Source organism: Xenopus laevis, chromosome 1L (genome assembly GCF_017654675.1).
Source record: "Xenopus laevis strain J_2021 chromosome 1L, Xenopus_laevis_v10.1, whole genome shotgun sequence".
Lineage (NCBI taxonomy): Eukaryota > Metazoa > Chordata > Amphibia > Anura > Pipidae > Xenopus > Xenopus laevis.
This window is the reverse complement of record NC_054371.1, coordinates 159,797,621-160,085,978: the sequence shown is the minus strand read 5'-3', so window position 1 is coordinate 160,085,978 and position 288,358 is coordinate 159,797,621. Positions and strand designations below refer to the sequence as shown.

General features: G+C 38.9%; 3 protein-coding genes across 6 annotated transcripts; all 3 read right to left on the bottom strand.

Annotated features, from left to right (window-relative positions):
* Positions 1 to 106,530: 106,530 nt before the first annotated feature.
* Positions 106,531 to 118,875, bottom strand: crybb2.L (crystallin beta B2 L homeolog). Its single transcript, NM_001093950.1, is given in 6 exon segments — positions 106,531 to 106,840; positions 107,811 to 107,953; positions 108,676 to 108,808; positions 114,103 to 114,221; positions 116,745 to 116,810; positions 118,860 to 118,875. Coding segments are annotated over 5 exon segments (615 nt in total). The 5' UTR covers positions 116,796 to 116,810; positions 118,860 to 118,875; the 3' UTR covers positions 106,531 to 106,671.
* An 8,272-nt stretch (positions 118,876 to 127,147) lies between these two features.
* Positions 127,148 to 142,563, bottom strand: crybb3.L (crystallin beta B3 L homeolog). The gene is given in 6 exon segments (NM_001094257.1): positions 127,148 to 127,514; positions 128,327 to 128,469; positions 131,331 to 131,463; positions 133,407 to 133,525; positions 139,095 to 139,175; positions 142,546 to 142,563. Coding segments are annotated over 5 exon segments (690 nt in total). The 5' UTR covers positions 139,170 to 139,175; positions 142,546 to 142,563; the 3' UTR covers positions 127,148 to 127,294.
* Positions 142,564 to 149,241: 6,678 nt separating this feature from the next.
* On the bottom strand, positions 149,242 to 278,597 carry LOC108715698. 4 transcript variants are annotated; one of them, XM_041566093.1, is made up of 13 exons: positions 278,160 to 278,589; positions 251,312 to 252,883; positions 244,392 to 244,476; positions 239,214 to 239,293; positions 234,740 to 239,075; positions 233,981 to 234,100; positions 175,283 to 175,404; positions 158,891 to 159,116; positions 156,316 to 156,487; positions 155,718 to 155,824; positions 154,067 to 154,203; positions 153,278 to 153,359; positions 149,242 to 151,955 (listed from the first exon to the last, which is right to left on the bottom strand). In XM_041566093.1, exons 2-12 carry the CDS (start codon positions 252,814 to 252,816, stop codon positions 153,281 to 153,283), a joined length of 6,969 nt encoding a protein of 2,322 aa, XP_041422027.1. In that variant the 5' UTR covers positions 252,817 to 252,883; positions 278,160 to 278,589; the 3' UTR covers positions 149,242 to 151,955; positions 153,278 to 153,280. The 4 variants fall into 4 exon arrangements, with proteins under 4 accessions (XP_041422027.1, XP_018116594.2, XP_018116584.2 ...); XM_018261105.2 differs by having other exon boundaries at positions 234,740 to 239,293; positions 278,148 to 278,589; XM_018261095.2 differs by having other exon boundaries at positions 234,740 to 239,293.
* Positions 278,598 to 288,358: the final 9,761 nt, after the last annotated feature.

The window sequence follows — 288,358 nt, the reverse complement described above, 5'->3', positions numbered from 1 at the left end:
CTCGATATTCGACCCATAGTAAATGTGCCCCCTAATGTCTTGGTCTGAGTTGTTGCAGTAAATGTGCCCCCTAATGTCTTGGTCTGAGTTGTTGCAGTATAAAAATTTAATGTGACTTTGTGTAGTGCATTTAAATTCAAGTTGCTGTGGAAAGACAGGCACACGGAAAAACAAGTACTGGATTTGTTTACAGGGGCTTTCTAATGGCAAAAGCACACCAAGGGGCTTACCTTGCCCTTTAATAAATCCTGTCTATTTGAGGTTTCAGAAAATACTTATTCAAGTATTTGTGTTGACATTTTTTCTTGAATCGAAAAACAACAAAAACTCAGTTTTTCATAAATAAGCCTCCTAAGTTTTTTAAATCAGATTTCTCAAATTATATACAGTAGCATATACTCAATTTTTTTTATATATAATAGTCTTTATTGGCTTCTTTTTAACAATGGGCAGAGGAAAAAAAACCTTAACGCATTTTGGGCTTAAACAGCCTTAATCATATTAAATCAGATTTAATTTTACCCAATCTAGCTGAGTCTATCCCAATCCACCATTTACTTTAACATCAGGAATTGTTAACGAGCTTCTGTCCTGTATGAATGTAATGCAAAATGAGATAGATGGTAAATAAAATAACAGCATTGATATCTGAAGGCAACATTAAAGAGTGAAAGATCCATAATAATAATAATAACAAGCAAAGCTATTACAGGTCGATATGAGTATATCTGTGCCTGCAGACAAAATAAATTATGGGAACATTATACACTATTAAAGTGCAGTCAATGAAAATGAATGGAAATCATCTATTCCCTGGACACATTTTTGTGTTTTTGGGGGAAAACCACTTGTCAAAACTGGTAGCAGTGCATTTACATTCATGTTTATGGCAGGATGAAATTAATGACATTAGGGTGGTGGCAGACGGGGAGATTAGTTGCCCAGTGACAAATCTCCTCTACTGCGGGCGACTAATCTCCCCGCACTGCCTTCCCACCAGCAAGAATAGGAATTGCCGGCGGGATCTTTTCGGATTTCCGAAGCTGCCTCGTGAGGTAAGGTAGGTATTTCCCAGCTGGTTGCAATCGGTTAGCTGATAAATGCTACGTGTGCCATTTGTCTAAGGGAGATCTTGATAGAACATGGTAAATAAATTCACATCAAAGGCAGATTACAAATTGAGATTGAGTGTAATCAGATAAAGAAACACATTTGCAGGAAAAAAAGAAAAGGCAAAATAATTGGAAAGCAAACTACCAATCAAAGGATCACATAACACGTTAGGAACTTTTCCATTGAAGATTAATCAATGAGAGAAACATACATCAGTATTGATCTGCTAGTGGTTAGCCATACAGGTTTTACAGAACTCTCATAAGATCAGCAATTAGTGAGTAATTATCCTACACATGTAATTAGGGTTTATTTTTATCGGACAAACAGAGGTTTCAAAAATTGTTACCTAATACATAATTGCAAAAAGGTGAAAAAACAAAATGCTTTGTTCATGTACATGATTGGTTAAAGTGTGGAAGCATCTGCCTTTTTAAATCTTCAAATGGTTTATATTTAAGCTTTTATTATTTTGGCTGTGTATATTTATGCTTCCTTTAAAAAAATTAAAAAATAGTTGCCACCTTCTTCTTTTAACCTTTACAATTTCTCACACTCCACCACTAATGTCTGGTCAGGGTTCTATGTAAATTCAAATACAGGCAGATTCAAGATTTTTACTTCATTTTAACGATTAAGTCTGTCAGTGTCTTTGCTTTGGGAAGACATGATGCACCTTAAAAAATGAAACCCTGCTTTTAAAAAAGAAAATCAATAACTAACAGATCAGTCATCTTTGCTTCAAGAAAAGTCAATAGGAGCCCACTCATTTCTCATCTATCACTGTCTATGCTCGAACACTTCTTTTTTTCCTATTGATCCCATTCTAGGCTATATAGTGTACTCTGCCTCACAAGCCAAGCAACAGTTAGATGGCGGCAAAAGGCACATTTATGACAAATGCATTGGACACTGAAAAGAGGAAAGGGAAACCAGGAAACTTAAAATTAGATTTTTTTTGAACTATGCCTAAAACACTGTTTTGCCAAAAAATAAAATGACAAACCTAAGCTGCTCCTTCGGCATCCATGTCAGGCCCAACATAATGTAACATATGGTATCCCAAAACCCAGAACAAACCCCAAGGTCCCGGTCTCGGCACACGATTCTGCCTTTAACAACTGCCTTTCGCTTTGGAGAACCCTCCACTTCTCGGATGCCACCAGATCTTAAAGTGAGAGGACTAAGGGGCAGACTGTAATGTATACAGGAAGGATGAGGAACAGAGAGCGTAGTCGGGGAACAGGCCGGGTCAGTACCAATCAGGAGTACAGGATAAGGAACCAGGAGCGTAGTCAGGATAAACGCAGAATAACGTCAGGATCCAAGAGAATGGTTAGGAACTGGCAAAGGTTTGTACAGGCAATGAAACAGCAAAGGTCAAGGGCAGCCAAGGGTCAGGAACAGTAAACCAGCCAAAGATCATACCCAGGAAAATAGACCTAAGTTGGGCAATGGGTCAGGCAAAGTAGGGGGTTTTATAGGCAGACTAATGGCTTACACTGATCACCTGTGGCCAGATTAGCAACAAGTGAAACAAGCCATGCCTACTTGCAAAGATAGCAATAGGAGTGAACCAGGGCCTTAGCTATCTGCTCAAATAGGGTAGCAATAATGCAGACACACAGAAACACCAAGGGGCAGATATATCAAAGGTCAAGAATTTTGGAATGAAATTTTTTTTTAATTTCAAGCTATTTTTTGTGTACTTCGACTAGACAATAGTCCAAATTCTATTTGAATTTGAAAAAAAAACTTGAATATTGAAATTTATGATGTACTGTCTCTTTAAAAATTAGACTTCAACCATTCACCATCTAAAACATGCCGAATTGCTGTTTTAGCCTATGGGGAACCTCTTATGACCTATTTGGAGTCAATCGGTGGACTTTTTTTGGGAAAAACGTTACATTAAATTCATACGATTCAAAATTCGACCCTTGATAAATATGCCCCCAAGTCACTGGTTCAACTCCAGGCAGGATATTACAGCTTAAAACCCTGGCACATACAATACAGTGAGCTCGTCTGTCGCAGGCTTGAATTGTTCAAGTTCCCAAGTTAGAATCAAGTTCATTTTGACCTTTTGCCGGATACAGGCATTATTATAGCATCTATTTGCTCTGAAATGCATTTAATCACTGCACACCATGTATTTCTATTTTAATCTAACTGCAGGTGGTTAAATCATAGAGGTATATTTATAAAAAATAAAATAAAAAAAAGAGCCTAAAAAATACAAATAAAACATCTTGTAATGAATTGGCTTTTTAAGGGGCACTTGAGAATTATTTTTTTCTTTCATTCATAATTATGTTGCTTAGAGAATTAGAACAGAGATGTTACACACATAATTAGGCTGAGCAATAGGTCAGAGCATAGAAGACATTATTATTCTTATTAGTATATTTTAGGGGCAGATTTATCAAAGGTCGAGGTTTTCTAATAAAAAAAATCTAATTTCGAGCTTTTTTTGTGTACTTCGACTAGGGAATAGTCCAAATTCGATTTGAATTTGAAAAAAATTTGAAAATTCGAATATAGAAATTGATCATGTACTGTCTCTTTAAAAATCTGACCTAGACCATTCGCCATCTAAAACCTGCCGAATTGCTGTTTTAACCTATGGGGGACCTCCCAGAACCTATTTGGAGTCAATTGGTGGACTTTGAATTGAATTCGATCGGATGCACTATTCCTTCGATTCATACGATTCGAATTCTGCTGAATACGGACCTATTCGACCAAAAAAAAACCTTGAGTTAATTTCGATTGGTCTTTTTGAATTCGATTTTCGAAGTTTTTTTCAATTCGAAATTCGACCCTTGATAAATATGCCCCATGTATAGTCCAGAAAGTTGAAGCTCACCAGTAGAAATGTGGGGTCCAAGTGCACATGCCCCAGACTTATAGCTCAGGGAAGTAATTCATACTCAGAATCATATATGGCCGGCTTTTTTGAAGGCAATTGTGTTTTACCATTGGTCTCTAAATGTATTCACATAGCTTTTCTTCTTTAAATGAAAGGAAATCTGGCACAGTTAGATTTGATGGATGTCTTTTTATCTTAAAGGAAAACTATACCCCCAAAATGAATACTTAAGCAACAGATAGTTTATATCAAATTGAATGACATATTAAAGAATCTTACCAAACTGGAATATATATTTACATAAATATTGCCCTTTTACATCTCTTGCCTTGAACCACCATTTCGTGACTCTATCTGTGCTGCCTCAGAGATCACCTGACCAGAAATACTACAACACTAACTGTAACAGGAAGAAGTGAGGAAGCAAAAGGCAGAACTCTGTCTGTTAATTGGCTCATGTGACCTTACATGTGGTTTGTATGTGTGCACAGTGAATCTTACGATCTCAGGGGGCGGCCCATATTTTTTAAAATGGCAATTTTCTGTTTATGATTACCCAATGGCACATACTACTAAAAAAGTATATTATTATGATAATGGTTCATTTACATGAAGCAGGGTTTTACACATGAGCTGTTTTACTCAGTATCTTTTAATAGAGACCTACATTGTTTGGGGGGTATAGTTTTCCTTTAAGCAGCTCTGTAACCAAGTAACAGAATGCAAAGCTTTGGGCACTGCTTTTGATCAAATGCATCACATATTGGATTAATTTACTGACAGGTTGCACAATTTGCAGATAAACTCGGGTCTAAGTAGGTATAATTCAGATCATTAAACTGCAACCTTAAAATTAGTTTTCTGTCATGACTTCTAGGGATGTAGCGAACGTCGGAAAAAAAGTTCGCGAACATATTCGCGAACTTGCGCAAAAACGCGAGCGGTTCGCGAACGGTTCGCGAACCCCATAGACTTCAATGGGAAGGCGAACTTTAACATCTAGAAAAGACATTTCTGGCCAGAAAAATGATTTTAAAGTTGTTTAAAGGGTGCAACGACCTGGACAGTGGCATGCCAGAGGGGGATCAAGGGCAAAAATGTATCTGAAAAATCTGCCTGTGTGTGCTTGGAAGAGATAGTGTAGGGGGAGAGCTGTTAGTGATTTCAGGGACAGATGATAGTAAGTTTGCTGGCTAGTAATCTGCTTGATACTGCTCTGTATTGGAGGGACAGAAGTCTGCAGGGATTTGAGGGACATTTTAGCTTAGGTAGCTTTGCTGGCTAGTAATCTACTGTTCTCTTTAAACAACTGCCATACGTTGACCTTGTAGGCATTGTTTGCCCAGTTTTTTTGGACGCAGCCACTGAAGCACAGTTGCCAGAAAAAATATGCCATATAAATGCTGAAAATAGTAATTTTTCGCCATTTGGCTGCTGAACTACTAGGAGCAGCAGATTAGCACACCAGTCCCACTCCCCAACACTGCTAGACTAATAGCACTGGGCTCTTATAGTAGTAGTAGTAGTAGTAGTAGTAGTAAAACAACAAAAAAATAAATAAAAGCAGTCCTTACAAGGACTACTGTTATTGCAGCAGTCAGCAGATGAGATCAGAAGCAGGACAGCTGCCCACTGCAGCTACATACAGAGCACTGCAGTAGAAGGTAGATTACTAGCCAGCAAAGCTACCTAAGCTAAAATGTCCCTCAAACCCCTGCAGACTTCTGTCCCTCCAATAACAGAGCAGTATCAAAACGATTACTAGCCAGCAAACTTTCAACTGTCCCTGAAATCACTAACAGGCAGCAGCTCTCTCCCTACACTATCTCTTCAGCACACACAGGCAGAGTGAAAAAACGCTGCAGGGCTTCGGTTTTTATAGGGAAGGGGAGTGGTCCAGGGGAGAGCTTCCTGATTGGCTGCCATGTACCTGCTGGTCTGGGGTGAGAGGGCAAAAAAAAGCGCCAACAATGGCGAACCCAAAATGGCGAACGTCGCGCGACGTTCGCGAACTTCCGGCGAGCGCGAACACCCGATGTTCGCGCGAACAAGTTCGCCGGCGAACAGTTCGCGACATCTCTAATGACTTCACCCTTCTGCACAAATCATACTATATGTTACATGGGCCTTATGACAAAACAGGCTATAAACACTTACCCTGTCTATGTTCATGGAATTATTTCTTGTACTAGCCCCTGTGCTGATGATGAGAAATACAAGGATTGTTCTGATGGATATTCACACTGATGACCTGCACCCAGTGCTGCTGAGTAGAGCCATCGAATATAAAGGCCAGCAGCAAACCAGAAGCCAATCAAACAGAAGAACAAAAGAGCAAGACTGGGGATATCTGTTAGTAAATATAAGCAACACTGCAATAGATGGATAAAAGCTAATTGCTATTGTTTACTTCACCTCTTCTAGTGCCAATGAGGTTTCCACAGACTCTAACAATAAAACAATCATTTTGCTAACAATCTTTTGCAATTTCGCAGATATTCGATATGCTTTTACAAGCTACTAAAGCGTTTGCTCTCTGCACTTCCTACTTTCTGGGTGCAGACTTTTTCAAGTTTTTAATAAGCAACAATATTAAGCTGAGAATGCGCTTATTATAGGAATACACTTGATGGCAAGTCTAAATTGTGTTGCATATGGTGTTCCCAGTACTAATGTTCTCATTAATGACTGATTAGTGATTTCAAAGGGACATAAAGCATCTGGAGCTGTGATGCCAGTCTGTAAGGGTAAAGTAACATCTTTCCATTTCCTATAACCTGTATTGCTATTACAGTATCATAAAGGTGCCGTATATTTTATCTATATGTTATTGTAGAAGAGATTCAGTTGTCATTCTGAGGCCCTATAAATAACACTTTGTGGTATCTATCATTAATCTGGGATGAGTTATGGGACAGAACAAATGGCTGTGGATCTCATAAGCCTCTATAAGTTTTGATAACTTCCTAAACATACACATACATTTCATAGATTATATTTATAAAGAATTTTGACAAGTAATGCTTTTCTTATGGATACTGTTCATTTTGTGCATAGACAGTGGCAGATTAATGACACGTGAGGTACCTAGGCTTAGGCCCGGACTGGCAATCTGTGGGTTCTGGCAAATGCCAGAGGGGTTGCTTAAAGGTGCCATAGAAAGTCAGTATTTAGTGGGCTGGTGGTGGCTATTTGGGCCTCTGTGTGGGCTGAGTGGGCCTCTGTGTACCTGAAATGCCAGGGCCTATTTTAATTCTCTGTCCAGGCCTACAGTCACATAGTCCCTCCTTCCAGGCTAGTGCTGGTTCCGTATCACACATCCATCCAAGCTCTCTATGCAGTGCGCGTCAGTGACATCACTGAATCTACACGCGTCCGGACACTCACGCTTGACAAACAGCACAAATAAAAAGAAATATTAAAAGAAAGCAGAAATAATCATTGAGAAAAACCTAGATGGGCCCCAGATCACACTGGGCCCCTTAACTATAGCCAAGAGTATCCTGTACATTAATCTGTCCCTATGCATAGAACATTTCATTTGCTTATTCGGATTTTGCACTAAGAAAATAAATATTTGTAGCACATAAACAGTGTCATGCTCTCTTGCTTTCTGCCTGGATTCCAACTTGATCCCATTTACACCTATACAAGATTTGTCAAACTACATACCTAGTAAAAAAAAATGATTTAAGTGAATAGTGTTCCTCTGATGTCCCTCTGTTCATACTTTTGGCAATGTAATAAACAAATTAGGGCACCTGGTAGCATTTTCACCTACTACTTTTCCTTGCCCTTTATTCATCTTGATAGTCCCTGTTATCCAAGCCATTCCTGTTTACTGTAAGATCAGAATTAATTCATCTGCCTGTCCCCCAGAAATTGCGCCCAAGGGAAGCCCCTGTAGGAAGGGCCAGGCTTTAAGGAAGTTTAATTAATAAGCCCCGCATTGTCATCATAATTATTTTGTAAAAATGCAATGCAGGCTAAATTCTCCATCTGGTGTTGTGTCACAATTAAGTGAGACAAGTTAGTGTACACTGTCAATGATTAGCTGGGCTGTGGGAGTGACGGCGTATCATAGGAAACAGGACAGATGGCAGTGAGGTGCTGTGTGATTACAAACTGAAAAGATAACACCAGTATTCCTTAGTCTGCTCAGTCATTTTCCACAGCATTGTCACTGGACATTTTCAATGATTGGACATTTAGAATAAAATAAGTCACTATACATTACAGTAAGACATCTTGTGCCAAGGGCCCTAATTTCATGTGCCAGTCTGGTTTGGGATCATTTCAGCAGGGAAAAGTTATCGAATACAGAAATGAAATACAGGTATAGGATCCCTTATCCGGAAACCCGATATCCAGAAAGCTCCGAATTATGGAATGACTCCCATAGACTCCATTTTATCCAAATAATCCACATTTTTAAAAATGATATCCTTTTTCTCTGTAATAATAAAACAGTAGCTTGTACTTGAGCCAAACTAAGATATGATGAATCCTTATTGGAACCAAAACCAGCCTATTGGGTTTATGATTTCTAGTAGATTTAAGGCATGAAGACCCAAATTACGGAAAAATCCGTTATCCGAAAAAAACCCCAGGTCCCGAGCATTCTGGATAACAGGTCCCATACCTGTATTAGACAGGCCATGTTTGTTTGCTAGGGTTGCCACCTTTTCTGTGAAAAAATACCGGCCTTCCTAAATATTTATCTTTTTTTCCCTATTAATAACATTGGGATCAACCATCATTTTTACCAGTAGAATACCGGTCAGGTGGCAACCCTATTGGTTGCACATCTCATATGAATCACCATCAGTGGAAAATGCCCATCGAAGTTTTGTGGGCAACTATTCACAATGTGCTTATTAAAACTGTATGCATATGCTCTCCTGCATCATGGCAAGTTCATTGAAATGCTATACTCAGCAGTATCGCCCACCCTACAATACATATTCAGCATCATTATAGTGTATCACACTATAAATGTCAGCTACCTCATTTATGATCAGCTAGACCAGCTACGTATCTACATATAAAATATACTTTGCATTGCAGTTAATCTTTGCAGCGACACAGGCACTGTACATCAATTATGAGCAAGAATTATGAGTAAGAATTCCGACCTTACAGCACAAACATCAGTCAATGGGGCAGATTTTCTAAAGGGCGACGCAAACAACAATTCGACAGGCGACTTTTCGCTCAGACGAATGGTCGATGCTCCGCAAATTGCGGATTTTACTGAACATTACCTCTTTCACCACAGTTGACTTTGCTACCTCAGTCCAGGCAAAGTGCTAAAAAGAAGCTAGATCTTCCTCAATCTTATGTCACTTACATTATATCCTGTCTACCGAAAATTCATTAAAGTTGAAAAAACGCTGGCGACTTTTTTTAAGCGGGATTGCCTGCAAAAGTCCTAACAAACTTTTTTGGCTTAACATTTTTCCCCAGACATTTGAGGGCCATGGAACATTCATTTTACAGTGGGCTCATGTGTAGGGCATTATATGATCTTTTTTGTCTTTATTAAGGTTCCTTGGACATTTGTACCGTAATAAAAAGTGGCCAAGCATTTGCACCAACATCTGTAATGAAGACGTCCATACAACTTCAGAGGCTTGAGGATTTATTCAGGTTTTACAAAGACAGTTGAGGTTATAAGAATTAATTGTGGTAGAGGGTTCAAACACTGATATACTTATACTTTTAGACTTAGCATGTGTGCAGTGTAGAATACGGAGCTGCATACCATTTAATATTGTAACTACAGAAATTCCCTTCTTGTTCAAAAGCAAATCTCCAGCCAAATGGATCTTGTACCCTGCGGCATCTCACCCATTGCTATAAAAAGTAAATCTGTTACAAAAAAGAAATGTACAGAAAGAATACAGTAGAACCCCCATTTTACATTTTTCAGGGACCGCAAAAAAATGGTGTAAAATCTAGGGAAACAAAACAACAATGTAAAATGAAGGAAAACTTAAAATCAGATGTAAAATTGAGGTTTCACTGTATTTATACATGTTATGTATTTCTGAATAAAATGCTTAGTTGCGCCAAAATTTTATAATTTTTGTAAATAAAAAATTATGAAAAACAATTAAAGGCTAAACTGTAGTGAAATTGAAATGTATCTCAATGAAAACTCTACCGTTTTTTGTTGTCGTATAAAGAAAATTTCAGCAAAACCACAAAATAACATTGGATTTTTTTCTTTGCCATTATACTGTAACCATTGTAATGGAGTCACCATAAAAGCATTAGAGGCAATAATGGAATTTCCGGGCTTAATGTGTACTTTGCAAAAGTGTTAGTAAATTTACAGAGTGATTGATTCGCTCCTTCTGCAAACCCAGGCATTTTCATTCATATATTACATTTTTAGCCAGCACAAAATGCTGTGCAAATGTTCTTACGCTTCATGTATTTTTCAGTTCTCATTTGCGAGGATGCGTGGTAGAGGGGCAACGGAGGCGGAAAATTTGTTTGATTGTTTAGTATACTGTACAAGGAGCTACATTTTTTTCACTGTGACATAAAACCAAGCTCTGTTTAGCAAGACCATCTTTGTCTTACCTTCTGTATGGGATTTGCATCTTTGATGTATGCACCCTTCTATTGTACAGTGCTTGCTAATAAAAAAAAATCTAGCTAACGGTATGTAAAATTGTCCATGATAGGCTTGTATTACATTATAGAGTTCCTGTTAACCTTGGTGCAATTAATGGCACAGGACAAAGTGGTAATTCATTGAATTTTACAAATGTCTTCTGTATGTTCTTTTCTTTTTCCCATAATTCCCATGCCAGAATATTTACAATAGATTTATTTTCTGTAGGATAAAGCTATGTAGTTGTCCCTTCATTTTGTAACGGCTTTATTTGATCTTTCCTGCAGTTTGATCCTCTTTCTACATAGTAACATAGTAAGTTAGGTTGAAAAAAATGTCTGTTGATGTGATATTGCTGTCGGCCCTTGTGGCAGATTGCAGTGGCAGATCACGCATTCGCTACCAGACATCTGTGTACTATACAGAATCTAAAACTAGTGGAGCATACAGGGCAGCTTAAATGGAGAATTTATTGCTACAAAGTCATATGGGGTTGCTGCTGCAACCATAGGGGCAGATTCGCTAACCAGAGAAAAGTCGACCGATTCGCACCATTGCTACACTTCGCCAGGCGAAAATTCGCTCAGACAACGTTAATTCACTAAAATGTGGAGTTTCGACGTGGGCACCCAACTCTGACGACTTTTCACTAGCGTTAATTCGCCAATGTGAGCAATTCAAAGAGAAGATGCGCTAGCGTTCATTTCTGCCTAGCGCAAATTCGCTAGAGGTTTTGCTCGCTAGACCTCGCTAGAAGTTAATTTGCATACGGCAGGAAATTTGAAGTTGAATGGGCATCTTTATGTTATATGTTGCAGCAAATACATTACATTTCCACTGTTAATTACACATGTCCAGGGAATCTTAATAAAGACAATAGAGTTGTTATAATGCTCTACACATGAGCCCACTGCATAGTTTACATTCCATATGTTAGAAAATGTATGGGGGAAACCGGTTACCCAAAAAAAATTATTAAGGACTTTTGCAGGCTATTACTTTGAAAAAAGGAAAAGACACCATTGTTTTTTGAACTTTGCTTTTTCCACTAAAGAATATGATGTAAGTAACAGAAGATTGAGGAAGATCTATGAACTCCAATGCACTTCGCCTGGTCTGAGCTGGCGAAGGCAAGTCTGGCGAACGAGGTAAAGTTCAGTAAAATCCGCATTTTAGTGAATTTGTGGAGTAATGCCCATTCACCAGAGCAAATTGTCATCTGGCGATAGAGTGCGAATGATCGCTAGCCCTTATCTCTTTCGCTAGCAAATTGGCGCCTACGCCCGTTAGTAAATCAGTGATGTCCCTGCTGGCAGTAACGCTAGCAACTTGTTAAGTGACATGTTCGCTCATCACTAATATGAAGTCACTAGCATTGACAAAGTAACCACCTTCCAACATGGCCTTTAATAAGCCTACCTGACTGGACTTTTACTTTTGTCTGTTTTGTGTCCATGCAAAACATGAATAGAGAGCACTTTATTGATTGTTAGATGGTTGCACTGAAAATGAACATATTGAATTTATTGTAATGGATTGTACATCCCATGGGAACATTCTGTTAATTAGAGGTATCCACAGTACATTCATTTTGCTGGACTGTACCAGTGAACATAAACATTGTCCTGTGATGTACCCCATGCTCACTGAAGTCATACTGCATCATGCTACGCTTTTCAGTGACACTCATCATTGATTCTTCTTATCTTATTCTTTCTATGGACACAATGTACACTACAGCATGGCACGCTTTCCTGAAGAGAACATTTCCTGTATTATCCTGTACTACACCTGCCATGAACAGTGTCCTCACTATCTCATTCTTTTTTTAAATAAGCCATTGGTTCAGCTTAAAACAGGTTAAAAAAAAATAGTAATATCAGTGACTATGAGGTAGATTTATCAAGGGTCGAATTGAAAAATTTAATTTTTAAATTAGAAATTCAAGTTTATTTTAGTGTAATTCGACTAGGGAATAGTCCAAATTCAATTCAAGTTTAAAGAAATTTTTAAATTTATCATGTATTGTCCCTTTAAAAATTCAAATTCAACTATTTTCCATCTAAAACCTGCCGAAATTGTGTTTTAGCCTTGGGGGGACCTCCTACAATCAATTTGGGGTAGTTTGGTGGTCTTTTGAAAATCAAATTATTTTTTTTTGTAAAAAAACTCAAATCGAGTTTTTCCTAGTGGCTGGCATGACCTGATAATGAAAAGCTTCATATATATATAATATAAAATATAGTAATAGCAGGGCACTCACATAGTTTAAAATTCATTTCTTTTTATTGCATATTATTTCAACCTCAAAAAACCATTGGGGGGTCTTCGGCAGGAGCCTACATTTTACTTTTCCCTGACCACAAAACTTACAGTAAGTGAAACAGCAGCGCTAACCACTGTAGGTGATGAAGGCGGCCTATCTATGAATATTTGCACTGGGCCCACAATCTCCTTATAATAAATTAATAGCAGGGCTCTCACATAGTTAAAAGTTCATTTCTTTTTACTGCATATTAACCCAATGCCTTTCAACCCCCAAAAAAGATTAGGGTGTCTTTGTCAGGAGAACAGAAAAATTCAAGCCCCTAATGTGTTTTTGGGGTCTAAACTTGTTGAATGATGAAGACCCTCTAATGTTTTTGGAGGTTTAAAGGCATTGGGTTAATGTGCAATAAAAATAAATTAATTAATAAATAGTTAGTTAGTGCCCTGCTTTTTCTTTATTTTAAAGGAGAACTAAAGCCTAACTAAAGAATTAGGCAACGGGGAATATCTGTGTCTCTCAAGATGTCCCAGTATGTAATTCAGTATGTAATATATTTTTAACCATATTCATTTTAAGAGTTTAGTTCTGATTTAAGGGGATTGTGGGCCCAGGGCAAAAGCCCAGAGGTGGATAATGAGTGTTATTTTTTGTGCATGCCACAACAAAGGTGCATCACTTGCTGCTTCTTGTGCCTCACAAGGACCAATCGTCTCTCATCATGTTCTCATGCAAGGCAAGAGCAGCAAACATGACAATTATTGCTGCAGGGCATAGGATTGCAGAATTAATGCGACCCCAATGTTAATGTGGCAACATGCAGTGCGGCAGATGAAAGAGCTGACAACACCAAAAGGGTTACATTTACGCTGGTCCTTTCAGTAGATCCTTCATTATTAATAATGTATTATCATTAACTCTGCAGCTCCCATAACAACACCACACTCATAATCCCAAACTGCAATTCCTATCATCGTAATTTTGTTTACTTGCATTTCACCTCATGCAATGAGAATATTTCTATGCCTAGCCTGAACTCTTACGCCCACGAATAGCAAATAATGGTGCTTATACTTGGAGAATTTCTGCCCCAAGTGTGGCGAGAGGGGTCTAACTGTATGGGAGTGGAATGTTTTTAAAAGGCTGTTTAGTTTGGTGTTGTGCTTGAGATACATAAATTATGCAGTGAGTTCTGTTCACTGATGTCATATATACAAGCTGCAGTTAGTTACATCTTTGAAAGGAAAATTAGATTACCATATGACGCATCTGTGTGCCACTTAGGGATTACATTTTTAACCCTTCTGCTTAACATTGTGCTTTGTCACTTATGTACAGTTAAAACTGCTTGATAAACAAAGACTATTAAGAAATAGTGCATGTAGCTATGTGATAAAGCATTACACACCCTCAGATTACATGGATGTAACTGAATGTGTTTTGCATGTGCCAGGATGCAGCAGACAACGATACTGGGTCGGATTCCATATGCCAACACTTGCCAGAACTTGAAATAGAAAAAAAATATCTATATCTAAATATACCTTAAAGGAATTGTTCAGTATAAAAATAAAAAGTGGATAAATAGAGGCTGTGCAAAAGAAAAAAAATTTCTAATATACTTAGTTATCCAAAAATGTAATGTATAAAGACTGCAGTAACCAAATGTCTAACATAATAGCCAGAACACTACTTCCTGCTTTTCAGCTCTCTTGGGGGCTTCACTCACATCGCAACACTTCACCAGGCGTAGATTCGCCAGGAGAACGCTAATTCACTAAAATCCGAAGTTGCATCCAGGGCGCAGAACGCTAAAGTTGAATGGACGTATATGTTGCAGCCAATAGATTACACTACACAAGCCCAGGGAAACCTTAATAATATAAAATAGAGTTGTTATATTGCCCTACACATGAGCCCACTGTATAGTTTATGTGCCATATGTTAGGAAATGTAGGGGGGAAGCCGGGTACCCCAGAAAAAATTTACGACCTTTTGCAGCCTATCACCCTAAAAAATGAAAAGTTGCCAGCTTTTTTTGGGACTTTGGGAAAATGTTCAACTATTTTTTGAGTAACTCCTATCTACTCTATTGCACTTTTCGCTTGGTTTGAGCTGACGAAGGCAAGTCTGGTGCAAGAGGTAACGTTCAGTAAAATCCGCATCTTAGTGAAATTGCGTATTTACGGCCCTTCGCAAGAGCGTAATTTGCCAGGCCTAAGGGAGTGAATTACCGCTAGAGTCTATCTCCTTTGCTAGCGAAGTTACGCCTGCGCCCATTAGTAAATTGGCGACGTAATGAAATGACGTCACGTTGGCAAATTTTCGCTAACGTTAGTCACTTCGCCCTTTAGTGAATCTGCCGCATGGTTTCCACTGATTGGTTGCCAGGCAGTAACCAATTAGTGACTTGAGGGGGTGCCACATGGGACATAACTTGCAAATGTTGCAATTATCTTCATGAATCATCTTCAACTGCCACTCTACAGTGTGGGCCCACTTGCCTGGGCCAAAAAGATGGCAACTTGGCGCTCCTACAGAAGTATCCAAGCTGGTGCAGTTTTCAGTGAACAGGAGATCTGTCCTGGGGTCTCAGGTAAGCAATTATAGGTGATGCCCTAAATGTGGCACCCCTAGTAGTTATAGCTCTCATTTTCTTTAAGACCATGAACCTTCTTCCTACCTGCCTTAAGAAGGAAGAATCTATTCTAGAACAGGCCTAATGCCAATTCAGTTTCAAAGTAATTAACCCCTTTCTGTGGTGTTTTTAAGAATTTGGTTTTACCATGTCATTTGTTTCCTAGCTTGGCAGGATGGAGAATTTATGCCCTGAGCTATCTGATACCTTTTAGATTCCAGGCTCTGCATGTAGCAACTACAGTAATTGAGTCTTGAAAAATATCATGTTTTGCCTGGTGTGCCATCCTCAGCAGAACCCTCTGGGTCTTTATTGTTTTCAGGACTGCCTACAATTCTGATGTTGTTTTGTCTACTTATGGTTTTAAATCTATATCAATTTTCATCCAAGATGATTATCTGTCTATGTTGCTGTTCAGTCAAATTTATACAAGATACTCCTCTGTGCTGGCTAAATTGATTTGCCTCTTGAAGCAATTTAGTTTGTGCAGACAGTTTTTTTTTATACTTCGCATCAATGGGGGATGTAGTAGTAAGTGTCAAACAGTCATCCAGTAGTGGCTCTGACGTGTTAGCTGTTAAGGTGACCATACACAGGGAGATCTGCTCGTTTGGCAATGTCTACCCGCTATGCCCACATTGAGGTGGGTGATATCGGGCTGATCCGATAGTGGACTCTAGGGCGCAACTATCGGATCAGAATGGAGGCAATACGAGCGGGCCGCGATCCAACAGGATTTTTTACCCTGCCCGACCGACATCTGGCTGACTTTCGGCCAGATATCGATCAGGGAAGCCTGTCAGACAGCCCCTCACACAGAGCAATAAGCTGCCTTTAGCAGCCTTTAGTGATTAGATTCTTTTTCCATGTTTTCATGGGGGTTTCTTGCTGATATTTTTTATCAATTCAATGTATACCCTTGTTTAAATAAGAAGTGTCTAGAGAGGTATCTCTACATAATTGCAGAGTGATGCCGAATACTTAATGGGTAGACATACCTGTAGATTGATATATCCATATAAGCAGTTGGGTATGCTCACAACAGAGAGCGAAGGTAATAGTAATGGGACCTGTTTTCAAGAATGCTTAGGACCTGGGGTTTTCCAGATAATGGATCTTTCCATAATTTGGATCTTTATACCTTAAGTCTAGAAGAAAAGTATGTAAACATTAAATAAACCCAATAGGCTGGTTTTGCTTACAGTAAGCATGCATTATATCTTAGTTTGGATCAAGTACAAGGTATTGTTTTACGTACTGGCACTGTAGTATATATTACAGAGAAAAAAGGAAATAATTTTTTATTTTTTAAAAAGGAAAACATTTTTAAAAATTTGGATAATTCGAAATCCATATTTCAGAGCTTTCTGGATAACGGATAATGGATCCAATGTCCGTAGTAAAATTCATGGAACTATTATCACATCTAATTTACATGTCTGGTTTCCACATTATAGAATCATTTAAAAGCAATGTTTGCAGATAAATAAGTAGCAATGATAAGAAAAGCCATGCAGCGTCCCCCTGCATTCCACAAAGTCTAAGCTACAATATAAAGGACATATATTGCTTGCAAAAGTAACATTTGAGATAAGGATATGGAAATAACTGTATTCAGAGGAAAATATGGTTAGCATTTTTATTGAATGCATTTCCTCCTGCCCTATGGTCTGTATATACCATTGGGGTGAGGAATCAGTTGTGTAATGTGATGCCCCTCTAAAAGGCTTTTATTATTTTAGTTATTATCATCTCATCTGAATGTCCCAGGTAAGCAAAATGTCTTAAATGCTGGTCAATTACCACCATGGAAGAATATTTTCATTATTGCTCCCTGATGTCAGGTAGATGCATGTGGTTCACGTTTTCAGTTGTCAAGACAGCAAACTAATTAAACTGATCCTTTTGTTCTGTAAATGTAATTTCTAAACATATTAGGGGACTTGTAATGAATTTAGTTCTTCATTTTAATGTTACACTGTAGAATCTCATGCAATTTGCATACTGATGTTGGCTGGGCTTTCGTGCTTAGCATTAAATATTAAACATCCCAATGACTGACTATTAAGAGCTGAAGAGTGGATGGAATATATGACTTCATTTTCAGTTATCTCTTCTACCACTCTATGTTCTTTCCATTTACAGGATATCAGAAACATAAATAAAGATCTCACCAGGATTTTGCAAGTACAGTACTTTATTATTATATATCTCTATTGGCAAAGTATAACTATTATGTTTCACTGCATATTTTAAAAGTATTACAGCATTTCAAATGTTCGTGAAGGCTGCCATTTTATATTTTCTCTATCTGTAGATCTAGTAGTTACTGGTATGGACATATTCCCTTTAAAAAAATGTATTTGTGCCTGTAACTATCTGTACTATTGAACAAATTCAAAAATTCCTAGGTTTCACCAAGTGGTCCTTTCCTTTTCTTAAAAAGCCTCAGGGCTGAACTCCACAATGTGATCATGACTGATTCATCGCCAGGCAATGACACGCATGCGTCATGTCAGAAGTGCAGAATATAATGGACTGCTCAAGAAATCGCAGGTACAAACTGCATGTATCCGACTGTCGGGTGTGAACGTTGCATGCTGTGTCTTCATCCGACAGTCAGATACATGTAGTTTGTACGTGCCATTTCTCGTGCAGTCCATTATATTCTGCACTTCCGCATGCACGTCATATACGTGTCATCGCCTGGCAACGAATCAGTCATGATCACATTGTGGAGTTCAGCCCTTAAAGTCAGAACATTTAGATTACTTGGTCCATGATCCTGGTGTTGTATCCATCTGCAGACATAATATTTTGTTACTATGTACTAATAAAAAGTGTGTGTTTACTTCATGTTTTATATAAATAAGTTGGGAGCAACCATTCAAGAAGAATAGGGTACGTAAGGGAATGTGATAATCGATCTGTAGTATACAATAAGCAGGAGTTACATTTCATTTATGTCTCTGTAAGGGCAGAGACACACACTCAGATTCGGGGAGATTAGTCGCCCGGCGACAAATCTCCTCTTCTTTGGGGCGACTAATTTCCCCAAACTGCCTCCCCTGCCTTCCCGCCCACTTGGACCACTTTGTTTTCTGAAGTTGCCCGAAGTTGCTTCACGAGACAACTTCAGGCTTCTTCGGAAAACGAAGTGGTCCAAGTGCCATCCCGCTGGAGATTTACATTCTAGCCGGCGGGAAGGCAATTCAGGAGATTAGTTGTCTCGAAGAATCTCCCCGTGAATTTTGTCATGATATGGCACCTTCAAAAGGAAAAAAGGAGAAATAGTTGAGCTTAATTCAGTACATGTGTTCCACTACACTGCAAGCTTGTAACACACATGTGAAATCAAAATCAAACCAAAAAATCGTGGTAAATAACTGGACATCAATAGTAGTAAGTGACCTTTCATTCGCCACAAAGCAAGCCAGTTCAGGAAGTGGTAACACTAGAAAAAGTAACAATATATAATTTAAAACGTAACTTTTACTGTTATACTATTAAAACACGCGCTCTCTGAAGTACACTACCACTAGCCAACCAATCCGTCGGCAGTGCTGGACAATCTCCATAAAATTGACATATAATTAAAAATAGATTGAGCGCAAGGTGGAACGGTGGGGTCTCTAATGGTTGTTATAAAAAATGTATTCTTACCCTCCCATATACAGGGAGACCACAACTGCCCGCTCCCTCCCTTCCAAGCAGACTCCCACGTGCCAAAACCTGCCTATCTACGTTGGGACTGCGTGGGAGCTAAGCACTCCACCGTCCACCTATGCCCGCCCTACGCGTTTCGCCGATGCACTCGGCTTCGTCAGGGGCATAAGTCAAAAGGAAGTAATATTAAAGGTTTATGTCAATAAATACAGCTTGCCTATAATAATGCAGTTGATTTATGCACTTCTGGGGGTACTGTAGTCATTGTTGTCCATACATGACAGCACATACTCATGTATGAATTGATTGCAATGATATCCTAATAGCTTATTGTCTAATGGAAAGTAACAACAAATAAAGCCTTAGTCTGCTGTATTTCCTTTCCCTGTATGGAACATATACAGCAGACATAACTGCTGAATGGAATTTATTGCCGATTGCCTTTTCAAATTGATTTATATATGTGAATCATACTGTTTTATTATTAAACAGCATAAATGAGCTCACTCATATATACAAATTATATATACTCTGCTAAATCTCAATGGCAGTTATGAATAATGGAAATAAGGTTCATTATATAATATTAATTGTAGCTCTAAGGTAAATGTAAACTATTCTGGTTTCCCTTAAGCCAAATCTTTGGTACCCACCAGTTAGATGGTTCACATTCTTACCATGCTCCTCAAATGAGCAACTTGTATACTTTTATTAAATGCTAGTGCAAACACTGATGAGCCATGTACTAGGTATGCATCACAGCCACATATTTTGGATTCAGAATCAATACCGAATGCTGGCTGATTTACATATTCACATTTAAGGTAAATTCCTAAATTGCATAATATGAAATGAACTGTGACCACCTGTTATCTGGTGCTTGTTGAAAATTTGGTTCAGTTAAAGAATTAAGATTCTCCCAAATCTGAATCCATAAAAAAGTTCTTGGATGCTAATTTTGGTACATGCCAAAATCCACAAAGTATCCCAGTTGGCAGGATTAGCTTCTGATCTGAGCAATATTGGTCTTTGGCTCAAGCAATGTTTAATGTTATATAACACTTTAGTAGTTAGTTTGATAATGATCAACTCTCTTTTTAAACCTTATTACATTTAACCATTAAGTATGAAGTGGAGTTAGATCATTAGCTTTTAAAAAATGCAGGCTGGATAATTATCACTAATGGCATGGGGCTAATTGACTTTTCTGAAGCATTGCATTTTATGCATAAATCAAAAGGAGAAAATATTTCTTGAACCAGCACTTTATATTGTATTCAATTTTATTCTAGCTCATAGAATACAGCAGCCACGTTGGTTGCTCAAATGGTACTAGGAGCACAGGCAGATGATGAAATAATAAAAAATACCACAGAAAGTGAATAACAGAAGATATCTTTTTTCTTTCCATATCTGTTGCAACACAATTTGTAACATTTAAAAGCAGTTTTTACTTTTCTCTCTTGAATACACTATAATATATTTAACATTTCCATTCATTTAAAAATATTAGGGATGCACCGAATCCAGGATTCGGCCTTTTTGAGCAGGATTCGGATTCGGCCGAATCCTTCTATCCAGACGAACCGAATCCAAATCCTAATTTGAATATGCAAATTATGGCGGGGAGGGAAATCGCTTGACTTTTTGTCACAAAACAAGGAAGTAAAAAATGTTTTCCCCTTCCCACCCCTAATTTGCATATGCAAATAAAGATTCGGATTTGGTTCGGTATTCAGCCTAATCTTTCGCAAAGGATTCGGGGGTTCGGCCGAATCCAAAATAGTGGATTCGGTGCATCCCTAAAAAATATTAACACAAGTATAGACTCTTATTTTTCAGCTATTGTTATAAAGAGTAACAGCTTAACAACCCATCTTTTAAGGGGAAAAAAACAATATACTGTTATTAGGTCATCAATGTTGATTTTTTTTAATCAGTCTACACCATTATTTAGTTTTTTACTAGTATCTAGTGATGAGCGAAAATTTCTACCAGGCATTCCAGGCAGAGATTCATAGGGCAATTCTTCACCAAAGCATAATCATAAGCAAATCTGTCCCATTTTGCTGAAAAAATTTAAAAAATTCACAAAATGCCAAAAACATTTGTTGAACACATTGAAATCAATGAGCATTTTATTTTTTTTTTGCTGCATTTTTTTTCCTGCAAAATGGATTGGTCAATGACAGTTTTTTCTCACTCCAAATGCATGAACATGAATGGTTGTTTTATCTCATGTTTTTTTTTTTCACATCATATGCATTGAAGTCAGTGGTTGGTTTTTCTCACTCCAAATGCATTAATGTCAATTGTGGTTTTTTTCACTTTCCAAACACATTGAAGTGAATGGGATTTTTTTCACAGAATTTTTTTGTGAATCCGAACCTGGCAAAAAAAAGTTGCTCATCACTATGATCAGTTGCTAGTCTACAATGATTTTCTTTCCTATGAAAGAGTCTGAACTGACTCCATTATCACTCCTCACTGGCTTGTAAGTTGTGTAGTTACATAAACTCTCTATTTCTTCTCCTATGTCAGAAACAACAGTAGAATCATTGCATTTTGCTAGTCCTTACTCACAGGGTTCCTTACCCAGAAAATTCCCCACAAAACTTGCAAAGACAGAAGTCCTATAAAAGTGGACACAGTTTTTGCTTTTCTTTTTAGGAAAATGTGGTTTTCTGTTTGGAACTTTTCTATGACAATGTATGAAAATTGCAGGAGTTCAGCTGGGATTTGTTGTCATGAGAAATGGTCAAGTATGCAGTGTTGCATAGATTTTTTAAAAAAAGGGATGTAGCTTTACGATGAGGTTGGGCAATAGGCATATTGGAAATATATTCAGCAGCTCTTCTGGTTTGCTTTGATTACATTTATCACATGAATAGTGAAACACAACTAGTTCTACTCTGCAAAGCCAGAGAGAGATTTGTAGCTATGTGTCCCCCTTGTGTCAATCAGGACAACCATCCCTGAAAAACTGAACAGTGGTGATTTACCCCAAGTAGACAGCATTGTCATGACCAATGTGTGCATCAATGTGTTCAACTTAAATTTTCCATAATAATATAAGCATAATAATAAGCATAATTTTTACTGCAGCTCTAACTATGCTGCATATTTATTGAGAATTTTCAGGGCATGGCATGACCAAAGAGATTTGAAGCTATAATGTCTGAAATAACTATACAATTGTGCAAAATGCTGCAGGGTATTTACTGACAGCCATGATGAGACTATGATAATAGAGATAATTATTAACTTATTGTATAAGACTTATTAAAACTTGATGTCAACAATTAAAATTGTTTTTGTCTAGTGACTTCTTCACTTCTTATCGTGTTATCTTCCACTAGTTCTTGCAGTGAGATACTTTGGGGCAATTTTACTAAAGGTGAAGTGACTTTAGTAACTAACACCAGGCGAATTTGCGCTCTGGTGAATGGACGTAACTACACAAATTCGGATTTTACTGAACGTTACCTCTTGCGCCAGACTTGCCTTCGCCACCTCAGACCACGTGAAAGGCACTAGAGTAGATAGGACTTCCTCAAAAAATAGTTGAAGTTGAAGTCCCCAAAAACGATAGCGCCTTTTCCTTTTTTTCAGGGTGATAGGCTGCAAAAGAGCTTAAATTTTTTTTGGGGTACCCAGCTTCCCCCCTACATTTCCTAACATATGGCACATAAAATATACACTGGGCTCATGTGTAGGGCAATATAACAACTTTATTTTCTTTTATTAAGGTTTCCCGGGCTTGCGTAGTGTAATGTATTTGCTGCAACATATACGTCCATTGTCCTGTCGTATGCAAATTAGGCGATGCTAGCGCAACTTCACTTTGCCTGGCGCAGTAATGCTAGCGCAACTTCGCCAGCGTTCGGCGCCCTGGACGCAACTTCAGATTTTAGTGTATTAGCGTTGTCCTGAAGAATCTACGCCTGGCGAAGTGTTGCGCTGTGAACAAAGCCATCGCTGGCGAATTTTTGGAAGTTAGTGAATTTGCCCCTTTATGTCTTTATCTATACTGAGCAAAGCCCCTCAGCTGTCCTTAAATTTCACACCATTTTACATCTAATTTTGACCACTTGTTCTCATTTTTCTCTTTAGTTCTCTTTAGTGTTCCCAGTCACAACCATGCAGTCCAGATGCCAGCCTAAAGGAATCTTGAGTTAATTTTGGGTCAGATGATTTTGAATTTCTCATACACCATCTGTGAAATAAAGGCAACCCACGTGACAGCATAAGCTTTTGACTGTGTTATAAATACAGTACAAAAACAAGTCAGAACTTAACTTGAAAGATTTAATATGACAAAATGCTGCTGCTGTAGCTTTAACGGAATACTAAATCTATATAATTTCTTTTTTTTATCTTATTTTCCAGTAATCCTATTTAACTTGCGCGACTTAGATGGATCACATAATTATTTCCTATATTAAAATACTATTTAAATTCTTAGCACAAGCTTGAGGCAGCAGTGCAGTAAGTAAGCATTCCATTCCAAACTTGGCTCAGTTGATTATGGTATGGTTATTGTGAAATTAATGATCAAATTCCAACTATCTATTGCTTTTTATACACACACAACTATAACTTTGAGATGAAACCTGGTCTGTGAATAGGTGTTTTACTGGGATTTACAAAGTAGCAAACATTGGTTTCAAAAAGTGTCTACAAATGTCGAAAAATGTTGAAAACCTTCTACATTGATGAAACCAAATGGGCAATATTTATTTGATCAATTTCTTTATAATAAGAAATCTAAAAATCGTGTATGGAACAATGACAAAAGATCAATGTTTAATATAGTTTGTTACATAATTCATGCCTTAATATTGGTAGAATGGTTCTCCCACTGGGTCTGTTTATTACAACACAGAGGTACTATATAGGAAGGGCATGAGTAGACTTTTCTTCCTTAGAAGATTAAGATCATTCAATGTTTGCAAGGAAATGATGCTAATGTTCTATCATTCTGTGGTAGCTAGTGTTATGTTTTTTGGTGTGGTGTGCTTGGGAAGTCAAGTGAAGGTAGCTGATGTAAATAGACTTAATAAATTGAATAGGAGGGCAGGTTCTGTTTTAGGTATGAGATTAGAGACCTTAGAGATGGTTTTGGAGAAGAAGATGTTGTCTAAATTGATGAGTATTTTCAGAAATGATTCTCATCCTTTACATGAAAGTTTGGAGTCATATCGTAGCTCCTTTAGTAATCGATTGATTTTACCCAGATGTACTACTGATCGTTGTAGGAGATCTTTTTTACCTGCAGCTATTGCTGTTTTGATTTTGTCTCTTTCAATCAGGTAATTGTGTTTGTTTTAGTTATTTATGATGTGCAATGTATTATAATGTAATTATGTATATGTGTTTTTATGTGATGTGTATGTTAAACAAAGTAAACTCTAGCATAATAATTTCCCTCTGGATTAATAAAGTTTTTATCTACTGTATCTATCTATCTATCTATCTATCTATCTGTCTGTCTGTCTGTCTGTCTGTCTGTCTGTCTGTCTGTCTATCTATCAATCTGTCTATTAACCAACACAGTCTAAATAAACCAACACAGCTCGGGGCACTTAACTGGCATGCCTAAGGTGAGCATTTGAAGTACTGCTATTAAATGTTTAATGAGTAAAAAATGGAACCTCTGTTTTTATTGACTATAACATTTTTTGATTCCATTTGCCTTATTTGTGTATAGCAGAAAATGGAAACAAGATGTAGTGTGCAACTTATGAAAATGGTAAGAAATGTGATTTATATCAGCTAGACAAGCGCATGGCAGAATAAGCAAGTACAGAAATAGCAGTTTGTGCACAGTGCTATGATTGCTTTATCTACTAAATCAAAGCTGGCTATTCTTATATATTTTCATTTACATTACTTACTTACAATGTGACCTTATAATTGCTAATTAATAGTTTCTTTTTACACTTCAACTAATTGCTGATATAACTATGCTAACACAGGTCTCGCAAACAACGGTGCAAAGTTCCTCACATGGAACAAGGAATGTGCCTTAGTGTTTATGCAGAGCTGCCTGGTGGGTGGCTTCTACATCCTCCTTAGTTTGCACATCATTCAGATGTGCAAACTAAAAGAGTACAGGGAGCCCTGTAATAATTGCCTGCTTATGGCAGGTAATGTAAGAAGTACAGGACACTTGAGCCTGACAGGGCTGTGATCTACATTTTGTGCTGGATTCTTGAGGTGGCCATAACGAGCGGATCTCTCCCCGATACGCCCACATTGAGATGGGCGCTAGGGCCCAGCGATCAGATCATAATGCCGGCAATGCGGCAATCGACGAACAGATAGTTGATAATTTAATTTTGTTTCATGATATTGCACCATTTGTGATTTATCAACTTTCTTGAAAATAAATGGAATAATGTGATTTTCTGGTGTTTGTGCTATGCAGATATGGTCTTTCTTTTATGCAGTTATGATTTTACACAATTGCGATTTATTCATTTGGGATTTTAAATAAATATACACAAATTTAGCTACGACTAGTCTTTATTTTCTCGCTATTATTTTTGATCAATATGTTCCATAGTACTTAAATTAACCCTTATGTTTGCTATTGGATAAATATGTATAGTAACAGTTCTATTTACTTGGCTGTATATATTGTTGCTGTTGTACACACACCCATAGCAGGGTAATTATAGGAGGAAAGACTTGCATTTTACAGGCCTCCAAGTGTTCAGTCACCATACATTATCTTAACCCAGTGGAAGCAATGTTGACATAATCTCTTGGTCCCAGATTTATTGTTAGACATTCTCAGGAAAGCAATTATTACATGCCCTATTATCAGAGTGTAAAAAAAGGGATTTCAGGCGAACAGATTAGCATGTACATAGAAACGCTGCTTCCTTGCCATTGTTCTATTTCTTGTACATTTCCTTGGTATAACGTTACCCAATCTACCTGCTGGTTTTTTAAGTGTCATTAAAAATTAACTGGAAATAACAACAGCAAAGCTTTTGTTAATGTTCACTGTTGTAATCCACTAGCTTTATTTAATGACAGGATCAAGCTCACAACAAGCACAGTGGTTTTCAGTTTTTGTCCTCACATACCATGATACCGGTGATTGTAGAAAACCACAATGTATAGCGTGTATGGCTCTTTGTGGACTGAACAATAGCTAACCCCACGGTGTAACGCTTAATTATCGCATTCCATGTGAGGCTAGGTACCTGCCATTCTGATGCTGCTCCACAGGGATCCTAATACACAAGAGGATATTTCATAATGAAAAGGGAAACTTAATAATTGCATGTCTCATAACCCTGAATTTAAACTAAACATGAAAGGGTCAAAATTTCTATATAAATATATATACACAATGTCATTTTATATAACCATGGCAGTTTTATATAACCATGGCAGTGCTAATTTGTCATTATCATGTGTGTATTGTTTGAGAAAAGGACAAGGCAAAAGTCTAATTCACTAGGGGAGGTGCCAAAACCTTAGCCACCCAATAGTGAATGAAATTAGACTGGTACTTTCTTTTATTTATTCTTTTTAAGAAACTGCACCTCCCAGCAGTGCCACGCGACCATATTATCTGAGTCTGAGTAAGATATTCTGATTTCATTATTGTGCAAGTGAAAGACTATTTTTTTGTAAGGAGCACTGGTCCAGTAAACACAATATATCAATCTTTTTCACTTGGGGGTGCCTAACATTTTGGCAGTCAAGGCAGTGAATCAGGCTTTCTTTGTTGTTTAATTTTGCATCTGAGTTCACATCATAAAGACTTGTTTACTACTGGGCCCAAACACAAGGGAAGAGCACTAAGGGGTGCACAACTGCACATCTCAGGGCCCATGCACAAAAAATGCCCCTGGAGCAATAGTCTGTGCAATACCCTGCAGAGCACAGCATTGTTGGGTGCCAGACAGCTATTTAATATCTGTGTCTGGTCTGTGTGAAAGACTCACAAGTTAGGGGGTGTTTCAGAAGACACCACTTGCCATCCAACCACCCTCCCCTCTAAATGCAGACTTGCTGATAGCAGGCAGCCCTGCATTAAAAGCAAAGCTTTGGCCTCTACCTTGCATGTTATCCCAAGCATTTTATATGAAGCCCATTACATCAATATTGGAGCTAATAATGCCTCTCTGGGGTCTGGTGGGCAAGTATTGTCTACATGATGCACTGACAAAGAATTGTAAAATTAATAGGTGTCCATAACTGTATCCTACATTCCTGGCATTAATATTAATTTTGGATTATGGCTATTCTATTTGTTTCCTGTATAATGGGCCTTTGTGTCCAGCAAAATGATTAATTCATTTGTTTGATCAAATGCTCTTGCATATTCTATGTTAAGTAATATTTCATAGCTGCTTACTTGGCGTCTCCGAGAATATAGAAACACAGACAGCCAATATATATATATATATATATAGCTTGCGTTTCAAAGTCTCTTTATGAGCCTCATGGGTATCTCGAGGAAGTGAATAACCACAACAAAATGCTATTTAAAATAGTTTCAATTTAAATTTAGATGTAACGAATAAGATGCTGTCTATTATAGTGAGTATGAATGTGCTACAGGAAACACAGATTTCTGAAAATGAGGCCAAATCTGTTCAGTCTCAAATTCAGTAATAACAAAATCACAACCAAAACATCATCTTAATATTTAATCTATCCCTTACAAATACTGCAAGAAAATAAACAAATACTAAGGGGCTTATTTATCAATTTATCTCAATATTTTCTGCTATAAACTCTAATCCAATCTTTTATTATATTTTCTAGAATTTTAGGGCAGGTATAGATGCATTCAATTATGAAATGTATCTTCAGAAAGTATTTTTCAAAATCTTTTTTATTTTTGAACGTGTACCTGATGAACAAGGGTCTTTTTTATTCTAAATTTACTGTGTGTGCGTGTGTGTGAAATAGCTTTTGGTAGTAGTTACCTACAAACACAATAAACAAAATAAATAAAACTTGTGTTAAAAAAATCCAATTACACTTTGGTTTCAAATGTAATAACACCTAGGTTATTAGCTGAGTTAGTTTAACTAAAGATAACTGAGCTCTGTATAAACAACCCAACTTCCTTAACGGATTGTGGTGTAAGTGAAAAATAAATTTCAAATCAGCGCCAACAAGATGCTTGTACTTGGCACTTGGATGAGCCTGTGAGAGTACAGCACTGTAGGAAAATACAAGGTGCATTTTATTCTGCACTCCTCTGGGGTGGGATGCAAGAAAACTGACGTCAGGGGAATGAAGGGCTAAACGCATGTCAGGACAAGCTCTAAGAAGAAAACTTGCTGACAGACTGGTCATTGCTGCTGAAATTCTTTTCTGCTGGATATCAGGGACTGATAATTGATGTAGTTTAGTTATTATAAATTCACACGTTTCAGATCACTGATCTAACAAACTCATACATGAAGAACCCTAAACCCTTGGCAAATGGTAGAAGTAGAGGGAGATGGATAAAACCACACGTTACAGCAAATATGTTTAAAGGGGTAGTTGAGTATTATAAAATATATTTTTAATTTGTTTTCCTCTTCTGCCTCCAGTGTCAGACTGGCCCACCGGGATACCAGGAAAACTCCCGGTGGGCCCAGGTGTCAGTGGGCCCTCATGCTTCTAACCATTTAGCATATTTCATGGTCCTTCCCTATTTATTTATGGAAAAAAATGCTTAATAATGGAAGAATATAGTAAGTAGATATAAACGACTAGGAGAATAAAGAGGTTGAGTGAGGAGAGGAGGAATAAGAGTTTGGAAAGTTGGCCCATGGTCTAAGGTTTTCTGGTGGCCCCTGGCCTCCCAGTCCAACACTGCCTGCCGGTCTCCACATTTAAAATGGGGGGGTCATTGCAATGTCTTTTCTTTTTTTTAACAATTGTTTTTATTGTGATTTTCTTGTGCACATACAGCAGTATTCAAGTGTCAATCATTTAACGTCCACTATACAGACTTTCAAGCCTGACATGTGTACACATTAAGTAAGGAACCAGACATAACTTGCCATTGCTTATTCGGAGCTTAACAAACTAGCTTCTAACATACATACAGTGTTTATTCACCTGGACATGCACTTATCACTCCCCACTTATTTAACCCAGAACTTACCCTAACTAAACTACTAACCCTAAACTGAACCGAGAGATATTCTACTAGCATTACCTAGGGAATTAGAGCAAAAAACGGAGCATTCGGGGAGATATGTTAAAATCTTCAAATTTTAATCATCCAAGTTAAAAGAAATAACAGCGTGTCAAGTTACATCAGATCATCCGCTTTACGCGTTTCATGGCATCTTGCCACTTCATCAGAAGCGTATAACTGATCCCACTCCATAGCCACGATTAAATAGCACCTAGTCCCACCCATAAAATACATTAACCCTTTCATGATACCATGAATTAGATCACATGTTAATCAAATATTCGTTTTGCTAAATATGACTATATATAAGTAAGTCCTGTAGCCCGAGAATGAATAGTAACACAATATATACCATATAATTTTAGCTGTCACATTAATTATTGTTGCATAAACATAGGGCTACAATGTAAGGTATATTTCAGCAAGAATGAAGGCTGTCTGGGAATAAAGAAATACCTAGAATACACTAAGGCATAATATATGCATAAATTTACTAAAATATCATAATACATCCTTATTTCTATATCGGTATGGTGGCTATTGACATTCAAGCTAAACCATTTCAATTATAATTAGAAAAAACACGACAATTAGAAAATTACCTAGGGAAGTCTCGAACAAAGGACATCATCCCTGTTCTTGGCACTAGCGATCAGGGCCGGAACTAGGGGTAGGCAGAGTAGGCACGTGCCTAGGGCGCAAAGCATGAGGGGCGCCAGGCACGTACCTTTCACTGCTACCTACCCCTAGTCCGGCTGAGTAAGTGCCGCTCCAGTCCATGCGCATGCGCGTACATGAGGGGAGAGCTTACCTGTAGAGGAGAGGTCAACGCAGCCGTTTAGTGCGCATGTGTGCGCCTCCTATGTGTACGGTCAGTGCCCATGCGTGTGCGGACGTCCTATGTGTACGGTCAGTGCACATGTGCAGTGGAGGGGTGTCACGGTTGGCTGGGTTGCCTGGGACGCCCGGCCAGCATGTCCGGCCCTGCTAGGGAATGCACCGAATTAAATTTACTTCTAATTTTACGTGCACGGGTTATACTTTCCACATGGTTAAGCAGGAAAGGTATAGGGTCCAAAAGTATAGGGGTAGAGGAAACATCTGTGCATTCCTCTATAATCTCTTTCCAGAATGTGTGACGCTTACGACAGGACCAAACCATGTGCATAAAATTTGCTGGCATGTGGTGACATTAAGGGCACACATCCGGAATAGTGTTAGTTATTTGGAATAATAATGTTATAATGTTGAGTGAGATAAATCCTATGTAAATACCTAAATTGTACCATTTTGTCCCTGACACTTATGAGTGAATTATACAGCGACTCCAATACTTCTTCCCATGCATCAGGAGTCAAGGTTGGGATATCAACATTCCATTTTGCATACAGTTTAGGGAGTATTGGTGGTGTGGGTAGACTGATTAGTCTAAAATTGGGACATAGGCTTTCGCAATCCCGGGGTATGAATATATCCCTCTAACCTGGTAGGACTTGTCTCAATATTAGCAAATGGTAGTTGAGCCTGAATGGCATGACTTAATTGAAGATACCTGAAAAACATTTGGTTCGGAAGATTACATTTAATTTTAAGGTCATCAAAAGTTTGTAGTTTGCCTTGTTCAATTATGTCTCCGATATATTTTATTTGATGTTTTGCCCATAGCTGAGGGTCGGGAATAGCTAAAAGGTGTGGCAAATTCGGGTTGAACCATAAGGGAGAAAATTGTAAACAATAAGTTTTATCTCTATGAAAATATCTTTGAGCTAATTCCAGTCAGCCAAAGTGGCTTTCATTAATTGTGTAACTCCTTTGTTTATCCCCAATCCTCTAAATAGCAAATTTTTTAAAGCTTCAGAGGACCCAAGTACATGAGTTTCCAATATGGTAGCTGCATTGGACCCAGTCGGGGATACCCACCACCATGCCGTCACCAGCTTAGAAAATAGATAATAGGAACGCATATTAGGGGCCGCTAGGCCATCAGCCTCTGTAGGTAATTGAATGGTGGTCAGAGAGACTCTGACCACCACAGCGTTTGCCCAATATAATGTTGTAAGAAGGGAATCCAGCTTTTTAAACCATGAATTCGGGATAGAAATCAGAGACTGGGAAAAAAATAGGTACATTTTGGAAGGAGCACCATTTTAAATAAATTTATTTTACCCAACACGGTTAATGGTATCTGGGACCACGCTTTAGTTTTCACTTCCAACTGTGTTAGAATTGGGTTCAGATTTAACTCTATGAATTTGTGTAAATCTTTGTTAATCCATATATCTAGATATTTTAATGTCTATCCACTCCATATATGTTTGCATGCAGGATCTATCTGGGTGAAACTGATCTATTGGAAAAGTTGTAGACTTAGACCAGTTGATCTTAAGTCCAGAAAATGCTGTATGGGCTTTAATCAAATCAAGGGCTTTTGTAAGCAGTAGGTAGGGGTTTTAAGGAAACAATAAGGTATCGTCATCATACATCGCAATTTTTTCGACATGCGGGCCCACTCTTAAACCTTCCACATCCTCTTTTACCAGCTCAGCAAGCGGCTCCATTGCTAGAGCAAACAGCATGGGCGAGAGTGCGTAGCCCTGCCGAGTTCCCCTGGCCACATCAAACAACTCCGAAATATTTTGGTTAGTTCTCACCTTGGCCCTAGGCTTATAATAGAGAGCCTGTACCCACTTTAAAGGGACCCGTCACCCAAAAAAAGGATTCACAATCCTATTTTATCACATCAGTCAAGCAAAATGAACTTTAATTACACTATATAAATTATTTGAATCTTGTTTCCTCCAGTCTGGGAATTCATAATTATAGCAAGCAGGCAGGAGTCATTATGTGGACACTGTTATTAAGGCAAGTCTTGCATCATCTCAGAATCTTGTTTGTGCACCAGAATGGGGGACCTGATGTCCATCCCCATGCCCTGGCTACACAATTAAATGATGAAGAGAACAGGGGGTGTTTGGGGAGAGCAGTGACACCTAGGAAGTGCTGAATGGAAAGTGAAAGTAATTGTCTGCCCCACCTCTATGCCCAGGGCATAGAGGAGGGGCAGAAAATATTTGATTGACAGCTGAGATGTTTAAATGAGCTTACAACAGCTATGAATGCTTTAATAAAAAATAGAAATTGGATTTCATGTTTAATTTGAAAAGGACTTTTATTATACAGCTTTTTGTGTCTGGGTAACAGGTCCACTTTAAGAAATTATTTCCCATGCCCATGGACTGTAATACTACCCATAAATAATTCTATTCCACAGAATCAAACGCTTTTTCGTTATCTAGCGCAACTATTACCATATGCCCTGGGTTATCATGGTTCACTGCAATATTGGTATATAAGTGTCGTAAATTAATATCAGTGTAACGGCCGGTTATAAATCCTGTTTGATTGGGTGAAATTACAGAGTGTATAACTTGGTTTAAGGTGTTTGGAAAGTATTTTTGCCAAAATTTTAGCATCCACGTTTATCAAAGAAGAAGTAGAGTGATCAAGGTTTCGCTCATGGAACTCGGCATGCACCCCCCTTCAAAATATCATTAAACAACTTTTTTAACTTAGGCATTACCAGTGCACCATGTACCCCATACCACTCGGATGATAAACCATCTAACCCTGGTGATTTACCTGGCGAAAAAGCAGATATACAGTAGCTTCTAGAATTTCCTGATCAGTTGTGTGTTGACTCCCTTTCATGGGTTTCCATGGGATAGCTTGCATATATTTGAAAATGTCCGGCTGGCTATGGGTAAGTTTGGACGAATAAAGTTGTGCATAGCACGACACAAATACCTCATTAATTGTATCTGGGGCAGTGACTAGTTTATCTTGATTATCGCTAATGGCAGGAATAGTAATACTGGCTCTATCAAGCTTAGTTAAAAGTGCCAAAAGTTTCCCATTTTTTTCCCCGGAGGAAAACACATTTGCACAATGATATAACAGTTGTTTATTTACTATTTTAGTTTGGGTCAGCACATGTTTTTGCAACAATAGTTGAAAATCTTGTTTAGTTTCCGGAGTGGGATTTTGAATAAAGAAGGTTTCTGCCTGTTATAGCTGGTTTTGGATGTCTTTTTTTTTTCAATTCAGGCGTGGTTTATTGAACTCAATAATACAAGTCACACAGTAACATAGCATATCATCATATTATCACTTTTGGTTATACAATAAAGCCAAAGGCACAATCTGATATATGAAACAATACCTCCCTTCAGATGTATCACAAGTGAATCAAAATAGATTACATAGTGTTCACCATTTCCAAGAAAGATCAAAAACTCCCTAGTCCTGCACCCATTTTATTACATTTCTTAGTGCTGCCCCTTTTTTTATATACGAAGGTCTCTAGGTTACAGATTACATTAACCTCCTGTCTCCAATGTGCAGGGGATGGAGGCAGGGCATCATTCCACTACCTCGTGATGAGCTTCCTAGCTAAAAATAGACATTCTTTAACGAAAAGTCCCTGCAGGAATGTAAAGGTATCATTGAGGCCTATACCAAAGAAGCAAGTTCTCGCTGTTCTTGAGAGTTTGTTCTCCATGACAACATCTAGAATGTCAAGAATCTCTGACCAGTACGAAGCTAGGGCTGTGCACTCCCATATCATGTGGGTGAGAGAAGCATTATGAGCATGGCATCTGGGACATTCCGAAGAGGATTCGGGAAAGATTCGGTGTAGTTTAGCCGGATAATAGTACGCCCTATGAATCAGATATAGTTGTATCATTCTATCTCTATAATTAATGGAGACTGTGGAAGGAGAGGCCAACAGCTCTTCCCACTCCTCATCTTCTAGCACCCCAATCTCTCTCTCCCACTTCTCTTTAAGGGACACTAGGGGTTTGTTGAAAAGTGTGGTATGTAAACCTGCATAGAGTTTCAATATGATACCTTTTGTGGAATCCTGTGAAAGATAGTCAACCACACTGTATTGGGCTAACTGAATTGGCTGTTCTGATGTTTCAAGCTCCGTTCTATTTGAGTGTACCGAAACCATTGGTGGTAAGTGAAAATTCTCTTGCAATGTACCAAAGGGGACCATTTTACCCTCTTGTCAAACCTCCCCTATAGAGTGGATCCCACATCTTGCCCATATAGGATTCTTACCCATCCTAGCAATACCTGGAAACCAATAGTTCCCATAGTGGTGTCTGAGGTAGTATTTTGTTAATCATTGCAATTTGTGAAGCTTTCCTCCAAATTGTGCGCATGAAGGTCAAAACCTGATTAGGGTATTTGCCTGCAGCTTTTTAATGAGAAGCCACTGGAATGGGGAAATTGAACCTCCCAGTAGTATCCCATGCAATTGGTAAAGAGTCTGGTGAAACGACCCCTCAAACCACACCACAAGGTGGCTTAGCTGATCTGCTAAATAGTACAGGAAGATATAAGGGAAGGATACACCACCTTGGAATGTATCTCTAGTTAACGTACTTAAACTCAATCTAGGGTGGGGCGGGTGGGTGGGTGCCCACCCAAATCAGTGGCCTAAAGCTAGAGTCAATTTTTGTAAGAAATGTTTTTTTAATCCAAATCGGGGCGTGAAGAAGGACATATGTCAATTTAGGGAGAAGAATCATCTTTATGAGCTGTATCCTACCCATTGGGCTTAACAGGTGGAATATTGGAACTGTAATAGTCAGAGATGGGCAACTTAATCACCACTCCCATATAAGTAAACTGGTCGACTATTGGAAAAGGAGAGTGCACCGCTCCCCGTTGCACGTTTGTGCCATCCACTAACATTATGCTAGATTTCGCTACACTGGTGACCAACCCGGAGAGGTGGGCAAATTTTGATGTTACCTCTATTAGACTCTGTAGGGATGGCCCCAAATCCCCAAGGTATATCAAGGTATCGTCAGCGTAAAGCTGAATCTGCTCTTCCCTATTTCCTAGGCGCCAACCTTGAAAATTATTGTGCAGTCTGATTGCTTGAGCAAAGGGCTCCATGGCTATGGCGAAGAGTAGAGTGGACATCAGACAGCCCTGTCTCGTACCCCTTTACAGGGGGAACTGCTTTGAGTGTATGCCATTTATAATTAGGGCCACCCTAGGAGAGTAGTACATGAGTAGTATCCAATTGCTATATGAGGGGCAGAAATTAAAATGCTCTAAGATGGACCACAGGTAAGGCCATAAGACTGTGTCAAATGCCTTTGTAATGTCTAACACAGCCACCGCCCTCTGGCCAGAGTTGTCATGTACAGTAGCCAAGTTTAAGTAAAGCCGTCTAATATTTAGAGCAGTTGACTTCCCCATGCATAAATCCAGTTTGATCTTCTGCAATAACTGTATGAATGACCTTATTTATTCTATTTGCTAATACTTTCGCCAATATTTTGATATCAGTTGGGAGCAGAGATATTGGTCTGTAAGCATCCATATGTGTAGGGTCTTTGCCGGGCTTATGTAATAAAACTACAGAGGCCTCATACAGTGAAGGAGGAAGGTGTCCCTCTTGGAAAGCATACTGCAGCATTTGTATAATCTCTTTAAACCTTTTATAAAATTCTATTGGGAGGCCATCCGGACCCGATGCTTTCCGGCTAGGAAAAAAGTCAATGGCATCATACAACTCTCTCAAGGTTATCGCCTCGTCTAACTGAGTCCTGTCAGCATTGGACAAGTGAGGCAACCTTAGGCTAGTTAAAAAGTTTTCCCTTTCTTCTGCCGATGTAGCATTGTTAGACTTGTAAATTTCAGTGTAATATGAGGTCAGTAGTTCCTGTATTTCTCTAGGTTGATTACACGTTAACCCTTGCTGATTCTTAACTTCTGTTATTACTGGCGTGGGATTATCAACTCTAGACACATACGCTAAAAGTTTACCTACCCGTTCCCTTTGTTCAAAAAGGAAGCCTTAGTGAACAGTAATTTGCATTAGCCTTAGCGGAGTGATAGGTGGAGTAGTCTGATTGGGCAGATTGGAGGTTTTTGTAATGCTGTGGGATAGGGTTGTTAACTACTTCAGCTTTACATTCAGCAACTTTATTAGCTAGAGCAGTGCTGTCCAACTTCTACCGTACCGAGGGCCAGAATTTTTCTAATCTACATGGTGGAGGGCCAATAACAGAAGCCAGTGTTTGCCACTCCCTGTTTTTAGACCACACCCACTTTAAACCACACCCATGTTACCGCAAGACCATGTCCACATTAATAGCACACCAAAAAATTAAATGGTTGGTGCTCACTGCAGAGATTAGGACTAGGGAACTAGGGGTAGACAGAGTAGGCAGCTGTCTGGGGCGCCATCATTGAGGGGCGCACTTTTAAGGGGATTTTTTTTTTTATTTTTTTTTTTTCAAGCGTTAATTTAATAATTTGTTTCAGTAATAATGGTCACCCAGTTGGGTGGAATCCATCTCCTTCACCTTCGCCCTCTTGCCGGCAAGTAATGGCTCCTTCTGTGCGGTGCACCGCGATGTGCGTACATGCTTCAATGACGTCACTGAAGTGTTGGGTGACAGAGAGAGGCAGAGAGCTGGTGGCCTGCTTGGTGTGGCTCACTCTCGCTGCTCTCAGTCTTGCACATATGATGGCTGCTCGAGGGCTGTATGATGGATGGCTGCTGGGCTTGCTGGTACAGGTATAGGGAGCAGTAATATAAATGAAAAAGTGTTGTAAATTTTCTTGCTCTCTTTATTTAAAAACCATCATGGTAAAAAGGGAAATGGTAATGCAGTAAAGGGTCACTGAGTGAAGCTCTTGTCTAGGGTGCCAAACTATCTTGTGCCTGCCCTGGCAAGGATGTCACTCATATGTGAAAAACATTAAGTCTTATAAGACATACCCATAAATCCATATGCCTCCTCCTCCCCTGTTTATAATACAGTACCCCAGCATATGATTAAACACCTTAGGGGCCACTAACAATAATTTTCAAATGCTAACAAACCCCCAGAACAAATACCAAAGTATGACACACACAGGGAGCATAGGGAAGGCAGAACAGAGCAGGAGACAGGAATCAGGACCAGTCTAATATGTACTACATACAGTGACACAGTGCTGGTGCCCCATTAGCATTTTGAATAAAGTGTGAACAGGTGAACAATGCGGGCAGTTTCAGTCTGGGTCTCAGGTGTGAACAGTACAGGGCTTTAGGGGTGTGAACAATAGAGGAGTCACAAGTGTGAACAATACAGGGGGATCACAGGTGTGAACAATGCAAGGGCCAGTCAACCTCTGTAGTGATACCTTTTAAAGTTTACATATGGTAAACAGACACAGCAGGCAGACTTTGATGTGGAGGGCCATATAAGGGGGGGTTACAGTTGGACAGCCCTGAGCTAGAGTATTCTCCTCCAATTTTGAGGTACGTTTAACATCTGTAATTTCACTATGAAAGACCCCTCTCATTTTTGCAATCACCCACTCACAATTCTTTGACTCTTACCACATATTGGCACCCAAGTTAGTCATTAGGATTAAATTGAGAGTCCATGCGAACTTGGAACAAAGAGCATTTTAAAGAAACCTGGTATATCGAATTTCAGGCAGACATGCCACATATATCGTCAAAGACTTTGAGAAACCGAGTCTTTAGGCACTCTCAGCCGCCGCCCAGTTGCGGAAAAACAAAAAGAAAACAACATTAAAAAAAAGGGGTCCTGAGACAGTCCAGAAAACGCCATCCAAAACTTAAAGATGGATAGAAAGTCCAGAAAACGCCCTCCAAATCTTGAAGAAGGAGAATGTCCTTAACAGTGACCCCAAAGGCAGTAGAAATGGAAGTGCGAAGTGCCTGGTCTCTGGGATAAAACATTAAAGTATTCTAGTGTCTAGAGTCCAGCCAGTTATTCAACTCCAACGGGAGGTGAAAAAAAGTGATTTGCGATCTGCTATGACTCTCAGTCTGGCAGGATACAGCATGGCGTAATCCAAATTATCTTCTCTGAGCCGTCGTTTGGCCTCATAAATCTTAGCTCGCTGTTTCTGCACCTCAGTTGAGAAATCAGCATAGATAGATATGTTGTGGGCTTGAAATTGTAGTTGGCCTTTAGTGCGGGTTATTCGCAGAATGCTGTCTCTATCTCGTGCATTCAGAAGTTTGGCATTTAGGGGTCTGGCAGGGCCCCCAGGAGGCACAGGGCGAGAGGGGATTCTATGAGCCCTTTCTATAACAAAGGGGGAAGAAAGGTTGGACTCACCCAGTGCCGTCTTTAACCAGAGCTCCAGGAATTGCTCCGGTGAGTCTCCTTCCACATATTCAGGGAATCCCACAAATCTGAGGTTGTTCCTTCTCAACCGGTTCTCCAAGTCATCCGCCTTGCGCTGGCACTCAGTTAAAACTTTTTGTACTGAGCCGGCGACCGGTCTTAGTGCATCTTCGATTGTACTCACTCTGTGTTCCAATTCCCCAGTGTGTTCTCTAAGGTTCTGTATGTCCTTCCTGATGATGGACAGATCCACTTTTATTTCTTCTGTTCTGGCATTTATAATGTTAGTACATGCTTCCTTAGAGTTCCGTATTTCTTGTAGAATATCTTGTAGGGTCAGCTCCGGTGGAGTTGGTGAGGCAGGTGAGGAAGGAGACTCCCGCGGAGTATGCAATGATGATTCTCCACCATTTTGTTGCTCTTTGCTCTTCCTCGCATATTTTTCCAATTTGGATGCCACTTCTGAGGCACGTTTCTGTGCTCTGTTCTGCCCCATAATTGTTCTCTGTGGCAGGGGGTCGCACTTGCAGCACTGTGGTTCTGTGGTTAAGTCAGTATGACAGTGATTAATACAGGATTCTGAGTCTGGAGAACGGATCGATCTAAAAGTGCGTCAGCTCACATCGGCAGTTAGCCACGCCCCCCCTGGTTTTGGATGTCTGATACTGTATTAAGAGGGTCTTTATTGTGTTGCTTAATACACAAGATATATTGCCCTCTAGAATATGCCTTAAGTGTGTACCATTCAATTTGAGGGGATGCTCTACCATCATTTATGCTTATATTAACCTAAAGATCATTCATTCACCGCCTCTGTTATTTTGGGTTGTTCAGTCCAAAACTGACTGAGTTTCCATAATCTATTAATTGGAGAGGCAAGACTAATAATTTTCATTAAAATTGGAGCGTGATCCGATATTCCCCCCGGTAAAATTTCAATTTTCTCTAATTGACTAGTGAGTTCAGAGTTACCAAAGGCCATGTCAATTCTAGACATTGTACCGTATCCTCTTGGTTTGGAATATGATCGGTAAAACTGAAAAACTTTCCCCTTTTTCCCCCCACCTGACCACCCCAATTGCAGACAAGTATGGACCCATAAAAATTAAACACATTTTCAAATGAGACGTAGGAACATTCTCCTGAATGTTCTGTCCGAGCCCGGATTAGCTGTACACCACTTTGGAATAAAGGAACAAAACTTTCGCTGGTCGCTCCTTAGTAAAGCCGTAACTTTCAGCAAATTTGTTCAGTCACCTTCACCTGTGTATCATGCTCACTCTCCAGTCAGGCCACACCAGAAGACCCATAGACAATTTCAGCAAACAGAGGTATGGTTGGAGCACATAAGACGCAGTCTCTGCCGCAAATAATTATTTATTGCATCACAACATGTTTCGGTTCACAGTGATCCGAAACATGTTGTGATGCAAAAATAATTATTTGCGAGGATCCTTGTGATCCGAAACATGTTGTGATGCAATAAATAATTATTTGCGGCAGAGACTGCGTCTTGTGTGCTCCATCCATACCTCTGTTTCCTTAGTAAAGCCAACTGGGTGAGCTAAAATTCACAGTATTTGTCAGATTTCTTCCTGGTGAAGATGCCCTTGGGATGCTCCTGGTTGTTGAAATGATTGCGGAGTGTGAGGCATTCTTTCTAGCCATTCATGTACCTCCTCTGGGTTAATGAAGAAATGCACCTTGTTATCTTTGACCACACTCAATTTCATTGGGAACATCATGGCATACGTGATTTGACGTTTCCTCATTGTTTCCTTAACTGAGGCGAATTTCTGGCGCTGCTTGCGTACTTCAAGCGAAAAATCCGGATAAAGAGAAATTCTTTGATTTTCCATCAGAATATTTGCCGCCTTCCTGGCTGCAGTTAGTGCAATGTCTCTGTCCCGGTAATTTAATAGCCTTGCCACAATCGGCCTAGGTGGAGCACCAGGAGAAGGGGCACGCCCAGGGACCCTATGGGCCCGTTCAATAACAAACGTAGATGTGAATGTTTCTTGGCCAAATTCCTTAACCAGCCTATTTTCTAGATACAGTTCCATATTTGCCCCCTCTATTCTTTCTGGCATGCCAACCACCCTAATATTATTGCGCCTCAAGCGGTTTTCTAAATCATCTGACCGCGCCTCCAAAGCTGTAAGATGGCGGGTCACTTGCTTTATTTTATGAAGCAGAGGGTGGACCGTTTCCTCCATATTGGAAATGCGGCGCTCTGTTTCAACTGTGCGCTCTCGTAACTTTTGCATGTCCTGCTTAAGAATTGCAAAACTCGTGCCCAGTTCCTCCAATTTCTGCACCACAGCAGTATGATTTTGCGATATAAGGTGCATTACCTCTATCAATGTCGGTTCGGGTGGTTGGGCCTCAGGGGTCGGATTAGACTCCACAACCCTCTTTATGGCATCAGTGCTACGTATAGGGGACATCTGTATTGAGTGAATTGGAGGGGAATATCGTGCAAACGTACTCAGTTTCGCCGATGCATGCTGCGTTTTTGCCTGATGTACCTCCACCGAGTGTGACAAGGCTGGTCTCTCAGTGTCGCCATCTTGGGAATCACTACCCTCTTTGTCCGTCATTCTTGACTTATTAGAATTGCCTCTATTCCTCCTCATTATATCCGTAGTGGACGTCTGATCCGCTCGACTCTATGTTGGAGGCGAAATTCACCCGATATAGCTCACCTCAGGGTAATAAACAGGATTTCTGTAACGGAGCTCTCACCACTGCGTGCTATCCAGAGCCAGGGCCGGAACTAGGGGTAGGCAGAGTAGGCACGTGCCTAGGACGCAAAGCTGGGAGGGCGCCAGGCACGTACCTCCTCTGCCGCCTACCCCAAATCTGGTTCCCTTCTCTTGCCGACTCTATGTGTTTTTCGCGATTTGTGCACTTCTGCGCATGCGCAAATTCAAATGCATACGCGTGCTAATTCGCGCAGGCGCACACTAAACAGGCGCCGCGGCTGCCGGGCCTGCCTAGGGCGCCTGCCCAGCGTGGCCCGGCACTGTCCAGAGCTCATCCAAGCCACGCCTCTTGCCATGTCTTTTCTATGAATTTGAACTTACTGTTTTGCAGGTGAAACAAGGCTTGATATGTTCTTGTGTAGGTACAAGTTGGATGCAGTCACATGGGTCAAAATATAATGGGACTGATACAAAAATCTGATGTATAAACTATACTTAAAAATATATTTCATAAATAAATAAACTCTTATGGTGTCTGAGCAACTTTTGTTTTTCATCAAAATACATTGAATTTTGGATGTGGGTGCATGAATAAGGGTAAGACTACATGGACGTTTTCGGCGCAATCCAATGCGATGCAACAAAACGCCTACAACATGCGACAGAAATAAACTATAAGATAGAAATGTCAGATGAAGCCGCAGCCTTGATCCGACGCAACACGACTGTCGGTCTGCATCCGACAGTCATGTCGCGTCAGATCAACGCTGCGACTTCATCCGACATGCAGTTTTGCAGGCGTTTTGTCGCACCGCGTCAGATCGCGCTGAAAATGTCTATGTAGTCCTACCCTAAGGTGAGAGATATAAATCCAACTTTACATTACAGCTTGGGGATAAGATAAGATTTTGTAGGTTGCAACAAAATCTTGTGCTATTGCATGGCAGATAAAATCTGACCCACAAAATCTGATCAAACTCACCTGTGTAGCCCTTACTCCAATTTCAGTATACTCACTTTTCTGAATTCCCCCAGGTGCATCATTAAGAGACTAGCAGTCTGATTTTCTCACTGTGAAAAGCACATCAGTTTTAGGAGGAGCTCGGACCAATTCCAGAATGATCCATGGAAATTGAATTCTGCAAACTGTAAAAGCTGTGTTCCGGTCCAAAGGTACTGTGTTGCTCTCTCATATTGGATATTACTTTTAACCAGGAATTCTATATGGGGTCCAGGCACAGAAAGGTTCTGCTTAAATGTTTAAGGCTCAAAGGGTTACTAATATAGAGTTATTTTATCTGAATCTACTGTAATACAGTTTAAAGACTTTCAGGCTGGGAAATAGTATGGTTATATGATTATACCTCAGAGCAGTGATTTATAGTCATACAATAACATGCAGGCATGTGGCTCTTGAGTCCTGTGACTTATCAGATTTGTTCTCATGTGTAATACATTTGCCCAAATCAACTACATAATCTAATTGTTGGCTTTATTGTCTACCCTGTACTGACTGAATCAGCTACACAAAATGTATATTTATATTCTAGAAAAATGCCCTAGCAGTAATGGTGTAGGGAGTTAAATTCTAAAAAACCTTGAACTCTGAGTCAGACAAATTAAACCACCCACCCTAGAGCACTCACTAATGCCATAAGGTGAAAACATTTTTGTTTACATTTAAAGTCTGCATCTGTTCATCCAATATGCAAATCTGTATATATTAATTTATATAGGACCACTTGTGTATGCATTGCTGTATACAAGTATGGGATACATTATCCGGAAACTCGTTATACAGAAAGCTCTGCATTACAGAATGTCTGTCTTCCATAGACTCTATTTTATCCAAAGAATCCAAATTTGTAAACATGATTTCCTTTTAATCTGTACTAATAAAACAGTACAATGTATTTGATCCAAACTAAGATATAATTAATCACATTGGAATCAAAACCAGCCCATTGGACTTTAATGCTTTCATTATTTTCTAGTAGACTTAGGGTATAAAGATCCAAATTAAGGAAAGATCCAGTATCTGGAAAACTCCAGGTCCCGAGAATTCTGGATAACAGGTCCCATACCTTAAAAAAATCAATTCATTTCTACTTTATTGGCTGCCCCCACAGCTTCAGAGCATTTTTATAACCGGTTATAGTTTTTTAATATTTGTACCATTGCAGGACCAAAGTTCATTAAATTTCAATTACGTACAAAAACCATTAATTTGTTGGTGTCAGCACACCTATATATACATCTATATTAACTGCCAGGATTTTATAAATGTACAGTTTTAAAGAGACAAAGTGGCCACTATATACATGGGATTGTATTGGCAATTTGAGAACCCTTAACCTCTGTCATTAAGATTTGGTGGGATTTTTGAAAAGTTTATATCCCCTTTAACTATCTAGGGTTTTGAAGAAATTCCAACATTTGTAAGTCTCTGTTAATTTAATTTACAGGAGAAATATATCCCCTCCTTACTTTCTACAACATTTACAATCAAGGTTAATTTTATAAAACAAAAATGCAAGGATCCTGAAACATAAGTTATAAATTGGGGAGGGGGGGGATAAAGGAGAGGAATGAGACAGAAGTGGGAAGAAAATGAATCCCAGGAACACAGCTGTTCCTATTGTCTGTAATTAGGACAGAGATTGCTGCCAACATTACCAACAACCTGCACATGTGTAGCCTATACTACATGATCCAGTTTTTAGGTTAAGGGCAGGAATCCACAGACGATTCTGCCGTGATCCGACGCTCTGCGCAAAAACGCCTGCATTTTTGCGTAGCGTGGCGGATCGCAGCGGAATCGTCAGTGGAGTCCTGCCCTAAGGAATTGAGAAATTGATTTTGTGACTTTTATGGGGTTAGCCTCACAGACTAAAAAGAAGAGAACCTAGAAAAACAGTGGAATATGTATTCAACTGGACACACGTGAAATTTATGTAATAAATACTAATTAGGAATTAATTTAGATGCATGACTATATAGAAACCAGTTTAGATTGCACTGCTTTAATAAAGCAATAAATCATGCAAGATGTTGGCATGCCTCTAAGGTGAATTCTATTCTGGTGGTGCAAGTACACATTTGCTGCTGCATGAGTTGTTTTTTTTTTTATCTCAATTTTTCTGTGATTCATCTGTTGCATGCATGATCAAGGTATAGTAGTTCATGATAATATGACATTAATCTGTTGCATGCATGCATGATCAAGGTGTAGTGGCTTCCATGTGCACTAGAATGCACGTGTTAATTAGTCCCATAGTAACATAGTTAAATCGGGTTGAAAAAAGACAAAGTTCATCAAGTTCAACCCCTCCAAATGAAAACCCAGCATCCATACACACACCCCTCCCTACGTTCACATAAATTCTATATACCCATACCTATACTAACTATAGAGTATCATAATAGCCTTTGATATTATGTCTGTCCAAGAAATCATCCAAGCCATTCTTAAAGGCATTAACTGAATCAGCCATCACAACATCACCTCGCAGTGCATTCCACAACCTCACTGTCCTGACTGTGAAGAACCCCCTACGTTGCTTCAAATGAAAGTTCTTTTCTTCTAGTTTGAAGGGGTGGCCTCTGGTACAGTGATCCTCTTTATGGGTAAAAAGGTCCCCTGCTATTTGTCTATAATGTCCTCTAATGTACTTGTAAAGTGTAATCATGTCCCCTCACAAGCGCCGTTCTTCCTAAGAAAACAGCCCCAACCTTGACAGTCTACCCTCATAATTTAAGTCTTCCATCCCCCTAACCAATTTAGTTGCACGTCTCTGCACTTCTCCAGCTCATTTATATCCCTCTTAAGGACTTAAGGACAGTCCACAACTGCACTGCATACTCCAGATGAGGCCTCACCAGGGACCTATAAAGAGGCATAATTATGTTTTCATCCCTTGAGTTAATGCCCTTTTTTATGCAAGACAGAACTTTATTTGCTTTAGTAGACACAGAATGACACTGCCCAGAATTAGACAACTTGTTATCTACGAAAACCCCAAGATCCTTCTCATTTAAGGAAACTCCCAACACACTGCAATTTAGTGTATAACTTGTATTTATATTATTTTTGCCAACGTGCATAACCTTGCATTTATCAACATTGAACCTCATTTTCCAGTTTGCTGCCAAGTTTCCCAACTTAGGCAAATCACTCTGCAAAGTGGCAGCATCCTGCATGGAACCTATAGTTCTGCACAATTTAGTATCATCTGCAAAAATAGAAACATTCAATGATGCCTATACCTACACTAGCACACTGAAATGCCAAACACCGATCAAATGCAACATACAGCTCGTCGCCTCACCTCAGCCTTCAAAATCTCAGCCCCTTATATAGAAACCCCCCAGGAATTCGGAAATCCAGTAATGAGTTGCAAGTAGGATAAAGACATTTCCAATTGGTCTTCATTTATTCTTATTGTGGTATTGCCATTCTCCAGACCCAAACTTAAAATAATGTTCACTCTAGGGGTCACTGGCAAAGTTTTATTGTTCATACTTTCTTTGCCACTTAACTTTGTCTTTCGAGTCTCCTCTTAAATTCTGCCTGGTTGCAAGGGTAGGCAGCAAAACAAACAAGGCTATATAAGCACATGTTGGTGTTATCCAGTGTCTAAGGCAGCACCAGTCAAAATATAAATCTAAATATAATAAGTGTGGTTCACCACAAATCTCAAACAAAATTGCCATCTTGTTGGGCCTCCAGGAGTATCTATGGAAGCAAAATGCATTTCCCCAAATATCACCAAGCCCAGCATTTTAAATGGACCATCCAATAACCTGATACCCTGTGGTTGGGGGGGGGCACAAAGATTTTGGATCCAATACTATATAATATTTAAAATATTAAAATAACAGATCAAAACCCAATATAAACAACATACCAGGATTAGAATACATTGACAGCTTTCTGCCAGTTGGAAACATTAGGCATCTATATAGGCTAAATTCTGTTTTGTTTTCTCTCTGAAATCTGTCAGCGTGTTTCTTACTCCTCATTACTATGACTGTGTCTAGTCGAGCATTTGAAAGCCATTATGGAACATTGGACTTGACATGGGCTTTTTTTGAAGGTTTGTCACATGGGAGAATATTGCTCCATGTAAATCTTTAGCTGAATCTCCAGCTAATAACTGGTGACACAAAATTTCATGGGACTATTGCAGTTGGCAATAACATTTGCATAGAGTCAATAGAAAAAAAAAAGTCTTAAACAATGCAGCTAATGCAATAGAGCAGTTGTACACAGAGCTTTACAATATATTTGAAAAGGTAAATAAAGGGCGATAATTATGGTGCCTGATTATATTCTGAGAGCGGTAACACTGCAATGCCTTTAGAAGTACAACAAGACTACTACACTCTTCCAGCACCTTGGACAGCAAATGCCTGTACAGAACCATTCAAAAGCCTCAGGGAAGGTCCTGGATCTTCTGTGGTGCCACTGTATCACTGCTATGCACCATGTTCTGGCTGACTAACACAGGCAATAAATCTGTTAAGCAACAAAGACTGAAATATATTGCACAGCTTATCCACATTACTCTGTCCGGCAAAATTTTTATTCTTTCATATAGATATAATTTTTTTTTCACATCCTTCTCCCAGAGGCTTAATTATTCTAATATCAATTCCTTTCTGTCAGCTGGTCTAGAGAATATCTGTTCCATAGATATGTCTTTTTTTTTTCTTTAATGGAAAGCAACTGACTGAAAGGAAGCATTGCCCTGTATGAGACTCCAGGGCTACATAATATTTTCATAATAAAGCAAGGCAAACTGTCACAATGACAAATATATTTCCCTCGAGAACTGTGTCAGGAACTCACCTGACTTGAAATAAAATAATTTCTCATCTCTGTAGTGAGTAGACATGCCAGTGAATGTAAAATCCCAGATTTACTCGGCACTCGCAGTGAAACAGATATTTTTTGCAGCTGAACTCTAAATTAAGGCCATAATATGAATGGATGTTGATTATCTGTACATGTACCCTGTAACTGATCATGTGCTCCCTTTAATGATTTTGTTTAGTAATCTAAGACAATTGGATTGATTGTGTGATAGGTTGCTAGCCAACAACCAAGCTTTGTGTTGCACAGTGAGAACTAGAAGTGCAGGGATTAAAGGCATCAATTACAGGTCTGCAATGAAAGAAAAAAAATGTACCTTAAGACTGACTTGATGTCAATATGGCACAGAAGAACAAAATAATTTCTTTGTTTAAAGGAGACATCTTATATTGCAACGGATTTTGCAAGCCATAAGGCTGGTGGCACATGCTCCGATTCAGGGAGATTAGTCGCCCAGCAACAAATCTCCTCTTCTTTGGGCGACTAATTTTCCCGAAATGCCTTCCGGCTAGAATGCAAATTGCCAGTGGGATGCCATGTGGATTGCTTAGTTTTCTGAAGTCGCCCGAAGTTGCCTCACAAGGAAACTTCAGGCGTCTTTGGATAGCCAAAGTGATCCGAGTGCCATCCCTTCGGCGTTTTACATTCTAGCCAGTGGGAAGGCATTTTGGGGGTGATTAGTCGCCCAAAGAAGAGAATATTTCTCGATGGGTGACTAAACTCCACGAATCGAAGCGTGTGCCACCATCCGTCCTTGGGGGTGTATAATAATCCTGCCCTAGTTGCTGAATATTTCAGCCTGTTTCAGCTAATGCTTGACACCCAGAACACTAGATTCTCTATTTAAAGTTTTTATATCTGTCATCTACTCAAAGTGACCCTCTTGAATTTGAGCTGATATATTATTTACCTTTAGTGCATGTTAATGTTTTCCTTTCCAAAACATGTTAATTTTAATCAAAACAGAGTCTAAAATGTAAAAAACCTGCAAGGCTCAAAGATCACCATCCTGTATTGATACCAGTCTTCCTACCCAGAATACATTCATACACATGGATGGTGGATCAGATCTAGATTACCACAATAGGTGTCTAGTAAACTCACAGGGTGCAGGTGAATATGAATGTAATGGAGGTCCCACCCCTCAAAACAATACTCATTTGCTCTACTGAAAGTATCAGAATGCTTGGGACCTGGGGTTTTCCAGATAATGGTTATTTCTGTAATTTGGATCTTCATAACCTCAAGTCTACTAGAAAATCAGGTAAACAATATGGATGAATTATATCTTAGTTTGGATCAAGTATAAGGTACTGTTTTATTATTACAGAGAAAAAGGAAATCTTTTTAAAAAATGTAAATTTATTGGATATGGTCTATGGGAGACGGCCTTTCCAAAATTCAGAACTTTCTGGAAAACTGATTTCCAGGTAACGCACCTTATATGGTCCCCACTTTTGCCTCCAAATCAACTGAAAAACAGAAAATGGAAGATTGACCTCATTATAAGATAAATGTGCCTTATTACCATATATTTAACTAGCAATATTCAGATGGGGTGCATTTTAATTTAAAAATTCCCATATTGTAACATGAGGAAAGCTTTGTTGTATCATATGTTTGCTATAACACATATTTTTTATAGAAGACTCTGTAGTGTAGCTAACCCATTCTCTGTGTATTACTAAAGACTTTATGTTGATTAATAACTTTTTGTTAATGTGGCAAGCTAGAAGGTAATTGAAGGCTTTAATGTTTAGCATTCTTTCCTGGTGCTTCATGTCCTTTTACTGGCTATTTGCAGAGTGGCTGCATGTATTGATTTCGCTCTGTTATCACTATACATAGCAACAAAACAGGAACTAATCCTCTATACATAGATGCGAAACAAGAACAAAGCCCCTGTGTGCCGACATTTTAACTGACTGCATGTATGACTGACAGCAAATGGCTACAGCACATAACTGCCATTCAGAGGTATGATACAGGGTTCTTTCTTTACAGTTTGCAGGTCTGTTATAACCATTACAATTTACACTGGTTATATTATATAACCGCTAAAGGTTATTTCATCAAAAGTGTACTGTGCGTATTTTCCTCATGAACGTCATCAGACACAAGAACAGTGCATAAATTAAATCTTTCAATGGTAAGAAAATGTGCCTCAGTGCAAGAAACACATATGTCAGATTTTATAAACCAGTTTCTTTTTTTAAAAGTGAGGTGTTTTTCTTTTAAGTCCTCTCATCAGCTTATTAATTCATTCCCTTGGCCAATAATACATTCCCCCTCCCTGTCAGCTTTTCACGGCTGGAACAAGGATAAGAAGAGCAGGCGCTGCCTAAAGGTGCCTTTGTGCCAAGTGGGGCAAAGACTGTCATTTCTGCTGGCCGTATGCATATGCTGAAAATATTTGGCAACCCTAGGATTGGGCTGTAGGTTGCAAATTCTTGAATTTAAGAATGTATTTCACAGTTTGAGATCCCATGCCTTCAAGCATTGCCAATGCCACCCTCTAATTTTATATATTTATTAAACAAAGAGCCACTACTCTATAGTGCTGCTATTATGTTTTCTGATTTCTATTATTAGAAAAGGCCCCATAGGCTGAATGTCTGTCAGAATAAGAATAATATCAAAAAACACTTGTAATAATGGACTAAAACTGCAATGGTCGCTTTGTTTAAATAAAAATAAATGTGAAAGAGAGCCAAGGATAGTTTACCTTGTCTCCATGTCTATCCCAGAAGTAGTTGTTAAACTACAATTCCAGAATTCCAGTCAGTGGCTGCAGGTTTCCCAATGCAGTTTAAATGCTTTCCCTGTATCACTGCTAATGTCTCTAACCCCCACACGAGTCAACAAAAGATCTGTCTCCTAAACTGCTTATTTCACAGGATCATCTCAAAGTAATTATTTTCATCCACTTTAATTAGACGGTCGCATTTTAAGATGCAGGCAAGGACATTTGTTTCAGCTAATTTTCAGCTAATGACGCCAGTCACGCTGCACTATGCAGGATACTGATTTGAACAGCTATTGTTTAGGCAGATCCTCACATTTCCATTTAAGATACACCCACTCACTCTTGGATACAGGCCATGTCTCCATTTCTTTTACCAAGCCGTTAGGTTCGCGCTTCCCAACCTTACTGAATCTTCATCATAAACTATACAACAAAGAAATAAAAGGAATGTGGAATTTGTTATTCCTAATAGAACTAAAATAATAATTAAGAAGGCTGGCTAACATACTCCGCTATACATAACATACTCTGCTATGTCATCCCTGGGCATTCCATAAGGACTTCCATAAAATATATCTATTGCTGACCCCCAGCTAATATTATAGGAACCTGATCTGCAAGCACATCATCATTAAATTGTTTTTAATCCTTCTGCCAGTTAAAACAAGGACAGGCTCAGATGTTACAAACCTACATAATCAAAAGACACAATGTAGAAAAAACAAATGATACTTTCAGTCATTTCAGTCTGCTTTGAAATAAAATAGTGAGCTATTTCAAACATCAAATTGCTTTCATTTCCTAGAGATGTGCAATATATTAAGCCATGTGCAATATATAGTGAATAAAGTACCCCCTATTGTAAAATATAAGGACATGATGTCACCGAGGAGTACCATGACCATATAAATATACAGGTCAGTGAACTCCGAGGTTACTTCTAATATCCTTATATTTTCCGACAAGGAGTACTTTATTTATTATAATACACAAGTTTTAGTGAGTCATGTGACAAAAATGACATCACTACTCACCGTTTACAAACTGATGACATCACTACTCACCGTTTATAAGGATATAATATACAAGATATCCATGGCTTTTGTGTATTATATTGTAATTGTACCAACTGTGAAGGGAAAGCTGATGTTAACAAGAAGTGCGTATTAACCTACACGGTTACCGATATTCCTTGTTATCTTCCTCAACATTTGTCTATACCCAGCGTTACGCTGACAATGCATGTTTTGTGCATTCCTACAACCCAGCTATTATACCTTCTCTGCAATTAATGCTTGTGGTGTTCACTGTTACATGTTGACATTCAATATGTTACAAGTAAATGGTATGTTTCGTTGACTAGGAGAGGTGGGGATAGAAATCCATTGAAAGTCATGTGTAAATTGAGGCTTCCCTTATTCCCCAAAATGAAAATATGGCCCCTGTTAAAAAATATTTGACAGGCTTCCCAAATGCCTTCTGCAACATGCTTGTTTGCACTGGGGAATTTTCAATGCCCTACCTTTCACATATACCTGTGTTACCATCAGCTTAGCCTGATTGGATTCTGACTGTTTAAAGTATCTTTACTACCTGCCCTGCCCTTTTCTTGGATACAGTACGTCTGCCCTTAAACTCGTACTTGGAACTTTTGTACCATACTTTCCTTGTGTAAGGATACTTCTGTTGCTGCCTTGTGATGGTGTCTTTCTTTGCCTGTACTCTTCCACTGCTTGCTGATAACTCCTGGAAATTGACCAAGGCTCATACAGTTGCCCTTTAAAAGTAAACGAAAAGTAGGTTGGTAAAGTTGTGCCATATTTAATCTACAGACCTATTAAATATACTCTCGTTACCTTGTCTTTTTCAAATATTTACAGCTACACAGTGTTGGACTGGGACACCAGGGGCCCACCAAAACCCTTAGACCAGGGGCCCACCCAAACACCTTTAGACCAGGGGCCAACTCTATAACATATTATAACATATCATTCCATCTATTTAGCCTCTTTATTCTCATAGAAATAGGGAATGGCCATGAAATAAGCCAAATGTTTAGAAGCAGGAGCTTTCCTGGTATCCCGGTGGGCCAGTCCGACACTGCAGCTACAATAGACTCCCTTAGTATGTATATAAGTACATAATGACTCCTGTTCCTCCCAGTTAATATCCTTTCTCACTGCTGTTAGGTCACATACTATCAAGCATTTGCTTCCTTTGCAGGAGAATGAACTGGGATTTTCCAAGCCTACCATCTGCTAGGTTTTATTTACAAAACAAGTCTTGATGGAAGATAGGAAAGCACTAAATCACTATTATTAAATATTGTTTTGTGTGGAACCTCTAATAAGCCTTTACTTGTGCTTCTGATTAAGAGATTTATATGGCAAAGGTTCCCTTAAATCCGGATTACCTTGCCTGCAGATGTGTATCTGCTTGCCTTTTGCATTTAATGCTACAGTATGTTCATCTAAAGATGGATAACAACAGGACCTGGCCCTTTAAAAACAAAAAAAACTTTTTTTTTCAGTAGTTTTGGCCATGCTGTCATACACTTCTAAAAATGAATGCTATCACTGGAAGTGTGAGAAGCATCAATGAAAGTCCAATGGCTATCATAATGGGTAAACTAACCTAAATTAGCTATTATTTAATATACACTTTTCCTTAATGTCAGCATGACAAATCTGATAGAACAACTACCAATAGGATAATACAGCATACCAATAGGTAATGTATGTCAGGAGTCAGTATGGAGCTCAGGGTGAAGAACACCCAGATTAAAACCATATGTCTCTAAATGACTGATTTGCCTTATGACCTGCAATAGTCAGTAATTTTGGGTCCTATTTATTATGCTGTGTTAAATGAAATTCAGAGGAAAAACGGTGTAAAAGCTGTGTAAAATAAATGACAAATTTGTCAAGGTGTGTTTTATTTTACATCATGCGAATGAAAACAAGGAAGTAAAAGAAATTTTTAACCACGCATGGTTCTCTTTTTTTCCTTCCCATCCCTGATTTGCATATGCAAATAAAATTCAGATTCAGTTCCTTATTTGGCCAAATCTTTCACAAAGGATTCAGCGGTTTGGCCGAATCCAAAATAGGAGATTTAGTGCATCCCTATATATTACAATGGCACTTTGTTGGTAATCAAATCATACTTTTGTGCCTGATTATTCATATATTATGTGAGAGAAGTGCTGGGCAGGTAGTTGATGGTGTGTATATTTCACCAATAATGAAACGGTATATGCATTAGCTCCAAGGAAAAGTTGTATTGTAGCAGGTAAATGCTACATTTAGTTTGCTGGCTTGGGAAAGCTGGATAAGGGATCCCTGGAGCGAATGGAGGGAGAGTAGGGTGGGCCCTCCATTCTGTGTTCTATATGCTGACCAGAGTTTTGCAGCTCATCAGCCAGGTAGTTGCTTAATTAGCATGCAGGTGTGCAGGAGGGGCTGATCCCTGCTAATAGAGGCTTTCAGTGAGAGAGTCTGTCTGGCTGTGCCTGGGGGAAGCAGGAGCTTCAAACACATGAGAGAACTTTTGTGAGTTTTTCAACAAAACTGTATTTTCTTTGGAAGGGCTGGGCTCTAGGCCTTCCCCTTTATAGAGAGGGTTGATTCTCTGTATTAGATAGCGCCAAGATGGCCTAGGTTTTTGTTATTTTCTGTTGTGTTTTTTCCTTCTGAATAAAACTGACTGCGAGTCAGTTGTACCCTATTTTCGGGAACTGTGTTGCTTTGTGGGTGTCTGAGCAAAAGTGAGACCGGTCTGCCCCAGGAGACCAACATCCTGCTACCTGAAATCCCTACAAGTGGTGGAGTTTGCTCTGGCATAAAAATTTGTAAGCAACAAAACTGTTTAAAATTTAAAGGGCCAGACACCCATTAATACTGGAGTAGCACAGGACTGTTTTGCTGCTGTGTTTTTTTGCTACCACAATGGAAGACGTACTAAAAGCTTTATTACAAGCTACTGCTGTGCAGCAGGAGACTAATCAGAGACTGATAGAGCAGCTGCACGTCACACAGGAGGCGCAGCACCATGATCGAGAGGAGCTACGAAAGGACCGGGAAATTATTAAGGATATGATGCTACAGTTGTCTACAAAAACCCTCGAGGCAACACAAAGGGCAGCTGCTGGTTCAAGCACCACACATCCTAGCAGAATCCTACAAAAAATGACACCAACTGATGATGTAGAGGCCTTTATCGCTACATTTGAGCGCACGGCTGAACGAGAGGGATGGCAAAAGGAGCGGTGGGCAGGAATATTGGCCCCATTTTTGTCCGGAGAACCCCAGAAAGCTTATTTTGACCTAGACAGTGCTGATGCTGCGGACTATGAAAAGCTCAAAGCCGAGATCCTTGCCCGGATGGGGGTAACACTGGCCGTGCGTGCCCAGCGAGTTCATGCCTGGGCCTATCAGATGGACAAGTCTCCTCGGCCACAAATGCATGACCTCTTACACCTAGCAAAAAAATGGCTACAGCCAGAGAAGTTAGTTGCAACGCAGATTGTGGAGCGTGTTGTGATGGACCGATTCCTTAGGTCCCTACCTTCTGTTCTGCGTAGATGGGTCAGCCATGGAGACCCCGCAACAACTGAAGAACTTGTGCAGATGGTGGAAAGGTATGTTGCCGCTGAGGAGCTCACAAGTTTGCCACAACTAAAACTCACCCCAGCTCTAAAGATGAGGTCTTCAGGAAGCGGTAAGACTGTTTCAAGGGAAGGGGGTGCTGGGACAATGATTAAGACTGTTTATAAAGATGGAGAGACTGCGAGCTCTCGGCCTGGGACCTGGCAGAATGCATCAGGAAGGTTTTCACCTCCTAAAAGACTAAATAAAGACTTGATAAAGTGCTTTAAATGTCACACATTGGGGCATATTGCTGCTAATTGCCCCTTGAATGATGAACCAATGGAATGTGATGTTGCCTATCCAGGACGTAGGCTCTCTCTATTTGCAAATGTGTCATGTACTGCTATGCCTCAAACAGGGTCTAACAAGGCAGTATGTGTGGTCACTGTAGAAGGGAACCCAGTGAATGCTTTACTAGATTCAGGTAGTCTGGTTACCTTAGTAAAAGCGAGTCTGGTAAACCCAGAAAAATTGCAGTCGAATACCATAGGGGTAATTTGTATTCATGGGGACACCCGCAACTATAACACTGCTAATGTGTGCATAAAAACCCCTTTTGGTGCTGTGACCTTTTTGGTGGGTTTAGTTCCCTCCCTGATACATGAGGTTATTTTGGGAAGAGATTTTCCCCACTTCTGGGACTTATGGGAAAAGGGAATGTCTACTAATGTGTCTGCAGAAAACGAAAGTAACCCGGAGCCATTTTGTGATGGTAATAATACATGTGTCCCTGTGGAGGTAGCCTCTGAGAAAGCGGATAATTTCCCCTTGTCTGTGCTTGTTGGGGAGACTGAAGAGCCTAATTCTGATACAAATGGTCAAATTGAAGGGCAAAGGGAAGGTTTGCCTGACTTAGAAGTAAAGAGAGATGACTTTGTGTCAGAACAGTTGAAAGACCTTACCCTTGCTAAAGCAAGAGAAAATGTCAAAACCATAGATGGGAAGCTAGTAGAACCAGGTAGGGCGTTGCCCTTTCCTTACATGGCACTTAAACAGGAATTACTATACCATGTAGTTAAGAAAGGAGAGGATGTTGTGGAACAGTTGGTAGTTCCCCAGCCTTACCGTAGGATGGTTCTAGACCTGGCTCATGGTCACTTGTTGGGAGGACACCTAGGGGTAGGAAAAACTACTGAGCGTATTGTGCAAAGGTTTTTCTGGCCAGGGCTTTATAAAGATGTGGCTGATTACTGTGCCTCATGCCCAGAATGCCAGTATACTGCCCCTAAAGCAAACTTTCGAAGTCCCTTAGTTCCTCTACCAGTCATCGAGGTCCCGTTTGAAAGGATTGGAATGGATTTGGTGGGGCCTATGGTAAAGTCTGCTAGAGGGCACCAATACATTTTGGTCATATTGGATTATGCTACACGCTATCCAGAAGCGATCCCTTTAAGAAATGCTACTGCTAAAGCTATATCTAAGGAGCTGGTTCATGTGTTCAGCAGGGTGGGTATACCTAAGGAAATATTGACAGACCAAGGCACCCCCTTTATGTCAAAAGTTACTAAGGAGTTGTGCAAGGTATTTAATGTAACCCAACTGCGCACCTCTGTGTACCATCCCCAAACAGATGGTTTGGTTGAAAGATTTAACAAGACCCTCAAGAGTATGTTAAGAAAGGTGGTTGACCAAGATGGGCGAAACTGGGACCATCTATTGCCATACCTCATGTTTGCCATAAGAGAAGTTCCTCAGTCGTCCACTGGTTATTCTCCCTTTGAATTATTATATGGCAGACATCCTCGAGGCTTGTTAGACATAGCCAAAGAAACTTGGGAGGGGCAAACAACTCCTTACAAAAGTGTTATTGAGCACATTTCTCAAATGCAGGACAGGATAGCAGCAGTGATGCCTCTGGTGAGGGAACATATGGTACAAGCTCAGCAAGCACAGCAGAGAGTGTATAACCGCAATGCTCAAGTTCGTACGTTTGCACCTGGTGACCGTGTTCTTGTTTTGATCCCTACAGTTGAAAGCAAATTCTTAGCCAAGTGGCAAGGACCTTTTGAAATACTGGAGAAAGTTGGAGAGGTGAATTATAAAATTCGCCAGCCAGGAAAGAGAAAACCAGAGCAGATTTACCACATAAATCTCATAAAACCCTGGAAGGACAGATTGTCTCTCCTTGCCAAACTTGCCCCACCACCATCTTCAGGGACTTTGATACCTGCGGTACAGATAGCAGAAACCCTGTCCTCTGTTCAAAAGAAAGAAGTCAAAGATTTTGTAATAAGAAACAGGGATGTATTTTCAGAATTGCCTGGCCGTACTGCAGTAATTCATCATAAAATCATTACTGAACCAGGTGCAAAAGTTAATTTAAAGCCATACAGAGTACCTGAAGCAAGAAGAAAAGCTATCTCTGCAGAGGTAAAGAAAATGCTCGAGTTGGGCGTTATTGAAGAATCACATAGTGACTGGTCAAGCCCCATCATACTAATTCCAAAACCAGACGGGAGTTGGCGTTTTTGTAATGATTATAGGAAATTAAATGCTGTCTCCAAGTTTGATGCCTACCCAATGCCCCGGGTAGATGAATTAGTTGAGAGACTTGGGGAAGCAAGGTATTTAACAACGTTAGATTTAACCAAGGGCTACTGGCAGGTACCTTTGACTGGTAGTGCCAGAGAAAAGACCGCCTTCTCTACACCAGAGGGTCTTTTTCAATATACCGTGCTACCTTTTGGGCTACATGGAGCCCCGGCTACGTTCCAAAGACTAATGGATAAGATCTTGAGGCCACATAGACGGTATGCTGCAGCATACCTAGATGATGTGGTCATTCACAGTTCTGATTGGCTGTCACATTTAGCTAAAGTACAGGCGGTACTGGACTCTATTCGTGAGGCTGGGCTAACAGCTAACCCTAAAAAGTGCTCTATAGGGCTTGAGGAGGCAAAATACTTAGGGTATACCATTGGAAGAGGTTTGATAAAACCTCAAGTCCATAAGATAGAAGCTATCCAAAACTGGCCAAGGCCAGCAACAAAGAAACAGGTTCGTACCTTTCTAGGCATCACTGGTTATTACCGACGTTTCATACCAAACTTTGCCACTACAGCAGCTCCCTTAACTGTCCTCAACAAAGGCACAAAGTCTGTAATGGTCAAGTGGACTCAAGAGGCAGAGATAGCATTCCAGTCTTTAAAAACTGCTCTCTGTAGCCAACCAGTGTTGATAACTCCTGACTTTGAACAGGAGTTTGTAGTACAAACAGATGCTTCTGATGTGGGTTTAGGGGCAGTGCTGTCCCAAAACAGAAATGGGGAGGAACATCCTGTGGTTTATTTGAGCAGGAAGTTGAATAGCCATGAGACAAAATATGCAATTGTTGAGAAAGAATGTCTGGCAATCAAATGGGCATTGGAAGCCCTCAGATACTACCTCCTAGGACGACAGTTCAAATTGGTGACAGATCATGCCCCACTTAAGTGGATGTGTGAAAACAGAGAGAAAAATAGACGGGTCACTAGGTGGTTTCTGTCCTTGCAGAACTATAAGTTTACGGTTGAGCACAGGCCAGGTAACCAACAAGCAAATGCAGATGCCCTATCCCGTGTACATTGTCTGGGGGCTACATGTGTTCCGCCCCCTGGGTCGAAACAAGGAGGGGGGATATGTGAGAGAAGTGCTGGGCAGGTAGTTGATGGTGTGTATATTTCACCAATAATGAAACGGTATATGCATTAGCTCCAAGGAAAAGTTGTATTGTAGCAGGTAAATGCTACATTTAGTTTGCTGGCTTGGGAAAGCTGGATAAGGGATCCCTGGAGCGAATGGAGGGAGAGTAGGGTGGGCCCTCCATTCTGTGTTCTATATGCTGACCAGAGTTTTGCAGCTCATCAGCCAGGTAGTTGCTTAATTAGCATGCAGGTGTGCAGGAGGGGCTGATCCCTGCTAATAGAGGCTTTCAGTGAGAGAGTCTGTCTGGCTGTGCCTGGGGGAAGCAGGAGCTTCAAACACATGAGAGAACTTTTGTGAGTTTTTCAACAAAACTGTATTTTCTTTGGAAGGGCTGGGCTCTAGGCCTTCCCCTTTATAGAGAGGGTTGATTCTCTGTATTAGATAGCGCCAAGATGGCCTAGGTTTTTGTTATTTTCTGTTGTGTTTTTTCCTTCTGAATAAAACTGACTGCGAGTCAGTTGTACCCTATTTTCGGGAACTGTGTTGCTTTGTGGGTGTCTGAGCAAAAGTGAGACCGGTCTGCCCCAGGAGACCAACATCCTGCTACCTGAAATCCCTACAATTAATAAAGACACTTGCACAAGCACGATAAAACAGTGAACATTGGAATTAAATAAATATATATCTCCAAAATGGTTACAAAATCCACAGATAAAATGTCAACACAAACAGCATTTGCTTATTATTCGCCTCTTTTCTGCCCCATGAATGATTAAAGTACAGTTCTGAGCATCTTCCATTTCTACTAACCAAAGATTTTTTCGCATTGTTAGCACTCATTTGACCTTAATAATCCCTAATTTAAATGTAGAAATGTGTTGAAGTGAATTCCCTACGGACCATAAGTCTCACACTTTTATCATAAACATTTGTACTGTAAAAAACCCAAGCATCCTGGAAATAACGCAGCCCAAATCCCCACGTTCTCCCTGTAATCCACTGATACCTTTTAAACCCATTATGTTTTCAGCGTGGCTATTTTCAGCGGGTCCTGTGAAGAGCAGATGTTCATTAGTCATCAATCCTACTGATAAAAACTGTATTTAGCTCCAGTTAAAGGAAAAGTTCCCATACAAATAACATTTTAGTATACTGCAGACATAAATAACCTAAACAATTAGGAATTAGTGTTTCTTTGTGTGATTTGTGAATTGTTTACTGTTCTACTCTTTCTACTCGCTGCTAGTCACTTACCTTAGATATTCTATAGCAATAAAAATATAGAGAAGGTTAGAAAAGATGTCTAGTAACATTAAGGTGAACTTACCCTTATCGGGGAAAATGATCTACAGAAAAAGGATTTGATGTTTCATGTCGAAAGATACTAGCATACTTGCCTTATAAAACCAATAAAGACAATTTTAAGTATAGACTATTGAGCTCTGGTGCCACTACATTTAAAAGAGAACGAAACTCTAAATATGAATATGGCTAAAATGCCATATTTTATATACTGAACTTATTGCACCAGCCCAAATTTCAGGTTCTCAATAGCAGCAATGATCCAGGACTTCAAACTTGTCACAGGAGGTCACCAACTTGGAAAGTGTCTGTGACACTCACATGTATTAATTACTAATCAGCCTTGTATTGTGACATTTCTATTCTATGTGTACTGTATATTGTGAGTCGGTCTGAAAGCTCAATAAGTGACAGCAACACAGAATATGTGTAGTGAATCAAGAGATGGGGAGATACTGGGTGTAACATTCTCGTAATCAGAACCTTGCATGGTGATGAGTACTGACAGGTTAAACCTTCGGTCTCCGGTTTCTGCTGTGGAAAACCAACAAGGAAGTGCAGAGTAAACAAAAAGTCCGAAAACGAGGTACCAGAAAGGATTTTAGAATAGGCATAGTCAAACAGGTGAAGAGTCAAAGGTAGGCAGCAGGCATCGTAAACGAGAGTCAGGCAGAAGTTAGAAACCAAATAATCAGATAATAGTAATGCTTGAGAAGAAACAGTAAACTGAAGCCTAGCTTGGGCACAGCAAAATGGTGAAACAGGCTTTTAAAAAGAAGCTTGGCGCCAAAACTTTGAATCTGTGACGTCATGACGCCCAGTGTCAGGTGCCAGCGTTAGAGGCCAGCGTCAGCAGAGTGAGACAGGAAGTGCGCGCCTGCACACACGAAGAGAGGAGCACCGGAAGCTAAGTAGAACATTAGATCTTCTGGTGCGTCTTACACTGGGGCATCTTTGGAGACGCAGATCTTTACTGCTAAAGGGCTGTGGTTGCCTTGGGCTGGTACAGAAGCTTTAGTTCTCCTTTAAAGAGCCAGTAATGCATATCTGTGTAAGGACAGGGTGTAATTGTGTTTCCCAGTGAAGCCTTACATATTGTCATACAGGTTTGATTAGGGAGCCCTGTGCTTCACCAAGGAGACAGTGAGGTATCTCTAAATAGATGCACTCTACATAGTAAGGGAGCTAAGCAGGAAGAGTATGGTGAAAGAACGTCCTGTTGTTTTATAGAGAAGTTATGCCTTCTGCCTTTATCATGTGGCTTTGCCTGTTAGGCTGTTACACAATGCGTGACCTACTTTCCATATTGTAGAGTTTGTTTTCGGTGTCTGGAGCCACTACACCTTATATTGTACCAGTAAACACCAGTCTGGCCCAGTACCATGTTACAGTACCCACAAGTACTTTGAGAAGCACATTGAAGCATGTTTTCTAAAGAGCGAATTGTGGTTTTGACAAATTTTTGCTAAAAAACAATCCATAGTGTCATTGCCTGCTTAAATCCTCTAATTATAATAATAAGTGTGAAAATTTCAAATTGGTACTCTGTCTTCCTTTTGCTTCTTCAGACATTTTTAATAAGTGGCTACTTCCAGCATTTTTACCAACATCACTAATAAATACATACATATGACCTTTTATATACTCAGTAATTGAAATTGACGGAAGTTTAAGTAAGTTTTGATGAATACGAATCCGTCACGAAATAATAGGCTTTCTAAGCTTTTTTTGGTCATAGAAAAATCGTTCGATCGATGGATTAAAATCCTTCGAATCGTTCTATTCGAAGGATTTAATCGTTCGATCGAACAATTTTTCGTTCGATCAAACTAATTGCGGTAAATCCTTCGACTTCGATATTCAAAGGATTTACCTTCAGCAGTCGAATATCGAGGGTTAATTAACCCTCGATATTCAACCCTATGTAAATCTGCCCCTTATTGTTATTGCTAATTTTATTGCTAATTTGTATTACATATTTTTCGATTCCTGCCCCTTCTATTTATATTCCAGTCTCCTATTCAAATCAATGCATGGTTGCTAGTAATTTGGACCCTAGCAACCTGATTGCAGAAATTGCAAGCGGAAGAGATGCAGAATAAAAATAACTTAAAAAACACAATTGTTAAAAAAAAAAATTAAAACCAATTGCAAATCAGAATGTCACTCTACAACATACTCAAATTTAATTTAAAGGTGAAAAACCCCTTTAACATCCTAGTAACAAACAACATTTTGCCAGTATAGGTAAATAGATATAACAATCTCTGCATATTTGAGCTTTGAGAATACAACATTGCACACTGTTATGACTTTGTTATGGGTACATAATTCATGAGATAAGTCAGAAATAAGAAACCAGTGCCATTTACACCATTAAGCAAGGTCATACCCTCACCTGAGATAGAAATTTAGCAGGGGAGGCCAAAAGCACTGTGGTGACTTTGAGAGCCACAATTTTGTTTTTTATTGGAATTTCAGATCATCATGGGGCACATTTACTAAGCTCGAGTGAAGGATTAGAATAAAAAATACTTTGAATTTTGAAGTTTTTTTTGGCTACTTCGACCATCGAATTGGCTACTTCGACCTTTAACTTCGAACCGAACGATTCGAACTAAAAATCGTTCGACTATTCGACCATTCGATAGTCGAAGTACTGTCTCTTAAAAAAAAAAACTGACTACCTACTTCGCCACCTAAAACCTACCGAGCACCAATGTTAGCCTATGGGGAAGGTCCCCATAAACTTTCCTTGCTTTCTTTGATCGAAGGAAAATCGTTCGATCGATGGATTAAAATCCTTCTAATCATTCGATAGAACGAAATGCAGTAAATCCTTCGACTTCGATATTCGAAGTTGAAGGATATACTTTGAGGTTCGAATATCGAGGGTTAATTAACCCTCAATATTCGACCAATAGTAAATGTGCCCCCTAGTGTAGAGAGCCCATCTATCCACCAGCCCTTGCTTTGACCTCTGTAGGTTGGCATTATGCCATCAGCACCAAGGAACACTTAAACATATTCAGATTAAGGCTGAAACTGTGTAATGAATCTATTGGTTCACAATTCTGTAAAACAAATCCATGAAGACAGAGTCTGAAGACCTCAGGTAGCCATACCCACAAAGCACCCAGGATCTGAAGGGTTTCCCATCTCACTTCTGCTGTCCCATGAGGTACATCCTCTGACAAAAACACTCAGGAAATATCTTTATATATTTTATAAACAGCCATTTTCTCTAAGGCCTCATGAGTTTCATTAAATTACTAGAAACATCTGCTGCAGAAAGGCGCCTATGATAATTTGTGTACATCCTCCTACACAACACTGAGGAAAAATCTTTATAAATTTTACAAACAGCCACTTTCTCTCGGGCCTCATGAGTTTAATTATATTACTAGGAGTATCAGTTGCAGGCCTGCAGTAAAGAATAATATTCATAAATAATATTCATAAATTATTAATGAAGGGTGGCTCAGACTACCTATGGCAGGCATCCAGTACAGGGCTGTAGTGCGCCCCCAGTGCTATGCCTTGCACCTTGCACCAAATTCAGCAATTTTGCGCCGTTAATCTTGGCACTTGTGTCTTTGGAATTAAGTGATGCCTAAATTACACAATGCTCCATGCAGTGGGCATAGTGCAAAGAAATAGCCAAAAGTGGCCTGTGGGAATGTGACCTATTGTCTATCAGTTGTAAAACATTTTTTTTTTGAATGAGGCATATCAAATGCCTATCTATGTCCAACATTTAGGGGCAGATTTATCAAAGGTCGAAGTGAAGGTTCGAAGTTAAAAACTTTGAATTTCAAAGTAATTTTTGGGTACTTCAACCATCGAATAGTCCAACTTCGATTCGAAGTTGAAAAAAACGTCGAAATTTGAATTTTTTTTAAGTACTGTCTCTTTAAAACTTAAACCATTCGTCACCTAAAAGCTGCCAAAGTGCTGTTTTAGCCTATGGGGGATCTCCTAGAACCTGTATGGCGGCAATTGGGGGAGTTTGGGAGATCGAAGGTCGAAGTAAAAAACCTTTGAATCGAAGTAGCGCTACTTCGAATTCTACGATTCGAAGTAGGCCCACTTTGACCCCAAAAAACTTCAACCACCATTCTGTTGGTCTTTTTGAATTAGAAGTTTGAAGTTTTTTTAACTTCGAACTTCGACCTAAATGCTGCATACATTTTTTTTTTGAGACTTTGGCTGTGATGAACCCCTTACAATGTGCAGAAAAAAAGTATTATAGTGGAACAACATACAGTGCCATTTGCAGGATACAGAGTATCTATCATCAGAGAATTCTATCCGCAATCCCAGGGCCAACTTTAATTTCTAACTCCCATAATATTGTTGATATATTGAATAAAATATCTCTATAAATGGCTAACTCAATGGTAAGCCTAAAATTTCCCTTAAAGGGGCTTCCAAACCAAAATTTGATAAAGGGGCCCACATAACACAAAAACCCATAATATACCCATCACAATTACCTGTTTCCTCAAGAAGTATGAATAAATGCCATTTTCTATGCTGAAATCCAGCTGGTTAACAGTTCTTCTCTGTCTGCATCATTTGAAATCCTGGCAGGGAAGGAGAGACTATAACACTGATGTTACAAATTGTAACTTCTCCACAGCTTACAGACAGCATGCAGGAACTACATAACCAACAATGCATTGCACTGAGATGTTCCCTTTCTTATTGAAATCACATGCGCAGGGAATTGTGGGGTTTGGAGGATGCAGGCTGAGAACAGATGGCTGCTGATACAAAGTAATGGTAGTCAGGCAACGCAGCAAAGTAGTCAGACAGATCAGCAAGAGAGCAGGGTCTAGGCTTAGAGAACTGTTCCACATTTAATAATCATGAAACATTTTTAATGGATGTATATTGCAAAGTTGCTTGATATTATGTTTACTTTTCAAAAAACTCAAGTTAAGTTTAGATCCTTTAAAGTGTTAATGTGAATCCTTTCTGAATTAGACCCCTACTTACTGTGTCTGATCACCTACTTTGCCATGCTCAATTTCCCCTATCTATAAAGTTGTCTTGCTGCCAATAGAAAGCTTTGTTGGAATACCTTCCTCCCTCTGTTGCTGTCAGCAAGTAGAGAAAAAACAAGCCTGAACACACTGTCTCTTTTCATGCTGTGCATGCCAAGATCTACATAGTATTGCTAAGTAAATTGACAGCATCAACATCAATTATTTGTCAAATAATAATAATTTATTCAAAATGCACAAAACATCACAACGTTTAATAAAGGAAGGAACTGCTATGCATATTGTACATTACACTGAATGTTAAAGTCTGGCAGAGTAGAATATCATTCAACATATGAAATAAACATCATTTATCATTTTCATTTGGTGCTGAGGTGTTCCTGTGTGTATGTGTGGGCAGTCGTATTGACAGCAAATTTATAATACAGTAGATCCTAGGAATATGTTGAGCAGTAATAATGACTTTCACATCCTGAAAGTGAGTATTTATAAGATATTATGCCTGAGAATATCTCCTTTTCTACAGAAATGCAGATTTTCCAGGGACATGCAGTTCTGTGGGTATTGCTGATTTCTTAGGCTGCTGACTATAGCAATATAAACGTGTCCTGGGCTTAATGAAACAGGACACTTTAGAGCAGGGTCAAACACTCTTAATATTGTATAATTACAAAGCCCAGAATGTATTCAACAGTTCAACTGCTTTGGCCATGCTGAGAAGTATGCTGTGTTTGCTAATAAAATGAATGCAAACTGAGAGCAGCTTCTATCTGTAGGGTTGATAGAACTACTATTCTGTAGACTTCTGCTAAAAAAGTAAGAGAAATGCCCTGCATTCCCCAACAATATGTTCTTGTTTGATTTATAAACATAGGTGCTAAATTGCATAAGCACAGTTGCCAGGCAATTGCTGCTGAACAGTCTAGCAATTTAGTACCTATGTATTTAAAGAAGCCCTAAAATCTAAATGTTCCCAAAAGAGAAATAGAATCAACTTTTACCATCTTTTTGTTTTGTATCTGTCCCAAAGTCCTTTTATGTATGAGCTCATTTTCTATGAAATAAATAAAATGTTTTGTCTGCATTATTGACGCTGGCTTTATTTGGACTGGGGCAAAAAAAAAGCCAGTTTTTAAACAAAAATGGCCCAGCACATATTATTCACGGCCTATAACTGCCATCAGATTTGTGTCAACATCTGTCGGAATACATATTGCTGACCTTTTTTGGATTGTCCTGCCCTGGTAGGTGCCCACTGTAAGACAAATTCCATTCACTTTCTTATTTCCACCATTGAGCCATGTAGCATCAACAATACTAATAATTACATTTTATGTCTAATGGTGTCAGGTACAACAATAAACACTAGGAGGCGCTACTCTGGTGGGCACTAGGAGGCCCAGTCAGTACTTATTTACATAACCTATTTCTCGTATCCATACCAGAGGCAGATACTTTTAACTCTGACAAACACAAGGACGATGCGGCTAATGGCGGAGCTCACCCGTGGTACGCCGGCTCCTGCTGGGTCGCAGCTCTCGCGATACTTCTGGCTCCTTCTAGCCGGCTTAACACATTCTCCAATGGTATCGCTACGGAGCGCCGATCAAAGCAGTCACGGAGTCAGGCGTTTCAATATCAAATAATTGGCTTTATTAAGCGCATTAAAAGTACAGTGGAGGGGGATTACAACTAACGCGTTTCGTGTCAGCAAGCCTGACACTTCATCAGAGTAATTAGTGCATACCTGTGTAGGTGCTTAAATAGTGACACCTATGCATATCATTAATGAATTAAAGGGAAAAAGAAGTGTTCTCACAAAATAATATACAAATATTCAAGATTATACATATAAAATAAAACACATGACTATCTGTATCAAAATAACAGTCAATTTTTTCAATTTTTTAAGGAAATATCCTAGTGAAAATATGTGTTGTGTACATTGATTACTTAATTCGATAACCTCATATATATAAATAAAATATTAAATAAATAATCAATAGTCTAATTAATTTTATAAAAAAGGGGTATCCTTTAGTGAGTAATTCATTAACCATAATAATTTAGTTTAAAAGTGTATAAGTGATAGAATGATGTGCTTTCATTAGTGAGCATAAGGGGGGGAATGTATTTTCATTCATTTATATGGTTTTGCGTTTCCAATCATGTTTAAAATTGCACATCCATATAACACCAAAAAACCTAATTAGGGTATCACTATATTTATCATAAACTTTTTTTTTTTTTTTTTTTAAAGAAAGCATTTCCTTTATCTCTATTTATTACTTAAATTTATTACTTAGATTTCCACCCACTTGTTAGAACAATATAATAGATAGGGAACTTTTATTTATGGCCAAATATAGTCTATCTTAAAATATTATTTGGTAAAAACCTGTATTGGAAACACTGGCGCTGCTCCGTACAAACATAAATAAATTATTCAAAATAATCTGAAAATGGTCAGAAATTATATTGCATTTAATAAGGTAAATTCTATTAATATATCTTTAATTAAACATATAAAAAAAGTAAATTATATTAACTGATAAAAATCGGAATATATATAATGCAGTCTATCCAATAAAGGTTTTTATCTCACACTCTCTGTTCAGCCCATATGGTGTAACTGTATCCAATAGGGTCATCCATTTGACTTCCTTCTTAGACAACAATGTATCTATATCGCCTTTTCTCTTCCCCAGTTTAACTGCTTAAATGCATAAACAGGCTGGATATAGCCTCAGCAGTAGCGGAACACGTAATACAAGAACATGAAGCTAATGAATACTTTGTATCTCTCCAGGTAATTGAAGCAGTTAAACTGGGGAAGAGAAAAGGCGATATAGATACATTGTTGTCTAAGAAGGAAGTCAAATGGATGACCCTATTGAATACAGTTACACCATATGGGCTCAACAGAGAGTGTGAGATAAAAACCTTTATTGGATAGACTGCATTATATATATTCCGATTTTTATCAGTTAATATAATTTACTTTTTTTATATGTTTAATTAAAGATATATTAATAGAATTTACCTTATTAAATGCAATATAATTTCTGACCATTTTCAGATTATTTTGAATAATTTATTTATGTTTGTACGGAGCAGCGCCAGTGTTTCCAATACAGGTTTTTACCAAATAATATTTTAAGATAGACTATATTTGGCCATAAATAAAAGTTCCCTATCTATTATATTGTTCTAACAAGTGGGTGGAAATCTAAGTAATAAATTTAAGTAATAAATAGAGATAAAGGAAATGCTTTCTTTTAAAAAAAAAAAAAAAAAAAAAAAGTTTATGATAAATATAGTGATACCCTAATTAGGTTTTTTGGTGTTATATGGATGTGCAATTTTAAACATGATTGGAAACGCAAAACCATATAAATGAATGAAAATACATTCCCCCCCTTATGCTCACTAATGAAAGCACATCATTCTATCACTTATACACTTTTAAACTAAATTATTATGGTTAATGAATTACTCACTAAAGGATACCCCTTTTTTTATAAAATTAATTAGACTATTGATTATTTATTTAATATTTTATTTATATATATGAGGTTATCGAATTAAGTAATCAATGTACACAACACATATTTTCACTAGGATATTTCCTTAAAAAATTGAAAAAATTGACTGTTATTTTGATACAGATAGTCATGTGTTTTATTTTATATGTATAATCTTGAATATTTGTATATTATTTTGTGAGAACACTTCTTTTTCCCTTTAATTCATTAATGATATGCATAGGTGTCACTATTTAAGCACCTACACAGGTATGCACTAATTACTCTGATGAAGTGTCAGGCTTGCTGACACGAAACGCGTTAGTTGTAATCCCCCTCCACTGTACTTTTAATGCGCTTAATAAAGCCAATTATTTGATATTGAAACGCCTGACTCCGTGACTGCTTTGATCGGCGCTCCGTAGCGATACCATTGGAGAATGAAACTTTTAACTCTGACCCCAATGAGTGCTCTTCTCTGTGCAAGCAACATAGTACTGGTATGGGGCCTATTATTCATAATGCTCAGGACCTGGGGTTTCTAGATAAGCAGTATTTATGTAATTTGAATCTCTATACTGTAAGTCTACTAAAGAATTATTTAAACATTAAATTAACTCAATAGGAATGTTTTGCCTCCAATAAGAATTAATTATTAATTATATATTATTTGAATCAAGTACAAGGTAGAGTAGAGTTTTATTATTACAGAGAAAAAAGTAATCATTTTTAAAAATGTGAATTATTTGATTAAAATGAGTCTATAGGAGATGGCTTTACTGTAATTCAGAGCTTTCTGGATGACTGGTTTCTGGATAATGTCAGAGAGAAAGAATACTGGAGCACCCTGATCTTGTAGATAATTGTCCTGCTGTGCTTTCACGTGCAAATGAACGCTCCTGGCACGTACTGGCTTTCAAGTGAATATATTGAACACGGAGCACCAGCGGTAGTTAAAATCCATATTTTATTAAGTCTTCATTAAAAGGTTAAGCAGATCCTATGTCCCAACAGCACGCTTGACGCGTTTCGTGGACTGAGCCACTTTCTCAAAAGCTATGCTTAGCCTGTCCAGGTGAGCATTTAAAAAGGTAACACCACACCCCCATTAAAAACATTAACCCTTACATTGTTGTTCATCAGAACACTTGGAAGCTTATGAGTACTGGCTATGAAACATAAGAAGGGGGATTTAATCATATTAACCATATTTTTCATAATATCCTATTACAGTATCACACATCTCTCAAGTTTCCAATTATTTCTATTTTGATGGGGTTTTCTACCTCCAAAGACGTGGTGCCGCCGTGGGTGCTTCCTTTGCTCCCACTTACGCCAATCTCTTTATGGGGTGGTGGGAGAGACACCACGTCTTTGGAGATACAAACCCCTTCCATGGCAATATCGTTAGGTTTTACAGATATATCGACGATTGCATTGGAATCTGGGATGGTATCGAACAATCCCTTTTATCATTCATTGATTATTGCAATAAGACAATGATGGTATAGGTTTCACTCATGATACCCATAAGGATTCTATACCTTTTTTGGATATTGTGTTTTTTGTGAAACAGGATAAGATTGAAACCACCTTGTACCGTAAACCAATTACATGTAATACCCTGTTACATGCTCAAAGTGGAAATCCAGCAGCTTGCCTGAGAGGCATCCCGGTGGGACAGTTTCTGCGGTTACGCTGCATATGCTCCACATGGGATGCCTTTCAGGAAAAGGCCATGGAACTTTGGGATAGATTTGTGGATCGAGGATATGACACAGAGATATTAAATTGGCCTATGAAAAGGCAGTGTCTACAGATAGATCAGCTCTTCTGGGTGATGCCAAAACAACCAGCAAAAACAAATACAGTAATGGAGGTAAATATAAACATAGAAGTGAAAGTCAAAACAACCAGCAAAAACAAATACAGTAATGGAGGTAAATATAAACATAGAAGTGAAAGTCATAATGAAGACATTGGGGGGGTGTTTTGAAGGGACAGAGTCCTCAGCCACGTTTTAGTACAGTCTACACCAAAGATGCTTACTTTATCATCATCATCATTTATTTATATAGCGCTGTCAAGATACGCAGTGCTTTATACAACGGAGCATCCGTAAACATTGGGGTGTGTTATTACAAGATCCAAACTTAAAACAGTCTTTAGACCAATCCCCCTCCTTTGTTTTTAGGAAGGGTAAATCCTTAACCTCCCGTTTATCACCTAGTTTATATAGATCTAAAGGGATTAACCCTGAACCGGTTTGGTTAAGGTATAAAGGCACATATAAGTGTGGCCGTAATAGGTGTAAAGCTTGTGCTGTTGTTAATGTTTCTACCACTTTCTCAAGCACATATACAGGGGAGACTTTTGGCATAAAACAATATTTCAATTGCTGTTCCAAGGGAATTATTTACTTAGCTGCTTGCTCCTGCGGTGCAGAGTACGTGGGTAAAACCAGTCGCGCTGCAGGAGTCAGGTTTTTGGAACACCTGTCGGCAGCTGAGAGAGGTGATAAAAAATCGGCTATTGCCAAACATATTCTGGAACAACACGAAGGTGTTTCCAGAATAACTTTTCAGATAATTGACAAACTTAAATTTAATGTGAGAAAAGGAGATCGTGATAAAATTTTATCCAGGATGGAGGTGTACTGGATGTATCATCTTAAAACATTAGACATAAATGGTGGATTGAATCGTGAATGTGAACTGACATGTTTTTATCAATTCTAAACATCTTATGAAGTAGCTAGTAGAATACATGCACGTTTAAAATAAAATAAACATATGATTATGGAACGATATATAAGCCCCTTTTGGGATTTCTGTTATGAATTGATTTTTTGCATTAATTGATTTACTAATGATAATTATATTTACATTGATATTTATAACTAATTATCTATATTAATTATACATATTTTTTAGCCGGTTCGCCCCTCTGCTCTCTCTACTTACTAATTTGTCCCTTTGATAATTATGTCCATGTATGTATTGTGAATTAGTTGATTTACTATTAGAAAAGATCGACTTTTCCACCAATAAGATACGTTAATTGTATGGTAACTTGAGAGATGTGTGATACTGTAATAGGATATTATGAAAAATATGGTTAATATGATTAAATCCCCCTTCTTATGTTTCATAGCCAGTACTCATAAGCTTCCAAGTGTTCTGATGAACAACAATGTAAGGGTTAATGTTTTTAATGGGAGTGTGGTGTTACCTTTTTAAATGCTCACCTGGACAGGCTAAGCATAGCTTTTGAGAAAGTGGCTCAGTCCACGAAACGCGTCAAGCGTGCTGTTGGGACATAGGATCTGCTTAACCTTTTAATGAAGACTTAATAAAATATGGATTTTAACTACTGCTGGTGCTCCGTGTTCAATATACTCACTATTCTGGATAATGTGTCCAATAACTGTACAGTAATAATATGTTCCTTCCATTATATAGAAATTCACTTAGATATCAGTACAACTCCGTTCCCCCCACAGCACCAAAGAGGGTTTACTTTCTGTCCCTTTTGCCTTCTTTTAAGGACAGTAATGCTCTGATTGAACAAATAGTTGCCTGTTTACAAAAAGGAATGTTATTTAGAGCACCGGATTTATTTTAATTCATTGGACTGGATATAAAATTGCACTGTTATATTTTTATACTGAACAATCTTTAGCATTGTGCTGCCGAGTTTTGTCAACAAAAATTGAATTATGTGATCTGTCTATTGGAATTATGGAAAACATTTCCAATTATCATGAGAACAACATAGCTTGGGATGAATATTTCCAGTTCTTCCTGTTGTTGCTTTCTGAACCACTATATTTCTTTCGCTTATACCACAGTGCTACAGTACTGACATGACCCTTCCAGCCTATACATTTGGGAGCGTGTGAGGAACTCGAGTGAAATTAACAATGGATTTGTTTGGATTACGTTCCTCTTACAATCAATTTGCTTGCTCCTTAACCGACACTTAATTAAATGCACTTCCTTGTGTGAAATAATCTGAATCCAAAATACTTGAAACTGTAAGTAAAACATTCCTATTATTGGCGTTACATCAGAAATCCCAGTGGGCAGAGAAGGAGGTAATATATGTTCCTTAGGTTACAGTTGCACCACAGCTTCTTGTTTTGGCATTTTATCACAGAGGAGAATGCCAGTTCTGCAGGGACATGGGTCTGCTTCAGTCATGCAGCTCTCTATCTCTATAAGCAACAATAAACACATGTAAACAATGCATGAATTGACACCTTGCCCAATCCTCCCTCCGCATTCATACTCACACCACAAGTAGGTGGTGGAGGGACAAAGGACAGGACTAAAAGTAGGAGATAGATGAGGTACGTACCTAGCACACCACCATTGCGCCCTAGGCATGTGCCTTTTCTGCCTACCCATAATTCTGGCCCTCAATTATGCAGTGACAAATTTAGACCTGCACAGAATACAGCAATGCCTGTGCAGGACTAATAGTGTGCCAGCCAACAGGACTGGTTTATGGAGGACGCCGAGGAAGCTTGAGTGCTGTAATACAATGTAAATATTGTGAGATTGAATCAGGAGTCTACTCCAACTGTAATATGGAACACTAGGGTTGTTGCTGGATGCTGATTGGACCAAAATGTATGTAAATTTACCCTCACAGATAGAGACCCCAACTTTACAACATTGCCAAGAGTTGTACATCTCTTGGATGTAATGTTTTCTACCACTGATAGAAACAGTTGTATGCTATAGATATTGCTTTTTATGCGAGAGATGTATTTTATTGTCTGTGTTTTGAACATTATTTAATACTAATGTATTTGCTCTAGAGAATGAGTGTCAAAAATGGTACTGCCTAGCAGTTATTTAACACCAGCTCCCAGCATTCTATATGTAATGTTAAGGTTCCCATCTGTCCCTGTTTCCCAGGGACAGGTCCCATTTCAGGACCGTGGTCCCCAGGAAATGACCCTTTCCACTTTCCTTGATCCATCAAAGTTCCCTCCAAATTCTCCACCTCAACTTCTATATGTATAGTTTTAAGCAGGGCGTCAGGATTGGATGGTCTACATAGCATTCAAGGTTGAATCTCCAGTGCCACTCTTGCCATCGCTATACATAAAGAAGGGCACAGGCCCAAGTTGCTGCTAGGAAAATTACCCTGAACCAGCAGCAAGGCCTGGGGGTCAAAATGGAGGATGAAATGGGTGCAAGAGAGTCCAAAAACTTAGAATAGGAGCAGAGAGAAAAAATGTGCAAAATAGAGTTTAAAAGGAAAGCAAAGGGGGGACGATTCGAAGGATTTAAATCCAACGATCGAAGGAATATCCTTCGATCAAAAAAACTTAGGAAAGCCTATGGGGACCTTCCCCATAGGCTAACATTGAGTTCGGTAGCTTTTAGATGGCGAACTAGGGGGTCGAAGTTTTTTCTTCAAGAGACAGTACTTCGACTATCGAATGGTCGAACGATTTTTAGTTCGAATAGTTCGATTCGAAGTCGTAGTCGAAGGTCGTAGTAGCCCATTCGATGGTCGAAGTAGCCCAAAAAACACTTCGAGATTTGAAGTTTTTTTACTTTGAATCCTTCACTCGAAGTTAGTGAATCAGCCCCTAAGTATTATAAATGCTGGAGGAGGATGAAAAATCTAAAAGATTTGGACGGAGAGGCGTCCTTTCCTGTGTAATATAGTATTATACATGGAATGATGGGAGTGGTAGTTTGGCAAAAGGCAAAGGACTGCTGCTTATCTATTCAAACTTTTTGGTGTACTTGAAAAATGGGGCACTTTACTGAGATATAATTGAAAGTGGGCATGGCTTACTTTTTTTGACACTTTACGGGGCCGATTCATCAATAGTCGAATATCGAGGGTTAATTAACCCTCGATATTCGACTGGGAACTAAAATCGTTCGACTTCGAATATCGAAGTCGAACGATTTTGCGCAAATCCTGCGATCGATCGATCGAAGGATTTTTCGTTCGATCGAACGATTAAATCCTTCGAATCGAACGATTCGAAGGATTTTAATCCAACGATCGAAGGAAAATCCTTCGATCAAAAAATCACAGGCAAGCCTATGGGGACCTTCCCCATAGGCTAACATTGACTTCGGTAGGTTTTACCTGCCGAAGTAAAGGGTCGAAGTTTTTTTTAAAGGGGAAGTACTTCGACTATCGAATGGTCGAATAGTCGAACGATTTTTCGTTCGATTCGTTCGAATTCGAACGAATTTAACCAATTCGATGGTCGAAGTACCAAAAAAATACTTCGAAATTCGAATTTTTTTCATTCGAATCCTTCACTCGAGCTTCATGAATCGGCCCCTACGTGTCACCGTTTTTCTTGGTATCCCCGGATTCCACTGTGAAAATCTGTTAACCTTAGGTAATACCAGATGCTGGAGTTCAGCAACAGTTGAAAGTCAGTGCAAGAGTTTTCTAGGTACTAACTCTCAAGCAGCCAATCACTTGTGTTACTATTTGCATTAGTGAGCTAAACTCAGTGTATCAAAAATGATAACCATTCAAGAGCCTTGTGCAGCATGCTGCTGTTTACATTGTTGTACTAAAATAGAAGTATATTCCGTTGTAGCTGATTATAACAATTATATTTGATTTGATACATATAATACATTTAAATCTGATATGTAGCCGTTAGGTTCCTGTTAATGGCAAATGGATTCTGTATCTTTCCTCATCATGCAACCATTTATCTTCTAATTACAGAAAATGCTGAACTGAGGAGGATAAACTACATAATTTAGCTTCATAGGAAAAACCTCTTCATTCAGCTTCACATTTACAAATATGCCAAATCAAAAGGCGGTAATAACTTCTACCAATGCTTTTCTTTCCACTAGGAGAAGCATTTTAATACAATGGAAGGAAGCAAGTCCCCATGGTCTGACTAGTATCAGTTGAAGAACACACATAAGATATACAGACATGAAATACCTGAGAGATATTTCTCATTCAGAGCTTGGGCAAATCTTTCACAAAAGAGTTGTGATGGAATCATTGCTGCTCTACAATACCTGCACCCTCTACATGGAGAACATTGCTGGTGTTTAACTGTAATTTGCACTTAATGCAGTGGTGGATTCTATGGTGGCTACATAGTCTGTGGCAGTGCTCATATCCTCAATTTAGATTCTTGCTCCTACTTTGGAATTTATCATTGTACACCCTGTGTTAGACTGCTGTGCCTTGGATCCACCATATTTATTGCATGAACCATATACAAATTGGTTCATGCAATAAATAAAATAAAAGGGTGGTTCGCCTTTAAGTATGTTATAGACTGGCCAGTTCTAAGAAACTTATCAACTGGTCTTCAATATTTATTTTTATAGTTTTTGAATTGCCTTCTTCTGACTCTTTACAGCTTTCAATTGGGGGTCACTGACCCTATCTAAAAAACAAATGCTCTATAAGGCAACAAATGTAGTTATTGCTATTTTTTATTTCTCATATTTCTGTTCAGTCCCTCTTCTCTACTATTCATATTCCAGTCTCTTATTCAAATCAATGCATGGTCGCTAGGGTAATTTGGACCCTAGCAACCAGCTGAAATTGCAAACTGGAGAGCTGCTGAATAAAAAGAATAAATAACTCTAAAACTACAAATAATGAACACTAATTGCAAATTGTCTCAGAATATCCATCTCTACATCATACCAAAAGTAAACTCAGAGGTGAACAACCCCTTTAAATGTTAGCTACATTAAATATTACTTTTTCTCTTTTTCAATATCTGTCAGTTCTCCCTTCCTCCTTTTTTTTTTATATTTAATTTGTTTATTCAGTTTATAAAAGCAAATACAGAATAAAGTATACAACAAACGAGAGAAATTTTTTCATTACAGAATTATATTCAATATATCAAAAGAATTATACATACAGTATACATCAAAGAAAATTGGAAAAAGAAAAAAGAGGAAAAAAAAACACTATTGATGAGCGAAAAATGTCACCGTGTTTAGATTTGCCGCCAACTTCCTGGTTTCGGCGTCAGCCGCAATTTGCGAGAAACATTTCAAAAATTTGCAAGCGTCTTTGAGTGACAAGAAAAAAAGACGCGACAAAATAGAATGCATACAAGATTTTATCCTTTCCCTCTCCTTCCACATCAACTAAAGGGATCAGAGGCATCTCACTGTCTATATAAGGACATACACCTAACTATATGGTTTATTCATTTTAATGTGGGATACAAAGCACCAGAATTTGTCTGTTGGTTGTCAGATGTATTATTAGTTGTGCCCAGAGCCGGGCCGCGCTAGCCAGGTGCCCTAGGCAAGCCGGCCAGTCGCGGCGCCGCGTTCGCGTGCGCTGAAAAAATACCACAGTCGGGCAGAGACGGGAACGGACACGGGGTAGCTGACAGAGGCGGTACGTGCCTGGCGCCCCCCCAGCTTTGCGCCCTAGGCACGTGCCTACTCTGCCTACCCCTAGTTCCGGCCCTGGTTGTGCCTGTGTTTGTAAGATAGTAGTAATACAGAACCTATAAATAATACTTTCTGCAACCTAGTGTAGTAGTAGATACCATTACCAGTCAACCAGAAGTAATGTCAAAAATCACAGACATGTTGTTAAGAAATTGACAACATGGGAGCCTAGTGGATAGGAGGTTCTCTAACAATGTTGGGCATGTGTGTAGCTGTATATTGAGCAGAAAATGCATGTGATTTTGCACTCCCAATTTTTATTGGTAGCCCCAAAGCAGTAACGAGGTGCCACGGAAAAAAAGCCCATAGACTCTAATGTAGTTTGCTACAAAAATACTCGAATTTATTGGCGAAGCAAAACAGCATAGATTCCCTCGTCACTATCAACCGCACCTTTTTAAATGTATCCTTCTCTTCCCAATCCCAAATCATTGTCTTCCTTTACCCCTTTTGTATGTTTTCTCTCCCATCTTTTGCTTCCTCCTCCTTATACCTATTCCTTTTTTTTAGTGCCTGCTTTCAAAGTGGTTTGAAACTGTAAGGTGAATAATAGAGGCCTAAATAGAAAGGTAAGTAATAAAAAGTAACAATTGTAATAACATTGCAGCCTGTTGTTTGCCAAGATCAATGACCTCTAATTGAAAGCTGGAAAGAGGCAAAAGAGAATGACAAATCATTCAGAAACGATATAAAAAAAATAATGAAGAGCAGTTTAAAAGTTGGTGAGAATAGGACATTCTATAACATACCTCTAAGCTCTAGAAACCGTAACCGTTATTAAACATAGGTAGTTATATCTTACAATTCTAAGTTCTGGGTGTAGGGTTTAGGGCAGCAGCAGCATTATGAACCCACAGTAAAAATAGAAGCAGATTGCCCTAGTCACCATAGATAAATATTATGTGTATAGATAATGCAAATCTTCCACTTATTTGTGTCCCTCTCTTGATTGTGTTTTAAATAGCTCTGCATGCCTTACGATGGAGTTCTAAATGTATCCTTAGCAACCAGATATGACAAAGGATATAAAAGCTATGTTGCATAATATAAACGCAAAGCAATCCTTGTAAATCCAGAAACATGAATAAAATGTGTTTAAAACACTGGAGTAACATTTAAATAAACTATTACTATGCTTGGCCAGCAGCAGCCTTTCCACAGCCCCATGGCTTTCACTCTATGTAAACTTTTAGTTTATTAACAATATGAGTTATAGTGAAAGTGCTACTATATTTTATTAGAGGAAGGAGACAGAGAGAGTGAGTCCAAGGGCTGACTCGCATGAGAAATGTTGTTGGTCAGAATATGCTGGAGGCCAACAGCTGTGGTTTCTGCTACATCCTTATCTAGCTGCTAATTTACATTATCTGTCCATATCATGTAACTGATAGAAATAAGTATGCTTAGAAAATTCAAGCTAAGAGAGCTCAGTTTCACAAGCAGTCACCTTCAGTTTTATATGAAAAGCTGAAAAATAATGGTAACTTTATGAAAGGAAAATAGGGGTAATTTATGACCACAAGTGCAGTTACGCTTTGCTGCACTCAAACCTCATGCATCCAAGGTCCTTGCGTCAGCACACTCTATTTGTAGAGGTATGGCACCTGGGGTTTTCCACATAACGGATCTTTCCGTAATTTGGATCTTCATACCTTACGTCTACCGGAATATCATATAAACATTAGGCTGGTTTTGCTTCCAATAAGGATTAATTGTATCTTGGTTGGTATAAAGTACAAGATCCTGTTTTATTATTACAGAAAAAAAGGAAATAATCTTTGATTATTTGGATAAAATGGAGTCTATGGGAGATGGCCTTTCCATATTTCAGAGCTTTCTGGATAACAGGCTTCTGGATAATGGATCCCATACAGGTACTTCTGTATAGTTGGCATCTGTGTTGCTGTGTTTTTCCTATTGTAGGCAGTTGTCTATTGATGCAACGAAACCCTGGAGCTACTACCACCTCCAGGCCAGACAGTAGTTTCAAGGTTCCCACCGCAGCCAACATCAACCTTTGTAGCAAAGCTGTATTAGAAGAATAGTGCACACTTCACTTCAAACTAAGGGGGTTATTTATCAAGCTCCGAATTTATCACAGTATTTCTAAGATAAAAATCCAAGCAACTCTGAATGGTCCTTATTTATCATTCAAAAAAAAGGTTTGGGAAAACCTGAGTCTGAAGTTTTTGGATTTTTCCACAAATACCACAAATTTTTCTGACTTTTCGGTCCAAAATCCCGATATTGGTACCGACAGCAGCGCAGACACTGGGACCTTCCCCATTGACTAATACATGACCCCGAGAGCTTTGAGATGCCAGGTTTTCGGAATCAGAGTTTCTGAAAATCTGGAGCTTAATAAATAACCCCCTAAATGTTGGAAATGACACCAGCTGGACATCTGAAGTGCAAGAGCATCTATGACATCAATTTTGTTGCATCAGCCCCAATTGCGTCAGGAGCATCTCCCCCTGGTGACAACAATTACAATGGAATCATGGGGGGAAACACTGCATTGTGGGTCTAAAACACAGTGTTTATTGCTATCATTAATTAAAGGGGTTGTTCACCTTTGAGTTAACTTTTAGTATGATGTAGAGAGTAATATTCCGAGACAATTTGCAGTTGTTTTTAATTTTTTATTATTTGTGGTTTTTGACTTATTTAGCTTTTTATTCAGCAGCTCTCCAGTTTGGTTGCTAGGGTCCAAATAAATCTGGCAACCAGGCATTGATTTGCATAAGAAACTGGAATAGGAGAGGAACTGAATAGAAAGATGAGTAATAAAAAGTAGCAATAACAAAACATTTGTGGCCTTACAGAGCATTTGATTTTTAGATGGAGTCAGTGACCCCTTTTGATAGCTGGAAAGGGTAAGAAGAGGAATGCAAATAAATCAAAAACTATTTTTAAAAAATGGAAAAAAACCCCAATTGAAAAGTTGCTTAGAACTGGCCATTCCAGTGTCGGACTGGCCCACAGGGATACCAGGAAAACTCCCGGTGGGCCCAGGTGTCAGTGGGCCCTCCTGTTTCAAAACATTTTTCATGGCCATTACCTTATTTCATGGCCATTACCTATTTCTAGGAGAACAAAGAACCCACCCATTTAATATACATTAGTTACAAATGTCCTTGCTCCAGTGCCACTAATACAGGTTGTTTCCATTATTTTGAGCATCAACCATTTAAAAGTTACACTGTCCGTGCAAACCCACTTTGATACTGCTTTTTGTAGTCTGATTGATATATGTTAGCACAAACGCAAGATCAGTGCCTTAAACAGGCAATTTAGTTGCCCCATGTAGGGCCAAACTGGCCACTGAATATTTGTTGATGACTTTCAAGCAGTTGGATCTGCATTTGAGACATAAACCTGGCCACAGACGCAAAGATCCGATCGTACTTTCCCATCTCCCGACCTGCCACTAACTATTCAGATCAAAGTCTTACCATTCCGACCAAATTAAGTAGTTAAAGAACAGATCAGCCGATGTTCTGCCCCTGACAGCAATCGTACGATAGACAAAGCTAGTGACAGTCTCCCACTGAAAATCTTACAATCTGCAATACATGCAGAGATATTACCCGCAGCCGACAAATCTTTTAACCTGTCCGATCGACCAAACGACCGGACGAAAAATGTCGGGACTCTCCACACACGTTCCGAAAATCGTACGATGAGATCTTTGCGTCTATGGCCAGTTTAACACCAAAGTATTTCCTGTATACTCTGGCATAAAAGATGTCTCGTTGGGAGATTACAGGTATGGGACCCGTTATCCAGAATGCTTGGGACCTGGGGTTTTCCGGATAAGGGCACTTTCTGTAATTTGGTTTTCCATTCTACTAAAAAATCATTTAAACAGTAAATAATACCATGGAATAGTCTTAAATAAGGATTAATTAAATCTTAGTTAGAATTCAGTTTAAGGTACTGGTTTATTAGAGAAAAAGAAAACAGTTTTTAAAAATGTGAATTATTTTCTTGAAATGGAATCTATGGGAAATGGCGCTTTCTGGATAACTGGTTCCTATAACTGTACTAAAAGTATTTTAATAATCTTTTAAAGACACATGAAATATTCATAAGCCACGAAGACCATGGTTTCAACATGATGGCCCTACATCTATTAAGGAATACCGATACTTGTGGTGCACAACAACTTTAGGGCTAGATACATCTTCTTTCAGAAAGTACTTGCTGACAGGGCCAGCCATTTACTCCTGTTGTTTACATCTGATGTCTGCAACTGCAAATTTGTATGGCGCCTGCACAGGGCTGCACAACTTTATATCATTTATAGAACATAATAACATAACTATGAAGATAAAGTGGACAAGTTGCTGCTTCTTTCTTAATTTCCACTTTTTATTCTTGCATTTTAAATCAAGGGGCATAGATAACATGTTTTCCTGATTCACACACACAAGCGTTTCATTTGCATTAATATCCTGATTTATTATTTGGATTGATAAAGAAGATGACGCATCATAATTTTCCAGCCTGGAAAGATCTGTGAGATGGAAACTCCATTACATTATTTATGGCTAAAATGGTAAAATAGGATATTAGAACTGTAAGACTCATCTCTGATTTGAAAGGGATTTCACTGTATCTCCATTGAGTTTTCTGTGGCTTTTTAATGCAGTACAAGAAGATCTTTTACCTTGTATTGTAAGTGATATAAATGTTCCAGAGGTAGTGTATTTACTCATTCAGAGTTGATGTTTTCTTAATTAATAGGGAGATGCAACAGAAATGCACAGGTTTTCATAATCGGAAATGACACTAAGGATGGAAATTTAATCAAAGTTTTAATTAAAGCAAAGCAAATAGAAGAAATACAAAGCGGTAATCTAAATTAACAAGTCAGCTAGTTTTATGAATAACTCCAATTTTTTCGGTAGTACTACCCAGTGGAAATGTTTACTGTTTCCAATGAACCAATTTAGAAGAGATTAATAAGTATTTATAGAACATCAACTTATTCAGCATCACTGTGTAATTAAACAGAAAGGGGCCTGCAGTTACAGGCTTATTACTTCTGTATATACAATTGACAGGGCAATGATAATATCTAGGTTTCCTTTGCAGGGAACTGTTTGTGAACTATTTGTTTTTCCTTTGGAACCAGGTATCCACTGTCAGAGCATGCTTAGGGTTGATGTTCAACAGCAGCTGAGGGCCAAGGGTTGGACACTTCTGAGATAAGCTCTTGGAACTGTATGAGACAATGCGGCAACAGGCTTAGCGATGATGATATTTTAAAATCTTTTCCTCAAAGGAAGAGTGGAAAGGTATTATAACCCAATAAATATATAATAATAAAAGTCACAAATGTGATTTATCACCTCCAACAACACACTCTTTTTTTATTGGGAACAGGGCAAGTAGCATCCTGAGCAATACGGCACGTGGCATGTTTTACCTCTTATGTGCCAATAACTTAAAGTTAATATAATGTATTGGGACCACTTTTTGAGTTCTATGACTTCCCTGCCAGTATATTTTAGTTCTTTTATAGGTAAGGTAGAATGTAGGCAAATTTCCAATGGAAACACACATTTCTACATGCATGGGCTGCTATAATATTTCCCCTTTTTATCACCTCTGCTCAGTAAACGTTTTAGACCTATTTATGCTCCAGGTTTTGTAATTGCTGTTTTGTCTGCAAAAAGTCTATGCACAGGGCAGCATCCATGGCTGAAGGTGGTGGAATGTATAAGACTGCTGCAGCTGGCATTTAAAGGAGAAGGAACACTACAGAGGCAGTTTATTGCCAATAGATTAGCCACAATAATGCAAGCTAGAATGCTATATTTATTCTGCAGATTGCTTTACCACACCTGAGTAAACAGAAGCTCTCTCTGTTTGTTTAGGAGCATATAGCAGCTGTCATATTAGCTTGGTGTGGCATAACTTCCTGCTTTAGTCTGAGGCGAGGAGGGAGAGAGGAGCAAACTGAGCATGCTCAAGCCCGTGCCCTGAAGATTTAAACTGAAAACAAGAAGTCTGATACAGAAGCCCATGTGTACACAATAGAAGTAAAGAAACGCTGTGTTTCTTTTGACAGAGGACTCAGAACAGCACTACTTTGAGGGTTTACTGGTGTATTTATGTAGACCTTTCTGATAAAGCTTACTTAATTTTAGCCTTTCCTTCTACTTTAAAGGGAGGATGCCAATGAGGTTGATCCATGAAAGGTGAACAAATGAGTAAACTCCGTTAACTCTACCTAGATTAAACCACACTCTGCTTGTCTTGTTCTGACATTTCCTATTGATTTACTGTATGTCAGTCTGCTAATAGAATTAGCCCTTGTCCATAATTATTTATTTCCAACTTCAAAATTATATTTTTCTATGTTTATCAGTATACTTTGTTGTAGGTTTTATCTGCTATGTAGTTATTGGGTACCAAATAACAACAAAATGTGAGCTACTCAGCCTACTATATAGAGGGAGGATGGGTCTCTGATTATATTGGTTAGCACTTAAAGCATGCCTCCTCATATATTGCATAAATGTCACACTTTTTTTTTTTTACAATCCTTAATAAGATGTATATCAAATGATCAATTAAAGTATGTCAGCAAAAGGATTTTGTTAAAGTAACAGTAACACCATGAAATTAAAGTGTTTTAAAGTAATTAAATTATAATGTAGTGTTGCCCTGCACTGGTAAAAGCTGTGTGTTTGCTTCAGAAAGACTACTATAGTTTATTTAAACAAGCTGCTGTGTAGCCATGGGGGCAGCCATTCAAGGCTTAGGTAACAAAGCAGATAAAAGATGTAGTCTGCAGAATACCATTGTATTCTATTACAGGGCTTATCTGTTATCTGCTAAATTGACCTGTGTATTTTCTTCTTTTTCAGCTTGAATGGCTGACCCCATGGCTACACAGCAGCTTGTTTATATAAACTACAGTAACCTTTCTAAAGCATATGCATAACTTTTACCATTGCAGGGCAACAGTACATTATATCTGACTTAAAACATTTTTAGTTTTTGTTGTTACTGTTCCTTTAACTAGAAATATGCAATGCACACCTGTTAACCCCCTTCTCAATATTTAAGCTGAATATAGTGCTGTAAACCCTATACCCTTTATATGGACATATCTATGATCAGTTCATGGCTGTCAACAGGCAACAGGACCACCAAGTGCATATATTAACTGACTATGTATACCTTGTTCATTCCTTCCAGTGAATTTTAAGGTTGTCAACCCTATTTCCCATTTATACCCCCATGCTAATGCTTAAGTGTGAATATAAATAGCATTTATTGTTGAAAACAGCAGTTCTCCTTTTCTGTCTCTTATAGAAATAGAAAAAATATCCAACAATATACTTCTATTTTGTTTCATCAGAACTTTGGTGCTAATCTGAATTTGCTATCATCTTAATGGGTGCAATACCCAGAGGGTTTCGAAATATAAAAACCTTACAGTGAATGTAAATAATTGGTCATGAGAATATTGCTATACCCAGTCTCAATTCATTATTGATTATAGTCACCTGGAAGGCTTACTTTATATTTAGAATATGTAACAGACGGTCGAAAATTTCTCTTGTTAACACTGCTTTAATAAAAGATAATATAACTGTTTCTTACTGGGGTCAACCCACTATATATATATATATATATATATATATATATATATATATATATATAGATAGATAGATAGATAGATAGATAGATAGATAGATAGATAGATAGATAGGTCCTGCATTTATTTTTTCAGGCTACATGCACACAGGCACTGTTCACTCTTATATGAGTTGTGCCGACATCCAGCTGTCTATATATATATATATATATATATATATATATATATATATATATATATATATATATATATATATATATATATATATATATATATATATATATATATATATATACACACACTACTGTTATCTTTTTTGTGGAAAGTGGAGTAGATTATTTTCCAGGCTGAGAAGGGTTCCCAAACTGAATAAATGATGGTATTAGAGATTATTGTATGCACAGATGTGCTGAACACTTGTCCTTGTCAGATTTCTTTTTCATATATATAATGTCATATTGTTTGCCATTAATGAGATATTCTTCAAAGACTTCAATAGCAATGGCACATATTAGTTGCAGTAAATAGAAGAGGATATGAACATTTTAGTTAATGGAGAATATCAGCAATATGGCAGCCTCTGGGCATATACATATAAATATGCAAATAAGGAATGCTCTGTGTAGTCAGTAGTACCAGTCATGCAATTGGTTGCCAGCTCAGTCTCTCCAGAGCAAGTAGGCGGATTATATTGCAGTCTAACAGACTGATATCTAGTCAGGGATCAACATATAAATGGGGAGAGATATTTTTGCTTTTAATAATTGTTTGCCACATAGATCCAGCATTTGAAAGAGACAAAACAAAGGCTACGTATGCAAGCCAAATTTTCTCCCAGTGACCCATGCTGAAAGTTCAGAGCCTAAAATCTGTATGCAAAAAAATGAATTGTTCACTTGTTAACAGGAAGCTCATGATTGCCACGCTAGTATATTAGGGCTTCCTCCCTTCAGGGCCATGTTAGTAAAGAGATTAACACATGATGATGAATAACAGCACTGGCTGAATGCCTGTGAACCTCAAACGATAACATGAATGGCAGTTGCAGAAAGGCAATGGGGAGGGGGAAACAATTTCTAATAAATATTCAAAAGTGCAAATCTGTCAATGGACAAATAGGCCCCTATATATGTGAAAGCATGGATGGACAGAAAACCACAGGTTTACAGATATTTTAGGATATTATAAATCATACTGCTAAACATGACACAGCATACAAAATGGCTTTGCCAGTCTGTAAATGACAATATAACTTAAAATCTAGATCAATAAGGAGCACCGCAGTTAAGCATACAACACCCCCTCATGCATAATTTGCTAATTATATATATATATATATATATATATATATATATATATATATATATATATATATATATGTATGTATATATATATGAAACGGAAAATACCAGCACTCACGAAAAAATGTGAACTAACCCCTTGGTGCAAGCCTCAAAGGTAATTAGTCATAAAATGCATAAAAGGAGCACTCACAGGTCCTGTGATGGTTTAAACAATGCTGCCCCCAAGATATTGTGTGTAAGAAATCTCTTTAGTGTATTCCAATATTCTGTGGAATATTATTATTATCATCATTTCATGGGGTGACTGAGAATGACAGAGGAGGAGATCTGTAGCTCTTACATGCTGCTCTCTACAGTAGGTTTCATTGTTTCCACTGGGAGAAAACAATGGGTAGTCCGTGAGATTTCCCACGTAGGAATTATGAAACCTACTAATTGCTTTGCTAAAAGCAGCAGTAACAAACCTCTCTTTGTTCTATTGGTTGAATAATGTCATCAAAAGGAACAGGTATATATTTAATCTATATATAACTGTATTAAAATAATCTGTTACTATGCACAGTGAGTAAGTGGTGAGATGCAAGCCGCAAATATGTCTTGACTGAAAAAATCCCCATTACTAATTTAGAGATGATTCCTTTATTGGTTAAAAGATAATCATTGCAAGCTCTCAGAACACTTCTTCTGGCAGATTAGAAATGGAAGTGTAATATCTGTACAAGTAGCTGAGCACAAATGCAAAAAGACTACAAAAACATAGGTCACACTAAAAGGTTACAGCAAATGGATTTAAACAAGTATGGCTGCAAAGGGTAAAATCTTTTTCTTACGTCCAAATCTAGCACAAAACAGACCCAATTACATTAGTAAAGTTTGGCATATATGGAACACCCTGATGTTCTGCAGCTCCTTCATCAAGGGGATTATGTCAGATTCAAAAAGAACCAAACCAGTGAAGAAATAGTTCATAGAGATGAGATATGGTATAGTTTCAAGGGATCAAAGCAGCCAAATGGAATGCAGACAAGAACTTTGAAGCAGTGACCCCTGGGGACTGGGTGGAAGAAAAGCTGATTACCCATACTGCAGAGAGTTAATAGGGAAGGCAATAGTTATCTCAGCATAAATGCACCTGCTGCAAACAGGTACACGTCTGTGGCATATATGGGGGCAAAAACATTTGGTGCCAGTTAGTAAATTGCTCACAAATCATTGTAATTTTCTCTGGCAAGGTAAAGGGTGGCACATAGTTTGGAGAATGGATAAGCACTTCCATACCCTTGCATTCGATTCACCTGGCTGAACACTGAGGGAGCCCAGTACTTACTTATTACTTATTGCACATGTGACAGCAAAAGCAAGAGTTGAAATGCTTGACTTGGATCCACACATACAGTCGGCTCAGCTATAGGAAACCTTTGGCACTACAGTTGTTTATGTTGTAGCTCAGCTGATGAAACGTTGATGAAAGATTCAGTCTTGCCACTTGGAATGGAAAAGGTTTCCTATACCTGATCTAGCTCAAGAATAACCAATCCATAGCCCTCCACCCATTGTTAAACTACACCTTTCAGCATCCCGTGGATCTTTGACATAAAGAAATCATTTTGCTTCATAATTCTTTCTTTTTTACACACAAACACATAAACCTGTGCTTATTGCATGAAGTATATGCTGTGCTGCTGGATTGATATTTTTTTGCAGAGTCTTTGTTTTTGTCTTTGAAATGCTTTTGAATAATTAAATTGACTGCAGTGAATGTTACTGCAGTAAGGCAGAGCTAATTAACTGCAGGCTGTTTATCAGCCATTGCCAAACATAGCCAGAAGTGGCTGGGGATTGCAGCAGGTGCCCTGCATTTTCATGCCAGTAGAATCCTCCACAGATGAAAATAAATTTGTGTAGATCTTCTCCTGCCTGGTGTTATTCCTAGCTTGGTTGGCTGCCACAAACATATTGCTTGACATGAGTGATAAAAGCTGGAATAGCAAAAGACAGAGTTCAGACAGAAGAAGTATGGTTTGGGGATGACTAATTGCCCTGGAAGCTGCTCCTTTTTAGTTCCCTTAGTGCTTTTGTTCCCTTTGTATTGTTTGTTGGCTCACATCTCAGCCCTCAGCCATGGACGACATATCTGCTCATGAACACTGTTACAGAATGAAAGAGATTTCCCTCCGCTGTGCAGTATCTTAAGCGTTCACAGCTGAGATTTGCCAAACACTGCTTTTGTGTGGGATTTCAAGAATGAAAAGTAAGAGTGCATACCTCTTCAAGTGTGAAGGCAGTGTAAGGTGGCGGGGGGGCAGAGCAAATGAGGGTGCAAGGTTGGCCCGAACCTAACACACCCCTGGGTCCTGCGGATATCGGGCCGGCCCACATATCACTATTCTGAACCAATAACAAGATTAATTGGAGTGATTAAGAAACATCACAGCAGTTTTCATATCTGTAATTATAAATCTATAAAGCCTATAAGTCAACAAACACAAAGTAGTGCTACACAAACACTCTCACCTCTCTTTGCACCGTCGGGTGCCGTCTGTGACTCTGTCTGCCCAGGTCTGATTCGTGTACAAGAAAATACTTCAGCAGCAAGCTTGCTTGATAAAGGGCTGGAAAAGCTCGAATCGTCGCTTATCTTGAGGCACGAATAAAGCAACAATTTTTTCACCATAATCGGAGTGCTGCTGAAGTATTTTCTTATCCTCTTGCCTGTCCACTATCTCTACCTGGATGTCGCAACGACAACCTCTCTAAAACTGAAATGGTTCTCTTTCCCCCAACTAACACCAGTATCATCCCGGAAGTATCCATCATAGTTAACAATTCCACTGTCACTCCCTCTCCCCAGGCCCGGTGCCTTGGGGTTATCCTAGATTCTGCCCTGTCATTCACTCCTCCTATCCAGTCACTTATTAAATCATGTCACTTCCACCTAAGGAACATATCCAAAATACGATCATTTATTACCCAAGATGCTGTCAAAATTCTTATTCACTCTCTCATCATATCGCGTCTAGACTACTGGATCTCTCTTTTAATTGGCCTCCCCCTCCAGAGACTGTCACCTCTCCAGTCCATAATGAACACTGCTGCGAGGCTCATATACCTCAGCAACCGCTCCTCCTCTGCCTCGCCATTCTGTCAATCCCTGCACTGGCTTCCGTTACCTTTCAGAATCAAATTCAAATTAATGACACTGACTTTCAAAGTACTTCATAACTCTGCCCCACCCTACATCTCTGAACTCATCTCTATATACTCACCCAAACGTTTACTACGCTCCTCTACTGGCCTGCTACTCAACTCTTCTCTCATTATCTCCTCACATGCTCGCATTCAAGACTTGGCAAGGGCTGCACCCCTCCTCTGGAACTCTCTCCCACGGTCTGTCCGACTTTCTCCCAACCTTTCTGCTTTCAAGAAATCTCTTAAAACGCACTTCTTTCGAGAAGCCTACCCTCACTCTGCTTAACTACCAAACGCAACACCACATACAATACCACTTTTCTCACCCACTTAATTCGATCTTGCCCTCTCCCACACCTTGTGTATTACTCCCTTCCCTTTAGACTGTATGCCTATGCATAGGGCCTTCCTCACTTTTTGTACCTGTATTGATTGTGATGTATGTAACTCCATATGTTCTATGTATATAATTCATGTGATTTAGTTGTATAATATGTTGGGGCTATATAAATACATGTTAATAATAATAATAAAGCCTATAAGTGTTACTTTTCATTAGAATTAACAACATTTTCCTATAAAGGTTATGCCAGTGTGGTGGATTTGTACTCATAGCTTGTCACCCATAAGTTCAGGCTACTTATTGCCTATATTCAGAGCCTACATTCAAAAATACCAGGCCTAGTATAATGAGGGCTATACCAGCCAAACATTTTACAGACCGTAACAGCCTGCAGCTCTGATGTTGGGATGTCGACTGGATTTGGTGCTAAAATAGATGAAAGTGATGCCATTTCTGCTCTAGTGGTAACATTTCATGGGCTTTGCAGAGAACTTGGTCTTCCACAAATTTTCCCCTTATTGGTCTTGGTTAAAGGGGTGGTTCACCTTTGAGTTAGCTATTAGCATGTTATAGAATGGGCAATTCTAAGTAACTTTTCAATTGTTCTTCACTGTGTACTTTTTATAGTTTTTTTAATTTAATATTTTTTAATTTGCCTTCTTCTTTGATTCTTTCCAGCTTTCAAAGAGGGGGTCGCTAAAATCTAAAAAAAAGAAATGCTTTGTAAGGCTAAAAATGTATTATTATTGCTACTTTTTATTACTCGTCTTGCTAGTCAGGCCTCTACTATTCATATTCCAGTCTCTTATTCCAATCAATGCATGGTTGCTAGGGTTATTTTGAACCTATCTACCAGATTGCTGAAATTGCAAACTGGAGAACTGCTGAATAAGAAGCTAAATAACTACAAATGAGAAAAATTAAAGCCAATTACAAATTGTCTCAGAATATCACTCTCTACATCATACTAAAAGTTAACTTAAAGGTGAACAACCCCTTTAATGTACTGACCAATAACAGTATTACATGAACTGTGTCCACATTATACATTATTTGGTAGCAGATGTCCCACCAGTGGAAGTTAGAGGTCTGAGATAGACAACTTGCTTCTAGAAAAATTAGGCTACCCTGTAACCATCTTTTTACGCATAGGTGGTAAATACCCAACACATGGTAAAACATTTTTTTCACACTAAATGGACCACATAGGGATGAGACTGCACATGCCAGACGTTGTGCTCATATGGTTGGAGATTATACCTAGATTGGTTTACAGGCATAAAATATTACCAGGGTTATTACATACAGGCATGTTAGCCTTAAATTGATTGTTAAGAGGATTTATTTCAGTGCCAAGTTTCACTGGGTATGGGCATTTTTAATATAAAACAAGAATGTTGATCTAAATAATTTCTAATTGCTGAAGAGTAAATTACATGCAGTAGAATCTATACGGCCATCATTTAAACACTTCAATATAGGGCTCATTCATTATACTGAAGCTGTATGCAAAGAGCAAAATATCCACACAAATTGCCATGTTTCTAACTGACGGCCAGGCACTTGGATTCAGCCGAATCTAAAGCCTGCTGAAAAAGGCAGAATTTTGGATGGATCCTGATTCAAATCCTGCATTCAGTGCATCCCCTTTTTTCTTTTAAACAAAAAGCACATATGGATATCTATTTAACTTATATTGATTCATCCTGGGAGGAGAATGATTGATTTTTTTTGTCTAATCCTCCCTTTCATAGGTCATATATGTACATATTTTTTTTCCTGGTCTTGAAATGGTTCCATAATGAGAGGCAGGACAGACATGGAAACAGTCTCCTGGCTTTTGATGGGAATTTATAAAATATTAAACCAGAGCCTCATTATCCCTCAGCAAATGTCCAATTAGACTTGAAACCATTCCCTCTCAATGAAACCACTAATTCTGGATAGATAACAGTTATACAAAATAAACACTGGAACTGAATATTTATGTTCCCTGAAGGCAAGCCATTCTAGAGAAAATTGCATTTTAACATTAGTTTCCATGGTTTATAAAGCTAAGCCCAAGAGTAGAAAAATATTTATTGAATCTGCCTACTGTGTGATAAAATAAATTATTATACTGTAACCAGTGTGGTTAGAATAAAAAAATATATACTCTTATGGCAATGGAAAAACAATTCTCAAGATACACCATTTTCTGTGGGAATATGTTTTTCTTCATTTATATACTAATTTACTCCTTTTTCTAGATCTGAAAACAGTAGAATATTTTGTTTTTTTTATTCATGAAATGCAAAATCAAAAATCTCTGTAGGTCAATCATAAAAAGTAACATCAAAAGGCGGGGGCCTATTTATCATGAATGCCATGGAACCTATTCAAAAACCTAAATATAAAAGCACAAATGAAAAACAGCACTGAACAAAAAAAATATGAATATGAACCCTACAGTTACAGGATTTTAGTTGCCCAGTAGGTACTGTTGCTTCTTTTATCGGGTAGTGAAAATTCACACCACCCAGGCACTTCCTAGAAAAGCTCATCCCACAAAACTGTGCACGGACATTGACAATAGTGAGAGACGCCATCAAAGTCTATGACATAGCTCTAGAGTTCATTAGCTGATACTGGAGTTGAGGTGCAACAGTCAACCATACCAAAGGCTTTGCATTTAGAACCTAGACAAGGTCAGGTGTAGCTAGTAATAAGCTACTTACTTTAATAGGTCACTCTAGGAGTGATAGATAGGGCTATTTAGATGTGCAGCACAGACTCCACCAAGGAGTATTTTAGTGAGACTAGGATCCTGGGTACTAATCAGCCAGAGTAGGGACTAAGTGTCAGTGTAGGGTCTAGAGAGACACCCTGTCACGGATTAGGTAGGGGGCGCTGTGGAGACTGATGGGGAAAGGGCGAGTCCTTGAGGCAAGAGCTGTATGTGCCTAGGGAACACGTAAACGGAAGGCAGAAACTGGTTGATGAGGGCGAAGAGTCAGACTGGATCAGATGCAGAACAGGACGGGGAGGGCGAAGATCAGGACTGGACTAGACAGGAAGAAGAGGGCGACGACTCAGGACAGGAACAGTCCAGACGGAACAGAAGGGGAACAAGAACAGACTGGATGGGACAGGACGGTGCAGGCATAGATCAGATCAAACTGGGAATAGAGTGCAGAGGGAGACTAGAGCAGAAGGAGACTGGAGCAGATAGCAAGAGTGGACTAGAGAGCAGGATAGCAAGAGAGGACTGGAGCAGGATAGCAAGAGAGGACTGGAGCAGGATAGCAAGAGAGGGGTACAAGGCACAAAGCAGGGTCAGAAAGCAAGAATCAGGAACAGGCGAGGCAAGGTCAGTACAAGGTGAAGTCAGGGCAAGGTACAAGGTAGAACAGGAAGCAGAAATCAGGAACAAGCAAAGCAGGGGTCAGGTCAAGGTCAAGGCTGAAATAGTTTAAGACAAGATCAGGTTTGGAGTGAGGAACAGAGCAAGATACGGAATAGCAAAGAAATCTGGGCAGGGCAAAGTCAAGACAAGGTTAAAGCAAGGAGAGATCAAGGTTTAAAGCTGGACCGATGCAGAACTAGAAAGGGAAGGTAAAGTAGAACAAGACAAGCCAGGCAGGACAAGACAGGCAAGAGTTCAGACAAGACAAGGCAAGGCTAATGAATCAGTTTTATGGTTACGTTTAAAGAACTCGCACCCATTATTTTCATAATACTACTACAATGTATTACACCTTTCCTCCACACTGTTGGGAGGGCTCATTGCCTAAGAATAAGAGGTCTCATCCAGTGCAAATATTGGGGTAAAGCTACAAGTGATGCTCATTTTACTATAGCCTTTCATAAGCAAACATATATGATGGGTTAGTCCATACCCACCATAGCAAAAATTCAGACTGAGCTAACTGTAGCTTTTAAGAAATACTCAGCTGAAAGTTATCCCAATTTTTAGTTGATATATCACTTATGTACCCAGTCATCCAGTGGCCTATTTTTTGAATATGGGGATTCGATTTCTGCTGCAATGTAATTCCATGTGGAAATTGCCTAGAGAGATTCCTGACAAAAGAGGCATAAACAATTTTACAACTGTTGACTACAACTCTCTTAGCCGCTTGTGTAAACATGAAGACTCCATTGTGACTGGGCCGAACCTGATATTGGAGTCTTATAACATTACAAAAGTCTATTAAAAGGACATTCACAAGCACTACACTAAACTGTGTGAACAGTACAGCGAGTATCAGCCTATTCATCATTCCCTTAGACAACAGAAAAAAGTGAAGCACTGGGACTGTTTTCCCATGTCACCCTTGATATAACACCACCCTCTTTAAAATACCTGTGTTTTGAGCTTGCGGTATATTGCTGGAGCACTGTACATGTAAACCACAAATTCAGTCTGTAAGTGATACTAGAGAAACAGCTTATCATGGTAAGTTTGTGGGATCCACACCATAATCAATAAATGTTATTTCCCTCTGCCCTTGCTCTTAGAATAATGGTTATTTAATACTTGCAGGTTAGGATAAACTCTTGTTCATGTGGGAACTGTTTCATCAATAACTGTTCTTTCAGTTTAATAACTGATGTCTTCAATTGACCTTGCACGTCCCTACATCACAGTGTTGTGTCTAGTGTTTAATGTTTTTTTCTCCTTCAACCGTTTGTTTCGTGCACTACATCTACAGTCATAGGCAATGCCATTGTTGTCCATTTGATGTGTACAAGTTCAAACACACACTGCCCAGGATATTATGTGATAGAGGGCATCCATAAAACATTAGGTTTCTGATTAAATTATCTTGGGTTTATTGTCCTCTATATCATTATGGATCTAGGTTCAATTTGATAGACTTTTGCCTTTCTTCATTTTAAGACACTGTAACATCTAGGGTGGTGATAAACCAATCCCGTTGAACCTACAGGGACCATTTAGCTGCTGGTCCAAATCTTTACTTATTTAACCACAACATTGAACCACCTAATTTTATTTGTGTTCCATGCCAAGCAAAAAAACATTCATTCTACCTGGCACAGTCTTTATACAGTATCTAGTCTTTGTCCATGGCAAGATCTTGCTGTAAATAGAGTTGGTCCTTATTGTATAATGTATGTTCATGCACCACTGGTAGGAATAGATGCATTAATTATTCAGTTTTATCTTGCTGCTATGCAGTTATCATTTGTGAATTATCTAACAGTTTCATTCCAACATGATTCATCAAAGCACAGAGTGTAACAAGATGTTAATGTGTGCGGTGGAAGGTGGGAGCAGTCTAATGTTACACATTTCTGAACATTTATAATATTGCAATATAAGGTGAGATTGAAAGGGGCTTCAGATAAATGTCAATTGCCAGCCACAAATCTCATAATGCTAAGTTTATGCCTTTCAGTTAAGGGAAATGATTATACCAAAGTATAACGTAGCAAATATATATTCCCCCATTAATAACAACAACCTGTTATCCTGAAAGTTCCCAAATTACTAGAAGGCCGTCTCCCATAGACTCCATTTTAGCCAAATAATTAACATTTTTTCAAATGATTTCCATTTTCTCTGTAATAATAAAACAGTAACTTGTACTTGATCCAAACTAAGATATAACTAATCTTTATTGGAGGCAGAACCAGCCTATTGGGTTTATATAATGTTTAATGATTGTCTAGTAGACTTAGGGGGTCATTTATCAAAAGTTTACTTTTAGAGCTTTGTAATGTTTTTTTATACCTCGAATGAACTCACAACTCAAATGTTTTCCGATTTTTAGAAAAAACTCTAATAGAAAAAACCCGAATCAGTGAATTCAGGGTGAAAAACCCCGAAAACTCTATTTAATCAAGTTTTTGGTGAAAAAAAAACTTAAATTGATAGAATTAATTGAGTTTCCAAGCGACACCTAACAGAAAAAAAAATCATCAAATATCTATAGAAATAAGTCAAATCAACTGGACTCCAATCAGCATAATCTGTTTATCATAATCCACAATGATGTCATTAAATTTGGTGTTGATTGTATTACCAAGATTGGAGCTTTGATGTGTTATTAAACCTTCCAGGGAGAGGTGCCAAAACAGCATTGTATATGGCAGACAATAAGGGGCAGATTTATCAAGGGTCGAATTTCGAATTTGAAAAACTTGAAAATTTGAATTCAAAAAGACCAAACAAAATTTATTTTAAAAAATCGAAGTATTTTTTTGGCCAAATAGGTTAGTTTTCGATCGAATCCGTATTGTACAAATCGAAGTAATAGCGCATTCGGATCGTACGATTCTACGTTTTTCCAAAAAAACTTTGATTTTTCAAAGTCCACCAATTGACTCCAAAGTTCTAGGAGGTCCCCCATAGGCTAAAACAACAACTCGGCAGGTTTTAGATGGTCGAAGTCGAATTTTTAAAGAGACATGATAAATTCGAATTTTCACATTTTTTTTCAAATTCGAATTGAATTTGTACTATTCCCTACTCGAAGTACACAAAAATTAGCTCGAAATTTGAATATTTTTAATCAAATTTTTACTTCGACCTTTGATAAATCGGCCCCTAGATGTCGCACCCCCCCTATTCAAACATTATTTTCCAGTTTTTACATATATGCAGGGGCGTAACTATAGAGGAAGCAGACCCTGCGGTTGCAGGGGGGCCCAGGAGTGTAGGGGGCCCAGTGAGACCCTAATTAATTAGCATTTTTAATATATCTTGGTAAAATAGGCCAACTTAGAAAATACTTTGGGGCCCTAAATTGAATTTGCTATGGGGCCCAGTAACAACTAGTTACGCCACTGCATATATGGCTTCTTTAACACCTATTTTTCACTAGTTGCTGTCCCAGTCGAGAATATGGACTTGGCCATCTTCAAACGTGTGTTTGGATGAATTTGAATCTTCAAGGCTACAAATATCTTCAAATGGTTTAAGGGACCTCTGCCATTGACTTCTACATGACCTACACAGGTCTTAGCATTCAAGCTATTTCCAGGTACGGGGGTATAATAAATTAAGGGGTTTTTTTTAACCTGAAAATTTGAGTTTTGACTGAAAAATACCCTTGAAAACTTGAATTTTCGGGTAAAAATCAACTCAACCTTTGATAAATAACCCCCTTAATGTATGAAGATCCAAGTTAAAGAAAGATCCTTTATCAGGAAAACCCCAGGCTCCTAGCATTCTGGATAACAGGTCCCATACATGTATAAACACACCTACAATAACCAAAGGGTTTAAAAAGAGTTGTTTATTAATAATAATTTTTGGATCCACACTTCATACCTTTCTTAATGCATATCGTTTGAGTTAAAGGGGATATGTACACAGAATATACCCTCTCTTCATATGTATGTTTATATGCATGAATGGAAGCTGTCATATTGATTACTTTGGCTGATGTGTTTTCTACAGAAAAAAATAGTAACAGTATGTCTAGTGATAATAAATTGCTGGTCTTTTATTTATATTTATCACATATGGGTATCTCCATGATAGGTCTCCTTTTCAGTACAAGAGTATATAAAATTGTGTAAATGCCTGGAGGCATCCAAATAATTTCACAGCTAATTCAGCTATATCATTCAACTCTGATTCATTGTAGCATGGCATAAGCAGAATAACTGAATTACCCCTATTACCTTACCCCTGTTACCCCCTACCAGGTGGAAAAATTAATAAATGCTGGTAGTTTAGTATCATGTAGAGCGGGTTAGTCCCATTTACTCTCCAGCTTTTGTAATTGCTGTTTTGTCTGTAAAAAAAGGCTATGGACAGGGTAGCAATCATGGCTGAAGGTGCCTAAATGAATAAGAATGCTGCAGTTGGCATTTAAAGGGGAAGGAAAGCAACTTAGGCAGTTTATTGCCAATACATTAGCCACAACAGTGCAAGCTAGAACACTATATTTATTCTGTAGAGTGCTTTATTATACAAGTGTAACCAGCTCTGTTTGTTTAGGATTGCAGCAGCCATATTAGCTTGTTGTGACATCACTTCCTGCCTGAGTCTCTCCCTGCTTGCTCATAGCTCTGGGCTCAGATTACAGCAGGAAGGGTAGGAGGGAGAGAGGAGCAAACTGAGCATGCTCAAACCTGGGGCAAGAAGGTAAAAGCTCTGAAGGCAGGAAATCTGATACAGAAGCCCATGTGTACACAATAGAAGGAAAGAAATACAGTGTTTCTTTTGACAGAGGAATCCGAGCAGTATTACTTTGAGGGTTAACTGGTGTATTTATATACTGTAGATCTTTTTGATAAAGCTTAATTCGTTTTAACCTTTCCTTCTCCTTTAAGGCAATGGTTGTGCTGAAAGGAGGCTGCTATCCATGAGTTCTAACTGACGCATCCTGTCTACTGTTTGTTTTGGTAACCCCCCTGACATAAATATGCATAAAATAAACACACATTTATGCTAAGTTTAGATTGTAATTCTACTAAAATATGTTTCGCTGTATTAATATTTATATCAAAATGAAATATTTATACAGAAGCAGCACATGAAAGATTCCTTTCAAAAATTGCTGAACCACAGCTCCCCCAGATGTGAGTGGCTACAGCTGGACAAACAGTCATGTAATAAAGTGTTTTCTTTTCCCCAGAAGGGGGCATAGCCTAGCAACATAGATGAAACAGTCTGATGGCATTGGGGTTGTGGCTGGTTGAGCAGGGTGAACAATTTAATTTTTCTTTGCAGGGATAGTTATAGACATTGACCTCCCTCGAGAGATAGGAGCAAGCATTCCCGTATGATGGTAATGATTTTCTGACCTGCTTTTACAGTACTTGGTCCTAAGAAATTATTTTATTTGTGCAACAATCTTAGTGCTTGACAATATACTGAGAAAAAAAAAAGCTTTACAAGAGTGTTCTCAATATGCAGCTCCATTTAGTAGAATGCAGTATAATTTGTCTGTAGTTCCTCGTTGACAGCAGCTTGTCACATAATATCTGACATCCCACTTTAGTTGTGTAATTGCACACACAGGCAGAAAGGCACGTCTTCCCACAGAGTTGCTTTTGATGGATTTAAGTTGATTTATAGATATCTAAGGCAAAGATTTCCCTGTGGGGGCAGGACTGGAAAAGACATTGTCTGGGAAAGAATTTTTCCCTTTGGCTTTCTCTGTGCATCTGAAAGGCTACTGAACAGACACTGTTAAATACCACGATTAAAGTGAACTCTGCAATAGCCAGAGGCGTTCTTTACAGGCCTAAAAGGCTCACAGCATATTTCGCAATGGGTGAAAGGTATAGAATATAACTGGTGCCACACTGAATCCACAGTCGGCCTGCTGAAATATACATATCGATTTGGCAGTAGCCTCCTCTTCTCTTCGCAACCGGAACCATTGTGCAGAAATTGACAATGAGCGCTCCATTAATCTATTTTTTGAGAAGGTCCCACCATAACATGTATATCTGAGGCTCTGTAATCGATTAAGATCAAGTTTCCTTGGGCTTCATTATTTGGTGGGGTATTAGTTGCTGCTAAATAAACCAAAAACACTTTGATAATTGTCAGTTTGTTTCCTTGCCAAAGCCTGAAAATGAAAGTTGTAATTATAAGGAACTTGGCTAGTGGAAAACCTTATTAATTTCCTGTGCCAATCCACATTGCTCAGGTCTAGATTATGAAAATTTGCATGAATAAAGGGGGGGGTGGGCACGGGTGACGAATGGCAGTGGGCCTAGGGGCACCCACTATGTAAGTCCAGCCCTGACTGTAACAGGAAGAAGTGTTGAAGCAAAAGACAGAACTCTGTCTGTTAATTGGTTCGTGTGACCCAATGTATGGTTTGTTGTTATATTTCTGAGTACAGTGAATCCTACGATCCCAGGGGGCGGCCCTTATTTTTTAAAATGGAAATTTTCTATTTATGATTACCCAATGGCACACACTACTAGAAAAGTATATTATTATGAAAATGTTTTTTTTACATGAACCAGGATTTTACATATGAGTTGTTTTATGCAATATCTTTTTATAGAGACCTACATTGTTTGGGGGGTATAGTTTTCCTTTAAAGGGGTCCTCTACCCAAAACTATTTTTATACTTACTTTAAGGGATAAGCATTGCTTTCAACAGCAATTGCATTTACTCATAATTTGAAAACCAACGAAAATCATTAATGAATGTACACGGAAAAGTGGATAAGAATTCCATTTTCTTTCAGTATGTTAAAAAACGGTTGTAGAGGACCGCTTCAACTATCTTGAACTCTGTCTTACCAATAGTGTATCTATACTGTGTCTCATGTAGACAATTGCTAGGCCATTGCCATCAATTCCCTCATAAAATAAGAAATATTTGTGTACAGTTTTATCAACAGAAATACGAAATGCTTTATTTTATATGTACAGGTATGGGACCTGTTATCCAGAATGCTCAGGACCTGGGGTTTTCCAGATAACGGATCTTTACGTAATTTGGGTCTTCATGCCTTAAGACTACTAGAAAATCATGTAAAAAATAAATAAACCCAATAGGCTGGTTTTGCTTCCAATTAGCATTAATTATATCTTATTTGGGATCAAGTACAAGGTACTGTTTTATTATTACACAGAAAAAGGAAAAATTATTTGGATAAAATGGAGTCTATGGGAGACAGCGTGAGTAAATGAATTCCACCGGCACACACATCTTAATTGCAAGCAGGGACAACCCTTGCTGTGTTTTATTTGCGTGATGCAACGTTTCGGGTTGATCCCCTTTGTCAAGCATATGGGAGCCATTCCGGAGCAATTCGGAGCTTTCTGGATATCGCGTTTCCGGATAAGGGATCCTATACCTGTATATGTTTGCTTGTTGTTTGCCAAAATGACAGTTAGAATCAGCTGTATGCATAATGAAGTGTTTATATCATGTTGAATAGTTTGTGTTGACCTTCAGTTCATTTAAATATTGAACGAAATAAAAAACTATTTTTCTGTCTCCTTTTCCACTGTGTCTTGTAAAACCCAGGATCTCTTTGCCAAACTCATGCAATTCTCCACCTACCTCTGCTGCCATCTGTCCTAATGTTTGTTCTCTTTTGCTCCAGATCATTCTTCCTCTTCCAAATCTACTCTAATTACCATTCTGTGGTGACTTATGTTGCAAAATGTACCAGTCAAGAAATGTTTGTGAAAGTTAATTACCTTATTTGGCATTTATACTCTGGCATTATTGTAACACTTTTTCCAAAAATAGAAGTATATTTGTTTATGGGGCGGACTTGATTTTCAGCACAAATACTATGACTGCACAATGTTATTATAAATGATCACACATACAATTTCAGTGTAGTGCCACCGATATTAAAGCCGAGTTGCCGAGTTCAATATATATATAGATAGATATATATATATATATATATATATCACTTCTTAAGACATGTGACTGCGGTCATTCTTATATATATATATATATATATATATATATATATATATATATATATATATATATATATATATATAGATAGTATTTCAGAAGATACCCGCACTCTTACTCTTCATTTCAGAAGATACCCGCACTCTTACTCTTCAATCCACTTGTGGATGCTTGGTCAAATGTCACATGTATTTTTCAAAATGGACCAGCACTCCAAGAATTTCCAATTGAATAGTCTATTGTTACATCATTCGTGTATCCAATGAGGGCCGAAGCGTTGGATACACAAGTGATGTAACAATAAACTGTTCAATTGGAAATGCTTGGAGTGCTGGTCCATTTTGAAAATATATATGTGTGTGTGTGTGTGTGTATATATATATATATATATATATATATATATATATATATATATATATATATATATATACACTGTGTATATATACATATATATATATATATATATATATATATATCCACCCTTTTGCCCTTTTATCTGGATGTGTCACTCACTGAATACTCCACAGATATAGGCATTAAGGCGGTTGTTCATCTTTGCAATTGGTTTACATTTTCTATTTTTTGTGGTTTTTGAGTTATTTAGCTTTTTATTCAGCAGCTCTCCAGCTTTCAAGTTCTGGCTGCTACGGTCCAAATAACCCTAGCAGCCATGTACTGATTTGAATAAGAGGCCTGAATAGAAAGATGAGTACTAAAAATGTAGCCTTACAGGGAATTTGTTTTTAGATGTGGTCAGTGACACCCTTTTGAAATCTGAAAGGAGTCAGAAGAAGAAGGCAAATTATTTAAAAACCTATAAAAAAAAGAAAAAATGAAGGCCAATTGAAAAGTTGCTTAGAATTAGCCATTCTATATCATACTAAAAGTTAAAGTAAAGTTAAACCACCCTTTTAAATGTAGTAGGAAGAAGTGTAGTAATAAAAGACAATTGGGTTTTACTTTTAGAATCTGGGTTACAACGTGCAGAACTGAGGGGACTTCAAATTGGCTGGGAGGGCCAGGGCTGGGTCAGTTAAGTAAAAAAAGTGACCAGGCCCAGATTTGTGGGCAGGCCACAAAGGTCCGGGCCTAGGACGGCAAAAACCTGGAGACAACATGCCGCCCTCTAGCAGCATCTCCACCAGAGACTGGGTGGGGGACTGGAGTTGTTGATTGAATCTCCCACCTGAGTGGAGGTGATTGTGTAGAAGGAAGAGAATCAAGGGAGGCAAAGGTGAAAGGGGGCAGAGATGGTGTGCATGGAGGGATTGGGAAGCTGGCAGGGGAAATCCGGTCTGGGGCGAAGAAGGGGGTCAATGCGGACTAAGGACGCAAATTCCTTAAATCCAGCCTGAAAGTGACTCAAGTTTATTATAGAAATGAGGGAAAAGCCTGCCAAGCTGGCTGGTCCACAGCTAATTCAGACCAGCAAATATACAATCCTACGACTGTGGAGCAAGCCATCTTTCCAAGCACCCTGAGGTTAATAGAAAGACACAGCAGACTTAGGGCTGCTCTTGCAAAACAAACTTTTACTGCATGAATCCATTTTGGACCACAAGGGTGATTCCTTGTTAGGCCCCATATACAGTGCAGTTTTGGTCTCCAGGACTCAAAAGGGACATTACTAAAACCAAGAAAGTGTGACAGGTGTTGGTTACAAAGAAAGGCTGGGAAAGCTGGATTGATTACTATATATGAATATATAAAGGCACCATAAACTTAACTCCATATCACCATTCAAGGCACAAAGGGACATCCCTTGATATCATAAGAAAGGAGAATCCAACTCATGGTATGAACAGTGTTTCTACTGTGAGAGCTGTGACAAGTGAAATTCTCTCACTGAAATACTATAATAATACAATAAATAGGAAACAAAAATGTAAGCACTGCTGTATTTTGAAAAGCTCAGAGAAAAAAATATTAGAGGACAGACCCTCGGGTCCCATCAATCATAGACAATCTGAAATAGCAACTTAATAACTGTCCTAATAGTGGCATAAGTAAACACCCAAGTGCCCTTTTTAGCTCTGTCATTTTCTTTTAGATTGACACAAACAGTATAGTAAGCAGCATTTGCACTGCATTTAGTAATGAAGGCCTGGTAAACTAACAACCCGGTTAAGTTTGATGCTGGTTACAGCATAAATATTTAACTAAAGATTCTTAACCTCATGCCTTGTTGTTTGTAAGCAGCACAATATTCCTTTGAGCTCTGAATTAAATATCCATGCCTCTCAGATTAGTCTAATGAGTCAGAGATAACAGAATTCTACTTGTGCTGGCAGGAAAAACAAAGATTGATACCATCATAATGCCTTATTGTCTATATAACTGTCATCATTCTGTACAAGATATCTTAATGCATTTCTTACAGTGGATTTATTATGTATGATTCCTCCACAGCAAAAACAATAAAAACCTGTAATAAGAAAGTATATTTGAAGAACTTGGTTTTACAGTATATATATATATATATGTGTAGATCACTGCTGTCCAATGTAATGGGTCAATGAAAAAAGAAGACTACTGTACATGATTGCAGTCCAGTATCCTTCCAAAGTTCAAACAGAAGAACCAAATCACTTTGCTTGAAGGCAGCTAAAAGAAATCAAATGTCTCCACTAGGGATAAAGATAGCAGACAGACAAATATTTTTTTTTATGTTCATGTTCCCACCTATGCATGAGAGCTGCTGGTTCACTAGCACAGCCTATTAATTCAGATCCATAAATCCGTATTTGTTTCTATCTTGTTAAATCTCCTCAATGCAAGATATTAGAACTTGGGGGCAGATTTACTAACCGGCGGAAATTCGCCAGCACACCCAGCACAACACTTCGCTCAGACTACACTGATTCACTAAAATGCGGAGTTTCGGCGTGGGTCGCAGAACGCTACTTTAGCGACTTTAGTACTTTACATTTAGCTACTTTAATGCACTTTGCCTGGACTGAGGTGGCGAAGGCAAGTCTGGCGAAATAGGTAACGTTCAGTAAAATCCAGACTTTAGTGAATTTGCGGAGTGATGTCCATTCACCAGAGTGAATTGTTGCCTGTTGCAAATGACCGCTAGCGCCTGTCTCTTTCGCTAGCAAATTGGCGCCTGGGCCCTTAGTAAATTGGCGATGTCCCTCTGGTCAGTAATGCTAGCAAATTGACATTAGCCGCTTCGCCCTTTGGTTAATTTGCCCCATTGTTTCTGGTAGGACTTTGAGAGCAACTACATGATAGAACCAGAGACATTAGGGTAAGTAGGGTTTAAATCAGCCAAAGATCCTGTCACCCTCTGAGGCATATTGTAGAGGTTTCATATGGGGTTTTTTGCCTTCCTCTGGATCAACTGGCAGTTAGGCAGGTTAAAAAAAGTGAAAAGCTTGAACTTGATGGACGTGTGTCTTTTTTCAACCTAACTTACTATGTTACTATGTTATGCAATAAATGCAGTGAAAGTCTAACAAACACACACATACACCAAAGTCTAATGATTAAACTTTCTCTGCTGCAGGATCTATTTCTACTTTATAAAGTAGTGAATTATTAATACGTGTTACATGGGCAAAACTGACCCATCAATACAGATTAGAATGGATGTAGTTACATGGAAACCCATACAATCCTATTACAGTCAAACCGGCAACAAAACCTTACAGCAATTGTCCATTTTTAACTTGAACTTGAGCTAGAATTGAAGCCACTTGTTTTTAATTTACTTTCTATATGTCAGAATTTTTGCACCTTGGGCAAGAGAGAACTGAAATACCCAATTAATGAAGCAAGTATTGATGGAAACCACAGAAAGCCAGTGCTTGGGAGCAGAGGCCTGTATATCTCGATGTGACATGAAGCAAATGTGACATTCAGATATCCTGGTATACACACTGGCTGGGGATTTTTTGTTTCCATTTCTCTAAGGAGTACTTGGCTCCTGATAGTGTTCACTTAGGCAGTCAACTATGTGGTTTTATGTAATGGAAAGTCTAAAAGAAGCAAAAGTAATTATTTAAGTTTTTTTAAAAGTGTGCTCAGTAATCATAAATCAAGCAAGTCATTCACAGAGGATTAAAACGTATGTAGTATGTTTGATTTTCCGGCATTTAAAGACATTTATGTCATAGAATGGATTAAGTTTGGCATATTCTATTTCATTCATCATTCATTATATTTCTTTCCTTATCTTTTAACATGCTTCCAATCTATATATTTAAGTCCGTACAAGAGTGTCTGTATAGTGCTTACTAAGATAAGGTAAACATTTTTCGTAATTGAAAAGTAAAGGAGAGTTAGATTAATCTTGCACCACATTTATACCTAACAAAAACACTTCTGTGTCAAATGGGAAACTGTTACACAGGGGAAAAAGAGTGCGGGTGGATATACAAACTGCATTTTGATACCTGATTGGGATTGAAGTTACCATTTTTTATAACTGTCTCACCCTACATAAAATACTTCTCAATGAAATAACATTTGTGGTTATATCTGCACGATGCAGCATTTGTAGTCAGTGTCCTACTGTACAAAGCTACTATTTATGTCTTTGTATACCTGCTCCATTCAAATCAATATCAGTAACATCTGTTCAATGACTGCCCTGTAGATGAACAAAACTAATTTCAGAAAAAGCAACGGGGGATCTTCAAGTATCTTGAAATAGCCATCTGTCACTTTCCCAAAATATGGACAGTTGGATAAATAGAAATCCAATAGTTTATAACAGTTCCTAATAAGACTTACCCTTACCACCCCCACAAAGCTCTTTTTCCTACTCCTTCTATATTCAGCATCTTAAGTTCAGAAGGATATTACACAACTCTAATCCACATGGAAAGCTCCTACCTTGAACCTAAAATTCTTGTGCTTATACAAGAGGATTTGGTGCTGCATTTACTTTACTTGCTCTTAGGTCTCATTAAAAGAGAAGGAAAGTCATCCTGTACTTGGGGGTGCCAAATGTTAGGCACCCCCAAGTAACTGTATTTACTTACCTGAAACCCCCGGGCTGGTGCTCCTATCAGCAGAAAACTGCATCGGCCCAGGGTTCTTCCAGCGAGCACCACAAAGCGATCCTCTTCCGGCTTCTTCTTGCTTCTCATGGCTGCGCATGGGCATTAGAGTAAAAAGCTGCACTTTAACTAAAAAGTCGGCTATGTTATTTTACTGCCCATGCATCTGCCCCGGGAAATTTTAAGAAAGAAGAAGCCGGAAGAGGATCGATCCATGGTGCTCACTGGAATAACCACGGGCCGGTGCAGTTTTCTGCTGATAGGAGCACCAGCCCGGGATTTCAGGTAAGTAAATACATTCACTTGGGGGTGCCTAACATTTGGCACCCCCAATTGGGAAATTACTTTCCTTCTCCTTTAAAGTTCCTGCTCAGGGGCGTAACTATAGAGGAAGCAGACCCTGCGGTTGCAGGGGGGCCCAGGAGTGTAGGGGGCCCAGTGAGACCCTAATTAATTAGCAATTTTAATATATCTTGGTAAAATAGGCCAACTTATAAATATTTTGGGGCCCTAAATTGAATTTGCTATGGGGCCCAGTAACAACTAGTTACGCCACTGTTCCTGCTAATAGAATAACTAATAACATTTCAAAATACCATTTTATTGTCTGACCAAGCTTAAAACACTCCTTCTACAAAACTGCAGTGACCTTGTAGAAAAGGCCTTTCCATTTCCCGTGCATTTTCTGTCTGTGCCAATATGTTCCACAAGGTGCTGGACCTATAGTATCCAGAACAACTTACCAAAAAGTCTGTAATAATAATACTTTATAAAAATGTCCACTTTGTAACCCTAGATTCACAACACTCCCTTAGTTAGAACTGTATAATTTCTTCTTTCCCCACCATTGACTACCACCCCTCCTAGTTTTCAAGGGGAATTTCTGTTCCATAATAAGAAGAAGAGGGAAAAGGACCTTTATGTAAAATGAATTCTGACTGAATATATGCAATTGCATTAAAATATTAGCAATATGACTCAAATTCTGAAAATTCCAATGTCCCCCGAGTTTTCTGAAAGTTATAATTCGGAAACAGCCGGAGCAGCAAGGGTTTGTGGGGAACTTGGGCACTTGAAAGTGAGTATATATTCATGGCAATACAGTACTCTAATCTCAATTTGAGGTTTAAGCAATTTGTATGGAGGCCTAAGGAATACATTCATTTTTTTCTACTGTAGAAAATCTTTTTATTATCTTGTTATGTGTATTTCGCTCTTTAGAAAATGACAATAATGCCTGCCCAGTTTGACTTCCCATAATAACTGACATATATGAATTTCAAAACAAGTGAGTCAAAAGCTTTTTATTAAATTGCTTCAGCAGCATTAGTCACACAGTGGCATCTGAGATAACCACGCCAAAGGAAAAACAGCAGTAGATTGCATGAAAGCCTCTCTGTATCTCCTTATCCTTTTCAGTGGCATCACCCTTAATTGGTAGGGTGGAAGGCTCCTCTCTGGTGCCACTGCATATCACGTATGCGCCTCACAGACTGGATCTGGGGGTGCTGGGCACCAAAATCGGAGCTGTCCTTGAAGTCCCCCTTCTCAAACAGGTACTGGTACCCTCTGTAACCTGGGTATTGATAGCCAACCCACCTGCGATGAAAAAAATATATTGTTACTGTCTGATTTTATTTTACAGCAAATAAAGTTTTGCACACAAATATACCAGATCCCACAGGTTGAAAGGAACCATGATAGTCTTTCTGTGCTCACTGGGACCACTCCCACCCTCTAACGTCTTTTTTATTGTCATGCCACACAGTAATAAAAATACAAATAATTGCCCAGAGTAGGGGGAAATGTGGCAATCTTGTTAGCAGAGCACTGTAGTTTATAATGAGCTTATCTTTTCCCTTCCATATACACACTATTGCACACTAACACACATACAAGTGTGGCTCAGTTTCACAAGAAGCCACTGTTTTTTGACTGTGCGGTACAGCAATGCACTTGCACCCCATACTCCAGTATTCTAGATAGAATAGAACCAAAGCACTCCGGGCTGTGACCATCAACTCCAGACCTGACTTCAGAGCAAAGACACTGTATATATTATTTCAGTCAGGCCAGTTATGTTTTCAATTTACTTTTTGAATAATTCAATAGACCAAGCACACCGCACAAAAAAGGGTTTATGCACACAGATGTATAACATATTGCAAAGTGCATTTAACAACAAATCAGTGAAGTGGTCAGTGAAGAAAAATGTGGTCTGTTGCACAAATAAAAACATACATTATTTTTATCCACCTCCACATCAATCAATGGCATAGGAGCTCTCACCTGTCTATCTAAGTAGCTGCACAGGTGTTATATTTGGAAGAAATCGCTAATATGAGACCCTTTTTTCTATGAGAAATAGTTGTAGCATAATGTATACAAGTAGGGACACATATATACTGTTTATTGTCTCTGCCAGTGTCTTGGGGACATTTTTGACAGGTGGGGAATGAAAAAAGGGGATTGCTTAACTTAGGCGCATTAGTAATTTTCAACCTTATTTTGAAATTCTGAACTGTATGTATGAAGGTCTATTACATTCCAGAGTCAATGAAATACTTACGTCCCACTTTGTACTTTAACGGAAGACACTTTCTCTTGATAACCATGAGCGTGGAAACTAGGCACATCATCATCAATAATCTCAATTTTCTTCCCACTAAAATTTGGGTTTTCATAGAGGACAATCTTGTGTTCTTGGCTATCCTAAAAAAAGAATGGAATGTTTTCAGAAATCTTTATTAGACCTTAACTGTTATTACTTATTTAAAATATGATCTATGCCATCAAATTGAATTCATATTTACTTTACAGTTATTGGGTAATTTTATCTTTTTTTTTATTTTGTAGTTTAAGATTCACAGAATAAAAATAACCAGTTTAGAACATCATTTTTTTATTTAACATGATAAAGTAATATTGTCATGCTATTCCTTCAGATAATAAGTTCTTATCCTATGGGTCAAAAGCCCTTCCCAAGCCGCTGCCTGTGTCACAGACTTATAAGGAGGTTCAAATATTCAAAAATGAATGTTTAAATAATAACAGACAAAATGCATGTCCTTATTGTTGAACTGGGATACTCAAGGCCCACCAAGTAATAGTGTCATTTGTTAGGCATGAGATTATCTGGGAACCCATTATTAAGAAGGGTCCAAAATATAGGAATGTTATTCCCGGTAGAGACTAGTGATGTGCAGGTTTTTCCCGACCCACACCAGCCCGATATCCACCCTCCACCTGCGCCGCCCGAGCCCAACTTCCGGGTTCCTTTTATAGACCCGCCCCACCAATGATGTCACAAAAGGAGTGGGGCGAGCAGGCGCGCGTCTATAAAAGTTGAAGTCGGAAGCCGACATTTTAAGGTCGCAGATGGGCAGAGCAGGCAGAAGAGCTCAATCCGGACCCGCCTGTATCTAACCACTTACAATTTTAATTGGTCTCATGGAAAAGATTCTGTCAGTCCTTCTGCTGTTGGTCCAGGAATCCCAGCGTGGGTATTCTCCCTTCTCAAAGATAAATTGCTCCCCCTTGCAGTTCTGTTGATCATATCCTACCCATCTGTGGAAAGCAGAAACGTTTGATTCCCAGAAGACAAGCCTATGGTTCTGCAGACCAATTTGGCACAAAATTGATAAAGCAAAGTACTACAGATGTTATTGCTATGTCATGACTAACACTGTCATTTTGAAGTGAAGAGAGGGGTTGGAATTGAGAATTTGCTTCGATATTTTAGGAATAACATTTAAAGGTAAACTTGTTTCAATCTGGTAATGTTGTACTAAGTTATCAGAAAACTCCCCCAGCACTTCCACAAGCTTTATGATATTCCCTATATAACTTAACACCTATCAAGGCCAGATGCTGCATGGCTGAGTAATAATTACTTCAGTTGAATGCTGCATATACAAGAATCAGCACAGTCAGCAATAAGCGCCTACAATGATTAGAAATAGATTGCAGAGTTTATTAAAATATTATCGCCTCCAGTCTATGGAGATTGATTAAACAAACTTCATCCATGAAATACCTACAGAGCAGTTTCGTTAGTGAATACCAAAGCGTGTAGGGAACAAAACCCAAAACATAAACATTAGTTAACCTTGAAGATTGTACAGTACTTACAAATAACCTATAGCAGTACATTCTCATAAGTGCCTTTACTTTAAAGGGAGTACATATTGTAGAATGGATAGAACAAAGGCTAAGTTACAATGCAGCAAGTGTTTGGGAAATAGCTCATCCTTTAGAGCCATAAAATAATCCTTTACTACAATCAAAGCATCAGTAAAACCTATCTAACTTATTGTGTGCTAATCATTCTACAACATATTTAATCATCAGAAGTGTGCTAGCATGGTACTAAGTATTTCAGCTTTAGCAAAGGAAGCCAGAACTATAAAGCCAACACAATCATCTTTTCAAAAGGGGAAATGTCAGATGGATGCTTGATTTGTAAAATGTTTTTATATAACGCTGTATTTATTATAGGGTTTTCTGTCCTTTCAAATGGCTTTAACAACTATACAAATAAATATACAATGTGGCAAACTTTTTACTGAAATATGGAATAATGTTAGCATCAAAGTTAGCCTGGCACGCTAAACCTCAAGATTACTTGGCAACTTCCTTCATAACCACATTGCTGTTTCAAAGCTTGGGGAAACGACAGTGACAACAACCAAAAGTTAAAAATGATAATTGTGTAAGGGGTGACTGCAACAGTGTGTGAGTTTATAGGGCCCTCAGGGCCGGATTTGTGGCAAGGCCACATAGCCCCCAGCCTAGGGCGGCAAAAAATAGGGGCGGCATGCCGCCCAGCCGCATTATGGGGACGTGTGCCTCCCCATTCAATTACACCAGATGCGCCGGCGTTTTTTCGTGGGTGCACTGGGAAGGGGAAGTGTAGGTGGGTGCTAGGACCGCGCGGCCGCCTGGTCGGACCGCACGGCCTAGAGGCGGCCGGCAAAGAAATCCGGCGCTGAGGGCCCTGCAGTGTGTAACTGTATATTGATGGACTATATTGATGGACTATGGATGGCATCTTGTGGGTCACAAAAACATTATACCAGATATATGATTTATTTTGTTAACCTTGACACTAAACAGGGACACAGATTTTTACAATGACTTTAAGGGGCAGATTTATCAAGGGTCGAAGTGAATTCAAGGGAATTTTCGAAGTTAAAAAATTCGAAACTCAAAGTAATTTTTTGGATACTTCGACCATCGAATAGGATACTACGACTTCGACTTCGATTCGAAGTAAAATAGTTTGAATATTCGACCATTCGATAATCAAAGTACTGTCTCTTTAAAAAACTTCGACTTCAATACTGCGCCAAATTAAACCTGCCGAAGTGCTATGTTAGCCTATGGGGACCTTCTAGAGCAGTTTTCTAAGTTTTTTGAAGTCGAAGAAAAATTGTTCGATCGATTCACTGAAATCCTTCGAATCGTTAGATTCAAACAATTTAATCGTTCGATCGTTCAATTTTACTTCGATCGCAGAATAGCCAAATTCGATGAAAAAAAGTTCGAATTCGAAGTATTATAATTCGATGGTCAAATTTCGAAGTATTTTTAACTTCGAAATTCGACCCTTGATAAATCTGCCCCTAAATGTCCTACTGTTTAGGTTCTATAGGATCTATAGTTTCAGTGTCGGACTGGCCCACCAGGATACCAGGAAAACTCCCGGTGGGCCTAGGTGTCAGTGGGCCCTTGTGCTGCTAAACATTTGACCTATTTCATGGCCATTCACTATTTCTATGAGAAAAAGAGGTGAAATATGTTAAATAATAAATTATAATATGTAAAGAAAAGACACTAGGAGAATAGAGGTTGAGTGAAGAGAGGAAAAATAAAAGTACTGAGAGTGGGCCACTGGTCAAAATTTTCTTCTAGGGCCCCTGGTCTAAGGTTTTTGGTTGGGCCCCTGGTGTCCCAGTCCGACACTGTATAGTTTATTAGAATTTAAGAGGAAAAGCAAAGCATAAGAACCTGGCAATATTCTAAACAAAATCAGTCTGGCAAAATGAGCGTGCACAGGCACCATATATACAGTAAATACGATGGGAAAAGATCCACTTACTCTAAGAAAGTTTTAGAACTCTAGTGACTTTATATTCACTGATCAAACAGGTGTTTTATTTGCAATGTGTATCAGTCATCTGTGGTGGAGAAGAGATAGTGTGCCATATGTTCTTTATTGCTTTGGTTGGGCAGCACCCCTTACCCAGGTGGAAGTTGCACAAGTTATTCCTGTGGCAGGATCTGGGATCCGTACATAACACTGGTATACAACTTCTATTCAGTCAGGTGTTGCTAAGGCAATACAGTTTTTTCTGGCTTGTTTGATTTTCAAAAGATAGAATTTTAAGAATGCATTATATGACAAACTCATTAAACGTGAATAGGATGAAAAAACAAGAAAAGCTTGTGATTTCCACAGTCACTTGTATTTGACGGATAGTAAATATTTAAAGGTTAGTACCATGTTTACTTGTTGGCTTTAAAATTGTCTATTGAAGCTTTTAGAGACTTACAGTGACAAAGACAATTTTTGGCACCCAATCTTCCTAGAGGAGTAAGCTACATCTCTAGGCAAGTTGCACTTTAGCATCGTTCAACTGACATGGAAAGTCTAGAAATTACTGGTCTCTAAAGTAAAAACTTGAATATTTTTAGGGCCAACCCATGCACCAACATTGCGGGAGGTCACTTCTTTGGAACACTCATATATGCTGGCCCATAAAGAATATAGACTGGTGTCTGCCTATCAGTTTGGACACAGTGCCATTGTACAGGTATAGGATCCCTTATCTGGAAACCCGATATCCAGAAAGCTCAGAATTACGGAATGGCTGTCTCCCATAAACACCATTTTATCCAAATAATCCAAATTTTTAAAAAGGATTTCCTTTTTCTCTGTAATAATAAAACAGTTGCTTGTACTTGATCCCAACTAAGATATAATTAATCCTTGTTGGAAGCAAAACCAGCCTATTGGGTTTATTTAATGTTAAAATAAATTTCTAGTAGACATAAAGCATGAAGACCCAAATTACAGAAAGATCCATTATCCAGAAAACCCCAGGTCCCGAGCATTCTGGATAACAGGTCCCATACCTGTACTGCATAAGAAAGTTCCTGTCTGACCCCAGCTATCAAATAAACTAGTATGAGCAGCAAGGGAAATAACTGACAACTGAATACTGACAACTGAATGGCAATAACCTTATCATCACCGAGTATTAAACTGTTCTAATACATAATGGCAGGATTTAAAATGTGATTTGAGAACAATATGCCTAACAAGACCGCGCCCAAGATAAGAAATGCTCCTATCTAATTTTTTATACATAAACAAGATCATGTAACTTCTGTTTCCTGTTCTTTTATTTGCTCTTAGAAAAGCAGTATAACTGATTCTAACACTGGCAGAACGCTGCATCTCTGTGTTCTTATCAACACATTTAAGTGACTCTGTAATCTCTGCAGATTTTGGTTTGACACAAAACCCCTTATATTTTATACAGGTACAGGATTCGTTATCTAGAAATCTGTTATTGAGAAAGCTCTGAATTACAGGAAGGCCTTCTCCCTTTCTCTTTTTTTCTCTCTATAATAAAACAGTACCTTGTAACTGATCCCAACTAAGATATAATTAATCCTTATTGGAAGCAAAACAATCCTATTGGGTTTATATAAGGTACGGAGATCCAAATTACAGAAGGATTCCTTATCCAGAAAACCCCAGGTCCCGAGCATTCTAGATAACAGGTAGATGTAGATGGTTTTTTTTTTTTGGAGTGTATAGTTTGCAGCTAAAATCTAAAAAATTGAAAAGTGCAGATATGAAAATATAAACTATAGTGTAGTAGCAGGAGATGTTTATTTTGTGAAACTACTTGAGATAGGAACGTAATGCATATCTGTAGCTAATGAGAACATATGACAACTTTCATGACACACAAATGCATTCGTCGTGTATTTAGTGTCTTGGTTAGAATAAAATATGATAGTGCCTTCTGGGGGGCAATTATTAGACTGTTTGAGGCACATTTATCAAGGGTCGAATTCATGTGAGTTTTTTAAAACTCCCATAAACTCGAAATTCGACCATTGAAATGTATTAATGAAATCTAATTTTCTCAGCTCAGACGAATTGAATCCACCCAAAAACTCGAATCGTATTTGATTTGAATTAGAAAAACTCAATTCGATTTTTTTTCTCCGAAAAATACTTGAATGTCAGGAAGGCTGCAAACATCCCCAAATTGACCCCTGGACCTCTCCCATTGACTTATACAGTAATTCGACAGGTTTTAAGTGGTGAATAGTCGAATTCAATTTCTTAAAGGGACAGAGTATGATAAAACTCAAAATTCGAATATAAACTCGAATCGAGTTTGGATAATTCACAATTAGAATGTCAGGAAGGCTGCAAACATCAAAAAATTGATCCCTGGACCTCTCCCATTGACTTATACAGTAATTCGACAGGTTTGAAGTGGCGAATAGTCGAATTCAAGTTCTTAAAGGGCCAGAGTATGATAAATCTCGAAATTCGAATATAAACTCGAATCGAGTTTGGATAATTCACAATTCGAATTTGAGTGTTTTGACCCAAAACAAAAATTGACCCTTAATAAATCTTAATGTTGCAAAGGAAAACTGTATAGTTCTGAACCATGTTAAAACCATGTTAAAATGAAGCTTTTATGCATCAATGCGGCATTAAACATAACAAAATATATTCTATAGTCTAGTGCTGATTTAAGGAATGTAAAAAATATTAGACAAATGTGCTTTTTATATTCTATCATACTGCTTTCTATTCATATACATACGGTCCAGAGTGCACAAGAAGGGAGCCAACTTTCTCCATGCCGGTCTCCTTTAGGCTGGTACAAACTCCATTAAGTTCATGACTGCGGCCTTGGAAGTTTTCTTGCTCAAAGATAACAAGCTGCAAATAAAAGACAGATATATTGTCAACTGGGGGGCTTTCCTTCATTCATAAAATAAGACTGTCTTTTGGATTTTGTGGGTTGTAATTCAACAACATGTGAAGCGCTGCATGTTGTTCAACCCAGCATTATATCAACTGGAGGGCGTTAGATGGACCCCCTCCCAACTTGAAAAAAAATACTAATTTCTAGTCTGCATTAAGTAGTCTAGCAACCAATCAGCATGAGCATTTACTGGTAACTTGATTGAAAGCAAACCATAGGTTAATTGCTATGGGGAATTAGAACTGTGTTTCTTAAAGGAATTGTTCAGTGTAAAAATAAAAACTGGGTAAATAGATAGGCTGTGCAATATAAAAAATGTTTCTAATATAGTTAGTTAGCCAAAAATGTAATGTATAAAGGCTGGAGTGATTTCATGTATAACAAGTCAGTCAGATCACTACTTCCTGCTTTTCAACTCTCTTGGTTTACACTGACTGGTTGCCCCGGCTACCAGGTAGTAACCAATCAGAGACTTGAGGGGGGGCCACATGGGTCATTTCTGTTGCTTTTGAATCTGAGCTGAATGCTGAGGATCAATTGCAAACTCACTGAACAGAAATGTACCATGTGGCCCCCCTTCAAGTCGCTGACTAACTCAGAGTTATAGAGCTGAAAAGCAGGAAGTTGGATTCTGGCTGTTTTATTACACATCCAGTCACTCCAGCCTTTATACATTACATTTTTGGCTAACTATTAGAAACATTTTTTATTTTGCACAGCCTATCTATTTACCCAGTTTTTATTTTCACACTGAACTGTTCCTTTAATATATCACCCCAGTTGTTGCCAATGAATGTTACATGAATAGTAAAGCAATACCAATGCTGAGCAATACATAAGTGAAACTAAACAGAAATGTAGATATTTTATATATTCAACCAAAAAGCAGAACTTCCTCTTTAAAACCGTGTGCAGAAATCCTGAAGACATGCATAATACATAGGTTACATTTAGATCAGTTACGGAGTGACTTATTCACACAGGCCTATGTAATATACATTATTGCTCAAAATAGCCTACAGATATCATAGAACAGGTAATATTCTGGTGAGCAGAACTGCTGATGTTCCCTTTCTGCAATTCTATAAAGGACTGAGTATGGAGAAAACATATTAAACCCACAGCCTTAACGCCTTAAACACCCGTTCTTTATATCTACAACTCTGATGCTTTTGCAAATCAATAACAAACCATATAAAATCAAATATTGCTCATCTAGCTAATTAGGCTTCTCTTAATACAAATTAACTGAATCTCTTAGAATATCAAATAATCCTGTACTGCTGGATCACATCACCTGACCAAGCAGCCAAAATAGAAAGTCAATCAAGGTAATAATTAATTACTATTATATAAAAACAAAAATGTAATTAAAAACACATAACTGCAGCCTCATACCCCAAATCCCTATTACTTCTAGACAGATTACATGTGGTCACCTATATAATATGCAGTTTCATAGTGTATAGCAATTTGATGTAATAAACAGCTGATGTATAGTGCCAAAATAATTGTGATTATAAGTGATTGCCCTGAACTCACTGCTTTTATAAAGTTATCAGATGTCTAGCAAAAACCAACCCCATATCAGTCTGTTTGTCTTTATAAGTTATAAGGTTCTTTATAAGGGCCACAGAATGTGTTCAACTCTCTTGCTACACAAGAATAATGTATTTAAATATATACAAGCTAATCCCCAATGAAAAGTCCTAAAAATCCCACTTGTTCTCACAAACCAATGAATACGTAAACACAAATACACACAGCTGGCCTTACATGGGCCAGACTGCAATATATTGCAGGTAATCTGTGACTGTGGAGCAATTGACGTAACCACTCAACATAAATAAGGCCATTAGTGAGGCCAGTTTTCTGCTTTGACCAATAAATTGTGGTGCAGTCACCACACACACACACACACAGATCAAATGAGTCTTTGACCATAAACAGGCAAATTCTAATACTCCACCAATCTAAATGGTGAGGTCTGCAGATTTAGAGCTAATGAGATTACCAATCTCTGCAATTATTATAATTTTCCATGAAGACTCAGCTTCTTAATGTAGCCCACTTGACTCATAAAACAAACATTTATATTACCATTTTCCATTTCCTCAATTTCTTTTAGTTGTCTCCCCTCCCCCCCTTGGCTAGATCAGTGATGCCCAACTCTTTCCATACCATAGTTGACATTCCACTTATTTGACAGCCAGGTTATATTAAAATAATGACGTTATTCTCGCTAAATGATTGTCTAGAAATATACTGACTACCACCACCTCCTATTTTGCCTTTGCCCCACAAATATTGCCTTCTCTTCCTCCCTTGTTACATTACAAATCTTAATATTGTATTATTTAAAATAAATGATGACATATCGTATATCTCTCCTGGTTTAGTGCTTATTCTGCTAAATGGAGGGTACTTTATTGTGTTAATTATGTCTACCCGAGACACAAATGGGCTGCTGGGAGTACCTTGGCATTCTGTTGTTGTTTGGTGGCAGGATTTTGATGATCAGATGCCATGTTGATGTTCTGTTCCTAGAAAACATAAGATTTTTTTTGTTAATATAATGGACAGACAATTCCATGAAATATACTGTACCTGTATTAAATAAAAGTGCTCTGGTCTGACTCAAAGAATATTTCCAATATGACACAATTACAATTCAGACTCGTCTAACCCCTTAGCAATTGCCTTTATATGTACAATGCTAGAGCATGCAGACCATTTTTAATGAAAATCTATTAGCAGGGTTCTGTGTTTTCCAAACCATTGATCATTGCAACAGCGCTTACGGACTCTTCTCCCAAGTTATTGACGTTCAGGACACAATAAAATGTACAGAAGGAGCAGCATCATTATGATGTATACATCTGTGCCCTATATGACTGGCCACAGTATTGAACCTTGAAAACAGCAACGCAGACATGCAGAATGAATTCACCATCTAAGAGTTTTCCATTTGTTCATTTTGCACTGCATAATAACATAGCTCAGGGCAAGCAGAGCATTCATAATTGTATCTAAAATAACTGATAGCAAACAATAAAGTACACTGTATGTTTTATAAAATAAACTATATGGGCTGATAGTTCACATACTGTAGGTGCTTCAGTATGTTCTACATTTACAAGGTATGCTACCTCTCTAATTAAAACAAATAATCAAGCAGGACTAGCAATATCCCAGAGGGAGAACTAAACCCTAAACATGAATATGGTTACTATATTATGGTCACTTATATTGTGACATTTCTATTCTATGTGTACTGTATATTGTGAGTGGGACCCTAAGTTCAGTAACCGACATCAGCACAGAGCATGTGCAGTGAATCAGCAGAAAAGAAGATGGGGAGCTACTGGGGCATCTTTGGAGACACAGATCTTCACTACTTAAGGGCAGTGGCTGTCTTTGGCTGGTAAACAAGCCCAAAACATTGGGGTAAATTTATTAAAGAGTGAAGTTTCGCCACTAGAGTGAAATTCCGCAGCTCTCAATTCATTTCTATGGGATTTTCAAAGGCGTATTAATCAATGGGTGAAAGTGAAATTTCACCCTTTGATGAATACGCCATTAAAAATCCCATAGAAATGAATGAGGAGTGGCGGAATTTCACTCTAGTGGCGGAACTTCACTATTAACTTCACTCTTTGATAAATATACCCCATAATGTGCAGAATTTCTAACCTTTAGTTAATCTTTAGTTCTCCTTTAAATGTTGTCAGTTCTTGGATATGTTTGTCTTACCATTGTAATATTGATCAAAATGTTATAGGTCTAGCAATTTCAAAATCCCGTTGTTGGGCAAAATGTTAAATCTGGCTGAATAGTGCAATAAAAACTGCCAGAGGAAGATCTGTTCTTCTATTTCCATTTAGCAAAAGCATTTAATTTGATTTAGCCAGCATCAATATGAATATCACAAGACTGCTTCCTGATAAAATTCTGTTCTTCATTTCAGTACCAAATGTAATTAGCTATGCTATTTAAATCCCATCGGTCATATGGTGTCTACACCCAAGCCAAAATTAGTGTCTTGTGGTTTCTATTTAATTATGGAACTCTCTGGGAAAATGGGAGCTTTTGGGGCAACCGTGATAATTGTAGCCATTACCTCTAGTTGTTGAAGGATACCATTGGTTTGGAATGATATATACTGAATATATTACATAACACAAACAAGTTTTAACTCTTAATATATGTGCTTAGCATGAAAATGCCAGAAAACTATATTAAAATCCATTATTAACCCAGGGCCCATATCAGTTCAATGAGCTTTTAAAGGTTAAATCTCCCAAGCGATTGCCCGTTTTAATGTACACCACAAGTAGGTTGTTTTCTTGCCTCTATCTGTATGCATTTAGTAGTATAGCATCATAGCATCCCCACCTAAAATGATTTAGATGTAAGCAAAACGTTCCCTGTTGCTAAAATCACTAAAGCCATGGCTGCTTATGTTATCAGCCATGATGTATGAGAAGGTTTACTAGATTTCATTTCTAGGTATGTATTTGTAGCCTCCCCAAACATCCCACTTTATAATTCAGCAGAAGGAAGAAAAACACCAAGAAGCAGGCAACTCTTACCGTATGCCAGTACCCGCTTGTTCCAGTGAAAGGCTGAGATCTTCTGGTTCCATTTATACTTCATGGGGTAAATCAGCAATGCCAGGATTATTTACAGAATAGTTCCAGCGTGATGCAAAACGATCATACTGGATTACAGTTCTGATGAAAACCCAGCTCTGCTGATGCACTGCCCCCATTGTTTTAAGAAGCATAGAGTTGGAGAATTATTTCATTAGCTTTCAAATTTACCCAGGGCCGCATTGTTTGGTCTGGTGGGTAGGAGATTTGAACTTTGCATGCATCAGCCCTCTCAATGCCAAGACCTGGAACATCTCATTGAATCAGTAATGCCAGCCTGCTTCAGGGCTTTTAGAGCCAAAGACTGTATCCCTCCCATAAACCTGAATCTATCAAAGTGGAGAGGAAGACAAATATTAGGAGATGATACTGCATGTCCCTTTAATAGCTGCTGTATCTGGCTAAAACCGTATCGTGAATGCCTTTACCATAGTAAAAAAAACAAACGGGTCTGCTGACATAATGAGAAACAAAGGAAACACGTATGTCTAGTTTTATGAAAAGGAGTATAGTGTGACATATTCTTTCTTACTATGTCATAACACCTTGTGAGAAACAAATATGTCATTTGATGGCAGAAAAGAAACTATTTATGTGGCTCTATTTGTTTTTTTTAGCCCACATGTGACATGCAGTTACTGTACAATTACCGCTTCTGCTGGAAGCCTCTTCTGGGTATCTGTGTTTTGATTGTATCACTTTTCTTGGGGAAGATAAAGGTAATAAAAATGTCCTACATTTGATGTAGTTGCCTGCTGTGGTAAAGCTTAATCCTTATTAATAAGTACTACAGATGAGTATTATAGATGTGTTGGCCGCTAGGCTGTAAGAGCCATTACTTACATTTCATCATAAATAGACCGAGAGCATCCCCGTAGATTTCTGACTTTTCATAAATTCAAGTCTTTTTTAGATAAAAGTACAGGGATGTCTGGAATAACAGTACATTTAACACTTCAGAATTTTAATAAAATTGAAGAAGGAGACTGGGGCAATGCAAGTAAGTCAAACAATAAAAAGAATCTAAATCAAGCTGTAGAACTATAGCATCTAGCACCTATTACTTCTGGGAGTTGTAGTAAATAAAGGCCTATCAGTATGGGTATCCCATAGCCAGATACAGAATTGGTTTAAACTCCACATATTATGGGCTGAAAAGTAGTGTGTTCCTCTTACCCGAGTGAAGTCACATGATTAGGTGGATCAGTACATACCAGACTTGGCAAATACACAGGTGAGAAAGAGGCGGCCCCCAATTCTAAGTCAAAGGAATAGTTATAGGGACACTTGAGGCAAAACTGTAATACTATTTTGCTGCAATTTTGTTGCCATTGTTAGAAGGCAAAGAGTACTATACTCTGTATTACATGTACTAGGTAATATTATCACATATAATAGCAGAATTTCTTGTTATGGATTGGCTATTGTTGGACCTGTTGACCTGACACTTTGCTTGTGTCTGTATCTGAGTTGTGTATCATCTGTCTTAGGGATCGTTATAAATGATCAAAACAGCACACGTCAAATAATTTCTGCCGGAAGCCGATACAGCAAGACTGATAATCAGAATATATAGACTGCACTGGGTCCTGTGTTGTCATGTAATCTAATGTGGATTTTATAGTTTTTGTTTTGTTTAATACAAACTTTCTCCAACTCTGCAGAACCAGTGGCCACAACAAAATAATCCTTCAAATAGAATCCCAGTTTATCTGTTTAAATCTGGCTCCATGATCTTTGTCCCTGCAGCTGGAGTTGGAAACATTAAAGGGGATGTAAATGCAAAAATAAAATCCAATATGAATCTCTACACAGTAGTTCTGGGAAGTCCCTCCCCCCTGCTGTTTGAAATTATGATCGTTTCCCTGCAGAGCAGTTAGGGACCATCTGAAGTTTCCTATCAACAGCAGTGAAAGTGAGAGTAAGAGAAATGAAGGGGGATTTTCACTGCATACAGTCAGGTGTCTTATAAAAACGGTTAATTAAAGTATATTGAAGATAGGTTTCTTTTTCACAAGAAAGTAAAAATGGGATTTTATTTATTTATTTATTTTTTGCATTTACATCCCCTTTAATCATCATAGTAGCTGAGGGACTGGGAGTACATCAGAGACACATGCTACAGGATGTAATGCAAGTGATTCTACTGCATAGCTTCCCAAAATAGAGACCAACTGCTACAGTATATAGTCATACGTTTGCCAATAGCAAGCCATATATTGATAGTGTCCCCAAACAAAATGTCATCCTCCTTCATGGCCAGAAGGCATTGTTAGTGGGCAGTGGCTCTAGAAGAGCAGTGGGGAATGGCAATAGAGGTAGGCAGAAGAGGCACATACCTAGGGGCAAAGCTTGGGGGTACCATGGGTTTGCAACCTTTTCTACTTGTGAGCCAAATTCAAATGTAAAAATTGTTGGGGAGCAACACAGGCTTGAAAAAAGTTCTTGGGGGTACCAAGTAAATGCTGTGATTGAATATTTGGTGGACTGGCAGCCTACAGGAGGCTTTGTTTGGCAGTACATTTGGTTTTTATGCAAACAAAACTTGCCTCCAAGCCAGGAATTCAAAAATAAGCACCTGCTTTGAGGTCACTGGGAACAACATCCAAGGGGTTGGGGAGCAACATGTTACTCGCAAGCCACTGGTTGGGGATCGCTGGTCTTAGTATTAATGACTGCATGCAAGTCTTTTTCCTTGCTTCACCTATGTTATCTCCCACTACTCCTTCTTTGTTTCAGGACTTATCGTGCCTCTCACAATGCAACTTTTAATTCCCATTTGTATGGAGCCATGGAATATTGTCCCTTCATAAATAAAAGATATGAGTAATCACTCTGTGCTCCTAGAGATATTCACTTCTTTTGTGTCTGAACCACAAATGTATTATTTAAAAATGGATGTATTTTTTTTATTTTGTTTAAAAAAAAATGTGATTTCCGTGTTAGAAGAAATATTTTCTTTTTTGCTTCGCTGTAGCTAGCTTAGTTTCACTGCTCTGGTTAAGGAGGCCGCCGATCTTCTAGTTAGATGGTAGGCCTGGTTGCATGTTACAGTTACTGCATTAGGTTTGCCTGGTTAAACTGACAGTTGGAAAGGGGCAGAAAGCTGAAGCTGCCATTTCCTTCCCCTGTGTAAATGGCTGAGAGGAAAGGCAACGTTGACTCTATTTCGGTTTGTTATTTCACCACCTTTGTGGTAAGAAAGATAGGAGGAGTTGGCCCTGAGCACACATCCTGTTGTGCATTCATTGTCACAAGGAAATTCTGACAGACTGAAAGACCAACGCAAAAGTGAAATTGGAAGGAAGCTACATTTTATCTTCAGTATTTGTTTTTTTTTATCTCCTATACCTCATTGTGTGCAGCCTGTTGTGAGCGAGGCACATTGTTCCAATACATAATTGTTGCAAAAAAAATAGTCTACCATTCTCAACTGGGTGATCTCCGTGAAAATGCTAAAGCAGTATTTGCTTATGCCTGACTGGTTCTGACTCATGTAGCAGAAGTCAATTGTCTTCCAGGTCTGTATCAACTGGTATTTGCTACATTGTTTCAAGAGTCAGAACCAGCTAGGCCAAGAATAAAAAGGGACAGACGTACTTCTCCGAGAAGTTCTTACAGAGGTGCTGTTGAGAAGCAATGCGGACATGGTTAGGCTTGTACTCTCTTAATGAACTTGGACTAATCATCTGCTAAACCAATTGAAGGGGAACTCAACTTCAAAAATTTTCTAGTTATGAAACACCATAGAGCTAATTACAATTCTTGGTGCATGGTGCAGGCTGCACTTAAATCCCCTGTAAATGAGCACTAAGGGGTATGATTTTTTTTAATCCCTTAAAGGGGTTGTTCACCTTCAAAACACTTTTTTCAGTTCAGTATTTTCAGATTGTTCCCTAGAAATAAAGACTTTTTCCAATTACTTTCCATTATTTATTTTTTTACTGTTTTTCCAAAATCTAAGTTTAAAGTTGAATGTTCCTGTCTCTGGAAGTCTGGCAGCTCAGTAATTCAGGTGCAGATTCTGAACTGTTACAATTTTGCAACTTTGAGTTGATACATTTCTCAGCAGCATCTCTGGAGTATTAGTAACTATTGTATCAATTCTAACAGCTGCCTGTAATGAAACCCAGGGATTCTGCTCAGCAGGGACAAAGATAAGAAATGTATCAACTAAATGTATCAATTTAGAACAGTCGGCGACCCCCCTCCCAGTGTTGCTTTAGAAGGTGAAAAATTACACTTTACTCTTCAATATAAGAAAAACGGCAACACATAAAATAGAAAGTAATTGGAAAACATTATCGTATTTCTGGTGATCTATCTGAAAACAACTAGTTGATATATATGTGATATATATATATATATATATATATATATATATATATATATATATATATATATATATATATATATATATGATTTACATTGTATAGTGGCAGAGAAACCTGCATTCTGCATCCAATTGAATCAGTGATCATATACCATCAGATTATGTGTCAGATGTAACATCTGCTAGTAGTTTAATGATTTCTCACCATCCCTAAATTCAGCTTCTCTTAAGAGCATGTACTGTATAGTGACACACAAAAAAAGGCTTAACAATAACAGAAGATGGGGAACTGCTGGAGACATACCCATTTAACCCAGGCATAGACGTAGAACTGTGTAGCCTGTGTGATGACAAAAGTCAAGTTCAGCAACAGCTTGACGACTGAATGGCTCCCTGTTTTGGATCTCAAATATGACTTTTCTTTGGAACTTCCCAGTCAGCCTCCTCTACCAACAGCAGTTCCATATAATAAACATATTGGGACATACTGTATTTATTAACATTGGAGACCCATAGCAACCAATCAGACCTCTGGTTTTGTTTTGTAACTTGTAGGTGACTGTTCATATCTAATTGCTTTTTGGGCGCATCAACATCAACGGTGATGTTTGTCTCCCATATTAATAAATATGCCCCTTAGTTGTTGCTGTTATATTCAAAAGTGTGTATGTAGACTGTTAATAGGAGTTCAGAATGATCATTTTCTTTTGAATTTTGGGTTGTGACTTTGAAACAAACATTTATGCCTTTAAGAAAGTACTGTGTCGAAAAAAAAACGGAATGGAACCTGGTTAATAATCCTGTTTGCTGACAGTCACATCTTCAATTCTGATCTCTGGCGCCATCTGGTGACTGATCCCCATTTTTGACTGAGATGAGCAAGGTGCTAGCCCAGCTGCAGTAAAACTAAAATTGACATTACCTCGCTATCAACATATCTTGCCCAGTGGCTGCTGGAAGATGAGAATCTTTATTCTTATTCTACATCATTAGTATTCACTCTATGCAGTTTTTCAGGCATGATGTATCCATGGGAGAAATTAAACCAATGTCTCCCTGAGGCACAATCCAATGATTTCAGCACAGACCCCAATTTAGCAGTGACGTTAAAGACACAGAATGATGTTCCTGATGGAAGGGGATTGCAACTGGGAAAGGGGGCCCAGGGAGGTAAAGGGGGGGTTGCAGCTGGGGCAAGGGGCCTGGGGGGTGTGGGCCCCTGAGGTTGCAGCCCAGGTGAATGGACCCCCTCAGTCCAACGGTAATCCGGCTGCTTACCTGTTGAGAACTTGGAAACCCTCAGTGGTGGTACTGAAGAAATAGGAAAACTAGAAACCCTACTGCAGAGAACTTTCATTTAACAGGCTCTAAGTGATACAACTTGGATTCCCATTTCCCAGCACACTGACTTCAGTATAATGAATAAACAAACAAACAAACAAACAGGATAATTATAACTCATAGCATGTCAACTGCAATGATTTGAATTTGTATATATTTTATACATGGCAAATAAATAATAAGAAAGTGGTATAAAGGTGATACGTTTATTGGCTAACTGATATAATCATAGCAAGCTTTCAGAACATTTTAGTTCCTTTTCAAGCTGATTACCTAGGAAGGAACTAAAATGTTCTGACAGCTTGCTATGATTATATTATTAGTTAGCCAATAAAGGTATAACCTTTATACCATTTTGTTATTTTTTATTTCAAAAGGGTTGCCCGGTACCATTTTTACTGGCTAACACAGTACAGCAACTTTACCTGCATATATATATCTTATTCAGAGAACTAGACAGTAAATAATACAGAGAATATTGTACACCACTTTGAATATAAGCATTTCTGTTACAGTCCATTGACTGAGGCTGCTTGGACATTTGCCCAGAGCCCACCAGGACAGGGGTCCCAAAATCCCATAATTTATGACTTAAGACAAATTGATGTACCTCTCATTGAGGAATTGGTTTGTAAGAAGTAGGCAAAATGACTTGTACTCCTTTATATAGCTTCTCTCAACCTAACCTAGCAGTTACCCTACCATCAGTCTAAATATTTCAAAAAGTGAAAGTTAGATTCCATATTGGTAGAGGTAATTAAAATGATCATCAAGCTGAGCTATACTGATATGTCAGGGAATTTTGTAATATGAAACATTTAATTGTTTAGTAAAAGATTGGCAGTTGGGATTAGGATATCTGTAAGGCCTGAACAAACAGAAGAGAATCTGCTCAGACAGACTTATCTGTCTCACAAAATCATACAATTACACATAATAAAGATTTTGCAAGATGCTAAAAAATCTGCTCCACTGTTCTGTAACCTAAAAACTGATCAGATGAAGACTGATGGTTTCTACTTTTTTTTTTCGAGTCTACATCTAACAGTCAATGCATTTGAATGAGAAGCAAAACCCAACTTCCTCTTGATGCAGCGTTCCCTTCCAACAGTTGTGCTGTGTTAGAGGCATCAGTTTTTAATACGTTACTTTATTTTTGTACATGTGCAACTACTTGTCGGATACAATCTGTTGATCATAGGACAACCCGCAAGCTTCTGTGTAGTTTAAAACTTGACTCTTGTACTGGCCACTTGGCTAAACAACACACTTCTTAGCCAGAAAGACCTATAGTCATTAAGGTTATTGGCTGTTTGTGAACTCATTTGAAATTTTCATTTACTTTACTCTAGCTCAGTGGTTCTCAACCTTCCTAATGCTGCGACCCTTTAATACAGTTGCTCATGTTGTGGTGACCCCCAACCACTACTTCATAACTGTAATTTTGCAGTAGCTGCTCTCTACACATGTGTGACTGGTCCGCATAAGTACATTATGGCGCCAACTCTGTCACATACACCTGTATTTGTATGGGGTGTATGTGATGGGGTTGGTGCGATGATGTCATCACGCTGGGTACTCGTATGTGGGCACAGAGCCAGGCCAAGGTAGTGTGGCACCCTAGGCAAGGGCATCAATCACCCCCCCGTTCTGTAGGACCATTTCCAGTCAAATTATTACCCCCAATCTGTACCTGTGTCAGCCAGCAGCCAAATTATTACCCCCAAATCTGTACCTGTGCCAGATAACAGCCAAAATATTGCCCCCAAATCTATACAGGTGCTAGCAATACCCAAAATATTGCCCACCAAGTCTGTACCTGTTGTGCCAAGTGCCAGCATATTGCCCCCAAGTCTGTACCTCTTGTGCCAACAATTCATTGCCCCTAAGTCTAAGCAGCAGCATCAAAAATATTGCCCCAGATCTGACTGTACCTCTCTCTGCTCAGTGCTTACTATTCTCCAACAACACCAGGCAGCCAGTTTCAGAACAAAGAATTGCACCGTCACCGCCTGGCTGAGCTGGCTCTCTTCAATGCGCACAGCCGCACACCAACGCGCCAGGCCAGTACAGCTCTTTATGCAGAGATGCATGCGCATCTGGACCACTTCGTTGGAGCACTGTCTTTATGAACTGGAGGGAGAGAGCAAGAGAAGCGCAATCAGACCCAGGGCAAAGGGAAAGTGGGGAGTAGAGCGGAACTCTGCTGGAGCATGGGAGAACCTTCAAATATAAAGAAATTAAAAAAAAAAAATTCTTTCCTTTTAAAAGGTTACACTCTTTTAGGCCAGTATGATGTTCATGCTTACACACTTTCAAAGGGTGCCAGTAAATTCTGATTGAGCTTTGATGGGATCAAACCCCTTAAACAAACCTATAGAAGTGATACCCCTCATAGTAATACATGTTCCAGATGACTTTTTTTTCTTTTTAAACCGTTACTTTTTTAGTCATACTCAAAGTGCATTTGTAAGTTCTTGAAATAATTGTGTGTGTGTGTGTGTATAATTATCATTATCACCATACATATTTGTAAGAAAATGAAATGCATTAGAACTCTGTAGTCCAGTACTTTTATTTAAAGTTTTGGACTGACACATTTAAGAGACATTGTGAAGCTGTGAAATCATTTTGTGCGTCTCTTCTTGCTATGCTTCTCTGCAGAAGAAGATGAGGGTTGGAGTATATGCTTGACTCTCCTTCAGCTGCTGGTAGGTGCAGGAGCTCGTTCAGGAGCTGGAGCTGGGGCTGTTGCTGGGGTTGCAGTAAAACAGCCACGCTTATGCCACTGCATATCACGGATACGGCGCACTGACTGGATTTTAGGTTGGTTGGCTTCCCAGTCATTCCAGTGTCGGTATTCATTCTTCTCAAATACATACTGATTTCCTCTATAGCCAGGGTATTCATAGCCCACCCAGCTGGAATAAGGAGCAAAGAATAAACAATCAGCTTCAAGACTCAAAAATGACCACTATTTTACATCCTACCTATGAACCATTCCCAGACAATCTGCTTATAGTTCCTTGGACTGAGCCATACATCCTGTTCACCTTGACAGTAATAAAGTGCAAATAAATTATTCTCAGAATTACCTGCTGTGCCCCGCAGACAGATGAGTGGATCCTCTGTATCAATCTTAAACTGACCTTAAGGGCTAGTCCACACGGGGAGATAGCGACGCGTTTGCGGTCGCGGCGACAAAGCGCCGCGACAGTCGCCGCGACCGGCGCAGGCGACAGTTTTGTATGGGCGCCTATGTAAAAACGCCTGTGCTAACCACACGAGGCGATGCGCTTTTCAACAGTCGCCTGAAAAAGCCTGGCGAGGCATTTTCAGGCGACTGTTGAAAAGCGCATCGCCTCGTGTGGTTAGCACAGGCGTTTTTACATAGGCGCCCATACAAAACTGTCGCCTGCGCCGGTCGCGGCGACTGTCGCGGCGCTTTGTCGCCGCGACCGCAAACGCGTCGCTATCTCCCCGTGTGGAATAGCCCTAAAAAGTGAGAGGCTGTCTATTCCCTGGGGTTGGGCCCTTGTTAATGGTTCTCAGAAATCAACTTCTATTCAAATTGGAGGCTGTCTTTCAAAACAGAAACCTCAATCATTCACGGACATGCCTTAATAAATGTGAGAGGTCCTTGAGTTCTTCATACAGACTCAATGGAGAAGCGATCTTGTTTCTCATTTCTAAACAAAATATATTTTAATGAATTTGAGAGTCTTCCCCTTACGTTCCATTTAAAACTTTAATACTGGCTACACGGTCCTGAAATCCGTGACCCCATAGGCTGGGTACATCATCGTCCACAATCTCCATCTTTCTTCCATTGTAACCAGTATTTTCAAACAAGTAGATCTTGTGTTCAGCACTGTCCTACAGGGGCAAAAGAAGCATTTTAAGATTTTTGGAACCTAAAATATCTTCATAATAGATATGTTGTACCGTTTATTCCCTCTTACCTACCCTTTCCCAAGAGTTGACTGTTCTCTTCCTACTGTCTAATACATTTTTGGGGATTGGTTTAATTAACGGTTGTCCTTAATTTTCCAACCGTTTACATTAAATGTTACTCGTTTTTAATATTATGCATACAGCTCGGCTATTTCTTTTCACAGCAGTAATATTCTACAAAAATAAGTTGTTTTTATGGTGGTGAAGCTTGGACTTCAGCAAAAGCTTCATGTTAGAGATGGTTTTGTTTATCCTGTTTTGAACTCCGAGCCATGGATTCTTAAAACCAAATAAATAATTTGTATAAAGGTCAGGGCTATATATAGTTATCATATGTTGAGAATTCTCCTAGTGTGTGTGGGAAAATTCTTTCAAGTCACTGCACTAAAATTGTGATTTTCTCGTTGGCGCCCAACTATGGAAGCATACGTGGCATGGTGCAGATTGGGCAGGCAATACAAGTGGCAGATGAGGTTAAGCACTCGTAAGGTTGTATACAAAGTCATTCAGCGCCAGGAAAGAATAGAACATAAATACATTCATCTAATATAACGCTTTTAAACTCATATGGCAAGTTTTTTAAAACATATTTAATTATGACCATTACAACACACAAATTCTGCTTAAAGCAGCTCTAAACACTAGGGGAGTTATTTACTAAATCTGTTTTGCGAAAATCACAAAAAATTTGATTTTTCTTTTTATAAAATCAGATTTTTAAAAAATCATAAATTTTTCGGAAATTATTAAACCCTGAGGATGGAAAAGTCAGAATCATAAAATCCGGCATCTAAGACCTGTCGAGGTTGCATATAAGTCAATTGGAGTCCCAATGATTTTTTTGATGTGCGCTAGGTTTCGTGCAATAATTTTCGGGCAAAATTCTGCGTTTTCTAGTTGAAAATCCTAAAAAAATCTTGAAATCGGATGAAAAATCTGGAAAAATCTTGAAAATCTGATATATATTTTTACCGCAAAGCTAATTTTCTGGTAGATGTAATAATAAATAAGCGTAACAAAACCTGAGCGGATTTGATCAGAGTTTGTAGCAGAAAATATTGAGATTAATTTGGATTTTGATAAATAACCCCCTAGTTGTGCTGCTGTTGCAAAATGTAAGAATCTTTTTTTTTTTTTTTGTGAACTGGTACGCGAGAATCCTGAGACCGGTGCATATTATAAGATAACATTGCTCAGTGGACCTTTTGCTCACACAAATGCTAATCACAAATACAATATGTACACAAGACATCTATGGCTGTTAAAGGCCGAAATTCTTCAAGGAAATGGGTGCAGAAAGCTTTATTTTAGAATGTATGGACTTTGAACTCTGTCCTCCTTTCCCTTTGTATCTCAGTGCAAACAAACCTTTGCTATAGAAAAAATAGGATCAGAATAGCTTGAAGCCCCATTGTTGTATTTGCCCATATAATCACACAGCATAACATGTATATGAGCGGGTGAGGTCATATTTTGTAGAAAAAGACTTGCTTTACACCTAAATGTTTCTGTTTTCATTAACTTCCATGTTTGCGCTGCTGTTGAACCTGAAAGAGGTGCATTTTAAAGAAAGGATAGAGATTACGCAGCCTCTGTAAAACAATACATTGCACAGAGACACTTGCAGGGCTTTTTGTGTTACCCAAGTCTGACATTTGCTCACATGTTTCATACGTGATTTGAACTTTCTACAGGTTCAACATGGCTGCATTATAAATGTAGTTACACATCTTATTCTCTTTACAGGTATGGGACCTGTTATCCAGAATGTCCGGGACCAGGGGCTTTCCAGATAATGGATTTTGCCATAATTTGGATCTTCATACCTTAAGTCAACTAGAAAATCATGTAAACATGAAATAAACCCAATAAGATGGTTTTACTTCCAATAAGGATTAATTACGTTTTAGTTTGGATCAAGTACAAGGTAAAAGGAAATCCTTTTTGGATTATTTGGACAAAATGGAGTCTATGGAAGAAGGCCTTTCCATAATTCTGAGCTTTCTGGATCATGGGTTTTCCATACCTGTACAAGGCAGTTAAATGGCTTTGCTGCCATTCTCGCTGCCAATCAATCTATCAATCTGCCCCCCTTCTCTGCTTATAAGGAGACTACGTGCAGGCCCGGATTTGTGGCGAGGCCACATAGGCCCGGGCCTAGGGCGGCAAAAAATAGGAGCGGCATGCCACCCACCCGCATTATGGGGATGTGTGCGTCCCCATTCAATTACACCAGCAGCGCCGGCGCTTTTTCACCTGGGCGCACTGGGAAGGGTAAGTGTAGGCGGGTGCTAGGACCGCGCGGCCTAGGGGTGGTCGGCAAACAAATCCGGCGCTGACTACATGTGACACCTTCCTTACCACTACAAGGTAGAAAGTAAGGAGTAGTGTCTCAACTCTTTTGCCTTTTCACCAAATTGTAGTTGCTTCTAATGTGAGTTGTAAGCTTTTGTGAACACTCATATTTATTGTGCTATAGGTTATGTTTGTCTGGTCCTTATAGTGCAGCCCTGTAAAATAAACTGGCAATTAAATATAAGGCTAACAATGTTACCTGGTTTGTCCATGCACACACACGAAAACAACTAAAAAAATAGTTAAATAAAACATTGAAGATATTTACTTATACGATATCCTATTACTGCTCAGAAATCACCCAGTGGTGCAAATGTTTTTTGTCTATACCCCCAGCAGCAGCACTGAAGTCTAATCAGAAACTCATGTTAGTTTACACCTAAATGTAAAATATGGATATGACATAGAGTATTTTTTATTGGACTCACAATGTTCAGGGGACGGATGGACATCATGTAATCACTCCTGTGGCTGTTAGACCAAGTGTCCCATCGGGGATAGTCTCCTTTTTCCAGCACAAACTGTTCACCCCCATATGATTGGCGTTCGAAGCTCAGCCATCTAAATGGGAGAGTAAAGAAAACACAATAGTTAGGCTTCCATTTATAAATGTGGGTGGTGTGGCCGTTTATGTTATTTGACATAACACAGAGGGATGCAACGAATCCAGGATTCGGTTTGGGATTCGGCCAGGATTCGGGCTTTCTAAACAGGATTCTTTCTGCCTGGCCGAAAGGAATCTGAATGCTAATTTGCATATGCAAATTAGGGGCGGGGAGGGAAATTGCAAGACTTTTGTCATAAAACAAGAAAGTAAAAAATGTTTTCCCCTTCCCAAAATGGATTTGGTTCGGTATTCGGCAGAATGTTTCAAGAAGGATTCAGGGGTTCGTCCGAATCCAAAATAGTGGATACAGTGCAACCCCAGAGTAATCACACTGAATGATCAGTTTGGTTCGATTATTAAGATATTTTGCAGGTAACCCATAACCTCCCCACAGGGACCGCCATCAGGTGGGGGGGATACTGCAGTCGGGGGCAATAAGGGCCACAAGAGATGTAAAGGAGGATTCTGGGAAGGGTTTCAGGGGGAGTGGATGGAGTCTCATGGGCATGGTTTCAGAAAATCGGGGCATGATAGTCTGGATTAGGGGTATGGCTGTAAGTGCACAGGTAACTTGCTTTTCATTGAGGCATTGCTCTACCTGACAGGGCCCTCCATCCAGGGGCTCAGATGACCAATGGGTTAATAAAAGGAGTCCCTGATAACTTAGTAGTATGGGATCATGTGATTCCTCATGCCCTGGTGGCAGGTCCATCACCATTTGCATACAATGCAAACCTGACTCTTGGAAGGAGCTTTAACACTGCTTCACTTTCCAGTGTCTTAGTCCCACAATCACATGAAAAGCACAAGCAATAGCATAATGCAGTTGTCTGTTACACCAAACCTGAGTTGTGTGTGATTTCAGTTGAATAGTTATGGGGGTGGCAAATGCATATGTGCAGGGGCCAAAATGATTAAAAGTGCACTCATATATTCTAATTCCATTAATAATAATAATAATAATAATTCATAGTGGCAGCATTTATTGTGCAGAAAATATTCCGAAATGTGGGGAAAGCCAGCCTGAGGCTTTGCAGCTCTGGATGAACAAAAGCATCCCATATCCTGAGCTCCTAAATAGTTCGCTCAGAGACTGAAAGTTAAAAAACAGTTTGGAGGCCATTGATTGGAATAGCTGGAGAAATTGGTTACATTACTTTCTGACTATTCTATTGAGCAACAAGAAGCCGTTTCTAAGCACCTAGGACCTAAACCTGCTAAGTATAATATAATTTACTGTATCTGCTGCCAGATCTGTTAGTTTTACTAACTACAGAATGAAATGATTGGATTTCAGTGAAAAAGACAGTGTCCGGTTGTGTTCTCACAAAAAGTGTACATAGATTATAGACTTTGCTTTACATACAGGGTCCGATTTACATAGCGGACGCCCCTAGGCCCACTGCCGTTCGTTGCCTGTGCCCCCCTAAATTCATGCAAATTTGTATAATCGGGACCGGAGCAATGTGGATTGGGCATGGGACATTTACAAAATTATTGGATCTTCTGAGCATCCCCAGTGTTTTTGAACTAATGTGGGTTTGGTTGGGCAGCATGCCGCCCCCTAAAATCCTGCCGCCCTAGGCCCGGGCCTAGGTGGCCTTTCCACAAATCCGGGCCTGCTTACATATTGAATAAGATAATGGTTTCTTTGTGGCTCAAATAACTATTGCTTTGAGAAAATCCAACAGTTCCTGATGAATAATAGCATTTGATTTTTGCTACTGTATTTACTAAAAGCAACATAAATGGAGTGGGTCATTGGACATGAGGTAGTGAATAATGTGTCTGAATGCAACATTTCTCTGCACTGCTCCACAGTTTTGTCATAACTTGTGTACATGCCACAATCACACAGTTTAGCGGGAATACAGCATTCCAGGATTGCAAGACTCACGGTCCAGACTCGACTTTGATGGATCCAACTTTGTCCAGGCCTTTCTCGCTGAGATTCTTGCATTCCCCAGTCAGCTCACACTTTTTTCCCTGGAAATTCTCCAGTTCATACAGAGTGATCTGTATTTTTAGAGAACAGAGTTATTTTGACATTGATGGTCTGCAGCCCATTAGATTCTAGAAACACAAGCCCATTCCAACACGCCACATGCTGCAGTATAATTAGATTTCTTCTGCTGGGGTAACTGTGCAATAGCAACCTTTCTCCATGTATTCAACCATTTGATAAGAGGTACTGTAGGAAAAGGGAAAAGTATCTACAGCAGTTCTCAGTTATAAGCAAGGACTGTTTTCTAATTTCCCATAAATGGACACTAAAGGCCGACAGTTACAAACACAAGAGGCGTTTTCTATATACGTTCACAACAACAGTACAGGCCAACTGCCCATATAAGAACTAGGCCTGCAACAGGGCTTAGTGCCATCTGCAGAACTACCATTCACTATATGGCTCTTCTTCAGTATATACTGTATGTCAGGTATTGCTGGGATTTAAGTCAGGGACCTTTGGGTTTCTGTCTCAATAGCTTAAAGGAAAACTATACCCCCCAAACAATGTAGGTCTCTATTAAAAGATACTGAGTAAAACAGCTCATGTGTAAAACCCTGCTTCATGTAAATGAACCATTATCATAATAATATACTTTTTTAGTAGTATGTGCCATTGGGTAATCATAAATAGAAAATTGCCATTTTAAAAAATAAGGGCCCTGAGATCGTATGATTCACTGTGCACACAAACAAACCACATGTAAGGTCACATGAGCCTCACTTCTTCCTGTTACAGTTAGTGTTGTAGTATTTCTGGTCAGGTGATCTCTGAGGCAGCACAGATAGAGTCACGAAATGGTGGTTCAAGGCAAGAGATGTTAAAGGGCAATATTTATGTAAATATATATTCCAGTTTGGTAAGATTCTTTAATATGTCATTCAATTTGATATAAACTATCTGTTGCTTAAGTATTCATTTTGGGGGTATAGTTTTCCTTTAACCATTTGGCCAGGTGAGCAGCCTGTAGGGTTGCTCGCTATATATTACCTGGCCTCTGCAGCCCCAGCCCAGCTGCAGCCTGATTAGTTGCAATCAGCCAATCAGGGCTGACTCTGCCCTATTTAAGGTAAGCCCTCCAAGCACACCTTGCCAGAGCATTGTTTCCCAGACTAGCAGTGTGACATTGGCCCTAGCTAAGGGTTTCAGCTTTAGCCTCCTTGCCTTGTTCTGTCCTACATTGTACCGTGGGCCAATTCTGAGCAACATATCATCTGTCTTCATTATTTATTCTTTATAGATTTTTAATTATTTGCCTTCTTCTGATAGCTTTGCAGCTTTCAAATGACCCCTTTAAAAAACAAATGTTCTGTGAAGCTACACATGTGTTGTTATAGCTTTTTATTACCAATTTATTCTATTCATTCCCTCCCCTATTAATATTCCAGTCTCTTATTAAATTCAGTACACAGTTGCTATGGTAATTTGGACCCTAGCAACCAGATTGCTGAAACTGCCAACTGGAAAGCTGCTGAATAAAAAGTTAAATAACTCAAAAACCACAAGTACCGTATATACTCGAGTATAAGCCGAGTTTTTCAGCCCCCAAAATATGCTGCAAAACTCTACCTCGCTTATACTCGGGTCAAGCGCAAAAACGGTCGCTGGCGCCTAAGAATAGTCGCCGGCGCCTAAGAATAGTCGCTGGCGTCTAAGAATAGTCGCCGGCATCTAAGAATAGTCTCCAAGAATATTTGCCGGCATCCAAGAATGGTCGCCGGCATCCAAAAACGAGACGCTAGCACCTCCAATGGGAGCAGAAACCCTCAATTTTTTGATTGAAACTTACCAGAAGCTGCTGCATTTCTCACCCTAGGCTTATACTCAAGTCAATAAGCTTTCCCAGTTTTTGGAGGTAAAATTAGGTACTACGGCTTATACGGGAGTATATACGGTAATAAAAAATGAAAATCAATTGCAAATTTCTCAGAATATCAGTCTTTTTTTTTTTTTAAAGAGAGACTAAAAGACTAAAAGTTATGAACAACCCCTCTCAACAATCAACTTAATTTCCTGGTGTCCCAGCATAATTGCTATATAATGGCTGCCTTTAATGGTGTAAAGATGGTGTAATGGTGTATAGTCCTATGCTATGTAAATCACATCATTCATTTTCTCTTATTGCATCTGTGTTATTTCCTTTTAACATTGTCCTGCAAAAGCAAGCAATAGGGCTACTCCTGCTCTCAGCATTGCTAATAAAGCATCCCCCCTCTACAATAACCTGTGTTATGGGTATTGCTTGCCCTATATAATGTGTACAAGACTGCTCTACAGTTAGGAGGAAGGAAAACCTGGAGATGGCATAAGGTTTATGGATGGTTAAAAGAAAAAATGAACATTAACAATAAATGACTATAAGGAACAGCCAACCAAATGGGGAGATAGCATCATGCCATAATGAATATGTTTTTCATTAGGCAGGTCAACAGGGTTTAGTTTCAGTTCATCAAATTTCCACTTTAGATGATGATAAAACCTGCACTGTTCCACCTGTGTATTTTATTCTCTAGGGTAAGTTTGAATAAGGCAAGAAAAGCACAATGACGCAAAACCTTCATGGATAGATGTCTATTAAGCATCCTTTAACAGGCTTCTTTATTTAGACAGAACACGCTGTTTTTCTTGAGCTCGGCGGTGCATTAGATGCTTTTAGTGGAATAATTGTACATTGGTCTTATAAAAGATACGAGGAAGAATAACAATGCAGCATGTCACTGCTATGTCAAACTGCAATTAATATGGAATTACTGTAAATGTTTGAGAAAATAGGTTCAACATAGAGTCGTGATCTGCAGTGGGAAATATGATATTTAAAATAGTACTAGGTGTGCAGATCTCATGGGTTATGCCTACATCATGTCTTCCCTTGTTTTCCCAGCATTCATATTATATATATATTATCCAGAAACCCAGATATCCAGTTATCCAGAAAGCTCCGAATTATGTAAAGGCGGTCTCCCATAGACTCTGTGTACTATAAAAACAGTACCTTGCACTTGACCACAACTGAGATATAATTAAAGCGGTTGTTCAACTTTCAAGCACTTTTTTCAATTCAGTTGTTTTTAGATTGCTCCCTAGAAATAAAGACTTTTTCCAATTACTTTTCATTATTTATTTTTTTACTGTTTTTCCAAAATCTAAGTTTAAAGTTGAATGTTCCTGTCTCTGGAAGTCTGGCAGCTCAGTAATTCAGGTGCAGATTCTGAACGGTTACAATTTTGCAACATTTAGTTGATACATTTCTCAGCAGCATCTCTGGAGTATTAGCAACTATTGTATCAATTCTAACAGTTGCCTGTAATGAAACCCAGAGATTCTGCTCAGCAGGGACAAAGATAAGAAATGAATCAACTAAATGTATCAATTTAGAACAGTTTACAGGGTCGGCGACCCTTCCCTCCCAAGGCTGCTTCAAAAGGTGAAAAAAGACACTTTACACTTCAATATTAGAAAAACGGTCACATATAGAAAATAGAAAGTCATTGGAAAAAGTCATTATTTCTGGTGATCTATCTGAATCCAATTAGTTGTTTGAAGGTGAACCACCCCTTTAATCCTTATTGGAAGCAGAACCAGCCTGTTGGGTTTATTTAATGGTTACATGATTTTCTAGTAGACAAGGTATGAAGATCCAAATTATGGAAAAGATCCATTATCCGGAAAACATTGAGCATTCTGGATAACAGGCACCACACCTGTGTGTGTATGTATGTGTGTGTATATATATATATATATATATATATATATATATATATATATATATATATATATATATATATATATATATATATAAATAATTTTTTAGCAGCAATTTAAACTTAAATATCCTTATCTGTTTCTGCCATATGAAGTTTTAAAAAACAGCAGTAGTTAATTCTTTGTTAAGAAGAATTGAATATCAAAAGGGTCGGAGAATTCATACTTTGGTAAAGCAGATAAACAGACTACAACTTCCATTTTATATGGGTAAGACTACATCACTGGTCACATTCTCGTGGCTGGTCAGTTGGATATTTGGCATGTCAACCAGTGTATGGCAACATTAAGGCTAACACAGGCAAAACAGGTATGTCGACAGTCAATATCACTAGAGTTCTTTTCCTATTTATTTTTGCTTACTGTTTGGCGCACTCTAGTGGCAGGTGAAACAGGGAATATACCTTTTATAACATGCAGAAGAATTTCAGAACTGCTGCAATACACGTGCCATAAATAGCTTCCCTGTTTCACCTGCCAATGGACAGTGCTGCCTTGTTTTAAAGAACACTATTGGATATTACAGATATACGTAGATACTGAGATATAAGAGGGAGCAGCAATAACACATGGAAGTGTTTATCACTTTAGTTACAATATCTTACAACTAATCTATGTAATATCCAAGCCTAAAAAAGGAGGGTTGTTCTAACGCACAAGAGCTGACATGCAAAGGATAAATGTTCTGACTTTTAAATCCAGATTTACTGTATGAAAACCCCACAATGACAAGTGACTCTCATGGATAAATGAAGATTAGAATCCAGATTACCTTTTATCATTCAAATAATAGCTGTAGGTTTTTTTTTGCGGAGGATATCAACAGAATCAAAACACAGAATCACTGGGGCTCATTTATAAGCTTTATGTATTAGAGTGAATATGTTTACACATATGTGAACATATTTGTCCTGAGCATGTTTATTATTTATAAAGCTGGACAACATTGAAATTTAGATTTACTTTTAGTATGATGTAAAGAGTGCAGTTCCGAGACAATTTGCAATTGGGTTTCATTTTTTTTTTATTTGGGGTCATTTTTTTTTAATCAACAGCTCTACAATTTCAGCAATCTGGTTGCTAGGATCCAAATGACCCTAGCAACCATGCAATGATTTGGACGAGAGACTGGAATATGAATAGGGGATGGCCTGAATAGAAAGATGATGAAAGAATAATAAAAATTAGAAATAGCATTTTGTACAAAGCATTTCTTTTTAGATGGAGCCAGATGACCCCCTTTTTGAAAGTTGGAAAGAGTCCTATAAAAAAAAATGAATGAAGACCGATTGAAAATTTGCTTAGAATTAGCCACTCTAGAACATACTAAAGGTTAACTTAAAGGTGAACCACCCCTCTAAACATAATTGCATATTTTTATCCATGTTACGATTGCCCTTGAGAGCTATTTGAATATGGCATAATTACGAATTGAAAATATTTATGTGCACGTTCTGTGTTAAAATTACACCACAACTTTTAAAAAATATTCGCTAAACTGTTGTCGGTTACTGTCAATACTGTATTTGTGAACGATGACCAGGCAAAGTGGCCATGCTCACACATCCATCTCATTTGCAAACCATTTACAAAGATTTGTGCACAATGTGCATCTCACCGTGATTCACAAAAAGAGGCACAGCAGTACAATATTTAAGAGTTTGGGGAAAACAATGGCAAAACAACCATGTTTGAAAATGTATGAGCTACATGAAGTTGAATCCTTACTATATAGTGTAGTTAATCCTTTCCAAAAGTGCACTCTCTGTGCAATGCAAGAGTAAGTGCAGAATTAGTAGTACAGTTGTGTTTCAGTACCTTGTAGTTACCCCCAATTCCTCCATGGCTTTTCCCAGCAGCCATTTGTTCTGGAGCACTCTGTAGTTCGCTCATATTTTCCTATAAACAGAGAACAAACCTATAGGTTAGCCTTGGGTCAGAAATAGATTTGGACACGAGTAGGGTTGCACACTGGCTGCAATTGTCCCTGGCCATCTGGTTAAATTGTATTAAATAGCACTGTTATTAATAAAGAAGAAGGATAAAAGTTAGGCTGGTATTTGTAACCACAGATGTGAAAATGACAAAGCTAGTATCTCAGATAACTTTTAATTTTCTTAGCATTTGGTTGCCTAGAAATACAAGAAAAATACACGTGGAAGTATTAACAGTATACAAATAAAGCAGTAGCAGACACTGATAAAAGAACACATATAGAGAACAAATTTTTTTTTTGGTTGTATCCCTGTATCGGCGCACAAAGTTGTGTTCCACCCGCGTTTGGTACTTACATGCACCCTAATGACTAAAACCTGATCAGGAAGCATGGGCTGTGTTTGTTCCTGTGGTCCCCAGCAGTGGGAATGCATCAAGGATTAACTGCAAGGGGATGCAGGTATAAGGGCCATAATACAGGGGAAAGCTGATCATTTCAGCAAACTTTGTAACATCATTTTGTTTGTCCTGTCGTTGGATAATAATGTTCAGCATCAGCCAAAACTTAACTAGTAGTGTTTAGAACAGTCACTTAAAAATACAGCAAGTGATAGAGGTCCTATCTTTAGGAGAAGGTCGATCCACTGTGCCCCATGACATTATACATAACAGTGATTCTACAATGTTAAATTTACAATGATTTTAAAAGAAAATTAATTTAGTAGCACTTGTTGCATAATGTCTCCTATTGTCCTGACACCTACTGGCTCCTAAGCCAAGCGCAAGTCTACAATATAAATATTTGTCTTCATAAATGGGTGTCAGGGCTCATTCCTGTTTATTATATTGTTTGTTCTTGTCCCATCTAAGAACATATGTCCAGATCAGGAGTCCCCAGCCTTTTTAACCATGAATCAAATTCAAAAAACAATTGAGGAGCAACACAAACATAAAAACAGTCTCTGTGGTGTTAAATAAGGGCTATGGTTGGCTTTTTGCTATTCCCTATATGGACTGTCAGCCCACAGAAGGATCTGTTTAGTAGCACACCTGCTTTTTATACAACCAAAACTTGCCTTCAAGTGGAAAATTATCACCTGCTTTGAGGCCACTGAGAGAAACATCCAAGGGGTTGGTGAGCAACACATTGCTCGCAAGCCTCTGTTTGGGATCACTAGATGATGCATTGTCTCTACATTACCAGTTCAACACGTTTGGGATCACTAGATGATGCATTGTCTCTACATTACCAGTTCAACACGTGTGCAGCTTGATACAGCTCCTCTATCTCTCCTAAATTCTGTTTTTAGGGAGCAGATTTACCCAGTATTATGCATAGTCAGTGCTATCCATCCTATCTATCCATAGACCAATAACATACCTATGTTCATACCATACTTCTTTGTCAGTACCAATTATTTCTCTTTCAAGTCTTCCATCCACAAACCCTCTTGGATTAATGGTATAATCATAGTTACACAGTTAATTTGTGTTGAAAAAAGACAAGGTCAAACAGATTAAACTCCTCCAATTCACTCACCAGGGCATATATGTATATATAGACATCTATCAAGACCAATTTATACACTCACATATACAAACTATATGCAGTATACCAATATCTACACTCCATGTTGGACTGGCCCCTGTGTTGCATCAGCATGTCAGGACAGGCTCCAAGACCTTACTATGTATAGTTTAGAAGACAGGTGAAATGATAGAGAGAGTTAATACTGCATCCATCATCTTGCTTGCTTTTGAGCACTGAAAGCCAAGACTGCTCAACATATTCAATATCAGGCCTTACCAGTGCTTTATAAAAGGAAAGAATAACCTTCTCCTCCCACAAATCTAAATGTTTTTGGCCTTTGCTGTTGCCGACTGGCATTGCTTGTTACAGCTAATAAATTCAAGTATGCATAGGATAGGCTAGAAAGCAATTTTTAAGACATTGAATCGATAGACAAAATGGACCAATTGGATGTTTTTTGCCTGCAGATGTTATGTTATCTCCAGTATGATTCTAATGGCCCAGTTTAAGGTTTACTTACTCGTGAAAAAATTGTGTAGGGCAGTGTAGTTGCTTTACTTTCTACTGGAAAGGTTTCTTCTTATAGATGTTTTTCATTGATGGCAAAAAGCTCCCTTCAAGGAAACTTACTCTTTATTTGAAAGGCTTATTTTCTGCACTGCATCCTTGGTCTACTGTAACTAGGGGGAATGTAAGCGATAAAAGAACTGGGAGGGCGCAGACTAACCTGAAAACTTCTGAGGCCTAGCCAATCACAGAATGATGCAGAATCAATACATTATAGGTTGCCAAGCTGTCTCACCTCCAGTCAGCCCAAAGCTGTGGATGGTAAATAAGTTTTTAGTCCTTGGATATTTCTAGAAGCCCAGCCTTCAAAACAGAAAAACCGAGATCCAGTTTCCCTGCCTACAAGAATATCTACTCTTTTAATGTTCCAATGGGCTTGATCCATCTCTCACTGCTACTATCAGTCTGAATCGCTTCTTCTTTCCTCTTCTAAAACTCAGTTTGGATATATCTATATATATCCTTTATCCTAAAATATACAACAAGGAATTATCTCCAACAACATAACCTAATCTGGTAGGTAATGATCCATGTTTTAGAAAGTAAGTTAGGTTTATTCAGGTCCCTAGGCTTATGTATCTTATAGACGTCTTTGATGGCTGACTGAGAACCCTACATCAGGCTGGGAACCTGCAAAAAATGCAGCTATTGGGTGGGTCACAAACAGGTAAAAGTTGGTCTATAAATTCAACCGGCACACAGGTTGAATTGATGCATGAATGAAGCATGCTTGACAAAGGGGATCACCCCGAAACTTTGCATCTCGCTAATAAAACACAGCAAGGGTTGTCCCTGCTTGCAATTAAGACCTGTGTGCCGGTTGAATTTATTTACTCACGAAGTTTGGAGGATTCGGAAGCCTTTTCTGCCGGGCACCGGCAACTCACGACACGGAGAGCCAGGGTGTGCAAGCTGGTATCTACACTTTATTCTATGACTGTACAGAAATGTCATTATTACTGTTAGAGAGGGTTACCATAGTAAAAAAATACAAGATTCTCTCTGACTGTCCCCTCCTTTGAGATGCAAAGCCATGCCCTGATGTGAGCAAGCATTATACAGCTCATATTGTATCTCCTTCTATTCCCACAAACCTGCGAGATGTTGCACAGCACCAATGCGTTCAATAGTTTTGCTCAACAGGGTCAAATAACAGGTAAAGGCAGCAATCTATGGACAAGAAAACACACATTCCTGAAGGAATGCAACAATCAAAGGGAAAGGGAGTCACTGTACCTCTTCTGCAGAATATTTTCAGGAATGACCATACAAACGTGCAAGTCCATGCCTGTATATATACGATGGAAGTGAATAGAGGGGCAGATTAGAGATTTGCTGAGGCAGCATTAATGTCGCTCGCATTGTCTCCATCAGATTTCACACAAATAGTCCGTGCTACAGTACACTGAGTGTATCAGACACGGTTTTGCCTCGCAGCATGCCAGCTCATTTGCAGATTAGTGATTGACTTTGGGTCAGCACAATTGCCTCACTCCGGTACTTCATGCCAAGTATTTACAATCACTTGCAGCCATCAGCATTTTATAAACTGTAGGTCAGGCTTTATTTGCTCTGCAACGATACGCGACATGGGTAGAAATTTGGGGATGTTTATTTTAATGTAACTTGTACATTTCTCAGATTATAATTTGAATTACATCAGATCAGGAAACCAGCATTATAAATGTGACCAGGATTCTAAGATGAAAATGTCCAGTCTTGCTAAAACTCAGCCTATAATACTGTACATATTTTTGAAAGAGTGAAACTAGAGCTCGCCATTGTCTCTTCACTTTCATGGGATTTTTAAAAAAGGTCTCACTTTTACCCACTGATAAACATGTCTGTAAAACACCCGTAGAAATGAATAGTGAGAGTGGCAGAAATTCACTCTTATCGACTGCGGCAAGATATTGTTTCACTGTTTGATAAATATACCCTAGTCTACATGTAATGGATAACTTGAGACTGGCAGGCCCATTTATCAACTCTCATTTTAGTAGTTTTGGAGCTTTTTGAAACCACGAATAAACGAATTTTCTCTAAAAACACAGATACCATGTAATTAATTAAAATATCCGAATATAAAAAATACAAACAAAAAAACACTGAGCAATGCTTTAAGAAATACGAAAACCTCTAAAACCTAAAAAAAATTCGGACAATTACCACAGTAAAAAACATCTAAATCTCAGAATGTCTAAAAAAAAAAGGTCCTTGGAGTGACAGCAGTGTTGTGTTGACAGCCCAGTTGTGATCATTTCCAGCATGCAAGTGACATCCTGGTCTTTTGAACAACTGCGCTACAGTATTTGACAGCTGTGGGAATCTTTTTAGCTAACTGCCTGGTTGGAAGGTGGCATTAGATTAGGGCTGCCATCTCTGGGGACTGTTCTTGGGCCCGGTGGGCATTGGCTCTTAAGGGCCTGGCTGGGTCAGTGTACAGAGACTATGGGGACCCGCACTGGAGCAGCACATAAAGCCAGGAGCTTTTACTTACTCCCACTACCGCAACATTGAGCAAACTCGTCCCCAACCCTGATTGGCTTAGCCCATCTCAAACCCTCATTGGCCAAGCCCACCCCTAACCCTTATTGGCACAGCCCTCCTCCAACTGATTGGCCCAGACTCAGATTGTTCAAGAGTCGAGACCCTCATAGGGAATCTGAAAAAGAGTGGTCTGATGGAGGAGAAGAAAAAGTCTTAGGCAGAAGAGTTACAGTGAGAAGTGTGATTAAATCAAATGTTTCCCCAAAAATTATAATACAGAAACAAAAGTGTATTAACAACACACAATAAACTGACTGCAGAAAAAAATAAATATAAAAAGAAAAGAAGAAAGAAAAACTAGATTAAATTAAAAATTACATTAGGTTAGGTGGTGGTACAGTAATATCAACACATATATTTAAACATGCATAATGGGAAATTTCCCTTAATTGGCCATAATAAAAGAATTGCACAGAAGGCAAGTGATTCCTTATTATGGGATTGTGTAGTGTAGTAGTGTCAGTGTAGTGCCAATATGCTGCAGCATGGTGCAGGTCTAATGCCAATTTAGTGACAATAGGCCATCGATATATTGCATGTAGTGCATGTATATAAGTGTAGTGCATTGTGATACCAATGTAGTGCCAATATAGTGATTCAGTGTGAATGTGGTGCCAATATGATGCCATGTAGTATCTGTGTAATACAAGTGTAGTGAATATGTAATATGAATGTTATTCCAGAAGTGCCAGTATGGTACATTTGTAATGCCAGTGTTATATTAGTCGAATGCATGTGTGATTCCAATGTGGTGCCAATGTTTCTCACTTGAGAAATGTTGTGTGTTAATCATGTAGTCTGGCATTAAAACTTTGATCACATATGCTCTCCTGAGTGCTCTTTTCATTCTCTATTTTTCATGTACTTGATTCAGAACAGGAGACAGGAAGGACCAAGTAGCACAGGGTGAAACTATACAGAGGTACATGGAGCACTTTTGACAGTTTATGAATGGGTTTGTTTTTTTTGCGCAAGTGACTGCAGGGAAATTTGTGCGAATGAGCCCTATTGTTTCTGTATACTGAAGAATGGCAGACGTTTGGTATCATTGTATACATTTTTATGAGGTGGATAATGTGTAGCAGTTTTTGACATAAAATGGAATTAAGAAAGAACTTCTCATTTGTTGAGAAGAGGGAACGTTAATATTTCCACTAATTGGCTAAACGACGGATTAAATGATTAACTAATGATACAGTACCTATAGGCTTGTAGTGTTGATGCGCTTTGTTGTCTTACATTTTATAACCTGTAGATGGCATTAGTACCATGAATTTTTCAGCAACACGGAGCACTTTATTTATGCCTGCATTTCATCTCAGAGTTTATGGAACAATGTTGGACTTTATAACCATGTTTATGTTGCCTGGTTTGCATTGTTATTAATAAGGAGGTCCATAAGGAAACTTGGAGTGGAAGGGGGTTAATGTAGGTATGGAAAATAGCTTTACTTTCCCAGTAGGGAATTTGTTTTATGTTACCTGATAAATGACTGAAATTAAACATTTTAATCTTTTGTTACAGTTTACTGAAGTAACTGATTTATTTATGTTTTTCTCAAATTAAATATATTAAGAAGCAATCCAGCTGATAGCCTTGCCTTCACTCACCACTTCTTACTATGGGCGACGGAATTTTCTGTTGCGCTTTTAAAGGAGAACTGGAGGATACCAAATTGTTAGGCACCCTCCTGTGACTAAAACTGTTTATACCCTGGACCAGCCAAAAAATAAATTATCCCGTTATCCCTCTTGCAGGAAATGCAACTGCTTTTAAAAAAAGTTATTTGTCATCATTTCATGCAAGTTGCTCTCCTCTTCTCATGGCTAAAAGTATTGTTGTGGGGAACATTACCCCTATGAGCTTAAGCAGAATGAGATATTTGTGTCCTGACCCAGATACAAACTACTGATTTAAAAAAGGAAAGGGTTAATCACTGAAGGGTGCCAGTAATGATAATTGCTTGCCTCAGATCAAGAGCTGGCATGCCTAGTGAGCGCTGGTCCATCATTTCTTGTGGCTGGACTGTGCCCTTGTGCACAAATGTGCAATCATAAGTTACAGAAGCCAAACTAAATAGACTAAAGTAGTTGGAAGTAATCCAACATCCAATAGATGTACTTTGCATCTGGCTCTAAATATCGGTTTATGATTTGACATATACCTATAGTCTACAACAGTGCTGTCCAAGTTCTGTGGTACCGAGAGCCAAAATTTTACTGGCCTATGTGGAGGAGGGCCGATAATGGAAGTCAGTCTTGGCCACTCCCCCTTTTAAACCACACCCACTGTAAACCACACCCATATTACCACAAGAACTTTTAAGATCATATCCACATTAACGGTGGCAGCACACCAAAAAACCAAATGGTTGGTGCTCACTGCAGGGAAATCCCTCATCACTCATATGTGAAAAATTGAAGTCATGTTAAAAACATACCCTTAAATCCATATGCCTCACCCTCCCCTGTGGATAATACAACAACCCCCCAACACATGATTAAACACCTTAGGGGCCCCTAACAACAATTTCCAAATGCTAATAACCCCAAGAACAAACCCCTAACAGGCTTACATCCCACAGGTAGCATAGGGCAAGCAGAGAATGGCACACACAAGCAGCACTCGGCAAGCAGAGAATGGCACACACAAGCAGCACTGGGCAAGCAGAGAATGGCACACACAAGCAGCACTGGGCAAGCAGAGAATGGCACACACAAGCAGCACTGGGCAAGCAGAGAATGGCACACACAAGCAGCACTGGGCAAGCAGAGAATGTCACACACAAGCAGCACTGGGCAGAGAATGGCACACCCAAGCAGCACTGGGCAAGCAGAGAATGGCACACACAGGGAGGAAGGGCCGGGCCAAGGTATTTTTGCACCCAGTCCTGCATTACCATTTCCCACCTTACCAGTCAAATAGCCCCCTGTACCTGTGCCAGCACCTATCATATTGCCTCCATTTGTACCTATGCCAATGGCAGTCAATCCCTCAGATTGCACCCAGGCCCCAATCTGTACCTGGGCCAGCATAAACCAAAACATCCATCATATTTTTACCCCCAATCTGTGCCTATGCCATCGGCAACCAAAAGAATCCATCATATTGCCCCAATTTGCATCTGTTCCAGCAGTAACCAAAAATCCATCATATTGCCCTCAAACATCTGTGTACCTGTGCCAGCAGCCACCATATTGCCCCAATCTGTACCTGTGCCAGCATCAGCCAAAAAATCCACACTATTGCCTCCATATATGTACTTGTGCCAGCAGCAGCTAAATATTCATCATATCATCTGTTTACCTGTGCAAGTAGCAGCCAAGATATTGCCCACAAATATGTACCTGTGCCAGCAGCTGCCAAAAGGGAGCTGGGGAGTGATTCTATCTGGAACAGGGGGTTTATAAAGTTGAAAAACTATTAAAGGCCAAGCAAATCAGGGTTTAAAAAAGAAAGAATGGAAATTCCCCTTAAAAGTGTGCCCCCCCCATGATTGCACCCTAGGTGGGTGCCTACTCTGCCTGCCCCTAGTTCCAGCCTGGCAGGGAGGGAAGGCAGAACAGAGCAGGAGACAAGGAAAGCTATCAGTCTAATATGTACTACATACAGTGACGCAGTGCTGGTGCCCCATTAGCATTTTGAATAAGGTGTGAACAGGTGAACAATGTGGGCAGTTTCAGTCTGGGTCTCAGGTGTGAACAGTACAGGGTTTAGGGGAGTGAACAATAGAGGGGTCACAAGTGTGAACAATACAGGGGGTTAGAGTCTGAATTTGAGGTTTAAACAATGCAGGGGCCAGTTAATCTCTGTAGTGATACCTTTTAAATCTTACATATTGTAAACAGACACAGCATCTGGGGGGCCATCGCGGGCCGCCAGTTGGACAGCCCTGGTCTACAATATGAATTTTTTTCAAATATTGTCACACCTGAGCAATGCATGCAACGGTCTCAATACTGGAGGAGTCTTGAAGCTGTCATTACCAACAAACGCTTTTCTACTAAGTATTAAAATACATTTCAGTAAAAGTGTTCAATACTTATTCCCTGTGTCATTCCACTTTATTACATATCATTTAATTTATGGATTTATTTGTTTTGATTTTTTTTTTATATGTACAGATTACTTAGGTTGTTGCCAACATCTGGTGTAAATTTCATGTCAATAGCCCCATTAGGAATATATTTATGGAGAAAAACATTGACGTGTTCAATACTTATGTTCCCTGCTGTATATGCCTGGTCACCTTTCTTTTGTTCCAGTAGTACCTTGTACTTGATCCTAAAATATAATTAAAATTTATTGGAGGCAAAACAATCTTAAAGGTGATCTGTCACTCTAAAAAATAATCCCAAATCCTGTTTTATGATGTTAGTCAAGCAAAATAAACTTCACTTACAATATATACATGATTTCAATCTCCTGTCTTTCAGTCTTGTAAATCACAATCACATCAAGCAGGCAGCAGCCATTTTGTGGACACTTTTATTAAGGCAAATGAAAATGTTGCTAAATCATGCCAAAATCTTGTTTATGCACCAAAATGGGGCACCTGATTCCCATGCCATTGCACTGGCTACAAAATGAATGTATGGAGTGCAGTGACATCTGGGAATTGCAGAATGAAAAGTGAAAGTAAATGCCTGCCCATCTCTATGCCTATGGAGGGGCAGGCAATATATGATTGACAGCTGAGAGTTTTAAACGAGATTATAAACGGTATGGTTGTTTTAATAAAAATAAAAATGTGGGTTTCAAGATTAATTTTAAAAGGACTTTTATTATACAGATGTTCATGTGTGGGTGACCAGTCCCCTTTAATTAGTTAAATAAGTGTTCAAATGATTGTTTATGATATGGAGAGACCCATAGGTTTGAAAACGCCAGGTCCTGAGCATTCTGGTTAATAGGCCACATACCTGTATTTCTTTTCATGGCAATTTCAGGGGTTTAACAGATACTACTAGGACCATAACTAAAACGACACACATACAAAATACACCTTTAATTATACTGTATGAGATCTGTGAAAGTAAAGATCATTTACATAAAGTGAATAAGGAAACAGAGACATCTGTTAAATATATATTCTGTGTATTTAAAACCAGTTTTATTGCAATTTCATCTGTGTAATATATATATATATTTTTTTTTTTCTCATTTAGCTACTTGAATAAAGTTCTCTATTGGCGCAAAAAGAACAATACAATTTGCAGCAGGTCACTGCGATGCCAGAAAAGTTTCAAATGCAGTTCCATACATCTCCTGCTGATACAGTAGTGCGACAGTTAAGTGCAAAGGAGTCTGAGTGTATATACAAGTTTAGCATCTGTGCTTGAAACAGTGAAAGTTCTAGTGAAATCTCATGTATACATTTCCGATAGCCTTACACAAGATTCACCCAGATGTGTGTCTACTACAAGAAGCATAGCACTCAGAGAGAACCTTATAATACAATCAATCACTAATTTTTGGAAAATAAGCTATATTTCTTGTAGCAAAAGTCAGACAATGTTCCTCCTATCATTCTCGGGTCAGGCGATCCCTCCATTTGGCCAATAAAAAGGGCAATCATTGGAGAGTTTTATCCTTGGAAAGCAAGTTGTAGGTAAAGCATAGTTCCTATAGAAATGCCTACATGAATACTAGAATTCTTAATGTGTAGGACTGGCCAGAGCAGGAATAACTTGGGACATAGTTGGCCTGACCGCAATGCATTGACAATTGTTCCTCGTCCATAATTTTAGAATTTGTGGCATATAGAGTTGCCTCTTCTGGGCTGCGTGAAGCTAAATGTGTGTATATAGCGCTACTACTATATGAAGCGATGTACATTTATCAACTTATCAAATTAATTAACTAGATTTCAGCTCCTGGAAAATTACAGGAAAAAAAAAATTCAGCCAAATACAAACCCTTGGTGAAACGATATGCCATTGGCTCAGGCCAAAGATGATATCCCTAATCCTGGGAAATATAACTTTTGCTGTGTAATAGGGAATGTTCTTTTGCAATCATTCTTTCTATTTAAAATCGAACTGCCCATTAGTTCTAAAAAGTTCTGCTTTTAAAAACATTGGTTGCCCTATTATGTGTGTTTTAAACAGGAACATAGTCTTTTCTGACATATTAATAGCAAAGCTTTTCCTGAGTCCATACAGATTTAAAAATGTAAAATTTGGCTATATATACTCTTACAGGCTGCTAAACAAAGCTTAAAATTCTGTAATGCATTGGCTAAAGCCAAGTTTTTTCTTCCGTCACTAAATAAAACACTTTATTTCTCAAAATGATGCAATAGGGCCTAACTATAATGCTTAGCTATTTGGTATTAAAGCGTACTGCAATAAATGAACCATTTTCTTAGAGTGGGCTTAAAACCATTGCTGGTGCACAGTGATGGGATTACCAAATCCTCCAAAAAGTTCAAGCACTGGGTAAGAGCTGACTTTAAAGTGGCAGATCAGTGTAATTTGTAAGGAAGAGATAGAGGGCATGGCTTTGGCCACACAATATAAATTCTATATACAGAACAATATATCTGAGGATTTGTGCATATATGCAGGTTAAGGAAACTTCAGTTATTAAAACCTTTTTCTGTTTTAATAGTCAATACTAAGATTACAATATGCTTTGGACAATAGTTATGTAAAAATGTAGAAGTTAAAAGTTGCTGTAATGTTTGTTAAACAAAAAAAAAGGTTTGGTGTTTGTTTTTTCCCTTCTAAAGCAGGAGTATATACAGTGACAAAACATTGGCTACCAAAGAAAGCATGCGAATGGCATTTATATATGTATTCCCTATATATAAATGTCTAGTACATTCCAGAAGAAAGCAGGAGCTATCCATATACCAGGAGCTATCCATATACCTTATATCAGTGCAGAAGCATAAGTGGTCATTCAAAACCTCTTTGGGATGTTAAAATGGATAAACAACCTGTGACAAAAAAAAAATAACTGTACATTTGTCCCCATTATGTGCACGCATAAAATAAGGTCTAAGAGTGTGCTGCAAATCAAAGAAGTTAGAGGCCTCTCCCAACATGGTTTGTACGACATGTGAATGGCATGTACAGTGCAGGGATCATGAGTATTAAAAAAAGCTATAAAAAAAATTCAGAATAGGTTACATATTATTGCTGTTATTTGATAATGTCATTGCCACTATAATCTGCTTTGTATCAGAATGCAGGGCAGGCCAAATCTCTCCTCTAAGCAAAGCCTATTTTGTCTGAAGATTCTACTTACTAACCTTTTGGCATGAGGCTAGTGTCACATATTGCATTTCCACATGTGAATCTAGTCTAAGGGAAACGTGGTGCTTATAGTTGTCCAATTAGAAGGTTCTCTTACTCTAGACTTATCTGGCAGCGTTTGAAACTGGAAAAGGTGGAGGGACAAACATTCGATTGGTAATGAACAATCTGCTAAGTGGGCAGCAAGATAAAAGCAGAGGAAGAAGTAATACAATTTTGTATTCATTATACACCACCAACCATATTAAAAACATTTTTTTTACAAAAAGTAGTCAAGCGGTTTTTGTGGTTGTTGTTATTGGCAGTAAACATTTTGTTCATTTATGCGTATATAGTTCTAGTATTCTGGAAGTTAAAAAAAAAAAAATCATCTGGATAGTGGTTTAGAACATTTTAAGTAACAAAAAAGTTGAATTCATCTGTGATCTTGAAATTTCTCATAAAGAATTACAAAATTCAGTCAGCTTTCCCCCACCCCTCTTCTTAAAACATGTTGACAAATCCAGACATGTGACCTGTGTGTGAGGCTGCTATCCCAAAGTCTTTCCATGTCGGCCGGGCCCCCTGGAGGCACGGCCTTTGGCTTCTGTAGAGCTCCGTTTCAAGTAAATATCCTTTACGAGTCCTAAAGTGACTTTTCTCTCTTTTCATATAAAATACAACTATTTTTATATCTGAAAGGTACTAAGCAGCTTTTTCTTCAAAAACTGGAAAGGCACCAAACACACAGCAGTTCAGACAAAGCAAAACAGCAGAGCGGCGTGTATTTGTAGAATTGTGAGGATTAAGGCGTATGTTCAACTGCTGTGTCCCCCCTCTTGAAAACTGCTGGATCTAAAAATAAGAAGAGAATGGCTTTAGTGTCTGAAAGCAGCAAACTTGTTATTCTATTAGGACTCTCATTATATTCATCAAATCATTGTTAAGTCTGGCCAGGTACAAACTATCTGCCCAGATACTAAATTATGCTTAGCATTACAACTTAGAAATGTTTTAACCAATAATAATGCTTTCATTATAATATGTGATAAATATATGTCAGGGGTGGCCAAAAGGTAGATTGGGATTTACCAGTAGACCTCAACAAATAGCTTGTCTAAATCACCCTCCTATTCATGCTTTTCATTTAGATATTTATTAGGTTAAGGTTACATAGGAAATAGTTGTTAAATATAGCAATATAAATTCTCTCATAAATCAATATAATATTTAAGTAATATTTTCCATGGAACATAATGCTTAGCAATGTTTTTATGGATGTAGATCATAATGGGAAAACAACGCTAAAAGTAGACGTCTCATTAGTAAAGTATGGGCACTCCTGATATGTGTAATGTCAGCTGGGGCAGAGTTCTCTCCGAGCTACCGAATGCTTCTATATTCTGCGCTTGAATAAACTTTCTTCTCTCATTAAAACTTGTAAAGGGCTTTGGCTGAAATCATTGGGATAGACTACCACCGAGGTCCAGACCCAACAGAGGTCACTTGTCTTTACTAACTTATGTAGATTTTCGGTAATTACAATCAAAGCAGACATACAGAAAGCTCTCTCTGCCAAATTGACAAGTTACTGCCAGTGTATAAGGGAAAATGTAATGGCTTCCATCACTGATACCAGTCTCAGACTCCATCACCGAGTGATGGTATGCTACTTTGGTCAAATAATCTGGTACAAGGCAATCTAATGGAATAAAGTGACTAGCCCAAACTTGCCTAAATAGCAGCATTGCTTTTGTACAACCCTATGTAATATTACTTCCCCCGCTATGTAATATTACTTCCCCCGCAAACTGTTGGGTACTGTGATAAAGTTAATAAGTGAAGCTGATAACACTGCTTTCTGCTTACAATATAATTATCAATAATGCCTACAGGGAACCACACAATGGCAGTAAGAAAATCTTTAGTAACAATAAAACAGTAGTACTCAACTGGGAAACAAATTGCGCTTACCCCCTTTTTTTTGGCAATATGACTTTAATAAAATTATCAGCAGGGAAATGAGATTTGATTACAATATATTTTATTACTGCAGCAGTGAATGCAGGTTTCAAAGCAGCATGGATTCTTGTAACAAGTAAATATGGGGGAAATTATTTGGTGCCTGCATACAACTGGTGAGCAAGTAAAAGAGGTTGGTTCACGTGGAAGATTACCTGTTAAGTTTGATTCTCATACTGGCTTAGCCTCTTCTTTGATTTCAGTTCTTTCAGCCATGCTGGGGACTCCTCTGGCCCCCTGGAATAAAGACCATAGTAAGCCATGTGCTCTATTGTGCTGATAACACATCAATATCAAATCAACATTCATTGCTAACTGTGTAATTTTTTTTTAGACACCATCAAAGACTGCTTACTTGTAACTGATATCTTTGAGGGACAACACAAGCAAAGATTCTTTATAGATGTAAGTGCAGATGCAGCAATGGGATAAACGAAATGGATGCAAACTCTCTATTAGCACTCTGTTTGGTATATAACCTTAAAGGGTAGGCTAATAGCTGATGGTAATCCGTTGCTTACGTACTAAGGAATTTGATTCAGATTCTGTTGGAGCATCGCTATGGCTGATCAAATCCTAGCTGAACATCAGTTTTTTCTTTAGTGAGGCTCAACAGTGCAGCAGAACTGTAAGGCATGACGTTGCTATGCTGCCTGGTGTTGGTAAATAAAGGCAATTTTTTACTTTATCCTGGAGTGCTGCCCATTTCGTCTCTCGTCCATGACTAGTCATGGACAGTATTATTGGAATCTAATGTGTGATTGCAGGTTCAATCCTTAAAGTGAAAGACTTACATTAACAAAACAGAATTAAGCAACGATTTAAAAGTATTCTGCCTTGCCTTGTAAATGGCTGCGTTAGGTTACTAGACCTGGTGAAAACTTCAAGACATTTTGTATAATAGCATTAAACACAAGTATATACACAGAGAGGTAGTCACTGACCTTTCTTGCTTGTCACTTGATGTCGGCAGGAGTTTAATACCCAGTGTTCCTTGGGGGAGAGGGGATTTAGGTGACCGTGAAGGTTGTGAGGGAGATTCACTATTGTTCTCTGGGTCCTGTCTCTTACGTAGCTGAGCCTGTTAAATGAACAAGTGGTAATTTCAAGATCTTCACTCCATGATCACATGTTGACTTGCTTACTTTTCCGTATCACAGGCTCCTTACATTTAAATTGTAAGCTAAAGATTTGCTTCAAGTCACTGCAAAAACCAATAGGCTCCCATCGACAAGTTTTCATAGTCTTGCTATTGTACAATGCTGCTCAAGAGCAGCATTTAGAGCTCTCTTATAAGCTGCTGGTTGGATATGACTGATTATGAGCCTGCGGCATTTTTAACTACAAAGCAAATGAATAAAATGGACAGATAGTGCTAGTTCAATGCATTAATAACGTATCTGTCCTTTTTGCACCAAACCTTCAAATGAGTTCCTAAGACAACTGCCAAAGAACGTCATAGGGAATCTAGCAGTTTCAGCCTCTCATGACTGCACAGCATGAATGCTGTTGTAGTAATGGAGTAAACAGACACAAATGGACATGCGTTTAACCCTTTAAGTGCAACAGAATGTAGAATTTGCACTCTGTGGCTAATGCTAAAAGAACATAGTATTGCACTCATCAGGTAGGGTTGCCACCCGGCCGCTATTTTACCGGTCTAGCCGGTAAAACACCTGCCAAGGCCGGGGCCGGTATTACAAATTTACCGGCAATGCAGTTGCCGGTAATTTGTAATACCCTTTAAAAAAAGCCCTCGGTCTGCCCCCAATTCGCGCAGAACTTACCTTTTTTGCAGTGTTCTTGACATCGGGACGATGTTGCTCCGCCCCCTTTCATGGCACACTGCGTAGCCCTGCCCACTTTTGCAACATGGCCCACCCCCTTTTTGTCCCCGCCCCCACCGGCCGGTAATTTTTTTCAGTAAAGGTGGCAACCCTATCATCAGGTCATACAAAAAAGGTTAATTTATTATAAAGAAAAACAGTCTGACTTTTCCGTCACAAGCAGTGACCTTCCTCAGGGCTGCTGGGAGAACCTTCTGTTCACCTTGAGGAAGGGCTTGTCACTGTGGGATTGAAATGGCCGATTGCCTTTCTTACAATAAATTATTGTTTGTATGATGAGTGTGTGATACATAAATATGTCCTTTATATACATAGTATATGTTTAAACTGAATCACATGAAAATAGGTGTCATAGACAATACTGGCAAACTCCTGATGTCAGTGTAATTTAGTCCAAGGTAGTTTGCGTGTTTTGGCTTCAAGGCAAATTTTCACTCTTGTTAAACTATAACTCACCCAATGAAGAGTGGCTTAACTTCTGATATACTGGCATGCTGATTATGTCTGAGTTCTTGCTAAGCAACACCTTGGTATATCAATTATGTTGACAAGCCCAGGCAACAAAAAGCAATAAAGTCCGGTCAGAAATATTCATAAGCACCACAGTCTTGCATGTGTGAATCGATCCGGTAGTGCTTAGTTGCAATATTGTTATTTTAACTCACCAATTAATTACAAATGACAAGTCTCCTAGTGTCACATTAGATAGTATTTTATAAAAACAATGTTTCTAATGCTGCAATTTTACCTTTAGAGCGGAGGGATCCATGCCAGGGAACATAGGCATTCTCTGTTGTTGAACTGGAGTCCTTTGTGGTTTTTCTTCTTCACTTTCCTCCTTTACAGGCTTTTCCTCTATGGAAAAACATGAGAGAAGCATATCAAGTGTATACAGGTGTAGTGGTAATAGCAGGAAACAAAGGGCATAGTTGCAACATCTGCTATATAATGGGATTATGAAAGTACCAAGGTTTAGTATGGGTCATTTACCACAACAAAGCAGCATGTACTGTACCTGGGCTAAAACATACAATGACACAGAAGCTACCTCTACTATACAAAACTCCTCATGAGTTAAATTGAGTGCATATGATATATCTCCCACCTGGAAGGTCCAAATTGATGCTTAAGCATAAAAGGCTGTTAATCTTCTTGGCCCACTTTAATACAAAGCACATGTTTTGGGGATACATAAAAATGCCTTGTGCAGCATGTTGTTAATGGGAAATGTAATACATTTAATCAGCTATGCACAAATATTTGTTGCTTTGGTGGCTTCTATGACTGAAGAGGTTACTGATCACAAATTATCTGTGTGTATCCTAAACAGAAAGGCAAAAAAGTACCTGTAGAGTCTGTATACATCCAGGGGCTATCAGTGTCTTCTATCACATCAAGATGACTACTGGACAGGAGCAGGCGGCTTTTGCGCTGGGACTGGCTAGGGGCACGGCGTTGGCTTTTCCGGTTCAGTTGCACCCTGGTTTTCAGTGCTGTAGAGTCTAAGACCAATGTTTGCTGCAAAACAAAAAGCCATTTAATCATCACTGGTACCAATGGGTATTTAGAAGAACTGCCTAATCATACTTTATTTTTATGCCAAACCATATGGAGAAATCCTACTGAAGCCCACTATCAGCGAAAAGGAGCCTCAGAACATCACCCACTGCCATGAACATCAAGGAATCTTCTTTGTGCCAAAGAGATGGGCAGTTACAGGTAAAATCTTAAATCTTTGCTGAATGGAAGGATCACTGGACAGCTTAGCTACAGATATGGTTAGCCAAAGTGGTGGCATTAGTCTGAAGCAGTGGATCAAGCAAGGGAGCCAATATATGCCTTCTGGCACAGATGGACGCATACACATCCTAATTCATCAGCTAAAGATATTTACAAAGATATATATATATATATATATATATATATATATATATATATATATATATATATATATATATATATATATATATATATATATATATATATATATATATATATATATATATATATATATATCTATCTATATATATATATATATCTATATATATATATATATCTATATATATATCTATATCTATATATATATCTATATATATATATATATCTATATATCTATATATATATATATATATATATATATATATCTATATATCTATATATATATATATATATATCTATATATCTATATATATATATATATATATCTATATATCTATATATATATCTATATATATATCTATATATCTATATATATATATATATATATATATATATCTATATATCTATATATATCTATATATCTATATATATATATATATATATCTATATATATATATATATATATATATATATATCTATCTATAGAGGTTTCTTTAGAACAAGAAGCTTTCTTTCTTCAGAATTGTGTAGACTCTATTCTCTGAATCCTGCTCAGTGCTAATAACAAGATTAACTATGGGGGGGTTGTGGATGCACACCTGAGGCCAATTTCAAAAAGTATAAAGCCATGTCTAAATCATTCAAGTAAATATGCAAGTGCATGTCATTTTGAAACAGGGTTTTTTTGTTACAAAGTTATGATCATAATATTGATAAGCCACCATACCACGTCAAGGTAAGGTGCAATCTCTCTCTAGCGGCATGGGAGGATCTAGCCGTGAAAAAACCAACGTCCCATTAGACACTTCTCTATGTACACACACTCATTTAGTTCTCCTTTACACTCTTCTATTCTATGTTTACATTCATACACATCCCTAAATACACATACACTTTTCCCTTTTCACTACCACACACACCTTCACATTTCACTTATACATGTATACACACTATTGTGCAACTGCACATATCACTCTACTTTGTTTTTAATTACAACACCTGACTTCTACTTTTCTAAAATGGGCGTTGGTTAAGGCAGTCAGCAGTTGGCGGGGGAGGATTTAGCACAGAGTTTGAAACCAAGGCACAGGAGATGTTTACATTAAGAATTGGTACTATACAGAGAGGTAATATTCCTTTTTTTACTATGATTAGAGATAAATAAGTTAGGGACCACCATGTGGGGTTTTACCTTGACGTGGTATGGTGGCTTATCAATATTATGATCATAACTTTGTAACAAAAAAACCCTGTTTCAAAATTACATGCACTTGCATATTTACTTGAATTATTTAGACAGGGCTTTAAACTTTTTGAAATTGGCCTTAGGTGTGCATCCACAACCCCCCCATAATAACAAGATTAAGCCCCAGGGATACCTTATGCATCGGTGACCTCTTGTACCTAATATATCTTATACCCCGACCCTGGATATAGCTGTAATCCAAATATACATCATCTAAAACCTGTTGTGGTCATGTAGGCATCAATGGCAGAGGTCCCTTGAACCATTTGAAGATGATAATAGCACTCATGATGTTTTTTTCAGGAGAGTTTTTCCCAAAAACTTGATCAACTTGAGCAATTAGAGTTTTTTTTAAGACAAAACTCGTTCCAGTTTTCAAGTTTCACAACTCAAACTCATTGAATCGAGTTTTTCCCATTCCATTTTTTTTTAGATAAGAAACCATTTTAGTTGTGAGTTCACTCAAGGTTTAAAATTTTTTAACATTCGACCTTTGATAAATAACCCCCTTAAAATCAGTGAGGCTCATTTGCTTTGAAGATCTCAAGCCGAGCAGTAACAAATCAGTAATTAGCTTTATTTAGTCAGCTTCCAGTAACACAATGAAAGCAAACTTCTGATCAGTTGTCGTGGGTTACTGCTCAGGTGCCAGTTTTCCCACTGTTAGTGAAAAAGGTCCTGTGAGTATTCCTAAACAAGTGTGATACAAACTTGCTTACATGTTTAGACGCACTGAAAACAATGCTCACAAGTTGTTTGTAAAATCATTGTTTTAACGTTTAAATATGTCAGCTTACATCGATGAACGAAAAATCCTCAGCTTTGGCCTCGTGAAGAGAAATGGTGCTCCCTGTGCCGTCAGTGGAATCGATGTCCATGCTGGAGGCATCCACTGCGGAGCTCTTGGGATCGGACAGGAAGTCATGCTGGTCTGTTTCACTCTGCGACACGGAGGACAGTCTACTTTGTGGAGTGTGCTTCCTATTGGAGATGTCACCAAATGATGGGGAATCGGCGACAAAGCTGTCATTGAAAAATGAAAGAAAGCGTTTGGCTCCAGATACAAAAACAACAGTAAAAAACACATTGTTATTTATAGAGTGCTTACATATTCTGCTGAGCTCTACAGAGCTTTTACATCATTCACATCAGTCCATGTCCCAGTGGAGCTTACAGTCTAAGGTCCCTATCACACTCACACACAGTAGGGTCAGTTATATCAGCAGTCAATTAACCTGCCTGTATATTTTTGGAGTGTGGGAGAAAACGGAAGTACCCGGGGGAAACCCACACAGACACGGTTAATTGGCCGCTGATTAAGGTGACCCTAGTGTGTGAGAAAGAAATAGGAAGTGTATGTGATTTGGATGCTGAACAATCTTTCTAAAGCGCTACATAAATGTGTCAGCCCTATATAAATACCTAATAATAAAAGTCAACATGTCTCCTATTCTGATATTATGTTGCAATATCAATAAGATTTCACCTTCAGCTAAAATATTCAAGGCTGAGGGGGCAGAGTGTGTTTGTTTTTTCTCTCAACAACAGCCGATTGTTCTGAGCTCAACCCCTAAATAAATAGCAGCCCTGGGCCAGTGTAAGTGAATTATTCATGCAACATCAAGCTGACATAAGGGACAACTGTCAAATGCTATAAGTCATCCTAGGTAGAAATGATCTTGGGAGAGGTCAGATCACGAGAAAGTATTTCACCTTGGAAGAAAATTGCTTTGTGACCATAAGTTGCTGGTGTTACCTATAAAATGAAATGTCACTGGGCAATACCTAAATTAAAAGTGTCACCAATGTACTCTTTATTCTTTCTACAGAATACTTACACTGTGGGAATGATAATTTAATCACAGAATAGTATCTGTATCAAGGCTGATATTGCTCTCAACAGATGTGCACTTTATTTAATTTATTCTCATTGTACTGTGCCCACCTACACCCAGTATTCTAAAACACAGGTTTAATACTCAATATAGCTAATACCATATGCTACATAATGCAGAACCTATAAGCTTACATATATCTCACAATACAGTTTGCCAATGGATATGCTCAAAGCAAGCAAGCCATCAATGTATGTAACTGTTCTCTAGAAGTGTAAGCTAGTGGGAAGGTACTCACTTTATTCACTATTTTAGGATATGAATACAAATAAATGGGTACATTCATGATTCTTTTTAGGCTTTGGCTGCATACCCATATGGAGAACGGAAAATGTCTTAAGGATGACTTTGTTTAACATCCTTCTCTGTTCATCTCACATATAACACCTCCGGGCACAAATTAACTACTAGCCTCTACTGAACCATGGGACAGGTACATAACATGTCTTAAATACAGCCAGTTGGAATCTATACTTTCACAAGCTAAAAATCCATTAAACAGTCCCAGTTTAGAACCCAGAGTATACAACTGGAAGATATTGGGTCAGGGGACACAAACAGCACTGTCTTCCCTTGACTTTTAATTTTTTGCGTGAAAGCGTATATAAAATGATTGACTCAAATTTTTGGCAATGCCATAAGCATTTTGAAATGCAGCAGGCACAAGTGCCTTGCTAAATTGCTTAATGATTCCTGACCATTTAACAAGATGCATTACATTTTTAATTCTCTGCCTTTAACACTAGAGGGAGATCAAGTACTACAAATGGAATTGGGTTGTACTACAAGATAAAAAATGTTACAGTTAAGGACTAATGCTTGACATAGGCACCAACAAGAACAAGGAACAAATATGTAACCCTCAATTTCTAACCACTGCAGCCCAACGGTTGCTTAAAGTTACCCAGCAGGCTGCCGTAATGTCTTGGGGCAAGTGCTGTTAAAGAAAGCCATACAGGTTGTTTCCATAACTACTAATTTGAAATATTAATCAACTGTAATGTGAAATTGTTCCACTTACTTTCTGAATTGTCATGAAAACGATAGAAAGTTTGCTTGGTACGAATAGGAGTATATTCCAAACATTTTGGCTAAAATGTTACGGTGAATAGCCTGAAGCCGATGAAATACACCCGCTTTTGAACACAACTGCTAGTAAATGGGGTGATTTCAACCCTCCCACAGAGATACTAATCGCCCAGGCAACTACATTCTCTGAACTGTCCTTTGTGCCAGGGCCCTAAAATGAACATGAAAGCACCTTTGCTTTGTTCAGTGGGAAACTAAACCAAAACACCAATTATTTTCTAAACCCTTATTTGGCAGGTTTACTGCCCCTTTCAAAGAGCACTGCAGTCTTGTTATAAAGCATAAACATGCATTGACTGGCACACAAAAGTCATGCCATCTTACTTATATGTTAGAAATGAGTCAAGCAAATAGTGTATCCATTTAATCCAAAAATCTTTTTCGCACCCAGCACATAACATGCACCCACTCTCTCCTGCCCCTCCCAAGCAGCTATTACTATGGATGGAAGATTGGCAGGCAGACGTATGCCATAGTACATAGTAAAGTCTGCTTACCAGCACACAATGCAAGGGCTGTTTAGTTTACTGTGTGTTATCATGGGGCAAGGGTGGAGGGTAACTTTTTATTTCAGCTGCCATTATGTCAAACCATGACATCTACGATTTGACCTTGTGCTCTGCTGCCCTTTTTCATATACACTGTCCTGTGACACCTGACAGCAATGAGACTATAAAACCCACCAAAAAGCTACCATTGAACGTATCAATAATTAATATCAGGAATATTGTAACATTGTTGATTAGCTTTAACGTTGGGCTGTACACATACAGAAGAAGGTTTAGAGCTTTAGTACCAACAGAAAAACTGTTTAAAGGTACCCCTTTTGAGAACTAGCAGAGTCTGTGACTTGTTGTTTGAGGATTATATACCGCCTGCTCTCCATGTATTTGCATCGGATACTTCTTGTAGATTAATTGGTTGGCTTCAGATGAAAGTGCTGCACGTTATTGTGCCTGTATTACTGGATGCAAATGAGGAAAGGGTGTTTCCCTGGTCCAAATGTGCTATGGAAACATGTAAGCTGATGAGAAAACCCTGCACAACAATGACGATGCCCAAAAGGGGTGAACCCCATTTGTATTTAAGATCTGCTCAGCATCATCCCTGGTTGTGATGTAAATCCATGTGGTGAGCTGCAACCTACAGGGTATTCCTTGATAATGGAATTAGCATACCTGGCAGAGGCAGCTGCTATAGTGAATGAATTAACATCCTCTGTGCAGCACTACCGAATATGCACTATATCAATACAATTGCTGCACTACCTTGCAGTGTTAGGGGCCTAGGTTCAGTTGCAGGCAGGGCACTATCTGAAGAAGTTTGTATGTTTTTCCCATTTTACCCACGTGTGTGTGGTTTTTCTATGGGTGCTACAGCTTTGTACCATATTTCAAAAGCTACAGGCACGTTAACTGCCTCCTGATACATCTGCAGTGCATGTCAATAACGGACAATTATATAGTTATGGGACCTGTTATCCAGAATGATGGGGACCAGGGGTTTCCCAGATAAGATCTTTCTGTAATTTAGATCTCCATAAGTTTAGTCTACAAAAAATAGTGTAAACATTAATTAAAGCCAATAGGATTGTTCTGCCCTCAATAAGGGTTAATTATAGCTTGGTTGTGATCAAGTATAAGGTAATGCTTAATTACTAAATATTATGGAGTCTATGGGAGATTTATTTTAAAAATTGAGTCTATGGGATATGGTCTTCGGTCCTGGAACTTTCTGGATAACAGGTTTCCAGATAATGGACCCCATACCTGTAATACAAAGCTAAGAATAACTGTGTATGGAAATAACAGATCAGAGTCCCCGTAGTGCCACAGTCCGGACTTTTCACAAACTGTGGCACTACGGGGACTCTGATATATATGCTTAAACATTGTGGAAATGTGAGTGCAATCACTTTATATATATATTTCATTATTAAAGAGGATTTTACACTATTCCTATAGAGCTATTGGAACATTGGAGGGAAAAGGGCAGACTGTCTGTGAAGGCCAGCACTATACCTGAAGGCCCATAAGAATTTTTAACGTTTGTGAGTACCCACCTAAAAATCACACTGGTTGGATAAAAGGTGATGGTAAGAACTTGTGAAGGAGAAGGAGTATCCCCCTTTATAGAGTGTGTGACCACCCAGAAACAAAAAATACTACACTATATTAGTCTATTGTCCCTTTTGTCTATCCTAAAGCTGTTTTGAGCGCTGGTCCATTGATATTTACATTACTTGATTGTTACATCCGAAGGAGAACGGATAGCACTGCGTAGCTTGACATCGCTATATAAATAAATGATGATAAATGATGATGATACTGGGCACTGGCAGAGGATGTGGACCACAGGACCCTGGATCATTTTTTTTACATATCTATTTCTATAGAACAGTTACTGCCTATTAATGAAGTAAACAAAAGCTAATCATGTTGAATATAACATCTCCCGTTCTAACACAGTGTCTGTATGTCACTTGCAGTACATAAGTCTTTGGCTTGTACGAATATGTTGGTGTTTCATGAAAATAATAAAATAAATATGAGTAATAAAACCTTCTTACAACAAACACAAAGCGCCATTTGCTTTTGAGAACCTGACGGGCAGAAACTGTAACAAGAGACGAGTACACGGACGTTATCTGCTCCCCTTCCATAATGTTCCATTTGCAGTAATTACGCACATATGTTATTCCCAGCCTGTCTGCCTAACACAAGAATTCAGCAATGACTGATCCTATAAACAAGGGGGATGAGATAAGCGGATCTCTTTTAGTGCTGTGTCACACACAGCATTCTCGCCAATGGCATCTATACATAGCCTTTCCACTTTATTTCTGGCCTACTAGGGAAGTGGATATTGTTTCCCAAAGAGACTGCCCTTCTGCATGTGTAAATATTTGAATTTAGCTGTGAGGTAAATGTACACAGCTACAGATCATCTGCTGCTTATTCCCTGATGTAATGGTGTCAGTAGTATGCACAGTGCACTAAAGACACTGACACCCTATCATCATCATCATCTTATGTATAGAGTTATAAACATGGGGCCAACACAGTGCCCTTGGAAGTTTCACTAATGTTATTTAGATGCTATTAGGCATATCAACAATGACCAGAGCGTTCTACATTTTTATAGGGTTCAGGGGTCCTAAAAATGAGCCCAAACTCGAGGAAGCAGCACATGTAATACACTCAGGGGTTATTTACCTTTAAATTAACTTTTAGTATTCTTTAGTATTATGTTGAGAGTCACATTCTGAGACAATTTGCAATTGGTTTCCATTTTCTATTTGTGGTTTTTGAGTTATTTAGCTTTTAATTCAGCAGCTCTCTAGTTTGCAATGTCAGCAATTAGGTTACCCTAACAACCATGCATTGATTTAAATAAACAACTGGAACAGGAGAAGGCCTAAATAAAAAAAATCAGTAACAATACATTTGTAGCTTTTCAAATAATTGAAAACTTATACAAAAGAAATAAAGCAGACCAATTGAAAAGCTGCTTAGAACAGGCCGTTCTACAACATAGCAAAAGTTAAAGGAAAACTATACCCCCCCCCCGAACAATGTAGGTCTCAAAAAGAAGATATTTTATACAACAGCTCATATGTAAAACCCTGCTTCATGTAAATAAAACATTTTCATAATAATATACTTTTTAATTTTATGTGCCATTGAGTAATCTTAAATATAATAAAAAAATAAGGGCCTCCCCCTGGGATCGTAGGATCCACGGTGCACACAAACGAACCATACATGTTAGGTCACATAAGCCAATTAAAAGACAGAGTTCTGTCTTTTGCTTCAACACTTCTTCCTGTTACAGTTAGAGTTGTAGTATTTCTGGTCAGGTGATCTCTGAGGCAGCACACAGACCATCACAAAATGGTGGTTCAAGGCAAGAGATGTAAAAGGGCAATATTTACTTAAAGAATCTTACCAAAGTGGTATATATATTTATATATATCTGTTGCTTAAACTTTTATTTTGGGGGTAAAGTTTTCCTTTAACTTAAAGATGTCCAGTACTAATGGACAGAGCAAAGAAAGTGAATGGCTTCCATTGTGAAATGGCAACCTGGTCACTGCAAAGAGTCTTCCTGTGTCAGGTGGGTTATTTGGCCCCTGATAAAAGTGACCCTTCTGAGTAAATCAGACTGTAAGCTCAAACTGGCCTAGGTCTGGTGTGAATGTCGAAAAATCTTTGTATAAAACACTTAAGTAAAATGTGCCAGTGCTACATAAACAAAGGATATTAAATAAACAGATACAAATAACCCCATTCTGTACAATGACAAGTGTTTAGCTTTTCCTGCAACAGCCTCCAGCTCTTCAGACTGTGCAACTGACATTAACCCTTTAAGTGCCAGCAGAATTTCACATTTTGGTTACGCGAAATGCCAGCCGTTTTTGAAACATTTGTGCTCTCTCACTTTAGTGGCATTTTCTGAGGGGAAACCTATAGTTTACCTAGGAAAACTATACATTGTTTTTTTCGGGAGAAACTGAGCTTTCTAAATCTGCCTGAGTTGTCATGTATTTCCACCTCTGCAAAAAGATTTATAGCTCTAAATACAAAAAAAAATGAAAAAATCCTATTTTTCACAATATATGCATTTATACCAGAAAAATATTTCATTTTACGCATGAAAATCCAACTGATTTGGAAAGCCTCGTGTTTCACGAACGTGCCAATACCAGATATGTATAGTTTTAGCCAGATTTAGGACATCTGTACAGCAAAAACTCCCGGCAGTATATTACCGAATTTTGAAAGCAGAAGGCAGAAAACGGCATACTTTAGATTCCAAGGCCACAAAATCCTGAAACTGTAGGTTTACCCCAGAAAACCATATATTTTTAGAAAGTACACATTCTGCGGATTCCAAAATGGGTAACTATGTCTTTCTACTCCTAACTACCAAACATCAAAGCTTGTCTGAACGTAGCGGTTTTTATAAAAATGTATCAAAATTTTGAAAAATCACTTCAAAGGTTTTATTTTGCTGCTCCGCATATCACACACTATATTAGATACCAAGAAAAAGCACCCTGAATATGATTGCCAGGGGTCCACTGAACAGTTTGATCCCCATTGTGCATAGGTTTACCAAAGTACCTGGCATTTAGAGACCCCAATATGAAGTTAGCACATCCAAATTGTCCAGGACTTTACTTCAGCTACTGAAAAATTAACACATTGACTGCATTTTTTGTGGGGTAAAAACACATAAAAATAGGTTTACCCCCCAAAACCATATATTTTTGGAAAGGACACATTCTACCGAATCTAAAATGGGTACCCATGCCTTTCTGCTCCAAACTACTGAGTCGCAAGGCTTTCCCAAAATTGTCGGTTTTGGTGAAATATCTGAAAATTGCCTCAAACCTTCAACTTCCCAGCACCATATCACCCATGTATCATTAGGTACCAAGAAAAAGCACCCTAAATATGATTGCCAGGGGTCCTCCAAACAGTTTGGTGCCCATTGTTCATAGGTTTACAAAAGTATATGGCATTTAGAGGCCCCAAAATGAAGTTAGCACATACAAATAGTCCTGTGGGTAACTTCAGCTAATGAAAAATCAACACATTGACTGCATTTTTTATGGGGTAAAAACACAGAAAAATAGGTTTACCCCCCAAAACCATATATTTTTGGAAAGGACACATTCTACCGAATCTAAAATGGGTACCCATGCCTTTCTGCTCCAAACTACTGAGTCGCAAGACTTTCCCAAAATTGTCGGTTTTGGTGAAATATCTGAAAATTGCCTCAAACCTTCAAATTCCCAGCACCATATCACCCATGTATCATAAGGTACCAAGAAAAAGCACCCTAAATATGATTGCCAGGGGTCCTCCAAACAGTTTGGTGCCCATTGTTCATAGGTTTACCAAAGTATCTGGCATTTAGAGACCCCAAAATGAAGCTAGCGCATACAAATAGTCCTGTGGGTAACTTCAGCTAATGAAAAATCAACACATTGACTGCATTTTTTTGTGGGGTAAAAACACAGAAATATAGGTTTACCCCCCAAAACCATATATTTTTGGAAAGGACACATTCTACCGAATCTAAAATGGGTACCCATGCCTTTCTGCTCCATACTACTGAGTCGCAAGGCTTTCCCAAAATTGTCTGTTTTGGTGAAATATCTGAAAATTGCCTCAAAGCTTCAACTTCCCAGCACCATATCACCCATGTATCATTAGGTACAAAGAAAAAGCACCCTAAATATGATTGCCAGGGGTCCTCCAAACAGTTTGGTGCCCATTGTTCATAGCTTTACCAAAGTATCTGGCATTTAGAGACCCCAAAATGAAGCTAGCGCATACAAATAGTCCTGTGGGTAACTTCAGCTAATGAAAAATCAACACATTGACTGCATTTTTTGTGGGGTAAAAACACAGAAATATAGCTTTACCCCCAAAACCATATATTTTTGGAAAGGACACATTCTACCGAATCTAAAATGGGTACCCATGCCTTTCTGCTCCATACTACTGAGTCGCAAGGCTTTCCCAAAATTGTCTGTTTTGGTGAAATATCTGAAAATTGCCTCAAAGCTTCAACTTCCCAGCACCATATCACCCATGTATCATTAGGTGCCAAGAAAAAGCCCCCTAAATATGATTGCCAGGGTTCCTCCAAACAGTTTGGTGCCCATTGTTCATAGTTTTACCAAAGTATCTGGCATTTAGAGGCCCCAAAATGAAGTTAGCTCATACAAATAGTCCTGTGGGTAACTTCAGCTAATGAAAAATCAACACATTGACTGCATTTTTTGTGGGGTAAAAACACAGAAATATTGGTTTACCCCCCCAAAACCATATATTTTTGGAAAGGACACATTCTACCGAATCTAAAATGGGTACCCATGCCTTTCTGCTCCAAACGACTGAGTCGCAAGGCTTTCCCAAAAATGGCAGTTTTGGTGAAATACCTGAAAATTGCCTCAAAGCTTAAACTTTCCAGCATTGTATCGTCCATGTATCATTACCAGCATAAAGCATCCTAAATATGAATGCCGGGGGTCTACTTAACAGTTTGATACCCAATAAACATAGATTTACCAAACTATGTGGCATACAGAGACCCCCAAATCCACATAGGGGATATGAATTTTCACGTATGACACTCTGGCTACTACAACATAAGCACCCAATGAGAGCCCCTAACAATATGGAGACCCTAGAAAACCATATATTTTCCGAAAGTACACAGTCTGACAAATCTAAAGCATGTAAAGACATCTTTCTACTGCAAACTATCAAACCGCAAAGCAATGCTAAACATAACGCTTTTTATGAAATTTCTGAAAATAGTCACAAAGCAAGCATTTTACCCCATTATATACCCCATATTTTGTAACGTACCAGCAAAAGTCATCGTAAATATGAACGCCAGGGCTGTACTGAACAGTTTGATCCCTGATATGAAAAGATTTACCAAACTAGGTGGCATACAGAGACGCCCAAATGAAAATAGTACAAATGAATTTTCACATATGACACTCTGATTGCTACAATACAAGCACCTGGTATGTGCATTATGCACCATAAGACCCCCTAACAGTATGGAGACCCTAGAAAACTATATAGTTTCTGAAAGTACACATTCAGGCGAATCTAAAGCAAGTAATTACATCTTTCTACTGCAAACTACCAAACCACAAAGCTATGCTAAACATAAGGCTTTTTTTTTAACTTTCTGAAAATAGTCACAAAGCTTGCATTTTACCCCATTATATACCCCACATTTTGTAACGTACCAACAAAAGTCATCCTAAATATGAACGCCAGGGGTGTACTGAACAGTTTGATGCCTGATATGAAAAGATTTACCAAACTAGGTGGCATACAGAGATGCCCAAATGAAAATAGTACATATGAATTTTCACATATGACACTCTGACTGCTACAATACAAGCACCTGGTATGTGCATTATGCACCATAAGACCCCCTAACAGTATGAAGACCTTAGAAACCCATATATTTTCCGAAAGTACACATTCAGACGGATCTAAAGCAAGTAATTACATCTTTCTACTGCAAACTACCAAACCGCAAAGCAATCCTAAACATAACGCTTTTTATGAAATTTCTGAAAATAGTCACAAAGCAAGCATTTTACCCCATTATATACCCCACATTTTGCAACGTACCAGTAAAAGTCATCGTAAATATGAACGCCAGGGCTGTACTGAACAGTTTGATCCCTGATATGAAAAGATTTACCAAACTAGGTGGCATACAGAGACGCCCAAATGAAAATAGTACAAATGAATTTTCACATATGACACTCTGATTGCTACAATACAAGCACCTGGTATGTGCATTATGCACCATAAGACCCCCTAACAGTATGGAGACCCTAGAAAACTATATAGTTTCTGAAAGTACACATTCAGGCGAATCTAAAGCAAGTAATTACATCTTTCTACTGCAAACTACCAAACCACAAAGCTATGCTAAACATAAGGCTTTTTTTTTAACTTTCTGAAAATAGTCACAAAGCTTGCACCAACAAAAGTCATCCTAAATATGAACGCCAGGGGTGTACTGAACAGTTTGATGCCTGATATGAAAAGATTTACCAAACTAGGTGGCATACAGAGATGCCCAAATGAAAATAGTACATATGAATTTTCACATATGACACTCTGACTGCTACAATACAAGCACCTGGTATGTGCATTATGCACCATAAGACCCCCTAACAGTATGAAGACCTTAGAAACCCATATATTTTCCGAAAGTACACATTCAGACGGATCTAAAGCAAGTAATTACATCTTTCTACTGCAAACTACCAAACCGCAAAGCAATCCTAAACATAACGCTTTTTATGAAATTTCTGAAAATAGTCACAAAGCAAGCATTTTACCCCATTATATACCCCACATTTTGCAACGTACCAGCAAAAGTCATCCTAAATATGAACGCCAGGGGTGTACTGAACAGTTTGATGCCTGATATGAAAAGATTTACCAAACTAGGTGGCATACAGAGATGCCCAAATGAAAATAGTACATATAAATTTTCACATATGACACTCTGACTGCTACAATACAAGCACCTGGTGTGTGCATTATGCACCATAAGACCCCCTAACAGTATGAAGACCCTAGAAACCCATATATTTTCCGAAAGTACACATTCAGACGGATCTAAAGCAAGTAATTATATCTTTCTACTGCAAACTACCAAACCGCAAAGCAATCCTAAACATAACGCTTTTTATGAAATTTCTGAAAATAGTCACAAAGCAAGCATTTTACCCCATTATATACCCCACATTTTGCAACGTACCAGCAAAAGTCATCCTAAATATGAACGCCAGGGGTGTACTGAACAGTTTGATGCCTGATATGAAAAGATTTACCAAACTAGGTGGCATACAGAGACGCCCAAATGAAAATAGTACATATGAATTTTCACGTATGATACACTGACTGCTACAATACAAGCACCTGGTATGTGCATTATGCACCATAAGACCCCCTAACAGTATGGAGACCCTAGAAAACCATATATTTTCCGAAAGTACACATTCAGACGGATCTAAAGCAAGTAATTACATCTTTCTACTGCAAACTACCAAACCGCAAAGCAATCCTAAACATAACGCTTTTTAAGAAATTTCTGCAAATAGTCACAAAGCAAGCATTTTACCCCATTATATACCCCACATTTTGCAACGTACCAGTAAAAGTCATCCTAAATATGAACGCCAGGGGTGTACTGAACAGTTTGATGCCTGATATGAAAAGATTTACCAAACTAGGTGGCATACAGAGATGCCCAAATGAAAATAGTACATATGAATTTTCACGTATGACACACTGACTGCTACAATACTAGCACCTGGTATGTGCATTATGCACCATAAGACCCCCTAACAGTATGAAGACCCTAGAAACCCATATATTTTCCGAAAGTACACATTCAGACGAATCTAAAGCAAGTAATTACATCTTTCTACTGCAAACTACCAAACCGCAAAGCAATGCTAAACATAACAGTTTTTATGGAATTTCTGAAAATAGTCACAAAGCAAGCATTTTACCCCATTATATACCCCACATTTTGTAACGTACCAGCAAAAGTCATCCTAAATATGAACGCCAGGGGTGTACTGAACAGTTTGATGCCTGGTATGAAAAGATTTACCAAACTATTTTGCACACAGAGACCTCCAAATGGTTATATAGCAGACAAAATTTTCATGGTCAAAATGAAGTAAAGAACAAAGCGAAATGGTATAAAATCACTAAAATCCAACAAAACCGCAAAAATCAATGCTTTTTTTTTTCCGCCTACTGTAATCAGCAGTCAGAATCAATGGTTGAATATTTTAGCATGGCCAAATAAGTTTTACAGACAGAAACAGGGGAACAACACCATCGCACAGCTGAAAATGTAATAAAATGGCTAAACATGCAATAAAATGGCTAAAAATGCACAAAAATCACCAGAATTGCAGTATAATCACCAAAATAACATACAAAAGGTATTGCGCAGTGCAATTAGCGAATACGCTATTCGCAATGGCAATAAAACAGTTTTTTCAGGCAAAAAAAAACAGACGATGCGATAAAAACAAAAAAACAAAGACACAACATAGTGTAAGTGTGTATGTGTGTGTAGAACTGACCAATTGCATGTTGTGTGCGTGTGCAAGCGTGTGGGGGTGCTGTGAATGTGTGTGACCCCCCTGATCCCCCAAAAATGTATGTGATTGTGTGTAAGTGTGAATGTAAGTGTGTAATGGGAAAATAAGTGTGTGTTTGTGTGTTTGTGTGTGTTTGTGTGTGTTTGTGAGTGTGGATGGGCACTAACCTGGGAGTAGTAGGGTCCAGATCGTCCAGGAGAGCTGCAGGCAGAGCTGGCACCGTCCTCTTCTGATGATCCGGTAAAAGGGGCGGAGCTTAGCGGCCAGGAAGTGCAGGCAGCAGCATAGCACGTCCATTCCACGTGCTGCTGCTGCCTTTGGGGCCCCTGGGCTATAGAGCCTCAGGGGCCACTCATTCCCTGCCTAGGCTTGTTGCCTGGGGGCTGGGGAATGAGTCTGAACAGAGCGAGCAGCTTTACAAGCCGCTCCTCTGTTCACAGAGTGCAGGCAGCAGCAGAGCACGTAGATTTCACGTGCCTGCTGCTGCCTAGGGGCCCCTGGGCGATCGCGACCCAGGGGCCCCTTGTTCTTCACCTAGGCTCGTTGCCTAGGGGCTGGGGAACCGGTGGATAGCACTTAGAACGGAGCGAGTGACTTTACAAGTCGCTCCTCCGTTCTGAAAGTGCAGGCAGCAGCAGGGCACACATATTGCACGTGCCTGCTGCTGCCTTGGGGCCCCTGGGCGATCGCGCCTCAGGGGCCACTCGTTCCCAGCCCCTGCTCGTTGCCTGGGGGCTGGGGAACGAAAAGGAACGGAGCAAGCGGCTTGAAAAGCCGCTCCTCCGTTCCCTAACCCTGAAATGCTGCAGAACGTAGAATCTACGTTCTGTGGCATTTCAAGTGTCATTCCCACAGAACGTAGATTCTACGTGGGGTGGCACTTAAAGGGTTAATGTACACAGAGATATATACAAGGACCTGTATCCTAATCACATGACCCAGAAGTTGGGGTTTATATAATTGAAGCAAAAAAAGAGGATATATGTTTGAGGGGATTATCCCTTGCAAGTATGCTAACAAGTACAATTTAATTTAGCGTGTGTGTGTCTGTGTGTAGATATGAGGGAATGCAGACATGGTAAAGCAAAACAATTTGCCATCATTTATCATTCATGAGACATTACATCATGAATGTGACTCCTCGTGACTCATGATCCTGGGGGGATGGGCTGCTGAATGAAAAAGGGGTGGGGGGAAGGGTGCTATATTTCAGTACCAAGAAACCCAATATTAAAAATGCATAGATACACTTTCTCTAATAAGCCTTCTTTATGTGCATGTCAGTGTGACTGTGACAAGCAAGTGAAAGAACCCTTGACAGCAGCAAGACTGTTTATTACACGTGTAAGGTGTGTCACTGCTCTCAGAATCCTTTTTATTTTCTATACAGACTACCCTAAGTCCCCAGTCATTTCTGAGTGAGGCTCTGGAGGTGCAAGACCTATTTCAACAGTTTTTGGGGAAACAAATTCCATTGATATGAAGGGAAACAGCAATTTATGCTTTTTATTTTTCTTTTTAATGGATTTAGTTCTCTAACAAGTGCTGTCGGTGGCACAAGGATTAGATCCTTAGTCGGAAATCTTGTCCCCTGCATACAGAGCTGCGCTGCGGTGTCTGTGTGTGCAATCTGCAGCTGTATCGCATCTTTTCCCTGCTTGTATCTCAGTGACGGGCACACTAGAAGCATACACACAGGCCCATCCTCCCTGACACATTTTGTTGCAGATATTTTGCGGGAGAAAAGCAGCAGTAAAAAGTCCTGGAGAGGCATTCCACTAACCCTTAACATAGTTATGGGAAGAGCATGTGACACATAGCTCTGGTCACACTCTTGCAATAAACCCTGATCATGGATTTTCCAGCTGGTTATGAGAATCAGCCTCTTGTAGTAAAGATCAAACCTAAACTGCAGACCACATACAATGATGAGGCATCGGCCATCTGACCTCGTATGGTCATCTCAACTAAATGCAGCACTGTGTTTCTGTCAAGGCAATTTGGGCTACTATAAATAACACTGCACTTATAGCACCAGAAGTTGTCCAGTGTGAAATAATTTCTGATGTTGTATTCAGAAATAGTAACTTCAAAACACTGCATTGCCAGTTTTGCATGTGCACCATTTTAAGTGATCATGCAAGGACTTTAACAGATAAAATGAGTGCATAACTTATATTTAAGCAGAGGTTTCGGCTGTCAACCTTGCTAAAAACCTTGCTAAAACAGTTGACGTAAAGGATGAAAATAATGCAGGCCATACTTTCCTTATATCCTTTATCCATACTATAAAAATACAAGATGGGTGAATAGTTTTATGTGTGAATAGCATGCCATTGCCTTGGGACAATAATAGAATGTGCTCTACTAGGCCGACTTCAACATTTCTAGTCTCACAATGTTCTTTTTTTGGCAGAGGGGAGGCTTAATGGTACAAATGGTGACATACAAAATAAATGATTCATGTATAGACCGAGCTGGCACAATCGTATGGTGTTCTCCCTAAACTGAAGAATTGTTTGGTGTTCTCCCTAAGCTGAAGAATTGTTTGGTGTTCTCCTTAAATGAAGAATTGTTTGGTGTTCTCCCTAAACTGAAGAATTGTTTGGTGTTCTCCCTAAGCTGAAGAATTGTTTGGTGTTCTCTCTAAGGTGAAGAATTGTTTGGTGTTCTCCCTAAGGTGAAGAATTGTTTAGTGTTTTCCCTAAGGTGAAGAATTGTTTGGTGTTTTCCCTAAAATGAAGAATTTTTTGGTGTTCTCCCTAAAATGAAGAAATGTAAGCTGTAGAATAGTTTGGTGAAGGTCTGGGGCATGTGCTTCTGGACCACCCTGTGAGATGTGGTGAGTACTTATTGTTCAGAATAACCCAAATCACCCTTACAAGCGTTACAAACAATAAAATAAGTATAGTGGTAAGTCGTAAACCAAATGGATTTAACCTTCTAAAATAAAACAGATAACCTCATTTACTATTCACTGTGTGATGAATGTCAGCCCATTTAAAGGGGTGATTCACTTTTAACTTAATGTTTCGTATATTATAGAATGGTTAATTTTAAGCAACTGTTCAAGTGGTCTTCAGATTTTCTCGTATTTAATAATTATTTGCCTTCTTCCTCTGTCTCATTCCAGCTTTCAGACTAAAAAAAAACAAATGCGCTGTAAGGCTACACATTTACTGCTATTGCTACGTTTTTTTACTCGGGTTACTATTCAGGCGCTCTCCTTTTCATATTTCGGTTTCTTATGCTAATCATTGCATGGTTGCTAGGGTAATGGACCTTAGCAGCCAGATTGCTGAAGCTGAAAACTGGACAGCTGCTGAATAAAAATCTAAATAACTGAAAAAAAAAATCACAGGTAATAAAAAATGAAAACCAATTGCAAATTATCACTATTCACATTACACCAAATGTTAATTTAAAATTGAACAAGGCTAAAGAATGTGAAGGATCCAGTTGTGACACAAATGGATCACCAGGGTGCTGTTTTGGAATAACAAATCTAAATGTCATACCCATCTTCACTCTGCTGCTGCTCTTGACTCCATGTCCCATAGCGCTTGTCAGACTCCTGAACCAGCGAATCTGTGTCCTTGTTAGTTGTAGAGGATCTAGTGACACACTGCTTCAGCTGGTCCTGGAAAAGAAATTGGTGAAATGGTTAGCAGCCAATAGACATAATATAGGCAGAGGATGAGCAGGACACACACATTGTTTGTCAGAAAAAAGTCAATTTCACAGTACTAAGAAGTTAAGATATTTATATTTCTACATACGATTCTGGAAGATGTTGTTTTAATGGTCTGACAATGTCTCAGAAGAAAATGTAGTACTGTGTTGGATATATTTATTTCATATATGCACATATCTCCTTGTCACTGAATTACAATTATTACAACTATAACATTATTAGCATCCTTGGTATAACAAAATTACATTATTATTGACAGTGTTAGTACAAGCATAGAATGCTTCTTATAAAAACACAAGGCCCAAAGAACAATAATCCAAGCTGCCTTACAAATGTGTAAACAAATTGCACATGATCCAGTGTTTGCTCCAAAGCTAAGTATGCTATAGATATCTTTATGCTGGGGGTCACAAAGAAATAAAAAGTGTCATTATTTAATGTAGCGTGGTCAGAACAAGCACAGCATTCAAGCTATGCATCTGGGTACCAGCTAGCTAGGCGCCATGTGATACAAAGTGCTGTACTACATTTTTGTACTACTGGGCAAAGATGGACTGTGCATTTACTAGCAGGGATCTTTTGTGCCTTTCTTGTGGGCACAGAGTAGCAGCAGCTATACACATTTACAGTAACTTTTACAGAGACTGAGGGATGCATTAAAGCACCAGTGTCTCTCTAGTGTTACAGAAACGGCACACATGAAATTGCTAGGACTTTGGTTATGTAATATAAGCAGCACATTAGCTATAGACTACTATGGGTAGAGCATGCCCTAGTGGTGGCACAATTCGTTCATCCAAAAAGTGCATTTATTTTGCAGAGATGCCATGGGGGCCAGTGCGCTGCTCCTCCCATTGTGAATGAATGCACAACCACCACTTGTGCCTCTGGGAGAGCTATATCACCAATTGTGAGTCTCTAGGGGAATTTTTATGAACACTCCCAAAGTGCCAATAGAGTCATGATTTTCAAGACCAGGTCTGTGTGCCAGGTTATTACTGGAGATGCATTTCAGGAGCATGGCGCACTCTGTTCTAGTCACATCACTATAACATTCATATCTGCTTTAAAACACATGTTGCAGGCTATTAAGGAAGAAAGAGTTAATGGATACCTTTAAAACATAAGCATGTTCATTCTTGTGAATAAAATATGTTTCTGCCTCTAGACTGACCTAGATTTCAACATTCTCTTGTGTAACTTTGCTCTAACTGCGGATCTCCAACAGCCTGAAACAAGATTTTCATATGAAAGTCAAGCTGGCAGCAATGCGTTATGAGGCTGCCCAAATACACACCACAGGCTACCCCTGGCATATGCTTCTACAGGACATGACCAAATTAAGTGATCTAGAAATGCCCTGCAGTTAAAACTGTACAAAAATATATGCTATATCTTACTGACTTGTAAGCATATTCTGACATCGGCCCAAAGCAAATATCACCATTCCTAAATAATTCCCTTTAGAGATACAAGTATAATTATCTGAATACTTTCACCTAAACTACTGAACATTGAATCGTTTGAATGGGAATATTAGCAACATAATTGATTACAGCACTTCTCCTTAACAGAAACCTACAGAAAAAAACAGTTGCTTTGTTAAAGAGCAACATTATCCTACTCTACAGTTACTCTACCCTCCCGTACCTCCCAATCCCTCCATTATTCTGTAATGTTCTGTTCTTACACCACCATCTCACGCTCTGCTTCCATTCTGCCTTCACTTTGCCAGCATATATCGATGTCCTTATTCACAGCCTTCCCTTCTTATAGAACCTATCCCTAGCAACTCCGTAAGTTTGTACTGCTTTTCATTATACTCTTCGGTCCAGACCTTCTGCATTCTTCTCCAACAGCACCTTTTTCAAGTTCTGTTCTGTAGCCCCCTATTCGGCCACATCCTCAATTACTTGCATTAAAACCCTCCGAGTACTGGTATCATTTGCATGTGCAGATACTTAATTTCTTTGTTTCACCACGTGCTTTGTGCTTTCTCACACTAAAATCAATGTATAAGATGCTTTCTTAGCCCCAACTTGCCAAGCAGTTCAGATCACAATAAAAAAAAAGTTTTCTTGTAATCAAACCTATAATGAAACATGTTATTTTTATATTTTTGCAGAACTGGTTCTCTCTTATCTTAACACATGCTACCTCACTTTCATTAGAGTGTCTTGCAATCTCACCAGTGTTGGAATAATTTCTAATGGAAATTATTTTGATCATATTTAGACTTTCTGAACAAAGTTACATACTGTACAAATCTCTTCAACTTAACAGACTGTAGCAACCACAATGGATGGACCTATTTGTGCTATCACATTAGATCCAATTCTTACTGTCAGAAAGAGCTACTACACACCACATCTTTTCCCCTGTGTCGGATGGCCTTAGGACAGTGGGAGGTAATGTACAAAGCCATCAGACAACGGTTTTAATTAAAAATAAGAAAGAAAGCAGACACTGGGAAATGGCTGTCCCATCATTGTTATTTGAAGAAGGAATAGCTCACTGGGGATAGACTTCAAAACCTATTCAAAGATCTCCTCCTTGTGACCTTGTGTAGGTACAGTTAAAGACAGGAATACTAAGCAGCAGATTCTATAACTAATAATAAGTAAACCAGTATAAAACTGGCCAAACATCATCATACAATTTTGGTCAGTTTTTAGAGGCATTAACACATAGGGGCCGATTCACTAAGCTCGAGTGAAGGATTCGAATGAAAAAAATTCGAATTTCGAAGTATTTTTTTGGTACTTCGACCATCGAATTGGTTAAATTTGTTCGAATACGAACGAAATCGAACGAATCGAAGTAAAAATCGTTCGACTATTCGACCATTCGATAGTCGAAGTACTTTCCCTTTAAAAAAAACTTCGACCCCCTACTTCGGCAGATAAAACCTACCGAAGTCAATGTTAGCCTATGGGGAAGGTCCCCATAGGTTTGCTAACCTTTTTTTGATCGAAGGATTTTCCTTCGATCGTTGGATTAAAATCGTTCGAATCGTTCGATTCGAAGGATTTAATCGTTCGAAAAATCCTTCGATCGATCGATCGCAGGATTAGCGCTAAATCCTTCGACTTCGATATTCGAAGTCGAAGGATTTCAATTCGAGGGTCGAATTTCGAAGTATTTTTAACTTCGAAATTCGACCCTTAATGAATCTGCCCCTTAGACAAGAAACACCTATTATTGGAAAGAGCAGAAGAATATATATATATATATATATATATATATATATATATATATATATATATATATATATATATATATATATATATATATATATATATATATATATATATATATATATATATATATATCTATATCTATATCTATATATATATCGTTCTGGTGTCATCAGTTATAAACGGTGAGTTCTGATGTCATTTCTGTCACGTGACTCACTGAAATTTGTGTATTATAATAAATAAAGTACCCCAGTTGCAAAATATGAGGCTATTAAGTTACCTCGTAGTTTCATGACCTGTATAAAAACACTCGGCCTTGTGTTTTTATATGGTCATGAAACTCCTCTGTAACTTATAATATCCTTATAATTTACAAGAGGGGGTACTTTATTCACTATATATTCCCTTAGACAAGTAAATTGTTTAAGTGCCTATATAATTTTAAAGAATTCAGCATTGTTGTGATTAAATAAACATTAAAGATGCTCTCCACTGAAAATATGTTTTGAGATGACACTGTGTCCAAATAATAGCTAAGGAATACAGGTTAATAAGGTATTGGATTACCATACCTAGGTGCCTGCTAAAAACATTAAATAAGCACAACTGGATTGTCTTGCAATCAATATGGGTTTGTGCTGCTTAATTAGGTAAAGTACTACAGAGAAAAAAAGTAAATGTGTGAATATCTGAGCTTTCTGCATAACTGGATTCCATACCAACATTAGACAAGCATTTTGTCTTCTACATGAATCAGGCTTGCTGAATAAAAGCAAACGCCTGGGTCTGAAATATGCAATTGTGTTGCAGGGATACGTATGACAGGATCACACCTCCAGGCTCCACGTCATCATGTTACTTGGCAACACAAACACACTGCATAACAGCCCCCGGGAAATCATGTTCTGTCCTGAGGTATCTCACACATGCCTATTTCCACCATTCTAAAGGGCCTGAGCTTTATTCCTGGGGACAGAGCAACGCAGAGCTCAAAGATACATTTTGTACTGTTCCAGAGCACTTAAGAATACAAAAGAAGCATGCCAGAGAGCAAGAAATACAAGTCTGGAGGAATAAAACAGGGGCATTTGGGGTGACCTCTTGTGAGCTGCTCAAAGCTAATGATTTTAGCAAACCATTAAAGGGATGCTGAACCGTCCTGTTTTAAGAATGTGACAAGTTTGGCATCACACTATAAAACTGATTCAAAATAAATATAAGGTTTAACAAATAAACAGCAATAAATGATCGTTTAATGCCCACTGAAAGATTTCCCAGGTGATGGCAGTAGAAACAATGGGTTTCATAAAGAGTAACTTTGGCTCTTTTACTGGATGCACCGTTCTAAAGATAAGACTGACAGCCAGGAATAAATCATGATAAATGAAGCAAGCAAGTATGCCAGGAAATATACAGCCTACGAAGGTAAAGCACGACTTTAATATAAGTAAATCAGCCTTAATGGGAATAATTAAATTTTCCCTGCCGATCAATGAATATAAAATCATTTTAAATATGTATTATGAGTCACGCTCGACAATAAAAGGTTTTGTACATGGAATGCATGTGGGCAGCACAATTTGAGAGCTCCTGCTGTGTCACTTGATGTTTAGTTTAAGGAAATAATAGGCAGCTTTACATGTACAGAAGCATATCAAATCAGAAAACTAAAGAATGAAAGGGTATTGTGCTTATTCACACTTGCATTATGGCAATACAGCAAATGTCTGCCATGAAAAGTGAACCTGTTGCCAAATACTTCCACGGAATGTGAAATACTATTTTAAAAACGGTGTTGGATTTGTTACATATTTTCAGTGTTAAAGGGACAATATACGCATTTACAGGAATGTTTCTCTTTTTCGTTCTCCAATGGATTACGTCCAGCATGGCTTAAGCTATGTTTTATTTCTACTGTAGCTAATACAATTCTCACCGACATAGCCAATACCCAAAAGCTCTGAGTAAATCATACTTCCAGTAATGCATACCTCATGTGTCTGACACTGCACCCTGCCATTACTGTAGCATTCCAGCTGCTCTTCCCACACCTTCTTTTCCAAGAACAATCAATATGTAGCAATCATAAGTTCTCCTAAAGTTAAGACTTCAGTTCCCATAATACCTTGCGTGCTCTATGATGGACAGGCCAGTGAAGGAGAATCACAGAATTGAGTAAGGTGTTATGGGACATATTATGTTAGTCTTAGTATATGTCATTGAAAATATTAGGGGAGATCTGGCATTGTACCAAGGGTATATTTAGTCAGGAGAAGCAATGCAGCTAAGAGAAAGATAGCAAAGATATTTATAAATAACTAATATCATTTAAACATGGAGTAAAAATATAGATTTCTCAACCAGACAGACATTTTTTGGCCATGTAGTTGCAGCTATGCAATCTAAGAATTATAGTAAAATACATTAATGGAAGTGGAACTATTGCGGGTATAATGCGTTCATTTAATATGTGCATTCTGAAGAACGGAATCTATACCTCGGAAGTCCAGTTCCAAGTTGAAATATTTCCAAGCTTTCAGATGTAATTAGTACATGAAATCAGAGGGAAGTGCAGCTGGTGACTTCAGCCTCTCCAACAAAAACTCATTATACCAGTGTTTGCAAACTGTAGAACAGTTCTCTTTAAAAGGATTTTGTTAAAGTATAAACATATGGACAGTCTGAACCAACTGTTGCTAACCAGACGCAGGCACTGTCAAACTGAAATCATTTTGAAGCAGGCTGGTAATTTGGGAAATGGCGAGTCCGTATGTCCCATTCTTAACATCATACACATTGACACTTGACTGTTTAAATATACTTCATCTTAACCAGAGCAAGCTCTGAGGGCCAACCTGGCTTCTGAGTAGTCCTAAAGTCAACAAGTGCCTCACTGTGGCTAAATTGTCAAGATGCTTGCATGGTTACCAACCAAGGCTAATGCATCTTTGAGATATAAAATACCTTGTTTTTACTGCAAAAAAAGCAGAATCTGGTCTGTATAATGTCTATTTTGGAAACCACTTAAGTGCCTGGTGATGCCAGTGAATGGGCTGAACCCAGGTCAAAAATAAATACTGACGTGTTATAAAGTAGCTACTTTTTATGCTTATAGGTTACATTTTGACAAAGCTTTATATGAAAAAAATCTAGAGCTGCCAAACCATGGCCTGAAAATGTCAGTAAAGTTTGGCTGACTCCCATCAGCAAGTGTATATATTAAGTCACTGGTAACTCAGAAATATATGGATCTGCTCCTCTGCAATTTAATCAAATGGCTTGTGCAGTTATAAAAGTTGGTGTTTTTTGCTGCATAAATTCATATCTTTAAAAACACCTTCGCCTCTTTGCCATCCACAGAGTCTCTCCAATGCCTCATTTCGACCTTCTGCTTTAGTTACCCTCCTGTTTAAGAACATCCAAGTCAGTATATGAGGCAGTAGCATTCAAGACGTCACAACAGAGGTATTCTTCATTAAAGACAACAGTCCCACTGATCTGTAGCCACGTGAAAAATGCCCCAGTCTCATATTTACTAACAAGCAAACCCCTAATGTTATGATTTACACAATGAACCAGAAACACAAAATGAATTGCAGCTTGTTTGTTCCAATAGAAAGCATGGGAGGAATGACTTGCCAATACTGTACATAAAAGGACGCAACATATAACTGGTATGAGACCAATTATCAGAAGGAACTTAGATAAGCCTTAAAATATCAGATACGGACATGTAAACCTTTTGAATAGATAGAAAATAAATAAAAGTGAACCAATTAGGCAAGCCCCTCTTAAACAGTTTTCAGGGCCGGAACTAGGGGTAGGCAGAAGAGGCACGTGCCTAGGGCGCAATAAAGTGGGGGCGCCAAGCACATACCTCTTCCTTCAGCTTACCCCTGGTCCGGACCGTTTCTCTTCCATCAGCACTGGTTCCCCCCTCCACAAATTTAAATATTGACAGCAGATGCGCATTTCGGGAAGTGTGCGCATGCGCACTCCGGGATGTGTATCCTCTGTGAAGTGTGCGCACTCGGTCACGCGTGAAATCCCGGATGCGTGCCTGCATACGCACTCGGGAGCAGTGCCGGCAAGGAGGCGAAGCGGCCAGCCAGGTTGCCTTGGGTGCCCAGGTAGCTTGACCCGGCCCTGTTCGTTATCCGTAAACCCGGTATCCAGAAAGCTCCAAATTACGGAAAGGCTGTCTCCCATAGACCCCATAGACCATTATAATCAAGTAATCCAAAATTTTTAAAATTATTTCCTTTTTCTCTGTAATAATAAAACAGTACCTTGTACTTGATCCAAACTAAGATATAAGTAATCCTTATTGGAGGCAAAACCAGCCTATTGGGTTTATTTAATGTTTAAAATATTTTCTAACAGGCTTAAGGTATGAAGATCCAAATTACAGAAAGATCCGTTATCCGGAAATCCCCAGGTCCTGAGCATACTGGATAACAGGTCCCATACCTGTATATGAAAATGTGGTTATACCAGTCACCCTACTATAGTTCCAGTAAATTCTAAGACTACATATAAAAAAAATCACCTTCAAATTCCAACTGAAGTTTTTTGGGGTTGCACCACCCCATTCACCTTTGCTCCAAAAACTCTGCTTGTACTACTATAAAACCGATTTATGAGAGCATAAGCAAAGCATCTAGAGTTCCAAAACATATAAACATATAATTCTACAATTCAAATAAATAATTAAAATAAAAAAATAATATATCTATATACACACATATATAAATAAAATTATATGTGGAGCTGGTATTCTTGCATTTCCATCTTAGCAGAGTATTCTCACATGAGAAATCCTAGGTATTCTTTCAGTTGCCCAGCAACCAAAGAGTTTTACAGAGATGGATAGTTCTGTTTGCACCTATGGGGATTTAAACATCTAAATATACTGCCAGAAATAGCATTAACAACTCATGTTTGGCAACCAATGCTGCACATTTCTTTCAGTAAAAACAACTGGATATTTTAAGTCAGATGTTCCCATATGCAGTTTTTAGAAAAGCAGATTTCGGGGATTATAACAAATACTTCTGGCCACCCAGTCTGAGGGCTGAAGATGAGGCCCCAAAACATGATCCCAGCCTGAAACGTATTCCTTGATGCACAAACCAGAAGTATAGCACAATTTTTAGGCAGCAACAAAATTTTTCAATTCAGTTTAATCAACACACACAATTTGGTAGAAATGTATATGCTTGTATTGTAGGTTGTAGAATTAAAGTTTTGTTTTTCTGTCTCTTTAACCAGTTTTTGACTGGCACACTAAGATATCAGGACAACTCCTGGGATCATTGGGCCGACATACTAAATTAGCCATTTGGCACATTGTGTATCCGGACCAATATCTAGCAGGTCTGAAAATCCCATAGGATGAGGACCACATTAGTTTGTTAATGCAGTCAACATGTCTCCATAGGTATGCTGTAGGATTTGGCTAAGCAAACAGATAGCCAGATCAGGCAGAGATCTGCTTGCTTGGTGACCTTGCCAAAAAAGTGATCTAAAATTAACCTTTCCACAAGTGATGTTGTTGTGATGGCTGATTCAATTAATGCCTTTAAGAATGGCTTGGATGACTTTTTGGACAGACATAATATCAATGGCTATTGTGATACTAAACTCTATAGTTAGTATAGGTATGGGTATATATAATTTATGTGAAAGTAGGGAGGGGTGTCTGTATATATTTGGAGGGGTTGAACTTGAAGGACTTTGTCTTTTTTCAACCCAATTTTACTATGTAACTATCTCCTCTGCATGTATGGCCAGCTTAAAGCACAAAGAGAAACTCTCTGGTGCCAACATAAAGCTGAAAGAGAACATCAACCAGGGGCGATCAAGGCCCCTCCGCCACCTGATGTAGCAGCAGTTGCTGCCACCCCCGTGCGCTTACCTCTTTGCGCCTGAGGGGGTCCAGGGGGGTCCATGAGAGCGGCAGAGAGGGCTAGTACACTAGCGCAGAGAGCTTAACTGCGCTTTCTGTGCTAGAAGAGCCGGAAAATTCGGCTCTTAAAGTACGAGGAGCTTCATTTTTGCTGCCCCTGGTACCTAATGGGGCGCTGCCGCCTGAGGCGACAGCCTCAACTCGCCTCATTGGCGAAGCGCGCCCCTGACATCAACAACTAAAACAAAAATGTTTAAGCCCTATAATATTTGCTGCCGGTGCAGCGCAAGCTTGACAGTCGTATATAAAACATTTGTTGTCATTATAGTCTTCAAGCCTTTATAATGTTGACATGCTGAGAAGATAATTTCATAGCATTTTGAGTTATAAAGATCTGCAAAACCTACATTTACATATACCATTTTGCACTTATTTTTTTTTGTTTTACATAAAGCAAAATATTGTAAAATCCAAATAAAAGCAGAAATATATTTACATAGATGGCAAGTTCACAAAGACAATAAATCAAAACAAAATCATCTGACAAGCTTGCTCTTTCGGCAATACTCATTAGGACCATTAAGATGTAATTTACACATTTTAAAGCTGTGTTTCCAAAAGTGAAAAATGCTGTCGGCCATTTCCCTATTATATTACATTTTCATTTTTGTGATAGATCCCCTTTAAAAGGAAACAGCAATTAAAATGCCCAAATGGCACTTATATGGCCCCATTTTTAATCCCAAACAACTAAAAAGAATTATGTGAGCGATATTTCTGATTTATTATAGGGTACAATCAGCAAGCCAATTGTGCACATTAATTTTAGAACTCAATGATAACATTGCAGTCATTTGGCTGACATTGCACTTTAATCAACAGCAGGAGGGCTGACCGAACAATGTCAGAGCAAAAGCAAATGGAAAATATTTAATCTTTCCAGCTCAAAAAACATAAATACAAGGGTGCTTGAAGCAACTGAAACTGAAAGATGTGTCGCCGTAGAATCCTCCTGCATCTACATCTGGTGGCCTCTGTGGACTGGAAACTTGGGGAGCTACAATGCATTGTCAGAGATGTCGTGGCACATCCCGCTCACATTAGAGCAGTCAGCTACCTTTGCTGTGTGCCATGAGCCTTATAACGGCCATTTTTTTAACTAAGAAAGGACAAATTCAAAAGGCCCATTACTCATGTAAAAAAACATATTTAGAGGGCTGAGTGCCTTGACCAACCAATCTTTTTGAGGCTCAGAAGGAGGCATTATGTCTGACAGCCCTAAGATAACACTTTCTAGAAAGAGACATCATTCTGTAATATGTTATTGTGAAGGATGCTCTTATACAGAACAGCCATCAAGCTGGAGGAGGGGCGCTTTTGCACATCCTTGGGTGGGAGGACACCTTTTTTTAAATCAAGCTGTCAATAGCAGATTCGAGAATTTATTCTTTGGACCATGAAAGAAATACATTAAGATCACATTTACATATGAATGGAAGGGCCCAGTATGCCAGCTGATCTCTCTATAATTAAATAGGTACTAGAGCAGGGGAGGACTGTAAAAGGTACAAATTAGAGGTCTTCTATTGAAAGCATACTCTTAAAGAGACAGCAATTTCTGAACTGAAAAGATTTCAGAAAAAGACAGATGTCTCACAAAGCCAGGAACACACAAATCTTTAAATAGGCAAAACAGTTGAAAATCTGTTAATCTGTTTAAACAACCTATTTGGTACAGAGAACATAAACTTAGAAGTTAAAAGATCTATGCTCTTTTTTAACTTTCAACAGAATATAGGGAAGATTTATCAAATATCAAATATGGAAAATCCTAAAAGATTCCAAGCAGCTTCATTTTGTGGTGTCAAGATAGAATGTTTATCAGGGCATGATACATATGCCCCTCGTTATTTGTAAATTTCACTTCTTTTCAAAAGCAAATATGTTTTTTAATGTTGCAGAAAAATGCAATATAGTACAGTAATTGACTATGTGACCGTATACAATCATATGTGTCAACACATAACTATTGCACAACTTAAAACCTACAAAGTCTTTATTTTTCCAAACTGTCCTCCCACTGGGATACCATTGATCTAGCGCATCGGATGACAAGACTGGGCATGCAGCAGGGTATTCCCACTGCAAGATTTTTGATAAATGGAGTTAATTGCCCCAATCACCATATCCAAGTTCCTGGATATAAGACTTTTGGTTGAGAATTTTTTTTATGTGGTAAATCTTGCATGATCATATAACATGTATTGAATATGACCGTTTACTAAGCATGGGACATATCATGGTATGGACAACATGAATGTTCAGATGTCTTATGTAATTAATGATGTATTTTTAATTTATTGGTTTTAACTAATTGGAAGGTGTGGTTGGACTTCTATATATTTGCCATTATTAGGCATGATGACAAGACTGGGCATGCAGCAGGGTATTCCCACTGCAAGATTTTCGATAAATGGAGTTAATTGCCCCAATCACCATATCCAAGTTCCTGGATATAAGACTTGTGGTTGAGAATTTTTTTTATGTGGTAAATCTTGCATGATCATAAAACATGTATTGAATATGACCGTTTACTAAGCATGGGACATATCATGGTATGGATAACATGAATGTTCAGACGTCTCATGTAATTAATGATGCATTTTTAATTTATTGGTTTTAACTAATTGGAAGGTGTGGTCGGACTTCTATATATTTGCCATTGTTGGAAGTTTTTGCTTAGAGCCTATGATTAAGGGCTGGGTAAGCATGAAACTCGTTAGGCTACAGATATTGAGTCAATTTATGTTTTAACATGTTTGGAAAAATAAAAAAATTAAGTTGTGCAATAGTTATATGTTGATATATTCAGTACCTATGTATGGTCACTAGGAAAACCTATTGCACAAACTGGATTGTTATGATAATGGGACTCTATGTGGTCAGTATATGAACCCTCAGCAGACTAGTGGCTCTAATCTAATTAACAGCCAAAATAGAGAGCACCCAGTCAGGATATGGCTCTATGTAACCAAAGTCTGTCTTACACCTACTTTTTCCTGTCACAGAACGGCTGCTCTTATTATGTTATGACTAAAATCTACACTGTGGTCAAAATGACAAAGTAGAAGAGAACAAACCAAAGACAGTTTCTGAAAGCCTGCCATCAGATGACCTCTTCTCAATTATAAGCAGCTGACTGACAAGTATATATGGTGCCTCATTTACAATTAAGGGTCAGTGCGCTAAACATTATTTAGAAAATGCAGGGAAACCACGCCTCTTGTTTTAAGCTACATCCTTGGGTGCTAATTTTGGGTCTATATAGGTCATAATAACCACAGTTGTGTGACCACATCTTTGCAGGTCTGTGAAGAAAACAACGGTTTCTTGTAGTCATTTCTACAGACAAAAAAAAAGAGGGTGCCAAAGTAAATACAGCTTTCAAAATAAAGTTCTTTAGCATTTAAACCCAGAAAGTCTCCAGTACAAAGGCTATACTCACTATTTAAAAGAGTCTAATGACTAATGCATTCTATTTTTTTTTTCTTTGTTTGATTTTTTTTTTTTTAAGTAAACATTTACAAACCTTATTATTTACATAACTTCAAAATAAAATGCTTTTCATGAAAGCATGCGACAGAATGTTACACCATGTATGCCTAACGTGACCTCTGGTTAACCAATGTCAGACTACTGCGCAACCCCTTTTTGCAAGTATGACACAGAACAACAAATCATCAGCCACACGTGTATTGATATTCTGACTCCAAAAAAACATAACAATGTGGACAGTATGGTTTGCACTTTATTCTCCACTGAGAAATTGCATTTGTGCAAAACATAGCTCTTAAGGCTGCACCCTATTTCTTCCAAAGGTTACACAATAACATGAAAACATTATATTAAACACTTTGGGAGTGGCATTGCTTTTACTGCTCTTAATGAACCTATTTAGATAACAGTGCCAAATATAAAAAAAATGTACATAGAGGAACCCTTTCAATTTTTTGACCCCCATAGTTTTGTTTTGTTTAACACAGTGTTGAGTTTTTCCACCTGAGGGACCAACCAGTGGCGTAACTAGATATTACTGGGCCCCACAGCAAATTATTTTTCAGGCCCCCAAAATGTTTAGAGGTTGACTTGTTTCTCCAATATTTATTGAAATTGTATATGAATTAGGGCCTCATGGGGCCCCTATACCTCCTGGGCCCCCCTGCAGCCGCAGGGTCTGCTTCCTCTATAGTTACGCCCCTGGGACCAACCCTTCTGCTATAACAAGCTGCTTTGATTCATGAATACAAAAACACCAGTTCTATAGAGCAAATGCAACAGGAGTTGCCTCTTGCTTTGCTGTGTGATATTTGTTTTACCAGGTCCAAGAGTTGGCCCATTCCAGAGAACAACCCTCCCAGTATGCAAACATGTACAGATAACACTAGCTGATAAACAGGTTAAAAATGAAGTATATAAGGATTAAGTTACAGTCACACCCTTTCTGGTTGCCGACGGGTATCTAACACACACCTATGTAAACTAAGCAAGAAGCTTGTATTGGTGTACATTGGAGATATGAGGCTAATAATATCCTCAGCTCATGTTAGGAGCTAAAGATTCATATTAATATTAAACATTAAAGCTATAAGGTTATGTGCTTAAACCTTATAGTTACTGCTGCCTCTCTTCATACCATATAAATGTAATGTTGCTATTGGCCTACAGCTGCATCCATATTGGCTCACTTTGATTTCAATCCTAGCAGCTGAACAGTGGCTTGCACATTTGCTGCTAATCAAGCCCTCATCTTGGCTTACAATCTTTTTCATTGCGCCTAAGGGTTTGAGCACAGGAGGCAAAGTGAATTAAAATAAGCATCTCTTGCACAGAAAGATCTTTCAGCTTAAAATGCAAAACAATTGAAGCAGCAAAAGCAAGAGGTGCCTTTTCTTGCAGCTTTATAAATAGCAGTCAGATCAGAAAAATAGCAGAATATATCTTCCACACAAGTGGTGTCACATTCTATAGCAGTATCTCCATTCTGAAACATATCCTGGTGTTGTATTAACTCCTTCTGACACAGAAATACTACATTTCTATATATCTACAGTTGTGATAGCATGTCCATCTTCTGCCTGCTTGTTTAATCTAAAAAGGGCAAATGGTATATGGTTTTTGTTTATTGCTTTTCCTGGAATCAGCAGTTGCTGTTTGATAAGCATACACACAAGATCATCACACATGGAGAAGAGCCTGAACAAGCAGATCTTTGCCCGATTTGACTATCCATGTTAATCCAATAGTTCCACTCCTCTGGCCAATGGCTGGTGACCTGTATCTAACTGATAGTCCATAGCCTAATACCTTATGAAAATACAGTTTTCCACCAAACAAAATCAACATAACCATATACTAAAGCTAGCCATATATTTAAAGAACACCAAATGAGCGGTTCATTCCAGACTTCCCTTGAGCCAAATGATCAGATCATAGTGTCTAGAATACAGGCCATTGGGGCAAGGCCCACATAAACAAGCTGTGCAGTTCTTGCCCTAACAGGAATTTTAAACCTGCTTGTACATGAGCTAGAGGGCCTCATACATGGGCAGATAAGCTGTCAACACAGTCTGAACTGCTTAAATCTGCTTGTGTATGGGCACCTTAGGGTCAGGTCACAAGGACAGATTCGAGGAGAATCTCCCCGATATGCCTTCTGCCGGCAGGCACTCTGAGCACTTCATTTTCCGAAGTCGCCGGCAATTGCCTCACAAGGAAACTTCAGGCAACTTTGGAAAACAAAGCACTCCAAGTATATGCCAACAGGCATTTTTCATTTTAGTCGGCGGAAGGAAGGTGAAGGCAGATCGGGGAGATTAGTCGCCACGAAGAAGAGGAGATTTGTCACCTGGCGACTAATCTTCCTGACTCTGCCAGTGTGGCCAGACCCTGTGGAACTCGCATATTGGACCATACACAGGTAAATTAGCAACAGACTCATTCAAGAGCATCCATTATCTTTTCATGTACAAACAAACACATACACACTGATCATCCTAATTGTTGTAGAAACAAGTATTCCATAATGGCTCTAGAATAATCTTTTTTTTTTTTTGAAGACATAATTACTAAAAAGCTTTCAGACTCATATACTGTTTGATAACACAGACTACAGTCTCTCATGGACCCAAGTTTAAGAAGCTTCAAGTTTGGCAAGCCTAGATAATCGGCTGATAAAAAAACCCATAGTTTTTCTTAGTAACGTTCATAGATTGTGAAACCACAAAGGTATATCAAAACATGGCATAAATGCATAATATTTTTCCAGAAAACTATAACTTATTGTGATGCAAGAATTCACGCCTATATGTCAAATAGTGTGAAGATCTGAAACTTTGAAGGTAATTTATTGGGGAGGGGGAGAATTTCTTTGCTGATATACTTTGCTTTAAAAAAGAATAGTAGAGGTGGCAAAATCCATTTCAGCATAACTCAGCATCCCTCTGTACGGTGCAGCTCGAAATTCTAGTGCTTTGAGGCTCTACTTTAGCTTGCAATGTCAAATTTCACGGACGGCAGAATCTCTGACAAATACAATCATTCTCCGCCACCATCGACCAATCCCTTCATCCCAGACTCACTGAACTGTAAAGTAATGTTTGCAATAAGAAAAATTTGTTGTGTTTTTCACAGCTGTCAAGATCTCCTGACCCAGATCCAAAAGTGGCCATAGACACACAGATAATATCGTACGAAACTAATTTTCGTACGATATTCGGTGCGTGTATGGTGGGAAAAGAGCTGACTGATATCGGCAGAAGACTTGGATATCGATCGGCTCATTTATCAGGCTGGACAGAAAATTTTAATTGGGTGCCTTTGAAGTGCTGAATCGTCAGATACGGGTAGAATTCTATTGTTTCTACCTGTATATCTGACGATTCAGCTTTACACGTGTGTATTAAAACAGCTTAAAAAAGATCTTTTCGAAGAAAGATCGTAATTGTTACGTCTATGGCCACCTTGAGTCTGAAGATTAGGAAAAAGTCATCTGTTTTTGGGTGATGTTTATATGTAGAAAAGAGACAATAGTACAGATATACATGGAACTAGTTGCATAAAGAATACCACACGGACTATAGAGAGTTATCCATACATAATCCCACATATAAGGACATGCTTTACAGGCCACTATTAATAGTAAATTCCATAATCTAATTGTTTCTATCATTTCCTCAGTCCACCCCACCTCCATTTCCCTTCTACAAAGACCTCAGGTTTCGCCACAAGAATAGAGACAGATCAATAAGCTAATGTGCAACTCTGACAGATCAATCTGCGATCCTGTTTAGAAATGAAATATGTTGTTGTAGATGTAGATGTAAGAAGAAAACACTGCTCAAATATCAAGAACTACAGGAATCCCCCTGCTGAAGCTACAAAAGGTTTCCTAAAAAAAAATAAAAAAAAAAAACAGAATAAAAAAATAGATTTTAAATAAATATTTTAAATAGAATAAATGTCTAATAATACTGATGGTCAGAATTTAATTAATCTGATTTTGCTTAGTGCAAGGTCACCAAACAAATGTATCTTTTTGCATTTGGAAAGTTTTAGAGTAATAGCTTAGGGTGACCATACACTGGGATGGTTATTATACAGATATCTATTAGGCAGGCATGGGATGCCTCCTCTACCCATACATGCACAGATGTGGTTGGGTAGTTTGGCTGATTTTTACCATAATGTCTGAAAATCTGGGCATGTATGACCCAGTTGGGGGGGCCATTTGAACTAATAATCCTGCAATCTTGGTGGATAAAGGACTATCAATCCTAGAAAAAAAATGTTAATTCACTGTAAGTCAACTAAAAAGCAATTCAGCAAGTCTTTTTCACTTGCTACTGTTCTGATTATTTGGATAGACGGCCTTAAATAATAGAACTATAGAAAGGTGGTCATATGGCCCAATGTACTCTAAACATCTCATTAGCCCACATGCATGGTTGGCCAGAATCATAAGTAGAAAAGAACCCATGTTACTAAGCATTACATTTGTACTAGTTGCTCTCCAGCGCCTGCTGCTCAGTAAGTTCTTGCATCCCAGCAACAGCCATTGAGTAACACCGGGATGCTTGTAGCTGCAGTTCAATTTGTCAATAAGATGATGGAAATTATTGACCAGTAACAGCGGCACAATCACAAGCTTAAAATTGTGTTTCTGATTTAGTCAAGCAAACTGGAGGTCAAACGGCTATCTGCAAACAAAGTGAGATATGACAAAGCCTGGAACCTGAATAAAATATTTCTCTTAGTTTTATTTAAAAAGTACTGACATATTCAGCATTGGTTTTTTTAGTTCTTTGGATCACTTCTTTGCAGGCATGTGTACTGTAAAGAGCAGCACATTTCAGAAAGAATTTCTCCAATAGAAACTATCTTGGGCAATAATAGAACGAGACCAAAATATCTGACTGCCGCCAGAAAAAAAATGTGTCTGCATTTCAGACATCCCATTAAGTACAAGCTGGCAAATGAATGTGGTAAGTCAGGACTGGACAACCTGTGCCCTAATATAAAAGCAATAAACAAATATCTGCTTAAGAACAATTCCCAATTCAGCTTCATAGCATAAGCACCATGGCCAGTTTTAGTCTTATTACTTAAACGTTGCTGCATGTGTGGACTCTTTGGGAGGCTCAACAGAATGTTCTTCAATCCCATCAGGTTGCAATTGGTGCGCAGGTCGACAAGCATTACAAAATCATACATATAACCCAAAAGTCTGCCTTTTGCTCCAGTGAGCAAATGTGTTTTCTGTTCAAATTATCAAACACACAGGCCACACTCCCATCTACCACACAAAAAGCGAAAAATTAAAGTAAGGGATTAGTTTACAAAAACAATTTGTATATATACAGTTTCATGCATTATTCCTCCCCATTCTTTCACTTCAAAATATCATGCTTACTACAATCACAATCTTAAAATGGAGATTGAATCATTAACAGAGTACTTGGTTGGTTTATTGGTCTTAAGCCCCAGCAAAGTAAACCTTGGTTTGTTTACATGTTGAAGTGAAACATCAGGTTAGTGTGGGAGAATGCTGTCACAATGATGGCAGGGTTGTGTGTTTATTTTATATATGCTGCAAGATTATAGTAAACAGCAGCTGCTAGGTGCTGGGAGATTGAGTAAAAGCAACAATATTTTTTTTTAATCTAGTTACAATGAGGCAAATTCTTTTTCTTCTACTAATAGCAAAATGATTCCATTGCCATACTACAGAGCCATGCTTGATATACGAACTGAGATTTCTCATGAATTGAGTTAGTTCCTATGCCAAAGACGTGTTTGAAAGGTTACAATGACCTGCCAGCTGGATACAGAAATGTTTTTATTGATATAATGTTATATACTTACCGGCATTTAACACAGTAGTCCAAGATTGCTTAAAGTCAAACTCTGTTACCAAATCTGTTTGACAATCCACTGGAGGTTAGAACCAATATTTTAATTTGATTCAGCTGTATTAGCTCATGGAAACAGACTTCTTGGTGGTTAAAAACCTTAGCCGCAAAGATTAAAGTTGGCCATACACAAAGCTTTAGGGACATGAAATCTGAAAGCATTGCCCAGTCACCACTAAGTTAGGGGGCCGTAGTCAGGCAATTTTGCCAGGGGTTTTTGGCTGCCCAGAAACATTCAGAGCCACATCATCCTTTAGCTTCCCAGCAGGTCTAATCAATCAGTGGATTTTGGCTGAATTTCACTGAATTTCCTTTTTTTTTTAAAGGTAATGCTTTATTCATTTAAACACTTAAAACATTCACAACATTAAACAGTGTTAAACATTTCTGTGTCAACACAATTACAATATCATGCTAGGTACATGCTAGTTCTCTCTATGCATAACAACTTACTATGCAGTCCATATGAATCATCTGAGGGGCATCCTAATCCGTAGTCCAGTTACTCCTTGACTGCAGACCCGGGCCCGACTCCCACCAGGGGCTCCATATTTTATCAAATGTACTTGCTGTACCTCTAGTTTCATGCGTAAGCTTAATCAAGGGAATGGCCTCGTCCACTAATTTGATCCAGGAGCCCGTGGTGGGAGGGTTGGGTCCCATCCAATGCATAATAACACATTTCTTAGCATAGTATAGCAAGGCTCGAAACCTAGCTCTTACATGAGCAATGGGTACTAATTGTTCCACTATCCCCAGTAGACACACTTGGGGTGAGTTCACCCGAGGAAAATCTAGGGTATTTGCTAGGACAGCCATTACCTGGGACCAATATGCGTTTATCATGGGGCACGCCCAGATCATGTGGAGAAAGTTCGCAGCCATCTCACCACATCTAGGGCAGCTCTCATCGTTTCTTTTACCCATGGCCTTGAGTTTTAACGGGGTGGTATATATTTGATGGAATGTTTTGTATTGAATCAGTTTATCTCTCACGGATATCAAGTTGGTATACATTGACTCGGTGGCTTCCTCCCAATCGTCCTGAGTTAGCTCAGGTACAAGTAGTTGCCATTTAGTTTGTGCTGTGTGGAATGGAGGGGGGACACTCGCTAATAAGTTGTGGTATAATTTAGATATTAACTTTTGGGGCTGCTCCATTGCCAGGGACTCTTCCATCGCCAGTGTAGTCAACTCTGGTGAGAGAGTGCCAAATTGTGCCCTGAATAGTTGACGAATTTGAAAATATCTAAACATGGGTACGCTAAGCGGAGCACACTTGGTTTGGAGCTCCTGGAACGAGAGGAATGTGTTATTTATTAGTAGGTCTCCAAGAAATTTGATTCCCCTTCGTGGCCAGTAAAGAAAGTCATCTAGGTTACGAAAATGTGGAAGATTGGCATTGCCCCATAGCGGGAGGGAGGAGATTAGTCTCAGGGGTTTTTTTTTAAGCCGTTTCAACCCTTGACACCACGCTCTATGGGGAGTGACGATGGTGAAAGGTAAGGTCCCCATATCTGTAAGTGTGCGATACGGTAGATTCTTGAGACTTTCTAATGACCCTGCTATGTTGGCTTGCAGAGCCATATTGGGGTTGTATGGGTCCGGGTGAAGCCACCAGTGTAGGTAGTAGATCTGGGATGCTAGATAGTATAAATGGAAATTGGGCAGGGCTAGACCTCCCTCTCCTGTATCAGCAGTCAACTTTTCCCAGGCCAGTCGTGGTACTCTTTGGTTCCATATGAAGGGGAGAATAAGCTGATTAATTTTTTTAAACACCGAGCTAGGGATATGTGTAGGAGCGTTGTGTAGGTGGTATAGGATTTTAGGGAGGTAAATCATCTTGATAAGGTTGATTCTCCCCCACAGCGTAAGAGGGAGGTTAGCCCAGTGTCGGAGGTCTGCCTCGAGTTTAGTAAGTATTGGAGTGAGATTGATCTGTATGAAGGTGGACAAGTCCACTTGTATATTTAGACCCAAGTACTTAAATTCCTGTGCCCACATAAGCTGTGCATCGGGGGGGAGAGGGGGAGTAGGTTGTTGGTCGATGGGAAAAAGGATGGATTTGTTCCAATTAACCTTAAGACCTGAGAATACACCAAATTGTCCTACCACCGTGAGAAGGGCAGTGAGGGAGTCCTGAGTGTCGGCAAGATATATGAGCATGTCGTCTGCATATAGGGAAATTTTTTCCGTGAGTGGGCCAAGAGTTAAGCCAGCGATTTGAGGAGACTCCCGGATGGCTATAGCCAGGGGTTCAATGGCTAAAGCAAATAAAAATGGCGACAAGGGGCAGCCCTGCCTAGTACCTCGATGTAATTGAAATGGGGCAGATATGAGACCATTGACCCTCACCCTAGCCGTCGGTCGTTGGTATAGTAATTGAATCCATCTAATGAATTGGTCACCCAAATTAAATCTGCGTAAAGTTTCCCAAAGATAGGACCACTCAATGGAATCAAATGCTTTGGCCGAATCAAGGGAGGCTACAGCTCTTGTACCCGTCTTGTCGTGCATTACCTCGACATTGGTATATAGACGTCTCAAGTTGATGTTAGTGGATCTACCTGGCATAAACCCTGATTGGTCTGGATGAATGAGGTCTATGATGTACCGTTGAAGTCTCTTAGCAAGGATTTTTGCAAGGATTTTAGCATCCGTATTTATAAGGGAAATGGGTCGGTACGAGCTGCATTGCAAGGGGTCTTTGCCGGGTTTGGGGATCACTACAATGAGGGCTTCACTGAATGAGGGGGGTAGTGAGCCTGTTACGAAGGAGGCCTGCAGGGTGTCGAGTAAGTGGGGAGCTAATTGCTCCTGTAGAGACTTGTACCAACTGAATTTCCTTTTTAAATGAAAATCCAGTGAGCGCATTGCATTTGGTTGCTTGCCAAAGAAAAAGGGGAATATAATTGTTTGCTGTGGAAATAGAGCTGCATTATACAGGTAAAATAATATGGGTGATTTTCATATTGAAGAAAAGATCAATCCAGCTAAGGTGAGTAGCTACATAGGAAGCAGTTTGCTACAGACTGATCAGATTGCTTATACTTACTTAGGCCACTAGTAACAGTAAGCCTGAAAAGGACTATTACTAAATCAATAACTGCAAGAGAACTAATGTGTTGAAGCAATTTTACCTTTTGGTGCATAATAACATTAAAGCGAATGCATCTAATTCTCTAAGGGCTCTTACACACAATAGTTTCTTCCTGTGTCCCCATGCGGTTGATCCTTTCCACACCCCACCACAGGTGAACGCAGGCCATTTTCTCAGATTGCACTATACTCATTCAGGCACATGCAAGTGTCAAATGCAAATGAAATGCAGATGCAAGTGGAATTCAGATGCATTTCTTCCTGAGTTCCCTTGTGGTTGAACATATGATGGATCAGCTGCAGGCTGTGTGTAACAACTTTAAAGGAAAACTATACCCCCCCAAACAATGCAAGTCAGTATAAAAATATATTGCATAAAACAGCTCATATGTAAAAGCCTCCTTCATGTAAATAAACCATTTTCATAATAATATACTTTTTAGCAATATGTGCCATTGGGTAATCATAACCCCCCTGGGATCGTAGGATTCACGGTGCACACAAACAAACCAAGTAAACCATACATGTTAGATCACACACTGCCGGAACTAGGGGTAGGCAAAGAAGGCACCAGCCTAGGGCGCAATCATTGGGGGGCGCACTTCTCAGGGGGAAAAATTATATATATATTTTTTAAAAATTATACATGGGTATGCCTTTCATGATATATTAATCCTTAATAAAGTCACCTTTTTTATTAATAAAACTGGCAGCCCCAACCGACCCTGGTTTGTGTTTTGGGCTGTTTAACTTTTGAAGTTGTTCCCCACCCCTAGTGTGTTACTTGGAGCCTTCTATTCTGACGCTAACATGTTGTGCTGCCACGCATGCGATGTAGGCTGTGGCGCATCAATGAATCCAACGAAAGAACTTGTGCGCCGGATCAGTAGCTTGTGCTGAAGACACAGGAGACCTACTGGTGGGCGGTGACTGCTGGGCTTATTACTGGAGTGGAGTGTGAGGCTTTCTGGCTGCTGGCACAGGTAAAGGGGGCTTGGGTCGTCTTGGGGCCAATATAACATTGATGGCTGTTATTGTTGTGCACTGCTGGCACAGGTACAGATGGGGGCTTGAACCCCTTGGACAGTATTGATGCTGCTGGCACAGGTACAGATGGGTGCTTGGGCTGTCTTGGGGGCAATTGCTGATGGCTAATAGCTGTGCTGGCACAGGTTGCTTTAACCCCTTAGGTAGTATTAGGTAGTAACCCCTTAGATAGGATGTTGCCGGCACAGGTACAAATGGGGGGCTTGGGCTGCTTTGGGGTAATATTGGTGGCTAATGGCTGTGCTGGCACAGGTACAGATGGGGGCTTGAACCCCTTGGGCAGTATCAAAGTATTTTGGCTACTGGGACAGGTACAGATGGAGAGCTTTGGCCTTGGGGGCAATTGTTGAAGGCTAATGGCTGCTGGCTCAGATACAAATGGGGGCTTTAACCTTGGGGCAATATTCATGGATATTGGCTGCTGGCACAGGTACATTTGGAGGCTTGAACCTCATAGGAGTTGTGTTAAAAGTATAATGTTGTGGATATTCCAGTATTGGTGTTAAGTGAACCCTTCATTTGCATTTTGTTTGTTCATCAGGATAAAATTATCCTACCGCTTTGGTCTTTCTGACATTTTTTCATGTACCTTTTTTTTGTTTGCCAACATTCCATTTTTGTATTTAAATAAATTAAAAGTTTCATTCATTAATGTGTTCTAAGCTTTCTTTATATATATATAAAAAAAAAATGTAATGGTATTGTGGGAAATGGTAATGCAGGACGGAGGGGGGGGGGCGCTGATTGAAGCCCTTGCCTAGGGTGACAAACTACCCTGGCCCGGGCCTGAGATCACATGAGCCATTTAACAGACAAAGTTTGTCTTTGGCTTCCACACTTCTTCCTGTTACAGTTAAAGTTGTAGTATTTCTGGTCAGGTGATCTCTGAGGCAGCACACAGACCATCACGAAATGGTGGGGCAAGACATGTAAAATCTACTTAAATATAAATATATATGAAGATTCTTCAATATGCTACTTAATTTGGTATTAATGGTCTGTTGCTTTAGTATTCATTTTGGGGGTATAGTTTTCTTAAAAGGGGTGGTTAAAATTGACAACTTTTAGTAAATATGTAATTATAAGCAACTTTTCAATTAGTCTTCATTGTTCATTTATTATAGTTTTTGAATTATTTGCCTTCTTCTACTCTTTCCAGCTTTCAAATGGGGGTCACAGACCCAATCTAAGAAACAAATGCTCTGTATGGCAACACATGTATTGTTATTGCTACTTTTTATTAATCACCTTTCTATTCAGGCCCTCTCATTTTCATATTCCAGTCTCTTACTAAAAACCAGAACTGTAAATTTTTAATGAAGCTGAGGGATCCTTTAAAGGAAATGTTCAGTATAAAAATAAAAACTGGGCAAATACAGTAGATGTATAATGTATAAAGGCTGGAGTGACTGGATGTCTAACAATAGCCAGAACACTACTTCCTGCTTTACAACTCTCTTGGTTTCCACTGATTGGTTACCTGGCAGTAACCAATCAGTGATTTGAGGGGGGCACATGGGTCGGAGCTGCATGCTGAGGATCAATTGCAAATTCACTGGACAGTTATGTCCCATTTGTCCCCCCTATAAAGTTGCTGACTAACTCAGAGTGGGAGAGCTGAAAAGCAGGAAGTAGTGTTTTGTTCTGCTAGACATCTGCTCACTCCAGCCTTTATACATTACATTTTTGGCTAACTAACTATATTACAAACATGTTTTATTTTATCTCTATTTACCCAGTATTTATTTTTACACAGAACTGTTCCTTTAAAAGTAAATCATGCTAATGCATGGCCACAATCACTTTTTTCCCCCCAATAACTTTTATTCATGAATATTTATTTAACCCAAGCCATAACCATATTAACATTTGCTATGCAGAGAAAAGAAATCTACTATATATTTATAGCAGTGGGCTGCAGTGCAGTGTCTCCGTTGCCATGGTGACTGCCACACTGTCAAAGTTGGTGACTGGGAATTGTGAGAGTACGTGGGAAATATTCTGTGGCTCAGAAAATGATACAGAATAAAGAGAGGAAATATCTGTAAAGAAACAGATATGTGCTCTGACACGGCACACTGATTAAAAATGCAACGCGTAAATAGTAGGATAAACAACAATTTAGGGGCTCATTAACTAAGTTCCACAAGTTGTGTTTGTAATGGTTATTCCAACATATGTGCTAATCTAAGTTGTTTTTCAGATTGTTCTCCAGAAATAAAGACTTATTTAAATTACGGTCTATTTTTTACTTTTTACTGTTTTTCCACAATCTAAGTTTTAAGTTTACGGTTCCTGTCTCTTGTGTTTCAGTCTGGGAGCTCAGTAATTCAGGTGCAGATTCTGCGCTATTAACTATTTGGCAACATTTAGTTGATACATTTCTTAGCAGCATCTCTGGAGTATTAGCAACTATTTTATCAATTCTAACAGCTGCCTTTAATGAAACCCATATATTCTGCTCAGCAGGGACAAAGATAAGAAATGTATCAACTAAATATATCAATTTAGAACAGTTTAGAGAGTCAGCTACCCCTCCCCCCGAGCTGCTTTAGAAGGTGAAAATGAAACTTTACACTTCAATATTAGTAAAACAGTCACACATAGAAAATAGATAGTAATTGGAAAAAGTGAACGACCCCTTTAATGGCCAACTGACATGTGGTGAACATAACTGGAAATTGTAGCATAGTGTAACTGTAACTAGCAGTAGAGACATTGTTTCCATTACAACATACCAATACCATGTCTTGAAACCCGTTTCTAGTACTGATAACGTGCATATTATGGAAACAAAACTTTGACTGAAAGCTCTTACCCTACTCTTGCCCTACCTGGGCATTAGCCTTCTACCCTGCCGAAATCAGACGTGTGTGTCTGCACCAGAGCCAACACAATGATTTTGGGTGCAGGCAGTATAGGTGGCTGATGCCCACGTAGGGGTTGATTTTTGGCCTGCGTATTTCAGCAGGCCGATTTCAGCACCCTGTGGCAGTAGCATAAGCAATCAGAATGCAACAATCAATCAACAGGGTGTGGGGGTTGGTATTCTAGTAAGTGGTTGTGTATAGATGGTTTTCTTGTTACACAAACATTCCTCCAGGAGCCTTCTCTGATCACAATCTCTACAACAGACTGCACACCCCATGCAAATTGTTATCCTTTAATGGCATATTACCAAATTAATTTTCATAAGATGACATTTAGTAAATTGCAATTACACAGTAAAAAAACTCAAAAACCTGTAAACATCTTATTCATAACAGGACTGGGAAAAACAATTTTCTAGGTAGTCATTTCCGGATCAGAAGGAAGTGCTCTACAATGTCATAAAATACAGGAAATACCTAATGAGAAGCATTTCACTTTAACAGCAGGATAAAAACCTGTCATATTATCAGATATAAGTTCAGTGCTGCATTTGTGGAGGCTACAGAACAGTTCATCTTAGAGAAATATGCCAAATAAATGGAAATTAGTAGATGCACTGTTCATATTTTACATTAAACAGGTGTGTAACTATTGAACTGTAAATGAGTATTGAATAAGAATTTCCACTGCTGTGTTCTCAAAATGCAGCATTGACAGTTCTAAGGAATACGTGCAACTTACAGAGTCCTCCTGGTCAGATGATGTGTGCCTTTTCCTTAAAGAAGAAAACCTCTGCTGGCTCCTGACAGAGAATCTGCGAAAAGATTCTCTGCTCCGAGAGGCAAAGTGTCGAAAAGATGACGTGCGCTTGAACGAATTTCTGCTGCCCTGTTCCACACTAGTCCGTTCGTGGGTGACTGCTGTTGTAACCAAACTCAGGGCCTCCTGGAGGGACCTCCTCATTGTCCCCATCCATTGATTCACATGAGTGTGTGCCACTGTGAGTTTATCTCCAAGGTACTCCATTCCCCAAGTGGCCTCTCCAAAACACGATATACCTCCTGCCTGACCCTCACTAACAGTTTAATAAGTTCATTTGTTCACACAAATTTGAAAAAGGTTAAATAATGAAGTGGAGCATAGGAGGAGAGCTACTGGAATCCAAACCCGTATTCAGCATTAAGCAAACAGATGTTACCTTGGCACCTTTATCCACAGCTCCTGACAATGCAGCGTTTACATTTTTGGCTCATGATTTCTTTTCTGAGATTTAACTGGACTTCTTAAAAGATAATCTCACTTGGCCAAATGTTGAACGATGACAGCATGGTGATCAGTAATAATTCAAGTTTGAATATCTTCAGAGAGAGATAGAGGGAGATTTAAAGAAAAATAATGCCTCTTTCCTTCTGTGCAGCTCTTGTGTTAAATCCAAGCTGGTGCTTGAATTGCCATGTAAATCCAAAGCTGGGTTAGTCAGCTCAAAGCCTGAAGGGGACTGCTCGGCTCCGCTCTCTTCAAGACTGTGCTTGCAGCGTCCCTCATGCGGCTTGCCAAGAGATTTTTCTGAATGACATCAGGTCTGTGCTGTGCACAGGGGCTGCATAACTAAGGAATGCAGCAGGGACTGAGAAAGCCAAGAGCCAAAAACACACTTCCTCCACGCCTATCGTAAAGTCCCCCAGCCACCCATCTCTTCTCTCCGTTCCATTTCCAGGAATGTGTAGATATCACCTCGCAGCAGCTGCCTTACAAAGAAGGCTGGACATTCGCTGCTGCTGCCTTGTTTGTATCAGAGGAGACAGGAAGGCAGGAAAGGCAGGAAGGGGTGCCGATATAGCTGCCCTCCATAGGCCTCCTTTTCCTTCTTGTCCTGATTCCAGGTCTCAGTAATCCACTGCGGCCAACAATAGGCTAGGTGAGGCAGCCGCAGAGGTCTGCCAAAGGAAAATGATTTGGGCTGGGCTGTTCTTTTTTTTCCCCTCATGCTACAGGCAGTCACTGTCATAGCAACCAGGAGGCAGCATCTGCCTGTGAAGCTTGGGCTTGTAAGATCTATTGGAATGACTGCAGGTGGCTGGTAGTCACAAGGCTCTGGGGCTCTTTAACCCTTTCTCTATAAAGAAATGCCCACACTGCTTTCTAGACACTTACAGGAGGGACAGAAACATGAGAATTCTTTCATAACTTATTAAAGCAAAACTGTCACACACATTGAACAAGCCTAATTTATCAGGGTGATTACTTTGTGGAACAATTAACATATGTTTGATTAAAAACAAGTTCCACTCGCTCTAGTGCTGCATACCAAAGTGAAATTAGTCTCACAGTGGGCGCACGTACACAGACACAATATTTTTGAGAAAATGAAAAAAAAAAAAATACTTCATAAATTTCCATCCCGCAATTTTATATTTTTATTTACATACAATTTTTTCAGAGCACCCTTAAATATTTCATAGGGATAAAATGAAGCTGATTATCAGTCAGTGCCCCACCCCACCCCACATGACCTGCTTTCTCTAGAGTTACAAAACAATCCAGCAGCACATGAGAGATTATAATCCATTTTCTCTTTACCATAATGGCAAGAAATGAGAAGGAATTCGCCACACTACATATATATGGCTTTTAGATGAAGTCACAGGACTAAGCAATATTCTAACAGCAAGCTTAACTGACATGCGTTTGATAAAAATTAAAATAAACACATTTCCAGTTTCAGGTATGGACTGATTGACAATCACTCAAGCCCACTCAGAAGCCAAAGGCATCAGATCTGCGTTGGAGCTCCTATGGGATCTGACCATCCAGCCAAGGGAACATTTGTAGCCTCATTTGGCAAAATAAATTCAGAATCTGCACCGTGGTATAACAGTGGCAGCAGAACCAGCAGCAATGTGGCTCACAGGGGCTTTATCTAGAAATGTTTGTGAAAGAGAACATTTTCCCCAATGATAGAGTGGTCCTTAGAACTCTTGCAGTTAGGCTCAATATGTTTAAATGTACCAATGAGTCAGCCAATGAATAACAAGTTTAAGACTGGGTTTGTCACAAAATCATGTTTTTGTTCAAAATGAAGATACATTAATACTGGACTTGTGGTGCTGAACATCACCACACTACTAAATCAAGGAATGATCTGATATTTCCTACCTGCTGGGAGCCATGGAGAAAAAATCTGCAACCCTTATAATCATCAGCTTTGCAGTTTACAGGGCAATTATGTAAATTACTGTTGTAAATGGAAAACAAGCACCCAGTGCAGGGCAATGGCAGCTATGGAGACAGACAAGGGAATGAGCAAATAAAAAAGGCTATAAAATCTATTAACCCGATACAAACATTGCAGTCAAATTATCAGTAACTTTATAATTTAAAGGTTGACATTTAGCATAGTGGAACGCAGGTTTTTGATCTCCCATGACAAGCCCTGTTCTTTCAGGAAGAACTGTGGGGATGAAAACCCCCTTTGCTGTTAGCAGTGCTGGTGTCCTGGGTTCTCCCCAGGTACTCATGTTTCCTCCCACACTCCAAAAACAGGTTAATTGGCTCCTGATAAAAGTGGCCCCACTGTGTGTGAATGTGATGGGGACCTTAGATTGTAAGATCTGCTGGGGGAGGGACTGGTGTATAATCTTAAACTGGCCATAGATGGAAAGATCCGATCGTCCGAATCATCGTACGATCGGACTTTCCCATCTCCCGACCCGCCACTAACCATTCAGATTAAAGTCTTACCAGTCAGATTAGTTAAAGAACAGATCAGCCGATGTTCTGCCCCTGACAGCAATCGTACAATATCTATGTCCAACCAAAGCTAGTGACAGTCTCCCACTGAAAATCGTATGATCGGCAATACACGCAGAGATATTAACGGCAGCCGACAGAAATTTTCTAACCTGTCCGATCGACCAAACGACCGATCTCCGCCAGATGAAAAATGTCGGGACTCTCCACACACGTTCCGAAAATCGTACGAATCCTCGATTCGTACGATCAGATCTTTGCGTCTATGGCCATCTTAAGACCCACAGACTATATCAGCCCTATAAAGGATATAAACTATAAAACACTGCAATTTTATACCGCTATCATTTCAGGTGTAAAATAATAGCCAGAATTGTAATAAATCCGTGTGTGTGTTCCATATTTAAAGTTTTTTGGAGGAATGTAATAAAAGTCGGTAACGGGAAAAATATTAGCTATGCGAAAAGTTATGCCTTTGTGCGAATTTTTGTGCGAACCCGGAAACTGCTTAGTGACCACTTCTGAAAGTGGAAGACCGTTTGCGAATTTTATAGTTTGCGCCAGTGCGCAGTAAATGTAATAAAACTTCTTAGTGAAAAAGTCGTTATGTTGGCTCCAAAAGATTACGACACTTTCAAGCACTTCTTAAGAGTGTGCAATTTAAATTTGCAATTAAAGTTCCCAATGCAATAACAGTTTAAGGAACAATATTACATTATGAGATGTGAACTTTTAGTCTTATTGGTGTGAATTGTTTTCCTGTTTGCGACTTTAATTACATTCCCCTGAAATAGTCCAGTCCCTGAATGAAGATGGTAAATTTGAGAATGGGGAGGGAGGATCAATATTAACAAAAAGAGAAGTCGATGGCGGAGCTCTCCCCACTCCTTCCACTCTCCCACGTCCTCCGCAGCTATCGCGGGATCCCGGCAACACTCAGCCGAGCATTCACAAACAAACGACCAAATTACCGCTCTCTGAAGAAGTGCCCAGTGTGGGGCACGATACGCGTTAGTTTTTTTGGCACTCCCACTACTATGATACCACAATGTATGTTTAAATAAAGCCAGATATTGATATTATCCTACCGTCTCCCGTGGATACGTTTTCCAGCGCTGCCAGCGGTAATTTGGTCGTTTGTTAGGGAGGATCAATAACTAACATAGCTGCAAAAGTGCAGTGAATTTACTGGATTAATCAAGGCTGATTCTATACATAAATTAGTCCTCTAGGTTTCAATTTTCAGTTAGAGAGTTTTATCATGCATGAAGAAGTCATAAAATGGCTGTTTTGCAGTTAACAGACAGGTATAAATTATTTATAGATAGGGATTATCTTTGATTTACTTCTGTGGATAACTCAGTATACTACTTACTTATAGCATTCAAAGAACATTTCTTCTTTACAGATTTCTAAGTTCTGCAATGGAACACGTATCAAGGAATCAGGCTTAGCTGTAACAGGACCTTTCATTGGATATTTGCCTGACTATATTATGTCATTGTTTTGTTTCTTTTATTTTAAAGACAATGGTCTAATATAAATACATTAACACTAATTTATTGCCTGGAGGGAATGAAGGGAAGCAAATCTCTCCAAAATCGTATAACGAAAGTATACAGGAACAATTATGTGTTAAGGAGAGAAATGCCCCGGATACTACAGAAAGCAACAGATAGCTATTTACAGTGTGCCAGTGTGTTCTGTACCTATCCACCCCCTCACTATAAAAGGTATTTGTGCATTCAGATCTTGCTGCTTAGAGCCAGGCTCTGCGCACAAACACTCCCACACACTTTATTATTTATATGCAAAGCACTATATTTAAGCCACTAGCCCTACAGGGACAGCAAACCTGGCACATAGTTCCGTTTTATAGCAGTCAGTGTGCCGCAGATATTACTGGTGTATATTGGTTTAGCAGGATACAAGATCATTCCTTTAGAGGTTTTTAGTACTTAAACTACCGTCGTATATTGGTGTATATAACTTACATTTATGGGAAAAGAGCAAGTTGGATCTTGATTACGGATCCTTGCCAGTCTGTTCAAATAAAACCTCAAATCCCTAGAGGTTGCCTAATCATGTCAATGTGTAATATAAAATCCATTAATTAACATAGAAAATGGAAATGTTTAGGGCTTCAACTTTTGAAAATTTTAAAGACAAGTATTTACTTATAATACACAAAAGCCATGAATATCTTGTATATTATATCCTTATAAATGGTGAGTTCTGATTTCTGTCACGACTCACTGAAATTTGTGTATTAGAATAAATAAAGTACCCCCAGTTGCAAAATATGAGGATATTAGAAGTTACCTCGGAGTTCCTTCGGCCTCGTGTTTTTATATGGTCATGAAACTCCTCGGTAACTTATAATGTCCTTATATTTTACAAGAGGGGTACTTTATTCACTAGATTATCATGTACAGGTATGGGATCTGAAAGCTCCGAATTACACAAAGGCCATACGCAATTATAATCAAATAATCCAAATTTTTAAAAATTATTTCCTTTTTCTCTGTAATAATAAAACAGTACCTTGTACTTCATCCCAACTAATATATAATTGAACCTTATTGGAGGCAAAACCGGCCTGTTGGGTTTATTCAAAATTTACATGATTTTCTAGGTCTAGAGATCCAAATTGCAGAAAGAAACGTTATCCAGAATGTTCGGTACCTGGGGTTTTCTGGATAATAGGTCCGATACCTGTACTTATAAAGAGCAGCACTGAACAATAAATGGGTTTATACAATGAGCAAACAGACTTCATTTTTTTTTTTTTTTTTAATCAAAGTACAAATCTTCATCCTTGAATCTGAATGTCTCACTTGCAGTCTAACTTGCTACAGCACAAGCACTAAAGGCCCCCATACACGGGCCGATAAAAGCTGCCGACAGACCGTGTCGGTAGCTTAAGTTCCCCATAGATGCAAAGATTTCTCTTGCCGAACGACCGATTTTAGCGAAGTCCGACCAATCCTTCGAAATTATCATGCGGTTAGTGGGATTTGAACAATCGAACATCTTACGATTTTTCGGCCGACATCTGTCTGGAAATTGATCGGCCAGTTTAAAAAATCGTTGTTGGTCCCAGTGCAATCTATGTAAGTTTGCAGGGCCAAGCAGGCAGCTACCCTTTGTTTTCCTGGCAAATTGGTCTTTTTAGTTGATGGACAATTCGTACGATCGTTCAGAGATAATCGTGGTCTCACAATGATGATCGGATCTCAACATCTATGGCCAGCTTTATTGGCCCGTGTGTGGGGCCACCCAACAGGATTCCCCAATCGATATCTGGCTGAAAGTCGGCCAGATCTCAATCGGGCAGGTGGACACACAATGTGGGCATACCGGGGGATCCCTGCTCATTTGGCGACATCACCAAACAAGTGAATCTCTACTTCTATGGCCACCTTAACAGACAGATTTTCCCTGAGTACACATTGGAGAAAATTTGGCCAACAGAGAGTTTTCCTCTGGCCTGTTCACCATTTGATAAATATGCCCCACTAGCATCCAATATACCATTGTGCCTTTGGCGTTTCAAAATCATCAAAAGTGTGCTGTTTGTACATTTTCAAGCTCTAATCACGAGGGCCTGTATGTTGGGAAAGAACGTGCATGGTGATGAACCTGCACTGACAGATACAAGCGATGACCTGAAGAACTCAAGAGTTAATCAGCGTTTTATCAGATCATGCTTCTCAGGGCTAAGAATAGCTCTTGGTATATCCTGCTAATGGAATTATAATCTGGAGAGGGTAGTGTGGGGGTCTACTTAGTACAGCTACTCATTTATTGTCAGTCACAGTAGGAACAGTCATTGGGAGCTCACAAATCCGACCATTGGCTAATAGGTCAATTTCAGGACAAATGTTAGTATTAAACTTAGTATATGAATTTATGATTTATATCACATAATTTGCAATAAGATCTGATACAAAATTAATATACTTAAAAAATAATAAGGAAGGGTATTGGGGAAGACTGGAATTATGCTGGGGCTGGAGGACTAGTTATTACACATTTACTGGCAAGTACATTGCAGTTAAATTAAATACCAGCCCTGCCCTGGCTGGTATTTTAGCAGCTTGGCAGGTGAAATACCTGCACAACATGAAAATTTAATATTAAATAGGTTATAAAAAAAAAAAAAAAAAAAAAAGAGTGCTCACGAAACTAAAAGGTGGAGAGGCAAACGTTCCAGTGTAGTTGGAAGAGAAAAGGCCTCGAACAGGAATTTATATTAAATAGGTTATAAAAAAAATAAATAAAAAAAAAAAAGTGCTCACAAAACTAAAAGGTGGAGAAGCAAACGTTCCAGTGTAGTTGGAAGAGAAAAGGCCTCAAACAGGAATTTCTTTTGTAAAATATTAAGTTTAAAAAAGGTCAAGCGCCCGATAGTGAAATCAAGAGACATATTGAATGACTCTCGGGGTACAGAGACTCATTTATTGCCACTCAGGCTGGGCAAACCCACCTCTGCTTTCAGTCTCCCTTGGGCTCAAGTTCAACCACACAATTTGAAAGCTCTGGTATAAAAGCTTATGAAACAAATAGAGAGATACAATATACTGATAACACAGAAACAAGTTCCCTAAGCATTAGATCATTTACAGACATCCTTAGCATTGGGATTAACCTCTCAACTCTCATTTTTGCTGTCAAGTGGGAGAAGGTAATCCTCTGTGCCCTGCTTCTAAAATGTCTCTATCTCCTTTCATACACGTTCAATGATATCATAAGGCTTAATTCTTACACTTTCATTTGGGTTTGCTTGGTAAACATTGCAAAGAGATAAGAGATCAGTAAAAACATGTTTGTATATCTTTTGGTACATTGTTCAGTTTGGTCTCAGTATCATTGTACTTTTCTCTGCTTCCCCTCTATCCAACAAACATTTGCCCTAATCTCCAAATCCCCTCCTGATTCAGTCTCTGGTATCATGACTCTGTCTGACACACTTAAAAAAAAAAAAAAAAAAAAAGAGCTATTTTAAAAATGTAAATACTTAAATAGATTTTGTAAATATCCACTACAGTTGTGGTAAATGTTTATAGCACTAATAATTCCTCTTGGTTTTTGCCTAGGACAGGGGAAATATAGTAATTCTATACAGTCTTACAGTAGTAGAGGCTGCAGGTGAAATTCAAGAGGGCAACTTTTGTACAACATGAATGCAATGAATAAGGCTTGAGTGGAACCTTCCTCTCAATGCCCCATTTCGCTCAAGAAATAGCAAAAAAATTTAGATTTTTCATGATAGTAACAATACGCAATCTTCAGCACAAGCCCTAATCGTTAAAACAAATAAGCTGTTACAATGCTAGCTCATTGTGTTCAGCCCCCTTTAGATCTGTCTAGTGGGTTTTTTTGTTTTGCTTTTTGCCTGTACAGGAGTACGCAAAAAAACAATGTTGGTATACTGTATACCACAAACAATTGGTATACTGTATAATTAGCTCTGTATATGAATCAAGTGCGAAATACTGACAAATGGATTACATAAAAGTAAGCTAAAACTGCCAGGAATCTGGGAGTAGTTAAAGGGATTGTCGTCCTTTGAATTAACTTTAAGGGCAGAGACACACGCTCAGATTCAGGGAGATTTAGTCACCCGGCATTAAATCATCTCTTCTTCGGGGTGGCTAATCTCCCTGAACTGTGTCCCACCAGCTAGAATCTAAATTGCTGGCAGGATGGCACTCAGAGCGATTCATTTTCCAAGTCGCCCAAAGTTTCCTCATGAGGCAACTTCGGACGACTTTGGAAAACGAAGCGCACCGGCACCGATTGCCATCCCACCGACAATTGTTTCATTTGTAGTATTTGAATTATTTAGCATCGTATTTAGTTATTTAGCTTTTTAATCAGCAATCTGGCTGCTATGATCAAAGTTACCCTAGCAACTATGCATTGATTTGAATAAGAGACTGAACTATAAATAGGGGAGGGCCTGAATGGAAAAAGGAGTAATAAAAAGAAGCAAGATTTGTAGCCTTAAAGGAACAGTTCAGTATGAAAATAAAAACTGGGTAAATAGATAGGCTGTGCAAAATAAAAAATGTTTCTAAAATAGTTAGCCAAAAATGTAACGTGTAAAGGCTGGAGTGACTGGATGTGTAACAGAATAGCCAGAACACTATTTCCTGCTTTTCAGCTCTGAGCTATTCAGCGACTTGAAGGGGGACCACATGGTACATATCTGTTCAGTGAGTTTGCAATTGATCCTCAGCATTCAGCTCAGATTCAAAAGCAACAGATATGACCCATGTGGCTCCCTTCAAGTCTCTTGATTGGTTACTGCCTGGTAACTAGGGTAACCAGTCAGTGTAAACCAAGAGAGCTGAAAAGCAGGAAGTAGTGTTCTGGCTATTATGTTAGACATCCAGTCACTTCAGCCTTTATACATTACATTTTGGCCAAAGAAACTTATTAAAAACACTTTTTATTCTGCACAGGCTATTTACACGTTTTTATTTTTACACTTAAAGGGATACTGTCATGGGAAAAAACATTTTTTTCAAAATGAATCAGTTAATAGAGCTGCTCCAGTAGAATGCTGCACTGAAATCCATTTCTCAAAAGAGCAAACAGATTTTTTTTTATATTCAATTTTGAAATCTGGGGCTAGACATATTGTCAATTTCCCAGCTGCCCCAAGTCATGTGACTTGTGCTCTGATAAACTTGAATCACTCTTTACTGCTGTACTGTAAGTTGGAGTGATATCACCCCCCTTCCTTTCCCCCCCAGTAGCCAAACAAAAGAACAATGGGAAGGTAACGAGATAGCAGCACCCTAACACAAGATAACAGCTGCCTGGTAGATCTAAGAACAACACTCAATAGTTAAAACCCATGTCCCACTGAGACACATTCAGTTACATTGAGAAAGAAAACAGCAGCCTGCCAGAAAGCATTTCTCTCCTGAAGTGCAGGCACAAGTCACATGACCAGGGGCAGCTGGGAAATTGACAAAATGTCTAGCCCCATGTCAGATTTCAAAATTGAATATAAAAAAATCTGTTTGCTCTTTTGAGAAATGGATTTCAGTGCAGAATTCTGCTGGAGCAGCACTATTAACTGATGTGTTTTGAAAAAAAAAATTTTTCCCATGACAGTATCCCTTTAACAATTCCTTTAAGCTGGCCATAGATGCAAAGATCCGAACGTTCGAATCCTCGAAAGATCGGACTTCCCCATCTCCAGATCTGCCACTAACTATTCAGATCAAATAAAGTAATTAAAGAACAGATCAGCCGATGTTCTGCCCCTGACAGCAATCGTACGAAAGTTATGTGCGACAAAGCTAGTCAGTCTCCCACTGAAAATCATCTGATCAGCAATACATGCAGAGAAATTATTGGCAGCCGACAGAAATCTTTTAACCTGTCCGATCGACCAAATGACCGATCTCCGCCGGACAAAAGTGTCGGGACTCTCCACACACGGTCCGAAAATCGTACGAATCCTTGATTCGTACAATCGGATCTTTGCGTCCATGGCCAGCTTTACTGAGCCTTTTCAGAAGAGGAAGGTGAAGAATTAAAAAAAAAACTATAAAATATATAAATTAGTTGCTTTGAGTTCGCTATTTTTTAACACACAAAGTTAACTTAAAGGAAAACTATACCCCAAAAATTAATACTTAAGCAACAGATAGTTTATATCAAATTGAATGACATATTAAAGAATCTTACCAAACTGGAATATATATTTACATAAATATTGCCCTTTTACATCTCTTGCCTTGAACCACCATTTCGTGACTTTATCTGTGCTGCCTCAGAGATCACCTGACCAGAAATACTACAACACTAACTAACAGGAAGAAGTGAGGAAGCAAAAGGCAGAACTCTGTCTGTTAATTGGCTCATGTGACCTTACATGTGGTTTGTATGTGTGCACAGTGAATCGTACGATCTCAGGGGGCGGCCCTTATTTTTTAAAATGGCAATTTTCTATTTATGATTACCCAATGGCACATATTACTAAAAAAGTATATTATGATGATAATGGTTCATTTACATGAAGCAGGGTTTTACACATGAGCTGTTTTACTCAGTATCTTTTAATAGAGACCTACATTGTTTGGGGGGTATAGTTTTCCTTTAAATATGAAACACCCTTTTAAGAGTTTATGTCCAAGGCCACATAATCAATTGAATTATGCTGCGTAAGGTGGCCGTACCTTTATTTGGTCCTCGTCTCGTTGGCTACTATTCCCGTCATTGTAATCAGATTGTTTGGCCGTAGTGCCGAACGATTGGATTAGTCTATCAGTTGCATCTGGTGGGCATATCGGGGAAAAGATCTGCTTGTTTGGCAAACTCACCAAGCGAGTGGATCATATAGTGTATGGCCAACTTAAGTTGAACGTTGAGGCTTTATCTAGTTGCAGTTAGAAATTATCTAAACTTTCCAGAGTTAGAGAAGTGCACAGCTGGTGGGGATGGAAAAGGAAGGCGTATGTCATCAACGCCATAACTGAAGAAAAGGGTGGCTCACTGATAAGGGTAAATGCAAACCTATATAATCATTATAACTGTAAAACTCAAGCATATTTCTTAGTCTCTTAAATGTGAAAAAATATTAAGTGACCCTGGAACCCACAGAAAAAAGGAAATCACTGGACTGAATCAGCCCTGATCTGCCTTTCTTAAGGACTTGCCCCAACTTGTTCTTTATGTGATACAATTTAAATTCCATTTGTGCACAGGCAAGGCGTTCCTTCAGATTCCTCTGCTCCGAGGTTGTGCATAACAGCACCCAAAGGTATAGAAAAGGACAAGCAAGCAGTTCACCATTTAACCCTCTAAGTGCCTACTGGACTTAAAATGTAGCCTAAGTTTCACACACAGATACCAATTGCACACTGAGAATGTGTAAATAGCAGCTTTGCACTGTAGTTGTCAAAATGATCCCCCAGGCCAGTAGCATGCAGATACCAATCACACAACACACTAATTGTAGTTATAGAAATTATATGGACACCTTTCATGTACAGACTGTAATCCACCACCAACAATTGGTAAAATGCACAAGGTTACTTTGCACAACAGTACAAAGGGCTGTTAATTATCTACAACATGACAGTATCATCGCTTCTTTCTCACGACTCTGAGAGACATTATAAATGTATGAGCAGAAGGGGCGAATAAGGGAGCTCCTGGGCAATGTATTAGCTCATGTGTCAGAGGGATATACTGCACCTTTAATATGGTGTAACCATATAGAAAGGCAATGATTTGGCTTAGGCTCCCAATAAACTGCAAAAATAATATAAACTGCAAAAATAATATAAACTGCAAAAATAATATAAACTGCAAAAAGTCATTGAGCACTTTTTGAAAGCAATGTCTTGAGAATTAATAGTAAATGGCATGAAACATTTAATTCTAGGGACTATGTCGATTCAGCGTTTTTTAATTATTATTCTTTATTTCTAATACCAAGAAAACATCATAATGCAGATGTAGAACCCAAATCAGATGAAGAATATGAAACGAGCATTTGGAATGGTTGGGATGCTCTCTGGTGGTGTAGTTAATTATAGATCTAGCACTGTCTCTTCCGGCTAGAAACCAGAGAGTTGAGGGGGCAGCCAGTTTTTTCCTGCCATAAATGTTGTAGTTTCTTTGTTTCAGATTCTGACAGCCAGTTAGGGCAGGGTTGTGTGTGTGAGTACAAACAAGATAATATTTCAAATAGCGCTTACTTACAATGGAACAGATTGCAATAGGACATATTGGTAAATATGTGGTCTTGTTAAAGCCCAATTCAGTGCTAGGTATAGACATTATGAACTAGACAAGGGCCCCACACCTTCTGAAACATAGTTGGCTTACCTTTATTTTATCTATCAGATATTTCCATTCTTATAGTAGCACCTATAAAAGTTAATTAGTATATGTCCTTTTTCATAACAGTTTCAGAGTACAAGATGCTACTTTTGCTATTGTCACCTTTTGCCCCATGGAGGAACAACTGGTTCATTTCAGCAACTAGTGCTAATTTCCAACTTTTTCTCTGTGGTTGGCAACCGTTTTCCAAATTTGTTCCCCAAATCTGTTTAAATCAGAGGGCAATAATAGGGTCTGAAACAGCTTACAAAATACATGCTTGATACTACAGAAGTTAAGGTGGGTTAATTTTCCCTTTAAGGGGCTTATTTATCAAAGGTCAAGTTTTAGAGGTTTGTGAGGTTTTGATACCTAGAATGAACTCACAACTCAAATGTTTACTGAATTAAGAAAAAACTCAAATAAGTGCAGTCAGGGTGAAAAACTGGAATACTGGAATTGATTGAGTTTTCGATCAAAAAAAAAACCTTGAATTGCTTGAATTAAGAGTTTTCAAGCAAAACCCACCTAAAAAAAACAAACATCATGAAGGCTTCAAATGGTTTAAGGGACCTTTGTCATTGACTTCTACATGACCTCGACAGGTTTTAGCTGGAGTATTTTCGGACCCAAGCTATTTCCAGCTTTGAACTATAATAAATTGCAAAAACCTTGAGTTTTTAAACCCCCCCTGAAATTTTTTTTGTTCTTTTTAATGCGCAAATTCGAGTTTTGACAGGAAAACACCCTCAAAAACTATAATTATTCAGGTAAAATCAACTCCCCTTAGAGTTGTTCTTTATATTTGTTCTTTATTTTTCTGTGGAGTGGCTTTTGACTCAGTAGCTGAAGTGTATATTGCATAAAGGAAACATTTTGTAAAAAAAAAAAAAAAAAAACAAGAATATGTCAATGCATTATACTCTTTTAAATATGAAAGAAATGTACATAAAATATGTGTTGAGACTGATTTATTGAAAACCTTTGCAAAAACTCCACTAGTCCATCCCATCTTTGATTCACTTCTGGCTGTCTCCTTTCCCAGGCTGTGCACATTACACTGGAGGATAGGGGCTGTTTTTAAAGTGAATGATAATTTTTAGCCCAGAGTGAAACCAGAATCATATATTATTCATTATTGCCTACAAGATTGAGGGGGGGGGGGGAATAGCAGAGCAGCATAAGATACAGACTGTAAGAGGTTGGCCTACAGTGCAGTCTAATTTCCACATGCATGCTACCTGAAGGCAATGACACACTGTGCTATTAGTCGCCCACGATTTTTTGTGGCTACAAAAGGCCAGGAAATAGCCATTTTTGAGCTATTACACAATTTGAGTGTTTTAGCAGAGACAATTCTCAGTATTGTCTATGGCAGGGTATTTTCTGGCGTTTGTAATGGTAGCACTGTTTGTCACTGCCCTTAAGGTACCATGAACTTTATAACTCAGTCCGTTAAAATGAAACTCTGAGGGCGTTCCCTTCTCTATTTATTCTATCAGCAATAACATACAGTAATTAGGATCTGGGAAGGGGACCCAATATTTAAAGTTGCTTATGTCCTTAGGAATTTTATTGTTCCACTCTGTCTTATCAGCAGCTGCAGTGTGAGGTACACCCAATTAATCTCCAACGCCATTCTTTTTCTTTTCTTGTGAACTAGTACAAAATTCCCCTGTGTTTGCTAATCTTCCACAGTGTATACACTTTTACATGCTAACAAAAAAAAGTGAGAAGCTTTTACTCAACTAGAAAAAGTTATATAAAGTGAACCACACTGTTAAAGAAAGGCGCTGTAAACATAACCAGAGGGGGGGGGAAGCTCCAGACACCTCGGCAGGAAATGGTCTATAAGCTGCAAGCTTTACAAACACAAAGTAACACATTTTTGGATATGATGCAGTTAAAGCAAAACATTATTATTATTAGCTGTTATTTATATAGCGCCAACACATTAAAGGAATTGTTCAGTATAATAATAAAAACTGAGTAAATAGGTAGGTTGTGCAAAATAAAACATGTTTCTAGTATAGTTAGTTAGCCAAAAATGGAATGTTTAAAGGCTGGAGTGACTGGATGTGTACATAATAGCCATAACACTACTTCCTGCTTTTCAGTTCTCTTAGTTTACACTGACTGGTTACCAAGCAGTAACCAATCAGAGACTTGAGGGGGGGCACATGGGTCATATCTGTTGCTTTTGAATTAACTATATTTGAAATATATTTTTTATTTTGCACAGCCTATTTACAAAGTTTTTATTTTCACACTGAATGGTTCCTTTAAGCAGCGTTTTCCGCAGATTATACATCATTTGCATCTTTCCCTGCCCAAATAGAATGTATGATATCAGGTCCCTATCACATTCACGCATACACAATTATATGACGAGGCAATTATCCCGAAAACCAAAGTACCAGGAGGAAACCAACACAAGTGGGGTGAACATCTTTGCACATAGTGCCATGGTTGGAACTGAACTCAAGACCCTAATGCTGCAAGGCAGAAGTGCTAACCACTGAGCCATCAGACTACTCACAAGCTTAGTTGTATGCACAGAATACAATTTGTAGAGTACAAGCAAAATTTTCTGTTTCATGCTAGTTTATGCTAAAAGTAAAATTACTTTCCAGGTTATAGTGAAATCATTACCCCAAGCATTTCATTAGGTAGGCTATTCTATGTGAGAGAACCATGGTGGGGGCCAATAGCTTTGACAAGCTGTAATATTTTCCTAAGGAACAGTAACATACTAAAATAGTAAGTCCCGCTTTGCACAATTTATTTATATTATATAATACACAAGAACCATGTATATCCTGTAAATTATATTCTGGTTCCCTGTTAGTTATAATGGTTGCTTAGTTATGTAATTTGAGTAACATAACTCTCTGAAACTTATGTATTATAATAAATAATTATTTGCCTGAGGTACAGGAGATTTTGAGGTAGAGGAGATTTATCACTGGGTCAGTACCCTAAAGCTGGCCATAGATGTTGAGATTTTTAAAAGATCAGATCCTCATAGTGAGACCACGATTTTCTCAGAATGACCATTAAAAAGACCAATTTGCCAGGAAAACAAAGGGCAGCTGCCTGCTTGGCCCTGCAAACATAGATAGATTGCACTGGGACCGACAAAGATTTTTTGACCTGGCCGATCAATTTCCTGACAGATGTCGGCCAAAAAATCTTAAGATGTATGATCGTTCGAATCCCACTAACTGCACAATAATTTCGAAGGATTGGTCGGACTTCCCTAAAATCGGTCGTTCGGTAAGAGGAATTGTCGCGTCTATGGGGAGCTTTAGGCAAGATTTGGCGCCCGTGGTTTAATCTGCAATAATGCAAAAATGACTTGAGGTTGCATAACATTAAGATCGCCAAAAGTAAAACATATTATTTGTGACAATCTGGCCTAATGGAGGAAAATTTCAAATGGAGACAATTTCCTGCAATTAAGCTGAACCGCCACAAGTAAAAGGTTTTACTTGCATCAATCTTGTTGTATTGTATAGCAAGTCAATTCCGGGAAATTTGTCATCCACTGCAGCACAGATTTAACCATGAGCGACAAATCTTACTGTGTGCCATCACCCTTACAAATCAAGGAGTATTCGTATTAAGAAGTGGTTTTTGGCCTTTGCTGATTACAGGTCATCAGGCGTATTAGAGCAATTCCAGCATAATGTTAGGGCCTAAAGTCAGATTTCGGGTGGTCCAGCAGGTTATGATCGGAAAAGAACAGAGTCAGTCGGCTGTATACGAAGAACTGGAATAGTTTAAAAATGAAGAGAAGAAGAGAGCTGGGACAAAGGTTGGAGGGATCAAGCAAGTGGTTTTATAGATTATGGGTGACAAGTTCATGTTTTAGTTGGGAGGGCATAATAAGTTTAAGGCTTAAAATTTGTGTGGGTTTTTAAAGAGTGAAGTAGGTTTATTTGGCCAAGCAGAGACTGGCATTATAGGAAAGTAAAGCAGATTTATAGGATTTGCTCAAGTGAAGATCATCATCTTTGGAGGGCTTAGTATGAGCTGTACAACAGGGTTGGGCTGTTAGTAAAGTTGGAAAGTGAGCAAAATCTAGAAGATAGTAAGTAACATCAAGATCAATTTAGATCAGAAATGTATTCTGAAAGCTGTTCATCTGGATTTTACTAAATACTCTACATTTGTGCAACTTCCACATTCCCATTTTCCCCCAAGCAACAAAAATATTTTTACTATTGGTTGAAGTTGTCACCTGGGGTGTGATTTCTACAATTCTTGTAAAGCCATGACCTCCCTGAGGCTGCATCTCTAAAGATTCCCAGTAAGGCTGGGTTTTAAAGAAATTTGTCATTTTGATTGGATACTAAAGATAAAATTAAAGACAAATCACATCATTCACAAATTATTTTCATAAAGTTGATTTTTTTAAATTTGAATGATCAATAAATGTATAATAATGCAATGCCTACTATTCATTCTTTTTTAAACCAAGGAAAAGTAACTTGAACATTTTTTGTTGGTTGTGTATTATTCCATATGGTACAACAAGAGGTAACAAACGGACTTCAACTTTCAAGAGGATTTTTGTACAGTTGCAAAACATGGGCACTGGCGGCTTGTAAACAAGTAATTTATTGAAGTTGACGGCAGATTAAATATTCAGGATCAATAGCAGCAGTTACACACAATGCAGCTCTCTGGTTACAGTACAGTAATGATATGAGTTACTGCAAGTTGTAGGCAAGCTTATTACAAAGACATCTCACCTTTACCCAAAGTAACTCTGCATTTCCTTGTATTGTAAAAAGCAGAAGCAGCAATACATTTTATTAACACATAAAAGCAAATACTGTATATAAAGATTGGGAGTCCACCTCTGATTTAAACTTGGTTAAGCCCAAGGAACTCGCCCCAGTTCACAGGCGATATATATATATATATCAAAATTCCTTGTATCCAAAGATAGCTGTCCCAAAGGCTTACTTTTCCATAAAAAGTTTCTTTATTTAAATTATCATTAAAAATTCAGTTACATACAGTCCCCCCAGGCCCACCTTACGCGTTTCGCACCCTCCGGCGCTTAGTCATAGGTGTATCTCAGATACACCTATGAGGGTGTATCACGGAGGGTGCGAAACGCATAAGGTGGGCCTGGGGGGACTGTATGTAACTGAATTTTTAATGATAATTTAAATAAAGAAACTTTTTATGGAAAAGTAAGCCTTTGGGACAGCTATCTTTGGATACAAGAAATTTTGATACATAAAAGCAAATGCCTGCGAGAACAGGGGAGACCAGAAACTTACACAAAGGAGCTGGTAATGGCAGACAGACATTTTGCTACAGATGCACTTAGTTTAGCTTTCTTCAAAGGGCAAGAATTAATCTAACAGCACAAAGGAAAAAAGTCAAGCAATTACAATTGGTTTGATTAAAGCATGCTTGCAAAGTTAACTGGCCCTTTAAACTCTGCACCATTAGAGGAACTGGTTTCAATTAATTATTGCCTTTATGCAAGGTGGAACTGTCTTGTTTACTCTGCTGTGCTGCAACTAGTTGGAATGCAGTGAGAAAGCTGCTGATGGCTGATGTAGTTCAACAACAGTCGCAGAGCCACGGCCAGCATACACTTCGTTGGCCAACAGCTGGTTAACATGATATAGCTTTTTTTATCCCCCCAGATAAATGAAGCTGTCTTTCTTTGAGAATGAGCTTGTGTATATGCTGGTCCTTGAGTATATGCTGGTCCTCCTGTATGTGATTTACTTTTATATACCTTTGTACAAAACAAGATGAAAGGCTTTCTGTTCTTTCTTTCCCAAATAGAAATCCCTTTTATCAGTGAAATTTGTTTTGGACACCAAATGCATGATGTCACTACCGACCAAGACATGTAAGGGTCATTTATCAACACTGGGCAAATAAACTTTTTTTTAAGCAAACTTCATACCTCCCAACATTTTGGAAGTAAAAAGAGGGACAACATTATTTTTTGCATGTAGTGCAGCAAATTTTTTGGGCCACACCCCTTTATGCGGCCACACCCCCTAATTACCATGTTCATTTTACAAAATTTGGCAGGTTATGAAAGTTTGAAAATATTTCTCCTTAGCTAAAGTTTTTTTTTGTGTCTCAAAATTGTTACAAAGTATCTTATTTGCACCTGTTGGCTGTTCTGTGTTCTCTGCTAAAAGCCAATTAAGTAAGAAACTTTGTTTCTTTTTCTGACTGTTCAATGCAGAGAAAATAGGGACTTTCCTGTACAAATGAGGGACGGCAGGTTGAGCTGACAAAAGAGGGACTGTCCCTCCGAAAAAGGGACAGTTGGGAGGTATGAAACTGCAAGAAGAATAATTAAAACAGAAATGTCACCGTTTCCCATGGGTTACTGGCCAGGTGCATATTTGCCTATTGTTGATAAATGAGCCCCAACATTAAGAAAGTTGCTGTGGAACTCTGTGATGGAGACAGGGGTGCAAGGGGTGGAAAGGAGATACATTTAATTTTAGAGAGCTCCTATCCAGAGGCAGACGGGTTTGGTGAAAAAGATAAATAAGGCACCGTCCTGTTTCCTGTACTGACAGATCCTGGATAAGCGATGTCATTGTATGTAGCACTAACAACATGCCATATTACACATCAGCTATAGGAAACCTGGGGTCCTCCAGTTGTTTCTAGCTGCCTGCAGTTGAAGCCAGTGGAAATACCGGCTATAGATTTATCCTGGCGGCTCTCCAAATAAATACCTTTCCTTTATTCTTTGTAATTTTAAAGAATGATCCAAAAAAAGACACTTGTAAAATAGCAGCAACTGAGAGCCCCCCCCCGTGTCACTCATTATACTGTAGTTCTTCTACTATCAAACATCAAGCATTCTATGAACCAATTTAAAGGAAAATATAAGAAAAAGTGTAATGTTCTAGCACAAGTCAAAGAAGCCATTAGAGCTAATGTTTCTAAAGTATTTGCAAAGCAGTAACTCACCCAGACTGTCCCAAAAAATTTAAAGCAGTGTGACAGGTAGTAATAGTCCATGTTGCAGATACTAGTTGCAGTTGCTCATCCTGGGTGCCTTGTCGTTATTAGCCCCACCGCACTAAGTACTCAGACGGACATCAATAATTTACATGTTCCTCATCACAACGAGGGAAGCTTCCTCTTTCATCAGCAAGGTTACACGTAGGGGATTAGCCAGTCATACGAGACAACAGGCTGGGTAAAAACTTGCAAGTGGAACTTTTACTGACTGCGTACACATTAGCCGAGGTGCACTGAAACAGCTCTGGGAGGTGGATGTATTCATATTTATATCAACTGAGTGGGACATTGCGGGGTATTACTATTTATACTTCTGGAGTAATGCTCCTATCATTTGGATAGAAAAAAACACTGTAAACATATTGATTTCATGGTGTCTCTTTCTCTTGTACTGCCAGCATGCTTACAGTCTAGCAGCCAAAAAGCAGTTTAGATCAGTACCTAGAATAATAAACAGGCGCCCCAGGGTAAAGGCATTAGCATCTATATTATAGTGTCTGCTGTTTCACATACAAATGTAAATGGATAAGAGCAGCTGATTCAGCACCATCCTGTTCTACATTCACACCCAAATAGGGATCTCAATGTGCAACACCAAGAAACTGAAACGTCCTAAGCATTCAGCCTTATGGCACCTCAGATGGGGATGTGGAATTAGATATGTAAATTCAGCTTTTTCACTTTTTCTAAATAAACATGTCTCTATGGCTTGCACTTTCCATTCCCTATCTATGTTGCCCCATGTTCTTTTTACTAGCTTGTGGATCTACATACAGAGTGAACCTCAACACTGATGGAACGGGGAACAGCAGCAAAATGCTGGTGTGCTATTAGATGTATTTATCCTTTTTTTTCATGTTAACACTTACATAAATACAAGACATACATAAATAGAATATTTACATATTAACCACTGTATAACAGGGAACAAATCACCAGAACATTCCTATCACTTTGCTTAGGACAATGTAGCCACCATGTAAAATAACCTAACATAAATACTGCGTCAATATACAGTTTGTTTAGACAAGTGTAAACTATTGTATAGACTGTGATGAAAGAATATTCAGACTACTGTGGTCATAAAATATTCCCTACTTAGGGAAATAAGCAATACAGGCATGGGACAGGTTATCCAGAATGCCTGGGATTTTCTGGATAACAGATCGTTCCGTAATTTGGATCTTCATACCTTAAGTCTACTAGAAAATCATTTAAACGTTAAATAAATGCAGTAGGATTTTTTTTGCCTCCAATATGGTTTAGTCAGGTCAACTTAGATCAAGTAAAAGGTACTGTTTATTATTAAAGATAAAAAGGATTTTTTTTTTTAAATGTAATGATTTGGATGAAATGGAGTCTATCGGAGATGGCCTTCCCAAGATTTAGAGCTTTCTAGATAACTGGTTTCTAGATAACGGATCCCATACCTGTACTGTAGATATTATGTATATGTATGTGCTGAATATCAAAGAACACACTCTGTACTATCTGATTGTGGCATAACCAGATGGTGTATGTGTGAAACGGAGCCATGTTCTTGCTTCTCACCTTATTTACATGCTTCTATAGCAAAGGTCTAGCAACAACTATAACAAACTGATTTTTTTTTTTTTTTTTTTTAATAAAGATAACTAAAAGTCATCATCAATTAAACCCATACACATGTATAATGTAAGAATCTCCAAATGAGCTTATTTAATTCCTTAGGCTACGAACACACGTGGATACGTGCAGCGTTTTCAGCAAGCTTCACACTGCTAGCTGACCGCAGAGTAAAATCCGCTAGCGTAGCATGTCATTGCCGAAGGTTGAAACCGCAAGCGTTTTTACGCATCGGCCATTTTTTTTTTTTTAAAGAACCTCGGCGCGGACCATGCCGAAAAGGCAGCAAAATGTGTGTCCGTAGCAATTTGATTTATATGAATGTATATTAATATACAATTCGCAAAAGCCATGAATATCTTGTAAATGATATCATTATAAACGATGAGTAGTGATGTCACCAGTTATAAACGGTGAGTAGTGATATCATTTGTCACATAACTCACTGAAACTTGTGTATTATAAAGTACCCCCTATTGCAAAATATGAAGATATTAGAAGTTACCTCGGAGTTCCATGACCTGTATAAAAACACTCAGCTTCGTGCTTTTATATGATCATGAAACTTCTCGGTAACTTATAATATCCTTATTATTTACAAGAGTACAAGGGTACTTTATTCACTATATAATTATACAGACCACTAAATAACCCATTATTTTAAGCCAATTAACATAGGCCTTCCAATGCTATGTTTACTAGCATCTTCTAGTTATACTTGTTTAGCTCAAGCTTTATTATGGCAATTAAGTTAATAGAAATGTTTACTGCACTTTTGACATAAGCACCTTTGGCAACAATAAAAACATTAAGCAGAAATGTATGTTTTGGATTAGGCACATATTTAACCAATGACATTTCCTTAAAAAAGGTACCCTAGCACAAAATAAGCTTTTTCTGCTTTGTCAGCAATAAACAGATTATGTAGCTTCAGATTGTGAGCTCTTTGCTCCCCATATATGACTTTTGATGTTAAGAGTCTATATTAGAATGGTAAATACATAGTTTTATTTTCTTATTAGGGCATGGTTTACCTTGCCTTAAATTTGACCAGCTGACCCTGTGGAAATCAACAGTCAGTTTGGATGACTTTTAAAACTATATAATTACTGCAGCAATGAAATTACTGTACTCTATACTGATTTACATGGTGCAGAAGACGATGGCTACTATTTCCCTGCAATATCTACTCATAACCCACAGATGGCAGCAAAGGTATGTTCTATAGACAATGCTGAACAAAAAAAAAAAAAGAGATAGGATTGTTCACTGTTATTAAAGTTGACTTTTATAGCACCAACATTTTCCACAGAGTTATATAATATAATGAAGCTATAGCGCACCCTGCGATTGAAAGCTTACAATTGCAAGTCTACAGTGATGTGATGTGCATCTCTGCTTTCTTTCTCAGAGTGATATAGGATATATATATATATATATATATCAAATACATATACACACACATTGGAGGGCTAGGGCACACACCTGGGTGCAATACAGAAATACAATATACACTCGAGATGAATGCTGCTGCACACCAGGATTTATCATGAAAAAAGTTGATAATTTATTTGATCAAGACCTTTATCAAGATGATAAAGGTCCATGGTGATGACCAAAACGTCGATCAAATAAATAATCAACTTTTTTCATGATAAATCATGATATATAGGAAGACGTTTTGAAAAAATCTCAATAAGAATTTTGATTCTGACCCAAATCCCTTCAATTGGCGTGTGGTTAACCTACGATCTGCATCACAACAAAAAAGCAGTAATATTGAGTATGGACTAAGTTGGTAGTCTGGAATCTGATCAGGTGGAACCTATACTTGATCATATATCTATCTAAAAGTGAAATTAATTAGGGACCCCTAGTGATTATAGTTGCTAACAAGGGACCTTGTACATTCACACAAGTCCACAGGGAGATGCATTGTGCCAAATGAATAAGATATGTACATATGGAGTACAGAAGGTTCTGTACTGTGCACACCCGCCCAGGGCAACGAAGATGTCAAAAAATACAGCAGCAAAATGCTGATAATCAAACCTATCTCAAGCCCCTGAAAGCATCCCAGAAAGGAGTCGGTCTTTTCATACATGCGGGGAGGGTCATTGCTTTAAAGTGAAAAAAAACCCAAAGGCAATCACCCCACAAGAGTAGTGAAAAGAGAAACATAAGGAAGCACATACACTGCTCATTATTCATTGGGAGAGGTTTATTCCTCCCACCAGTTTTCATTACAAAATATGAAAAATGACTGCATTATTCTAGTTACTGGTCTACTCCCACAACATAACTCAAATTAATTCTGAATGCTACGCAACTTGTACAGCTATAGCTCCACTCGTCTTCTCTCTGCTAATGTCCACTGTTTCGGGATAATACGATACATCAAAATCAACTATAAATCACCCCTAAAGGCCTATGGCACCCAGGGTGTATGGAGAGGAGGCTGAGTTGACTATGCAGTCTGTCATTTACCTGAATAGCCAGTAGCAGCGACTGGTGGATTTTGGACTTATGGAATTGTTTGTCCCCCATTTCTTTTGAGAAGGTTTATATGCACTTTAGCCTAGATACATGTCCACCGCATTTGAAGTGGATGAAACAGAAAGAAATGAACACCAGCCAATGTCTCGTAAAAAGAGTGTGTGTATAGGGCTTGTACCTCCACTAAGGCTATGTGATCCCTATTCCTAATCGCTTTTAAACAGGCTTCACTTACTTAATGTAGAGTTGGACATTTTTCATGGGAGAACATATGAATGCACCAACATTGCAGGAAAAATGGCTTCATCAAAGTTATCAAGTTATGTTACAGGCAATATTGCAGCCTTGACAATTGTATATCTTTCTCTAACAGACTAGGGAAAAACAAAGACAGCTTACAATGTGTGGGCAGCAAAATAGTTTTGTGTGTGGGTCACAGCTCATAAAGACCCCTTTTTTCTGTTAGTCATATGCACTTGCAGCCTGTTGAGTTTCCCAAGATTCAGTGTATCTTCCAAAAACAGAATACCGGTTTATTTTTCAGTACAAGTACTATTTAGAATCACAAGATCATTCGCCAATGAGCTGCTCCAGGACTGCGCTATTTCTATGTGGTGATACTCTGTGATTACCAGACAACAGATTGCAGCATGCAATATTTTTCTGCATCTGGCACAAGCAGGCTAATTTGCACAAGTACTGCATTTGTAGCATTTAATGCACCATGAAAATGTGGTTGCTCAAAGCATGTACAAACAAAAATGTAAGCATACCATTAATTTAGCAGGAAGCTAAAAAAATCCATTATCCAGAAAGCTCCAAATTACTTAAAGGTCATCTCCCATAGACTGCATTTTATCCAAATAATCCAAATTTTAAAAAATAATTTCCTTTCTCTGTGTACAGGTATGGGATCCGTTATCCAGAAACCAGTTATCCAGAAAGCTCCAAATTACAGAATGGCCGTCTCCCAGACTCCATTTTAGCCAAATAATCCATATTTTTAAATGATTTCCTTTTTCTATGTAATAATAAAACAATACCTTTCACTTGATCCAAACTAAGATATAAGTAATCCTTATTGGAGGCAAAACCAGCCTATTGGGTTTATTTAATGTTTACATGATTTTCTAGTAGACAAGGTATGAAGACCCAAATTACAGAAAGATACGTTATCCGGAAAACCCCAGGTCCCGAGCATTTGGGATAATAGATTCCATACCTGTAATAATAAAACTGTACCTTGTACTTGATCCCAACTAAGATATAATTAATCCTTTTTAGAGGAAGTTATAGGGAAGAGCTTTTGATATGAAACATAAAAGCTGAATCGGCTTTGAAGAAGGAACTGCAATGTTCTGAAAGCTTGCTGTGATTATCATCTTGGTTAGCCAATAAAGGTATCACCTTTACACCGCTTTTGTTATGTTTCATATCAAAAGCCTCTAAAAAACGTATCCTTTTTAGAGGCAAAACAATCCTATTGGGTTTATTTAATGTTTAAAATATTTATAAGTAGACTTACACTATGGAGATCCAAATAAAGGAAAGATTACTTATCTGGAAAACCCAGGTCCTGAGCATTCTGGATAACAGGTCCCATACCTGTATTAGTACATAACATATCTACTAGGGATGCACCGAATCCACTATTTTGGATTCTGCCGAACCCCCGAATCCTTCACGAAAGATTCGGCCGAATACTGAACCGAATCCAAATCCTAATTTGCATATGCAAATTAGGGGTAGGAAGGAGGAATAATTTACTTGCTTGTTTTGTGACAAAAAGTCACACGATTTCCCACCCGCCCCTAATTTTTATATGCAAATTGGGATACAGTTCGGCCAGGGAGAAGGTTCTGGGCCGAATCCGAATCCTGTGGAAAAAAGGCGAATCCTGGATTCAGTGCATCCCCAATAGGCTTGACCACAACAGTAAAAATCATTTAAAGACTCATTATTATCAGTCAAGAATATACCTGTGGAGGTAGCAGGTTTTATACAGTAGAACCCCAATCTTACATTTTTCAGGGTACTAGGAAACAAATGGTGTAAAATCCAGGATAAATCAAGGGAAATTATTATTAAATATGTTATATATCAAAAAAAAATTGTGCAAGATGAAGGAAAACATAAAATCAGAGTATGTAAAAATTAAGGTCTCCCAGTAGTTTTGTTGCAAATGTATTTGCAGTTGCTTAAATATTCCACAAGAGGGCATATTGTTGCATAAAAAGAAAGAACAAACCAGCTGTCACCAACAAAGAAGTGTAAACAGCCTAACCCACTAAGATCCTGGCAAAATAAAACTATTGAACCACTTTAAAATACATGTTTAAGGTTTTAAAAAAAAAAAAAGGAAAGAAAGCAATACTCTCCAGAAAACATAAGTAATACAGGGTGCGTTTTAGCTTTTTTGGCAGCAAATGAGGAAACACAAACTACTGGGCCAAAACAGTGGTGTATGGGTAATTTGGAGATCTGGATTAATTCCAAGGTGACAGTATGAAAGTGGAGAGATCTGGGGATGCAGAAAAAAAAAAAAGAAGTGAAACCATGTGATTAGTCTCCTGGGATTTACTGGGAGGAGAGAAAAACTGCCTGCTCTAATGAATTATCCTGTCCTGAGGGGTTGGGGAATCAAAGAGGTTGTTTTGTTTCATGGAAAACATGCCATCTTTTCTCTACAACACAGAGAACTGATCTCCAGGCATTAAAGGCAACCTAATAGCCTATTATTAAGAAATGAATATGGCCAGTGAAAGGGGCAGAATTTCTGCTCATGTATCCCTAGAGCTTGTGTCAATGCAAAAGGTGTTTGCAGCACAGTCCCAGTTTCTGTAGGGAAAATCACCTTTGTATGTTCTAATAAACAGGGCCTTCTTTACCTTCTGTATCTGCAGTATTCCTATGTAATCACCATGCATACTACCTTCTATTATACCGCACTGTGAAATATGATGGCTCAATATCGGTTATGCTTCAACAACAAGCGGAATACACGCTGCAGGGCCCTGTTTTCAGTGCTGGTGGTAATAATAACCAACTGGTGGCAGAACGGTTAAAATAGCTATCTTGCAGCATTCAGGTTCTAGGTTCTATTTCAGCCAACGTGAAATTTTGTGTGGTTTTTCTCCAGGTACTCTCTTTGCACACTCCAAAAAAAAAACAGGGAGTTTAACTGGTGCCTGATAATATTGACAATAGCATGCGTGAATGCAACGGAGACCTTAGCTTGCAAGCTTTACCAACACATCATACTGGTGATATCTAATCTCTGTAAAGTCTAGAAGAATACGGAACCACTATTTAATAATATTAGCCAGCAACTGACTGATTCCAGCAGCATGAAAAACAAATGTGATGCATTTTCGATGCAACTGACCTGCGTTTACTTCCAATTTTTAAAGGTAATCTCTTTTTACAGAAACCAACTGTTTTGCAGCCAACCAGCCATTTCAGACAAAATCTGAACTGTTGGTTGTCCTCCTGAAACTCGCGGGCAGATCCCTTGGTGTGCATTAATGCATATGCAACTGGCACAAAAATCCACTGCTGAGTGATCACCAGACTAGCTGATAATCTTGAAGTATATGAAGTGTAGGAAAAACACATACTGTATATGCATGAGGATTTCTATTTTTAAATTCCATTTTTTGCTGATGACAGCACAACTGGCTCGTGTTTACATGGTAATACGTGTTATATCCTTATTAAAGGAGACATATGTAAAAAAAACAAGAATGTGCCAGTGCATTAAACTCTTTTAGATATAGAAGGAATGTGCTTTAAAAATTAAGTGTTTCTGGTTACTTGACAACTTCTGCAAAAATCCTACTAGTCCCACCCATCTGTTCCACTTCCTGTTGCCTTCTTTCCCAGGCTGTGCAGAGGAGCTACACACTGCACTGTAGGATAGGAACCAATCAGCAGCTAGGTTGACCTGATAGGAAACTGAAGCCTGTTTTTGCTTGTGTGACTGCAGGGCTTTGATTGGCTGTCCCTCTCCTACTGTGCTTCTGGCAGGGACCATTAGGACACGCCCAACGTTCATTTGAAACAGGGACAAGAGAACATCTATAGAACATTCTAATAAAGAAGACATTTTTAAAGATAATGATATTTTTTTTTCATTTATTCTATATTCTATAGTCTACTATTTAAAGTTTCCTTTAAAGAGAAAGTGATAAACCTTTACAAATTGTCATTTTTATACCCATCACAAATTTATGACCTTTTTTACTCATTCACCCAAACAATGTTAAAAAATTCTTGGTAGGAAACATAGTGCAAATGGGAGGAGACAAATCAGTGCATAGAATTACAGTACACACTTTAGAGACCCTGGACAACTGAAAAAGCACACTGTCTATAAAACTGCAGGGCTAATGACATTTCTTTCCAGGAGCAATATACTTATGTGTCTTTTAACCCTGTTCTCATTGGCAGCAGTGCAGATAACATAGACAAAGTTGCAAAGGTTACTTGTTACCAGTACAAGGCATTTACTAATGAGCTTTTAAAATTGAACAAGATAAACCTGAAGGCCAGATGACTGCGAACGAGGGTTATGAGTGGCTGTAACTTTATGACTGTAGATTTATGACAAGGTTTTTATAGTCTCTGTTCAAAGGATGATCTCTTTTATGCCTCAGACAGGAATGGAACAGAAACGTGACACGTTATTAACTGTTTTAGAGGCATACAGGACAATGATGCTGGCAGTGCAGTGTGGAATATAAGCCATCCAGCAGTACAAAGAAGCTTGATCGAATAAAATATTGTACAGATCATATATTTTCATTGTTACAAGTAGGAAGTAAAAGAGTAGAGAGACTTTAACTGAATCTTGTATAGGTCCTACAAGTCACCACCCGCAGTACAGGGCAACCTGCAATCACAGCAGTCTGCTATAGGGCAGAATCTCATTCCTCCATTACAGAAAGCTTAGCCAGCTGAAGCTTCAGTTTAAAACAGTAGACTATAGCATGAATCCTAATGTATCATTCTTAAATGAGAGTAATCAGACAGAAGTATGTGTAAGCTATAGAAACTCTTGAAGGGTCTTCAACAACAATACATACCTAATGTTAATGTTATCCTACTTATCACACACTCACTAGACTTTAAAGCCGTTTTGTAAATGATTGCCTAGGTATGGAGACCATACATCAAATACAAAAACCATGCTCAAGTCTTAGTTAAACATTGACACTAGTGCATATATTTATTGCATCCATATATACAGCCACATCCACTTACACTGCATTTAGCAATGCAAAAGCCTATGATCTGTACGGGGTGTTAAAACAATGTAGAAACATTAATTCAATCTCTCATTAACAGTAGCCACAGTTACAGCATAGCAGTAAGGTGTGTATTCACTCACCTTTGCACAATCTTTACATCAAATGGCCTGATGTAGCAATGCATAATTTTCTTGTCAACTTTATAGAATTTAAGGTGGCCATACACTGAGAGATCCGCTCGTTTGGGGATGTCGCCAAATGAGCGGATGTCTCCCCGATATGCCCACCTTGAGGTGGGCAATATCGGGCTGATCCGATCGTGGGCCCTAGGGCCCAACGATCGGATCCCAACGAATAGTAATGGGCAATTGGATCGCGAGACCGCATCAACGAATGCGGCCGCGATCCAACGGGAATTTTCGTCCCATCCGATCGAGATCTGGTCGACTTTCAGCCAGATCTCGTTCGATGAAGCCCGTCGGGGGGCCACATACATGGGCCAATAAACTGCCGACACGGTCTGTCTGCAGCTTTTATCGGCCCGTGTATGGCCACCTTTAGATAGATGGCAGTCCATTTCAGGGCCAGTATACCCAACACCCTTTCAACATTAGTGCAATGAATAGGACTTGTGCTGAACATACTTTTCACCTATTATTAGGGAAAATATACAGTTTTTTTTATTTCTAAACAAGGCAACGTACGAAAGTTAAAGTAAAGTTACATTCTACTTCCTGTAATGCCAAGCAAGGTAGACAAACCCCTTCCTTCCACCAGCTAAAGCTATGATCTTGTTTCGCAAGGCAGGAAGTAGAATGTGACTTTATTTTTATGGTTTTGTCTGTTTATTGCAGGAATATATAAAAAAAAATACATAATTCTCAAATAAAACAGGATGTATGTTTAATGCAAGCCCTATTTGTTAAACTAATGTGAAGGGGGGTATATTAAATAGAATTTAAAAGTGAACTATAGATGAGAACATGGCTATAAATGTTGTATCCTATGTGCTAAATGTGGAGGCCTATATATCAACATCTCATTTTAGTGGTCTTAGAGGTTTCTGAAATTTCGATTAAACTCGCTTTCTTTAAAACTACGAATGTCATGAAATTTATTAAAAGATCCGAACTGAAAAAAAAACATATGGGAAAACCGCTACTTTTTGACTATGACTTTTTTGAATTGTTGCGCAAAAGCCAGCTTCAAAAACACCCAAAAAACACAAATCATAGAAAGATCTTAAAGATGTAAAAGGGATATCTGACATTGACTTTACAGGTTTTAGATGGAGTTATTTCTGATTCGCTGTTACTACCACGCACTCCAGAATGAAGTGCCCTTTTCTGCTCCATCTTGAGGAATAGCTGCAGGTGGGTAGAAAGTTGGTCTTTGTGCACGGCACATTGCAAAACTTTTTTGGCGAAAGAACAAAATATGGTTTCAAAAAGTGCCTTGTTGATTGAACACTTGGATACATTTTAAACTGGAGCTGGAACCTCTGTTTTCCTGTGTCTCTTATCAAGTGAAACATAATCTCTATTACTGTGTACTGTGACTTTAATGAGAGTTGACACAATGAAAGTATGTTTCAAGATGTCATTTCCATATTTGCATACAGATAGATTTGTACATGCACATTTAATCATATTAAAGATACAGAATATTGTTTGCACAAGGAAAACAAATGAGAATAGAAAATCAAAATTTACTTATTACTATTATTATTATTATTATTATTATTATTATTAATAACAACAATAACACATACAGCAAACATCAAGTCAACATGTGTGCGTACCTGTTCATGGAATCAGAGAAAAAAAAAAAATCAAAAAGGAGGGTCAACATAACAGTCTGGTGTCTTCAGATGCAGCCAAAATACCCCATTAAAGGAACAGTAACACAAAGGAAATCATTTTAAATTAATTAAATATAATTTACTGTTGCATCACATTGGAAATAGTTATGTGTTTGCTTTAAGAAGACTACTATAGTTTATCTAAATAGGCTGCTGTGTAGGCATAGGGGCAGTCATTCATGCTGAAAAAGGAGAAAAGGCACAGGATACTTAGCAGATAACAGATAAGCTTTGTCATAGAATACAATGGAATTCTACAAAGTGCATCTGTTATCTGCTATGTAACCTGAGCCTTCAATGGCTGCCAACATAGCTACACAGCAGCTTGTTTATATGATCTTTAGTAGCGTTTCTGAAGCAAAGACACCAGTTTTACTAGTGCAGGGAAACCGTACATTATATTTTAATTATTTTAATACACTTATTTACTTTAATACCATTTATTTATTTGGTGTTGCTGTTCCTTTAACTGAAACCTACTATGAAACAGAGATTAATTGCAGAAAAAAGGGGCATGCCTCGTTCCCATTTTTTTATTTTCCTAATAAGTGTTAGAGTAATGATCCGCTAGCTAAAAAATACCAACATTTTTTAAATAAGTTCAATCATGTTGCTTTGTGTTGCTCGCTCAATAAACCAGCTCTTTGAAACACAGACCACTGGCATTTTAAAGACAGTGACGTTTTTCTTACACATTTGTCAAGAACATTTATCTGACTTTAAGAGAGGATGGTGCTATTAACAGCAAAGTTATAAAAGCAGAGCACTGTACCAAAGCTTTGTCCCCTGACATTTGCCAGACTACTGAAAAGAGACACAAAGTGTATTCTGCAGGTAAAGATGCACTTTTAATTAAATTTGTCACTGTTCTGATGCCATGGTACAGGTATCGACAACCCATACTTTTGACTTATTTCTGTCCTAGAATAGCTTTATCAACCAAATAATAGGTGCTAAAGATACAGGTTCTATGGGCCCAATAATGGCAATATCAATTTTTTAATATGTTTTACATCATTTTTCCATGTGGAAAAGCAATATAATAAAATTTGGCTTCCATAAAAAATATATTTCGAGTCAAATCTTACCAGCTGTGGCAGTTCTGCTCTCCCTCTTTGTTGCTTTGCACTTCTCCTATGGGATGATTCAGTCACAACTTCAACGGTTTTTGAATGGTATATTGATGTGCTGTAGTCCTGGGAATGCCGCTTTAAAGAGTCACACAGTGAAAAAATATTATTCATCTAAAGGTCTTTCAAATATCAAAACACTCAAGCACTGCTCATCATTTATTTGTATTCAAGTGGACAAAAAAGAAGTGCATTTAACTTTAAGGATGTTAGTGTAGAAGTGTGCTTCTAGTTTAGACTAGTCTAGTTTAGACAAAGAACACCTCTACATTTTATACACAGACATACTGGGGCTCATTGATAAACACTGGACAAATTTGCACCTGGGCAGTAACTCATAGCTACCAATCAGATTAGCTTTTTCAGTCCGCTGCAGGGTGAACACTGAAAGCAATCATCTGATTGGTTGCTATGGGTTACTGGCCAGGAGCAAATTTGCCCAATGTTTATAAATGAGCCCCACATTTTTTTATTCCATGCAAAGTAAGAACCAACTTTTATATATTTAATCAGACAATACAATTGGCCAGTGAATATTTTTGAAAAGACAGCCTGAAAAACTTCATATATATGTATTTATTAAGCATCTAACACAATCTAATATTTTTTTACTTGACAATGGACTTTAGCAGTTCTCTTTTACTGTTTTCTGAGATATTAAAATTGGTGTTGGCTTACAGAAATAAAATAAAAGTAAGGAACACAAAAATGACATACCTTATTACCACTTTGTATATGCTCTTGTTCACTGAAATGTCTTCGTGATAAAGGTTGCGCATTATACTCATCTGTAGGTCCCTGCTTCAACCTATTTTGTCTTCTCCTTTCCTTGTCCTCTAAAATTAGTGCTACTAAATCAGTAGACTTGGCTGGGCGTCTTCTTTCAGAATATGCCGGTTTCTTCTCAACTACACTGGATTTACTTGCTGTCTGGCTGGGAGTCTGGTGTTTTAGTCTGATATCGCCTGCTGTCTGGTGTTTTAGTTTGATATCATCTTCATCATCAACACTGAGCTCAATAAAACCAGCTTCTTTTGTAAAAGACTTCGATGGCTGTCTTTCTGTTTCTAAATCATAGGAGTTCTGAAGCAAGGAAGTTGACGATTTATGGTCCCGTTGCCTTCCTCTTGATGAGTCAAGCAATGCATCCAGAGTTCTTATGTTTTTACTTATAGATTGATGTTTTAAATTATCTGTTTCAACAGTATTAGTAAAATCAGTAGACTGACCTTCATTCTTAAACTGAGTGAATTTAAGGTCTTCAGTTTTTAGTTCATGTTCAGAATGTTCTTGAGATGTATACCAAGATGAGACAGTCTCATATTTGATTCCTTCTTTATATGTGAAAGGTTTCACGTCAGGGTCTTTCCATTTTCTGCTGTCATTCTTTTCTGAGCATTCCCTAAAGGACCTTGACATCTCCCATGATTTTCCCTGATCAGGATTATTATTTTGAGAGACTTTATAATCTACCATTAAGGCATCAATATCAACAACTTGTGATCTGTAGGTCCCTTTTAGATCAAATTGTTCAGCTTCCCTATGCGATTTATTATCACTTTTGTGATCATAATCTTTTGCAGAGAGTTCTGCAGAGGAATCTTGGTATGTAAGCCTGCTTTCTTCAACATATGGCTCTTGTCTATGTCTTTCCTGCAAAAGATCTAGATCAATAGTATTTGGCCTCAAAATTTCTGAACCCATTACATCAGACTTTACAGTGAAATCAGATTCCACAATAGCCTGGCATCTGCTTGTGCTTTTTATGTTTGATTCCCTTCGTATTTGAAAGTCCTGTTTACCATCACCAGAATCTGAATAAAAGTTATTGTGTGAGGCTACATACAGTCTGTTATTTGAATCTTCTTTTACAACAAGATTACCTGATTGGAAATTTATAGAAGTGCCAAGATCACTTTCATTTTTTTCTTTTTTATCAAAGCATGTCACAGCAAAATATGTTGCCTTTGTATCTTGTGGAAATTTGTTTAAAATGTCTTGATTTTTATCAGCAACTCCTCTGTTTCTAGTAGATACTTCATTAGTAGTGGATGTTATTAAATCACTTGTATTTTCCACTTTGCTACTATCATTTAAAGGAAACAATTTCTCTCTTTTCCACTTCTGTTCGGTAAAGTATTCATCAATTCTGCTATCCAGTTTTGTCTCCATTGAAGATGAATGGGCACTGAGATTTTTCTTCATCTGTTCAATGCCATTGTTTAGAACTGATTCAAATACATCCATTGATTCATCTCTGGAGGTGCTTTTGTGCAACAGTTCTAAATCGTTCTTTATGAAAGATCTATAAGGCTGGTTTTCATTTTCTTTAAAATTGCGAACTCTAGAACTATGGAACTGTTCCCCATAAACACCAGTTTCATCTTTACTATCAATCATTGATGCAATTTGTGCATCATTTTCAGCACTGCCTTTGCTTGCATGGTATGTCTGAGATTTTAAGAAATCTCTTTGACCTCCTCCTTGCAGTTCTTTTCCAGAAACGGTTTGATTTTCTGCAGGTGATCTAAAAGAAGAATGCTCCAAACCTTTGCTTGATTCTTTTTCTTTCAGATGTGCCCATAGCTTACTCTCTTCCCACAGTTTAGCTTTCTCTGTTTTGTAATCTTTGTCTTGAACTGCATAAATCTTTAATGCATCTGCCTTGCTTTCAGTCAAGCCAGTTCTATCTGTTTTAAACACATTGTCAGCAGTTGCTATTATAGGTGGTCTTATTTCTGCTCTAAAATCATATTTATCTTCTAAATTAAAGTCTTTATCTTTAAATGAGCCTTGTGAACTTCCCTGTGTATTGCGTTTCCTGTATTCACTTTTGCTTCTTTGAAGCCTGCTCCAAGGGCGATCATGCATATCTCCATCCAACTTAGATCTCTCCTGTTCTATTTCTTTTCTACTAAAAGATCTTCTAGACCGAAGGGTCCGAACATTTTGCTCTGGAAGCAACTGTATGGACTCACTGGATACCTTTTCCCCAATAGTTTGAACAATTTCATATCTTGGCTCTATTCTCTGCTTACTTAAATCAACTTCAACATTAGTGCATGTGTATGGACTATGGCTGGCAATGTAAGAACTCTTCTCCAAAACACCTGCTTGAGGAATTATAGTATTCAACATTTCAGTGCCTTGTTGATATTTAGCAGAGTTATCACCCTCCTGACAATCAGTCCAGCCTCTTGATTCATTAGCTGGTGACTTAATTTTAGTATGTTTATCTGGAACAGTCTGTCTTGGAAAGCCTGACTCATTAACACTGTGCCTCTCAATATTGTGCCTCTCAATATTGTGTTCAAACATAGTAGCCCTGACAGTTCTGAATTCATTGCCGCCAGCAATCTTCTCCATTTCGCTTGTATTTTCTGTTGCAATATCAAATGTTTTCTCTTTAGAAGATAAACTTTTTCTCTCATTGGGAACATCTGGGTAGGCTTCGGATTGCCGGTACCAGTCTGATTTTCTTAAAGAACTTTTCCTCTCAATGGGAACATCTGGAGAGGCTTCAGATTGCGGATACCACTCTGATTTTCTTAAAGAACTTTTGCTCTCAATGGGAGCATCTGGAGAGGCTTCAGATTGCTGATTCCAATTTGATTTTCTTAAAGAACTTTTCCTCTCAATGGGAACATCAGGAGAGGCTTCAGATTGTGGATTCCAATTTAATTTTCTTAAAGAACTTTTCCTCTCAATGGGAACATCTGGAGAGGCTTCAGATTGCGGATACCAGTCTGATTTTCTTAAAGAACTTTTGCTCTCAATGGGAGCATCTGGAGAGGCTTCAGATTGCGGATACCAGTCTGATTTTCTTAAAGAACTTTTCCTCTCAATGGGAACATCTGGAGAGGCTTCAGATTGCTGATTCCAATTTGATTTTCTTAAAGAACTTTTGCTCTCAATGGGATCATCTGGAGAGGCTTCAGATTGCGGATACCAGTCTGATTTTCTTAAAGAACTTTTGCTCTCAATGGGAGCATCTGGAGAGGCTTCAGATTGCGGATACCAGTCTGATTTTCTTAAAGAACTTTTGCTCTCAATGGGAGCATCTGGAGAGGCTTCAGATTGCGGATACCAGTCTGATTTTCTTAAAGAACTTTTGCTCTCAATGGGAGCATCTGGAGAGGCTTCAGATTGCGGATACCAGTCTGATTTTCTTAAAGAACTTTTCCTCTCAATGGGAACATCTGGAGAGGCTTCAGATTGCGGATACCAGTCTGATTTTCTTAAAGAACTTATGCTCTCAATGGGATCATCTGGAGAGGCTTCAGATTGCGGATACCAGTCTGATTTTCTTAAAGAACTTTTGCTCTCAATGGGAGCATCTGGAGAGGCTTCAGATTGCGGATACCAGTCTGATTTTCTTAAAGAACTTTTGCTCTCAATGGGAGCATCTGGAGAGGCTTCAGATTGCGGATACCAGTCTGATTTTCTAAAAGAACTTTTGCTCTCAATGGGAGCATCTGGAGAGGCTTCAGATTGCTGATTCCAATTTGATTTTCTTAAAGAACTTTTCCTCTCAATGGGAACATCTGGAGAGGCTTCAGATTGCGGATACCAGTCTGATTTTTTTAAAGAACTTTTGCTCTCAATGGGATCATCTGGAGAGGCTTCAGATTGCGGATACCAGTCTGATTTTCTTAAAGAACTTTTGCTCTCAATGGGAGCATCTGGAGAGGCTTCAGATTGCTGATTCCAATTTGATTTTCTTAAAGAACTTTTCCTCTCAATGGGAACATCTGGAGAGGCTTCAGATTGCTGATACCAGTCTGATTTTCTTAAAGAACTTTTCCTCTCAATGGGAACATCTGGAGAGGCTTCAGATTGCTGATTCCAATTTGATTTTCTTAAAGAACTTTTGCTCTCAATGGGATCATCTGGAGAGGCTTCAGATTGCGGATACCAGTCTGATTTTCTTAAAGAACTTTTGCTCTCAATGGGAGCATCTGGAGAGGCTTCAGATTGCTGATTCCAATTTGATTTTCTTAAAGAACTTTTCCTCTCAATGGGAACATCTGGAGAGGCTTCAGATTGCTGATACCAGTCTGATTTTCTTAAAGAACTTTTCCTCTCAATGGGGACATCTGGACAGGCTTCAGATTGCTGATACCAGTCTGATTTTCTTAAAGAACTTTTCCTCTCAATGGGAACATCTGGAGAGGCTTCAGATTGCTGATACCAGTCTGATTTTCTTAATGATCTCCATGATGTCCACTGCTTTTCTTCTGACACTTGACTGTCCTTTGTATCCATAGTTTTCTGAAATTCAAAGGGAAGAGGTTACCTTGTGAAATGTAATATAGTGAAGGAGCAACAACTCTTCTTCAACAACCCCCACCCAGATCTAGAAAAAAGGACCTTGTAATAAGCACATATCATAATTTAGTGGCTCATTCTTTATAAAGTCTCAAGACATTTCAAAGACATTGAGGTTTATATAGCTGTATTTTTATGTAGATTTATTATTAGATGTATTATTAATGCAGAGGTATTTCTTTTTACAGAACGTAAGTTAGTTTAAGTTTAGTTACAAAAAAAAAATGTTAAAATGATCCTACAGAACTAGGATCTACTAGGAAACGGTGTAGCTGATCTCTCCAACCAGAGACCTATAGAGTGCAATAAACAGGCTGGTGTCAAACATGGAACTTTTATCATGTTCTACTGTAAGTGAGCATACAAGGCTGAACATCTAAAGAGATTTTACTCTTTCTAATCTACTTTTTTTTATTTAATAAAAGGCATTATGTTTGCAGAGATGCAATAACTCTTAGCAACCAATCAGATATTTGCTTTTAAACATGTGACCTGTAAATACAACCTGATAATTGGTTGCTATAGGTTATCAGAACAGTAGCAAACTCTGCACCTTTAATAACATTTCCTGAATTAATGGCAGGTTTATTAATGATCCAATCAGCTCTGACTTACTAATAATTTTCTGTGTTACTTTTCATTCACAGTTATGTGAAAAACACAGATTCAATAAAGGAGTATTGTGTTACATTCTCCAGACTGCCCGGAACATTTATTGATAGTTAGTAAAGTACTAACTATGATAATATTTGTATGACTGGGAATACAGGAGGGTTGCTCAGTTCAAATTTAAATAATTCTGCCGTAAAGTAATAATTAGCTTGACTCCAATACCATACGCTCATTCAACTTGAACAAATGTAACCGTATTATTTTATGGTCTGTGTTGTTGGCCATATCGCACAATACCCACGGGTAGGCCTATAAGAACAGTATGAGCAACCGAAGAAGCAAAAATAAGTTTACATGTGGGTAAACCATGGTGAATTGTGCCTTAAATTGCACTGTGACACTGCAGCTGTGTTTATAAAAGACCCCTTTAATCTTCAGTTCAAACCAGACATAAAACGGATTATAACAACAGAAACAAGTCTCTTCCCTTATAGGGTAAGAAAAACGCAAGGTTAGGATCAGTGGCAGAACTACCAGGGGTGCAAAGGGTGCAGCTGCACCGGGCCCCGTGCCCTGCACCCTTTATGAGGCCCGCTGCATCCCAGTGCCAGCTCTGATTCTCTTTTCTCTTCTTTTTCCTTCATACCCCAGTGGCCTAATCCCGATTGGCCCTGCCTGAACACAATCCCGATTGGCCCAGCCCACCTCTGAAAACGATTGGCTAAGCCCCCGCTGAATCCGATTGGCCCCGCCCACCCTCACATCCGATTGGCCCATCCCGCCACTGAGCCTGATTGTCCCTGCCCACCCTCACATCTGTTTGGCCCAGCCCACCACTGAGCCCCATTGGCCCAGCCCACCCCTACACTCAATTGGTCCAGCTTGCCCCCATACCAGATCAGCTCAGTCCCATAGTGAGGTGACTTCTATAAGAAGAAAAAAGGAAGAAAGAAAAGTGTTGCACAAAAGGTACAAACTGGGATGTAAGAGACTGTGTATGGAGTATTGGAAAGTAGGAGAAATTGGGAGATACAGAAAGGGAAAGAAAGTTTATTTGTAGAACACCTAGTAAATGAGTAAAGGCAGTGATAAATTGGCAGAGGTGATAGTACAGACATACAAACTTAGGGGGCTGTTCCTGCTGAATTGTGCTTAGTACAGGGGAATACCTATAGGCATAAACATCCAGTAACAATTGGTGCAAACTACGAATTAGCTGGCCTTTTTAAAAACTCCCATGGCAAAAAAACAGTCAAAGGTGCCTTTTGGTTTCTATTTTTTGATATTTTCTTTTCTTCTTTACCACATTATCATTGTCTTTTCTTCTCCCAGCATCTAAGCTCTTGTGTGCTTATTTTACTTTCTTTCACATACCAAATATTCTTTTTCTTCTTTGAACATATATTTTTCCACTATCCCTTTAGGGGGGCCCAGTTGTAAATTTCTGTACCGGGGCCCTTAGGGGTCTAGTTATGCCACTGGTTAGGATGAAGAAAAGGAGGTATCAATTAGCCTTCCTGTCAAATAGGTACTTTTGGTAATTTTGGTACTCTAAGAGATTCATATTGAAAAGCTTTATATTAAAGAGCTTTCGAGTTTTATTAATATACAACAAATTCCTTTTTATTGCTTATTTCTGCATTATTCCATGACATCAGGACAGCAAATTGGCCTCACCTCAAGCACAGTATAACCATTATGCAGATTTTAAGAATTTACTCACCAGGGAACTGGAGAACAAATTGAAAGACGTAATAAACTAGCGCAAATAAATTGCTGCTTTTATTAGGATATTTCAAAAGCCAGCAATGTTGAATAACAACAGGACTAAAAAAAAAAAATAACAGCTGGCATTAAAAAATTTGAATATCTATGTCTACACATACACAAGTACCGGTACTTATTTTATCATACTTTGAACTTGGGTCATAAAATATGACACTATAGAAATCTTAGCACAGAATAAGGTTAAACAGGAATACAGCCTGGTTTCTGACTGTGTTAATGAAATCCGAAACATTATCACAGAAAAAAAATTTTCACACTGGAAAATGCAGGTGTTCTTAATATCACTGTTGATCATACGTGATTAAATTACCTTTTTTTTAAAACGTGAAACCAGATTCCTATACTAATCCAATGAAATGTTTTGTATTTCAAACAGTTGAATTTGTAACTTCCTTTAGTGAAGCTTTGTCGGAACAACAACAACAAAAAAAGGAGAGAGGAGGGGTCCTGCAAGAGATAACCTTACTGAACATTACTGCATGGTCACCTCCACATGTCAATAGGGAAATATTACACAAGACCATTTGTCTCAGTAGCTTTTCCACCATGAACCAGGTTTACACCCTGTGGCACAGACAGCTATATGTGTCTCAGCAAAAAGTTTCATTCCAACAGGGAAATAGTTGAGGGATACTGCTAGGAATCCAAACATATTTAACCAATACACATCTTTAGAAATAAAACATCTAATTAATTACTATTTTGCATGTTTAATCCTGAGAAAATAGTAGAAATGCTGCTGTGTGGGACACAAACTCAAACTGGAATGCACTAACTGAAGGCAGATTTAGCAAATATGCTGCATAACATTTTCTTTTGTTTTTACTTTCCCTTGTGACTTTCCTAAAAATTCATGGATTCCTCATAACTGGTCAGTATCATTCCTTCACCCACAATGTTATTCTGAACCCACAACAATCTTGGGAAAGAAAGCAGGAAATGGCTTTGCTAAAAACAAATTTGGCTTTTAAAACTGATCATGTCATTAATGCAGCCAAAAATACCCCAGCAGCCTTACAGCAGCTTCTCAGGCTTGTGACTTCCCCTACGTGCTAAGTATTATAATGAGAGTGTGTGTTCCAAGGGTCAGAATTCTGTGCCTACAGTACATTCACTTCATTGTTTACTGTTGCACAAAGCACTAGGAGACACTTATCATGGCATGGTGTAAAAGTTGCTGTAAACGAAAATGTATTTTTAAAGCTCCTTCATTGCTCTGAAGCATGAATTTAAAGCCAGCTCATCATCGTAGAAATAACTCATTACAAAAAGCTAGACTTATTTAAATTGCCACTATCACAATTTTAGGTGTGGAAATTTCGGAGCACTAATAAACTGATTTTTTAGTCGTTTTTGGGGTTTTTTTAATCACCAATCACAAATTAGATTTTTAGGAAATTGCAAAAGAAAAAAAAGAATTTCACAAATCCTTCACATTTGCACAGGAGAAACTGAGCCTGCTAATGATAAAACACCACAAACTAAGGCACCTGTTTTTCAGAATTTTAGTTCACACCTCCTTTTTAGGGTCCAACATTTAGTTCAGGCCCCCCATAGATCTTTGTTGTCTGTGTGAAATTACTAGCTATGCAGGTGACAAAGCACCTAAAGATACCGTCGCATTGGTGGTGGTGGGTATCTACAACTGTATTAGGTAATTATGTGAAAATGCAGAAGGAAGCATTTTCACATGATTACAGGATACAGTATCTTAAAGGACATGTAAAACACTAACAAAAATTTACTCAGTGAACAGCGTCTTTGAAATCTGTAAATACCTTTGTTTCTTGAGTGTGCCTGTGGAACATAAGCTTTGTTCTGGGGCTTTGTTAGCATTTGACATTTGTTGTTAGGGGTCCCTAAGGTGTTTAATCATGTGCTGGGGGTGCCGTGTTATCTACAGGGAAGGAGGTGACATATGGATTTCAGGCATAGAGGCGGGGCAGACAATTACTTTCACTTTCCATTCAGCACTTCCTAGATGTCACTGCTCTCCCTACATTCCCCCGTTCTCTTCACCATTTAATTGTGCAGCCAGGGCATGGGGATGGACATCGGGTCCCCCATTCTGGTGCACAAACAAGATTCTGAGATGATGCAAGACTTGCCTTAATATCAGTGTCCACAAAATGGCTCCTGCCTGCTTGCTATAATTATGAATTCCCAGACTGAAGGAAACAAGATTCAAATAATTTACACAGTGTAATTAAAGTTCATTTTGCTTGACTAATGTGATAAAATAGGATTTTGAATATTTTTTTTTGGGTGATGGGTCCCCTTTTCTCATATGAGTGATAAGTGATATCCCTGCAGTGAGCACCAACCATTTGGTTTTTTGGTGTACTACCACAATTAATGTGGACATGGTCTTGTGGTAACAAGGGTGTGGTTTAAAGTGGGTGTGGTTTAAAAATAGGGAATGGCTAACACTGGCTTCCATTATCAGCCCTCCACCATGTTGGCAGGAAAAATTCCGGCCCTCTGTACCACAGAATTTGGACAGCACTGCTCTAAATGATAATTCATTTTATCTGGCACTGCTAAGGCCTGGGAAAACAATGTAGGTATTTGCCATAAAATGCATTTTGTATTATAAGTTTATTTAACGCTTTCAGGTCTGTGACATGATAAAAGGAGGTACCTTTGAGTCTGATGATACATTGAAAGTTTGTTGTTCTTTAGTTTTTGTTTCTTTTATTTCCTCATTTGGTTGTGAATTTGACAGTCTGCAAAATGAAAGAATAAATAAAAAACAAATGAATACAATATATTTTACTACTCCACTAAATAGGTCAACCTATCTTCTTAATGCTACATCCAAGAACTAATACACTGCACCTAGGAGAAACACCTAGTGATTTCTAGTGTGCAGGCTGCCATTTGTGCAAATTTGAACTCATTGTTTCTTGTATTAATGTCTCTTGAAGACTGGCAGCACTCATAACAAAAACTGATCATATGTGAAACAAGCTGAACTTTCTTTCCATAAGTGGTGTGTTTCACTTTATGCGGAAGTGGCAGCAGCCAATCCCCTTCACAGAAAGAAAAAAAACACCACCAGTTAAAAACAATAAAAATGGAGGCAACAATTCTTGCCATTATGCTTGGTCCCTAGTCAGTCAGCAACAGGATATAAAATGATATCACAAACAGTTTAAGAAATATGACTCGAATAAATTAACTAAAAAGAAACCCACGGTTCTTACTTTGTCTGATACAAAAAACAGCCATCTTTTCCCTGTTGGCATGTTGGGCCAGCTGTTAGACTATTCTTTTCAAACATGAGGATAAAGATTCCAGTTTAGATTGGAGAACAAAAGATGTCCTTAATCTGTGACTAAGGTCTCTCCCACAAGGTGCTTACTCTGCACCAGTCAACCATGCAGCAATATGAATGCCCTCCTGAATGTATATAACATGCCTTTATTTCCTCACCAGTGTGGCATTATATGCAACAGCAACATATTGGATATGTTCAACCTTTCATAAATCACATCTATATTTTTGCTGTGCAACATATAATATCATCAGCATATCCATAATGTAGAGTAGAAAAAAAGAGATGCAACACTATATATAAAGTACTACAGTTCACCACAAAATGAAAGTGTTTTAAAGTAATGAAAGTATCAAGTAGTGTTGTCCTGCACTGATAAAACTGATGTGTTTGCTTCAGAAACACCACTATAGTTCATTTAAACAAGCTGCTGAGTAGCAATGGTGGAAATTGAAAAAAGGCTATATTAGTGGATAACAGATGACATTTTGTTTTACAGAGCTTATCTGCTGTGTAACTTGAGCTTTTTCTCCTTTGAATAGCTGCCCCATGGCTACACAGCAGCTTATTTATATAAACAATAGGGAGGTTTTCTTACCTGAAAAATCCTTTTCTCATAGGCCCTACCTGCAAGACGACTGGGGTTAAGTTGATCCTCTCTGGAGGCAGGACAAACTGAAAAGCTTTCTCCAATCCCCTCATTCCTCCTGGCTCCACCTCTTCCTCCAGTTTAGCAAACCAAGCCTGCCAGTGGAGACAGTGGAGAACCTAACTACCTACCCAACTTGATGATCGAGCAGCAAAAACCGGCACCCCATGAGAGGGATTCTGCACTGACAGTAGGGGCCTATGAGAAAAGGATTTTTCAGGTAAGAAAATCTCCCTTTCTCAGTCGGCCCTACCTGCCAGTGCAGGACGAGTGGGGATGTCCCAGAGCCGTCCAAAAAGGGTGGACATTATAAAGAACTGTAAGAAACATGAAAACATTTGAACATTAGTACTGAATTAACTACTGCTGCTTGTAGCACCTTCCTGCCAAAGGTTGCTGCTGTAGAGGCCATACCATCTAGCTTGTAGTACTTGGCAAAGGTGTGCAATGAACTCCAAGTAGCCGCTTTGCAAACGGCTTCCATTGAAGCGTTGTTGTGTACTGCCCATGAGGAGCTGCCCTTCCTAGTGGAATGTGCTCTAACTTGGGAAGGTGCTACTTGTCCCATAGTTTTGTAGGACTCTTGTATGGTTGCTATTAACCATTTAGCTATCAAGTGTTCTGAGGCTGGTAGCCCTCTTTTGTTGGGACCAAAAAGTATCAGCAGGGTATCAGATTTTCAAAATTCAGCGGCCCTGTGAATGTAGAACTTAAGAGTCCTTACTGCATCTAGTGTGTGTAATTGCTGAGTACAATTTCTTGATTGATAAGAAAGTCTGATGTGACTTTAGGAAGATGAGAAGAAACTGTTCGGAGGACCACTTTGTCTTGATGAAATATAGTCCAAGGTTGTCGGTAAGATAATGCTGCCAGGTCTGATTATCATCTAGCAAAGCAGATGGCAAGGAGGAAAACTACCTTCCAGGACAGGAACTTTAGGTCCACCATGGCAAGTGGTTCGAAGGGTGGAATTTGGAGAGCTTGAAGCACTAAATCAAAGTCCCAGGGCAGGAACTGGGTCTTGCCTCGGTGGGCAAATTCTCGTTAGTGGCTGAAAAAACAGTCTAAGCTCCAGTACAGAGGCCCATTGTTTATGACATGGGACTGATAGGACAGACACCTGGACTCTGACAGCCTAAGTGCTAAGGCCTTTCTCTACTCCATCTTGTAGAAAGTCTAAGATGTGAGCGGAAAGACATGACTGCCAAGGAATGTTGTGTTCTCGGCTCCAGTTAATAAAAATGTTCCATATTCCGTGGTAAGCCGATGCTGTGGATAGTTTTCTTGCTGATAGCAATGTGCGAATTAGGTCGGTTTCAACAGCCAAACCAGCAAATTCCGCTTGTTTATGTGCTCTGCTTGTGCTGGTCCTTGTGACAGAAGGTCTGGGAGTAACAGAAGTGACCATGGTTGCGCTGCCGACATTTGTATCGGCTCTGCAAACCACGCTTTGCGTGGCCACCATGGAGCAATGAGAATCGTGGGGATTCCTTCTAATCTTATTTTATGTGAGAGGGGTGGAATAAGCAGTATGGGAGGAAATGCATACGCTAGGTGACATTGCCATGTGAGGTGCATCTACACCTACTGCCATGGGATTGTCTACTTTTGTCATGAATCTTGGAAGCTGAGCATTGAGCTGTGATGCCATGCCATGACATCCACGCAAGGAATGCCCCATTTCTTCACTAATTGTTGAAAGATTGTTGGTTTTAGATGCCATTCCCACGGGTCCAGAGTGGCTCCGATAATCTGCTTCCCAATTTAGGAACCCCAGAATGAAGATTGCTGATAGGAGGACCTGATGGAATTCCGTCCATGACATGATGTTGGACACTACTCAAAGTGGTGAAGCACTTTTTGTTCCTAACTGCCAATGCAGGAGTGCATAGTAAACTGCTTTCAATTCTAGGGCATTTATGTGAAGTCTGAGTTCTTGAGTAGACCACGTGCCCTGGCACACCTGGGATGGCCATGACGCACTCCAATCTTTGCGACCGGTGTCTATCAATCGAGAGATTGATTGATTGGGAGAGATTTTGATGATCTTTGTTCCTCAGTCTCAGAAACTCCCATTGGAGAGGACGTAGGTGGATTCTTGCGAAGGGCACTGCTGGTTGCCATTAGTCCCAATAGTCTGAGGATGTCTAATGCTGATGGCTGAGGTTGAATGATGATGTCTTGAGCTGTGTGTTGTAGCCCAGCACTTTTTGAAGTGGCAGTCACCTTTCTGTTCTTAGTCAATGTGCATCCCTAGAAACTCTATTGCCTGTGTCGATTGTAGCATACTTTTTTTTGTGTGATTTATTAACCAACCGTGGCTCTGAAGTGTAAACAGGCATTGTCTTGTGTGAGACATGGCTTCTGAGCCGTCATAACTTGTATTCTTTTGAGTCGAAGGACTGCCAATAGGACCCCCAGTACTTTGATAAATACTCTGATTGCAGAAGATAAGCCAAAGAGGAGAGCCTTAAACTGGATGTGTCGGTGGCTGATGGCAAACTGAAGAATCCTCTGGTGAAACTGGTTGATTGGTATATGAAGATAAGCGTCTTTGATATCAATCTTGGTCATGAACACCCTTGGTTTTAGGCTTTTTATGATTGATGGAAGGGATTCCATTTTGATTCATTCGTATCTTACAAACCTGTTCAGTGGGTGTAAGTCGTGAACTGGACAGAAGCCGTCTTTTTTGACACTACTAAGAGGTTTGAGTAGAATCCATGAAATTTTAATTTTAGAAGGACTGGCGCTATTACCTCGTTGTCTAGCAGCTGATGAAGAGGGCTCTTTGTTTTTGTAGGATCAGATGGTATGGACGACTTTACGAACCTGTGTTATGGTGGTTTTCTGGCGAAGGGAATGGTGTAACGGTGATCTAGAATATTTAGTACCCAAGAACCTGTTACGGAGTCTTGTCATTCTCATGTAAAGTCGCCTAACCTTCCTCCTACTGGAGATAGAGCTGGAATGCGGCCGTGGGGGTCAGGAATCGCGCCCTTTTGCTGGTGTATGTTTGTGGGCAAATTTGGGCTGGTTCTGCCATGGGGATTTGAACCTCTTGGTTGGCTGAGGTTGGGGCTGAGATCTAGGATTCGTCTGTTGACTGCTATTAGAGGACCATGGCCTATAAAATTCTTGTCTGGGTCGCTTGCCCTGTGGTAGAAAGGCGCCCTTGCCACCTGTTACGTCCGAGATTATTTGTTTAAATTCAGGTTTGAACAGCTGTGACCCATTGAACTTAATGGATGTGAGTTTGTGTTTGGAAGCAGTGGCCCCCGGCCATGGTCATAACCACAGAGCTCTGCAAGCTGAAATGGATGCTGCTGAGGTCTTAGCCATTTCCATAGCTGCATCTCCTAAGAAAGACAGTGGAGCCTTAAAGGGGATGTTCACCTTTGAGATAACTTTTAGTATAATGTATAGAGTGATATTCTGAGACGATTTGCAATTTGTTTTAATTTTTTATTATTGAAGGTTTTTGAGTTATTTTGCTTTTTATTCAGGAGCCCTTCTATTTGCATTTTAAGCAATCTGGTAACTAGGGCCCAAATTCCCCTAGTAACTATGCACTGATTTGAACAAGAGACTGGAATGTGAATAGGAGAGGGACTGAATAGAAGGATCAGCAATAAAAAGTAACAAGAACAATACATTTGTAGCCTTACAGAGTATTTGTTTTTTTAGAAGGGGACAGCGAACCCATTTGAAAGTTGCAAAGAATCAGAAGAAAAAGACAACTATAAAACTATAAAAAATAAATAACGAAAACCATTTGAAAAGTTGCTTAGAATTGGCCGTTCTATAACATACTAAGAGTTACTTTAAAGGTAAACCACCCCTTTAATCTTTTCCGGCTCCTGTGTTTAATAATCTCGGGAGTCTGGAGGTTGTCTTGGTAACTCTTGGCACCAATATTTTGCAGTTTTTGCCACTGTGGTAGATGCCGCTGCTGGTCTCAAAATGGCTGCTGCGTTTTGAAAATCACGTTTGAGGGCCGAATCTATTTTCTTGTCCATCAGATTCTTTAGTGTGCCTGCAAAGTAGTATTGCGTGCTAGTTTGACAATAGGTGGGTCCACTTTGGGACCTTTGTCCCAATGATTGTAGTCATCTGGTATAGGGTATGAACTGAAATTTTTTTTGCAGAATATTTGACTTTTTTCTGGTTGCTGCCATTGTGCTTCACTATAATTGGCATCGGATCTGCATACCGGAAAATACTTTTCCACCTTTCCTGAAGGTAGTAGAGATTGAAAAGATATTGCTTGTTTAACAGATGTATGTATAGTGGATTAGATCCAGGACATAAGCTGTGATAGATCAGTAGATGGTTGTGCTGGAGTAGTGTTTACAGGTGGAAGTGAAGTGGATAGAAGTGATCTCTCTGCTTAGTCTGGCCTCTTACTGCCTTTTTAACTTTAGCTTTGACTTTGCATGGCTTGTCTGGGAGATCAATCTCCACTATCAAGGACATTAGCTCCTCATTTGGATTGGCCATGATAGAAAAATTTGTACCTTAATAATGGCAGCGCTCTTACGGTAACCGTGGCTAGTAGCTGAAGAGTCAGTGCTGTAGTAGTGCTTAAAATGTTGATGCGCCATACCGTTTGAATGAGGAGCGTGTCCCCACTGTGCATATCTAATATGGGAGCGCGGCTGCTCTGAAGTGCAACACCGCGTGTATAGTAAGCGTGTCCTCACTGCGTGCCAACCAAACTAAATGGCTCAGACACTCTCCCAGATTTCCTGAACCTGGAAGAAACGCTGATGATGGCGCTGAAAGGCACATGACATCATCTGATGATCACACCCATGCTGCTGTGTAGAGAGAGAGAGAGAGAGAGAGAGAGAGAGAGAGAGAGAGAGAGAGAGAGAGAGAGAGAGAGAGAGAGAGAGAGAGAGAGAGAGAGAGAGAGAGAGAGAGAGAGAGAGAGAGAGAGAGAGAGAGAGAGAGAGAGAGAGAGAGAGAGAGAGAGAGAAGAGAGAGAATGCCTCCAAGCAGGACAAACTGAAAGAAGAGGTGGAGCCAGGAGAAAGCTTTTCAGTTTGTCCTGTCTCCAGAGAGGATCAACTTAACCCCAGTCGTCCTGCACCGACAGGTAGGGCCAACTGAGAAAGTCGTGTTTCTAAAGTAAACACAGCAGTAGTGCAGGGCCACATTACATTATAATTTTATTTCTTTAAAACAATATAATTTTTTGATGTTACAGTTTCTTTAATTACCCAAATTAACCCAAAACCAGCACAGCTACAATCCAACAAATAATCAGCATACAGAAGGTGTAAAAGACTTCCCATTACAGTGCCTGGCATACTTCCCTAAGGCTGTGGAATACAACAGCTAGACCCTTGCTCAAACCTGTTCCCCCAGCTTAGTCTTTAAGTCAATAAAGGCATTTTTCCATGCATATAGTCATTAGACAAAACAGAGCTGTTCATTAGCTAAATGCAGTAAGCTAAAAGAGGTTTGGTTTTAAACAGCAGGTTTTCTACAATGCATTTCATATTAAGAAAAACTAATGTTACGTTTATAAGAAGATACCTATTTTCAAAGACTTTTTAATTTCGATAAGCTAGAAAACCTGGCTGAAATTTCAAAAAGACAAAGCCATAAGGAGTTTTATAATACATACGTTTTTGTCAGTTCTGAAGAGTGGTCCTGGGGTTGTAAAAATGTCTGTGTCTTGCTAAGTTTTATTTCAACATTTTCAGAAGAATACCCTCTAATCCTTTGCTGGACATTAGAACTTCCCTTGCCTTGTTCAGGTGTAGAGGATTCAGATACTTCCACTGAGGAACCAGAATTGGCTAAAAGAAGGCTGATGCGCCTATTAATGGTTCCAGGTGTAATGCCAATATCATCTGAAGGCTGCACTTGACTTTCAGGAAAAAGAGGCTTTCCTTCTTGTAGTGTACTTCTGGCATTACTTTTTTCTGTCAAATGTACTTTGCTTTGAGTTTCACCACCATCACCGAAATCTTGGTCCTTCTTTTCTTTGGTTGTGTTATTGAGGACCGATTCCTTAACTGAGGTTTCAGATTGTTTATTTCTGTTAAAGACCTCTGTGGTCGTTTGACACCTGCTGCTACCATTTCCATGGTTTTTACTTCGAACTTCATGAAGGCCACCATCTTGCTTTAGTGAAAGTTCAGAATTTTCCTCAGTTATGCTAGAGCAAGTTGGATCTTTTTTCAAAGGCATATTTTCCTTGGTTTCATCAAAACTATTTTTGTGCACTAATGATCCTCTGGTTTCAAACTTTGCTGTAAGATCCACAGAAAGAGGTCTTGGCTTTCTACCACATGTCTTCTCATCTGTAGCTTCTGAACGGTCTGGAGCTGGATCATTTATAGATTCTAGAAAGACAGCAGACACTGGACGGCGTCTAGGCCTTAGCTGGGCTCTCACAGATGAGCTGTCTTGACTTTCAAACTCTAATGAAGATTTGTTATTTTTCTCAGTTGCTACGTCTGAAGGATATATTCTAGAACTTGGGAGATGTGATGTTGTGTCTTTGGGTTGCAACTTTTCCAATGCATTTGATATCACAGGGGGTTTGGTTGGAACCTCAGGTTTGGGGCTTGGTTCCTTTTCATTTGAACGTGAAGTAAATGCAACATTCTCTGCAGTATTTGTTGGTGTGCCAAGATTAGAGGGATTCTGCATCTGAATTTCAGCAGTAGATGCAAATGATGCCGCTACAGCTTTGGTGGCTTCCTTTTCTTCAATGCTTTGCTGTTGAGAGTCCCTGAAAATTCTTCGGTTCATTCTCTCACTGTCATTATTCTGTTTGTTTTCTGATGTACTGGTAGCCAGTCGAGATGGAGTATCATTAGAAACAAACGGCATCAGATTTCTACCAATTCGGTAATCTGGAGGTTTTTCCTTTGAAAAAGGTTTAGGTGAAAGTCTTGGTCTTGATCTTACAGTGAGCATGCTCACAGATTTAGAAGCAAGATTGTCAGTTTCTGCAGTAATAATAGGGCTTGTTAAACTGGAATCATTTGACTTATTACTTGCATCTGAAAGAGGACTAGTATATGTCCTTGGAGTATTAACCTCGTTTAGTATGTCACTTAGACTGGCTTGAGGTGTTCTTGATGACAACGGGGAAGTGAGTTCTACCTTTGTTGCCATGGTGTTTGCGAGCTAGTACTCCATATGGAAAGTATCCAAAGTGGCTGTAACCATCAAACCAACGATACTGAAAAATAAAAATACAACTAAAAGTTAATCATTTGACTAAGAGACATTAAATAATGTTTATCACTGCCCATATTTATTTAAATTGTAATGCTCCATGTCTCTACATTGTTGCTCTTCATTTGAAACATGTGTCTACTCTCACTTCCTGACTTTTTTTAAATGCTGCTACCACTCATCTGATATCTTCTAAGTCTACGGCTATTGACACATAAAGCTGACTCTTGGCCTGTGTATCAGCCAATCCTGCATCTGCAACCAGTCACTGTACCAGCCTGGGTGCAAACACACAGAGCAGGTTTCAGTGTGAAAATGCACACTTGCTCGTTTCAGCATCGAAGATATGCAGGCCAATAACCAGCCCAGTGTGGCAGAAGCTTTAACTGCAAACTCAAAACTCAGGGACACTTTTAATAAATTCAATTTGCTTTGACTAATTTCTGAACGGCTGCAATCGAATTACACACAATTAGTGTATGCCTACTATCTGTATCATATTCCATTGTTTCTCATCATCATGTTATTATTATTTTTTATGTAGTTATATTCCATTCTTCAACTTGGAACAACAATCACCCCCTCCTTTAAGTCCACAATATATTCACGGATTATTTTGTATTCCACTCTTATACAGCTAAAGCAAGCTTTTATATTTTTATTCAATCTCTCCATCCTAGACCCAACTAAAACTATCCTTCCTTTTATCAACCTTACAAATCACACACAACCCTCTTAACTGTACTCTGCCCTCGCCTTACCATCATTTTGAGACAAAAAATGTGAATAAAACCACGTAAAAGTGAATGTTATTAATCAATAAAAAAAGTCATATTAAAAACAATCGTTTGGATTTTTCTTTTTGGCCTGCTAACTGGGAATGGTCAAACCATGAGTGGACAACACATTTCAACACAAGTAAAATATGCAAATGCTGAGAAACAAAACATTGAGTATCAATACCTGCTTTGAATAACACTGCAGTAGGGACTGGACTCCAGGAAACTGACAATACATTACCATTACAGATCATTGATACCAGCACAATTCTAAGTAAACAGAAACTGCTTTAATAATATATTCTTTAGTAGAGAGGAGATCAACTTGCTAATGACAAACTGCATATTCCAGAATCCCCAAAAAGTGGGGTTGCAGGAGCACTCCAAGTGCAATGGAAGAGCAACTGATCTAGCCAAATAAGCAACAAATGCACAAAAGTGGGGATTGATTAATGCACATTGCCTGTTCACAGTTCATTAGTAGTCTGTGTAAATGCATATACGCATATACACTGTTGACCTCAGGTCATGTTTTTAATTGGCTGGCACCTCTATGCATGATGACATTTGACATGTAAGACCACAATATGCGGTCTACTTTGACATGGTATGGTGGCTAACCAATTTATGATCATAACTTTGTAGCTTAAACCCCCTTTAAAAAATAAAAAGTATTTGCATAGATAATACATTTACTAGTTAAAAGAATGTGCATTAATCAAACTCCTCTCGTTGGTATATTCCAAAATCTATAGTGCCTCAAACTAAAAGGAAATTTTTAGTTTGCTTTTAACTTCAGGCCTTACTGCTTATTAAAATATTGCTTTCAAGGTCATCTAAATAATTGGAATTCTGCTCAAATGACAACCAAAAGATGTGAAAATGGCTGTAAAAGCACAATAAGATGAAAATTCTAAGCCATGAAGAGTTATTAGAGTGTTAGTATCTTGTACATGAAAGAGGTTTACATACATATATTTATGATTAGCGGTCAAAATATCTGACTAAAGTTGGCCATACATTGAAAGATTTAAAGCTAGATTGAACTCTGGAGACTTGCACACCTTTAGTTGGCCAAAATAATCCTTTGGGCCAAAAGATCTGCAGGTTTCAAGGCAACCTGCACATCAATTAAAGATAGACAGACAGTAAATAGATATATAGTGGATAGAAAATAAATTAAAATAGCATTGACGAGGAGAAAATATAATACAATTTTAAAAATCTAGAAGTCAGGGAGAACACACAGCAACAGAAAAACAGGTAAAATTAGGTATGAGCATATTTTTTCCATTGTTTGCGGTTTTCATATAATATAACCATGTGTTCAAGAAAGCACAGCCAGACAGTTTCCTTCAATAAATCCTGAGTTTCCATAAACGAATCAAGATAGCAGCAAAGGACTGGATACTTTAGCTCCACTGGGAACACAACACACAAGCAGACAAACTTAAATAGTGTTATGTTCTTTTATATCATATAAGAGGTTTACATAAAATACATAAGCAATTTACATTTCCAGGCTTCTCAAAGCAAAAGTGGCATTATCCACCAACAAAGTAACTTACACCTAAACATCATTGCATAAGTTAAAGTTATATATCTTACATTAAAAATATATTAATCTTTAAATAGTAATAACCAATTTTCTAGAAGCATAAGTGCATTTGTTTCATTCTACCTATGCGATTTACTGCATTCAATCTTTTAGATATCTGTATAGAGTAAATGATTGGTTCTCCAGATCTAAATCCTTCTATTCTTGTTTACCCTACTACACTAGCATCTTGTGGAGAATAAAATGCTAAGCCATGTTGCATGTTCATTTACTTAAATTTTCCTTTATAAACCTATTAATAAATACTGGTTATGACCTTTAATTTAAAAGAACACAAAGCACTTTTCACCTTGTTCTGGATGCCGTGCTCTCTTTATTTTAGAGCACAAGGGGTTTACCTGAAACACTTCAAGCCTGCTTGACATGAGGCCCAATGTTTCATAAACTTAAAAATTTGTTTTGAGCTACGGTGGGCTCTGACCAAATGTTTGACTACAAAGGAAGCTTAAACTCAAAATGTCTGAAAAACCACTGCTTTGCAAAAAAAACTATACTATACTATGTCTATAAGAAAACCCACAAGGGACATGGTTTCCTGCAATGGGCTCATCCAGTTTGTGATAGCACTGGGAAAAACAGGGCATAGACAGACTGATGTTAAATTATGTTATTTATTACTGTACAGTACTACCCTGTAGAGCCTATAGAAAGTAATTATCATTTGTGTTAGTATGAGGTGGAATGCAGTCCAGGCATGCAATTAGACAGCTCCCACTCATATGCCAAAGAGTTCAATGCACACAATAAATAAGGCTGAGACTCACACATAACTGCTCCTAAAGGGACAATATCCTTTTGTTCAACATTAAAGGCATTCTGTCGTGATTTTTATGGTGTCGTTTTTATTTGTAAATTACACGGTTTACACTGCAAATAATTCACTCTACCATATAAAATTTCATTCCAGAACCAACAAGTGTATTTTTTAGTTGTAATATTGGTGTGTAGGCAGCCATCTCAGATCATTTTGCCTGGTCATGTGCTTTCAGAAAGAGCCATCACTTCAGGATGGAGCTGCTTTCTGGCAATCTGTTGTTTCTCCTACTCAATGTAACTGAATGTGTTGCAGTGGGACCTGGATTTTACTATTGACTGCTGTTCTTAGATCTACCAGGCAGCTGTTATCTTGTGTTAGGGAACGGTTATCTGGTTACCTACCTATTGTTCTGTTGTTAGGCTGCTGGGGGGGGAAAGGGAGGGGGTGATATCAGTCAAACTTGCAGCACAGCAGTAAACAGTGACTGATGTTTATCAAAGCACATGTCATAAGTCATATGACTGGGGCAGCTGGGAAACTGGCAATATGTCATATTTCAAAATTATATATGATAAAATCTGTTTGTTAAAATAGGGCCATTATGCAAGGGAATTATTGTGCACAGTTTTCCGGTTTGCCTTAAATAAATTTACTTATCTACCTACCGATCTACCCAACTTTTTCTGGCTTTCATTCAACTTTGCACAATTCTTCACCTTTTTGCATACTCGCATACACATATGCACCATTAGCAAGTGTACACATTTTACTACTTTGTATCTTGTTTTTGCCCTAAAAAGCCATTTATTGCACTGCATGACTAGATTAGGTACTTTGAACGCTAATCACGCTGTCTTGTTTTTATGTTATTGGTTTGAAAGACTTTATCACATTTTGAGTCCTGTATTGCTGTTCATTACTTTTTTTTGCCCATAAAACTATATTTGTGCACTGTGACTGACCAGGTCACATCGCATGATCATATATTTTATTAATTTGGGTGATTGTATTGTACTTTTTATTTCTGTATCATTAACTAGAATACAAGAAACGTTACTGATGAATCCAGGTTATGTACAAACATATTTGACATAATAGTGCTTGTTGTGTGTGCTTGGCAATAGTGAACATGATTTATAATTTTTGAGGTGAGTTTCATTGAGAAAAATGCTAATTTTAGAAAAGCTTTGCAGTTTGGTACCTAAAGTAAAAAAAGACGGATGCAAAGTTTTGAATGTGGTTTTCTGTGATCATCTAACTGTTAGGGGCTCTTACAACACATAGAATATGGGCTGTTTGCTTTGTTTGCACAAAATGAACGTAAGTTCTACTGAAGAAAAGTCATACACATTATTTCAGTCCTGTCATTCACATATATGATGCATACTGTATATATATATATATATATATATATATATATATATATATATATATATATATTGAAAAATAAGCACCTTTTTAAGTAATAATTAATTATAGCAAAATGAAAAAAGCACCAGCATAAGCTGGATAAAAGTTACACAGCAGAAGTGCAGGTTATGGGGAACAAGCAGTAGTTGCTTCATTATAACCTGTCCTGACAGCAATTGCAAACACTTATAAAGGGTTTTTTTTTTTTTAAATACCATCAGCACATTATACATGTACTAAACAAAGCACACTGAATCAATACATATACTAATTTTAATAAGTCAATAGAATCATTAGGAAGAGTGCAAACAAATGTTTGGGTAGAGTGCCAAAAGGTGGCCGATGCTCAGGCATTTGTTTTGTAACCAGTACCAAAATGCAAGGTGATTTTTTGGCTGGAATAAATTATGTAAAAATAATACAAGTATGGGGCCTGTTATCTAAAATGCTAGGGACCTGGGACTTTCCTGGATAAGGGATATTTCCGTAATATGGATCTCCATACTAAGTATATCAAAACATTAAATATAGTAATGTTTTGCCTCCATTAAGGATTCATTTTATCTTAGTTAGGATCAAGTACAGGGTACCGTTTTATTTTTTACAGAGAACAGAGAGAAAGGAAATGAATTTCAAAACTTTTGATTAAAATGCGGGAGATGGTATTCCTGTAATCTGGATAATGGATTCTGTACCTGTATATACTTTCTGGTACTGTACTATTTTGCTGTGTCAATGTATTTTTCAGCCCTGACATATGGAGAAAGAGGCCCACTGATGCCTACAATATATTCAGCGCTAAACCTCAGTACTGATCATTGCAAAATACAATAATTATATTTTATTTAATTATATAGCGCTACTTGTGTACCCATATCAGCTAGAGGTTTTACACTGCTTAAATGTTTTTTTTAGTGCAACAATCAAATCCCGGTTCTTGGCAAGGGCCAAGTTAAAGAAAATAGGCCTATTTCGACACAGAGTGCCTTCCACAGCTGAATGCTATACAAATGGTCTGTGTTGTATTGCAACATCTATGGGGCAAAAGGTTGCACTTTCCACACATAAATACAATAAAAAGATTTAGCTAATACGCAATGCTGTGGCACTATAAATGGTCTAGTGTGAAGCTGCTCTGAAACACGTACATTCCCTCTTTAAGTGTACTTAAAGGGGTTGTTTACCTTTGAATTAACTTTTAGTATGATGTAGAGAGTGATATTCTGAGACCATTTGCAATCAGTTTTCATTTTTTATTATTTGTGGTTTTTGAGTTATTTAGCTTTTTATTCAGCAGCTCTCCAGTTTTAGATTTCTAGCAATCTGGTTGCTAGGTTCCAAATCACCCTAGCAACCATGCATTGATTTGAATAAGAGACTGGAATATGAATAGAATAGGAGAGACCTGAATAGAAAGATGAGTAATAAAAAGTAGCCATATCAATAAATGAGTAGCCTTACAGAGCATTTGTTTCTTAAATGGTGTCAGTGAACCCCATATGAAAGCTGGAAAGGGTCAGAACAAAAAGGCAAATAACACAAAACATATAAATAATGAAGACCAATTGCAAAGTTGCTAGGAATTTGACATTCTACAACATACTAAAAGGTACCTCAAAGGTGAACCACCCCTTTAAAAGGTCACCCTCTCTAATGAAACTCTGCACCTGCAAATGGGGAGTACAGACTCCCCAAAAATGTATAGGAATAATTCTTGAGAAGTTTATTAGTAAAGATTTTTTTCTTGCTACTTTTGTGTGTAAAAACATATTTTGTCAATTAATTACAATCTCTACTTACATCATATAACTTACAGTGATAACATTTATAACAAAAATGGAGTCACATAATAATTTAGGCATACTTAGAAGGCTTATGTTGTGCTAAAATATATAGATTATCGAAATGATTGTAAAATGACCACAAAATATTGAAACTTGCTTGTCATTTCATGCATGTGTTTTGTATCTAGTTGGCTGACAATGAAAGGGTTAACAATCCTGCTACCTCAAACTCCATATTTCATTAGATTCACAAACGGATGTTACCATATACATTTCTGCTTAAAATATACCGTATTAATGTTTATGAATACCTAAACAATGTTACACACTCATTGTGATACTTACATTAAGTTACAGTGTAACAAAATGGTATTTAATAGTTTCATCATAATGTGGTTTCATTTCTTCTACCTCGCTTAGCTTCTGTTATCTGTCACTAATTAGTGGTTTCAGGCTAATTTGCAGGATCATGTTTTATCCTCACCACAAAATATTGGGAATTGTCACAAGTCACGAGTGCATGTCACAAGTGCATGACAGTAGCCCAAAAAGTAGATAAATGCATTTTGGATGAAAAATTTACCAAAAACATCTCTAGCCCACAATAATTACTATTAGCAGTGCACAACAATTATCTTTTGTTTGCCAATGGGCCTTTTTTCCACAGAAATGTCACCAAAAGAAAAAGGTTCATTTTTAGACTGCAGTAAACAGAATTTCAGACAAAGAATCTGGAAACCCAGGAACAGAAAGCTCTAATGAAAGCTAGAACCATACTTTGCAATACAGCATGACAGAACTGCACAGTTACATGATTAACATAAAATACATCCTTTATGTAAAATTAATATATATAACAATGTTTTCAAAAATAAATTTGAAACAATGTATAATATGCAAAGTAGGGATGCACCGAATCCAGGATTCGGTTCGGGATTCGGCCTTTTTCAGCAGGATTCGTCAGAATCCTTCTGCCCGGCCTAACCGAATCCTAATTTGCATATGCAAATTAGGGGTGGAAAAGGGAAATCGTGTGACTTTTTGTCACAAAACAAGGAAGTAAAAAATGTTTTCCCCTTCCCACCCCTAATTTGCACATATAAATTAGGATTCGGATTCGGTTTGGTATTTGGCCGAATCCTTCACGAAGGATTAGGGGGTTTGGTCGAATCCAAAATAGTGGATTCGGTGCATCCCTAATGCAAAGCTATGCAGATTTGGAAGGTTTGTTTATTGTACTTGTGATATGGGAAGTGTATTTCTTGGTATTCAAGTTTGATTCCCTTTTTGGAAAATCTGTAGTTCTTTCTCGCTGGGCTTGTCCAAATACACCCTGCTCAGAATATTATTCTCTATGTCCCTATAAGATTTGAAACCGGTGCAGCAGCTTTCTTCCAACCAAGCACTGCTTTTCAAGTCCTCCACTTGCTAAAGAGCAGGTCTTGTCAGCAATTTAAAAAGGGCGAATTGCTGAAAAGATAAAGAGTTATAGCACTGGGTCCATGACAGGTCACTAACAAGATCCAGTATTTACGCACAAGAAAACACCTCAGCAGCACTCCGACTATAGCAACAATTTTTTCGCCATAGTCGGAGTGCTGCTGAGGTGTTTTCTTGTGCATGAATCAGACCTGGGCAACAGAGTCACAGACGGCACCCGACGCTGCAAAGAGCGGTGAGTGTGTGTGTGTGTGTGTGTAGCACTACTTTGTGTTTGTAAGATCCAGTATTTAGATACTATTTACATTTTATTTTTACTTTAGATTTTTTTTAAGGGGAAAAAAATAAGTTCAGTTTGTTGGAATGCAATTGTGAAATATCTTCAGACAAAGTTTCCTGATTAAAATGTTTAATCAGAACTGCCACACTATGGTAACTTTGCAATTTAAAGTGATCATGTAAGTACAGATGAATATTTGTAGGCAAAGCCAAGCTGGTGATAATCCCACAGTTGCACTGAACTCAAACAGAAAATCTGTTTCTCATCTTATTACTGATAGGAACAACTAGCTCATATTACTTAGTTCACAAAATCCCCAGATCGTCAGGTTCTCTTTTACTTATAAAAAGCTCCTCCGTAGGACATGGATATCAGTCAAGATTATCAAAACACTAAGGTAAATTTAAGACGATTTAATCTGAGCCTGTATGGCCACTGTGAAATCACCTAAGAAGCGATTGTGGCAGGGCTTAGTAGGAGACAGCAATGTACAATATGCTTTTTCAGACAATTCTCCTCTGACACAATCACTTCTTAGACACATACACACCTATGGATTATTATTATTATGTTTATCTTGCATATTAACAAAAGCATAACACCAAACCTGTATCCAACCTTCTGAAACACTAGTAAGATAATCGGATATAGCCAATTGTGCTCCTGATTGCATCTGTGCAAGACTGAGAATAGCACTGACACAGGAAAGTGATATCCATCACTATCACGTAAAACAGGTTAAGCCAGAAACCAGCACAGCAGGAAGGGTTATGAACCATGTGATCACCAGAGATTGCGTCTACCTTAGAAGCCTGCCTTAACTGAGTAAAATGAAAATGCAACCCATTAACACACAATTCAACAGCCAAATTCACTGCACAGCTCCCTAGGGCCAGTTGCTTTAGCAAAGAGCTGAAACAAAATGAGTCAAAGGGCGGAATCTACAACATAAGCCATTCTTAGTACATCAAGCCGAGATACCGGCAGGGAGCCAGAACACCAGGGAGCAAAGGTTACTAACAGGGTGTGTGTCTGTAAAGATCACCCACACATTGGAATTTGGGGTAGGTCAAATACAGGAGTGCTTAACACTTTATGGTTCGCAAAGACTTCATCTCTTCCTTGTATTTTACATAAAAAGTATTAAGATTTAAATGAACAAACCAAAACAGATTTTCTCTGTTTGAATACAGTTTTCAAAGGTTTGAAAGAGCACACAGATATTTACAGATATTATACACAGTCCAATCATATCCAGACATTATAAAGTAGTCAATATGTGTGGAAATTATACAGAACACAAGCAAGGGCAAGGGTCTGAATCAAGAAACAGCACAAATGACAAATAATTCAGGTACTTTACATTCAAAGCAGGAATGTATAGAGGTAAAACAGAATCCAAGCACATCTACAACGACCAAAATTCACGTCCCTGGCCAAACCAAATCCAAATCCTTAAAATCACTTGACTTTTCAGAAAACAGAAAAACATTTTTTTTTTAAATTCTCTTTCACCCTTCCTGCCCCTAACTTGCAAATTAAGCTTTGGATTTGGTTCAGTATTTGGCCAAATCTTTCACAAAGGATTACCTAATATATTCAGTATATTGAGCTGTGTAACTATAGCAGCCCAGAGCATGTGCAGTGAATCAGGAGAAAGAAGATGGGGAGCTACTGGGGCATCTGTAAAGGCACAGATCTTTACTGCGAAATGGCTGTGGTTGGCTCGGGCTGGTATAGAAGACAAGAACATAATATACAGTATTTCTGACCTACTTCTTTAGTTAAAGGGATCCTGTCATCGGAAAACATGTTTTTTTCAAAATGCATCAGTTAATAGTGCTGCTCCAGCAAAATTCTGCACTGAAATCCATTTCTCAAAAGAGTAAACAGATTTTTTTATATTCAATTTTGAAATCTGACATGGTGCTAGACATTTTGTCAGTTTCCCAGTTGCCCCTGGTCATGTGACTTGTGCCTGCACTTTTGGAGAGAAATGCTTTCTGGCAGGCTGCTGTTTTTCCTTCTCAATGTAACTGAAGGAGTCTCAGTGTGACATGGGTTTTTACTATGGATTGTTACTCTTAGATCTACCAGGCAGCTGTTATCTTGTGTTAGGGAGCTGCTTTCTGGTTACCTTCCCATTGTTCTTTTGTTTGGCTGCTGGGGGGGAAGGGAGGGGGATGATATCACTCCAACTTGCAATACAGCAGTAAAGAGTGATTGAAGTTTATCAGAGCACAAGTCACATGACTTGGGGCAGCTGGGAAATTGACAATATGTCTTGCCCCATGTCAGATTTCAAAATTGAATATAAAAAAATCTGTTTGCTCTTTTGAGAAATGGATTTCAGTGCAGAATTCTGCTGGAGCAGCACTATTAACTGATTCATTTTGAAAAAAAATGTTTTTTCCCATGACAGTATCCCTTTAAGCTTTAGTTCTCCTTTAAAGAATCAGTATAACGTCAAATTTGTTTGTGCATGCCCTAAAATAAGTTCCCCATACTGTACAGGGCAGAGAAACCTCCTGCTTTAACAGACAATATATAAAAGTAAATGTAATTGTGTCACAAAGCCGACTTCCTAGAATTACCTGGGTCCCATTTCAAAAAGGTTTTAAAGATGTTACAGAAATGGGAACGTGAAGCCCTAAACTTCAAGGAATACTCTTCACTGTCAAAGAAACATGCTGATAAACAAAGCTCTCTGTTAAGGCTTTCCTATGCAAATTTGGATATTTATAGAAAAACAAAGACCATAAAAATCCAATATTTTGCCTTTACATACCACAGGTATTACAGAACTTTCATTGACTTAGTATTACGGTCATTACTCATTTGATTTTGTTCTTACAAGCCCTGAGGACACTGTGGTGTTATTTGGCCACACAGCTGGAGTGCAGAATCAACCACAGGGACAGGTTGATTCTGTTTCTCATAAAGTGAAACCCAACAGCAGTGCTAAATAATAACAGCAACCACATCACATGATAAATGGGACTGCTGGTGTTTAGTGCAGATGTCACAGCTTGTATGACTGTGAATGTGTATTGTCCATGTCATACAAGGACACAATAGGAAATAATTCTTTATCCATACCTGTACCAGGCTACTGTACCCAAAGCTAGGACTAGCTGTAAGAAGCAATGGAACCTGCCTAGAGTGTACCCATTTTGGGAAAAGGACATTTGCTGAAAATATGTTTGTTTAAGCCCAATTATCTGCTTTACTACATCACCTCATCCTGCTCTAGAAAGTTGGGCTATGTATGCCCTACCAAAAGTAGGTATTTGTGTGGCTGTACCACAGGAAAGAGAGAAACATTGAATATGTGAAACGTTTTTCGTTTGTGAACTGACAACAAAGGAGCATATATTTTAACACTGGACACAAACATCAGCAGTGAAGTTATCCAAAGCAACCAATCAGATCTTTGCTTTTATTTTCTAACTTATAGGTGACTGTTCAAATCTAATTGCTGATTGGTTACTGTGGGCAACATCCCCTGTGATGCTTGTCCCCAATGTTAATAAACATGCCCGTTGATCCATCATTATCTATTTCTGTTCTGCTCTTGAGTTCTACCTGTAAATTTCCCTTAATTGAAATATCTGAATAATGTTATAAAGCTGTTTCCTCTACTTTGAGATCAGTGACTTATGTAAGAGGTTATGGCACATAAGGTTTTTCACAGCAATTGTATTCAACAAAGCAGAAACCTTTGAATAGACATATGCTCAGTAAAACATGATGGTATAGATTATTTAGATAACATACATGTATACATTGTATAAGTATTGAAAAATATCTACTTATGTTCTTGAAAATCATATACACAGAGTATTATTCATGTTTATATATATATATATATATATATATATATATATATATATATATATATATATTTATTGAGTTACATATAGATTGTTACAAGACGTTTAAAATAGAACACCGTGCAGACTGTAGTACAGTGGACCTCAACGGGAGGCGATATGAAATTCAAATAAAGTCATGGAATCTAGTTTCTGGATAAAGAACTTTCTGCAATTTGAAGCAGTTTGCCTTAAGGCTACTAAGCATTATTAAAAATGAAAAACAAGCCAATAGAATGCTAGCAATAGGATCCATGCTTAGCTTACTGTCTTATTATTACAGAGAGAAAAAAAAAAATCAGCCAAAATAGAAGAATTCCTTGTTTAGATAGGACTCCACTGGAAATTACGATTCCATAAAGGTATTCTCATTAATGGGTTAGGGGATAATGGCTATCGCACCTGTTATAAATAATGCTGATTTATGAACAGCTGCATAGTGCTCCCTAAATGTTACTATAACAAGTGAATATTGTATTTCTTTATCAGAAGAACTGTGGTGTCGTTTCTGCTTAGCAAGAAATACAAGGGTTAAATCTGTTACTACATTACAAAAATGAATAGTTGTTTATAATTAAATACCCAACCGTTACATACTTCCCCAGGCCATCTGGTCATATTAACATAAAAATTTGCCAATAGTCCCCACCCTGACACTGAAAATTTTAAAAGAAATTAACTGTCTGCAACATTTTTATGGGTGTACGAAGATGTTATTATTAATAAATAAATGTATGTGTGTCTATATTATTTATCTCCACTTTGAAGAAGTATAACCAATGTTACCTTGATGTTCCTATTTTGGACTCCACTGGGTGCCAGATATTGATGTACTATAGAGCTAGGGCATGAGGCCTCAGTAAGAAGAAAGCCAGTAGTCTAAGTAGGGTTGCCACCTTTTCTTTTCTGTAACGTTGAGGGCAGGTTTGTGACATTAAGGGGCAGGGTTATGACGCAGCATCATTCAAGAGGATATCTGTTCAGATTTCCTAATTTGGAAAACTAGGAAAGCAATTTTGACCCAGACAGTCTTTGCGAGAACTGGCCTGTCCGGGTCAAAACCAGACGGGTGGCAACCCTAACCCTAGGCCTGATACTTTGGAGGAAAGGGACTTGATTAATAAAGGTGGCCTGTTATAGCTATAGGAGTGATTCGACAGTGTAAGCCAGTTAATGTTGCCATACATAAGATCCATTTGACTGGCCAGGACGACAAACGAGCGGGTCATTATCAGATATGCCCACCTAAAGTGGATAACATCGGGCTTTAATCTGATCGTTTTGACCTAGGCATGGTATACAAGTGGTCGGAGCGAGGATCACATTAAATAGCGGATACGGTCCCCGATCCTACAGAAGAATCAACATTGCCCAATTGACATCTGACCAATATTTGGCCAAATAACGATTGGACGGGCCCATCAGGGGTCTCCATACATGGGCAGATAAACTGCCAAATCAGCAGATTAAATGTGCCTGTGTATGGCCACCATGTCATCCATGGAGGAGATTGTAGTAGGGGGTAGTTCCCCCCAAACAGCACCCACCAGATAAAAAGGGACTCATGTCGGTAAAGCTGGCCATGCACGATGTCGCCAAACGAGCGGATCTCTCCCCGATATGCCCAAATTGATCTCGGGCTGGTCCGATGACGGGCCCTTAGATCGGATCAGAATGGAGGGCATACGGGTGGTCGGATCACGGGACTGCATCAACGAACAGATGGGCTGCGATGCAACGGGATTATTTAACCTGCCCGATCGGCATCTGCCCGACTATCGGCCAGATGTCGATCCGGGACGCCTTCGGATGGCCCCACACACAAGCCAATAAGCTGCCGACACGGTCTGTTGGCAGCTTTTATCGGCCCATGTAGAGGGCCTTTAGACTCCAGGATAGAGAGTTGAATCCTGGTACACTGGGAGCAGATACCTGTGGTGTGAGTAATAACCATTATGTACTCTGATGTGACATTATGCCACAAATATTTTAACGAAGGAAGTGTTAGTTATTTAATAAATGTTTAAGAACCACTGAAATCCAAATAAAAGGGTTGGTCAGACCATTCCTCTAATGCATGTACGAGGGCTCAACTGAAGTGGGTCACATGTAACAGCTGAATAAAGGTACCCCAAGTCAGGCCCAGACTGGCAATCTGGTTCTGCTATAAGGTGCCACAGAAAGTCAGTATTTAACGAGCTGGTGGGGGCTGTTTGGTCCAGGAAATGCCAGGGCCTATTTTAAATCTCAGTCCGGACCTGCCCCAAGTAACACATATAAATGCACTTAATGCAGGGCTGCCACCTACTAAAAAAGGTTTACTCCCCAGAGGTTGAACCAACAGAAGCAAAACCTTGTTTACTAAGCTGTCATATAGAGCTAGTACATACAGCACTAACTGCTAGGTCAGGCCTGCATTTGCCAATCCCTCAGTGTATATGCTCTGCATTTATGTTCCTAGATATTTTCTACAACAATTTTCCACATTGACAGCAACACTTTAATTTTATCACATTAACAAAACAGACTTCCTTCTTTCTTGTGTAAATCTTGCTGCAATATTTTCATTTCATACATCTATCCATTCTATAAAGGGATTCAATACAATTATGGCACATATATCTATCAAACCGTGAATGACTTGCCATGAGCAGAACATAATTCATACAGCTCCATTCACTTGTATACGATTTGGAGTTCTCTTCTGACAAATTCTGGTGAATTGACGGTTACCTATTTATGCCCCATGGACTTTTATCATTGTCAAAACCTAGAGAAAAAATACATTTAATTATTTCCCAACTGTCAATGGGAACTTTAATAACTATGCAACAAGGCTCAATTTTTTTTCCTGTAAACATGGGATAAAAAATGCTTATCTTACTCACAAAAATCTTAATTGTAGAGCTTTGTGAGCTTTTCTAGACCTTGAATTAACTCACAACTTGAATGGTTTCTAATTGAAAGAAAAAACTTGAATGGAAAAACTCAAATCTCTGTAGTCGGGTTGAAAAATTCAAATACTCGAACTGATCAAGTTTTCGACGGGAATGAAAACTCAAATTGATCCGTTTTCAAGTGAATTCCACTGAAAAAAACTCAAACATCATGAAGGCTATTAACATCTTCATCAATGGACCTCTGCCATTGACTTCTACATGACTTCTTCAAGCTATTTCCAGGGACGGGGGGAATAATAAATCTCATGAAATTCTGTTTTTGACTCAAAAATAACCTTGACAACTCAAATTTTTACCTTAATAAATCTGTCCCAAAATGTACACTCCTCCCTTCGGGAGTAAGTGAAGCCAGAAGATTCTACAAGCTACCATTTTTACTATAGGGGTGCTCTGCTGATACAGATACTTCTACAAGATAGCTGATATTATCCTATTATTCTAACAGGTATTATTACTATGCTATTTGCCTGTTGTCTGCATAACTGAAAAGATGCCAGGGAAGTTCTTAGTAAGTATGTGAAAAGTTGGATTACGATTTAGCCAAAGCGAACAGTTATTAAGGGGCACATTTACTTAGCTCGAGTGAAGCAATAGAAGAAAGAATACTTCGAATTTCAAATGTTTTTTTGGCTACGACTTTGACTTGAAAGATTCTAACTAAAAATCGTTCGACTATTTGACCATTTGATAGTCGAAGTACTGTCTCTTTAAAAAAAAACTTCGACCAAGTACTTTGCCACCTAAAACCTACTGAACATCAATGTTAGCCTATGGGGAAGGTCCCCATAGGCTTCCTAACAATTTTCTGATCGAAGGAAAATCGTTCGATCGATGGATTTAAATACTTTGAATCGTTCGATTCGAAGGATTTAATCGTTGATCGAACGATTTTTCCGTAGTAGTAATATCGCTAAATCTTTCGACTTCGATATTCTAAGTATTTTACTTCAACGGTCGAATATCGACCCTAAGTAAATGTGCCCCTAAGTGTTCTGTTTTGATTGCATATGGTTAAACTGCAGGTTTTATGCATCTCCCCTGCAGCTTAATAAATCCCAAGGTAGATGACATTGCATACAATCTCCTTAGAACATGCAAAGGTCAAATCATTACTCATAAACATCTGACTGTTTATGGATCAGCAAGAAAATGTAATGGCACAATATGCAGTTAATCACAGAGCTGCAGCATTCTAATAGCAAGTGGAGCTGCAGCATTCTAATAGCAAATGGAGTTCCCACCAACACAGCATATGATCAAGACATTCCTACAGTAACGGAGGATTAGTGCCAGACATTGATGCTTTTTTAGTGCCCAACTAGTGCATGCCAGGTGACTACAACAGACTGTATTTTGTTAATTGGTGAAGATGGCTTTACAGCATGCTGGTACAAACAAACACAATGCCTGGGCCAGATGGAGAACAGTGCAGCCTGTATGATTTTGCGAAATCTCTATCAGGTACACCATTACTGTGCTCACACATCAGCCACCTGCCATGCACCTGTTCTCTGTTACATCAAAAAAAACAGAAAGGGCCAGTGGCTGGCAAATCAGCCATGTAGCAGAGTGTTTTGTTGATTCTGACAGCTACAAACATACTGCTTGCTCATACATGTGAATATACACTGCTTGTAAGGGCTGGGCTTGAGAAACAGGGACACAGAAATCACAAACCCAGCACTTTGCTATGGAACAATGCTACAGCTGACTGCACTTGTTACTATAGGTTTGCTGTGCACTGGGCCATCAGTTACTTGTGTGGGGGTTCTGGTAACAGTGTCACCAACAAGGGGGAGCATGTTTATTTACAGAATGGGAATATCTATATAAAAAGCTAGTTTCAGATACATATGTACATTTTTATCTATATGTTATCTCTTCTAAAAGCTTGCAATGTGCAACCCACATCAACAGATCACCAGGCATGGAGTGAACAATCAGCACTCACAGCCTGGCTCTTTCCAACAGTCGAACCCTAAAGCTGTACCCAAAGTCTTGTACTACCAGGTAGACATAGGTCACAGGTAATACATATCCCGGTGTTATATTTTTTCCTTTTAATCTCTAATTTAAATAATGCTAGCAGATATATGGTCATCAATATAAAAAATGATTTGGTATTAAAACCAATTATGTGGCATGCTTTACTGTTTTCCAACTATCGAAAACCCAAAAACATTAAGTTACGCAAATGTCAGCACAATTATCTTTCATATGAGTGTACATTACTTTAATGGGGACACACACCCTACATATAATTTAATTTAAATATGCTTAGTGTGCTCCTGATATCTCTTGAAGCTTCCCTGCTCAGTTTTAACATGAATATTGCATTGAGCAATAGAACTGAGCAGAAATGCATCAAGAGACCCTTTCAGCTTTAGTAAAATAAGATTTTGACTGGATCAAACAACAGGTGGGTCAGTAGAGCACTCTGAGTAAGTTATATGGTAGGGTACGTGTCTCCTTTAAGATTAGCCAAGACTTGAGCTCTCACACAAGACTTATTATTCTACAAAACACTGCATTTTAATTGAATGTTTATATAAACAAAACAATAATGGTAGTGGCTATACTTTGTTCTTGCAAGGTTAAATGAACCCATACATTCAATGAAAGTGTTCATCCAACACCGACCAAATAAAATTAAACCTATTCTCTGATACTCTGTAAAAATGGCCCAAGTCAGTAACTGATCAGTACAATATCAGATTCAACAAACTCGGAAACTGTGCTAAACATGAAAATATCATATAATATCTGTACATGTCATGTTAGATACATTTCAAGTGGTCTTTATTCTATAGCACTGACTAGCACATGCACAAAGCTTTTGTTAAATGTTTATCTGGGTAAAACAGAGCATTATAGAATAAACACTCCAAAAGATAAACCATGCTATTATACTGGCAACAAAGCGAATCCTAAAAGGTACTAAAACAATTAATTCACCAGTGCCTCATTCTGCTTTAATAAAAGGAAAAATCAAAGCAAGACTTGATTCTGTTTACAGACTATGAGAAATAAAGTGAGCCTGTGGTTATGGCTTGCATTGTGCTAAAGGAAGCATAACAAAACAGGGAATTCCGATTCTCAACAGCACAAAGCTTACAAACAATTTTTTTAAGAAAGCTTTAACGGGAAGATGATATAAATACAAAAGCGATACAGAACACTTGACTTCGGTTAAAGGCTTAAGTCTCCAGGAAACAAGAGGGCACGTGCAAGTCAGGGCTTTAAAATGCTGACAAAAAGTTTTCCAGCAACTAGGAAAGTCGACAGATAGAAAACAAGAGAACAATGTAGTCTGTGTATTATTTGTGGTTTGAGAGTTATTTAGATTTTTATTCAGCAACTCTGCAATATCAACAATCTTGTTGCTAGGACCCAAATTACCCTAGCAACCATGCACTAATTTGACTATGAGACTGTAATATGAATAGGAAAGGGCCTGCATAGAAAGATGAGTAATAAAAAGTACCAATAACAATAAATGTGTAGCTTTACAGAGCATTTGTTTTTAGATTGGGTTAGTAACCCCATTTGAAAGCCGAAAAGAGTCAGAAGAAGAAGACAAATAATCCAAAAACTATAAAAAGGAAAAAAATGAAGGCCAACAGAAAAGTTGCTTACAATTAGCCATTCTATAACATACTAAAAGTTAAAGGGATACTGTCATGGAAAAACATGTTTTTTTTTCCAAAACACATCAGTTAATAGTGCTTCTCCATGAGAATTATGCACTGAAATCCATTTCTCAAAAGAGCAAACAGATTATTTTATATTCAATTTTGAAATCTGACATGGGGCTAGACATTTTGTCAGTTTCCCAGCTGCCCCAGTCATGTGACTTGTACCTGCACTTTAGGATGGAATTACTTTCTGGCAGGCTGTTATTTCTTATACTTAATGTGACTCTCATTGGGACTTTCACCATTAAGTGCTGTTCTTAGATCTTCCAGGGAGTTGTTATCTTGTGTTAGGGAGCTTCTATCTGGTTACTTTCCCATTGTTCTGTTGTTAGGCTGCTGGGGGGGAGGGGGTGATATCACTCCAACTTGCAGTACAGCAGTAAAAAGTGATTGAAGTTTGTATGAGCACAAGTCTCATGACTGGAGGCAGCTGGGAAATTGACAATATGTCTAGCCTCAGGTCAGATTTCAAAAGTGAATATAACAAAATCTGTTTGCTCTTTTGAGAAATAGATTTCAGTGCAGAATTCTAAAGGAGCAGCACTATTAACTGATGTGTTTTGGAAAAAACATGTTTTCCCATGACAGTATCCCTTTAACCTAAAGGTGAACCACCCCTTTAAAAGGTCAGTCCTGAACAGCATGCAAAGAACAAGCACATTATGAAACTTTTTCAATTGTTCAGAAAACTGAAGGCAATGGCAACCAATGAGCCACCATTCCTCCTTGTTTAAAAGAAGACACTTTGCTGCTATTAATGCACAGGACTTACATACAGATATCCACAAACAGCAATTCAAAACACTGACACCCCTCAACCACGATATGTGTGCTCACCACCCAAGAACAGGACAAAACATTTGCACAATAAGCTTCCTAGGCTGCAAGACAACAATTGGAAAGCATGCATGGAGAAAATCATGTGGCATAAATCTATATTTCCATAGGAATCATGACAGCAAACTGCAGTAGAGCATGTTGTGAAGGCAGAGAAACTAACAAATCAGCTGTACAAGCTCCAATCTTGAACCATTTTAATTCAGAAATACTACAACAGCAATATAAACTGCAAAAAAAAAAAAGATATTAAAAAATCTAATTATGGGATTGCAGGCAAAACACAATACTCACTGTAATTAAAATAGTCAGTCCTTTATTGATTTATGATTTATGACATGGAGCTGTAGCACAATATGCAGGGATCCATTTAGAGTGGTCAATGTGGAGATCAATAATCTTTCTTTCTGAAGAAAAATTGTGAGTCACAAATGTTCTCTACCCAACCTTACAGCATTGTATACGAGTGCTCCTCCCTGCTTTGCCTGTCAACTGTAGTGTTCCAAATCATATGACAGTCACTTTGTTTGCCAATACTATCCCACATTATCTGCTTGCACATAATAAATGCCAACAGTCAGTAACAGAACCAGCAACTTTGGAGGTGGGAGAAGTACTCCGCAATTAAACACAATGTATTAATACAGTTTTATTATTAGTGAGTAAAATTGGAAGTAAAATTAGTAGTAAAAATTGGAAGATGGTCTCTATGGGAGATGGTCTTTCTGTAATATGGAACATTCGGGGTAAGGTATTTCATAGTGGTACAAAGCTTATAGTTCTAGCAAACAATATGTGGCCTTCATATCCGAGATTGTTTTGTGTTAAAATGCCAGAGTGATAGAATAAAGTAACATGTAGGATCTTTTTTATGAGGGTCGACAAGTTTCCAAAGCACTTTACAGGGACTTCTCGTTATTCAATTTGGTCTCAGTCCACAATAGAGCTTACATACAAGTTCCCGATCATATTCACACAACACAATAGGGTCAAGCTGATGAGCAGTGACTTATCCTGCCTGCATGTTTTTGGAGTGAGGCAAGAAACAAGAGCACCCTGAAGAGACCCACCCAGACACGGAAGAACATACAAACCCTTGAACAGAGTGCCCAGGGCTCCAGCACCGCAAGGCAGTTACTACAGAACTACCGTGTGCCCATTTTTGGAAATTTGTAGAGAGAACAACTACTATTTCCAACAATAATTTATTTGAATGTATTTTAACTCGGGCTGTCATATTCTAACAGCGCGTTTGATAAATCTGAGTGATTTAAAAACATACACAAGTTACATAATGTGAAACAGGACCAAAAATACTTGGCAAGAAAGGCTTGGGTCTGGAGTGCTGTAACTACAAGAACATGAATATCACATCCAGCGTATAAGCTGTGCGTATGTATATCATTTACAGCATCATTTCTAAGTCTACTAACTATATTTAAAGAAACCCGAGATGTTCAAGCTACGGGCCGGGCCCCCTGTTGACAAACAAATCTCAGCATCCCTCGGAAGGCTGGAGGAGCGCCAGCTGGGAATTCCTCAGTAACATAATTTGGACAGAAATGATTATATCTCAGTAGTCTCTCAGATTGCAATTTTATTGTACCAATAGAAAGCGCCTTGTTTGCCAAAGTTCACGTCGTTATGCCACAGCATGCAAATGTCATCATGTACAAGTTTAAAGCCCTCGACCATTTGCATACAGAACAAGTTTGGCAGTTGTGAGAACGGAGCAGTTATATGCAGAAACGAAAGGGCAGGATTTGCAACGAGCTGAAAACTTCCTTATTCTAGTGTGATTAGCTAGAGCAGCACTTTTATAGAACTATATTGCACTACATCCAATTGCATGCAAGAACAGCAGTCTTTGTTTTGGCTTTGTTTCATCTGGAATCAGCTTTCCTTAAAAAAAAAAAAAAAAGTGTGTTGTTTTTAATACCTGCCACTTCCAAAGCAACCAACTACAAACAAGGCTCCATTTCCCATATAAACAAAGTGAGCCATGCTTGGCGGCACTCAGCTGGGGGAGGGGTGGGAATTTCCTAGTGCTGCACTCTTACATCCCCATGTGTTTTGTTTTTATTTTGCTGAGATTTGTTATTGCAGGATAGGCACTGGAGGAGTATACTGACCTATGGCTGACACTCACATTACTCAATATGGAAAACTGTCTCCAAATGCCTAAATAAGGGGAGATTGTGGACATTTTCTCAGTAGTAATGGGACCTTTATTTTCCTGCCAGAGAGGAAAGCCAATCACTGCTCTCCTGCTAAAATAATGCTGATGTTGAACTACAACAGGCTACGGAGTCTGGTAGTTAGAACTATGAGCAATTCTCTCCGCTACTAAAGGAAGTATCCTACACTGCGCATTGTCAGACATTTTAGCACACACAAAGCTTCCAAAGGGGGTGAGAAAACAAGAGGAAACATTCACTGCAAACATTTTTTATCTTTTGACACCTCTTATATGTATTTACAACCTACAACAATGATCTGGTTGCTTTTAAAGGGGTTGTTCACCTTTGAGTTAACTTTTAGTATGATGTAGGGAGCGATATTCTGAGAGTTTACAGTTTGCAGTGTCAGCAATCCAGTTGCTAGGGTCCAAATTACCCTAGCAACCATGCATTGATTTGAATGAGCATATGGAATATTAATAGTGGAGGGTCGGAACAGAAAGAGGAGTAATAAAAAATAACAATAAATGTGTAGCTTCAGAGAGGATTTGTGACCCCCTATTGAAAGCTAGAAAGAGTCAGGAGGAGTAGTCAAATAATTCATAAACTATAAAAAAAAAAAAATAACGAAGACCAATTGAAAAGTTGCTTAGAATTGGCCATTGGAGAACATACAAAAAGTTAACCTGAAGGTGAACCATCCCATTAATGTATTTTACTAAAAAAGAAATACTATACATGCCCCAGCTTATGGAGGGGATGGGGTAGTCATACAACTTATTTAGAGGGGCTGTCAGAGTTAAATCCTCTGTATCCCAAGCCCCTGGGAACAGTAATAATGGCTGGATATAAATGCCTGGTGTGACGACAAACACAGGCTATTTATAATACATCAATGCATTTAATTAGTCAATTACATTTTATTGAGCATATGATTTCCCATATTACATTTATAGAATTGATGACAATGCTTATGCCATAGCAATAACATGTTTAATGAATAAAGTTTCATCTACATACAGTTACTTGAATTTAAACAAGGAAGCCCCAATCTGCTGCTGTTTAACTACAGCTTACACCCCAAATTTGGAGCCAATTGTACATGAGGAAAGAACGGGGGCTGCAGATTGGCTATTCACTATGAACTAGAAGCTTGAGTTGTTTCCGTGTAAGAAGAGAAGTGCACGGAGGCACAGGGGTAAGTGCACGGAGGCACAGGGGTAAGTGCACGGAGGCACAGGGGTAAGTGCACGGAGGCACAGGGGTAAGTGCACGGAGGCACAGGGGTAAGTGCACGGAGGCACAGGGGTAAGTGCACTGAGGCACAGGGGTAAGTGCACGGAGGCACAGGGGTAAGTGCACGGAGGCACAGGGGTAAGTGCACGGAGGCACAGGGGTAAGTGCACGGAGGCACAGGGGTAAGTGCACGGAGGCACAGGGGTAAGTGCACGGAGGCACAGGGGTAAGTGCACGGAGGCACAGGGGTAAGTGCACGGAGGCACAGGGGTAAGTGCACGGAGGCACAGGGGTAAGTGCACGGAGGCACAGGGGTAAGTTAATGGAGGAACAGGTGTAAGTGTATGGGGCACAGGTGTAAGTGTATGAGGCACAGGTGTAAGTGTATGAGGCACAGGGGTAAGTAAGTGCACGGAGGCACAGGGGTAAGTAAGTGCACGGAGGCACAGGGGTAAGTAAGTGCACGGAGGCACAGGGGTAAGTTAATGGAGGAACAGGGGTAAGAGTATGAGGCACAGGTGTAAGTGTATGGGGCACAGGGGTAAGTGTATGGGGCACAGGGGTAAGTTAATGGAGGCACAGGGGTAAGTTAATGGAGGCACAGGGGTAAGTTAATGGAGGCACAGGGGTAAGTTAATGGAGGCACAGGGGTAAGTTAATGGAGGCACAGGGGTAAGTGTATGGGGGCACAGGGGTAAGTGTATGGGGGCACAGGGGTAAGTGTATGGGGGCACAGGGGTAAGTGTATGGGGGCACAGGGGTAAGTGTATGGGGGCACAGGGGTAAGTGTATGGGGCACAGGGGTAAGTGTATGGGGGCACAGGGGTAAGTGTATGGGGGCACAGGGGTAAGTGTATGGGGGCACAGGGGTAAGTGTATGAGGCACAGGGGTAAGTGTATGAGGCACAGGGGTAAGTGTATGAGGCACAGGGGTAAGTGTATGAGGCACAGGGGTAAGTGTATGAGGCACAGGGGTAAGTGTATGAGGCACAGGGGTAAGTGTATGAGGCACAGGGGTAAGTGTATGAGGCACAGGGGTAAGTGTATGAGGCACAGGGGTAAGTGTATGAGGCACAGGGGTAAGTGTATGAGGCACAGGGGTAAGTGTATGAGGCACAGGGGTAAGTGTATGAGGCACAGGGGTAAGTGTATGAGGCACAGGGGTAAGTGTATGAGGCACAGGGGTAAGTGTATGAGGCACAGGGGTAAGTGTATGAGGCACAGGGGTAAGTGTATGAGGCACAGGGGTAAGTGTATGAGGCACAGGGGTAAGTGTATGAGGCACAGGGGTAAGTGTATGAGGCACAGGGGTAAGTTAATGGAGGCACAGGGGTAAGTGTATGAGGCACAGGGGTAAGTTAATGGAGGCACAGGGGTAAGTGTATGAGGCACAGGGGTAAGTGTATGAGGCACAGGGGTAAGTGTATGAGGCACAGGGGTAAGTTAATGGAGGCACAGGGGTAAGTTAATGGAGGCACAGGGGTAAGTTAATGGAGGCACAGGGGTAAGTGTATGAGGCATAGGTGTAAGTGTATGGGGCACAGGTGTAAGTTAATGGAGGCACAGGGGTAAGTTAATGGAGGCACAGGGGTAAGTGCACGGAGGCACAGGGGTAAGTTAATGGAGGAACAGGGGTAAGTGTATGAGGCATAGGTGTAAGTGTATGGGGCACAGGTGTAAGTGTATGGGGCACAGGTGTAAGTGTATGGGGCACAGGGGTAAGTTAATGGAGGCACAGGGGTAAGTTAATGGAGGCACAGGGGTAAGTTAATGGAGGCACAGGGGTAAGTTAATGGAGGCACAGGGGTAAGTAAGTGCACGGAGGCACAGGGGTAAGTGCACGGAGGCACAGGGGTAAGTTAATGGAGGAACAGGGGTAAGTGTATGAGGAACAGGGGTAAGTGTATGAGGCATAGGTGTAAGTGTATGGGGCACAGGTGTAAGTGTATGGGGCACAGGGGTAAGTTAATGGAGGCACAGGGGTAAGTTAATGGAGGCACAGGGGTAAGTTAATGGAGGCACAGGGGTAAGTGTATGGGGCACAGGGGTAAGTGTATGAGGCACAGGGGTAAGTGTATGAGGCACAGGGGTAAGTGTATGAGGCACAGGGGTAAGTGCACGGGTAAGTGCACGAGGCACAGGGGTAAGTTAATAGAGGCACATAGCGACAAACTAGAGCCGGGTATGACACACTCGGGCCGCACATGCATTTCTATAACAAGATAAATACAGCGATAACCAGAAGCGCAAAATCGAGGGAACAATAACAGGTTCCTATTGAGAAGTTTTCCTGTAAGTGACAGTTTCCCAGAAGATTTATGTTTGAGTACCTGTCCCTTTAATCACAGTGCTGGTCCTCTAACCCACCCTGCACAGCGAATGGAAAGTCTCATTTGCCCACGTTACGGTTTTCCACTTACAGACTTATTTACCTGTTTCGGTCCCGCTTCCCCCACTCTCAGCAGTTGCACGCACTGTCCCTCTATATAGGATTCTCCGCTCACCGTCCTTCTTCCTCTTTCTCCATGTTCCACCTGCACTAACAGGGAAAGCTCCGCCCGACCAACCCAACCTGCTCTCGCTCCACGCTGTCCCCGCCCACTCCCCTTGCTACAAGGAACTCCAGGACCAGGACAAAGGGCGCGCAACCTAACCTGTTGTGCGGCTGGAATAGGGGCGGGGTTAAGGACTGAAAGCGGCTTTGTTAACATGGCAACCTGTGGCTGCAGCTGGGATGGATCATGGAAGCGTGCCGTGTCTGCAGCGCCACCACTTGACCACGCAACATGGACGCAGAAGAATTCAAGTTAGTTGTACGGCATTTATTGTTAAGCCAGCAGTCCCACCACCTCAGCACAGGTATGGCTGTGGATATTGCGAATCAGGGCCGCCATTAGAAATCACAGGCTGTACAACAACATTTTTAGGGCCCCCTTCTACCCAAGCCCCACCCCCAACTCCCGCCCACTCCACATCACAGTTAAAAAAGGTAACCCCCCTACACACAAACAAGTTATAAAAAGCTATTGGGGATCAGGCCCCCCCTATAAGTAAAAAAAAAAAAAATTGGTGCCAGTGCTAGGGTTGCCACCTTTTCTGGAATAAAAGACCGGCCTTTCTATATATTTATAATTTTTCCCTATTTCCCTGGCCGGTAAAAATGATGGCTGCTCCAATGTAATCAACGGGGAAAAATTATAAATATATAGGAAGGCCAGTATTTGTTACCAGAAAAGGTGGCAACCCTACGGCCAGGTGGCATCCCTAGCCAGGGCCCCCCTTACAAGTTAAAAAAAATCATTGGTGGCAAATGCCTATAGAGTATTCAAATAATACATTGGTGGCCAAGGGATTAAAAAAAAATAAAAAACACACATTGGTGTTCAGAGGAATTGAACTTGTGGCTTCAGGACTTCAACTTCTCCTCCTTTCGTGACTTTGAGTCTTTTCACCGCTTCAGGACTTCAACTTCAGCTGTTTTTGTGTTTTCGGGACTTTTCACCACTTCGGGACTTTGGGTTCGGCTATTTTTGTAGCTTCGGATCTTTTCGTCGCTTAGGGACTTTGTAACTTTCAGCACTTACGCATTTCGGCTGTCTGGACTTCGGAAGGAGGTGGCGCAACTTCACCGCTGTCAAGGGGGCCCGGCTCTTTAGAAAAGTTCAACACTGTTGGGCCCTGTTAACTTGGACCCCCTGTGCCCCCCTGATGGCAGCCCTGTTAGGAATACTAGGAGCTCAGGGACCACTAGACTGCTTATGCACCAGGCATATACATGTCAATGGAAAGGCTTTGCTTTATGCATGTATTACAGTGTTTTACAGAATATATAAGGAAATTATTAATGCCTGTTAATTATAATAATAATCATGATTTGCTAATTGTAAGACGCGCCGGTAGAGTTTAGTGCTTTCTTACCTCGTGTCTCGTCCTGGATTCCTGTGCGCGGGCGCACACTTCCACAGTCCAAAACGCCTTTAAATCCCCAGTCCTTTTTTTTTGTAAGTGCCCAAGTTAGGCTTCAGTTTACTGTTCCTGCTCAAGCATATTCTTCTTCCTGATTATTCGGTTTTTTGACTTCTGCCTGACTCTCGTTTATGATTCCTGCCGCCTGCTTTTGATTCTTCGCCTGTTTGACTACGTTTATTCTAAATCCTTGGCGGTACCTAGTTTTCTGACTATTTACTTTAGTTCTGCACTTCCTTGTTGGTTTTCCACAGCAGAAAGCCCGGGGCCCCAAAAGGGAGACGGTGAACACCGGAGACCGCAGGGTTTTCCTGTGCAACCGAGTGTACTCATCATCACGCAAGGTTCTGATAACGAGATTGTTACACCAATGAGAAGGTTCCCATATTGCCCATATGTAGCATTGACATGTTCAGGCACATATTGAAGCACAAGGGTGTGTACTTGAAGGGGAAGGAAAGTCACAATCACCCCCCCCAGTGATTGTATTCACTTACCTTATACCTGGGGCTGGTGCTCCTGTTAGTAGGGTTGCATTTGTAAAAATGATGGCTGATCCCAATGTTATTAATAGCGAAAAAGATAAATATATAGGGAGGCCTGTATTTTTCCAGAAAAGGTGGCAAGCAGAACTTTAACAAACAAAAAGGGCTTTTCAGTCTATTATGTATGCATCCTCCCAAGGGTAGTGAAAAAAAGGAGAAGCAGAAAGAAGATGATCACCCTAGAACCCCAGGCAGGGCAGTTTTCTGGTAAGGAGCACTGTCCCAGAGTATTATGTAAGTTAATACCAGGGCCGAGTCAAACGGGCACCCTAGGCAAACCGGTAAGCTAACCCCGCCCCCCGCGTGCGCGCGCACATGTGCCATAACGGAGGTGCGTCAGAAGGGAGGGAGGGAGGGAGGGAGGAAGGGGAGAGTGACAGAGGAGGGAGGCAAGAGAGGAGCGAATCTGGACTAAGAGTAGGCAGCAGACCCGTGAACAGGCACCTGCCCAGCACCCCACATAGTTGCACCCTAGGCAGGTGCCTCTTCTGCCTACCCCTAGTTCCGGCCCTGGTGAATACAATCACTGGGTGCATAACTTTTGTCACCCCTCAGCAATTGAGACTTTCCTTTAACACTACTGGCAGGTAGGTGTCCAGGATAGGGCTCCATGGACCCACTTCTCACTTTCTAAATAATTTGATGACCTAAATCAGTTATCTGATGAGTATCCGTTTTTTTTTTATTGCAATATACACCTGCTGCACATTAGAGGTACAAACGTTCCTGGTTCCATTCCCCACTTTTTCATCCAGAATTTTCTGAGGCCTTCATTATATATGAATAAATGGTCTTTATAGTGATCACTTTATAGTTCCATGAATATCTAAGAATGCAAAACAGCTATCACCAGAGCCGGACTGAGACTAAATGGGGCCCTAGGCAGGGTAGTCCTTTGGGGGCCCCCACCTTGATTATTTTATAACTGTTTTGTAGTTTCAGGGGCAGCATCGACCTTAATTGTAGTTCGATTACAACTACCAGGCTTTCAGAGTAGGGAATAGGGGAAGAATGGTGGTGTGCATGGCTTGCTGCTGCAAATTTTTTTGTCCACATCCACTTTGGGACGTGCTCTGATAACCTCTTCCTATTTAATAGATACACCCTCAATTAATGTATAGATAGCAAAGCAACTGTTAGCTTTTTCTGAACCAAAAGCCTTATCATTTTCATACAAAAGTCAGGTAGGGATGTCAGTTCCATTTATAATGCTTACAGGACACTTTGCAGGATGGATGTAGCGACAGATACCCCCTGAACACAGTGTAAGTTGTGCAGATGTCACTCTCACACGGAACACCGGGGCTAAGGCAAAAGAACACTGGAAATGTTCCAGACAGACTTGTAAAATATTTGGTGCAAATGTGTGATTTTCATCTACTGGACTTTTTAGATGAATTGGTTTATTTTTTAGAACATACATGTATAACATGTAAGGGGGGGGGGGATTAGTGTCTGTATTCTATTATTCACCTTTAATGATCAGGCTTTCTTTTAATACTGACTTACTGCAGATGTTTAATGTCTGTTGCTTGCATTTTCATCATATATGGCTGGATGTAAAATGTGTGCTTAGAAGACCGACTCCATGATCACCCATATGCAAACTAGAAATGGTTGTCAGCATACTTTTAATATTTTCCATGTGAGCTGCTAAACACGCACCTCTTCACTATGTCATAACACTGGGGCAGGGGAAGTGGATACCATGTTTATAGCACTGATTACAGTTCAACTTTTGTGCTTTGATCTTTTTGGAACAAAAATGCAAACAGCTGTAAATCAGCAGGAGGAAAAACAAAGGCTTCCATTTCAAAGCAAATTGTTTTTAAATAATAATCATTTGTATTGTAACACTGGTAGATAGTAACAGTTTTATATTTACAGTATTTACAATCATTAGAAATGTAAGATATTTGCAACACGCAGGTATTATAGTGATTTCTTTTGCTCCAACCCAATATTATAACAACATAAATTGTCACCTGAGAGCCCTATGGATACATATTTTATTATTTATAAATTATATCTTCTCTTTGTCCGTAACCATTGCTTGTGTAATATGATAATCCAGCCCTTGCTGAATGTTGAACACTATAATAAAAAAAGCTTATAGTTCCATGACCACTATATAAATGAAGGCATACGGCATATTAGGTTACAGTGGTCCCCTCATGTACAGCTAGTAGGAGCCAACCACTCAAGGACATGTATTTCAGTATTTATAGGGCATTTATGGTCTTTTATTGGCTCAAATTCCCATTAATAATCTAAATCATTTTATGATTTCTCTTCACTTAAATATCAGGGCTATGCAAAGCACATGGAGTACTGACAGTGTCTTTATAAAAGACTTTAGCTTTATTAAAGGGGTTGTTCACCTTTACATTTAGTATGATGTAAACATTGATATTCTGAGAGAATTTGAAATTGGTCTTCGTTTTTCACTTTTATGTTCTTTTTCAGCTATTTAACTTTTTGTTTAGCAGCTCTCCAGTATCATAATTTAGCTGTTTTCTGGTTTCTAGGGTCCAAATTACCCTAGCAACTAGGCCGTGGTTTGAACAAAAGATGAGAACAGGGTCAGACTGGGAAAAAACCCGGTGGGCCCCACCGGCCCATACCCGAACCCCGCCAGCTCTCCCCTTGGCCACTGATCTCCCTCCCCTGACTCGCTGAAGGTAGGTTACATATGTTCAGGGGAGGGGGTACGGCGCGGGTTTGGGCATGGCTGCCATTGGAAATCACGGGGCCCCGTACAACAAAATAAAAACCCCAGCCCTACCCCAGATCCCGCCCACTCTACATCACACTTAATAAACCACACAGACATCAGCGCAAAAAAAGGTAACCCCCACACACACAAGTCATAAATAGCTATTGGTGACCAGGGCCCCCCTATAATTTTTAAAAAAATTGGGACCCCAAAGAATATTTTTTTAAAAAACATTGGCGCCAGGGCCCCCCCCATAGAAGTTAAATAAAAATTGGGGCTCCAAGAATATTTTTAAAAAAAAACTTTGGTGGCAGGGGCCTATAGAATATTATAGTGATACTGACACTAAAAAATGACTTTTTAAAATTTGAATGTACATTAAAAGTTACCTATAGGTTGTGCTGTTTTTTTTTTTTTTCTGGGAGGTTTGTTTTTGTAAGTAATTGTTAGTTGAAGTTTCTAAACCTGACTGTTTTGCCAACCTGACTGTCCCATCTCAGCCTGTAAGTTAGAGTTTCTAATGCTAACGGACTCCTGCTGCATAAATATGGCAGCCCCCTCATAGGCGATCACAGGGAGTCAGGTAATGTAAAAGCATTTGGCAAATAATTTATGGCAAAATTATAAGTAGCATGCAAAATCAGTTTTATAAAAAAATTTATAAAAACACACATTGGTGTTCAGATGAACTCGCGGCTTCAGGACTTCAACTTCGCCTCCTTTTGTGACTTCAGTTTCGGCTGTTTTCGTGACTTCGGGTCTTTTCGCCGCTTCAGGACTTCACTTTCGGATGTTTTCATGACATCGGGTCTTTTCGCCGCTTCAGGACTTTAGTTTCGGCTGTTATCGTGACTTTGGGTCTTTTCGCTGCTTCAGGGCTTCAATTTCGGCTGTTTTCACGACTTTTGGTGTCATCATCGCTTCAGGACTACAATTTCAGATGTTTTTGTGACTTCGGGTCTTTTCGCCACTTCGGGACTTCGGCTATTTTCATGACTTCGGTTCTTTTCGCAGCTTTGTGACTTCAGCTGTTCGATTTTTCTGCACTTCCACATTCGGGACTTCGGCTTTTCGGCACTTCCGCATTCAGGACTTCGGAAGGAGACGGCACAGCTTCGGGCTTCGATGCTGTCAAGGGGGGCCCGGCTCTTTCGAAAAGGTCAGCACTTCCGGAGCCCCCTTGTACCTTGTGCCCTGGGACAGCAGCCCAGGTGGGCCCTGCATCCACCAGTCTGACCCTGGATGAAAATATGAATAGGAGAAGGCCATAAAAATTAACAATAACAAAATTATAGCCTCAGAGGGCTATCGTTTTTGGATGCTGGGGTCAGTGACCCCCATTTGAAAACTGGAAAAAGACAGAAAAAAATAATGCAAAAACTATTTAAACTAAGTAATAAAACCAATTGCAAAGTATAATATACTAAACGTTAACTAAAAAGTAAACTACACCTTTAAAAAATAACAAAGTTTTCACATCATAGTGTTATCAGAAGTATCATTTCCTGATACCGCTGTGTCCTAACTGTAAATTGTTAATGCATATTACACTGAGGTCTAACAAAGTTAGAAGTCATAAAATACTGTTAAAACTTATTTGCTGATTGATTGCTGTTGGCAACTGCATGTGTACAATTTATCACCTATGTTGAGAATCGGTCTCATCCTACTGGAACGCATGGTGTTAATGCCCATAGCTCTATAAGACCTATAACATCTGGCCTTGTGTGATTCATTCTATGTGGCAAATCTGGTTCTTTGAGCCGGGAAGCTAAAATGTCACTAAGATTGGATCCTGCAATTGCAGTACAGACCTCCTGACCTGACAATTGAAAGGCCTCTAGATCATGCAACACTAATCTGCACAGCTTTCTGCCCTCTGAACATTGTTTGTGCATTCCTCTATTTCTTTCTTCTGCATGGAAGAATGCAGCCTTATACAGATTACTATATATTCCTTTTACTCAGCGTGGCAGAATGGAATCTTGTATAAATGAATGCCTGTGCCTCCCAAATTAGTCAGTGAGCAGTGTAGAGTAGATAAGCACTGAAATTCTGTGCCCCTTTGTGTGGAAAAAGATTTTGCTATGCAAACCAGTTCACTATTTCTCCTTAGTTAGTTACTTTAATATATTCTTTACTCGAGAATGTACAGGCTGTAGCATATACATGGTACTTATTTGTATACACTATTTTAGATATACAGTAAAACTTGGCTCTGTACACCTTCATTATAGGGTTACATAGCAGAGACACACCACAAAGCAATGTGTCCTATATGAACATGCATCTATTAGCCTAAACCCATTACTTAGCATTACAGAGATGGAACAGGGCATTGGGTAGATCAGGGGCATGTCGCGGGGCCAGTGCAGATTCAGATATGGCATGAAGATCAGGCTTTTATTTTTAAATGTTGTCAACATAAATCTAAATATTATGCCTTGTATGATGATGAAGGCCAGTGTTAAACATAGGGAATGACATTAAGGGGCACATTTACTAAGCTCGAGTGAAGGATTAGAATAAAAAATACTTTGAATTTCAAAGTATTTTTGGCTACTTCGACCATCGAATTGGCTACTTCGACCTTCGACTTCGAATCGAACGATTCGAACTAAAAATCGTTTGACTATTCGACCATTTGATAGTCAAAGTACTGTCTCTTTGACCAACTTCTTCGCCACCTAAAACCTACCGAGCACCAATGTTAGCCTATGGGGAAGGTCCCCATAGGTTTTATTAGCTTTTTCTGATCGAAGAAAAATTGTTTGATCAATGTAGTAAAATCCTTCGAATCGTTCGATTCAAAGGATTTAATCGTTCCTTCGATCGAAAGAAATTGCGGTAAATCCTTCGACTTCGATATTCGAAGTTGAAGGATTTAACTTAGATAGTCGAATATCGAGGGTTAATTGTGCCCCTAACTCTCCTTTCAGCTTTGCTTGTGAGACAGTGAAGAAATCAAGGAGAGTACCTCCCTACACCAAACCAGTCATTGAATAACATTAAAAATGTAAAACTTCCTGTTCCACAGCATTTTATAGATAGGACGTACTGAAAGAGCTGACTCTTGATGTCGGCAATGCTAGTATTTCTTTTTGTTTGGTCATAGGAAACAATATACCCCCTTCTGTAAGGATATAGGATTATTAGAATCAGGGCCGCCATCAGAAATCGCAGGGCCGCCATCAGAAATCGCAGGGCGCATACGAAAAAATTTCCTGGGCCCCCTTGGCTGCACCCAACACAAGCCCCACCTACAGGTCCGCCCTCCCCACCCCACAGGTCCACCCCCCCAACACACACTAAAAAAAAAAAAAAGCTTTGGTGGCTATTGTTCCACATGTTAATAAAAAAATATTGGTGGTCAGGGCCCCCCCATTTAAAAAAACATTTGTGGTCAGGACCCTCCATTAAAAAATATTGGTGGCTAGAACCCCACATGGGGAATAACAATTGGTGGCCAGGGCCCCCCCACTTGTAAGAAAATTGGTGGTCAGGGCCCCCCTTAAACATCCATGTAAAAAAACTTGCCACCCCCAGACGTTTAAAAAAAAATTGGTGCCCAGGGCCCCACCACACAACAGGGACAACAAAGGGTTACCTTTAGGGGGGCCCTGCCATGTTACACTTCATTAGTGTGGCCCACCTGCTGTCAGTGAGCTGACAACTTCAGCAGGGAGGAGGGGAGCACAGGTGGCTGCATCTTCTTCCAGTGACAGCATTTTCTTCCCTTATTGGTCATAGAAAATTTAAGTCCTGGTAAAGCTGCATGGTGATTGGATGAGCTGGAGGAGAAGTTCAAACCTCGGCTATCCAATTCCTGAGCAGCTCAACCCAATAAGGGGTAGTAATGGACAGAAGATACCTCCCCTTGTGCTCCCGCCCTGCCTTCCCGAAGTCAACAGCTCTCAGAAAGCAGGGGTGTAATGGAGTCCGAAATTAGTTTACAAGATGGCGTCCAAGATGGCGGCTCCCTGGTTCCTCACGGACGCAGCCGGATGATGACGACCTCTACCCGCACTCTGATTGGTCTCCGGCGACGGAATGGACGTCGGCGTCAATAATTGGCGCCGGCGTCAGTCGCACACGTCAGCGCGTCGGTCGCTGACGCCAGCGCGTCCGCGTGCACGTTATGACGCCGATGCGTCCAAATTGGCGCCAAATCTGGGACTATATTAAGGAGCTCTGGGAATTCACCTATGCCCAATTATAGGTTTTAGCTTGCTATTCCTGGGTGTGTTCTTGTGATATTCTTGCCTATTTTGTGTACCGACCTCTTGCCTGATTCTTCGACTTCGAACCTCTTCTGCCTGGACTGATATTATTGCCTGTTTGACCATTCTCTCGTCTCATCCCTATTTGTACCGCAAACTTGGACTTTTGCTACCTCCTCCCTTGGTCCTCACTACCTCTGAGGCCTTTTGGCCTTACATTATAATTGGGCCATGGACCCTTCGGAGGAAAATCCAGCGCCGCCTGATGTCGGTGGAGCGCTTCGTGGTCTGGCTTCCCGGATGCAGTCCTATGAGGTACAGCAGTCCCATTTTGGTCAGGCTCTGGAAACAATACTGGCAAAGCTGTCGGCTCTAACACCCGCTGATCCTGAACCTGTACCTGTATCTGTGGCTCCACTCCACGTCTCCGAGCCCCGCATTCCGGCTCCCCCACTCTACAGTGGTGATCCTGCAGCCTGCCATGGGTTTATCAATCAGTGCGAGGTCCACTTTGCACTCTCACCCAGCCAATTCGTTTCCGAACGTGCCACGGTGGGCTTCATATTCTCCCGCCTGCAAGGGAAGGCATTGGAGTGGGCTTCACCTCTATGGGAAAAGGAGGATCCTATTATCGACAATGCCAGGTCCTTCGTTCACGAACTTTGTGTGGTCTTTGATGCTCCAGGTCGGGCCACAGCTTCTTCTGCACGCCTGTTCCATCTTCAACAGGGAACTCGCCCTGTCTCGGAGTACGCTATTGAATTCCGCACCCTGGTTGCAGAGACTTCGTGGAATAATGACGGGTATCACGCTGCCTTTTACAACGGCCTGGCGATACGCATAAAAAGTGATCTGGTGTCCAGGGAAATTCCATCCCGTTGGGAAGATCTAGTCGCCTTGGCCATAAAGGTAGATACTCGGCAGAGGGAGTTTCAAGCTGAACTCGACAGAGAGCGCTCCCCAACCAAGAGATTCCACAGGTTCCAACCTACTCTGGCTCCTCGATTTCAAAGACCCTTCCTTCCCAATCCGTCTTCCACCTTGCCTTCTCCTACTCCTGCGGCTTCCTCTTCTTCTTCCCTGCCTGCGGAAGAGCCTATGCAAATCGGACGGGCCCGTCTGACCGAACAGGAGAAGCTTCGGAGAAGGGCGGCTGGACTTTGCCTCTATTGTGGTGGAAAATC

What these genes read in the sequence shown, in the direction of transcription:
- LOC108715698 (XM_018261105.2), bottom strand. Translation starts at nt 252,816, where the DNA reads ATGGCAACAAAGGTAGAACTCACTTCCCCGTTGTCATCAAGAACACCT. An exon ending in AGGATTTTTCGTTCATCGAT is followed by an intron (nt 156,488 to 158,890) that starts GTAAGCTGACAT and finishes TTTGTTTTGCAG; the next exon opens with CAAACATTGGTCTTAGACTC. An exon ending in GATGTATACAGACTCTACAG is followed by an intron (nt 155,825 to 156,315) that starts GTACTTTTTTGC and finishes GTTTTTCCATAG; the next exon opens with AGGAAAAGCCTGTAAAGGAG.